The sequence below is a fragment of the Mobula hypostoma genome, chromosome 8 (genome assembly GCF_963921235.1).
Source record: "Mobula hypostoma chromosome 8, sMobHyp1.1, whole genome shotgun sequence".
Classification (NCBI taxonomy): Eukaryota; Metazoa; Chordata; class Chondrichthyes; order Myliobatiformes; family Myliobatidae; genus Mobula; species Mobula hypostoma.
In genome coordinates this window covers 144,506,515-144,778,254 of record NC_086104.1, presented here as the reverse complement: position 1 = coordinate 144,778,254, position 271,740 = coordinate 144,506,515, and the positions used below count along the sequence as shown (strand labels likewise).

Genomic DNA, 271,740 nt, shown 5'->3' with positions numbered 1-271,740 from the left:
GTGAACGATTAGTTTTTGTTGTATTGCAGATCATGGTTTTTCATGGGGGCTTTGCCATTGCTTGCTTGGCAGGTGGAGGGCACAGGTGCTTTTTGCTGAAGTAAGTGGGTGAGGGGGAGGGTCAATGATTTACTGCTGCTTGTGTGTGGGGTGGAGAGGGGGATTGTGTCTCTAATGTTTTTACAGTCACTTATTCTTTGGAGTACTCCTCTGTGTTTGTGGATGTCTGCAAAGAATAAGAATTTCAGGTTATATATTGTATACACTCTCTGATATTAAATGGAACTATTACACTATTAAGCTGGGAAGAGTGCAGAAAGGTCTTAGGGGGACATTGCCAGACTTGAGGGATTGGGTTAAAGGGAAAGGTTGAGCAGTCCTTATTTCTTGGAGTATAGAAGAACGAGTGGTGTTTTATAGAGGCATATAAAACCATGAGGGGCTCAGACAGTGTTAGTGCACTCAGTCTTTTTCCCCAGGACTGGAGAATCTAGAACTAGAGGTCACAGGTTTAAGGTGAGAGATGAAGGAGTTAAAATGGTCATGGGCAGTACATCTATGGAACAATCTGCCACAGAAAATGCCAATAACAACATTTAAAAGACATTCAGACTGATGCATGGATGGGAAAGGTTTAACTTTAGAGGAATATGGCTGACATGAAAGCAAATCGGACTAGCTTAGATGGCCATTTTGGTCAGCATAGACGAGATGGGCTGATGAACTTGTTTCTGTGCTCTATGACTAGGTATATTCCCCATTCACCACCTCCCAGGGTGCTTAACAGGGCCACAACTACTGAATAGTTCATGACAATTTTCTGCTCCTTTCTGTTTCAAATTCTCTTCTGTCGGAGGCCATTCAGCCCCTCAAGTCTAGGCCGACCCTTGAACTCATTCACCAAATTCAACTCATTGCTTACAACCCTGTAACCAACCCTCTGTCATGGGGTCATCAACTCCCTCCAGACTGCATCACCCACCTGCACCCAGGCCCGTATACAGCAGCCGATACCAGGCTGTTGCTATGTGGGAGGAAACCGGAGCACCCAGAGGAAAGCCACGTGGTCACAGGGGGAATGTGCCACCCAGATAGTGACAGGGGTCGGGGTTGAACCTGGGCCTAGTCAGCAGCACCATCTGCTGCATCGCTGTTCCGAGTTTCCTCCTCCCTTCCCCCTTCCCCTTTCATGCAATGATATCCATTACTGGGGTAGATTTCCACTGTCTGCTTTTCCAGCTCTTCGCCACAATGAGCGCTCCACACACTGGAAATCCCGTAATGTCCAAATACGTAACAGCTAAGATGTAGAATCAGTGGATATCCAAGCTACTCTCATTGCGTCCACACATCTTTCCAGCACCAATCACTATATCAGAGGAACACACGTAAAATGCTGGAGGAATGGCCTAACTCAGCTCTTATGTCTTATGGTCTAAGTCAGGTAGCATCTATGTAAGGATATAAACAGTCAACATACAAGGTAAATGTTAATATCAAAGTGCATATCTGTCACTATATATTACCCTAAGAGTCATTTTCTTGTAGGCATTCATTGGAAATACAAAGAAACACAATTGAATCAATGAAAAACTGCACACAATAACCCACTATGGAAAAGACACCAATTTGTGCAAATAAAAAAAAGAAAATAATAATATTAATAAATAAGTAATAAATATTGTGGACACGGACGTGATACTTCAGGACAACACTGGGGACTGGAAAGGATAGGGCAGAAGTCAGAATAAGAAAGGGACCCTTTCTTCTGCCCACTTCCTTTCCAGTCCTGATGAATGGTCTCAGCCCATTCTTCTCCATAAATGTTGCCTGACTTGCTGAGTTCCTCCAGCGTTTTGTGTATAATTGTGTTGCTCAGGATTCCTAGTGTCTGCAGAATCTCTTGTGTTTACTATATCAGGAAGCTCCAGCATGGGAGTGGGAGCTCTGCTCTTAAGCCAAAGTACACCAACACCCTTTGCAAATAGACAGTGAGAGATCATCCAGACTGATTATTACAGCCCTTCCCTGCTCAAGCACTCTGGCATGACAGCCAAGACTGGGAAGTGCCCAAACATGAAGGCCATTTATCGCATTTCCTACTCTTTCCATTCTGGGAATTGTTTGCACAGAAAACACAAAACTTCATTCTTGATGTTTCAGTCAAGAAGCGCAGCTAATAACTCCCTCGTGCAGCTGACATTACTTGAGCTGTCAGGAGGAAGCTTGCATGACTGGACATTAGTTCTCATCACAGAACAGAACACAAAAACAGGCCCTTTGGCCCAACTCATCCATGCAAACAATGGTGCCTACCAAGTTAGTCCCACTTGCTCATGTTGGGCCCATTACTATCTAAACTCTTCCTATCCATGTAGTTATCCAAACGAATTTTAAATTTTGTTATCGTACCTGTGTCAACCACTTCATATAGTAGCTCATTCCATAAACTCACCACCCTCTGTAGGAAGTTGCTCCTTATGTCCTTTTTAAATCACCTCTTACCTTAAATCTATGCCTTCTGGTTTTTCATTTCCCTTTCTCGAGAAAAAGACTATGTGCATTCACCCTAACTATATCTCTAGTGATTTTATACCCCTCCATAAGGTCTCCCCCTCAATCTCCTACATTGCAAGATCTAAAGTGCTAGGGTACCCAACCCGGACATCCCAGCCTGCAAAAACTCATTTCAGGGAGGTAGCACCATCAATTTGCGGGAGACTCCCGGAACTTCCAGGAGAGGTGGGATGTCTGCAATAGAGTAGCTCCTTAGCAGCTAGCCAGCTAGTTTAAATAACGTTAGCTATGCTAATGAACGAATGACACCTGTTAAACTCACCTCAACATGTCTTTTACAGTCTTAACTCACAATGGGCAATAGAAAAGTCACTGTTGCAAACAGTGCAGCGAGTAACACTGTCATTATTTTGACCCCTACTAGACAGGGGTACACTTTAGTGTAGTCTGGGGTGACGTACATTTTATATATTTTTGGAACACTCTGCCATGGCGCGCGCGCTCTCTCTCTCGTGGTCGCTCTCTCTCTCTCTCTCTCTCTCTCTGTCTCTCTCTCGTGGTCGCTCTCGCTTGCGCTCTCTCTCTCTCTCTTTCTCTCTCTTGATCGCTCTCTCGCGCTCGCTCTCAAAAAAATTGATTTCTGGGATATTGTATGTAGTTTGCGGGCATCAGGGAGCCACTATTAATATGCCGGAAACTCCCGGAAGAAGTGGGATGTCTGTCAGCCTCTCCCTAACTTAGGCCCTCGAGTCCCGATGACATTCTCATGAATCTTCACTGCAGTCTCTTCAGCTTGATGATGTCTTTCCTTTAACAGGGTGACCAGAACTGTACACAATACTTTGGTTGCGGTCCCACTGATGTCTCATACGTCCTGATGAAGGGTCTTGGCCCAAAACATCGTTTGTACTCTTTTCCACAGATGCTGCCTGGCCTGCTGAGTTCCTCCAGCCTTCTGTGTGCGTTGCTCGGATTTCCAGCATCTGCTGACTTTCTCTTGTTTCTCGTACATCCTCTCACTCAGCACAGCTGGTGACTGGTCCCTTTGCTCACCTTGACACCCTGTCCTGTTTTATCTTGCAACCAGGTCCTGCCCTGCAGCAGAAACAGGCCCAGACCATTGCCATGCAACAGAGCGCTGAGAACTTTGGGTAACAGTGGGCATTATGAAAGACAACCAGCTACACAGATAATGTTTAATCTAATGAAGGCACAAGCGACTGCAGATGCCAGAATCTGGAGCAACACACAACCTCTGGAACAGCTCAGTGGGTCGAGCAGCATCTGTGGGGAAGAAAGGAGGATCTCAACCTGGAATGTTGAATGTTAATTTCACCCTGATGGATGTGGCTCGACTGGCTGCGGTCACTTGTTCTTCTTCTACCCAATGCCTGCATTCTGTACAAGGCTCCAAGAAAGTAAGAAAGTTCAAGTTCCTGGGTGTCAGTATCTCTGAGGATCGAACTTGGACCCAACGTATCGATGCAGTTACAAAGAAGGCATGACAGCAGCTATATTTCATTAGGAGTTTGAGGAGATTTGGTATGTCCCCAAAGACACTTGCAAATTTCTACAGATGTACCATGGAGAGCATTCTACCTGGTTGCATCACCGTCTGGTATGGGGTGGGGTGGGGGTGTGGAGCGTCTACTGCACAGGATTGAAATAAGCAGCAGAGAGTTATAAACTTAGTCAGCTCCATCATGGGCACACTAGCCTCCGCAGTATCCAGGACGTCTTCAAGGAGCGGTGCCTCAAAAAGGTGGCGTCTGTCAGTAAGGACCCCCAGCAGCCAGGCCATCCTTTGTTCTCATTGTTACCGACAGGATCCTGAAGGCACACACTCAGTGATTCAGGAACAGCTTCTTCCCCTCTGCCATCCGATTTCAGAATGGACATTGAACCCATGAACGCTACCTCACTACTTTTTTATTTCTATTTTTGCACGACTTATTTAACTATTTAACATATACTGTATACTGCATAATATTTAATATATTACTTACTGTAACACATTTTCTATAATTATGTATTGCATTATACTGCTGCTGCATAAGTTTCACAACATATGCCAGTGATATTAAGCCTGATTTTGATTCTGATAATTAAGTCTTCCCAAGGCCAAGTCAGACTTCAGCATTGGGCCCCAATAGTTTTCCATGCTCTGTCTCAGTCCCAGGATCCAGGTGATTTCAGCACTGACAGATCCCAGTTGCGAGATTCTCTACTTGAGTGAAAAATAGCAAAGAAAATGCTGGCCTTTATCACCAGGCGCTGGAAGACTAGACTCAATTGTGTCATGTACACAGTCCATGCTGGAAGGGGTGACTACATTCTGTGTAAAGTCCCTTTCCTCCTGTCTGGACTGGCTGTGGTCTGGTAAGCGAGACTGTGGCCTTCCCGGGAATCAGTCATCAACCCAATGAAACAGAGAAAGAGTCTTCCTACATCACCACTCGCATCACATTCGAGACATCCCGAACAGCCTCAGATCCAGCAGTGAAGTAACAGGGCAGACTTGTGGGCAGGGGGGATGAGGTCAGACGACCAGTGGGTTCCCGAATCAGCGAGACTGGAGTCTGAGGCATTGTGGTTAGGGTGCTGTCATCGGCAAGTCCAGAGTTTGGTGACCAGAAGGTCCTGGCAACAATGGGAAGTTCGGTAGTCAAGGCCCCGAGGTCTGCGAATCTGCTGGGGGAGTCGAAGGCCCAGTGTCTGCATTTCCGAGTCTGCTGACAGCTGAAGGGGGTCTGCATTGGTGTTACAAGATTGCGTATGCGTGTGGGCAGGAGGGAGGGATGGGGCCTTTTTTGTCGTTTTTGTTTTGATGCCTGGTGCGTTCTGTGCTGTTCTGCCAAGCATTGTGGGCAGGCTATGTTGGCACTGGAATGTGTGGCAAAACTTGTGGGCTACCCCCAGCAGACCCTCGGGTGTGTTGGTTGTTAAACCAAGTGCTGCATTTCGATGTACACATCATAAATAAACTTGAATCTAGTTTGCAAACAGCATACTTCCAAAAACAGTAATATGTTAATGAGCCATTATGATTGGTTGTTGTTCTAAGTGTATTTTAACAGTGGATCTAGTTAACACTGTCAGTGGATCCTAACAGAGATGGCTAGGAGAATTACACCCAGTAGCCATGTTACTGGGTACCTCCTGCACTTAAAAAGTGGCCACTGGGTGTACGTTCTTAATCTTCTGCTGCTGTAGCCCATCCATTTCAAGGTTCAACGTGTGTGTTCAGAGATATTCTTCGCACATCACTGTTATAACGTGTCATTATTTGAGTTACTTCCTGTCAGCTTGAACCAGTCCAGCCATTCTCCTCTGATTTCTCTCATTAATAAGGCATTTTTCCCCACAGAACTACCATTCACTGGATGGTTTTTTTTGCTCTTTTTTTTAAAAACACCATTCTCTGTAAACTCTAGAGACTGCTGTGCACCAAAATCTCAGGAGATCTCTAGGAAGAGGTACAGTCGACGTTTCATGCTGGGACCCTGAGGGTCCCGGCCTGAAACGTCGACTGTACCTCTTCCTAGAGATACTGCCTGACCTGCTGCGTTCATCAGCAACTTTGATGTGTGTTGTTTGAATTTCCAGCATCTGCAGAATTCCTTGGGTTTGTGTCTCAGAAAATCAGTAGTTTCTCTCCACGTCCACTCTATCTAGTCCTTTCAATACTCGTTAGCAAGTGCAGGCCCAGAGCCATCAAATGCTTCTCATACATAGAACAGTAAAGCACAGTACAGGCCCTTTGGCCCACAATGTTGTGCCGACCCTTAAACCCTGCCTCCCACATAACCCCCCACTTTAAATTCCTCCATATACCTGTCTATTTTAATTCCTCCATATACCTGTCATATACGTTAACCCCTTCACTCCCAGGATCATTCTCATGAACCTCCTCTGGATCCTCTCCGACATACAACAGGATATTTAATTAGATTCAAGGAGTTTGATACTGATTTGTGATCAAAGGTGCTCGCTGGATCTAAAAGCCTGCTGCTAATGGTTCTATGAGTCACCAGACCCATCGATACTCCGGTCCAACAACTTTCTCATCCCAAGCCAGCCCGTTCTGTGAGTCAGTGGATAATTGGTGGTCTGTAGTGAGCAGCAGTGTCACTTCCTGTGTGCTGTTCCCACAGCACCAGGGGTATGTTGTGCCAAAGCCAATATCATCTTGGTTTTTAAAGAGAGCATGAGAATGCTTTATGCATCTCCAAAGATGATTACTTTATCTGACAAGGCCACAGAAAGAGTAATGATAGTCTGCACACTGCAGTCAAGGATTGTACAGACTGCCTCGGAGGCACTGGAAACAATGAAAACACTCTTTGAAGGCAGGAGTCCATTGGGTCAGTGTGCACAGGCCTGCTTTGATTTGGCGGAGGGCCAGAGACTGGCTCCAAGGAACTGGAACAGCAAAGCTATTGTATCATCGTGACCAAAAAAGGAATCAGAATTCAGTGGCAGTAAATGCCAGCTGGATCTCAAGTTTCACAACATCCACTGATTTCTTTTTGCTTCGTCTGCTGAGGGGAACGGTGGTGGCAAACATATGGACAAATTGCCCCACAGATCCACACTCAGGTGCTGCCCGCGTGGAGTCCATCGTTCTTCCTGTGATCCCGTGGATTTCCTTGGGGTGCTCCGATTTCCACCCACATCCCAAACTCATGCGGGTTAGTCGGTTAGTTAGCTGCAAGTATTCCCAATATAACGCACGCAGAATGCTGGAGGACCTCAGCGGGGCAGGCGGCAGCTATGAGGTCCAGTCCTGATGAAGTGTCTCGGACCGTATCATCGACTATTTCCCACCGTAGATGCTGCCTGACCTGCTGAGAACTCCAGCATTCTGGATTTGTTGCTCAAGAGTTCCAACACCGACTTGTGTTCTTCCCGACGTCTCAGCAAATGCCAGAATTTGGGAGGGAGCTGATGGGGACCTGGGGAGAATAAATTAATGTAGGAATAGTGCAAATGGGTGCTTGAGGGGCCAAAGGGCATCTCCTGATACTGTATATCTGAATGGAAAGATACGGCCTTTTCACACCTCCAACCATAACACCCTCTCTCTCTGTACTACACCAGGAGGCAACCTAGATTATAGGCTCAAATCTCCTTTTACAAGACACGGGACGATTTACAATGACCAATTAATCTACCAACCAGTACGTCTTTGGACTGTGGGAGGAATCCGGACTACACTGGATACTGATGGTGGATGATCAGCCATGATCACAGTGAATGGCGGTGCTGGTTCAAAGGGCCGAATGGCCTACTCCTGCACCTATTGTCTGTTGTCTACCCATAGACCGTACAAGCTGTAAAGCATTGTCCCAACCACTAAGCTGTGGTTAGCACAACATTTTGAACACGTTGGCTACAATTTCTTTTGATTCCATAGTAATTTTAATAGGGATTACACATAAAGATATCTTGAAAACTATTGTGCATTGCCAGGTGCAAACTGATGGGAGACTTTGAACACTGCGAGCACTGTCAATCCACACTGAATCACTAAAGACTTAAATTTGCCAATCATGGGTGAAAGTGAAAAGGCTATACAGTACAAGCACTGACATGATACCAATTGTGTCTTTGTTTGCATTAAGATCTTAAACTTGTACACTCTTTTTTCCTTTTTCAGTGCATGGTATAAATGATGTATAATATATCTTATGTGTGTTATCTGATGCTCTAGCAAGGAGGTTTCCATTTGTGCCGTACCTCACCGGCCTTGCAAACACCACAACAAAATTGACTTGACTTGGCTTCAGAAAAGGAAGAGTTAACACACCAATAAATCTGCTTGGAGCTGTCAGGGACGGAGCAATTTAATCAGATTGTTTGCCTGGACAGCGCAGCATAACAAGATGTGTTTTGCAATAAGTGGGTCAGAGGCAGTTCATGATTTATTTATCTACCGAGGAAAGGGGTCAGAGGGCTGTGACGATCTGGGAGCATCATCCCGTGCTACATTCGTACCCAGTCAACCTGCATAAATCCTGGCTGTCTCGTGTCCGCTCGCTTCCTTCCTGTGCTGCTGATGTCTGTTCACCCGGTACTGGTGAGGCTGGCTCCCAAACCACTTCCTCCTCTCTGTGAGTTAACCGCTTCGCGCACACACTGACCAGTCGTCAATGGGTCATTTCTCCTGTGGGCACGGATGCCACAGGTGAGGATAAGATTGAGGAATGTCCTCTGATATCTGGTCAAGGGGACAATCTTCTTCATTGCTGGAACCTTGGCTGCAGAGGCATGGTTCAGGCACGACTAAGTTCCACCTCCTTCACCTCAGCAACGATTGCTGCTCAGTGAAGCTGGGTAGAGTTGTTACCTCTTCTCGCACACCCTGGGTTTCAGCCCGACTGACCTCTGGTACCGACCGCATGGAGTTTGCATGTCCTCCCTACACATGAGCTTCCTCCACGTTCCCAAAGACACACAGGCCAACTCAGATTTAATTATCACACGTGGTGGTTGTCCGTCACGCACGAAGATGACAAGAAAGCTGTGCGGGAGAGCCTTTGAAGCAGAAAAGCCTTTTGCACTGGGGCAACTCTATTCTCTCAACCTCAGAAGTCCTTGCTTCCCAAAGTCCAACCCTACGTCCCCACTGTTAGAGGAGGAAATGGGCAAGGCCTGCCCGCAGGGCTCTGGTGAAGCTGTATAGGCCAATCCCCTGTACAGTGGATGCAATGGATTACAGAAACATTGATGAACCCCAACTATACCATCGACTTTGGATGATGGGGACAGGGGGTCATCAATTGCCTAAACTCCACTGGGAGCTAAGGGCACAAGAAGGAGACGACCACCTCAGAAGTCTGGGTCCAGTAGTATGAACAAGCATCACAAACTGGGACCTTGCTTGGTCGTAGTGGATGACCATGGTATCATGGCCTTCCACTCTCCACGGAGAATTGCAATACTGTCTTCCTAGCCATTGGATCTCACTGTAGATCTCATCTACCCTGTCATATGTACATTGAAACATACAGTGAAATGCATTTGTCTTAACAACCTACACACCCCAAAGCTATCCAGAAGGCACCCTGCAAGTGGGTTAGTTGGCTGCTGATGACTGCCCTTACTGTGTGTTTAGGAGTGGTAGAATCTTGGGGCAGTTGATGGGAACATGGAAAGAGTAGAACAACATTAGCACAGGATTAATGTGGTTGGGTGCTTGACAATCACACAGGACCAATGGTAACTTTAACCAAAGCTAGTAGAATATGTGGAACTTACTGCCACAGATGGCTGTAGACATCAAGACATTGGGTATATTTAAAGAACAGGTTGATGAGTTCATGATTAGTAAGGGCGTCAAAGCTTATGAGGGAAAGCAGGAGAATGGGGTTGAAAAGGATAATAAATCAGACGTGATGGAATGGTGCAGCATTCTTGATGGCCCATATAGCCTAATTCTCCTCCTCTGTCTTAGGGTCTTATACCTTTATGCTTGGATGACTCCTTGACTCATTTTACCCCCTTCTCAGTACAGGGCCCTGATTCAAAATGGCCCAATATGGATTGATGGACTTGGGATCGATTGAGCTGGGGGATAATATTGCCGGCTGTAAAAGGTTAAGGTGCAACTTCTTTGCAATGACCTGACTTCACAACATGCTTGAGTTGGAGGCAGAGAAAGAGATTATAGGCCAGGAAGTTCGTTTTTCATTATGTGCTATGTTGTATGACGTGGGCAATCATGGCCTTTTCATGTCCTTGCCTAGTCCACGTTGTATCTCAATCAATCAGTCAATCATTCAATGCCCATGGTAGTGCAGAGGAGTCGGCCAGTTTTCCGTCGCTGAAGTAGGATTAGGTAGTTATGGATGTGGATTAGGATTCAGTGTACAAGGAATTTCAGTGTGGAATATAAACACAAGAGCTCTACTGATACTGGAATTCCAGAGTAGCACACACATACACAGACACATTGCTGGAGGAATTCAGAAAGTCAGCCAGCATCCAGCAGAGTTGTGATCACAAACAAGAGAAAATCTGCAGATGATGAAAATCCAAGCAACGCACACACATAATGCTGGAGGAACTCAGCAGGCCAGGCAGCATCTATGGAAAAGAGATGTTCCCTGGCCTGCTGAGTTCCTCCAGCATTTTGTGTGTGTAGCATGGTTCTGATCTCGGGATTGCTACCTCTTGCCCCGTCCGAGAGAGGGCAGAAATAGGAAGATTATTCAATTTAACACATGGCTGAGGAGTTTGTGCAGGAGGGAGGGCTTTAGATTGTTCGATCGTTGGGCTCTCTTCTGGGGAAGGTGGGACCTGTACGGAATAGGCAACTTACACCTGAACTGGATGGGGACTAATATCCTAGTGGGAAAGTTCACTTGTACTGCATGGGGAGCGGGGGAAGTTTAAATTAGGGTTACAGGAAGATGGGAAGCAGAGTGCCAGAACAGATAGTGGAGTGGTTGTGGAGAAGGACTTTGTTAAGTCTACATACAAAGTCAGGAATCAAGAGGTTGAGCATGGTGGGACTAATGTTCTGAGCCACGTATATTTCAATGCAAGGAGTACCGCAGGAAAGGCGGGTGAGCTTAAATCATGGTCCAGCATGTGGAATTATGACACTGAAGCCATTATTGAGACTTGATTGCAGGAGAGGTTGTTCCGGCAGCTCAGTGTTCTGGTGTTCCTTTGTTTTAGAGCTGGAGGCATTAAAGGGGGAGGGGTGGCAATACAAGTAAGGGAAAATGTCACAGCTGTGCTCAGACAGGACACACCAGAGAGCTCATCTAGTGAGGCTTTATGGTTAGAACTGAGGAATAAGAAAGGTATGACCACATTAGAGGACTATATTATAGACCATCCAATAGTCTGCGGGATTTTAGAGGAGCAGATTTGTAGAGAGATCGCAGACTGTTGCAAGGAATATGTGATAGTAGGTGATTTTAACATTCCACATATTGACTGGAACCCCCATACTGTAAAAAGGATGAATGGGAAAGAGCTTATCAAATGTGTTCAGAAAAGTTTCCTTAATCAGTACATAGAAGGCCCAACTGGAGAGATTGCGATACCAGATCTCCTATTGGGGAATGACACAAGGCAGGTGACAAAAGTTTGTGTAGGGGAACACTTTACATCTAATGATCATAATGTCATAATGTCATTAGTTTCAAGGTAATTATGGAATAGGACAGGTCTGGTGTTGAGGTTGAGATTCTAAATTGAAGGAAGGCCAAGTTTAATGGTATTAGAAAGGATCTGGCAATTGTGGATTGGGACGGTTTGTTTTCTGGCAAAAGTGAGCATGGAATGTGGAAGGCCTTCAAAAGTGAAATTCAGAGATTATAGACGTCACATATCCCTGTCAGAATAAAAGGCAAGAATAAAAACCTTGGTTTTCGAGAGTTATCAAGGTCCTGGTTAAGAAAAAGGAGGAAGTGCATAACTAACTAACCGCAACACACATCAAAGTTGCTGGTGAACGCAGCAGGCCAGGCAGCATCTGTAGGAAGAGGTGCAGTCGACGTTTCAGGCCGAGACCCTTCGTCAGGACTAACTGAAGGAAGAGTGAGTAAGAGATTTGAAAGTTGGAGGGGGAGGGGGAGATCCAAAATGATAGGAGAAGACAGGAGGGGGAGGGATAGAGCCAAGAGCTGGACAGGTGACAGGTGATAGGCAAAAGGGGATACGAGAGGATCATGGGACAGGAGGTCCGGGAAGAAAGACCGGGGGGGGGGGGAACCCAGAGGATGGGCAAGGGGTATATTCAGAGGGACAGAGGGAGAAAAAGGAGAGTGAGAGAAAGAATGTGTGCATAAAAATAAGTAACAGATGGGGTACGAGGGGGAGGTGGGGCCTTAGCGGAAGTTAGAGAAGTCGATGTTCATGCCATCAGGTTGGAGGCTACCCAGACGGAATATAAGGTGTTGTTCCTCCAACCTGAGTGTGGCTTCATCTTTACAGTAGAGGAGGCCGTGGATAGACATGTCAGAATGGGAATGGGATGCATAACTAATAACTAATGTCATTCCATTGTTTAAGGTTCTAAGAATAAACCAGGAAATTATAGGCAAGTGAGCTTGATATTATTGGAAAACATTGTAACACTCTGTTTTCCAAGTGTTTATTTAAGTGTGCTTTTATGGCGCATCAAGTGTTTATTCAGGTGTTTACTACGCATTAAGTGTCTGTTATTGAGTGCGTAGGGGACTCCTACGGTATTTCACTACGTAACCATTGATTTGTGAGCTAGAATGAAACCTGTGTACTTTTGACCTCTTGAGAAAGAAGAATATAACCAAGTAGAGAGATAGAATGATTGACTTATTAGCTGGAGTGAAACATACAGCGATATGCTAATGCAGTTAACCCAGAAGTGGGGCTATAAAGAATGCTGTGTGAAAGAGGCAGGCATTCAGTGACTAGCTCACTGGCTGTCTCAGCTTTGATTTGCAAATTAATGTTTAAAAATTTCTTGAAGAATTTTCGGCGTCTCCTTGTCATTTGTAAAACCATGACACAACCAGTAGTGCGAGAGTTATTGGAAGGTATTCTAAGGGATTGGATATATATACACATTTCAATAGACAGGGACTGATTAGGAATTGTCAACATGACTTTGTGTGTGTTAAGTCATGTCTAATCAATCTTATAGAGCTTTTCGAGGAAGCTGATGAAGGCAAGGTAGTGAATGTTGCCCACATGGACTTCGGCAATGCCTTTGACAAGGTCCCGCATGGGAGGTTGGTCGAGAAGGTTCAGCCCCACAGCATTCAAGATGACGTAGTAAACCTGATTAGACACTGGCTTTGTCTTTCCCTGAAGGTGGAATCTCATGTGGATAGGGAGGTGAAGAAAGCTTTTAGTATGCTGGCCTTTATAAATCAAAGCGTTGAGTATAGGAGTTGGGATGTAATGTTAAAATTGTACAAGGCATTGGTGAGGCCAAATTTGGAGTATTGTGTATAGTTCTGGTCACCGAATTATAGGAAAGATGTCAACAAAATAGACAGAGTACAGAGGAGATTTACTAGACTGTAATCTGGGTTTCAGCACCTAAGTTACAGAGAAAGGTTGAACAAGTTAGGTCTTTATTCTTTGGAGCGTAGAAGGTTGAGGGGGGACTTGATAGAGGTATTTAAAATTATGAGGGGGATAGATAGAGTTGACGTGGATAGGCTTTTCCCATTGACAGTAGGGGAGATTCAAACAAGAGGACATGAGTTGAGAGTTAAGGGGCAAAAGTTTAGGGGTAACACGAGGGGGAACTTCTTTACTCAGAGAGTGGTAGCTGTGTGGAACGAGCTTCTAGTAGAAGTGGTAGAGGCAGGTTTGATTTTGTCATTTAAAAAGAAAATTGGGTAGGTATATGGACAGGAAAGGAATGGAGGGTTATGGGCTGAGTGCAGATAGATGGGACTAGGTGAGAGTAAGCGTTCGGCACGGACTAGAAGGGCCGAGATGGCCTGTTTCCGTGCTGTAATTGTTACATGTTATATGGTTGTGGAATAAGTAAGAGCGTGGTTGTAGATGGTTGCCTCTCTTACCAGAGGCCTATGACTAGTGGTGTGCCACAGGGATGGGTGCTGGGTCCATTGTTGTCAACAACCTGGATGATAATGCAGTAAACTGGATCAGCAAATTTGCAGATTGAGGGTGTAGTGGACAGTGAGGAAGACCATCAAACCTTGCAGTGGGATCTGGACAAGCTGGAAACATGGGCTGAAAAATGGCAGATGGGATTTAATGCAGACAAGTGTGAGGTGTTATATTTTGGGAGAACCAACGACGTTAGTCCTTGCACAATGAGCAGTAGGGCACTGAGGAGTGCAGTAGAACATCTCCCCTTGGGTCCCCTCTTTCTTCTGCAGTCCACTCTCCTCTCCTACCAGATTCCTTCCTCCCCAGCTCTTTACTTTTCTTATGCACCTGGCTTCTCCCATCACATTCTAACAATCCTCCTTGCCCTCTTCCCACCTTTTTATTCTGGCACCTTCTCCCATCCTTTCCAGTCCCATTGAAGGTTTTTGGCCCGAAACATCGACTGTTTATTCATTTCCATAGATGCTGCTTTAGATGGTTCCTTAAGGTTGTTATAGCCAGTGGGTGGTAATGAGGACAAGCTCCCACTACCTATTAAATGCTCCCAATGGCGTGCACCTCAAATAGCCTCTGACAACCAACTCCAGCTCCTGGCCTTCACATGTAGCTTAGCTACAAAGCCCGGTGGACAGTTTCTACTGGCAGAAGGGGCAAAGGCAGGTTATTGGCGCCTTAAATCCAGTTGCTTTGGGCAAATGGGGTTTGTCAGTTGTGGTTGGCAGCTCATCTAGGAGAAGGAAAACTCGGATCTCAAACCTCCGCTGCCTTGTAGCTATACCCGCTCATGGGAAAGGCTTCTGGAGTAAATCCCGAAGGAAAACTCCTTTTCTAAAGGCCCTAAGGTAGTCCTGCATTGATTTCAATGCTGACTGGCAACTCCTGCAACGTTGCTAGCACCAAAATGTATCGTTCTCCGCTGTTCCTTTGCGTTCATCAGATGTGTGGAGAGGGGGAGCTTGCTACATGGGCAACAGCTTTCTCTCCATCAGCCCAGACTTGCGTATCTAGACAGCTAGGATGCAATATCCTAGCTAGGACCTCCAGATACTGCCTGGCCTGTTGAGTCCCTCCAGCCTTTTGTGTCTGTTGCTTTGGATTTCCAATGTCTGCAGAATCTCCATGTTTGTGGAAATTCCAAAGCCCAAGGACGGAAAAGTCTATGTAAAGTGAGGAATGTCTGTGGGAGTGTGAAACTATGGAAGCAATCCAACTCTATCACTGGCAAAGCCCTCACCACTATTGAGCACGTCTACATGGAGTGCTGCCACAAGAAAGCAGCACCCCCACCATCCAACCCATGCTCTGTTCTTGCTATTACGATCAAGCAGGAGGTACTGAAGCCTTAGACCCCACACCAGCATACTCAGGAACAGGCATTACTGTAAAACCATCAGGCTCCTGTACCAGTGTGGATAACTTCACTTACCAAAACTCTGAACTGATTCTACAACCTACAGACATACTTCCAAGGACTCTTCCCAAGTCATGTTCTCAATATTACATATATTTTTTTATATTTTCGCTGATACATTTACTTTGAACTTTGACGCCAGCATTGTCCACAAAAGCCAACACATTTGCAGCTAAAAGCAAATGATAGACTGATGGTGTAATTTTGAGGAACTTTGCCAATGAACTCCTGGGCAGCCGCAGATCAACAGCAAAATAAATCACAGCTGACTATTTCGGGAGCAGGACAAACCTGGCTGACATGCAGATTGTGGTGAGAGATAAGCGGGACTGAGGATGTCCAAGCAAAGCAGAAGCCATGCAGCAGTAAGGAGCTGTGTTCCCATTTCCTGCCACTACAGAGATTCTCAGTGCAACTGTGAGGACAAACATCAATAGAGTCTGACGAACTCGGTCCACAGCTTTTGTTTTGCACTAATGTCTTGTTTGCAGTGCTTTTGTTCGTCTTTCTCCTGTATAATTTATGTACAATTTATGTTGTGCTGTTCAGGAAGGAGCAGGCTTCAGGAGGAACAGAGCCTGTGTCAATCAGATCTTCACTCTACATAGTGCACAGAGTGGCAAAGACAACTGTATGTGAATTTTGTGGGCTTTGGAAAGGCTTTTGATAGCGTCCACAGGGAGAGCCTCTGGTGAATTCTCAGAACATACGGGACTCCTTCCCAAAATTGTCCATCTTATCCAGTTTCTATGCTAATTTCACCTGTACAGTTGGGTACAACAACTTGAGCTTTGAAGTGAAGACAGGAGTCAGGCAAGGCTGTGTGATATCGGCGATATTGTTTAGCCCAGTGATTGGCTAGGTTATGAGGCAAATCCATTAGGTATGCCCCACCTCCTGCTCGTACCCCATCCGTTATTTATTTATATACACACATTCTTTCTCTCTCTCTCCTTTTTCTCCCTCTGTCCCTCTCACTATACCCCTTGTCCATCCTCTGGTTCCCACCCCGCTTCTTTCTCCCTAGGCCTCCTGTCCCATGATCCTCTCATATCCCTTTTGCCAAACAACTGTTCAGCTCTTGGCTCCATCCCTCCCCCTCCTGTCTTCTCCTATCATTTCGGATCTCCCCCTCCCCCTTTCAAATCTCTTACTAGCTCTTCTTTCAGATAGTCCTGACGAAGGGTCTCGGCCCGAAACATCGACTGTACCTCTTCCTAGAGATGCTGCCTAGCCTGCTGCGTTCACCAGCAACTTTTAAGTGTGTTGCTTGAAATTCCAGCATCTGCAGATTTCCTCGTGTTTGAAGTGGACTCTATTCTCTACTTTAGAAGACCTTGACTTTGTGGATGACCTCACATTGCTATTGCAAACACACCAGTGCATGCAAGGGGAAACTCAGTGCCTATGGTGGACCGGTTGGATTCAGAGTGAACCACAGAAAGACTGTGACCATGACCCTCAGTGTAGAGTCTCCTCCTCCCGACAAGGCATTAAGGTGTTGACTTACCCAACCCTGGCAGATTCACCTACCTGAGCAGTGTAACGTGCTGTAAGGTTTCACTGCTACGGTAATGGTTTTTCTGTAGCAGCAATGCTTGGGTTATGACTAGAGATAACAGGGTTTGGAATGCTGGGTCTATCCAATGAGAAAGAAAAGTTGTTCTTTCTTGTGAGTCTGGAAGAGAGATTTTCGCGGTCTTTTGCCGGGGAGAGATGAGGAGAGAAGACACAAGTGGAGAGAGTTGGTAGACCACCAGACAGAGTGGACTTGGACCGAGGGTCCAAAGGTCAGCGGAGGGGGTCGATGGTGGGTTTTTTGCTTCCTTTGCTAACCATACAGTCAAATTAAGAATTATAAAGCTCAGTCGTTGCATCCACCCAAATGAGATTCCTTAAGTTTGGCTGGGCCGGGAGCTACCACCCCCTATATTAAGCCGCTAGCCAAAGCGAGAGTTACAGCAGTATCATTCAGCAGAATAGTAGGACTAAGGACGATATCTGGTGCAGACTCAGTAAAGCTAGAAATGTCTCCAGATCAATGAGCACCATATGGGGATCAACCAATTACAGTGTCCACGTCAAGATGAAGCTGTACCAGAGCTCTGTTCTGTCCACACTCTTGTACGGGTCAGAATGTGGGTGCATGCAGAGAGTGGCCTTGCCAAGCTGTCGTCATTCCGCACCGTGAGCCTCCAGAAGATCCTCCATGTTTTCTGGCCTAGAAAAATCTCCAGCCACACTCTACTCCTCCTGTGTCACCAGGAGAACGTGGCCACAGTCATCGTGAGGAAACCGAGATGGATTGGGCATGCGATGAGTAGAGAGGCCAACCCCAGCATAAAGTTAGCACCCCACTGGGACCCTGGAAGGGCGGAGAAAACACAGGAGACCAAAGGCATCTTGGTGCCATACGATAGAGGCAGAAGTGAGGACCCTGAACCACACCTGGGGCACAATAGAGAGATGGCCAAGGACAGACACAGATGGAGCAGCATGTTGTTGCTGCCTGGATTTTTGTGATACTACTCCAGTCAAGCTTTTCAAAACACCTGGTCAGTAACTTTGAATTTCTTGGCATTATTATTTCAAAGGATCTGTCCTGGAACCCGTGGGTAAGTGCCATTACAAAGAAGGCACAAGAGCACCTCTACTTTCTCAGAGATTTGCACAGATTCAGCAGGTCTTCTAAAACGCCGACAAACTTCTATAGGGAGCATCCTGACTGGTTGCACCATGGCCTGGTATGGAAACACCAGTGCCTGGGAACAGAAAAGCCTATAAAAAGTGGTAAATACAGCCTAGTCCATCACAGGAAAAGCACACACCCCCTCCTAGCACATTTATATTCAGTACCGCCACAAGAAAGCACCATCCATCTTCAAGGACTCCCAACATCCAGGCCATGCTCGTTTCTCGCTGCTGCCATCAGGAAGGAGGTACAGGAGCCTTAGGTCCCTCACCTCCAGGTTGAAAAACAGTTATTGCCCTTCAACCATCAGACGCCTGAACCAACGTGGATAACTTCACTCACCTCAGCTCTCAGCTGATTCCACAACCTATGCTCTCACTTTCAAGGACTCTACAACCCATAATGTCAGTATTATTTATTTATTTTTGTATTCGCACGTTGTGTGTTTGACAGCCTTTGTGTTTCATTTTTCGTATGCTTGCAAGAAAATGAATCTCAGGGTAAGTATATGGTGTCCCATATGTACTTTGTGTTGGTGCGTGGCCAAGTGGTTAAGGCGACGGTCTAGTGATCTGAAGGTCGCTAGTTCGAGCCTCAGCTGAGGCAGCATGTTGTATCCTTGAGCAAGGCACTTAACCACACATTGCTCTGCGACGACACTGGTGCCAAGCTGTATTGGCCCTAGTGCCCTTCCCTTGCACAACATCAGTGGCGTGGAGAGGGGAGACTTGCAGCATGGGCAACTGCCGGTCTTCCATACAACCTTGCCCAGGCCTGCACCCTGGAAACCTTCCAAGGCGCAAATCCATGGTCTTACGAGACTAACGGATGCCTATATATGCACTCTGATAGTATATTTACTTGAAACTTTTTACTCACTCTCCTTGTATACACAACAAGAAACTTGACTTGACCCTGAGCTCTTTGACTTAAGCTAAACAGGTGCAAATCATGAAAAAATTAGGTCCAATCCCATTGCTTCCTCCAAGAGGACCACAACCTTGTTGTGTTTGAAGCCTTGCACGCCTCAATGACCCAGAGAGCTACATTGGCTGGAAACAGTTTATACTTTGACTCTTGGTAGGGTCACCCACGCCAAACAGGTCAAAGGGTAGAGGCCAGACTGTGAGTAGTCCACCAGTCCTCCAGGTTCGGGGGTTCAGCCCAAGGCTAACAACCCTGACAGGTAAAACAAAATTGTTATGGAAACAGCAATGAAGAATCCTATATTTGTGCGTGATGGTATTCCTGAGTCTCCACCCAGGACTTCCAATGAATACCGAGCGATGAAGGAAGAAGGAAGCCCTGAACCCTGCCACAGATGGAGGACCTTCATTGCTGCCCTAAATGCTAGTGGCGTAACAAGCAGCAAGTAATCCCATTACTCATAGCTTTCAAAAGCAACCAGAAACACGTTCCTCAACTACAGAAAAAGACCCCCACAATGGACTTTTGGACTCAGGAGTGGGTGCTGCAGGTAGAACCTTGAGAGCCTGGCAGATGAAGTGTGACAATGACTCGGCCTTGAGAATCAAGGAGGACAGCCGGGACCCATCCAGAGAGGGGTGTGCTGGACAATGAGAGGGGTCTGGACCTTAGCCAACACCAGTGAATTAGAGGTGAGTTGGCGACAGGACAGAGCTGCCACAGATACGACTGCTACTTGTCCCTCTCTGCACGTTGATCACTGGAGGATTCAGGCCTGCTCGGGGTAGCAGGAAGGCTGGCGAGGGTGGCTTGGATCATTCCCAGATGATGGAGGAACACTGTCTATCGAAACTGTATCGGCTTCCTCGAGTTTGAGCCACTCTCCTGCTCTTTCACAACACCTGTTATCTTCTTGCCCCTTTTGGCAATAGTTTTTTGAAGGCAGCAAATAAATTTGCTACCGTTGTCCTGCCCATTGGTTTGGTAACCCAGCACCTCACCACTCTCAGCATCAATGTTGCCCATGTTATTCGTGTTTCTCTAGCCAAGCACTCAGATCTCTGCTCTCTTCAGTGATTATTCCATCCAAACACCCCTATCCAAACTACTCTTTACCTTTCTAATCTTATCCAAACCCACCAGGCACGTGGAACTAATCCATTACGTCCCCCTGCAGCCTTCTCATGTCTGCTGAAGCCCTGGGGCTCCACAGAGGAAGGAGACGGTCTGGTGCTAGGGTTTCACCCGATCCATGATAGCGTGCTGGCTGGAAAAATGCTTTACTGCGCCAGTGAATGGAGTTCTGAATTAGTCTGTAAGGAGTTTGTATGTCCTCACCGCATGGGTTTCCTCTGGGTGCTCCAGTTTCTTCCTACGTTCCAAAGACATACAGGTTAGTAAGGCCAAGTTAGTTGTGGGCATGTTATGTTGGCACCAGAGTTATGGCAACACTTGCGGGCTGTCACTAGCACATCCTCAGATGGTGTTGGTCATTAACACAAATGGCACATGTCAATGTTTCAATGTACATGTGACAAATAAAGCTAATTTTTCTTTCTTTTCTAAACTTTCCTGTTGTTCACTCAGTCCTCTGTAGCTGTGCTCACAACGTGTGACACCAGGGTGTGGCGGGGAAGAGCTGGAGCTTCAAAGTTTCAAACTTGTGAAGAATGGGACAATGCTGGCGAAGACTGGCTCTGCTATGCTGCATCGCCCATCACAGAATATCAGCAAATCAATATCTGGGCCTGACTATTAGATGCATCAATATGGTGAGCCCAAGATAGATCCTCTGAGGTTAACACCCTGGAGCTTGAAGCTGTTCACCCTTTTTCCACCACTGATCCTTTGATGAAAACTGGGGCAATTTCTCCTGACTTCTCTTTCCTGAGTCCACAAGCATTTAGATTTAGATTATGAGGACACTCAGTCCTCATTTATTGTCATTTAGAAATGCATGCATTAAAAAATGATACAATGTTCCTCCAGAAAGATATCACAGAAACGTAGGACAAACCAAGACTAAAACTAACAAAACCACATAATTATAACATATAGTTACAACAGTGCAAAGCAATACCGTAATTTGATAAAGAGCAGAGCATGGGCACAGTAAAAAAAGTCTCAAAGTCCCGATAGCCCCATCATCTCATGCAGACGGTAGAAGGGAGAAACTCTCCCTGCCATGAACCTCCAAGCGCAGCAAACTTGCCGATGCAGCACCATTGGAAGCACCCGACCGCAGTGGACTCTGAGTCCGTCAAAAAACTTCGAGCCTCTGACCAACCCTCCAACACGGAGCACCGAGCACCATCTCTGCCGAGCGCTTCGACCCCGTCCTGGCCGCCGAGCAACAGGCAAAGCCGAGGACTCGGGGCCTTCCCCTCCGGAGATTCTGGATCACACAGTAGCAGCAGCAGCGAAGCAGGCATTTCAGAAGTTTCACCAGATGTTCCTCTGTGCTCTCGCGTCTGTCTCCACCAAATCAGGATTGTGCACGGTACCCTACTTGACAGATAACAGATATCATTCACCAGAGTGGCCGCTGCGAGCTGTGTCGCACCGCCATCTTCTCCTCCCGCCGATTTCCTCGGTCTGACTGATCTTGTATGCAAGGTTGTTGTGACATCTATTGGCCAGCAGATCGATCTCACTCCTGTACACCTCCTCATTGCCCTCTGAGATTCGGCCAAAACCAGTCGTTTCATCAGCGAATTTGCGGATGGCGTTTGAGCTGTGCCTGGCCTCACAGTCATGAATGTAGAGAGAGTAGATCAGTGGGCTAGGCACCCATTTTTGAGGTGCGCCTGTATTGATTACCAATGAGGAGGAGATGTTGTCTCCAGGCTGACTGAGATCTCCCGATGAGGAAGACAAGGATTCAGTTGCAGAGAGAGGTACAGCCTCAGTCAGTTCCATCACAGACGCTAGACTCTCCCCCATTAAGGACACCGTACGCAGGCAGTCCCTTATGAAGGTGGCTTCCATAGTGAAGAACCTCACCATTTGGGACATGCCCTCTTCACATTACAATCATTAGGGAAGAGTTACAGGAGTTTGAAGACCCAGCATTGATATTTTAAGAACAGCTTCTTCCCCTCTGCCGTCAGACATCTGAATGGTTTATGAAACAATGAGCATCACCTCACTAATCCTCTTTCTTCACTATCCATTTAATTAATCTGCCATTTCTAGTCATTTGTTATGCCTGCACTGGACTGCCGCCACACAGCAACAAGTTACACAACTTGCAATCGGTGGAAAAGTTGATAATGATTCAGAATACAAGTTCAGCCTTCACCTCCCACACTTCACACTGCAGCGGTCCCTGACACGGATTAAAGGAAAATGTCGTTTGTTGCCCCCGTGTCCTCTTGGAATCTAGTCCCTGTTTGACCGTGATCCGCACCTGTTCTCTGATATCCAGTCTGATTCCAGGAACGGCTGCAGTCAGTTACCTGCTGATGCATGCCAACAGCTCTGTCCACACACAAGCATAGCTGTGTGTGCTCTCAGGTGAGGGAACGCTTTGCAAATATTATTGAATGGATAACGTGTTGTTGCTAAATACACACGAGTTACTCAACCACAACAGTACCTGGCTCAATGACAGAGCCATTACACGGTAAACATTACAGAGAAGCTGATTCTCAACATCCCTTTGGGTTAAACTAACCACAGGCTGCCTCTGACTCATACAGATTAGAAAGGTTTGCTGTGATTTGACTGGAGAATCCAATTGCCTCGGTTTGATGAGAGAAACTTCAGCGACTACCCTTCTCCTGTTTACAGTCTGCGACCCCGCTAAACGGTCAGGACTGGGGCACTCCCAAGATATCCGACCTGCATTTAAAGCTCCAGAACATCACTGAATGACCTTCTCCTCCTCCTCAGCACTGACAAGGAACACAGAAACTCGGGTGATAGGAGTCCATTGTCCCTTTTCTTGGACTTGCAAGCACATCGAGTCATAGAAAACTATAGCATAGAAAACTATAGCACAGAAACAGGCCTTCTGGAGGACATAAATAATCTTCCGGAAATAGTAGGGGACCGAGGGTCTAGTGAGATGGAGGAGCTGAGGGAAATACATGTTAGTAGGGAAGTGGTGTTAGGTAAATTGAAGGGATTAAAGGCAGATAAATCCCCAGGGCCAGACGATCTGCATCCCAGAGTGCTTAAGGAAGTAGCCCAAGAAATAGTGGATGTATTAGTGATAATTTTTCAAAACTCTTTAGATTCTGGACTAGTTCCTGAGGATTGGAGGGTGGCTAATGTAACCCCGCTTTTTAAAATAGGAGGGAGAGAGAAACCAGGGAATTATAGACCGGTAAGCCTAACATCGGTGGTGGGGAAAATGCTAGAGTGAGTTATCAAAGATGTGATAACAGCACATTTGGAAAGCGGTGAAATCATTGGACAAAGTCAGCATGGATTTGTGAAAGGACAATTATGTCGATGAATCTTATAGAATGGCCTACTCCTGCACCTATTTTCTATGTTTCTGGCCCATCTACTCCACGCTGAACCATTTCAGCTGCCTATCCCATCAACCTGCACCCTGAACCAAAGTCTTCCATACCACTACCATCCACCTCCTTATCCAAAACTACTCTTAAACATTGAAATTGAAATCGAAATCGCATCGAACACTGGTGCTGGCAGCTCATTCCACACACTCACCACCCTCTGAATGAAGAAGCTCCCCCTCGTGTTCCCCTGAAATATTCCACCTTTCACCCTTAACCCGTGACCTCCATTTGTAGTCTCACCCAGCCTGAGTGGAAAAAGCCTGTGTGTATTTACCCTATCTATACCCCTCATAATTTTGCATATTTCTATCAAATATCCCCTCAGTCTTTTATGTTCCACCCTATACAATCTTTCCTTATAACTCAGGTCCTCCAGTCCCAGCAATATCCTTCGTAAATTTTCATATTCACATCTTTCCTGAAGGTAGGTGACCAAAACTGTACACAATACTCCAAATTAGGCCTCAACAAAGTCTTATACAACTTCAACATAACATCCCATCTCCTGTACTCAATACTTTGATTTATGAAGGCCAATATGCCAAAGGCTTTCTTTATGACCCTATCTACCTGTGACGCCACTTTCAACGATTGTGGACCTGTATTCCCTGATCCCATTGTTCTACTGCACTCCTCAGTGCCCTACCGTTTACGCTGTAAGACCTACCCTGGTTTGGTCCTACTAAAGTGCAACACCTCACACTTGTTTGCATTGAATTCCATCCACCATTTCTCAGCCTATTCTTCCAGCTGGTCCAGATCCTACCGCAAGCTTTGATAGTCTTCTTCTCTGTGCAGTACCTCCCAAATCTTGGTGTCATGCGTAAATTTACTGATTCAGTTAACCACATTATCATTTAGATCATTGATATAGCACTGATCCCTGCGGCACACCACTAGTCACAGGCCTCCAGTCAGAGAAGCAACCATCTACAAACACTCTCTGGCTTCTCCCGCAAATCCAACGTCTAATCCAATTTACTACCTCATCCTGAACGCCAAGCCACTGAACCTACTTGACCAACCTCCCATGTGGATCCTTGCCAAAGACCTTGCTGAAGTCCAGGTAGACAACTTCCACTGCCTTGCCTTCATCAACTTTCCTGGAAACTTCCTCTAAAAACTCTCCAAGATTGGTTGGACACGACATACCATGCACAAAGCCATGCTGACTATCCCTAATTATTCCCTGTCTATCCAAATACTCATATATCTGGCCCCTTAGAATACCTTCCAATACTTTCTCACTACTGGTGTCAGGCTCTGGCTTACTCTTAGAGCCTTCTTAAACAGTGCAACAACATTAGCTACCTTCCAATCCTCCAGTACCTCACCTGTCACCAAGGACAATTTAAATATATTTGCTAGGGCCCCTGCAATTTCTGCATGTCTCTCAAGGGTCCGAGGGAACACCTTGCCAGGCCATGAGGATTTGTTGACCCAAATTTGCCTCAAGACAGCAAGCTCATGGGGCGGGGCGGGGGGGGGGCGGTGGATGGTAGTGTAGTGGTTAGCACAACGTTTTACAATACAGACGACCTGGGTTCAATTCCCACCACTTCCAATAATGGGTAACCAGAAGTGTATGCAATATTCCAGATGTGGCCTAACTGGAATTTTATAAAGCTGCAACATAATCTCCTGATTTTTAACTCAATGCTTTGTCTAAAAAAGGCAGGTATGATATAATTTCTTGGCCACCCTATCAACCTGTGTGGCCACTTTCAAGGAGCTACAAACTTGGACCCCAAGATGCCTCTGCTCATGAACACCATTAAGGGTCTTGCTCTTAACAGTGTATTGTCTTTTTATATTTAACCTACCAAGTTGCAACACTTCACACTTGGCTGGGTTAAACTCCATCTGCCATTTCTCTGGCCATATCTGCAACTGATCTAAATTCTGCTGTATTCTTTGCAGTCATCTACGTCATCCACAACACCACTAATCCTTGTATCATCAGCAAACTTACTAACTTGCTCATCCACAGTATATTTTCATCCATGGCAATTATGCCCTACTCCAATGTAATACTTTCCCACAAGGTCCAACTTTATCCATATCTATAGTTATCTAAAGACTTAAGGAGTTCTGGTCACTGTTCCCTAAAACTTATTATTGGACTAACTACATGTTAATCTAAGAAACCCTTCTGGATGCATCTAACAAATTCTGCCCCATCTAAATCTCTTGCACTTAGAAAGTCCCAGATTATATTGGGGAAGTTGAACTCTCCTATGACCACAACACTTTTGCTTTTACTCATTTCCTGAATATATGTTCCTCAAAATCCCTGCGGCTATTGGACGGTCTGTAGTACAATCCCAGAGTGATTGCACCCTTCCTATTTTTGAGTTTCTACCCATTAGACTCAATGAACAAACCCTACATTGTGTCCCCTCTGAGTACAACTGTGATATTGTCCCAGATTACTAGTGCAACTCAGCAGCCTCCTCTTTGACTTCCCTCTCTATATTTTCTGAGACATTGAAACCCTGGGGCATTAAGCACACTTTCCTGGCCCTCTCTTAACCAAGCCTCTGGTGAAGAAGTAAAAAGCTGGGATGGGAGAGGTGGAAGAGATAAAGGACTGAAGTAAAAGGAATCTAATAGAAGACCATGGAAGAAAGAGAAGGATGAGGAGAATCAGAGGGAGGTGAATACAGAATGGGAAAGAAAATGAGGGAGGTTGGAAAATCAACGTCTCACTTAATCACATAAACATCAATTTCTCTAACTTTCAGTATTTACTCCCTCCTTCTCTTTATCTGTTCCACTGCTGTTCACTCTGCTGACCCACGACTGTGCAGCAACACACAGCTCGAATCACATCATCAAGTTCGCCGATGACACGACCGAGGTGAGCCTCATCAGCAAGAACGATGAGTCAGCATAAAGAGAGGAGGTGCAGCGGCTAATGGACTGGTGCAGAGCCAACAATCTGTCTCCGAATGTGAACAAAACAAAAGAGATGGTTTTTGACTTCAGGAGAGCACGGAGTGACCACTCTCCACTGAACATTGACGGCTCCGCCGTTGAGATCGTTAAGAGCACCAAATTTCTTGGTGTTCACCTGGTGGAGAATCTCACCTGGTCCCTCAACACCAGCTCCATAGCCAAAAAAGCCCAGCAGCGTCTCTACTTTCTGCGAAGGTTGAGAAAAGTTCATCTGCCACCCCCCCATCCTCACCACATTCTACAGAGGATGTATCGAGAGCATCCTGAGCAGCTGCATCACTGCCTGGTTCGGGAATTGTACCATTTCGGATCGCAAGACCCTGCAGCGGATAGTGAGGTCAGCTGAGAAGATCACTGGGGTCTCTCTTCCCGCTATTACAGACATTTACACCACACGCTGCACCCGCAAAGCTAACAGCATTGTGAAGGACCTCACGCACCCCTCATACAAACTCTTCTCTCTCCTGGCAAAAGGTACCGAATCATTCAGGCTCTCACGACCAGACTGTGCAACAGTTTCTTCCCCCAAGCCATCAGACTCCTTAATACCCAGAGTCTAGACTGACATCTACATCATTTATTATTGTATTGTAATTTGTCCTCTACTGGGCCTATTGTCTTGTTTATTAATTATTGTACTGCCCTGCACTGTTTTGTGCACTTTATGTAGTCCTGTGCAGGTCTGCAGTCTAGTGCAGTTTTTATGTTGTTTTACGTAGTCTAGTGTAGCCCTGTGCTGTCTCACATAGTCTAGTGTAGTTTTGTGTTGTTTCATGTAGCACCATGTTCCTGGAGGAACATTGTTTTGTTTTTACTGTGTACTGTACCAGCAGCTTATGGTTGAAATGACAATAATCTTGACGACTTGATTTCTGCTTAACCTCTCACACCATCTTTACCTCACCTGTGCATCACCTGTTTCAGGTTGCCCTCCTCCTTCCTTTTCTCCCATGGTCCACTGTCCTCTCCTATCAGATTCCTTCTTCTTCATCTGTTTAACTCTTCCACCTATCCCATCTCAGCTTCTTACTTCATTCCCCCTCCCCCACCCACTCACTCACCTAGTTTTCATCTGACAACTTGTACTCCTTCCCACGAAGGGTCTCGGCCCGAAACGTCGACTGTACCTCTTCCTATAGATGCTGGCTGGCCTGCTGCGTTCACCAGCATTTTGTGTGTGTGTTCCTTCCCACCCCTCACTTCTCATGCTGGTTTCTGCCCCCTTCCTTTCCAATCCTGACGAAGGATCTCAGCTTGAAATATTAACTGTTTATTCCCTTCCATAGCTGCTGCCTGACTTGCTGAGTTCCTCCTGCATTTTGTGTGTGTTACTCCACAAGATCATCTGTGTGGAGGCCTTTCTTCTGAAGCTCGTCCCATCTGGGACTCTACTGAGAAAACCTGGCTGGCAGACAGACAAAAGTCAAATACAAACAGACTACTCCGAATATTTGTCAGCGTTGAACGGAAACAGTACTGTGTGATCCCAGCTGGACATTTGGCACCTACTCCCTGTGTGTCACCAAGGTAAGGAAGCAGCTCACTGAGTTCTTCTGGGACAAGAGGCTAATTCTGCTCCTATGTCTTATGGTCTAAGGAGGTGTCTTGGAACTCCACTGTGGTTCTGAGTCTCCTGTACGAGTTAAGGCTGATTTATACTTCTGCGTCAAATCGACGCCGTAGGTACGGTGTAGCCGCAAACCCTACGCGGATCCCTACACTGTAGCCTGACGCACACCTCTCCTAAAATGTAACTATGCGTCGCAGCAACGCAGACCGCAAGAACTGTGATTGGTCCGCTTGGTAGCATCGCATTTCCTCCTACGCTGCAGTAGCTTCCCATTGGGCGACTGAAGGGCAGGGAAGGAACTCTGACTGCAATGCTTTCCATAAAGCTTTACAGACCTCCGAAATTATGGGGGACACATTTCGCTTTTACGAAAAAAGACGCTCACTTTAGACTTGTTTACCCCGAGAAAGACTACCATGACCATGAAGCTTTGCACGGGCAGGTGTGTGCGCATGCGCGAAGTGCCTGAATTGCAGAGCGACGCAGACACACCAATGCACAAGTATAAATGCACGTAGGCCACTTGCGTAGGTTACGGCATTAATTTGACGCAGAAGTATAAATCAGCCTTTAGTTGTTCTGAATCTCCAGTTATTGTTATTTTATAACTCCAAAACATAATAAAATTGAAAGGAAAAGAAATGAGCTGGGAGTGAACTTGTGTCTGTTCATTTTAACTTTTAAGTGAGGCATGCATATACGATGTGGTAGCATGATACATATGCCATTGACATGTTTTTACATTTAACCCACTCAGCCTGATTCAGGTTTAGTATCACCGGCATATGTCGTGAAATTTGCTGTATTTAAGTGAACAAGAATGATTAATCAAACAATATATTTACAAGTATTACTGAAATATTACATACACAACTGTTAGATGGTGGCTGACTGTCCATCTCTAGCTGCAGAAGGTACACCTCCACGTGGAATACGCAGGAGGATCACAGCTCGCCAGAACTGCCCACCAGATCGGAAAGTGGTCCCTCACGATCTGAAGGACCCTCTTGCCATTGCATACGGCGTACAGTTGAGGCATTCCTGCACACTCTCCTCTTAGCTGTAGGGCCATAGAGCACAGGAAAAGGCCCTTGATGATTACCATGGCAACCACCAAGCACCCAATGACACTTACCCATTCTCTGCTCACCAACGAGCCCTCCGTTGGTCAGAGCTGGCCACAGATATTGTATCCTAGCTGTCTACATGATACACAAGCCAGGACAGTACAATATGGAGAGCAAGCTCCTCCCCTCCTCACAGCTGATGAATCCAAGGGAACGGCAGAGTCCAATACAGTTTGGCATCAGTGGCATCGCAGCAGCTGCCAGTCAGCATTGATTTCAGTGTAGGACTACCTTAGGGAAAAAGTGCTCACAAAATACTGGAGGACTTCTGCAGGCCAGGGAGCATCTATGGGAAAAAAAACACACTGGACATTTCGGGCCGGAAACCCTTCGGCAGGACTGGGGAAAAAAAGCTGAGGAGAAGATCTAAAAGGTGGGGTGAGGGGAGAAAGAAACACCAGGTAATAGGTGAAGCTTGGAGGGGGAGGGATGAAGCCAAGAGCTAGGAAGTTGATTGGTGAATAAAGAAAAAAGAGGAGGAGGGGGGAGCTCTAGAGGGTGGCGATGGACGGGCAAGAAGATAACATGAGAGAGGGAAAGGGGGATTGGAAATGGTGAAGGGTTGGGGAGAGGCATTACAGGAAGTTTGGGAAATCGATGTTCGTGCCATCAGGTTGGAGGCTACCCAAACGGAATACAAGGTGTTGTTCCTCCAACCTAAGTGTGGCCTTATCCTGGCAGAGGAGGTGGCCATGGATGGACATATCGGAATGGGAAGTGGAATTGAAATGGGTGGCCACTGGGAGATCCCGCTTGTTCTGGTAGACGGAGCGTAGAGGCTCGGCGAAGTGGACTCCCAATCTACGTCTGGTCTCACCGATGTACAGGTGGCCACACCGGGAGCGCTGAACACAGTCAATGACCCCAACAGACTCACAGGTGAAGTGTCGCCTCACCTGGAAAGACTGTTTGGGGCCCTGAATGGTATGTGCAGGAGGTGGTGTAGGGGCAGATAAAGCACTTGATCTGCTTGCAAGGGTAAGTGCCAGGAGGGAGATCAGTGGGGAAGGACGAACGGACAAGGGAGTCACGTAGGGAGCGATCCCTGCGGAAAGCAGAAAGTTGGCGGGGGGCGGTGTGTGGGGAGAGGTGTGCTTGGTGGTGGAGATGGCAGAGGTTTCGGAGAATTATGTGCTGGACGTGAAGGCTGGTGGTGTGGTACGTGAGGACAAGAGGAACCCTATCCCTGGTAAGGTGGGAGGAGAATGGGTAAGAGCAGACCTGCGTAAAATGGAAGAGATGTGACTGAGGACAGCATTGCTGGTGGAAGAAGGGAAGCCCCTTCCTTTGAAAAAGGAGGACATCTCCTTTGTTCTAGAATAAAAAGCCTCATCTTGAGAGCAGATGCGGCAGAGATGGAAGAATTGAGAGAAGGGGATGGTGTTTTTACACATAGCAAGGTGGGACGAGGTATAGTCCAGGTAGCTATGAGAGTCCGTTGGTTTATAATAGACATCGGAGGATAAGCTGCCTCCCTGGATAGAGACAGTGAGATCGAGAAAGGGAAGGGAGGTGTCGGAAATGGACCGGTTGAATTTGAGGGCAGGGTGGAAGTTGGAGACAAAGTGGATGAAGTCGACGAGTTCAGCTTGGGATGCGGGAAGCAGCACCAATGCAGTCGTTGATGTAGCCTAGGAAAAGTGCAGGACGGCCACCAGTGTAGGCTTGGAACATAGACTGTTCCATGTAGCCGGCAAACAGGTAGATATAGCTGAGACCCATGCAAGTGCCCATGGCTATCCCTTTTGATTGCAGGAAGCAGGAGGAGCCAAAGGAGAAATTATTTCGAGTGAGGGCAAGTTCCGCTAGGCGAAGGAGAGTGGTGGTGGAAGGGAAGCTTAGGGACTCCAGCTCCGGATTTTTCATTGGGGGTTACTCCCGAGGCCTTCCCCATGAGTGGCTGTAGCTGCAAGGCAAAGGAGGTTTGAGATCAGAGTTTTCCTTCACCTACACGAGCTGCCAACCATGGCCGATGAGCCTGATCTGCCTGAAGGGTCAGAAACCCACCTTCGCCCCTTCTCCTGTCAGAAATGGCTCTGCTGGTCTTAGTAGCTAAGTCACACGTGAAGGCCAGGAACTGGACTTGGTTGTCGGAGGCTTTTTGAGATGAATGGCAGGGGGAACATTTAATAGGTAATGGAAATTACCCGCACTGCCACTCCCAGCTATAACAATCTTAAGGAACCTATCCTTACCACATTGAATTGACTTGAATTGAATTGACTTTATTACTTACATCTTTCATATACATGAGGAGTAAAAATCTTTATGTTACGTCTCCGTCTAAATGTGTAATTTATAATAATCTATAATAAATAGTATGTGCAACAGGACAGTCAGTATAACATAGAAATACAGCTGTGTCAGCATGAATTAATCGGTCTGAAGGCCTGGTGGAAGAAGCCATCCTAGAGTCTGTTGGTCCTGGCTTTTATGCTGCAATACTGTTTCCTGGATGGTAGCTGCTAGAACAGTTTGTGGTTGGGGTGACTTGAGTCCCCAATGATCCTTCCGGCCCTTTTTACACACCTGTCTTTGTAAATGTCCTGAATAGTGGGAAGTTCACATCTACAGATGCGCTGGGCTGTCCGCACCACTCTCTGCAGAGTCCTGCAATTGAGCACAGTTTCCCACACCAGGCAGCGATGCAGCCAGTCAGGATGCTCTCAATTGTGCCCCTATAGAAAGTTCCTAGGATTTGGTGGCCCATACCAAACTTCTTCAACCATCTGAGGTGAAAGAGGCGTGATATCCTCGGTGATGTTTATGCTGAGGAATTTAAAGCTGTCCACCCTCTCAACCCCAGATCTATTGATGTCAATTCCTCCTATAGTCAACAACCAGCTCCTTTGTTTTTTTGACATTGAGGGAGAGGTTGTTTCCTTGACACCACTGTGTGAGTGATGACTTCCCTGTAGGCTGCCTCATTATTATTTGACATTAGGTCAATCAGTGTAGTGTCGTCAGCAAATTTAATTAGTGGATTGGAGCTGTGGGTGACAACACAGTCATGGGTGTACAGAGAGTAAAGGAGGGGGCTTAGTTCACAGCCCTGAGGGGCACCTGTGTTGAGTGTCAGAGGGTTGGAGGTGAGGGAACCCACCCTTACCATCTGCCAGTGATCTGACAGGAAGTCCAGGATCCAGCTACGCGAGGCAGGGTGAAAGCCGAGATCTCTGAGCTTCTTGTTGAGACTGGAGAGAAGTATGTTGTTGACTGCTGAACTGTAGTCCAAAATCAGCATTCACACATAAGCATCCTCCTTCTCCAGATGTGTAAGGACGGTGTGTAGAGCTGTGGCTATTGTGTCATCTGTTGATCGGTTGTGTCTGTACGCAAATTGTAGGGGTTCCAGTGTGGGCCCCCTACAATTAATTCCACAGATTCTCCCACTCATCTACACACTGGAGGGCAATTAATAGCAGGCAATTATTTCCCACCAATGTCTCTGAGATGTGGGATGAAACCAGAGGGCCCAGGGGAAAACCCACTCAGCCAGAAGCAGGTTTAATATCACCGGCATATGTCATGAAATTTGATGACTTTGTGGCAGTGGTACAATGTAATACATAATAATCGAGAAAAAATGTGAATTGAAATGTATATAGATAAATAGTTCATTAAATAAAATGCAAAAATTGAAGTAAAAAAAGTGAGGTGGTGTACAATCACAAACTACAGAAAATCTGCAGATGCTGGAAATCCAAGCAACACATGTACAAAATGCTGGAGGAACTCAGCAGGTCGTGCAGAATCTGTGGTGGGGAATAAACAGTTGACATTTCAGCCCAAGACGTTTCATAGGTACTGGAAATGAAGGGAACAGAAACCAGAATATTCCTGCATGAAGATACCAAATAAGGTGGAAGGTTGTGGACACAGTGGGGTGGAGGCAGTGGAAAGGGAGGATAAAGAGCATCACTGGGCCAATGGCAGCCAGTTGGAGACCTGGGGCAGAGAGAGCATGGTGGACCAGTTCCCTGCAATCAAATTTTAGGTTGACAGTCCTTCCCATGGTCTGGACAAAACCATTTCCCAGGTTCTTATGTTGCAGCTTGTGTCTGAGTAACTAAGGGAACTGTTGCTAGGTTCATGATGGTGTTCCGGTTGCAAGCTCCCAAGCTTTGGGAACACAACATGGGGAAAGGGTTAGTCGCCAGGGAACTTGCGCCTGGGCTTGGCCAGGGTAGCCATTCATGGGCCCAGACAGCATGCTGACAGCGGGGAGGGGGATCTGTTCAATCCCACTACCTTCACCCGTCTGAGATTCCATTGTTGCCGGGGATATCTTTGGAAAGGGAGCACAGTGTTCCTTGGCTTCCTAGAGGTCTTTCAGGACTGATGGGCACCAAATGTACCTCCTGGACGAAGGTAATGTTTTGGTACCGGTGACATAGGGGGTCGAGCTCCTGCCGCTCAGCTCCCTGGGTTCAACTGGGAGCTCTGCTGTCTGTGTGGAGTTTGCATGCTCTCCCTGTAAACACATGGTTTTCCACTGGCTGCTTCCACCCACATCCTAAAGACATGCAGGTTGGTGGATTAATTGCTATGTATTGACTCTAATCTCAGGGTGTGTGGCAGAAGCTGGGGAGAACAGATTACAGAAAAATATTCAGCAGAGAGATGAGCCACCATAGACTTAATGGGCTGAATAGCCACCTTCTACATCATCAGGAAATTTGTAGTTGTCATTGTAAATAGTTATTTTAAACAGTACAAAGTAAAATCCTCTCTACCCTGTTCTGTTCACTTCCTGGACAGGGATGGAGTTCTTGCAGGCACTTACCGGAAAATAAAACTATACAATAGTTTTTTTCCAGAAATTCTATACATAAATAAACACCGACAAACAATTAATTGCAAAAAGATGACGAATCATGCAAATGAAAAAAAAACGAGTAACATTGAGAACACGAGTTGTAGAGTCCTTGAAAGTTTGTGAAATCGTTTCAGAGTTGGGGTGAGTGAAGTTATCCACGCTGGTTTAGGAACCTGATGGTTGTAGGGTAATAACGGTTCCTAGACTGAGAGTAATGTGTTCTTTGTTCAATGTAAATTTATTATCAATGTACATATATGTCACCATAATATACAATCTTGCCATTTATTTTCTTGTGGGCATTCTCAGTAAATCTATAGAATAAAAACCATAATGGAATCAATGAAAGACTGCCCAACTGGGGCATTCAACTAGAGTGCAGAAGACAACAAACTGTGCAAATGAAAAAAGTAGAAATAATAATAATAAACAAACAAACAATAAATATTGAGATCATGAGATGAAGAGCCCTTGAAAGTGAGGTCAGAGCTTGTGGGAACATTTCAATGATGGGACAAGTGAAGTTACTCCTTTTCGTTCAAGTTAGCCCTTTTGGTCGAGAGGTAGTAACAGTTCCTAAGCCTGGTAGTGTGAGTTCTGAGGCACCTGTACCTTTTTCCTGATGGAATCAGTGAGAAGAGAGCATGTCCTGGGTGGTGAGGGTCCTTGAAGATGAATACTACTTTCCTGCAACAGCATTTTGTGTAGATGTGCTCAGTGGTGGGGAGTCCATGCAAGGTCTACAACACAAAAGCAGACAACTCTTCCATAAGGGTTAAGAGAGTTGTAAAAGAGCGCCTGAAGGCTTTGTGTGTCAATGCAAGGAGCATTCGTAACAAGGTGGATGAATTGAAAGTGCAGATTGTTATTAATGATTATGATATAGTTGGGATCACAGAGACATGGCTCCAGGGTGACCAGGGATGGGAGCTCAACGTTCAGGGATATTCAATATTCAGGAGGGATAGACATGAAGGAAGGGGAGGTGGGGTGGCGTTGCTGGTTAAAGAAGAGATTAACGCAATAGAAAGGAAGGACATAAGCCGGGAAGATGTGGAATCAATATGGGTAGAGCTGCGTAACACTAAGGGGCAGAAGACGCTGGTGGGAGTTGTGTACAGGCCACCTAACAGTAGTAGTGAGGTCGGAGATGGTATTAAACAGGAAATTAGAAATGTGTGCAATAAAGGAACAGCAGTTATAATGGGTGACTTCAATCTACATGTAGATTGGGTGAACCAAATTGGTAAAGGTGCTGAGGAAGAGGATTTCTTGGAATGTATGCGGGATGGTTTTTTGAACCAACATGTCGAGGAACCAACTAGAGAGCAGGCTATTCTGGACTGGGTTTTGAGCAATGAGGAAGGGTTAATTAGCAATCTTGTCGTGAGAGGCCCCTTGGGTAAGAGTGACCATAATATGGTGGAATTCTTCATTATGATGGAGAGTGACATAGTTAATTCAGAAACAAAGGTTCTGAACTTAAAGAGGGGTAACTTTGAAGGTATGAGACGTGAATTAGCTAAGATAGACTGGCAAATGACACTTAAAGGATTGACGGTGGATATGCAATGGCAAGCATTTAAAGGTTGCATGGATGAACTACAACAATTGTTCATCCCAGTTTGGCAAAAGAATAAATCAAGGAAGGTAGTACACCCGTGGCTGACAAGAGAAATTGGGGATAGTATCAATTCCAAAGAAGAAGCATACAAATTAGCCAGAGAAAGTGGCTCACCTGAGGACTGGGAGAAATTTAGAGTTCAGCAGAGGAGGACAAAGGGCTTAATTAGGAAGGGGAAAAAAGATTATGAGAGAAAACTGGCAGGGAACATAAAAACAGACTGTAAAAGCTTTTATAGATATGTAAAAAGGAAAAGATTGGTAAAGACAAATGTAGGTCCTCTGCAGACAGAAACAGATGAATTGATTATGGGGAGCAAGGACATGGCAGACCAATTGAATAATTACTTTGGTTCTGTCTTCACTAAGGAGGACATAAATAATCTTCCAGAAATAGCAGGGGACAGAGGGTCCAGTGAGATGGAGGAACTGAGCGAAATACATGTTAGTAGGGAAGTGGTGTTAGGTAAATTGAAGGGATTGAAGGCAGATAAATCCCCAGGGCCAGATGGTCTGCATCCTAGAGTGCTTAAGGAAGTAGCCCAAGAAATAGTGGATGCATTAGTGATAATTTTTCAAAACTCGTTAGATTCTGGACTAGTTCCTGAGGATTGGAGGGTGGCTAATGTAACTCCACTTTTTAAAAAAGGAGGGAGAGAGAAACCGGGGAATTATAGACCGGTTAGCCTAACGTCGGTGATAGGGAAACTGCTGGAGTCAGTTATCAAGGATGTGATAACAGCACATTTGGGAAGCGGTGAAATGATCGGACAAAGTCAGCATGGATTTGTGAAAGGAAAATCATGTCTGACGAATCTCATAGAATTTTTTGAGGATGTAACTAGTAGAGTGGATAGGGGAGAACCAGTGGATGTGGTATATTTGGATTTTCAAAAGGCTTTTGACAAGGTCACACACAGGAGATTAGTGTGCAAACTTAAAGCACACGGTATTGGGGGTAAGGTATTGGTGTGGGTGGAGAATTGGTTAGCAGACAGGAAGCAAAGAGTGGGAATAAACGGAACCTTTTCAGAATGGCAGGTGGTGACTAGTGGGGTACTGCAAGGCTCAGTGCTGGGACCCCAGTTGTTTACAATATATATTAATGACTTGGATGAGGGAATTAAATGCAGCATCTCTAAGTTTGCGGATGACACGAAGCTGGGTGGCAGTGTTAGCTGTGAGGAGGATGCTAAGAGGATGCAGGGTGACTTGGATAGGTTGGGTGAGTGGGCAAATTCATGGCAGATGCAATTTAATGTGGATAAATGTGAAGTTATCCACTTTGGTGGCAAAAATAGGAAAACAGATTATTATCTCAATGGTGGCCAATTAGGAAAAGGGGAGGTGCAACGAGACCTGGGTGTCATTATACACCAGTCATTGAAAGTGGGCATGCAGGTACAGCAGGCGGTGAAAAAGGCGAATGGTATGCTGGCATTTATAGCGAGAGGATTCGAGTACAGGAGCAGGGAGGTACTACTGCAGTTGTACAAGGCCTTGGTGAGACCACACCTGGAGTATTGTGTGCAGTTTTGGTCCCCTAATCTGAGGAAAGACATTCTTGCCATAGAGGGAGTACAAAGAAGGTTCACCAGATTGATTCCTGGGATGGCAGGACTTTCATATGAAGAAAGACTGGATGAACTGGGCTTGTACTCGTTGGAATTTAGAAGATTGAGGGGGGATCTGATTGAAACGTATAAGATTCTAAAGGGATTGGACAGGCTAGATGCAGGAAGATTGTTCCCGATGTTGGGGAGGTCCAGAACGAGGGGCCACAGTTTGAGGATAGAGGGGAAGCCTTTTAGGACCGAGATTAGGAAAAACTTCTTCACACAGAGAGTGGTGAATCTGTGGAATTCTCTGCCACAGGAAACAGTTGAGGCCAGTTCATTGGCTATGTTTAAGAGGGAGTTAGATATGGCCCTTGTGGCTACGGGGGTCAGTGGGTATGGAGGGAAGATCTGAGTTGGATGATCAGCCATGATCATAATAAATAGCGATGCAGGCTCAAAGGGCCGAATGGCCTACTCCTGCACCTATTTTCTATGTTTCTATAAGTTATTGTTCTAATGAGTCTGTTTCTAAGGTGGTCGCACATATAGCTCTGTGCAATAGTCTCCTCCCCAGTCTAAGCAGCGAGGACTCCCCTCCCGACAGCCCTTCCTCTGGGGACCTCCCTAGGTGTCAGGCAGAAGCACGGAAGAGTTGGCGCATGTGCATTGGGTGAATTCTGGAAGAGCTTATCCTCCCTGAGCTGACCCTTCGGTGTCTGGGGCCTCGCGTGGCCTGTGAGCCCCTCGGCGCCTGGGGAACAATGCAACAGCTGCTCAGGAATTTGAAACACAGCACATCTAGAATGCTGCACATTCATGTTGTGTAAACCTGATCAAGGTAAACTATTGATCTCTATCTTGTCGAGGTCTCGGCATTTCGTTTGTCTATCTGCATTCCACTTTCTCCGTGGCTGTAACACTATACCCAATCTGATGGCACGAACATCGATTTCTTTAACTTCCGATAATTTCTCCACCCTCACCCTTCTCTCTTTTTTCTGTTCGCATTCTATCTCCCCTCTCGTCCCTTCTCTTCTCCTCACCTGCCCATCACCTCCCTCGTGTTCCCCTCTCCTCCACTTTCTCCTTTCCTATCAGACTCTTTCTTCTTCTGCCCTTTACCTCTTCCTGCATCTCACGTCATCACCCCTCCCTCCTCCCAGTCAGCCAACCTCCCCCTCACCTGCTCTCACCTATCACCTGCCAGCTTGTAGTCCTTCCCATCTCCCCAACTTCTGATTCTAGCTTCTTCCCCCTTCCTCTCCAGTCCTGATGAGGGGTCTCAGCCCAAAACGTCGACTGTTTATTCCTCCCCAGAGATGCTGCCTCACTTTGAGTTCTTTCAGAATTTTGTCTCTGTTGCTCTGGAATTCCAGCATCTGCAGAATGTCTTATGTTTATGACTTACTGCATTCTTTTATTTTTTTTTGTACAACTACCATAGATTTATCTATGGGATGATCTGGTAGGCTGGCACGCACACTAAAACTTTACACAGCACTTCAGTTTATGTGACAATAATATACAAATACTCCCTGGGCATTTCCACTTCTATACTGGTACACAGGCTGAATTCAACACAGTGCCCCAACCTTAACATCTCAAGCCCATTTCTCTCCCAGCTTAACAATAAGGATACACTCAGGGGCCACTTTATGAAGTACACCTGCTTGGTTATGCAAGTATCTAATCAGCCAATCACATGGCAGCAACTCAATGCATAAAAGCATGTAGACATGATCAAGAGGTTCTTGTGTTGTTCAGACCAAACAACAGAATGGGGAAGAAATGTGATCCAAGTGACTTTGACTGTGGAATGATTGTTGGTGTCAGACTGGGTGGCTTGAGTATCTCAGAAACTGCCGATACCTTGGAATTTTCACGCTCGACAGTCTCTGGAGTTTACAGAGAATTGTGCAAAATACTGAAAAAACATCCAGTAAGAGGAAGTGCTGTCGGTGAAAGTGCCTTGTTAATGAGAGAGGAGAATGGTCAGTGGCTCAAACTGAAAGGAACTCAAATAACCACGTTACAACAATGGTGTGCAGAACAGCATCTCTGAACGCTCAACACACTGAACCTTGAGGTGGACGAGCTACAGCAGCAGAAGACCACAAATACACATTCAGTTTCCACTTCATTAGCTACAGGAAGTTCAGTACTGTGCAAAAGTCTTAGGCACCTTAAACTTTTTTTTATATGGTTTCAGATGGCCTCGGCAGAGCCCTGATCACAACATCATCTCAGATGTCTGGGATTACCAAGAGAGAGAGAGAAGGAAGCGAGACAGCCAAGGTCTGCAGAAGGACTGTGGCAAGTTCTCCAAGAAGCTTGGAACAACCTACCAGCCGATTTTTAAAAAAAATATATAAAACTGCACAACCGTGTACCTAAGAGAACTGATTTAAAGGCAAAGGGTGCTCACATTAAATATTGATTTGATTTGTTTTTTTACTGTTTCCTGCTTTTTAATAGCACTTTTTCGATATTTAGAAACTTTTCATTTCATTGTTTTTGGAAGCATCTTTGCTCTACAGAACTTTTTGTACATGTGCCCAAGACTTTTGCATGGTACTGTACATAATAAATGGACACTAGTGTAAGCAGTCTTTCCAGTTCCTGACATTCATCCCTTAAATTGAAAAACTCTTCCACATAATCTCTTAATAAAAGCAACACCTTCTACTATCCCAACAGAACAGGTGGAGGGAATCAGTCCTCACCCAGTCTATTAGCCCCCAACACCAAGTCAACGATTTCTCACACATCAAGGCTCATTTGTTTTGCCCTAATCGAGTACCATGGGTGTCACGGTAGTGTCGCAGTTAGCGTGACGCTGTTACAGCGCGGGGCGTTTCAGAGTTCAATTCCAGCACCATTCTGTACATCCTCCCCGTGGAATGTGCGGGATATCCTCAGGGGCTCCAGTTTCCTCCCACAGTCCAAAGACGTAACAAATAGGTCAATTGGTCATTGTAAATTGTCCTGAGATTAGGTTGGGGTTAATTGGGGTTGTGGGTTAGGGTTGGGGTGGCATAGCTCAAAGGGCCAACTCCACATTGTATTGTAAATAAATAAACAAATAGATGCACAGGAAGCTTTGTTTACTCAGCTAATTTTGTTTCAATGGGATAGTATAGATGGAGCTCTATCCTCATCTGGCTCTGTGCTTTTGGCCTTCATATCTGGGCCAAAAGTTTGGCCCATCAGTTTAGGGATGTTTACCTCAATAATTTTACTATGACAACAAATCTTTTATGTTGTCCACTAGTCACAGAAGGTCTCTAGAAGGCCAGTAAAATCCATGGGCTCTTTCCAACCCTGTGCCAATAAATGTGAAGTTAAGAGATTCCCTTAACTTAAGAGGCCAGTCCACAGCACCTTCTAACCTGGCTCCCCTGGGCCTTAACTCAGACACGACAGGTGGACTGGCTTCCCAGCGTCAGAATAGGTGGTGGACAGAAATGGGAAAGTTAGAGGTAAGCCAGGGAAAGCAGCTCTTCAGGATGGATTTACATTTGGGGAGAGGACTTCGCATCAGGATAGGTAAAAACTACCCAGATCTCTCCAAGGTTCAAGGTTTAACTGGAGATTTTCCAAATAACTCATTTAAGTCAGGAGCAAGAAACAATCTGCGGGGGGAACCTAGAGGGTCGAGCAGTGTCTGTGAAGGGAAAGAATCGTCAATAATTCCTTTTCTCCTCACAGATGCTACTCAGCCTACTGAGTTCCTCTAGCACATGGTTTGGTGCTCTAGATTTCAGCATCTACAGTCTCTCGTAGAACCTGGCCAGGCAAGAGTGATGGCATAGGGATCACAGGTGTCAAGGTAGAGAGGGGAATATACAGTTGAAAAGCCTCCCCAGAGTCTGAACTGTGATATTTACAAGACCATCTATAAAATTATAGCAGAAATTTTGCCATTTTGCCTTTCGATTCTGCTCTACCATTTCATCATGCTGATCCCTTTCCCTCTCAGCCCCAATCTCCTGCCTTTTCCCCAAATCTTTCACAGCCCGACTAATCCAGAACCTATCAACCTCTGCCTTAAATATACCCAATGGCTTGGCCTCCACTGCAGCCCGTAGCAACAAATTTCACAGATTCACCACTCTCTGGCTAAAGAAATTCCTCCTCATCCCCGTTCTGAATGGATGGTCCTCTATTCTGAGGCTGTGCCCTCTGGTCATAGACTCCCTCACCATAGGAAACATCTTCTCCGCATCCAGTCTATCAAGGCCTTTCAACATTCAATAGGTTTCAGTGAGATCCCCCCTCCCCTCATTCCTCTGAATTCTACTGGAGCACTGGAATTATACCGTCTCTACCTCCCACAATACTCTTTGCATTCAGCCACCTACCTTATGATATATATAAAGACGTTCCTCTTTAGTCTTGGTGTTGGGGGATCTCTTCCTCTCCTTTATCAGATCAGCAAATGTTTTCTCAGCTCCAGACTCTCTCACCCTGCACTGCAACTGCTCCTGACTGATTGGAGACAGCTGTATCCAATCTCCAATCAATACCAATTCTTCATGCTCTCCAAGTCTCCAAATTCAGGAAAGTGCTCCCCCCCCCAGTACCTTTTCTCTCTCGTCCTGACATACACAGTCCCTCCTCTGCCCACCTCAGCCCCTTGTCTCCCCTCCTTCACTCTCTCCACCTGCCCATCAATCACCCCCCACACACCTCCCATTATCTACCTGCCACAATGCTCCCCAGTGCCCTCCCCACCTCCCTTATTTGGTTCCATGTTTCACCTCGCTCTCCTATTAGACTTCACCATCAGAAGCCCTTTGTTATACGGAGTCAGAATAGGAGGATGTCCTTTTAAAAAGAGAGGTGAGGAGGAGTTGCTTTAGCCAAGAGGGTGGTGAATCTTTGAAACTCACCCCACAGACTGCTGTGGAGGTCAAGTCATTGGGTACATTTAAAGCAGAAGTGGGTAGGTACTTAATTAGTAAGGACTTCAAAGGTTATAGGGAGAAGGCCGTAGATTGGGGTTGAGAGGGAAAATACGTCTACCGTGATCAAATGGGGAGCAGACTTGATGGGCTGAATGGCCTAATTGTGCTTCTATGTCTTGTGGTCTATCCATCACCTCCCAGACTCTGTGACCATTTCCACTCTTCCATCCCCATCTGCTTATCACCTACCTCACCTGACTCCTCCTATCATCTGCCAACTCTTGCTCTACTTTTCCTCCCACCTCTTTATACCGCCTACCCCCCCGCCTCTATCTTTCGGTCCAGACAAAGCATCTTGACCCGAAACATCGACTGTCCATTCACCTCCACGGATGCCGCCCGAGTTCCTTGCTCTAGTTTCCGGCAGCTGCTGTGTCTTGTCACAGCATAGTGGTTAGTGCAGTTCCTTTGCAGCGCCAGCGACCACCAATCAGGGTTCGATTCCTGCCAGTGTCTATAAGGACACACTCCCAAGGCAGACAGGTAGCGTTACTGAGTTGTAGGCATGCTGCATTGGTACTGGAATCATGTCGACACATGCAGCCTTCCCCCTGCACAATCCTTGCTGAATTGATTTGATGTTAACGGCTCATTTCACTGTATGTTTCGATGTACTTGTGACAAATAAAGCTCGTCTTTATCTCTAAATACTTGCTTGCTGATTTATCTAAACAGCATTGCCTTTCCTTGCCTAGAGGCATGGCTGTGTGATGGGAGTGTACGGAGAGAGATTTACTCTTTATTAAACAATTCATGCAAAAGCACAAATATGAATGTGACTCATTCGTCCCAAAGTTTCGTCTCTCACACAATACCACCGACAGAAACAAAGGGAAGTTCAGTGCCTCATGATCAAGATCAAAATTTAAAGTAGATTTATTATCAAAGTACATAGATAGGATAGTGCTTATAAAAAGTAGTCATCCCCCTTGGAAGTTTTTGTGTTCTATTGTTTTACAACATTGGATTTACTTTGGCTTTTTTTGAAACTGATCAACAAAAAAAAGACTTTTGTGTCAACGTGAAAACAGATCTCTATAAAGTGATCTAAATTAATTACAAATATCAAACACAAAATAATTGATTGTGTAATTACTCACCCCTTTCAAGTCAGTATTGAGTAGATGCACCTTTGGCAGCAATTACAGCCTTGAGTCTGTGTGGATAGGTCTCTATCAGGTTTACACATCTGGACATTGCAATTTATCCTCTTTCTTCTTTACAAAACTGCTCAAGCTCTGTCAGATTGCATAGAGGTTGTGAGCCCTTTTCAAGTCCAGCCACAAATTCCCAATTGGATTGAGGTCTGGACTCTGACTTGGCCACTCCAGGGCATTAACTTTGCTGTTTTTAAGCCATTCCTGTGTAGCTTTGGCTTTAGTTTGAGGTCATTGTCTTTCTGCAAAACAAATCTTTCTCCCAAGTCACAGTTCTCCTGCAGACTGCATTATGTTATCCACCAGGATTTCCCTGTATTTTGCTGCATTCATTTTACCCTCTTCCTTCACAAGCCTTCTAGGGCCTGCTGTAATGAAGTAACCCCACAGCATGATGCAGCCACCACTGTGCTTCACGGTAGGGATGGTGTGATTTTGATGATGTATAGTGTATGGCTTATGCTAAACACAGCATTTAGTCTGATAGCCAAAAAGCTCAATTTTGGTTTCATCAGTCCATAGAACCTTCTTCCAGTTGACTTCAGAGCCTCCCACATGCCTTCTAGCAAATTCTAACTGAGATTTCATGTGAGGTTCTTTCAACAGTGGCTTTCTCTTTGCCACTCTCCCATAAAGCTGTGACTGGTGGAGCACCCGGGCAACAGTTGTTGTATGCACAGTCTCTCCCATCTCAGCCACTGAAGCTTGTAACTCCTCCAGAGTTGTTAAAGGTTTCTTGGTGGCCTCCCTCACTAGTCCCCTTCTTGCACAGTCATTCAATTTTTGAGGATGGGCTGTTCTAGGCAGATACACAGCAGTGCCATATTCTTTCCATTTCTTGATAATCAACTTAACTGTACTCCAAGGGATATTCAGTGACTTGGAAATGTTCTTGTATCCATCTCCTGACTTGTGCTTTTCAATAGCCTTTTTGCAGAGTTGCTTGGAGGGTTCTTTTGTTTTCATGATGTAGGTTTGCCAGGATACTGACTCACCAGCAGCTGGACCTTCCAGATACAGGTGTATTTTTACTGCAATTAATTGAAACACCTTGACAGCACAAAGGTCTCCTAAAACAGATCTCCATTTAACTAATTATGTGACTTCTAAAACCAATTGGCTGCACCAGTGATGATTTGGTGTGTCATTTTAAAGGGGGGGGGTGAATACTTATGCAATCAATTATTTTGTTTTATATTTTTAATTAATTTAGATCACTTTGTAGAGATCTGTTTTCACTTTGACACGAAAGTCTTTTTCTGTTGATCAGTGTCAAAAAAGCCAAATTAAATCCATTATGATTCAACATTGTAAAACAATAAAACATGAAAACTTGCAGGGTGAGGGACGGGTGAATTCTTTTGATAGGTAATGTATGTCACCACATACTACCTGAGATTAATTTTCTTGCAGGTATTCATACAACAAAGAAATACAACAGAATCAATGAAAAACTATACACAGACAAAGACTGACCACCATCCAGTGTGCAAAAGACAAACTATACAAATACAAAAATATAAATAGATAGATAGATAGTTTTAGAGGGGGTGGAGATACTGTATGTCTCTATGAAAAGAGGTGCTCCTTCACTCTGTTAGCCCGCAGGTCATCATTGGGCAAAGTGTAATATCTGCTTTGCTACCACACCCCCCCCCCACTGATCAGGGTCACATGAAGCCATAGGATTAGGTGGTGGGTGGTCGTATGAGCAGCTGGTGCATATCACAAGTCCTGGTTATGCAACCACTAACACCAGGCAGACAATCTCTGAAGAGTATTGATAATGCTGGGCTCACCCATTTTGTAAAGACACTGTCCAGATGAAGGCAATGGCAAGAACAATCATGGTCATGGTCATGGATAAGACCATGATCTCCCACATCATAAGACATGGCACATAACGAATGAACAAAATAGATAGAAAATTCTAAAAATATGAGGTGCAGAACCCTTGAAAGTGAGGCCATTGGTCTGGAATCGGATGATACCAAATGTGGTGTTTTTTTTAAATAGTGAAGAATGTTATTTAAGATGAGGGCAGGATCCAAACACCTGGGAGAGTGGGCCTAGGAACTCAGATGGAACTTAACTCAGGCTACGTCCACACTGGACCGGATAAATCCATAACCGGAGCTTTTTCTCTTCGTTTTGATCCTCCGTTCACACTGAAATGGCGTTTTCCTCCCTCGAAAACAGAGCGTTTCTAAAACGCTCTCAAGAGTGTTTAAATCTGAAAACCCCGGTTGGGCAGTGTAGTGTGTACGGGGTAACCAGAGCTTTTTAAAAACGCTGTCATGACGTGCCGGAACAAATGGTGGCGGCAGTGCGGGATTTCACTGTTTTCTTGAACGCAACCTCCAACACCACAACAATATCCGACAATAGATGTGTAACAGCCTCATGTAACATTGTATGGAAATACAAGATAACACTGATGCAGACATGTTTTATACATTTAACAAGATGCTATTGTAGTGGCTGTGAGGCTGATATTGTGGCGGTGAAAAGTACTGGGGTGGGGGGGAGCCATCACATTCCTCATCATTGCAAATCCCTCTGCAACAGAGTTAGTCAGTTTTTCAATGTTCGTCATCAGCCGGGTCATACTGTTGTGAACTCCGTATCGGTTGCCTCCATACGCTCCAGTATCTGTTGTTTTAATTTTAAGTCCTCCTGCGTGAGAGCCAACAGTTGTCCATCGTTTGGCAATTTTCTTTTAAGTTTTTCTAGTCTGTAATTGGACAAACGCGCACCAAGTGTACTGTTTCCTCTTCGCTTGTTTTCTGTAGATGTGTCCTGCGCATGCCCAGTAGGAGGAGATTCACCCAAATACCCGTTTTAATATGGACGGAGGTGTTTTCAAAAATGCCTGGTGTAGACACCTATCGTTTTTACGCAAAACCGGCATTTTCAAGATTATCCTGTCTAGTGTGGACGTAGCCTCGGTGTGGTATTGTATTCTGGGGAGGTAAACCAGGCCAGGGCATACACAGTAAAAGGCAGGACCCTGGAGAGATAGAACACAGAGTCCTTGTAGTATATGTACATACATAGTTCCCTGTGGCCACTTTTTTTTTGGGTACGCCTGCTCGTTAATGCAAATATCTAATCAGCCAATCATGAGGCAGAAATTAATGCAAATATCTAATCAGCCAATCATGAGGCAGAAACTCAATGCATAAAAGTATGCAGACGTGGTCAAGCGACTCAGTTGTTGGAACATCGCAATGGGGACTAAATGTGATCTAAATGACTTTGACCATGGAATGTTTGTTAGTGCCAGATAGGGTGGCTTGAGTATCTCAGAAACTGGGTTTTCATGCACAACAGTCTTTACAGGGAATGGTGCAAAAAGAAACAAAAAAGAAAATCCAGTGAATGGAGGTTCTGTGGCCAAAAATGCGAAAATCCCTTTTTAATGTGAGAGGTCAGAGGAGAAAGGTCAGACTGGTTCAAGCTGACAGTAACTCATTATAACAGTGGTGTGCAGAAGAGCATCTCTGAATGCACAACATATCAAACCTTGAAGTGGGTGGTTTACAGCAGTAGAAGACCACACTGGGTTCCAGTCCTGTAGCTAATAAGCACACTCAAGTGGTGAAGAATGCATTGGGCACTTTACCCTTCATCTGTCACTGCACTGAGCACAACAGCTGTGCAAATATTTGATTAGATCACATTGGGTGTATTGTGACCAGCTCTGGTCGCTCAGCTATGAGAAGGACATCATTAAGTTGAAAAGGACGCAGATCAGATTTGCAATAGTGTTACTGGGACTGTAGGGTCTGCGTCACAAGGAGAGACTGGCTAGTTCTGTTTTCTCTAAAGTATAGAAGGCTGAAAAGTGACCTTAAAGAGATTTACAAATTCATGAATGAAGTAGATAAAGTGAATGGTCAGTCTTCTGGTTGGGGTGGGGGGGGCAGCGGCAGGGGGAGAGAGGGAGTAGAGTGAAGGAGGTGGAGAAGCCTAAGACTAGAGGGCATGGATTAAAGGTACGAGGGGAATGATTTCAAAATTCAGAGTGATTTATCATCAAAGTAGTCTTAGTCATAGTCATACTTTATTGATCCCGGGGGAAATTGGTTTTCGTTACAGTTGCGCCATAAATAATTAAGTAGTAATAAAACCATAAATAATTAAATAGTAATATGTAAATTGTGCCAGGAAATAAGTCCAGGACCAGCCTATTGGCTCAGGGTGTCTGACCCTCCAAGGGAGGAGTTGTAAAGTTTGATGGCCACAGGCAGGAATGACTTCCTATGATGCTCTGTGTTGCATCTCGGTGGAATGAGTCTGTTGTCTCGACCCGGTCCTCGTTCCTCGGCTTTGTGATCCCCCTCTGTGTGTTTTCCTCCGGATTTCAGCAGGGGTGTCCACCGCTCTGTTCGCTAAGCCGGCCGGTCTTTGCTGGTCCGTGAAATACACAATGCGACCTTGCTTCTGTCCCGCGTCTCGGGATGTAACCATTTCCAGTGCTAAGAAAACCCAAATAAAACTCTGTCTACCAGCATGTTAGAGAGGGTGCAGCTTCGACGTGTTACCGTGAGAAAAAAAATACAAAAAATAACATCCACCTGTGAAAAACAAATCTTCAGCTGAAGTCTCGTAAGGAAAACAGCTCCTCTGGTGCACTCTTGTCTCTGCAAGGGAGTCAGCCTAGAGCTCTCCAAGTCTCTGGAGTGGGTTTTGAACCCACAACGGAAGTTGCTACCAACTAATTTGGAGTATTGTGTGCAGTTTTGGTCACCTATCTACAGGAAAGATGCAAATAAGGTTGAAAGAGTTCAGAGGAGTTTGCAGGGATGTTGCTGGGACTGGAGGACCTGAGTTATAAGGACAGAACGAATAGCTTAGCACTTTATTTCTTGGAAGGTAGAAGATTGAGAGGAGATTTGATAGAGGTATCAAAAATTATGAAGGATATAAATAGGGTAAATGCAAGCAGGCTTTTTCCCACTGAGGTTGGTAGGACTACAACTAGAAGTCATGGGTTAAAGGTGAAAGGTGAAAAGTTTAAGGGGAACATGAGGAACATCTCTTCACTCAGAGGGTCGTGAGAGTGTGGAACGAGCTTCCAGCAGAAATGGTGAATGCAGGTTCAATTTCAATGTTTAAGAGGAATTTGGATAGGTACATGGATGGTAGGGGTATGGAGGACGATGGTCCCAGAGCAGGTTGATGGAAGTAGGCAGTTTAAAAATTTTGGCATGGACTAGATGAGTCAAAGTGCCTATTTCTGTGCTACACTGTTCTATGACTCTAAGCCAAGGACACTGCTTGTACATGAGGTCCTGTGTTACAGGGAAGGGTTGAATAGGTTAGATCTTTATTCCCTAGAGAATGAGGAAAGATCTTGTATGGGAAAGCACGATTAATGAGGGGTAAATACATGCAGGCAATTTCCACACAGCTAGAACTAGAGGCCATAAATTAAGGATGAAAGGTTAAATATTCAAGGGGAACCTGAAGGAGAACTCCTTCAATCAGAGAGTGGAATGAGCTGCCAATGGAGTTGTGGGATGTGGGTCCAGTTGTAACATTTAAGAGGATTTTGGATAGGTACATGGATAAGTAGGATACGGATGGCTGTGGTCCACATGCAGGGAGGTGGGACTAGGCAGTAAAACAGATCAGCAGGAACTAGATGGGGGGGGGTGAAGGTCCCGATTCTGTTCTGTAAAGATAAAGTTCTTACCAGATTAGCTTTATTTGTCAGATATATACTTCTAGCACCAACATAGCATGCCCAAACCTCACTAACCCTAGCTGTATACTTTTGGAATTTGGGAAGAAACCAGGGTACCTGGATGAAACCCACATAGTCATGGAGAGAACGTATAAATCCCCTAGAGACAGTGGCGGGAATTGAATCCCAATCGACCATCTTTGGCACTGTAAAGCGATGGATTAATCAGGAGGCAGCTCCTGTGGCCCCGTAACTAGCACACCAACTCTTGGAGTATGTTACATATAAAACTGCAAAAAAGGCACAACCTCAACAGATAGCCGAACTCCTCATCTCGTATTCAGAAAGATATTCATGAAAATAAAGCAGCGTTTTTCTCAAGGATCTCAGGGAATCATAAAAATGCGTTGGAGAAGACAAAGTCAGAGAGACAGGGTGTCTGCCGATCTAAAAAATACTTTCTCCTTTGTCATAATCCTTAATACTGACTGCCACCAGTACCTTTACCATCACTTCCTATCAGTCACCTTATGTACAGACATTCCTGTGCCTAGCATTATTTTATGTACATACAATCAATGTATCTAAGCTATATTATGTGTTTATATTTATTGTGTTTTTTTAAATTTGTGTTTTTTATCTTATTGTGTTTTGTTTTGTGCTGCACTGTATCTAGGGTAACAATTATTTTGTCCTCCTTTACACATATATACTGGAAATGACATTAAACAATTTTGAATCTTGAAGCAGACATGAACAAGGTCTACATTCTCTTTCACTGTGCGTAACTTTTAAGCTTCTTTGTGTCTCAGGCTGAACCCAAACCATTTAAGGTAGCATTTTACGCACTGCATTCGTCCCCTTCACCATTAAGCTGACCTCCAGTGACATCAGCCAACAGTGGTTATCTTTCACTCCTTATACCATTATCAGCCAGGCCAGTCAAGCTGGGATGGAGAGTTCCCCGTTGACAGAAGGAAACACTCCCAAACACAACAGAATGACCATTAACTTCTGACCTTAAAGCTTCCTTTTCCTAGTAACTGGAATACCTAAATACTGGAAATCAAGAGTAATGCACACAAAATGCTGGAGAATCTCCAGCAGCGTCAATGGAGGGGTTCCCACTGTAGTCTATAAAGAGTTGGTATATTCTTCCCGTGACTGCATGGGTTTTCCTCCCAGTGCTCTGGTTTCCTTCCACAGTCCAGAGATGTACCGGTTGGTAGGTTAATTGGTCATTGTAAATTGTCCTGTGCTTAGGCTAGGGTTAAATTGGGGGTTGCTTGGCAACGTGGCTTGAGGGGCCAAAATGGCCCATTCCACACTGTTTCTCAATAAATAAAAAATAAACATTTGGCGTTTTGGGTTGAGACCTTTCATCAAGGATGGAAAGGAAGAGAGCAGAGGCCAGAACTATCTTTCATTTGGGCAACAGGTATCACTACACATCTCCTACCACAACCTCCGACATCTATTGACACAAAACTGGCACCGTTGCAATTGCAACATGCATTGACCATCACACACAAAAGTTGCTGGTGAACGCAGCAGGCCAGGCAGCATCTCTAGGAAGAGGTACAGTCGACGTTTCGGGCCGAGACCCCTTGTCAGGACTAACTGAAAGTAGAGCTAGTCAGAGATTTGAAAGTGGGAGGGGGAGGGGGAGATCCGAAATGATAGGAGAAGACAGGAGGGTGAGTGATGGAGCCAAGAGCTGGACAGTCGATTGGCAAAAGGGATATGAGAGGATCATGGGACAGGAGGCCCAGGGAGAAAGAAAAGGGGGAGGGGGGAGAAAAAGTATGTGTGTATATAAATAAATAAATAACGGATGGGGTACGAGGGGGAGTTAAGGCATTAGCGGAAGTTTGAGAAGTCAATGTTAATGCCATCAGGTTGGAGGTTACCCAGATGGAATATAAGATGTTGTTCCTCCAACCTGAGTGTGGCTTCATCTTTACAGTAGAGGAGGCCATGGATAGACACATCACAATGGGAATGGGACGTGGAATTAAAATGTATGGCCACTGGAAGGTCCTGCTTTCTCTGGCGGACAGAGCGTAGGTGTTCAGCAAAATGATCTCCCAGTCTGCGTCGGGTCTCGCCAATATATAAAAGGCCACATCGGGAGCACCGGACGCAGTATATCACACCAGCCGACTCACAAGTGAAGTGTTGCCTCACCTGGAAGGACTGTCTGAGGCCCTGAATGGTCGTGAGGGAGATCCCAGGTACTCACATTTTATTGACTCATGCATTGACCATTCTGACTTTCCCCAGTAAGATGTTGGTGACCTGACCTTATGATGCCAACTGAATTGCTTGCTTGCTGATGTCACAGGGTCTTCTTCTCTTCGTCATGTGCCTTGCGCGTTACACGCTTGGGCTATCATGGCACTCCACATCAAACGATCCATCGCAGCATCAGTGATAACTTGCACACTTCGATCTGTTAGTTCTTTCACAGTATCCATATATTTTCTTCTTTGCCTTCCTCTTCCGCGTTTCCCAGGCATACGGCCTTGTAATGTGAGGCATTCTATTTCTCCCTTTCTGATAACGTGGCCCAGGAATTTAAGTTTCCTCTCATTTAATATTCTCATTAAAGATCTTTTTGTATGGGCACATTGGAGTACTGTCTCATTAGTTACCCTATCTCTATATGATATTTTCAGCATTCTTCTAAGAAACCACATTTCTGTTGCTTCTAAGTTTCTTTGGAGTTCTGGTGTTATAGTCCATGTTTCGGAAGCATACAGCAGGATTGACCAGATGTAACATTTTAGTAGCCTAAGCCTTGTTGTCACATAAATGTGTCTGTTGGTAAAAATGAGTTTCATTTTTTGGAAGTTGGTTTTGGCAATGGCAGTTCTTTTTATTTCAACTTTATTTCTAGCATCTTGTGATATAAAACTACCAAGGTAATTAAAAGCTGGTCTTCTGTTCAATCTCTTGGTTACTGATGTACAATTGGCAGTTGGGAGTATCCTGCTGTTTTGATATTACCATACATTTGTGTTTTTTTTTACAGTTGACGGTTAGACCAAAATCTGCACTTGTTTGTATTACTTTGTCTGGGAGGATTTGTAGGTCTTCTGCAGCACTTGCTGTTAGGGTGGTATCATCTGCATATCTTATATTACTGATGCTAACACCTCCAATTTTTATTCCATCTAGGTCTTCTATTTCTCTGAGAATCATTTCACTATAGATATTAAATAATTCCAGTGAGGCAACGCATCCCTGTCTAACTCCTCTGAATTTTAGTCCAACTGCTTATATTATCATCAATTTTTACCGCCGCTGTTTGATTCCAATATAAATTTCGAAGCAGTTGTTGGTCCCTTCCATCAATGTTTAGTTTAGTGAGAATATGAAATAATTTTTCATGTTGCACTTTGTCAAGTGCTTTAGTGAAATCAATAAAACGTAAAAAGACATCATTTTGGTATTCAATTGCCCTTTCTGAAAGCATTCGTTGTACGAAAATTGCGTTCCTAGTTCCTCTATCCTCAATGAACCCATATTGCAGTTTAGAAGTTTCTGGTCTCAACTTGTTTTTAATTGGACTCAGAACAATTCTCAACAAAATCTTTATTATATGACTCATAAGACTGATGGTTCTATAATTTTCGCAGTCCACGAATTTTTGGTAGAGTTATGAATACTGATTTCAAGAGATCGTCAGGTGATACACCAGACACAGGATATTTAGAGTAAATCAACTGGGTTTGGGTCTGGAGTCACATACTGTACATGTCAGAGGCAGTGAGGCAGCTGATCTCGGTATAAAAGGGATACATAAATAAAGATACTGGAGAAACTCAGCAAGTCAGGCAGCATCTATGAGGAGCAATAAAGAGTCGATATTTCATGCCAAGACTGTTCACCTCTGCATAAAAGGGCTGTGATGAATTTGATGGATTTTATGTTTTCTTTGAGTCTGCAGATGCTGGAATCTGGAACAGCAAAGAATCTGCCGGGGCAACTGAAATGCCAATAATTCCTCCCCCAACCGCCATAGATCCTGTTTGCCCTTCTGGGTATACTGTATGTTGCTTTCTGTTTACTTTTTGCTTACCAATGCTGATCACCCATTAAAACCACTAGTAATACTTAACCAAATATTAATTTCCCAGGGTGAAAATCAAGAATTCAAACCCATGGTCATGACCATGAGTCTAGGCCCACTGTATAGAACAAACTAAGTTGGCCTCTAAGCCACCAAAGCATTACCCGAGGTGCTCCCACTCCTGAACATTTACCCATTCATCCCACGATTTGCTGTCACCTCCAGGTCTTCAAAACCAACTGGTCCTTGTGTTTGCTTCATGCAGATCACCAGAAACAACAATTATTCTAAGTTCAAAGTAAAATGTACTATCAAAGTACCATATACTACCTTGAGATTAATTTCCTTGCAGGCATTTACAGGAAAAAATAAAGAAATTCAACAGAAATGATGAAGTATTAAACATAAACAAAAGTGGACAGAACAACACCTACAAGATGGTGGAGGAACTCAGCAGGCCAGGCAGTGTCTGTGGAAATGAGTAAACAGTCCACTGTTTCGGGCTGAGACCCTTCTTCAGGACTGACAAACAATAGCAAGACAAATTGTGCAAATAAAAAAACTGAGAAGATGAGTTGTGAAGAGTCCTTGAAAGCGAGTCTGTAGGTCAACAGGCAATAGGCAATAGGTGCAGGAGTAGGCCATTTGGCCCTTCAAGCCAGCACCACCATTCACTGTGATCATGGCTGATCATCCACAGTCAGTACCCCGTTCCTGCCTTCTCCCCATATCCCTTCACTCCATTATCATTAAGAGCTCTATCTAACTCTTTCTTGAAAGCATCCAGAGAACTGGTCTCCACTGCCTTCTGAGGCAGAGCATTCCACAGATCCACAACTCTCTGGGCAAAAAAGTTTTTCCTTAACTCCGTTCTAAATGGCCTGCCCCTTCTCTCAAATTGTGGCCTCTGGTTCTTGACTCCCCCAACATCAGGAACATGTTTCCTGCCTCTAGCGTGTCCAATCCCTTAATAATCTTAAATGTTTCAATCAAATCCCCTCTCATCCTTCCAAATTCTAGTGTACACAAGCCCAGTCGCTCCAATCTTTCAACAAATGACAGTCTCGCCATCCCGGGAATTAACCGTGTGAACCTCCGCTGCACTCCCTCAGTAGCAAGAATGTTCTTCCTCAAATTTGGAGACCAAAACTGTACACAGTATTCCAGGTGTGGTCTCACCAGGGCCCTGTACAACTGCAGAAGGACCTCTTTGCTCCTATACTCAACATAGTTATCAGTAGGTATCAGTTCAGAGTTGAGGTGAGTGAAGTTATCCATGCTGATTCAGAAGCCTATTGTTTGTAGAACAACAGTTCCTGAACCTGGTGGCTTGGGAGCTGAGGCTTCTGTACCTTCTGCTTGATGGTAGTAGTTTTAAGAGAACATGCCCTGGATGGAATGGCAGAGGATGAGAGGTGACCTGAAAGAGGTGTATAAGATGATGAGAGGCATTGATTGTGTGGATAGCCAGGGGCATTTTCCCAGGGCTGAAATGGCTCACATGAGAGGGCACACATTGAAGGTGCTTGGAAGTAGGTACAGAGATGTCGGGGTAGGTTGTTTTTTTTTAAACAGAGAGTGGTGAGTGTGTGGAATGGGCTGCCAGTGATGCTGGTAGACGCGGATACGATAGGGTCTTTTAAGAGACTCCTGGATAAGTACATGGAGCTTAGAAAAATAGAGGGCTACAGGTAACCCTAGGTAATTTCTAAAGTAAGAGCATGTTTGGCATGGCATTATGGGCCGACGGGCCTGTATTGTATGGTAGGTTTTCTACGTTTCTATGGATTGCAGGGTTCTTGATGGTGGCTACCGATTTCTTGTGGCTGTGCTCCTTGTAAGTTTGCTCAGTGGTGGGGAGAGCTTTGCCTATGAGGGACTGGGCTGTGTCCGCCACTCTCTGTAGATCTGTCCATTCCTGGGCACCGGTTCCTCTATTCCAGGCTGTTCGGATACTCTCCACCATGAACTTACGCAAACTTCTTTGTAACGGCATTTGCATGCTGGTCCCAGGACAGATTCTCTGATATGATAATGTGAAGGAATTTAAAGCTCTGATCCTCCCCACCTCCATTTTCCCGAGTGAGGGCTGGCCCACATTACAGCACACAATAAGGTGGTGCTCAGAAGGTAAAGACGTGCAAGAATGGGCTGGGAATTTCTGACTCAAAGTGGAGGAGAAGCATTCAGAGCCTTGACACCGTGCTCTAACAGCCTGTGGAAGGAATGCACCCTCTCACAAATCAATGTTCGTCTCATCTGTAGAAGGGACACTGGTTGCTATAGTCACCTCATCAGCCACTCCGGAACCCACAGGAGTGAAAGTATGAATTATCCTTGATCCTGACCGACTGCCTTCGGAAACCTTAGGGTCTGGAGGAACTCTAGCTGCTTCTGTGGGTGGGAGGGAGAATTGTCAATGTTTCAGGTCGAGACCCTGCATCAGGACCATTAGAAACCCTGACGCAGTTCCACCCCCCCCACAGATGCTGCTCAAACCACCGAGTTCCTTTAACAGCTTGTTACTCCAGATTCCAGCACTTGCAGTCTCTCGTGTCTCTCCTTTGGTGCTGTAACGTCCAAAGTGGATTTAAGTGAACTTGGGTTGTTTTCTTTGGAGTGGCGGAGGCCAAGGGGAGATCTGATAGAGGTTTATAAGATTATGAGAGGCAAAGATGGGGTTGACAGGGAGTATATTTTTCTCATGATAGAAATGTCTAATACCGGAAGGCATGCATTGAAGGTGAGAGAGGGTAGGTTCAAAGGGGCTATGAGGGGCAAGTGTTTTTACTCAGAGTGGTGGATGCCTGGAATGCGCTGCCTGGTACGGTGGTAGAGGCTAATACATTGGAGGCTTTTAAAAGACATTTAGGCACATGGATGTAAGGAAGATGGAGGGATATGGAGTGTGTAGGTCGAAGGGATTAGTGTTTGGGTGTTTTTCATTTGCTTTTTAGCTGGTTCAGCACAACACTGTGGGCCAACTAGCCTGTTCCTGTGCTGTACTCTTCTATGTTCTGTATTTAAGGTGGGGGTTGACAGGTTCTTGATTAGCAATGGTGTAAAAGTTGCGGGGAAAAGGCAGGAGAATAACGTTGAGAAGTACAACTCAGTCATGATGAGCAAAGCATACTCAATGGTCCAAATAGCTTAATTCTGCTCCTTTGTCTTATGGTCTTTGTGTTACACTCTATGACAAAGTTAAATTCAGGTTTATATAATCACAGAAGTGACAATTCCAAGTATATTTTAGGAACAGCTTTTTCCCCTCCACCATCAGATTTGTGAATGGACAATGAAGCTATGTATGCCTCCTCACTATTAAGTAAGAGGATTTAACGTTTGGGGTTTTTTGATTTATTTCTTAGCTGGTTTGGCACAACATTGGGGGCCAAATAGTGTGTTCCCGTGCTGTAATGTTCCTGGGCAGCATGGTAGCGTAGTGGTTAGCACAACGCTTTACATCACCAAGCTGTGAGATCGAGGTTCGATTCCCACTGCTGTCTGTAATGAAGTTTTGTACGTTCTCCCCGTGACTAAGTGTGTTTCCTCCAGATGCTCTGGTTTCCTCCCACAGTCCAAAGGCATACGGGTTAGAGTTGGCACCAGAAACATGACGTCATTTGTGGGTTGCCCTGATTTGACACAAACCAACATATTTCACAACTGTCTGCATGACTTGTATTTTTTTTCCTTTCTCTTGCACATCAGGTGCTGGTCTTTTATTCGTTTTTTAATTGGGTTCTTTCCGGTTTCTTGCTTTGCGGCTACCTGCAAGCAAGCAAATCTCAAGGTTGCATAATTTATACATTCCTTGATTCTAAATGTACCTGAAATGTTTTGACGTACACATGAAACATAGAGCCTTTTAAGTCTTGTGAACTCTCGCGCCATTTAAAGTTCATCCGAAAGCAGACCCCATTCAGCAGCAATATCAGATGACAAAGAAATAAAAACAAACTGCTGGTGCCTTACTAAATTTTAATCCTTTAAATTGATATAAAAATACTTTCATAAATATTTTTCCAGAGAGGCTGTACATTTTTTAAATTACATGCTGAACTCAATAAGTTACATTAGAAAGTAGTGTATCACCTGCAGATTGATTCAAGTACATTGGACACAACCATGTCACACACACAGATCCACAGCACTGGGCACACGCAACAGCAGGATGTGCTACTTTGTACTGATCGTGGAGTTTGTTTCTCTGTCGCCCCTCCTCACACCAACACAAGGCCAACAGGGCCCGGTCAGTGTGAGCTTTGCTGCTTTGTGTGACTCTGAAGGCTGCCACCTCTCTGCAGAGCGTCTAGCTGGACGACCCCCCCCTCTTTGCTGCCGTTTCCCGCTCATTGCCAATTGCTTCCAAGTCATCGGCACACCCTTCTCTCCTGTTCCCCCACGATTCATTCAAATAGGTGAGAAATACCCCCCCTCCCTTAGCGGAATCGGGGCAAGACCTCAGGAAATAATCGCCTTCTCTCCGATCCTCCTAAAACCTCACCTCCACACCACACTAATTCTGACTGAACTGAAACGTTCCTCATTTTTCTCTCTCTCTGTCGACACTGTCTTACTTTGAGTGTAGCCCACATTCTCTTCCTTTATATTACACATACTTAATCCCCAGTTTCTCTCATCCTCATAGGACGATCTCACTCCTTTAACCTCTTCTCCGCACCTTCACAATCATTATGTACAACTAAAACATTTTTAAACAAGACAAAAGAGGGGTCAGGCACACTCCCACGGCTGGATTGTGATTGGGATGTGCAGATACTGAGCCAATCCCCACAGTCTCTTTAAAAATTATCAGCTATCCTCACAATTCTCCAAATGACTACAACAAACAGTGCAGATCATTTTGTCACATTACTCCACACAGCACTGACATATCCTTGTCTTGTTAAATACACTCAGTGGCCACTACGTTAGGTACACCCACTCGTTAATGCAAATATCCAGAGAGCCAATCATAAGGCAGCAACTCAATGCACAAAAGCATGCAGACATGGTCAAGAGGCTGTTGTTGTTCAGACAAAACATCAGAAATGTGATCTAAGTGACTTTGACCATGGAATGATTGCTGGTGCCAGATGGGGTGGTTTGAGTATCTCAGAACCTGATCTCCTGGGATTTTCACACACAACAGTCTCCAAGGCTAACAGTGAATGGTGCATTAAAAAGATACCACAGAGGCATCCAGTGAGTGGCAGTTTGGTGGACAGAAACACTGTATTAATGAGAGAGATCAGCAGAAAATGACTGGTTCAAGCTGACAGGAAGGTGAAAGTAACTCAAATAACTGCACATTACAACAGTGGTGTGCAGAAGGGCACCTCCTAAAGCAAAACAGGTTGAACCTCGAAGTGGACGGGATACAGCAGCAGAGGACCACACCAGGTTCCATTCCTGTACTTAATAAAGTAGCCACTGAGTGTAGATTACAACAGCAACTAACAAGTTCGACGTTCCTTGAATGTTCACAGCACATGCCCCAGTCCACTGAACATGGGCACTGGGGGCCACCTTTAATGCTGTTTTCAAACCAACTCCCACCAACCACATGGCAGGGTAATTCTTTACAAGGGCTCCATAACCCCTGGTAGAGACCTGTCCAGCCATTCACTCTCTGAATGTCCAATGATTTATATAGAAAGCATCCAATTTCTCGGTCTGCTGCCCGATTTTATGGCGACCAATGTTATTTGAACCACACTGACTTCTTCACTATTTTCTTTACCAGCAGGACTGTAAGAAGTGCAAGGTCATTCCATCCAGACTTGGCCACACATTCAACTCCTGTTCAATGATCCCATTCTGCGCAGAGGGAGATGGCCTCCGTTCCGATGAGACACTGCCCCCCAGTGTCGTCTGCCCCAGTCTCTCTTGTTGTCATACCAGAGGACATCCTGGCGACTCTGCCCAACGTGGCACGGCAACGGGGAGTTCTCGGTGGGGTCACTGCAGTAACCTCTTGTCCACTGGCAGATCACGCTGGAAAGGATCGGAAAGCAGGGTTAGTTCCGAGAGGGAGAGGAAACAGAACAGACACACACCACAGCATCCTATCTGAAGCTACGTTTCTTCAGTTGCTCTGATACCCAAACTCAGCACTACATAATGTTCCAGCCCCAGCACTTAGACCATGAGATATAGCAGCAGAGTTAGAGAGTTTGAACCATCGAGTCTGCTCTGCCATTCCATTGTGTCCGGTTTATTCCCTCTCTCAACCCCATTGTCGTGCCTTCTCCCTGTGGCCTTCGACATCCTGACCAATCAAGAGTCCCGCCACCTCCGCTTTAAATACACCCAATGAATTGGCCTCCAACGCCGTCTGTGGCAATGAATTCCCCACCCTCTGGCTCAAAGAAATTCCTCATTTCTGTTCTAAGGCTGTCCTATTTTGAGGCTATGCCCTCTGGTCCTGAACTGTCCACAATTAGAAGCATCCTGTCCACATCCAGTCTATCAAAGGCCTTTCAGTATTCAGCAGGTTTCAATGAGATCCTCCATCATTCTCCTAAACTCCAGTGAGTACGGGACCAGGGGCTCCTCGTATGTTAACCCTTTCATTCCCAGGATCGTTCTTGTAAACTTCCTTTGGATTTTATCCAATGCCAGCACATCCTTTCTTATACATTATATGGGGCCCAAAATTGTTCACAATACCCCAAAAGTGGTTTGACCAATGCCCTAAGGGAAATAGTCAGTGGGCTTGCTGAACAAAAACAGAGAGAAGGAAATAATTTTTCTACAATAAAGGTGGAGGCCAATGAGGCCATTATTGTCTACGCTATCTCACAAAACAATCCCATTCTGCTCACGTAATTTCTATGCAACCTCTTTCACATTCTCATTGATTCCCCACCATCCTTCCCACTCACTTCCATGCTAGGGATAACTTACAGTAATCAATTAATGATTCGTTCGTTATGTGCCGTGTCGTATGATATCTTTCCATGACCATGATTGTTCCTGGCAAAGATATCTACAGAAGTGGTTTGCCACTGCCTTCTTCTGGGCAGTGTCTTTACAAGATTTCGGAGATTGTCTGCCTGGCGCCAGTGGTCGCATAACCAGGACTTGTGATCTGCACCGGCTGCTCATACGACCATCCACCACCTGCTCCCGTGGCTTTGCATGACTCTGGTCTGTGGGAGGGGTGGGGGATACCTGCAAACTAACAGAAGAAAGGAGCACCTTTGGTAGAGATGCATCTCCACTCCACCACCCAAATTAATGATTACTTATTAATATAATAAAGATATTAAAAACCACTATCTTTGGGATGCGGGAGGAAACCTGGAGAAAGCCCACATGGACACCGGAAAACTCCACGCAGACAGCAGTGGAGGTGAGGACTGAACACAGCTGGGAGGCAGTAGCACACTACGCCACCCACAAGGGAGACTATGACCAGAGTGAACACAGCTAGGCCTTCAGCTGTCCACAATGGTCTGGATGAAGGGACTAAGGTGATAGTTCTACACTTTCTGATCACACAGTAAGCCATGTCGCTGTGTGACCTGTGAGAAGTAGTGAGACTTTCTGAGAGACACGAAGCAGTTTTGTAACTGGGTAGGGACGGGGCAGATGGAATATAAACGCCGGGAAAATGGGAGATCATCGTTATGGGACAAAGAAACAGAAAGGCAAGTAAGGTATGAAGGCAGAGTAGGGATGCCTTAATCCAATAATACAGTGCCCTGGCGAGACTGCATCTGGAATCTTCTTTCCTCTTACTGATCAACCCAAGAATGGATAAAGATTAGCTTTGTCACATGTACATTGAAACGTCCAGTGACACGGAACGTAAAAACTCCTAAACAGCCCGTGGTGGGAAATGAACCACGATCTTACAGCCAGTGACGAAAGGCGTCACACTAACCGCTACCCTTGATATATATTTGTGCTGTAGGGAGAACAGACAGAGAGCTCATCAGGTTGATTCCTGGGATGGAGAGATTAGGCTGCTAGCCCTCATCCTTCAGAACAAAGGAAAATAAAATCCCACTGAAACATAGAAATTTCTTACAGAGAATGACAGGAACTTCAGAATTGATGTTTCCATTGGCACCAGTGTCTAGTCAGAGGTCCATCTCAGAATAAGGGGCTGACTCTGATGCAGTGAAATATCTTTCCAGAGTGCTGAATTGTTGGAATTCTCTGAACCAGAGTTTGTGGAAGCTCAGCTGCTGAGTGTATTTGACAGAGATTTTTTGAGATTAAGAGAATCAAGGCCTGTGGGTCCATGTGTGTTTTCACTTCCCCAGTGGAGGAGAGGCCAAGAGCAAAGAATTAAAGCCAGAGGTGAAAGATTTAAGATGGAATTGAAGGGAAATCTTTTCACTCAGAGGTTGGTGGGTGTATTCAACAAGCTGACATGAGAAGTCAAGGCAGGTATAATTGCAACATTATGGAGACATAATGGTTGAGAGAGATTTGGGCCGAAGGCGCGCAAAATGGGAGCAGCTCATTTTGACAGCATGGTGAGCACAGGTTAGGCCTCAGGGCCCATTTCCATGCTGTACGGATCTAGTACATCAAAGCTGGAAAATTCCTTTGAGATAAAAGGTCACCACAATCTAATTGGCTGATCCTTGTATCACAGCAGGTCTGGATGGGTGGGGCAAGTGGCAAACTCCACCCCTCAAAGGATGCTACAACCAAGCCAATACCCAAGCCCTCGATTACACTCCAGCCTGCACTTGGGACTTGACGGCAAGGAGAAGTGAAATTAATTATTTTCTGCAGAGTGTTTTGTGTTTAAGATACATTAAGGAAATTTAAGAAACTCTCAGGTAGGCACACAGATGAAAGAAAAATGGAGAGCACTGGCTGTGTAGCATGGAAGGGTTAGGCTAATCATGGAGTAGGTTAAAAGGCTGGCAGAACATTGTGGGCCAAACAGAAACTGCCTAGAGTTACCCTACCTAATAGTCTCTTATAAAATCATAAGGGGCGTCTCTTATAATAAGAGTCTATTGTATCCGTTTCTACCACTGTCGCGGGCAGTTCATTCCACGCACCCACCACTCTCTGTGTGACAATCATAGGACAATTTACAATAACCAATTAACCTACCAACCGGTATTTCTTTGGACTGTGGGAGGAAACCGGTCACGGAGTGGAAAGTACAAAGTCCTTACAGGCAGCTGTGAGAATTGAACCCAGGTCGCAGGTACTGTGAAGCGTTGTGCTAATCACTTCACTACCGTGCCACAGTGGTCCATAGCACGAAAAAAGTTGGGAACCCCTGCTCTAAAGCTTTTCCACCCACATATCTGGCCAAGCTCCTTTTAAATGTTGTTAATGTACCTGTCTCAACCACTTCCTCCGGTAGTTCATTCCACATACAGTATTGATCACCCTCTGGATGAGAAAGTTTCCCTTATCTCTCCCTTCTCACCCTATGACCTCTAATTGTAGACTCCCCCAACCCTGGTAAAACAAAGACCGTGTGCATTCACACTATCTACGCCCCTCATGATTTTATGTTCCCCAACAAGATCACCCTTCACTCCCCTACCCGCTCAGCTGTCTCTATCAATCAGTCCCCTCAAGTCTGCATAAACCTTCTCTGCAATATTCCCAGCATAATGGCATCTTTCCTACAGCAGAGTGGCCAAAACAGAGCACAACTCTCCAAATGAAGCCCCGCCGTCACCTTTAACGACAGCTTCGTAATGACATTCCCGCGTCCACACTCAGTGCCTCGGCTTACGAAGCCCAGCGGGTCAAAAAGGTCTTCTTCCCCAACCCGCCCGTCCCGTTCAAAACGAGAGGGCCCTCGCGGTAATCCGCGCTTACCTGACCACCAGGCAGCAGGTCCATCCAGAGCAGCTGCGGAACGAAGGGAAAGCGTGCGTCAGCCTGCGAGTCTCTCTCTGCGTGTTCACAGTATGGATAAAGTTCAGCCACAGTAAGAGTGAATGGGAGTGCACAGATATAGCCTGTGGTGACTTAGCTGTGTATGTCTTTTGGAGTTAGTTTTTGTTCGGGACTCAAGCGTTTAAATGTCGTCCCTCGTGAATTATGTACAAGGTTTCAGTGTTGGGTTCCTCACTGCTATTTACAGGGAACTTGAGGTAGCTGGGTGCTGAGAAGGGGCCCCGCCCTCTGGTCATACCGAAGACTCCTCGGGGTTGGCGTCGGGCAACATCTGCCGCTGCCTCAGCTTCTTCCTCAGCTCCTCGGAGAAGGGGTCGACCCCTTCCTCGCCCAGCTGCAGCCGGATGTAGCCGTTGGTGTTGGCGCCGCGGATGTTGGCCAAGTTGAGGCGGGTAGGGGACTGAACGGCGGTGGGCAGGGGCTGGCCGGGGATTCCGTTGGCCGCGCCGTTGTGCGACGGCGAGCCCCCGTTCTGGCAGACGGCGTGCCCCGGCACGATCTTCAGGGAGCCGTCGGAGTAGTAGTAGGAGGGTGCCTCCCACAGCTTCTCGTCCGAGCTGGAGGTCTGGCTGGGGATGAAAGTGGTGCCCCGGGGCAGCTCCTTGGGCAGGATGAGCTCGGTGGCCCGGGAGCCCGAAGCTTCCCTTGCTTCGGCCTTCTTCTCCAGCTGCTCCTTCAGCTTGCGGTTCAGGTAGATGACCGTCCCCAGCAGACAGGCCAGGATCAAGGCACCCAGGATCAGGACGGCCAGCCAGACCAAGCCGAGGTTGAAGCCCGCTGAGCGGCTCTCCAAGGCCATGGCTTGACTGGAGAACACGACCAACGAGTAGTTCCCCATCAGGACTCGCCCGTGCTTCTCCTCTGAGTAACACGAGTAGCTGCCGCCGTGTTCTGAGCCCACGCCCAGTATCTGCAGGGCCTTGGACTGGATCTCGTAGCCTCTGCTGGAAACCTTGGTGAGGTCCTGGCCCTCAAACAGCCACCTGGGCTCAGCCATGTTGGACAACAACAAACAAGGCATGAGGATGTCAGTGCCTGCGACCACAGTGACGGTCTTGGACCTCGAGTCTCCTGAGAGAGATGTAGAGACAGAGGATTATCAACCTCAAGCAGAAAACAAAAGGAGGAGACAAACGAGACTGCTTTGTCAATCAATAAGGCAGCTCTAGAGTTTGGTCTGACCCTATCATCTACACTCCCTAGAGTCTGGAGATCTTCTGATCTATTGATTTCTGATGTCTGATTCAGTAAGTGGCCCATCGAGTCTATTCTGCAATTCAAACTTGCCTGATTTTTTCCCCCCAATCACATTCTTCACCTTCTCCCTGCAACCCTCATTAGCCCCTTACCAATCCCGAATCATCAGTCTCTGCCGTACAAACACCCAATTACTTGGCATCAGTCACAGCGGTACACAGCAGGGGAATCAGGCCCCCCGGCCCGACTCGCTCAGGCCACATCTCCAACAGTAGAGCATCTTGGTGTCGCACTACACAGTCAGCCACGACTTTGGGCTGTAATCTCCGGAGGGAGATGGGTTGGAGGGCAGATGGAGAGGAAGTCAATCTGAAACACCTTATTTTAAAAAGGCAGGAGTGTTTGAACGGTGGTTGAACAATTTTAATGTAAATATTAGCCAATTGACGAGATATTATATGGCAATGGAGTGGAGGAGGAGAACTGTCTAATCCTCTCTCCCTCGTTCACAAACACACACAAACCCAGATGTCAGTGTGGTTTTCGAGCACAGAGTTATTGAACTCCGTCCAAGTCACCAGCCACCTATTCTCAGCAGGTGTGTCCGTGGATGCCAATACACGAGCCAGGGCAGGTGTGTCCTTTGTGATGCCAGTGGTGACTACAGCAGTGGGGGTGGGTACCGAATACCAGCTGCCACACTGAGCAAGAGTTTGCCTGCTCCTGACCAGCCTGCAGGCTCCCAGTACACGCGAACATCATGAAACAACACCCTTTCCTTTCCAACACCAGTTACCTTTGGTAGGCTCCATCCTTTGGCACAAATCAACATTGGCAGATTCTATGTCCTGATACACCACAGCATTTCTAAGGAAACAAAAGAAGATTGGCTCGAGGTTAACTTTGACAAATAGAGGCAAAGAACCCCAAGAGATACCGAGCCCCTCTCTTTAATGTACGCATTCCTAAAATACCATGGTCGATGGAAATCAGAATTAAAAACAGTAATTGCTCGAAATGTTTATGTGGACAGAGAAATGAGTTGATGTTTTGTGCTGATGACCGCTTTTGGTCATGATTGGCTAACCGTGCTCAACACAACATTTCAAGGGCAGCCCCATTTTACACAAGTAATCAGATCGCAGGAGGTTCTCAAGATGAATTTCTTTTTGTACTTAGCCTTCTGTTGGTCAGGATCGACCATGGACGTTGAGTCCTAACTCTCTACATATGACTGGAAGAATTGGATCAGCCCATGTTTGAATGGTGGAGCAGACTCGATGGGCCAAATGGCCTATTTCTGCTCCTATATCTTATGGTCTTATATGCAAGCCCAGGCAGCACATTATGGAGGGCAAGCTGTTGCCTATGCAGGAAGCTCGCCCCCTCCACACAACTGAAGAACCCAAAGGAACGGCAGAGACCGATATAATCTGGCACCAGCAACATCGCAGGAGTTGCCAGTCAGCGTTGTAGTTAACATAGGAATGCCTTGGGGAAATCAGCTCCAGATATTTCCCCTGGGTTTTCTCCCGAAGCATTCCACATGAGTGGGTATAGCCACAAGGCAGCGCAGGTTTGAGATCAGAGCTTTACTTCTCCTAGATGAGCTGACAACCGCAGCTGATGAGCCCCATCTGCCTGAAGCGACTGGTTTTAAGGCACCAGGAACCGGCCTTTGCCCTTTCTCCTGTCAGTAAAAACAGTTCTGCTGTGCTTAGTAGCTAAGCCACGCATGAAGGCCAGGAGCTAGACTTGATTGTCACAGGCTATTAAGGCACACACCACTGGGAGTACTTAATAGGCAGTGGGAGCTTGTCCCCATTCACACCCCCGGCTATAACAACCTTAAAGAACACATTGAGGGAATTAGTAAAGAATAGGCAAATGAGATTCAACACAGATAAACACGAGGAAGTACATTCAAGAAGGAAGAGCAGGGATGTTATTTAATGAGTTTGAAAGACGTGTGACAAAATGGCAGAAAGATAAAGGTACCTCTGGAGTATTAATGATGGCTTAGTGTGAATGGGCTGTTGGTGGTTAGCACAGACTTGTTGGGCAGAAGGGTCTGTTTTCATACTATATCTCTCTATGACGCCATACATTTACCACCAAAAGTTTGCGCCAACTTTCCTACGGCTACTTAACCCGTCTTTCAGATGTGGAAGGAAATTGGGACACCTGGTGGAAATTCATCCAGTCACGGGAAGAACACAGCTAATCCTCAAGGTCAGGTCCCAGATGTTTGGGGCTGTGAGGGAGCAGCACTACCTGCTGAGCCGTTGGTGTTCACCACCTATGTTCTTCTAATCTGTCAGACTTGGTTATACAAGTGTGGAGGTCAGCCGATTGAATGGAAATGGGTTACATGTTTGCGCAATCTCTCAGAACGACTCTTTGACTAGGAAATAGAAAGTGAGGAGGAGGGAGGAGGGAGCAATCATCAGAAGTTAGAGAAATCAAATTTCATGCCATCAGGTTGGAGGCTAGCCAAGCCGATTATGAGGTGTTGCTCGTCTAACCCAAGTTTGGCCTTATCGTGCCAGTAAAGGAGGCCATGGACGGGAATCGGGAGTAGAATTGAAATGGGTGGCCACCAGGTGATCCTGACTTTCGTAACAGACAGAGCAAACGTGCTCGATAAAGCAATTCCCAATCTTTGTCGGCTCTCACCGATGTAGAGGAGGTTACACAGCAGTTATATAGACAACTCCCTCTTCCTCCCCACCTTCTCCTCTCATGGCTTCTGGCCAACGCGAAGCAGTACAGATTAGAACACAGGTCTGACCCTTTGAACAACTTGACTTCTGCATGCACTGCTTCCTTTTGCAAACACAAAGCCCCAGTCCCTGGGGATGACCAATTATTGGGAGATTACCCAGAATTCAAAAGCTGCTCTCTTCCTAAAAGGAAGCCACCTCTTTGGATAGTAGCTGACTGCAAACTCAATAAAGGACATCCTTTGCTCAATGCACACAGCTCAGGAGTAAACTACTGATGAATAAATCCCTGAATATCACATCACCTTCATTGCCCTAAGTACCCATGAAGTAACGGGCAGTAAGTAGACAGACAAGATCATAACGACGTAAATTGTGAGGTCAGGAGTCTGTCCTTGCTTTTCAGTTGTGGCCACTTATCACGCACGTAGGCTATTTGACTGTGAGGAGGCACCACCTTAGCTTTTCTTCCCCAAAGCCCATATGCAGTAAACACTAACCCATGAAAGGCAATTTAAAAATTGCTGCCCAACCACTGTGCAGACTAGAAAGTTCAAGGAACATCTCCAACCCATGCGCAGCAACTATTTTAGCTCAGCTTCTTAATGCTAAATCCACGCGATTGGTGGCAGGGACCTTCCTGAGGTTTGCTCCCTCTCCCAAAAAGCTGGACAGCAGAACAAAGTCACTTGCAAGAGATAGAAATGAAAGATCAAGTTTGCAATTTTCCTCATGTGAATACACTGAAGCAGCACAGGTCAAAGTGCATAAACCAGAGGCTAAAATCCCACACCACCAGGTTCAGGTACAGATACTTTCCTACAGCCATCAGCAGCTTGAAACGACCAGCACAACCCTAACCCCAGCTCAACATCACAACACCATGGACCGCCTCATGCTCTCAGTATTATTTACTCATTTTTAAAAAAAATTATTATTGGCATGATTTTGCACATTAAATTTTTGTCAGTCTTAGTTAGGTATAATTTTTCATAAACTATATTGTATTTCTTTACTTTCCTGTGAATGCCAGCAAGAAAAGGCAGTATATGGTGATGTATGCATACGTTATAGGGGGATTCTACAAATCATTGTCAGTGTTATTTATTTGCAGAGTTTGTCTTCTTTTGTATATCGGTTGTTTGTCAGTGTTTATGTAGTTTTTCACTGAATCAATTGTACTCCACTGTTCTAGTGTGAATGCCCGCAAGAAAACAAATCTCAAATAGCATATGGTGACATACATGTACTTTGATAATAAATTTACTCTGAACTTTGAACCTTGGGCACACAGCCATGGCCTTGCCTTTAATTGTATATTTTTTGCACTAACGTCTTGCTTTCGCAGTCTTTATTTCCACCACGCAGTATAATTTTGTTTAATTATAGAGCATTGACATTCTGTATGTTGTCTGTGCCTATACACTTGTGATGCTTCTGAAAGCAAGTTTGCTATGTTTCCTCACCGTACTTGTACCCATCTTGACTTGAGAAGATAAATCGCACACAGTGCAATTCCAAATCGGGCGAAGCACACCGCTTTACAGTGCCAGTGACCTGGGTTCAATTCCCGTCACTGTCTGTAAGGAGTTTGTACATTCTCCCCGTCACCACTTGGGTTTCCTCCGGGTGCTCCGGTTTCCTCCCACAGTCCAAAGACCTACCAATTGGTAGGTTAATTCAGTGGTCCCCAACCTCCGGGCCGCGGACCGATACATTGCCGCGAAGAATGCAGTGGTAGTCGGAACGCACCCAGCACATCTTTAAGAAAAAAGCCGAAATAAACAAGCTAATTAATTAGGTGCCGCCCGGATCAGAGGCGGATCTGGGCCGACATTTACGTGCCGGGCGGCGCCTAATTAGCTTGTTTACTTCCGCTTTTTTCTTAAAGATGTGCTGAGTGCGTTCCGACTACCGCTGCATTCTGCGCGGCAATGTATCGGTCCGCGGCCTGGAGGTTGGGGACCACCGGGTTAATTGGTCATTGTAAGTCGGCCGGTGATTAGGCTGGGGTTAAATCGGGGGATTGCTGGGTGGCTTGTAAGGCTGGAAGGGCCTATTCCGTGCTGTACCTCAATAAATAAATATCAATCAGCTTTCTCCTAAACATTCATGATACCTATATTCATGATGTGCCTTGATGTAAAAAGCTGTTCTTATATAGCATTCCCCCTCTGATGCTGGGCCAAGTGGACCAGGATAATCTCAGGAGCTGTGGGAATCCCAGTGCTTACTTCATCAAGCTGTCGATTGCCGAGCACTCGTGGTTGGCCCAGGCACAGTGAGGGTCCCTGGCCAGCAGGCAGTCCGCACAGCTTTGATACTTCTGACAGTCACTGACAGGGATCTGGATCACCTGACTCCGCGAGCCGGCAAACAGGAGTTTCTGCGGGAAGGAAGGGGATTGTCAGAGTTAGTCAAGAACTCGTTACTCTAAACGGATCCAGAACTGCAGAAAGGTTGAGCGAGCTCAGACTTTTCTCTTTGGAGCGAAGGAAGATGAGAGGCAACTTTATAGAGGTTTATTACAAAATGATAAAAGGCATAGATATAGTGGACAGCCAGTGCCTTTTTCCCAGGGCAGAAATGGCGAATTACAGCAGGATATATTATTAAGGTGACTGGAAGAAAGTATAGGGGGAGATGTCAAAGGTTAACCTTTTTAAAAACAGGGTGGTAAATGTGTAGAACACACTGCCGGGGCAGTGGTAGAGGCAGATACATTAGGAATATTTAACAGACTCTTAGATAGGCACATGGATGGCAGAAAAATGGAGGGGTTGCTATGTGGGAGGGAAGGGTTAGATTGATCTTGGAGTAGGTCGAACGTTCGACACAACAGCGTGATGGTTTGAAGCAACAGCAAAAACCTCCATGTTTGTAGGTGGTATCAAAATGGGCTTGCAACCTCTGGCTGTCTCTCCGGCCCAGGTTGACCAGGAGTCCCACCCTTCACAGGTCTGAAGGACTCTACCGTAGGTTTGCCCGTTTGGCATCTGCCACAGCACAGTTTCACTCTGAGGCAGCGGACTGTGACACGGCCGAAAGGAGGGTATGGCTCAGCACACTGGGCTTCAGAGGCTGTGTGCAGTTTACAAGGTGGATGCATCTCAATGATCAGATAAGCGGGAACTGGCCTGACTTACCTTTGTCTTGGAGATGGCCAAGCTTTCCACGGGCTGCGCCTCCTCGAACAGCTGGACCTCCTCAATGACGTGCGCCTGAGATCCAATCATTACGGCCTTCTGAAGCCATCCCGCTCCTGGGGGTGGGGAGGGGGAGAAGGAAGGTACACGGTACTGTAATCACATGAAAAGGACCACGGCAAACTGAGCAACCAGGAAAGCAAGACACAAATCCACCCGCAGCAGCACTCAGCCCAAGTTAAGGCTCTTTCTTTCAGTGGGTGGGGTCAGCAGATGGCTCGGAGATCTCAGTTTTCCTCTGAACAGGGAAATGTAATCAAACAGGCTTCAGTCAGTCAGTCAGTCAGTGGGTGCCGTCCCGAATCCAGGGTTGGCGGCTATGCACCTCCATCTTCTTCGATCTCGCGTTCTTTTTCTGGCCTCAGCATAACTCAACCCAGTCCGTTGCTTCACGTTATCATACCAAGTGGTTCGCTGCCTTCCTCTTTCCCTCTTTCCTTCTGACATCCCTTCCAATAACAATTTCTGCAGTCCACCATCTCTTCACAAGTGCCCGGCATATTCCAGCTTCCTGTTCTGCACATTCTTCAGCAACTCCTTTTCTCTCCTCACTCTCTTCAACACTTCCATATTACTGACCTTCATCACCCATCTAATTTTCTGCATTCCCCTTAAACACCACATTTCAAATGCCTCCAGTCGTCCTTGCGCTTCCTGACCGGAGGCAAACAGGCTTAACTTCCCAAAAAAACAAGAGTCAAATAGCAACCTGCATCTACGCAGCAACCAGAAGTTCGCCATACTAAATTTAGCATGGTGGAGGGATGAGGTCATCAAACTGAAGTATAACTGTTTCATAAAGCTCAGTGCAGGCCGATTGGCCCACAATCTTGTGCCAGCCCTTTAACCAACTTCAAACCAAGGGTTCTCAACCTGGGATCCACAGACCCTTCAGTTAATGATAGGGGTCCATGACATAACAAAGATTGGCAACCCCTGATCCAAACCTTGCCTCCTATACAGACATCCATTTCTCTTTCATCTGTGCCTGCTTAAGAGTCTCTTAAATGCCCGTAATGTATCTGCCTCTAGCACCATCCCTGGCAGTGTGTTCCATTCACCTACCAGTCTGTGTGTAAAAAAATTACTTCTGATATTCCCCCCCTGCTTTCCTCCAATCAACATAAAATTATGATTAGCAAACAATCTGGGATGCTTCACCAGCTTGCGTGTTATCCTTGCACAGGCTTCGCTCTCTATAGACGCTGCCTAACCAGCTGTGTTTCTGGCATTTTCCTGTTGTCACTTTAGACAAGCGACAGTTTGGTCTAAGTGATAGTTTTAAGCAACACACACACAAAATGCTGGAGGAACTCAGCAGGCCAGGCAGCGTCTATGGAAAAGAATGTACTGCATTTCAGTCCGAGACCCTCCATGTTGCTTTGGAATTCCAGCACCGGCAGATTTTCTCATATTTGTAGTTTTAAGTGTCATTTCATAGGAGAGGGAGATGCAGGAACTGTGCATGGAGGCATTTGCGGAGCTTGAAGTCAAAGCAGCAATCACCAAATGGCAGAGGACTTAAACTCAGAGAGTCATGAAGCCAGAACTGGAGGAACAGATAAAAGGGGAAGGTTACAGGAGCAGAGGAGCCTACAGACTCAGGGCCTGAAAGTAACATCCAGCGCTGTCGTAAGGAAGCACCATCCATCCTCATGGACACGTTCAGGCCGCACTCTGTTCTCATTACTGTCATCAGGAAGGAGACGCAGGAGCTTTAGCTCCCACACCACCAGGTTCAGCCACTGTCATGACCCTGATCGAGTTCACTGAACTAATTCCACAATCTATGAACTTGCTTTCAAGCACTCGACAACTCCTGTTCTCAGTATTAGTGAATTAATTAGTTAGTTAATTTACACATACTATTGTTATTTGTTTCTTCCCCACCCCGTACTGGAACAGTTTGTCTTCTTTTACACATTGGTTGTTAGTCAATTATTTGTTTTTTTGAGTAGTTGTCCCGGTTTCCTCCCACAGTCCAAAGATATACCGGTTAGCAGGTTAATTGGACCTGTGATTAGGTTGCTGGGTGGTGTGGATCAAAAGGGCAGGAGGACTGTTCCATGCTGTATCTCTAAATATAAAAAACTAATGAAAAACTAAATAACATACTGGAGGGACTCAGCAAGACAGGCAGTGAAGCTCATACAGTTCTAAAAAATGGCTGGTGAATGCAGCAGGCCAGGCAACATCTATAGGTGCTGTATATACCTCCTTCTGATGTAAGGAATTGTCTTATGGCTTTTCAGTAGAGCATCTATAGATGCCGCCCGGCCTGTGTCTTGCTTGAAATTCCAGCAGCTGCAGATTTCCTCGTGTTTGTGCTCATACAGCTCTGGTGGCCATAAGACAATTCCTTACATCAAAAGGAGGTATATACAGTACACGAAAGTTGTCAAGTATCTTTCAAGTGCATTCAGATCAGACAGAATCTTTTTGGTAATTCAAAAAGGATTAGACAACTATGAAAGATGCATTTAGAAGGCTCTTGGATAGGCAAAGGGTGGCGGGATACTGATATTGTGTAGGCAGAGCAGATTAGCTTAGTTGGGCATTAGAATTGTTATTGTAGTTTAATTTTCCATAAGGTACAGCAGCAGAATTAGTCTGCTCCGCCATTTCATCATGGCTGATCCATTCTGTCTCTCAGCTGCAATCTCCTGCCTTCCTTTCGCGTCCCTTCATGCCCTGACTAATCAAGAATCTATTGACCTCAGTCTTAAATATACCCAATACTTGACCTCTACAGCCACCTGTGGCAATGAATTCCAGATTCACCACTCTCTGGCTAAAGAAATTCCTCTTCATCTCTGTTCTAAGTGTATGTCCCTCTATTCTGAGGCTGTGTTCTTTAATCTTAGACTCTCCCACCATAGGAAACATCCTCTCCACATCCATTCTACTGAGGCCTTTCACTATTTAATAGGTTTCAATGAGGTCACACCTCATTCTTCTGAATTGCATTAAGTATGACAAGCCTTTCAATCCTGGAATCATTTTTGTGAACCTCCTTTGAACCCTCTCCAATGGCAGCACATCCTTTCTTAGATAAGGAGCCCAAACAGGTCGAAAGATTGGAGCGACTGGGCTTGTATACTCTGGAATTTAGAAGGCTGAGAGGGGATCTATTGAAACATATAAGATTATTAAGGGATTGGACATGCTGGAGGCAGGAAGCATGTTCCCGCTGATGGGTGAGTCCAGAACTAGAGGCCACAGTTTAAGAATAAGAGGTAGGCCATTTAGAACGGAGTTGAGGAAAAACTTTTTCACCCAGAGAGTGGTGGATGTATGGAATGCTCTGCCCCAGAAGTCTCTGGATGCTTTCAAGAAAGAGATGGATAGAGCTCTTAAAGATAGCGGAATCAAAGGTTATGGGGATAAGGCAGGAACTAGATACTGATTGTGGATGATCAGCCACGATCATAGTGAATGGCAGTGCTGGCTCGAAGGGCCGAATGGCGGTGCTGGATCGAAGGGCTGAATGGCCTACTCCTGCACCTACTGTCTATTATCTATAAAACTACTCACGATAACTCAAATGAGGCCTCACCAGTGCCTTATAAAGCCCCTTCATTACATCCTTGCTTTTATATTCTAGTTCTCTGGCATTACATTTATCTTCCTACCGATTCAACCCCTGCATTAACCTTTAGGGAATCCTGCACAAGGACTCCCAAGTCGCTTTGCAACTCAGATTTTTGAATTTTCTCTCCACTTAGAAAATAGTCTACCCTTTCATTTCTTCTACCAAAGTGCATGACCATATACTGTATACGACACTGTATTCCATCTGCCACTTCTTTGCCCATTCTCCTAATCTGTCGAAGTCCTTCTGTAGCCTCTCTACTTCCTCAAAACTACCTGCCCTCCACCTAAACTTTCCTGCTTGCTTGTATTTTTAATATAATCACCTACATACATGTAATTATTCAGTGAATTTGCTGGTAATTACAGTGTAGTTATTTCCATATTTACCTAGAAACTTCTTAAGTTTTCTGCAGCAGGAGTCATGCCATGTGAACCTGTCTTTTTTGGGTTAATCTCTAGTCTACAAGAAGTCCACAATTACAATTTAGTCTGGGTTTTCTTTGTTCTCTCAGTTCTGCTTCCTTGCACTTGTAATACTTAACAAAACAATCGTAAGCAGTAAGTTTTAAGCCTCATTCCTGACTTCTGAAGGAGCTTTAGATTGGAGAAGCATCAGGATCCAACATTTACTAGTTTAAGTAAGCTGGCGGTGGGTTGATGCGTTCTCCCTGTGGCTGCAGGGCTTGAATCTGTCTGCAACATTCTCCAAAAATAGCCCAACCACATGTGACTCTTAATGCGAGTCTGCTTGTCATCAGTACCACTCCTGAACTAAATCTGTCCGCCCAGTTTCAAGAGGGTACAGTTTCCCAGCGAGGGAACGTCGAGGAGCAGGGCCTGAAGACATACGGACTTTATGCACTGATTCCTCCCCGCCAGTCTTTCCTTTTCAACGTTATATCTCCGTTCACACTGACAAGGAATACCATGCATTCAGGGCGCACTTGAGAAAGGAATTTGTCCTCGATCGTTGGTGCAGACAAACGGGATTAGTTTAAGTTGACACCACGGTCAGCAGATACGTCATGGGCCAAAGGGTCTGTGCTGTACTGTCGATGTTTCCACTCACGGGAGAAGTGTGAATGACAGAATGAAGTTACAAGAGGGTGATCGTTTAAAACTAACGAGTGCCAGAATACTTTTTTTCCCTTACAGAGGGTGGCAAATCTCTAGAATTTTCCACACCAGCTGATTGTGGAGGCTGATTTTTTTTTAAAAAAAGATCAGAGATGGGGAACGGGCACAGAAGGGGAATTAAGATCAGGACAAATGATCCATGAAAACTTGAGCCTTAAAACATAGAACAGCACAGTACAGGCCCTTCGGCCCATTGTGTTGTGCTGACCTTTTATCCTATTCTTAAGATCACTCTAAACCTTTCCTCCTACATCATCATCACGTGTCGTGTCGTATGACATAGGCGATCATGGTCTTTGATCACGATTGTTCCTGGCAAAGTTTTCTGCAGAAGTGTTTTGCAATTGCCTGCCTCTGGGCAGTGCCTTTACAAGACGGGTGAGCCCAGCCATTATCAACACTCTTCAGAGATGGTCTGCCTGGCATCAATAGTCGCATAACCAGGACTTGTGATATGCACCAGCTGCTCATATGACCATCCACCACCTGCTCCCTCGGCTTCACGTGACCCTGATTGGGGGGCTAAGCAGGTGCTACACCTTGCCCAAGGGTGACCCGCAGGCTAGCGGAGGGAAGGAGTGCCTTACACATCCTTTGGGAGAGACATATCTCCACCCCGCCACCCATCCCTCCTACATTGCCCTCCGTTTTTCCACCATCCTAAAATCCACGTGCCTCTTTAAAAGTTTCTTAAAAATCCCCTAATGTATCAGCCTCTACGACCACCCTTGGCAACGTGTCCCATGCACTTACTGCTCTCTGTGTTTAAAAAAAAAACTAAGCTCTGAATCACCACTACACTTTCCTCCAATCACCTTAAAGCTATGCCCCCTTGTATTAGCCATTTATGATTTGGGGAATAAATCTCCAGCTGTCCACTGGATTCTATGCGTCTTATCATCCTTTATGCCTTTATCAAGCTGCTTCTCTTTCTCCTTCGTTCCAAAGAGAAAAACTCTGATCCTCATAAGACACGCTCTATTGATTCAAGTCACCATCCTTTCCCATCAGCATCTCCAGGAATTCTGAACCAGTACTGTGCTCTTGTAAGAGATTAGATTTAGGGAGAGGGCTTGACCAGTTGAGATTTTTATTTTATATTATTTTTTTATTTGTTTAGAGATGCAGCACTGTAACAGGCACTTGCGGCCCAACGAGCCCGCACTGTCTAATTACAGCTGAGTGAGCAACACTGCTGTAATACGTTTACGCTAACCACTGTCACCCATTTAAAGAGATCGAAGGGGGTGAGTTCCTGCTGGATCAGTGCCTCCTCTCTCCCCCAGCCTTTTATCCAACCACACTGGAGAGGCCCAAGCCCAACGTTTGTCCACAATGTTCAGCAGACAGCACAGTGGTCCAGTTAGCAGAGCCGATGCCTCACCACTCCAATGATCGGGATTCGGTCCAGAGCTCCGGTGCCCTCTGTGTGGACTTTGCAACTCCTCCCCGTGACCGTGTGGGTATTCTTCCACAATCACCCATTGGAAATTGCCCCGAGTGCAGGGTAGAGAACCTTTTTGAGAACACCTGCCCAAATTGGCAATAAAGATATCCTCTCACTGCTTAATGAATTAATGACAATAACTGTGGACATTTTAGAGGAAAATGGACGAGCCCCATTGCATATTCACATCGATTCATTGTTTTACTATGAATTAAAGTATATAAGAGACAGATAGAAATAAATGAAGCATATTAGAAAGCCTGCATTAATATTAATTAATATTAATGATTAATATTAATCCAATTGAAAATAAATAGGCATCCGTTAGACCATGGTCTCTCGTGAGACCATGGATTTGCACCTTGGAAGGTTTCCAGGCGGCAGGTCTGGGCAAGGTTGTATGGAGGACCGGCAGTTGCCCATGCTGCAAGTCTCCCCTCTCCACGCCACCCACGTTGTCCAAGGGAAGGGCACTAGGGCCGATACAGCTTGGCACTGGTGTTGTCACAGAGCAATGTGTGGTTAAGTGCCTTGCTCAAGGACACAACACGCTGCCTCAGCTGAGGCTCGAACTAGCGACCTTCAGATCACTAGACCGACGCCTTAACCACTTGGCCACGTGCCAACAATTGAAAATAACACCATTCCTAAATAGTATTGTTATGTGCTGTTTGCTGTCCAAATACTGACGAGTACACCAGGTCTGTGAGGATTTCTAAACATATCATCCAACAACACGTGTTCTTGAAACCATCTCGTTGACGTCAAGGCGGCGCAAGACATATCTTGCGAAAACATCTCGCTGTTTTTGGGTTGTAAAAGATCATTCGCTGCTTCATTTGGCAGGAGAGATAATCACTATGCATCTGTTTATTTATTTATTGAGACTCAGCGTGGAATAGGCCCTTCCACCCTCCAATTTAATCTTAGCCTAGCCACGGGACAATTTACAATGACCAATTAACCTACCCACGGGTTATGTCTTCGGACTGTGGGAGCAAACTGGCGCACCTGGAGGAAACACACACACACAGGGAGACTGCGTTGTGCCAACCACCACACTACCATGATGCCCCATTGCAGGTGGAGTTTAAAGAATCGATTGGCAGCTCTGCAGGCCACATGCTAACAAGATTCTTGTGTGAACCATAGGTTTGCCACTCCTGGGGAGAGTGGTAGAATCTGAGGAAGCTGGCAGGAGAATAAAATGGGTTAGCATGGGACAGGTGTAAATGGGTACTCGATGGTCAGTATAGGCTTAGTGGGCCAAATGGCCTGTTTCCAAACTGGTCTACCTTACGGCTCGAAGATGTTATTCCAAGCGGAACTTCAGCCTGGCTTTTAAGACTGAAGTCCAATTCTTTCAAACACGGCACCACACATCCTCATTCCCCAACGAAAAGGGAGACTAACCTGTCCCAATGTACAGGACGGTGTACTGAATCCCATTCCAGGACAGGACCTGGTCCACCACGATCCTCGTGTAGTTGACGTTCTTCTGGATGAGTAATGGCTGCTGTCCCACGGGCTGCACCAGGTCATTCATCAGCGGGTGCTCCTTGGCGAAGTTGAGGGTGCTGTCGGGCAGCTCGAGGGAGGTGTTGTAACCGCTCATCCTGTGGCTGTTGGTGATGCACTGGGAGGGAGAGGAGGGGGGAGGAGAGACACACACATGAGGAGCTGGGGGGGGGGCCATTCTTACCCCAAACGCTGAGCCCGAGTCCACCACCCACCCTAGGCCAGGAAGATCCCACGCAGTGTGGACCACTGATTAGACAATTGTGGTTAAGGGGGCAGGGCGGGATTCAACACCAAACAGCAGGGGGTCAAGTTAACATGAGGTGCGGAGGGGGCAGGAAAAAGGGAAGGGGATATCAGGAGTGGAGGGTGTGTGGGTAGACACGAGTGTGGGAGAGGCTTAGGGCCTGAACGCAAGGGGGTGAAGAAGGTGGTCAGGAGCTGAGGGAGGGCGAGGTGAAGAGCAGGAGTGTAGAAGGTGGGGCAAGGGGCAGGGGGAGGGTGTGGCCGAGGGGCAGATGAGGTGTGGAATGGAACGGAGGGGACAATGTGTTGAGGAGTGGAGGGGAGCAAAGGGAAAGTATAATTTATTTTAATTTAGGGTTGTGTTAACTTTGAAGTTCCTGTTGTCTTGTAGGGTACTGTGCTGCTGCTGCAAAATGCTAATTTTCACAGCTTTGACTGCCTGTATACGCAGGCCCATGACAACAATAAATTTGAACTCGAACTGTGAGCTTTGTGACTTACTGCTCCGGGTCGGGGACTCGGGACCTTATCGGAGTACCGCCCCCACTTCTTCGCCTGCTCCCGGTACTCCTTATAGGGCCCATCGAACGCTCGCTGGATATCTTCTATCCGGTACTGGCAGACAGCAGACACATCCAGGTCAGCCCTGTGGGCAGATGCACGGGGAGAGAAGCCATTTAGACAGGGAAGCCATTTCTCACGGCAAGCTCGCACAGTGGCTCTGTGCCAAGGTGCTGGAACTGCCCGTCGCCCCCTCACTGGGGGAATGACAGATGGTTCTGATGATCAGAAATACCAGTCTGCTGATCTGGAGCACCATCGCATCACGGAGCTTAACCACGGGTCCTCCTTACGACCAAGCAGGAGCAAAGGGCAAGGGGGCAGGAGTACGGCCAGGCGCCCGGCTTGAATTAGACACGGTTAGCGCAATGCTTTACAGCGCCCTGAGTTCACGTGCTGTTGCTCTCTGTAAGGGATTTGAACATTCTCCCCGTGACTGTGCGAGTTCCCGCCAAGTGGTCTGGTTTCCTCTCAAACTCCAAAAAAAACCACGCACAATTATGGTTAGGGTCAGTGAGTTCTGGCTTGCTATATTAGTCCCAGAAGCTGGCCCCAACGTAATCCTTTCTACGGTGCTGGTCATTGACGCAAACAAAGATGCATTTCACTCTTCTGTTTTGATCTGTATATGACAAGTAAAGTTAGATGCTGGGGGGGAATAAGTGGGTCAGGCAGCATTACGGAGGCAAGTGGGCAGTCAATGTCAGATCAAGACTCTTCAAGGGAACCTCACCTGATTTTGACCTGAAGTGTCCACAGTCCATTTCCCTCCACAGCTGCTGCCTGACCTGCTGAGTTCCACCAGCATCACCTATGTTGCTGCAGACCGGAGCATCTGCAGACTCCTGTGCCTCCTCGCCACTTGTCTGCAAGTCAGGCGCGAGTTCCCAAATACGAATTTCTGGAGCCTATTCACCCGATTGTACTCAGACCTGTCCCACCCTCACTCACTTCAAATCTCCTGTTCTAATGAAACAGCTGAGGCATAAAAGCCTCTTGATCTAGAGGCCATAAGCGTGGAGCTGAGCTGTGGGAGAGGCTGGCAGATAAAATATACCAGTTAATCTGAAAACTTATCAGTTGGGATTGGGCTGCACCGAGGGGAATCCTTGCCAGGGTCATAACTCAGCCTCCGTCTTCAGTACATTGTCAAATCCCATGGTAATTTTATTTTTAATAGAGATCAAAAGATTAGAGGTTAGTTTTACTTGTCCTATCAAAACATACATTGGTTGCTTCAACAACCTGGAGTCCGAGGATGTGCTGGGCGTGGCCTGTGAGAGTCACCACACCCCTAGTGCCAAAATAGCTTGCCTGCAATTTACTAACCCTAACCCGTATGCCTCTGGAGTGGGAGAAGAAACCGGATCACCTGGAGGAAACCCCCATGGTCCCGGGGAGAATGTACAAATTATTACAGAGAGTGGTGAGGATTGAACCGAGGTTGTTGGTGCTGTAAGATGCTTTGCTAGCCACTACGTGCTGGCCTCTTGATTTGGTTTCTGAATCTGAATTTCCTCAATTCTCCTCCAAAGTTCCGAGATGACTTATTTCTTGTTAAACTCACTTCTGGACCTTGCCCGAAGGCGCCCACCTGCTGTTTTTAATCCTGTATTTGCCTCCCCCCTCTCTGGGCCCACCGTCAAGCCGTTCACTTCTTCCCCTCTCTGCACCCTCCCCCTTCCTCTCCCCTGCTGCTCCTCGCCTCTCTCCGCATCTCTCTTCTCTCTCCAATCACAGACAACTCTCACATCACTTCCTTGTCCACTACATCAGGCTCCCTGCCTTGCCATTCCCTTCTCCTCTTCACGCCCCAGCGCTGCACTGACAGAATCTTCCATCTCCCAGCTCCTCCTCCAGCCTCATTTTTTTTTTGGTCCTCCATTGACTCCCCTTCATCTTCTTTTATTCCTTGCCTTCCCATTCCTCCTATACCTGGGGGCAGGATCACACAGATTATGGAAGATAAACTGCCTATTGTTCGGCTACGCCCCAGCCTTTGACACAACTGATTTCCTCTGTTCTTTGAGCAATAGGGGGAACTCAAGAGTCTTGGAGATATGTGGAAAGAGGTGCGGATACACAGGGTCTTTTACTCTGACCCTGTGCCTCAGGTTTTAGTCAGTGAATTATCCTGGCAAGGCCAATTCCATCAGGTTAAAATGGGAGCAAATACAAAGCGGGGAGCCATTATATCAGGAGACTTCCTGCTGGACAAATGCAGTTTGTGAGAGACACTCCACCTGCACACAACAGACGGTGCCAGCAACCCTGGCCCCAGAGGCACAGAGTCCGAGAGAGAATTAACTCTACGGCTTTCAGACTGATAACTACAGGAGCTCAGGGGAGAAACTACTTCCTCCTCAAGAATGCAGACATCTTCCAGGGAACACGCTGTGGGGGATTGAGAGAGTGTGAGATGTGGATGGGTTGTCTTAAGCGAGGGGAAAAGAGGAACATGGGGAAGCAGGAAGGGAGAGAAAAAGGGGGGAGGGAGGGGGGAGGGGCGGAGAGGGGAGAGAGGGGAGAGAGGGGAGAGAGGGGAGAGAGGGGAGAGAGGGGAGAGAGGGGAGAGAGGGGAGAGAGGGGAGAGAGGGGAGAGAGGGGAGAGAGGGGAGAGGGAAGGGGAGAGAGGGGAGAGGGGAGGGGGGAGAGGGGAGTGGGGGAGAGGGGAGTGGGGGAGAGGGGAGTGGGGAGAGGGGAGAGGGGAGAGGGGGTAGAATGACAGCGGGGTGAGAGGGACAAGAATAACAACAGCACGCGAAAGAGAGTGAGCGAGAATGTATCTGATGGTTGCTGGGACAGGGAACATTTTATAGGCAATGTCTTATACCCGTCATGTGTGACAACATTATATCAGGAGACTTCCTGCTGGACAAACGCAGTTTGTGAGAGATACTCCACCTGTACACAACAGACGGTGCCAGCAACCCTGGCCCCAGAGGCACAGAGTCCGAGCCATGGTTCCTTGCCTAGACGATGCTGTTCCCCTGCTGACATGGTGATAGGAACAGGCCTCCCATTATCTCCCTTCATACACAGGAAGCAGCCCCTCCTCATGTCCCACTGGCAGCGCCAGGGCTCTCTCGCATAGAGCTGTGCATGTTGTCTGAAGGTCCCTCCCGGATCTTTCCCACTGGGGCTCACTGGAAGGTGCTGATCACCAGTAATCCTGTGCGCTTCGGGCTACACCAAGCCTTTCAACCTTCACTATTCAAAACTTTCCCCAAGCTATTACTCCCAATGTAAGAACTGATTTCCCCGTGGAACAAGCAGTTCAAATCCACGACGGCTAGGTCGATTGTGAAAGTGCTGATTTACTGCTCTGCTTTCCGGGAATGTGCATTAAATTCCAGATAGGATGCTTTTGGTCGAGTCCTTTTACATTCAGTGGCAGACAGAATCAATGATACTCTTATACACTTCCCCCATCCCTACCATTAGAAGCCAGTCTCAAACACATTCCCTCTCACTAGGCTGTAATATCATTTTTGATAAGCACACACAAACTGAAAATTAATATACAGGATGTTCAAAAGAAATAGCTTGGAGATGCATTTTTATGCTCTTGTTGGGGGGAGGAGGGAGAGAGGGAGGTGACACAGGAAACATCAAGGCATGCTTATTAAAGATCAATGTGCTAGGACACTGAAGGTCATCTCCAGCAGGGGTTCCCAATCTTTTTTATTGTCATGGACCAATACCATGAAGGGGTCCGCGTCCCCAAGTTTGGGAACCGCTGGCACGGTAGCATAGTGGTTAGCACAACGCTTTACAGTACAGGAGACCCAGGTTCAATTCCCGTCGCTGCCAGTCAGGAGTTTGAACGTTCTCCCCAAACCTCCCAGTTGGGAGGTTAATTGGTGATTGTAAATCGTCCCGTGATTAGGCAAGGGTTAAATTGGGGGGGGGTTGGGGGGTGGGTGCTGGGGTGGCGTGGCTCGAAGGGCTGGAAAGGCCTGCTCGGCGCCATATCTCAATAAATAAATAGACCGCCAGAGCTTGGCCAGGGACAGAGCACACTGGGAATCAGCTCATATTGCTAGAGAGTTCAGTGACCACAGAGTTAAAGTGAAAGACAGATGATAAAAGGGGGATGTGAGAAAAAAAAATCGCTTGCGCAGAGTAATTATAATCAGGGTGAAAACAGTCAATCAAGTCTTTGGAATGGGAATAATTTGCAGTACTTGGGGCAAAGAGCATGGGAGTGTGGGAGTGGATCTGACTGGATAATGAGCTGCTGGGGAACTCAGCCAGTCAAGCCGCTTCTGTGTGGAGGGTAGTGGGCAATCGACATTTTGGGTCAAAGCCGCTCATCTGAACGAGAAGAGTAGGAGGGAGATAAGCCGGTATAAAGAGGTAAGGGGACGGGGCTTCTTCCCCTCTGCCATCAGATTTCTAATCGGTCCATGAACCTATGAACACCACTTTGTTCTCCCTTTTTTGGGATGTTTATTTATTTTAATTTTAACTCGTAGCATTTTTTTTCTTAAATGTCTTGTATGGTACTGCTGCCACAAAACAACTATTTCACGATTTATGTCAGTGATAGTGAACACACAAGAGATTCTGCAGATGCTGGAAATCCAGAACACACACCAAATCAGCAGCTCCTGAGGAGAGGAGTTAGCGGTTGACGTTTCGGGGCTGAGACCCTTCATCTGAACATCAGCATTTTATTGGTGATAATAAAGCTGATTCTGATTTATACCCCCTCACCCTTTTTTAAAAAAAATACTGGCTACCTTCCTCTCTACTCACTCAGTCCAGATGAAGCATCCTGACCTGAGACATCAACCGTCCATTTCCTTCCACAGATGCTGCCTGACCCGCTGGATTCTTCCGGCTCTTTATTTTTGCTCCGGACACTGCAATCTGTGTCTCAAAGGACTGGTGAAACGTGGGTGTGATGGGCCAAATGGCCTTCCTGTTTGCTGAGAGAGTTTTATGGATCTATCTAATTCACCTTGGCCCAGTATGGACCAGTCTACAGAGACTCCCAAAGCACTCAGTCAGCTTCACAAGAGGTAAACATCAGCCCAGCATGAGGAGTGGAGTCACAGTACATGTGTCTGAAGTCTCTCTGACAGCCTCATCGCATAGAACAACAGGAGTAGGCCGTCAGCCTGTCGCACTTGCTCTAGCTGATCTGGGCTTGGACCTAGCTCCACCCGCCTACCTTTTCCCCATAACCCTTAACACTCCTGCTATGCAAAAAGCTATTTTACTGTGGCTTAAATACGTTAAGTAGCCTCTGCAACTTCCCTGAGCCAATTCCACAGATTCACTACTTTCCCCTCATCTCTGTCCTAAATCTACTCCCCCTGAGGAGCGTGGGGCCATGTCCTCTCGTTCTAACCTCACCTACTCGTGGAAGCAACTTTCCTGACCGTTATCTTATTCATCCATTTCATAATTTTATACATTTTCATAAGATCCCCTCTCGTTCGTCTGATGATAAGCCCAGGCAACATCTCTCCTCATAGGCTAACCCCCTCATCTCTGTAATCAATTTGATGATGCTCCCCTGCACCGCCTCCAAAGCTGGTGTACCTTTCTTTACGTAAGGAGAGCAGAAATGCATGCAGTGTTCCAGCTGGGGCCCTGTGCAAGGGTCAGCGGTGAAACTGTGAAAGCTGAACTGGCTTCTACTGCAGTAGAGGCTCTCAAAAACAGACTAGATCGAGGAACTGCAGTGAGACGCAGGCTGGGAGTGGTGGCATTGGTGGCATGGGGCTGGAACCACAAGACCATAAGATACAGGAGCAGAATTAGGCCATTTGGCCCATCAAGTCTGCTCCACCAGTTCATTATGGCTGATCCAATTTTCCTCTCAGCTCCAACCTCCTGCTTTCTCCCCGTATCCCTTCATGCCCTGACCAATCAAGAGTCTATCAACCTTTGCCTTAAATATACAGCGGCCTGTGGCAACAAATTCCGCAGATTCACCACTCTCTGGCTAAAGAAATTCCTCCTCATCTCTGTTCTAAAAAGGCACCCCTCTATTCTGAGGCTGTGTCCTCTGGTCCTAGACCTTCCCTCATAGGAAGCATTCTCTCCATATCCACTCCTCCAAGGCCTGTCACCATTCAATAGGTTTCAATTAGGTCACCTTTCATTCTTCTGAATTCTAATGAATACAGGCCCAGAGCCATCAAATACACTTCAGGAAGGGAAAGAGATAAATCAGTCATGAGAACCTACCACTGAGCCTGGAAGATCCCAAAAAACACTGTGTTTTGCCAGCTACTATCGTTCAACATGTAGATCGTCTGAATCTTGTTGAAGTGCAGTTGTTGCTCGGGGACTGAACATAGCAACCGGGCCTTCAGAAAGGTGGTCCACTTTTTCTGAAGCGTTCGAGCCCCTCCCAGGTCACCCTGCAATTGAAAGGGACAAAACATGAACTTGCCAAGCAGTTTCACAATTCCTTGCAGCTTTTGAAGAAGAGTCAATTGAACATGCCCCATCTCAACCTGTGAACCGAGCGGGTTGGTGTGCCACTTCCATGGGAAGCCCGGAGACGGCCACGACCATGGGGGTCTGGAAACCACACATGGTCATGGAGTCATACAGCAAAGAAACAGGCCCCATCAGGTCCATACCTACCACTGTACCTATCTACACCAATCACCTCATTATAGGAAGGATATGGAAGCTTTAGAGCGGGTGCAGAGATTTACCAGGATAACGCCAGGATTAGAGACCACATCTTAGAGGAAATGTTGAGCGAGCTAGGGCTGTTCTCCTTGGAATGAAGGAGGATGAGAGATGACTTGACAGAGATCTACATGATGATAAGAGGCATTGATAGAGTGGACAGCCAGTGCCTTTTCCCCCAGGGTGTCAACAGCCAATTCAAAATGGCATAACTTTAAGGTGCCTGGACACCAGAGGTAGGTTCTTTTTACGTAGAGAGAGAGTGGCAAATGAATGGAACATGGTGTCATGGTGGTAGTAGAGGCAGACACATTAGGACATTCAAGACACTCTTCGATGGATACATGAATGATAGAAAAATGGAGGGCTATGTGAGAGGGAAGGGTTAGATTGACCTTGGAGTAGGTTAAAAGGTTGGCAGATCCTGGGCCAAAAGGCCTGTACTGTGCTGTATAGTGTTCTATGTTCTCGTCCCATTTACCCACATCTGGACTTTGTTTGCCTTGGTGCTTCGAGGCAGGCCTAAATGTTTCTAATTCTGGAGAGAATACCTGCCTTCACCATCTTTCCAGGCAGAGCAATGCAGATTCCAATTACAGTACCTCTAATTCCAATTAACCTGTGTAATAATACCTTCTTCTGACAGAATCCTTCCATTTCAGCCACATTCACCTGCCTGATTAAGAGCCTCTCGAGCACTCTGCCAGCACATTTCAGGCACTAATCCCTCTGAGTTTAAAAAAAAATCCTTTTAATTTAACCCCCTCTCACCTTAAATGCATGCCCTCTGGTGTTAGACATTTCAACCCTGGGACAAAAGATTTTGGCTGTCAACTCTATCCATTTCATGATTTTACAAACTCCTGCCAGTTCTCCATTCAGCCACCATCACTCCAGAGAAAACAACTCATTCCCTCCACAGATGCTGCCTGACTTACTAAATTCTTCCAACATTTTATACGTGTTGCTCTAGATATTCAGCAGCTTCTTTCTTTCTTCCTTTATTTATTTAGATAGATAGATAGATAGATACAGTGCAGAATTTGACCTTCTGGCCTTTCGAGCCTCACCACCCAGCAATTCCCCAATTTAAAGCCTAGCCTAACCTTTACCTACCAACTTTGGTACTGTGGGAGGAAACCAGAGCACCCGGAGGAAACCCATGCGGTCACAGGGACAGCATACATACGCCTTACAGACAGCGGCGGGAATTGAACCTGGGTCTCTGGCACTGTAAAACACTGTGCTAAACCACTAGGCTACCATGCTGCGTCACCTCTTTTGAGTAATGGAAGCAGAGCCAATTGTAGTACTTGAAAGGGAGAATGCCAAGAGTCGAAAAGAACAGAATTTTAAAAAATCTGGAGTGGCAAGGTGCCAGAATTGGAGGCAAGTAAGGTAGCAGGCAGCTTAACGACTTGGGACACAATTAGCTTCTGAGTTTACACAGGACACTCTGTGCCCTGAAGTCAGTCTAGATAGCTCACAATGTGATTTGCTCAGGCGATAGAATCAAACCCCTCAGACCAAAACCAAGTCTGACCTACTCTGCCCTTTACATTTCAGATGCATTTTAAAGCCACGACCTCTCCCAATCAGATTGCCAAAATTACACCAGTTGCAGCAAAAAAAAACAAGTCTTCTGGGATTTAATTGATGCTGACCAGAAACTACTTTGTCAGTTCCTCCAACAGTTGGAACCTCAATCTGATTCTAAATGAATTGAAAATGAGGACCCGGGGGTCAAAAGGCTGCCACCCCCTTGCCACTTCCCACCCCCCCCAACCCCAGTGGGAAGCCCTATTTGTTGGAAGATACACAGTGATTGCATGACGGAAGGGGATTTAATGAGAAGCATTCAAATTAGGAGTGTGATGGGGGGGTAGGGGGGAGAGGAAGGGATTCATCAGAGAGCAGATGTGACACGGGAAGCGGGGGATGGTGGATGCTAATTTGACTGCAAGCGCGAACGTAAGGCGGAAGGGCAGGAGGATTGGAAACGACAGGTCAGAATGACATAGGTATTCTTCAACATCCCAAGGCTTTCATAGAAAAGAGTGCATAAATCAACAACAAGAGGACAAAGTGCATCATTCCTCGGGCTAGGTACTGACAAATAGTTGTGAAATAATTTGGCAGTGAGTTTTACTGTCTTATTGTTCTCTCTCCTCCTCTCCAGATTAAGGACATTTTCAATAGCTAATGCCTCAGGAAGGCAGCATCGATTATTGAGGACGTTCACCACACAAGACATGGCCTCTTCCATTACTGCAATTGGGGAGGAGGGTACAGGAGCATGAAGTCTTAGGAACAGCTTTTTCCCTTCAGCATCAGATTTCTGATCAGTCCACGAACGCTTGAACATTGCCTCACTCTCTTTTGCTATCTTTTTGCACTACTTACTGATTGTACATTTTATTGTTGCGTATTTCACAGTACCGCTGCCACGAAACAAAATTTCACGACATGTTCTAATTATTTTTCGAGATACGGTGTGGAACAGGCCCTTCAGCCCTTCAAGCTGTGCCGCCCAGCAATCCCCCGATTTAACCCTAGCCTAGTCACAGGACAATTTACAATGACCAATTAACCTACCGACCGGTACGTCTTTGGATTGTGGGTGGAAACCAGAGCACCCGGAGGAAACCTACACGGTTTACTGTACAAATTCCTTACAGGCAGCAACAGGAAATAAACCCAGGTCCCCTGTACTGTAAAGCGTTGTTCTAACCACTAAGCTACCACAACGCTCTATATATGATAGTGATAATAAACCTGATTCTGTCTGTTAATTAATACCTTATCTTACAATTTCAGCTCTAACATCCTATCAATTCTGGGTTTCAATCACTCCGGCATTGAGGGGAGGGTATAGGACAGGAGGGTATATGACATGTTGAGGAAAGACTTCTTCACACAGAGAGTGGTGAATCGATGAGGAAAAACTTCTTCACACAGAGAGTGGTGAATCTGTGGAATTCTCAGAGGGTATGGAGAGAAGGCAGGTACAGGGTTCTGAGTTGGATGATCAGCCATGATCGTACGGAATGGTGGTGCAGGCTTGAAGGGCCGAATGGCCTACTCCTGCACCTATTTTCTATGTTTCTATATGCAGAAAGGCACGGTGATCTAGAGGAACAAGTGAGTGTGTGGGATAGAAACCCAAACTCCAAATAGATTATAAAACACTGCAGATACAATGTTAGGGCATATTCTGAGTCAGTGTATAAAGCAAATATTAACTTCACCAGCAACCAATCTTCGGACATGAACATGGATTGTAGGTTAAATTTAAAATGCAGCCCTGGACAATAGCTTTCATGGAGCTATAGACTGGAGTTGATTGCAAACCAGACAATGCTGATTAACATTCATTTTGGGTGTCTGGAGTGTGGGTGCAAAGGAGAAGGTGTGTGAAACTATATGTACTTCAAAGGAAGCATTGTAGATATGTTGTAACTACAGAATTATCCTGCTGTTACCTTTGATCTTTAGCATATAAAAATGCCATGTAATATTGGGTCAGGAAGCCTCTTCCTCCAAGAGTGTCTCCATACGACGCCTGCTGCTTGTTTTCATTGAATAAAACACTTCTATAGCCACTGGCCTCTCCAGTGACTTTGTTCTCATTACAACAGTATAAGCTGAAGTTTGGCATAAGATGCTGTTACATTAATGGATGCTTGAGGGAAATTGGAGGCAGGTTAAAAATGTGTGGCAACAAAGGTGAATTACGGAATGGAGCCACAATAGTTATGGAGTCATACAACATGGAAGCTGGCTCTTCTGCCCTGCTGACCCATGCTAACCAAGATTACCACTCAAGTTAGTAGCATTTGCTCACCTTCGGCCCCTACAACTCTCAACCTTTCCTATCCGTGAACCAGTCCAATTTCCTTTAAAATACGGTTAATGTACCTGCCTCTACCACTTTCTCTGGTAGCTCCTTCCATATACAACACACACACACACACACACACAAAATGCTGAGGGATCTCAGCAAGTCAGGCAGCATTAATAGAGGGGAATAAACAGCCAAGGTTTCGAGCTGAGAACTTTCATTTGCCTGAAACATTGTTCATTTCTTTTCACAGATGCTGCCTGATTTGCTGAGCTCATCCAGTATTTTGTGTGTGCTGCTCAAGGCTTCCAGCATCTGCAGAACCCATTCTGGTTGTGATTAGCTCCTTCCATATACTGACCACATTCTGGGTGAAAAAGTTGTCCCTCCGGTTCCTGTTAAATGCCTCTCCTCCCTCATCTAAGCCTATGCCCTTTATTTCTACATTCCCCAACCCTAGGAAACAGACTGCGTGTATTTATCTTATTTATACTCCTCATGACTTCATACACCTCTATAAGATCAACCTTCATTCCCCAAGGCTCTAATGAATAAATTCCCAATCTCCTCAACTTCTTTCCATAACTTGGTTCCTAAATTTCTGACATCCATTGTAAATTTCCTCTGCACTTCTTCTAGTTAACAGCACCTTTCCTATAGCAGGGTGATCAAAACTGAACACAATATTCCATATGTCACCTGTGACGAGAATACACATAAAATTAAGATGTTTGCTGGCCTGGGTTAGCATCAGTGACATCAGCAGTTGGTCTGCCACCTGCCCTCAGGGGAAGGAGAGATAAGGAACAATGGAGCAGCGTCTGGAGATGTGTAATGAAGGGACGGGGGAGAAAGAGCTGTCTGGAGCGCTCCCCCCTTTGAACCTTGAACTGTTTGAAGTGATGGACAGGCGATACCCCAGCAGGGGGATAAAAAGGGACCGGTTCGCTAAGGCAGCACACACGACACCCGAGGTAACGAGACCCTGGAAGCGGTACGCCTCTCACGAGTCGGTGAGAAGTACCAGACAACGGCCAGGGTGGAAAGGTACGATCAGCGGGAACCCGGTGTGTGTCCGCCCTTGCCTGGGTGCCGGGTTCACTGCGGAGGATCGACCGCATCTGGAGGAGGGGTCACAGTCGGTGACCTCAGGTGACATCACCAAGGACCCGCCCAAAAGGTGCTTGTGAGCCATCTCGCCGGTCTGTGAGTGAAGCCGTGTCTGAATGATCAGTTGTTCCTGTTCCCTCTCTCTCTTCCCCCACGTTGTCCATCGCCATGGCAACGATTACTGCGAACTGAACTACTAAACTGGACTGAACTTTGAGTCACTTTGAAATTTGGTCATTTACCCCTAGACAACGATAGAGCTTGATTGATGCTGTTATCTTAATTCTGTGCACATGGGTGTTTATCATCGCTGAACTGTTGCATTTATGATCCTTTCGATTACTGTGTTGCTTGTTTCTTTAATAAAACTTTCTTAGTTCTAGTACTCCAGACTCCAACTGAGTGATCCATTTCTGCTGGTTTGGCAACCCAGTTACGGGGTACGTAACGCACCTCACACAACATCTTGTACATCTGCAACATAACATCCAAACTTCCACACTAAATGCCCCAACTGCCGAAGGCCAGATGGCCAAAAGCCCTCTTCATCACCCTGTCTACATAGAGTGCAACTGTCAGGGAAGCAAGTACTTGTACTCCAAAGTATTTTAGTAGTACAATACTCCCCAGGACCATACTGTTAAAGTCCAATTCTAATTTCCCTTCCCCAAATGCAACATCTTGGCCTTATTCAAATTAAACAGTGCAAAGCTATTACAGCTTGGGATGTTGCAGTTCAGAGCTCAGTTCCGACGCTGTCTGTAAGTAGTTCATACACCCTTCCCATAAACTGCATGGGTTTCCTCCAGGTGCTCTAGTTTCCTCCCACAGTCCAAAGGTGTACTGGTTGGTAGGCTAATTGGACATTGTAAATTGTCCTGTGATTAACCTAAGGTTAAATAGGTGGGTTGCTGGGCCAGAAGAGCCTGGTTTGCCCTGTATCTCTAAATAAATAAACAAGGTCGATTTGCCATCTGCCTCGATCTACCTACCCAGCTAATAAAGATCCCTCTGTCAGTCCTGATAACTGAGCTAGTTCACTACGACACCAAATTCTGCACCAAACCAAACAGTAATGGCTGACGTGAGGACACTCTCTATGATAGCAGTATAGAATTGCACCAGTACATTCTGGGGAAGATGGCACAAAGTACCAAGCTAAAGACCCCCTAAGGGTACAGATTCTGAATGAGTTTCCAGAGCTGTTGGCGTCCACGCCTACATCCTGAATAGAATGGTGTCTTCTCTGCAGAGTCCATCAGAAAATTCACCCTCACGTGCATCAGCATTGAACCAATGGGAGAGACCGCGCACCTCAATGCTCCTCTTACCTTACAGACCCGGGCAACCCTCGCCACCACCTGCTCCCTGTAGCAGTCGTACTCTACAGCTCTCTCACTGAAGAAGAAATAGATCTTATCATCGTCCCCCAAGTCGCTGTTCGCGCTTTCCTGGATGTAGGCGGAACCAACAAAATTTGGTTCTAGAATGAAATGGAACAAATTGCAAAAATAGGACAAATGTAAGTCAACAGTTTGATTTCTTTAATCCGATCGCATGCCCTGATCTTCGTCATACAGCACAGAAATATCTCCAAGAACCATCAAGTCTCACCTTGCATGAAAATTGGCAATTTCTTTTCTGTGTCCTTGTAAAAATTGTGTATAATTCGTGATTAATATATGATTTGCTTTTGAATGCTGTTTCTGTGATGCTATATGCCTGAGATGCTGCTGTGTGTGTGAGCAGTCTGGTAGCGTAGTGGTTAGCACAATGCTTTACAGTACCAGCAACCCAGGTTCAGTCCCCGCTACTGCCTGTAAGGAGTTTTCACGTTCTCCCCGTGACCGCGTGGGTCTCCTCCAGGTGCTCTGGTTCATAGTCCAAAGACGTACCGGTTGGTAGTGTTGGAAACTACTGTTTTTTTTATATTTAATAGTACTTTTTATAAAATGTTTACTTTTTAAACAGACTCTTGTATTTTTCCACAGTATGTGGCATTTCATCCCCAATCACTGGCAGAAAACGGTATAGAGATTAAACTAACGATTCATCACCTTTCTCATTTTTCATTGGCATATTACCCATATGATGTAACTGTTTTAATTATGTAGCTTATTAACTAGTTTATTCCTATCTGAGGAATGTCTTATCTTCTCTATCAATATCTGGATTTTTCAGAGATGCCATCTTTGCTTCTTTATTCTATGTCTTTGTACGCATTCACCTCTAAGCATCGATTCTCGCCTCTTTTTAGTTTGTTTAGTATTTGTATGTTTTACTTTAAAATAAACTGAAAGCTTAAAAGTAAGACTGCTTGTCATTTCTGACCTGGACGAAACCTAAGGATCATAAAATAAACAGGGACCCCACTGTAGATTAATTAGTTGTTTATAAATTGTCTCGTGATTAAGCTGGGGTTAAATCGCGGTTTGCTGGACGGCGCAGCTTGGCGGGCTATTCCGAGCTGCATCTTAATCAATCAATAAAGCAATCAGAATGTCATTGCATATGTGCATACATGTACTGGTGTATTTTACAATAAACTTGACTTTGACTTTGAAGTACCACTGATAAAAATCAAATTTACCAGCCTGCTATGCCTTGGAATTTTAACTCCAATTTTATTTTATTTAGCAACACAGCATGGAATAGGCCCTTCCAGAACCTTCGAGCAGCACCGCCACAACAACCCTCCACCACCCCCCCCCGTTTAAACCTAACCCAATCATGGGACAATTTACGATGACCAGTTAATCTCACGTCTCTGGAGCGTGAGAGGAACCTGGAGCACCCGGAGAAAACCCACACATCTCGCGGGGAGGGCAAGCAGACTCCTTACAGAGGAGGCTGGGGTTGAACTCGAGCTGTGTTTAAGGCAGAGCCTGGTAGATTCTTGATCAGTCGGGGCTTGAAGGGACATGGGGAGAGGACAGGAGATTAGGGCTGAAAGGGAAATTGAGTGAAATGGCGGAGCAGACCAAATGGCCTAATTCTGCTCCTGTATCTTATGCTTTTATGGTAATAGTGTCACACTAAGCTCTACACTACCGTGGTGCCCATTTTGTTGATAATAACCGTGTAAGAGAGGGGAAAATTAGAAAAGGATTATCTCGTGAGCTAGTGGCGACAGGATGGGATAAATGCTCTCCGAGGGTCACAACAAAACGTGAATCTATGGCAAAACACAAGAGATTTTGTAGATTCTGGCAATCCAGAGCAACACACACACACAAAATGCTGGAGGAACTCAGCAGGTCAGGCAGCATCAATGGAGGGGAATAAACAGTCGACATTTCAGGTTAATCAAGGCTCCCTGTGTGTGTTTTGACCCGAACCCATTTCCTTCTCTATTTGCATTATTTATTTACTTTCTATAAATTATAGTAATTTTATGTCATTGCACTGTACAACTGCCACAAAACAACAGATTTTACATCATTTAAGTGATTATAAACCTGATTCTGATTATATCTGTCCATTATGGCATTCAGAAGCTGCTGTATCAACAGGCACAGCAGCGAAGGTTAAACTAAGTCAATTTTCTTTTCTCTTCTCAGTCACAGCCTCACAGGGGAATCTCATTCTTCACAAATCAATGACGGGGTTGGATGAACTGGAGTCTGAGGTCAAAATGAGGGCCCGGATAACCAATAGTATTTCCCTGGAGCACAGGAGAATGAAGGGAGATTTAATAGAGGAGTACAAAATTATGAAGGGTGCAGGGAGAGAACTTATCAGAATCAGATTTAATACCACCAGCAAATGTCAAGAAATGTGTTGTTTACCCACCTTTTCCACTGAAGTTGGGTGAGACTAGAACTATGGGTCGTAGGTTAAGGGTGAGAGGTGAAATATTTAAAAGGACCTTCACTCAAAGGCAGTGTGGGTGTGGAACGAGCTGCCAGCTCAAATGGGAGATGCAAGTTTAATTGCATAACTTAAAGAGAAATTTGGATAAGTACATGGACAGGAGGGATATAGTCCAAGTGAGGGTCGATGGAACAAGGCAGAATAACAGTTCAGCATGGTGGGCCGAAGGGCCTGTTTTTGCTCTGTAGTGTCTATAGCTCAAAGTCAAATCCACCAGCACCTGCACTCAGATCCCTGGCTACATGGAGACACAGTTAAAAGTTAAAGTCTGTCCCGAGACTTTGTGGCCCATCAGGTCGGTGCTTATGCCGGTTTCTGTGGCGTGAAGCGACTGAGAGTACGAGACCCCCCCCCCCCACCGGATAGGACGCCAGTCTATCGCAAGGTTAACCCCCAGCATTTGCCGGTACCAATTTTCAGCTGGGTAGACGGGAGCAGTGTGTGGTGAAGTGCCTTGCTCAAAGACACCACACGGTGCCTTGGCCGAGACTCGAACCCACGACCTTCAGATCGTGAGCCCAACGCCCTAACCACTTGGCCAGGCGCCACACTACACGGAGACACAAGAGACCGCAAATGGTAGGAGCAGTAGCAACAAGCAGAATATTGGAAGAGATCTGCAGGTTCAGCAGTATCATGGAAGTAAACGGACAGTCAACATTTCCTATCGTAACCGTTCCTTAGTCCTTACCAAGATCCTTGATCCGAAACCGCGACTGTCCATTCTCCTTTACACAGACCTGCCTGACTACTTTCCTGATCCCGTACATTCACTGGGTACATAACTTACAAACAGATGGCAACAGATGTGAGGAGGATTTTTGTTTTAGCTAGTGGGTGGGAAATCCATGAAGTTCATTGCCTCAGACGGCTGTGGAGGCCAAGCCATTGGGTATATTTAAAGCGGAAGTTGATAGGTCCGTAATTAGCAAGGGAATCCAAAGTTACAGGGAGAAAACAGCAGAATAGCATTGAGAAAGATGATAAATCAGCCAGTGGTTCAATGGTGGATAAGCGAGCCACGAGAGACTTGAGAGAGACAGGAAATCAGCCATGATAGAATGACAGAGTAGACTCTATGGGCCAAATGGCCTGATTCTGCTCCTTTGTTTTGTGGTCTAAGTGTCCATGGGAGAAGAGGGAAGGAGGTGATTGACACAGAAAGGAAACTAACTGTGGGTTAGAACACCACTGAAGTTTGGGATTCAGTTAAAATAACCAGGAACGGCTGCGACTACTTAAGAGACTGAAATGTAGTCCGAAACTGAAATCGACCCGCAAGGGGAGACGATGAATTTACGTCAGATTGCCTGTGCTCGGCTTATACCAGCAGAGCGGAAGCCGCTGTGCAGAATGAGGGCAAAGAGGTTACTTCAGTACTTCCAAGGCAACTCACCTCTCCCGGGTGAGAAGCAACACGGTTTCCAGTGACGTTTGAGGCTACAAAACTGCTGACTGAGCAAAGAAATTGAATACACTGGTAAAAGAATAAGCAGTGGATACACTGTGTCCCACGTGTCTACTAATCCTTACAAGCTGGCATGAAAGGACAGTGCAAAGAGTTTTATTCGGTGTCTAACCCATGCAGTCCCCACTCTGGAAGTATTAGATGGGATATCATAGTTCATGTTTCCTTATGACATAGGGGATGGCCATAGATTCAATGTGTAATGCCCTTCTCTCTCATGGGCCCATCAGCTGCCCACCAATTCTCCTCCAGTCACCCACCTACTATTGACAGTGGCTAATTAACGTGCCATCAGCACATATTTGGGATGTGGGTACTACTACTACTGCTACGTCGACTCAGGCCTAGGGGGCCGGCGTCAGGCATGATGACGGACTCTCCACTTCTCCCTCTCCCTCACCAGTGTGTTCAGTTCATCTACATTAGTCGCGCCGCTGTCTTCTAGGAGCGTGTTGACCATAGTCTTGGGAGGGCGCCCAGGGTTCATCCTCCTGTGCTTGGGCTCCCATATGATGACTAGGCTGGCAGGTAGCTCGGGGTGGCGTAGACAGTGCCCTGCTAGTTGCAGTCTCTCACCTCGATTTTAGTGGAGAGCATCGGTAGGTTGTTATAGAGCTCGACATTCGTCATGTGCTGTTGCCAACTCATGTCAAGAGCCATCCGGAGCATTCGTGTATAGCAACCATTCAGAGACTTCCACATAGTCTTGGTGAGTGTCCATGTCTCGCATCCATACGTGAGAATGGATGTGGGTGGAAAACGTATAAGACCATAAGACATAAGAGCAGAATTGGGACATTCGGCCCTTCGAGTCTGCACTGCCATTTGATTGTAGCTGATTTATTTTCCCTCTCAACCCCATTCTCCTGTCTTCTCTCCAAAACATTTCACTAATCAAGAACTTATCAACAATTGCTTTAAATATACCCCCAATGACTTGGGCTCCACCACCATCTGTGGCAATGAATTCCAAAGATTCAACAGCCTCTGGCTAAAGAAATTCCTCCTCATCTCTGTTTTAAAGTGTCGTCCTTCTATTCTGAGGCTGTGTCCTCTGGTAAAGGCTTCCGCTAATGGAAACAGCCGCTCCACATCCACTCTATCAGTACGCTTCATGACTTCCCCTCTCATTCTTCCGGGGGAAGAATCCCATCGGCTGAGGGGAGCTGCACAGTCACAGGGTGCGCGTGCAAACTCCACTCAGGCAGCACTGGTGGTCAGCATTCTGAAGCAATGAGGTAGAGGCTGTGATGGGTGTTACTATCACCTAGCCATGCCAGACGTACACTGGGTGGGTCTGACAGGCCAGCAAAGTGGGACCTCTGTTCTATACTTAACCCATATTCCCTGCCCTGGGAATGTCAGGTGGGACAGTGCAGAGGTACTCCGGTCAGGATGGTGCCAAGCTGCGGACTCTTAACTGTTTTTTGTTTTAAGGACGGTCTGTATATGCACACTGATGGATGGGAGCATCGGGACATATTTTGCTGAGGAGATAATAATAATAATAATAATAATAATAATAATAATAATAAAGGCATCCGTTAGTCTTGCGAGGCCAGGGATCTGCGCCTGGAAAGTCTTCACTCTCCAGGGCGCAGGCCTGGGCAAGGTTGTATGGAAGACCAGCAGTTGCCCATGCTGCAAGTTTCCCCTCTCCAAGCCACCGATGTTGTCCAAGGGAAGGGCATTAGGACCCATACAGCTTGGCACCAGTGTTGTCACAGAGCAATGTGTGATTAAGTGCTTTGCGCAAGGATACAACACGTTCCCTCGGCTGGGGCTCGAACTCACGACCTTCAGGTCATAGTCCAATGCCTTAACCACCTGGCCATGTGCCCACACTTTGCTGAGATAGAGTCATAGAAAAGTACACACAGAAACAGGCCCTTCAGCCCATCTAGTCCATTCCAAACCATTTAAACTGCCTACTCCCATCAACCTGCACCAGGACCATAGCCCTCCGTACCCCTACCATCCATGTACCTATCCAAACTTCTCTTAACTGTTGACATCGAGCTTGCATGTAACCACATGCACTGGCAGCTGGTCCCACACTCTCACCACCCTCTGAGTGAAGAAGTTTGTCACCCGCTTTGTCCTGTGAACCTGGGGGGCATGCTACGCACCAGAACGTGTGGCAACACTTCCAGACTGCCCCCAGCACATCTTTACGTTGTAGTGGAGGTCAACTAAACAACACATTTGACCGCACGTTTCGATGTACCCGTGATAAATAAATGCATCGGAATCTCAATCTAATTTAACCTGTGTTCTCCACGACCTGGGCGTGCAGAGGGATGTAACCCTCGCTGTGCCTACCCTGGAGTGCTTGATCAGGTAACAGGGCAAACATTACTTCATATTTAAAGCTACACACACAAAATGCTGGAGGAACTCAGCAGGTCAGGCAGCACCTATGGAAGTGAATAGACAGTCGACATTTCAGGCTGAGACCCTTCATCGGGAGGGATCTTGAAGAAGACCCTCAGCCTTCTCTTCAAGCAGTGGTGCCTTAAGGAGATGGTGTCCATCATCAAGAATGCCCACCACCCAGGTCATGCCCTCTGCTCACTGTTACCATCGGGAAGAAGGTACAGAAGCCTGAAGCCACACACTCAGCGACTAAGGAACAGCTTGTTCCTCTTTGCAATCTGATTTCTAAAGGATATTGAACCCATGACAAAAACCTCACTACTTCTGTTATTTTTGAACTACTTATTTTAATTTTATATATATATACAGACACACACACACACATATACATAGATATACTATACTTAATGTAGTTCAGTTTTTTTTTCCTGTGTATGTATTTATCATGTATTTCATTGTACTGTTGCCTTAAAGTTAACAAATTTCACGACATATACTGGAGATATTAAACTCAATTCTGAATCTGAAACAATGACTGTTTATTCATTTCCATGGATGCTGCCTGACCTGCTGAGTTCCCCCAGCACTTGGCATGCGTTGCTTTGGACTTCAAGGACCTGCAGACTTTGTGTTTAGGATTACTTCATATTTAACCTGTTCTGTCGTGCCCTGGGGCCGCGTGATGGATCAGTGCAGAGGAAGCTTTACTCTGTCCTTGACTTGAGTTGTCCCTCCCCGGAGTAACTGATGGGACAATGCAAAGGCAAATTTACTTTGGATTACTACGCTTCACCAAAGTTCATGCTGACATTAGAAAATATTCCTGCCATCACCAATCACGCCATTCATTTGATACAAATTGCAGAAACCTGCAGAAGCTAAACTATTTTAAGCCATTACCGCTCAGCCAGGTAGCGAGGTACTCAGTCTTCATCGAGTAGCGATGCCCCAGATTCCGCAGAATAACTGGCTCTGTGCCAAGAAAGTCGTTCATTGTCGCAGAGTATAGTTCGCCATCTGTAAAACAGCAAAGAGCAGAACTAATCAGATTTCTCCGACAAGGAAATATCGGTGCAGGGTGGGCGCATCACGAACATACACCCTCCTTGCAACATCCAACCATTCCGGATCAGCCAGGACAAACCGCCAAGGTCAAGAGAAATGGGCACTCCTGATGGAATTGTACTCTCTTAAGTAGTCTGTGCTGAACCTTGAAACCTTTTGCTCTTTTACCTGGTGGATTAGTCTATAAAACTGACCAACAGAAAAAAAAATTCACCTTTTAGATAGTTAATGAGTTGAACTATCTTACCAATTAATTACCAATAAATTAAAAGATTTCAAAATTGTCCTTCCATTGTGCATGAAGTTTCCCTAAACTTTCTTTCATTGTTGTGCCTTTCACGTTTAGTTTGTTCAAAGATTAAAGATTAGTTTCTTTTTTGTCACATGCACAAAGGAACATTCAGTGAAATGCATCGTTTGTGTTAAATCAAATCAGCGAGGACTGCGCTGGGCGAAGTGAATCATCTGAAGGTGACAGTGCCTGCGTGTGCCTTGACCCACGCACAAACAGGACTTGATCGCCCATCCTCAGCCCTTCACAAGGGCTCATGACCTCACATGCACTTGATACCGAACACCGAACCTCTCACGCCAACCCAGACCTTCTACGGTTTCATCGTAACGATATGCAATACCCTGCGATCATATTAAATTTTACTTTGTTTTCTGGACAGGCGTATAATGAGTGTACAATCACTTCCAAAGAAAAGGCTGCAGTGTCTCCTCCCAGAGCCTCGCTATTTTCAGATGTAATGGTATCTAGGTCAATTATGCACAAAAGACTAAGTACCGTCCGTCCGTGTTCCTCCCCCTCGCTGACTCACTTTCTCTTCACTAGTCTGCATTATGTTCAACAACAGCTCACCCTGTCCTCCATTCCTATGATATTCAGCTTAATTACTTTCTCAGCAGGCTCAGGCTATCCACACATATTCTATTAACACTTAGAAGCCATCATTTCTGGGAAAGGCACTGGCTCTTTGCAAATTACACTGGCTCTCTGTTCAGCAATGGCTCAATTTTAAAAGTTCGCCATCTTTCATTTCAAAACTCCTCGTTCTTACCCAGCTCTCTAGCAAATTTCAGTCAATCCAAACACACGCAATTTCCCGATTTTAATTACTCCAACACTTTCCACTACCAATGACTTTTAGCTCTGAAATTCACTAGCAACCTCTCCTCCTTTGAGACGGTCTAATCTCTTCCATCAACGTTTTGTTTATGAACTTTAATATGTTGCTTAGTGTTTATTTTATGTTTGCCTATTCCGTGACGAATCTTTGGAGGTTTAACGCTAACCACAGGCAATGCCAAGATTGGGGACAGCGAAGAAAACTATCATGACTTGTAGAGGGATCTGAACTGGCTGGAAAAATGGAAAATGGAACTTAATGCAAGCAAGTGTGAGGTGTTGCACTTCAGTAGGACCAACCAGGGTAGGTCTTACAGTGAGCAGTAGGGCACTGAGTAGTGTGGTAGAATAAAGGGATCTGGGAATACAGATCAATCATTCATTGAAATTGTTGGCACAGGTAGATAGGGTCATAAAGAAAGCTTCTGACACATTGGCCCTCATAAATCAAAGTATTGAGTACAGGAGATGGGATGTTATGTTGAAGTTGCACAAGACGTTGGTGAGGCCTAATTTAGATAATTATGTGCAGTTTCAGTCAGCTACTCATAGGAAGGATTTAAATAAGGTTGAAAGAGTACAGAGAGAATTTACAAGGATATTGCCAGGACTGGAGGACCTGAGTTATAAGGAAAGATTGAATAGGTGAGGACTTTATTCCTTGGAACGTAGAAGACTGAGGGAAGATTTGATCAAGGCATACAAAATTATGAGTTGCACAGAGAGGGTGAATGCAAAGGGGCTTTTTCCACTGAGTTTGGGTGGGACTACAACTAGATCTCATGGGTTGCAGGCAAAAAAGTTAAGGGGAACCCAAGGAGAAACTTCTCCACTCAGAGGGTGGTTGAGAGTGTGGAACGAACTGCCCCAGCAATTGGTGCATGCGAGCTCGATTTCAGCGTTTAAGAAAATCATGGATGGTAGGGATATGGAGGGCCGTGGTCCTCGTGCAAGTCGATGGGAGCAGGCAGTCTTAAATGGTTCGGCATGGATTAGATAGGCCGATGGGCCAGTTCCTGCGACTCTAAGTCTCTAACGTGGTATGTCAGTAGAGTACCCTTTTGTTTTTGGTGTTGTGCTCTTTGTTTCAGTCCAAATCAGGGAAGTAGGCCCTTCAGCCCTGCAAGTTCATGCCAGCCACACCAATCCCTTATTAATCCTGTTTTACTCCACCACATTCTTATCCACTACCTCAAGATTCTACTGTTCACTTACATACTAGTAATTTACTGTATTCAATTGACCATCAACCCCCACATACTTGGGACACAGGAGGAAACCAGAGCACCAGATAGTGACGGGGAGAACATGCAAACTCCACATGAACAGTAGCCAAGGTCAGGATCGAACCTGGGTCTCCGCTTCTAGCCGGGGCCATTCTGTCACCAACTTGAGGCCTGTGCGATCAGCTCAATCCCCCCAGAGAGTACGTGCACAGATACGTCCGTCTCCACAAAGACAGGGTCAGAGCAAACCACCAAACAGCCCAACAACAGTGAGCTGTAGAAAGCTAGGCTGAGGAGGTGATTCTGCCCACCGAGGGCCTGCTAGCTCTGCAGTAGAATCATCTCCACTGACACTAACTCCTCGTGCCTGGTAATCCTACATTTATAGAGCACAGAAACAGGCCCTTCAATCTAACTCATCCATTTGGGGCAAGTTGCCTACCTGAGTGAGACCCATTTTCCCATGCCCCCCTAAACCAGGGGACCCCAACCTTTTAGTAATAAGCAAGGGGGCCATGGACACCAGGTTGCGAACTCCTGACCTAGACCTTTCCAATCAACGTTTATTATTTTATTTGATCAGTGACACAGCACAGGGATAGACCCTTCCAGCCCAACAAGCCCTTTGCTGCTCAGTTACATCGGGGGGACCTTGGGATGCAGGAGAAAACTGGAACACCCCAAGAGAAGCCACGGGGTCACGGGGAGACGTACATACTTCTTACAGACAGCAGCACGGATTGAATCAGGGTCGCTGGCGATGTAATAGCGCCACGCTACTGTGTCGCCTGAAATGTACTTGCTTAAAATGTCTTTTAGACATTGCAGGGAGGGACAATGGCGGCATGACGCAGCGCACGCAGCCGTTCCGAATGAAATCGATTATATGTGACTAGGGACCGTGCACAATCCGGATTTGATGGAGACAGCCGTGAGAGCACAGAGGAACATGTGGAGTAACTTCTGAAATGCCCGCTTCGCTGCCGCTGCTACTGTGCGATCGAGAATCTCCGGAGACGAAGGCCCCAAATCCTCGGCTTTGCGTATCGCCTGTTGCCGGGGCCGAAACGCTTGGCAGAGATGGTGCTCGGTGCTCGGTGTCGAACAGGTGGTCGGAGGCTCGGAGTTTTCAGACAGACTCGGAGTCGGACTGTGGTCGGATGCTTCCAGGATGCTGCATCGGCAAGTTGGCGGCGCAGGAGGTTTACCGTCTGCGTGAGATGATGGGACTTTCGAGAGACTTTGAGACTTTTACCGTGCCCATGGTCTGTTCTATATCAAATTACGGTATTGCTTTGCAGTGTTGTAACTATATGTTATAATTATGTGGTTTTTGTTAGTTTTTAAGTCAGTTTGTCATGTGTTTTCGTGATATCATTCTGGAAAAACCTTGCATCATTTCTTAATGCATGCATTACTAGATGACAATAAGAGGGGACTGCGTGTCCTCATAATCATAATAAACCTCCCCACATCCACACTTCGCTCTAGCACAGGGGTTCCCAACCTGGGTTTCCTGGACCCCTCTGTTAAAGATAAGGGTCCAAAGCATAAGAAGTCTGGGAAACCCTGCGCTATCCACTCATTTAATACACCTATCACCCTCTGAGTGGAAAAAGTTGCCCCTCCGGTCCCTTTTAAATCCTTCCCCCTCACCTTAAACCTGTCCCCTCCTGTTTCGGAGACCTCCTACCCCGGGAAAACAACTGCCTGCTTCAAGTAACTTGCTTGAATGCTTGGCTAAATCGGGAGACAAAGAACTGGTGAGCCAGTGGCTCCATGGGAGGGAGAATTAATCCTTTAAAAATAGAACAGTATTTAAAATGTCAGCAGGAGGTCAATGGGTAAAGTTTACACTGCAGTTAAAAACTTCAGCTGAATGTGCAATTATCATGTCACCAGTTCCTGTTACGAATTTTCCATCAAAATGAAAATGTGTGGAAAACTGGCTCCCAAGCCAGTGGGAATTACCTTGCGTTATGAAGTAATTACCAACGCATGCAGGATACGTGCTGGTCAAGGGACCTTGGGAGATAAATGGTAGGAATAAAGGTAGTGATGGGTCAGCTGCTAAGCGACAAGACTAATAAGCAGAAGGCCTGAAGTGAGGATCAAGAGACCAGACTTCAAATCTCACAGCGGAATTTAAATTTGATTAATAATTAGGTATTTACAAAGAAAATCCAATCCCAGTAATGACCACCACGGTAACACAAGATTAAGAAAAGATTAGCTCCACTTGTCACGCGCACAGCGAGACAGGGTGAAATGTGTTGCTTGCATCAGCGGCCAACACCGACCGAGATGGGCCTGGCGGGGGGGGGAGGTGGGGGGAGCAGCCCGCAAGTGTCGCCATATTTCCGGTGCTGACACGCTGTTGGAGCGTTTTGTTTTAGGGGCTAGAAAATGTTGCAAATAACTTCAGCAACTGATTTCAGCCACCAGTCTTCAGATTCGAATGTGAGCTGTGGATTAAATGTAAACTGCAACCCTTAACAATGGGTTCCTGAGAACCGTGAATTGGAGGAACAGACAACGCTGTTTTAAGTTCGTTATTTGCGTGTATTGGGGTGTCTGCAGTGTAGGTCTGGAGAGGAAGTTGTGAGGGTGGTGTGGAAGCATTGTAAATGCGGAACTGTCCTGAATTTTTTTTTTGATCTTCAGCATATAAAATGCCATGTCACGTTGGGTCAGGTAGACCTTCCTCTGAAAGGGTTCCCATGTGATGCTTGCTGTATCTCATTTTGATGAATAAAGAGGTGGCTTCATATCTACCAGTGACTCTGTTCACGTGACAACACATACCATCCCCACCACTTTCCAACGCTGAACCGTACACCTTTGGAACGCGAGGGGAAACAGGAGCACCCGGAGGAAGTCCACACGGTCCCTGGGGAGAATGTGCGAACTCCAGACAGACAGCGGCGGCCGGAATTCAACCTGATTTTACAGCTGGCGCCGCGGAGCATTACGCTAACTGCAGTGCTGCCGTGGCGCACTGGCTCATCAAAGTTCTGCGGGGAGGAAAGATGTCGGTCTGACCCAGCCGGCCCAAATGTGACTCCGGGCCCCCAGCAACATGGTCACTGTTAGGGTGGTCGGAACTGAAGTTGGTATTGCAGTGGCTCAAGGAGGCAGCTCGCCACCTGCTCAAGGACTGAGCAACAAATACTGGAAGCAGAAGAGACGCCAGATGCTGAAATCTGGAGCAACACACAGAAAGCTGGAGAAACCCATCAGATTAGGAAACATCTAGGGAGTACTCTAAACACAAAATAATCTGCAGATGCTGGGGTTAAAGCAACAGTCACAACACGCTGGAGGAACTCAGCAGGTCGGGCAGCATCCGTGGAAAAGATCGGTCGACGTTTCGGGCCGCAACCCCAATAATCTAATCACGAGGAAATCTGCAGATGCTGGAATTTCAAGCAACACACATAAAAGTTGCTGGTGAACGCCGAAACGTCGACTGTACCTCTTCCTATAGATGCTGCCTGGCCTGCTGCGTTCACCAGCACTTTTATATAGGGAGTAATCTGATCGGTTGACACTCTGGATCAAGACCCTTCCGTTGGATTGAAAGTGAGAGAAGAAAGCCAGCAGAAATAAAGTGAAGGGAATTGGTGGAGCACTTTATACTTTATATTCATGACTCTGCGGCCAAGTACACCTCCAATGCCATATTTAAGTTTACTGACGACAGTGGTTGGCCGAATAAAAGGTGGTGACAAATCAGCTTATAGGAGGGAAACTGAAAATCTGGTTGAGTGGAGCCACATCAGCAACTTCTCACTCAATGCCGGCGAGACCAGGGAGCTGATGATTGACTTCAGGAGGTTCATGAGCCAGTTTTCATCAGGGTTCAGAGGTGGAGAGGGTCAGCAACTTTAAGCTCCTCGGTGTTATCAATTCAGAGGATCTGTCCTGGGTCCAGCTCGGACAACGTCACTGCAAAGAAAGCACAGCAGTGCCTCTACTTCCTTAGAAGTTTGCGAAGATTTGGCTACTAACCCAAAACTTTTTAAAACTTTTATACATGTGTACTGGAGAGTATATTGACTGGTTGCATCAGAATCTGGCACTGGAAACACGAATGCCCTTGAATGGAAAAATCCTACAGAAAGTAGTGGATACAGCCCAGTCCATCACGGTACAGCCCTCCTCACCGCTGAGCGCACTTATATCACGGAAAAGCAGCATCCATCATCAGGGACCCCCACCACTTCTCGCTGCTGCCATTAGGAAGAAGGTACCAAAGTCTCAGGACTCACGCCACCAGGTTCGTGAACAGTTACTACCTCTCAGCCATCAAGCTCTTGAAGCAAAGGGGATAACTTCACTCAACTTCACTTGCCCTATCATTGAAGTGTTCCCACAACTTGTGAACTCGCTCTCAAGGACTCTGCATCATGTTCTCAATATTTATTGATTAATTGATCGATTTATTATTACTATTAGTACTTTAGTACTTGCTCAGTTTGTTGTCTTCTGCACTCTGGTTGAACGCCCAAGTCGCTGAGGTCTATCAATGATTCTATCATATTTCCTGCATTTACCGTGAATGCCCCAAGGAAACAAATTTTAGGATTGCATATGGCGACATATATGGAATTTGATAACAAATTTACTCTGAACTTTGAAGTGCTGGCAGATGATGGGTGGGTCTGGGTGGGGGGGGGGGATAGGCAAATTGGGAAAGGGAGGGTCTGGAGGTGGAAAAAAGGCAGAAGGCAATGGACACTGATAGGAGATAACGGTGGAATCAAGGAGGAGAAGTGGGATGGGCAGGGGGGAGTGGTGGAGGAGGGGAATGACTGGGAGGAGTGTGTCGGTGAGGGGCAGATGGAGTGAGTGGGCGATAAGGCAATCAGGGGTGGGGTGAGTGTAGGAAGAACAGGGTAGACCAGAGGGAGAGAGAAAAAAATAGACAGAGGGGGAGCAGTTTACCAGTCATTGCAGAATTCAAATTTTACACCAACAGGCAGAAACTCAGGTGCTGTTCTTCGCATCAACTTGACTGCAGAAGAAGCCAAGAACAGACAAGTCTATGCGGGAATGGGGGCGGTGGGGGGAGAATTAAGATGGCTGGGAAGCGTGAGATCTGACCGCCACAGTGGACAGAGCGAAGTTGCTTGGCAAAGTTTATGCTGATCTTACTGACGTAGGAGAGGCCACAATGGGAACAATGGAGCAAAAGTGGCCGTTCTATTGAAGCCCAGACTGAATGTGCTGAGGCAGCCGAGCGCTCTCTGGGACGAAGCTGCCTGCTGCACCCTCGCCTGTGCAAACCGCGTGTTTTGATGGGAAGATTTGTGGGGGGAGTGCAACAGGGGAAGGAGTGTTGTGTTTGAACAGTCTGCTGGTTGTTTGCACAGGTCAGCTTACAGTAGCAATCAGCTGGAACAAGAGCTGGCAGACAGGATAACTCTCACATAAACACGGCTGCTCGGCTGTGCAAACTCTTCAATTTCCCCAACGTTAGCAGATCCTACTTCTAGCACTCCAAGCCCTTCAGGAGACCCATGAGACATGGGAGCAGAGTCAGGCCATTCAGCCCATCGAGCGCGCTCCGCCATTCAACCAGGCTCGATTTATTATCCCTCTCAACCCTATTTTCCTGCCTTTTCCCCTTAACATTTGACACCCTTACTAATCAAAAACCTATCAACCTCTGCTTTAAATGTACCCAATGACTTGGCCTCCACAGCCATCTGTGGCAATGAATTCCACAGATTCACCATCCCCTGGTTAAAGAAATTCCTTCTCTTCTGAGGCTGAGCCCTCTGGTCCTGGACTCCCCCACTGCAGGAAGTGTCCCTGCTTTCATCTGGTTTAAGGAGTGTGAGGATAGGGCAGGCAATATCTGCAAGCGGTGGGGGGGGTCCCATTTCGATTCAAGCTGTTCATACCCTGCCTCCCCCCCCCCCGGTGGCAAATTCTCCCTCCAGACAAGTGGCTGCTCTCTCGGCAGAAACTATTAACCCCTGATCACCCAAATTTGTTTTCAGTCCACAGTGCAGTGCTCATAGCCCTGCCGTTCTCTGTCTTGAAGCGCACACACACAGATCGACAGTGCACCATCTTGCTTCTGCCCCCTCCCACCATGGCCGACACTTTAGAAGCTGGCAGCATAGAAAGAAGGCAGAGTGGACGAACTCTAAGTGGAACCACACAACACCTCACAGAGTGATGCAATTAGCTCCCAGGGCAATCAAAGTACTTAATTGAACCTGATCAAAAACAAACAAAAACCCAGCCAGGAAGTCTTACATTGCACCACAAGTTTCAGGTTTCGGCTCACTAATCCAGCTACGTACTGACACTGTCTTATGATTGGTCAAGTCACACCGCATGCTTGATGAGCGCGTAGTTTTTGGACAAGGCCAATAAACTGGCACTTTCGAATCATTGCCCTTAGCTAAGTGGGAGCGAGTTCAAATCCCCATAGAATTGTGTTGATTAATGTGTCACGGAACTTAAAAGAAGTGAAAACAGCACGGTTTTCCAGCGGAATCCTCCAATCAGCCCCCCCGGGGGCAGTGTGGTGGAGGTCCACAGTGCACAGGAAGGAGGGAACGTTAGTATTGAAGATGGCACAGCCTACGAGCTAGGCCCAAGATACTCACCCACAATCAGGCCCGTGTGTCCTTTCGCGGGATCGTAGGGACACTTCCCCTTCCCACCCTCGATGGCCGCTTTGTTTAAAGTAAAATTTCGCATGTCCTGTGAGAAGAAGAATTAAAAGTTCACCAGAAAACACTTCAATCCCATCCCGCAAATAAGGCGGTTGCTTACTGCACTGAGCAATATCTGCTGAGGAAACACTTAATTGCGGAAAGTCTCAAAACTTCAGGCCGATTGGGAATCCAGGAAGTGGCTGGACTGCCAGGACACCAAGATGTCCATACAGGAATGCTGCCGACTGGCACATTCTAGGCTGCAGGAGTACATGCTGAGGAATGCAGTGTCTGCAGCCCAGAGGGAAGGAGGACACTACCTACGGTCCCAGCCTGCACACTCTGCCTGCTCTACGCTATAAGGACTGAAAGCCAGTCAGCACAGAGAGCGTGCAGCTGGAAATCTTGAAGTTTAAAGACTAAAGCTTCACTTGCGTTACCCACCGACACAGTACGATCAAGTGCAGGAGGCAGCCCACAAGCGTCGCTTTGCTCCCACTGCCAACGTAGCACATCTACATCTCACTAACCCTTAACCATACATCTCTGGATGTGGGAGGAAACCACAGCACCCGGTGTTCAAGGGGAGAACGTGCAAACTCCCTACACAGCGCGCCAGGAATTGAACCCCAATCTCACAGCTGGCAACGTACATATCTATACCTATATCTCCATATCTATCGAAGGAATAACTGAGCCTCCCAAGCACCAGGTATTTATACTGCTACCACAGAGCAACTGACTTCACACCAATATCAGAACAATAAACCTGGAGGCAGCATTTCACGTCTTTATGACACAGCATTCATGGCCTATAAAGGGGGTACTTACAATATATGTGCACCTGGGCTGGAAGGCGTAGGTCCCACACGTGTACAGATGAGTGCTATTGAAGTTCTGCAGAAAGCGAATGTAATTGAAACAGTCGGTCTAGAAAGAGAGAGGGAAAACAGTTTATTCCTCAACCGAGACTAAGTGACATTCCTAGTTGAGCCAAAGATACACTAAGTATAAATCTGGTGAACATAACTGCATCAAGTACAGGGTTAAGTCTGAGTAACTAGTGTAATTAACCAAACAACGAGGGGGAAAAAGTGGAATTAACGCTGGCAGTTTACCAAATTCTTGCCTGCTCTCTCAATAATATCATGTTTAAATAATGATTTTAATATATTCAAAATCTCAAGGTGTTTTACAACATCAAAGCACATCAGATTCTGCAGATGCTGGAAATCTCAAGCAACACACACACACACACACACACACACACACACACAAACAAGAGAAAATCTGAGCAACACACACAACATGCCGGAGGAACTCAGCAGGCCAGGCAGTATCTATAGAAAAAAGCACAGTCGACGTTTCGGGCTGAAGCCCTACTGAAGGGTTTCGGCCCGAAACGTCGACTGTGATTTTTTTCCCATACACACACACACACACACACACAATGCTGGAGGAACTCAGCAAGATTGGCAGCATTTACAGAGGGGGAACAGACATTCGACGGCCTAAAACACAAGGCTGTGAAGGGAGGGGGAGGGGAGTCTTTGATGTTTCTATCATTCATTCTATGGGGTATCTTGTAGGATTTCAGGTTGTATACTGTATACATTCTCTGATATTAAAATAAACCTTTGAACCTTTGACATTGTATTTGCCGTTCATGCTGGGCCGGGTTTATGGAGTTGCCCCACTGTTTATCACAGCATCGAACATGATGTTACACAGAGCTACAGAGTGGATTTAATTAAAGCAAGAAGTAGGTTTCAAGGAGCCTCTTTGAGTTTTGTGAAGGACTTTGAAAACTAATGATCTTGGCAGCTGAAGATGGGGGGGTGACGGTGGAGGTGCTCTTAAAGATAGGGTTTTATTTATTTATTTATTATTTACATTTTTTGATTTAGCACAATTTGTCTTCTTTTGCACATTGGTTGTTTATCAATCTTCATTTGTGTGTAGCTTTTCACTGATTCTATCGTATTTCTTCATTCTACTATGAGTGCCCACAAGAAAATGAATCTCAGTAGAGTACTGCACAGTGACGTATACATACAGTACTTTGATAATAAATTTACTTTGAACTTTTCAAGATTCACCATCCAATGGAGACTTTGAGGGGTTAACAGATTTAGAAGGGGGAAAAGAGGCATCGGGGGTGGGAGGGAATGAGAGAGGATTAAAAGGCTCAATTCATGTATGCGTTGTAACAAGAAGCTTCATTCGGAGTGGGGGGGGGGGTGCAGATTAGGAAACAATAACCAGAGTTTAGTCAACACAATGGACCCACTACAGCGCACACAGATACAGGGCAGGCTTGCTGTTTGAGACGCGCGCACACACACACACACACACACACACACACACAAAGCTGTCGGGCTTCCAGCTCTTCCTCAGAGCCCTTCCACCTTAATGAGAAAAGGCAGTTGCGCCTCTCAGATAGGCCGACCTCTAAGCGACAGCGGAAGGCAAAGAGGAAAACACAGCATGTTATCGTGACACAGTCCAGGCTGCAATGTTATGCTGCTGTGCTGCGTGCTTGCAGGGTGACCCCCCAATAACCTCGCATGCCGTGGTTTAATCTGTTTACTGTACGCTCTGTACTTTTGAAATAAGCAGCCCACGGTATGATTTTACCATCGATGGGACACAAACCTGGTTGTTCTTCCCCTTCTGAACGCAATCCTTCTTTTTCTCCACTGGGGCATTCCAAATGATCTGTTTGAACAGAGAGTGCAAGTAGAAAAATTACAATTAATCCCGGCTAAATGGTCCAGCTCTTTTGGAGACAAAGGAGATGGCAGATGCTGGAATCTGCAGCAACGCACATAAAACTGGAACAACTCAGCAGGTCAGGCAGCATCTGTGGAGGGAAATGAACAGTCGACATTTCGGGTTGAGACCTTTCATCTGGTTTGCAGATGGGGGGGGCAATAGCCAGTGGCGGGGTGGAGATACGTCTCTACCAAAAGAGGAGTAAGGTGCTCCTACCCTCCCCTAGCCTGCAGGTCACTCCTAGGCAAAGTGTAGCATCTACTTAGCTCCTCACCCACCCACTAACCCCCTCCCCCACCCCCAGGAGCTGGTGGTGGATGGTCGTATGAGCAGCCGGTGGAGATCACAAGTCCTGGTTATGCAACCACCGATGCCAGGCAGACAATCTCTGAAGAGTATTGATAATGGCTGGGGGTTACCCATCTTGCAAAGACACTGACCAATAGAATTCCCACAGAAATTTTCTGTACTTCTGTAGAAAAATTTGCCAAGAACTAACTTAGACCACAAGAACTAACTCAGACCACGATCGCCCACGTCATTCTGACACGGCACATAATGATGATGAACAGCCAGTAGAAAGAGGCGGAGGAAAAGGGTGCAGCAAGAACTGGCAAGGGAGGGCAATAGGCAGATGGGGCAATGGGAGAGTGAGTACAGCACCAGCAGCTGGGAGGTCACAGGCGGGAGTGACAAAGAGCTACATACGATGGGATCTCATAAGAGCAGATGGAGAAGGGAAGCTTGTGGGTGAGGGGCAGATGGAGAGGGTGGGGAGGGGAGAAGGGATAAGGTGATGGGCGCTTGGGTGAATGTGGAAAGAACTGGGTGGATGAAGAGAGAGTAAGGAGATAGAGAAACCTCAGTTCTCCACATTTTGCCCCAAAAAGCCAACTGGAGAGGTGACTCTGGGGTGCAGATCCACTAATTCCACAGGCTCACCCTGACCCTAGCAAGGTACAGGGGCCCAATGTGCAATGTGTAAGAGGTTTAGAGAGAAAGAATCCGAGGAAGAAGTCACCACCCAGAGGGCAACTGAAACCTGGAATCTGGAGGCTGGAACAGCATTGAACCACCTTGCAATACAATGGACATTTTTTTTTGTTTTAAACGTGTTCTTCCTTGTAAAAACTAGAGTCATAAACTACTACAATGCAGAAACAGGCACTACGGCCCATCCAGAGCACGCCGACCTGATCTTCGGCCTGCTCCTAGTGTAGCGAAGACATACATTCAATGTGTTAGGAACAGCTTCTTCCCCTCCGCCATCGGATTTCTGATTGGACATTGAACTTATGTACACTACCTCACTATTTTATCCCCCCCCCCGCAAACAAGAGAAAATCTGCAGATGCTGGAAATCCGAGCAACACACACAAAATGCTGGAGGAACTTAGCAGGCCAGGCAGCCATCTATGGGAAAAGAATACAATCGATATTTCGGACCGAAACCCTTCAGCAGGACCCAAAACGTCGACTGCTTTCGGCCTGAAACCGTCGACTGTACTCTTTTCTACAGATCCACCACTTCCACTGGCAGCTCATTTCACACTCACACCACCTCCTGAATGAAGAAGCTTCCCCTCAGACCCCCCTTGAATATTTCTTCTTTCACACAAAACCTATCACCTCCAGTTCTAATCACACCCAACGTGAGGAGAAAAACCCTATCTACACCCCTCATAATTTTGAAAACCTCAACAAACCTCCCCTCATTCTCCTGCGCTCCAGGAAATAAAGGCCTAACCTGCTCAATCTTCCTCTATAAATCAGTTTCTCAAATCCTGGCAATACGCTTGTAAAATTTTGTATAATTTATGCTTTTTTCTCGTGAATTGTGTTTATCTGATGCTATGTGCCGAAAATATATTTTTTATTTCACTCGTGCATTCATGATTCATGTGCGTTTGCACGAGAATGCCCATCAACTCAACTTTGGTGAGTTCGTTGATGAGCATTGAATCACCAGGGCTCAGAAGATGACAGATTAGTGCAGACAAGTATATGATGGGCAAGGATATGATGGACTGAAGGGCCTGTTTCTGTGCTCTATCACTCCATCCCATACCCTCCTGCCCTGAGCTACAAACATACCAGCTGCAGCCAAACTTCCGAGACCCAGAATATCTTTGGAAATTCTTGAAGATCTGGTACTTACAGAATTACTCGTGGTTCCGGAATTTGTGCACATGGCTTCCAGATTGAGTACAATATAAAACTGAACTGGAGATAAAGTTCTGAGGCAAGATTTATTCTAGGCTCATAATTTCCATAATATAAATGGTGATTCAAGTGAGTTTAGCTCATTGAGGATAGGTTGGGAGAGCTATTCCTAAGGGTGACATATCACAAGACAAGGAGATCCAATATTAAAATTGGAGTTAGAAAATTCGTGCACTTCTATATTTCTGTTAAACTGTGCCGAGTCACAAAGAAGTCCCATCCCACCTCACACCCACTAGTATTTCCTTTAAACAGTTCCCCACGTTCCCTTCAATTCCGCTAAACACCCACAACGCTAGGGACAATTCACAATGGCCAGTTAACCTTCCAACCCACACATCGTTGGGATTGTGCAAGGAAACTATAAGATCCAGGAGGATCCCACACAGCCACATGCAAACTCTGCACAGACAACCTTGGAGGTCAGGATTGAGTCCAGGTCCCTGGAACTGCAAGGCAACGGCTCTGCAAGCTGACCACTGTGTCTCCTGCGTCCTCACAGGAAGGGCAGCTGATGACTGATGACCAGCTCAGATTTTAATAGAGTTCCTTTGTGGTGGACTCTCTCACCAGATGGAATAATTTCTGCTGATCTACTGCCAATCAATTGCCCTTTACCGATTCATATCACAGAAAACACAAGCCTAGTATAAAATCTTCCCTCATAACTTCACCCCCCTCTCTCCCCTCCCCACTTCAAGTCGCCATTGCTCAGTTCAGAAGCTTAAGCCTTGAAAATTTAAGTTCTTGAATCTTAATCATAAATCTGGCAGCTAAAAGACTAGAAACTATACAACATCTGTAGCTGGCCTCAGCCTCACTCACTGGAAGAATTGATTTGAGGGGCTAAATGACTTCATACTCCTGTGATGTTCCTGGCAATCAATCAAGCATACAACAATAAGCTTAAGGTGCACCATACTGAGAGATGGAAGGTTTAGGCCAGGGGTTCCCAACCTGCGCTCCACGGACCTCTTGCTTAATGGTGTTGGTCCATGGTATAAAAAAGGTTGGGAACTCCTGGTTTAGTTGAAGCCAAGTGCAGCTAGCCCAACACAAAAGGGATTCACACTCTGAGTCTTTTTGAAAACAACTGACAGTGGTACTGAATTGCCAGCTGAAACAACAACTCTCCATTAGAATAGAGATAAAAAAAAAACAACTATTTAGAGGAAATGGGCATCTTGGTCAGCATGGACGAGACAGGCCGAAGGGCCTGTTTCTGCTCTCTATTAGTCTATGAATTCATCAGCTACATGAGGGGCTACAAAGAGGGGAAGGAGCACATCGAAGTGGGGGTAGAAACGAGACTGATCTGGCTAGTCCTTCGTTACACAAAGATTGTACTGTACATCTTCAGCTAAGTGGAGACACAACAGACTGCATTTGCAGAATGAAAAGCTGGTGGGTCAGGCAACATCAGAGCACAGGCAACCAGGGTACTGGGTTGATAGCAGTGTTCATTTGGAGACACTATAACACTTTCAGCCTTTCACCCTCAACTTGTGTGAGACTAGAACTAGCGGTTATAGATTTAGGGTGGAAAGGTGAAATATTTAAAGGGAATCTGAGGGGAGCGTTCTTCACTCAAAGGGTGGTGTGAATGCGGAACGAGTTGTCGGCTGAGGTGCCACATGTCAGCTCAGTTGGTTTAGAAGTTTGAATAGGTACACGGATGAGAGAGGTATGGAGGGCTTGGGTCCTGCTGCAGGTAAATGGGACTAGGCAGACTAGGCTGGCATGGACTAGATGGACCAAAAGGCCTGTTTCTGTGCTATAATGCTCTGTGATGCTACAATGTTTCTGCTGAGACCCTATATCTAGACTGAAAGATGGGGAGATAGCCAGTATAAAAAAGGTGCAGGTAAAATGCATTATCAAGATTATCAAATGCAAGCCCTCCTTGTAGACCCTGACTGAGAGGATGACTGTTATCAAATATTCACTGGGATTAGGCATCGCCTGCGGAGCCTGCTTGGACACGAAGAGGGAACCGACCACAGCTCCGGGAACGTACAACGGCACATCGACACTGCTCAACTTGAAAACTCAGGCACAGAGCTGGTGCCCTCCCTTCCTCTGATGGGCACAGAAATACTTCTCACCCAGCAGTGCCCTCGACTTCAAGATGTCGCTAAAATTAAACACAGCCATTAGCCAGATATTTATACTGCAACCGGCGAGGGAGACAGCACAGCGGAACTGGGAGAGATGGATTTAGCTGTGACGTAACACTGTTGATCTGCCTGAACAGCACCCTTTGTACAGTTGACAATGTTCTGTCTTGATCATTGTCCATTGGAGGCAAACATAGAGATAACAACACCCCCAGCACTGCAACAGTCCATTAGGTTACGTATTCTTTTGCCCTTATATCTATACTGTAGGTTGCTGGATTAAAAATCTTCATAACCTTTTAACGTCATGGTGGTGGAAGGGAATAATGAAAGCTTTTAATTGAAGAGGCCATTCAGTCCATTGGGTTGATGCTAACTGCCATCAAATCTAATTTCCCTGTAGCCCTCTAGCTCAAATGTAGTGAACTCCCCTCTTGATTCTTTAATCACCCATCTATACAGGCTAATTAATCTACCAATCCACGTGTCTTTGGGATGTGCGAAGGAACTGAATTAATGGGAACTACTGACTGCTGCTTCAAAGTATGAAGGGCATTAGGTATTCTGGAAAGGCCCTCAGGTACCCATAGCTGACACCAGCCTAGATTTCCCAGTGCCAATAGAGGGACAGAGACCTGCGGGTCACCCCACAATCAAATGAGAATGATGTAACTGAGACGGGCTGAGATGCTCACCGCTTCCTTCACCTCCACCGTGATGTCCTCCATTGAAAGTGCAAACACTGCCTCGCGAGCACCAACGTAGAGGACCTGTGCGTCTTCGTCCAGGCGAAGGGTGGTGTAGTTGAAGATCCTGGGCTTTGAGAAGCGTTTCACCTCTTTCACTGCTGCAAGAGAATAGATTAGGTTCCGTTTAGCAAAATCATGGAAACCACACAGGGTACAAGCATTTATAGTGAGAGTCCTACGTCACGGAAAACAGGCCGTCGGCCCAATGGCCCATGCTGGCCAAGATTCCCATCCAAGGCAGTCTCACTTACCTGTGTTTGGCCCATATTAAATGAATCTGTGTTTGGCCCATATTAATTAAATCACCACACAAACCACTTAAATCTGCCTCAACCATGTTTGTCTGGCATTCCTTCCAGACAGACTACTTTCTGGGTGATAAAGTTGTCCCTCAGGTTTCCATTAAATGTCTCCCCTCTCACCTATTTACGCCTTGCAGATCGGTGAAGAAAGCCCTCAGTCTCACCGAGGTCTGAGTGATTGCATATTATGAGAGCATGACTGTGCCCAGGTTTGGTCGACTGGATGTGTGGCCATTGAAAGAAGGTTTAAAAGACTAGCTTTTTTCGTCATACATGCGTCAAAACATACAGTGAAATGCTCCGTCCAGTTAAACCCAATCAGTGAGGACCATGCAGAGCAGCCATGCAAATCGGCATGCCCACAACTCACGAAACCTAATGCTACGTCTTTGGAATGTGGGGCAAACAGAGACACTCAGAGGAAACCTTACAGTCACAGGGAGAACGAACAAACTCTTAAGAAATAGGAGTAGGAGTAGGCCGTCCGGCCCATCGAGCCTACCCCGCCATTCAATAAGATCATGGCCATTCAGTAAGATCCTTACAGACAGTGGCGGGAACTGAACCCGTCTTACTGTTGGCACTGTGAAATGTTGCATTAACCCCTGCACCACCATTACACTAGTAAACATTTTCCATGCCATTGTTAATTACAATCAGCCGTTGCTTTATCAGGCACGCCTGCTTGTTAATGCAAATATCTAATCAACCAATCATGTGGCAGCAACTCAATGCAGAAAAGCATGCAGTCATGGTCCAGAGGTTCAATTGCTGCTCAGACCAAACATCAGAACGGGGAAAGAAATGTGATCTAACTGACATGAACCATGGAATGGTTATTGGTGCCAGATGGGAAGAGCTAAGTGTCCCAGAAACTGCTCACCCCCTGGGATTTTCACACAGAACATTCACTAGGAGTTTAGGGAATGGTGTGAGAAACTAAAAAAAAAATCCAGTGATCGGCGATTCTGTGGGTGAAAACACCTTGTTAACAAGAGGGGTCAGAGGAAAACAGCCAGGCTGGTTCAAGCTGATGAGAGGGCAACAGTAGCTCAAAAAAAAAACACACACATTACAACAATGGTGTGTGCAGAAGAGCACATCAGCTCTGAACGCACAAGTCAAACCTTGCAGTGGATGGGCTGTAGCAGTACAAGACCACAAACATACAACTCAGTCGCCACTCTGTGAGGTATAGGAGGCACCTAACTGAGTGTAAAGTACTGGCGTGAGTCACTCAAGTTTCTCCCTTCGCACTGAACGTATTGGCACTAAAGCAGGTCATTTGGCACGTTGGGAATCCCTGATACAGGTGGACAGCTGGAGGTTTCCAAGCAGTTTGGCTCATTGCAAGTAATCCCTTTCTTGACGTGCTGAGTCACAGATCTGCCTCGGTTATGTTGAAGACAGTTTTGGACAGCGTAGACATCAGCCCTTGCCAACTATTGTGTACCCATTTATACTAATCCCATTTACCTGCACTTGAACCATATAAGTAAATGATATATTCCTCAGAGCAGGTGGGGGCAAAAGAAATCTGACATGTCCCCTTCAACCCTTAGCAAGTTTGATTCTTGCACCACAGAGCGTATTCTGTCTGAAAGCACAACAGCCTGGTAATAGCAACTGCTCTACGTGTGACAACAGGAAACTGCAGAGTCTGGAGTATTGTGTACAGTTCTGGTCACCGAATTATAGGAAAGATGTCAATAAAATTGAGAGAGTACAGAGGACGTTTACTAAAATGTTGCCTGGGTTTCATCTCCTAAGTTACAGAGAAAGGTTGAACAAGTTGGGTCTTTATTCTTTGGAGTGTAGAAGGTTGAGGGAGGACTTGATAGAGGTGTTTAAAATTATGAGGGGGATTGATAGAGTTACGTGGATAGGCTTTTTCCATTGAGAGTGGGGAAGATTAAAAGAAGAGGACATGAGTTGAGGCTTAAAGGACAAAAGTTTAGGGGTAACATGAGGGGGAACTTCTTTACTCAAGAGAGTGGTAGCTGTGTGGAATAAGCTTCCAGCAGGCAGGTTCGATGTTGTCGTTTAAAGTTAAATTGGATAGATATATGGACGGGAAAGGAATGGAGGGTGATGGGCTGAGTGCAGGTCGGTAGGACTAGGTGAGAGTAAGAGTTCGGCGCGGACTAGAAGGGCCGAGATGGCCTGTTTCCATGCTGTAATTGTTATATGGTTATATAGTTGTGGGCACAGCTCAGCACACCATGGGAAAGAGGTTTCCCTCTATCATCTCTGTTTACACTTCTCACTGCCTATTGAAGGTAGCCAGCATAACCAAACACCCTACCTACCTTGGATCTTCTCTCTTCTCCCTGTTCCCATCGGGCAGAAGATACAAAAACCTGAAAGCACTTACCGCCGGGCTGAAGGACAGCTTCCATCTCACTGTTATCAGCCTCTGAGGACACTCTTGTATGACAAGATGGAATCCTGGCCTTACAATCTACATCTATATGAACTTTCACTATCACTTGCCTGCACTACACCTTTCAATCGCCTTTACACTTTATTTTTGCCTTGTTACTGGCTTACATCATTCGAGCTCAATACACTGTGTTACTAATTAATCTGCGTAAACAGTGTGCAAGACAAACTTTTCATTGTATCTTGGTAAAGTCCCACCGCAGTCTGCAAGGGAGTTTGTACGTTCTCCCTGTGACCGTGTGGGTTTCCTCCGGGTGCTCCGGTTTCCCCCCCACAGACCAAAGATGTAGCAGATGGCAGGTTAATTGGTCATTGTAATTGACCCATGATTAGGCTAGAGTTAAATCGGGGGACTGCTGGGTGGTGCGGCCAGAGGGCCTATTCTGGGCTGTATCTCAGCCAATCAGTAAATAGATAAAATGTGACAATAATGAACCAATATTTCCAACAAGACAAGCTTCCAACCATGGCTGACGACCATGACCCCATCTTCCCAAAGCAACTGGTTTTAATGCACTGGGAACCAGCCTTTGCCCCTTCTCCTGTCAGTAGAAACAATTCTATCAGGCTTAGTAGCTCAGCCACACTTGAAGGCCAGGAGCTGTCAGAGGCTATTTGAGAAACGCATGCCATTGGAGGCATTTAATAGGTAGTGGGAGCTTATCCCCACTACCACTCCTGGCTATAACCACCTTAAAGAACCATTCTTCTAAACTCTAGACAAAACAAGCTTAGTTAGCTCAATCTCTTCTAATACAGCAAACCCAGCTTCTCTGGAACCGGTCCAATTGAATCTTCAAGAACATATAACAATATAGCTCAGCACAGCCCCGTCGGCCCCATCAGGTTATGCCAACATGCTCTAAGACCAACCTAACCCTTCCCTCCCACCCATTTTTCTATCATCCATATGCCTATCTAATAGTCTCTAATGTTTCTGCCTTTACCACCACCCCCGACACAGCGGTCAATGCACCAACGGCTAAGTTTCACCACTTTCCCTACAGCAAGCAATTTAGAAGAATGGGGGGGGGGGGTGGGTATCTCATAGAAACCTTTCAAACATTAAAAGGCCTAGATAGAGTGGATGTGAAGAAGATGTTGCCTACAGTGGGAAAGTCTGGGACCAGTGGCAGAGCCTCAAAATAGAAAGTCATCCCTTCAGCACAGAGATGAGGAGGAATTTCTTTAGCCAGAAGGTGGTGAATCTGTGGAATTAATTGCTGTGGAGGCCGAGACATTGGGACGTAATTAAGCAGAAAGTGATAGGTTCTTGATTAGTAAGGGCACCAAAGGTTATGGGGAGAAGGCTGGAGAATGGGGAGAATCAGAATCAGGTTTAATATCACCACTATATGTCGTGAAATTTGTTAACATTACAGCAGCAGTATAATGAAATATATCAATATATGATTACATATTAAGTATATATACATCTATTAAATAGACCTTTGTCTAATTTAAATATAAATTAAGTTGTGCAAAAACAGATATTAAATAAGTAGTGAGGTAGTGTTTATGGGTTCAAAGTCCATTTAGAGGGATAATGGAATCATATCCCAATGGAGGGATAATGGATGATGGAATGGCAGAGCAGACTCAATGGGGTGAATGGCCTAATTCTGCTCCTATGTCTTGTGGGTCTTTATCCTCTCTACAACAATGAGACAAATACAGTGCACAATAGTCTCACCAAGGCCCGACAGAATTACAGCAAATTATTTCCCTTCCTAACCACTTGCTCCACCTGCAGTGACTTGTACACCAGTACATCTAGGTCCCTCTACTCAATCACTTTTAATAAAAGTAATCTGCTTCTCTGATGTGTGCATTTAAGTGGATGACTCTGCAATTTTTTTTTAAAACATTACCCACTTACTCGATAGCCCCCGTTTTACATGACAGGGTGAGACTGGGTTTGAATATCTAATGGCCAAATCTGTTCCTAATTAGCTGGCAGAGGAGCTTTGTTCCTCTAAATCCTTCTCCTGCTGCTCGAGCTGTGGGACAATCGATCCCCAAGTGGCTGCAGTCCCCTCGCGTCAGTGATGTCCGATTGAGAATCAGACAGGGAGTTTTAAACGGGGCCACATCAAAAGGACCAAACATACAATCCTCCGGCACTGTCCCCTCACTTATGGTTTTAATCACTGAACATCAAAGGCTCTTGCGAAGCACAATCTGATTACACTGGGGCTGGACATGACTAAACCTTGCCTTGCTGTACCACAACCAACCACGACTGACATTCATCCCAACCCACTGATAGCAAAACAAAAGCGAGGCCTTTCCCAAACATTGAATGGGCTTCATAAAACAGTGGAACAGTTTTTAATAGCTGTGGTAACTTGCAAACGTCAATGGGATTATTTCTTTCAGGAAGGGGGGGATGGAGCCTAAATTACACAAAAATGCTTTTATATCTTTGTTTATAACAATATTATCGTGCCTGTGCAGTGTTTTCGCTCAGTAATCGACTCTTTGGGGGGAAAGGCTCACTTGAAGAACCGCAGCTCAGCGGTGCGATGGATTTGATTGGTTGTGTCTGTGATTAAATGGGCAGAAGGCAGGTTAGAGCATTGGACGATGACCAGGACAGATCTCTCAGGGAGAGGGTGGGGCACTCTACGCTGGTGACCCCTTAGAGTAGCCTCCCGAGCAGCTGCTGAGAAAGCAGACCCTCCCATTCCCTCCAGGAAAGCAGTGCCAATCCCCAGGAACTGGCCAGGAGGGAGGACTGGCAATCCTGGCAGACAATCTGGCTCAGTGGGAGGCCTGATGACGCGGTGTACCCAGATTCCACAACGCCGCGATTGCGATCTGGCCGAGACGCTCACTTTTAACCCAACGTGCTTCCACAACGGCACGGCCGGTAGAGCCGCTGGCTTGCATCACTGGAGACCCGGGTTCGTTCAATCCTGACCGTGGATGCTGCCCGCACAGATTGCACATTCTCCCTTTGGCCACGTTAGTTTCGACCGCTTGCTCTGATTCTGAAGACATGCAGGTTGGTCGGTCAATCAGCCACTGTGAACTTAACCCCCCCCCACCCCCACCGCCGCTGTAGAGGTGATTAGCAGAATCTGGGGGGGGGGGGGTTAGTAGGAGTGTTGGGGCAATGAAATATCGAGGATTAGTGAATGTAGGTGTTGAGGGCTGGTATAGACTTGATGGGCTGCAGTGCCTGCTCCATATTGCATCTCTCCAGGAGTGACAATAACTGTTGTACCAAATTTTCCCAACACCCCACTTCTGTTCCCAAACAGTAGTAGCTTCACCTTGTGTCAAACCAGTGGTCCCAGCAGACAAGCCAAACGTGCAACTTGCCAGAGGCCTGCAAGATCAACACAGCTGCCGTCATGGTCTTAGAGTGTATTTAAGGCAGAGAATGATGAGTTCTTGATTGATAAGGGTCACTGAGAGAAGGCAGGAGGATGGGGTAGAATAAAACAATTATCCATGATTGACTAGTAAAGACTCGATGGGATGAATGGCCTAATTCTGTTACCATATTTTATTGTCATTACCTCTCCATCAGAAGGGTACATTCCCCTGGAAGAATCTTTGCCCGCAAGATTGATAGTCTTTCGCAAAGACTTCAACAGGAACTCGCATGTAAAGTTGTGTACCAGGAGAGGCCCAGCTGTTTGGTGTTTTCAAAGAACAGTCTGTGTAAACAAGGATATTCAGACCTCAGCTACCAGAAGGCAGACAATGGAACTAGTTCCACAAACTGACTGCAGGGAGCCGACAACTCAATCGGAGTTGGCATTAGTCAACTTCATTCTCCCAGGCTCGATTGGAAGGAACTAAGTTTGGTTTCCAAGGCTGAAACATGCATAGCAGCAGGGCCCTTGGATAATTTGGTTAGGTTGTGTGCGACAGAGACGGATGTCACCCTGACCACTGGAGATTTCACACCAAAGAACAGCATCAGGGTTTACCACAGGTTACAAGATTTAGAATTCGCCAGTTACAGATGACTGCTGCCCACCCTTCTCTTGCGCCTTCTGATCTACCCTATTCCTCTCACACACACTTCCTTCTTTCCAACCCCTCCGCTACACATCGCCCTATTTCTTCCCCCTCCCTTATCTTCCGGGATCACCCTCTTCCCCCCAACTGGCTACTCAATCTTCCAATCCGCCCACTGTCCCCTTTTATTTTCAGAATCAGAATTCATATCACCGACATACGTCATGAAGTTTGTTGTTATGCCTCAGCAGTACATTGCAATACATAATAAAATGATAAATTACAGTAAGTACATAGAAAACCTACAGCACAATACAGGCCCTTCGGCCCACAAAGCTGTGCCGAACATATCCTTACCTTAGAAATTACCTAGGGTTACCCATAGCCCTCTACTTGTGTTATATATGTTATATTTTAATAAGTTAAATTAAATAAATAGTGCAAAAAGAGAAATTATAAGTAGTGAGGTAGTGCTCAATGTCCTTTCAGAAATCGGATGGCAGAGGGGAAGAAGCCATTCCTGAAACATTAGATGTGTGACTTCCAGAACCTGTACTTCCTCCCTGATGGTAGCAATGAGAAGAGGGTAATGGGAGTCCTTAACTGTGGATGCAGCCTTTTTGAGGCATTGCTCCTCGAATATGTCCTGGATGCTGGAGTGGCTATCACCCATGGTGGAGCTTTCCTATTACAGCCTATTTGTCACGTCCAGCTATCACCTAATTCTGTTGCCATCTCCACCCTTGCCTCCTCCCCCATGAACTTCCACCTGGTGATCAACCCCTCATGACCTGGATCCCACCTATCAAGTGTCAACTCTTGCCCCAGATCACTTCCTCACCCCTTCACCCCAGCCATCTCCCCTCTACTCCTTCAGTCCAGCTGAACGGCCTCGATCTGAAACTTCAGCTGTCCGTTTCCCTTCACAGATGTTGGTTGCCTGACCTGCTGAGCTCCCACAGCAGCTTGTCTTTTGTTAGAGATTTGACAGAGGCACTCAAAATCACAAATCACCTTTCGTTTGAAGGCGCAAACACGAGGAAATCTGCAGATGCTGGAATTTCAAGCAACACACATAAAAGTTGCTGGTGAACGCAGCAGGCCAGACAGCATCTCTAGGAAGAGATACAGTCCACCTGCTCTTTTAAAACACTTTCTTCGCCATCTGTAATGGGCCTGCTCTCTTAAAAAGTCCTGACGAAGGATCTCGGCCCAAAACATCGACTGTACCTCTTCCTAGAGATGCTGCCTGGCCTGCTGCGTTCACCAGCAACTTTTATGTCTGTTGCTTTAGCTTGAAGGACATAGCAGCCACAGTTCCCAGGTTTAAGGTCATTGCAAAGCAATCATACATGGGATGACAGAAAGGTAATGGATTTTTCTTCATACATACAGATACTGATAGTGTACAAACAAAAAATCATGGTAGTAGAGCAGTTAACGTGACCCTACTACAGCCCGGGGCATTCCAGAGTTCAGAGTTCAATTCCAATATCCTCTAAAAAGAGTCTGTACATCCTCATCAAGGAATGCGTGGGCTTCCTCCGGGTGCTCCGGTTTCCGCCCACAGTCCAAAGACATATTGGTTGGGAGGTTAATTGGTCATTGTAAATTGTCCTGTGATTGGGCTAGAGTTAGATGGCCAGGTTGCAGTGTGGTGTGGCTCATGGCGTCAGAACAGCCTATTCTGTGTTGTATCTCAATAAATAAATAAATAAACAAAACTTTTTTTTCTCTCTTATTCACTTCTGGCAAGGCCCAAATTTACTGGTCATTAATTCTCTCTTCTCCCATCGGGCGGAAGATACAAAAACCTCAGAGCACATACCACCAGGCTCAGGGGCAGCTTCTTTTCCTGCCACGTCTCTTGGACAGACCTCCTGTACGATAAATTTCAGGATCAGGTTTTTTATCACAGAGATATGCCATGAAGTCTGTTGTTTTGTAGCAGCAGTATATAAAGGTAATGTAAGAATATATAATAGTGCAAAACAAGATCAAAAATGGTGAGATAATGCTCACGGGTGGCGGGGTGGAGATATTTCTGAGGCACTCTTTCCCTCCGTTAGCCTGCAGGTCACCCTTGGGCGAGGTCTAGCACCTGCTTAGCCGCCCCCCACCCCCCAATCAGGGTCATGAGGAGTCGTGGGAGCAGGTAGATGGTCATATGAGCAGCCAGTGCATATCACAGGTCCTGGTTATGCGACCACTGACGCCAACCAGACAATCTCCGAGGAGTATTCATAGTGGCCGGGGTCACACATCTCGTTAAGATGCTACCCAGAAGAAGGCAACTGCAGAAAAATCATGGTCATGGAAAGACCATGATCGCCCATGTCATAGGACATAATGATAAATGATCAGTGTCCATGGACCGTTCAGAAATCTGATGGCAGAGAGGCGAAAAGCTATTCCTAAAATGTTGAGTGTGGATCTTCAGGCTCCTGTTCCTCTTCCCTGATGGTAGTAATGAAGGTATCTCCTGGTTGGGGAGGGTCCTTCAAAATGGATGCCCTTTCCTGAGGCACTGCCTTTCTAAGATGCCACTGGTAGTAGGTGGTTAGTGCCCATGATGGAGCTGGCAAAGTCTACAATCCTCTGCAGCTTTTTTTTCCTACCCCATGCATTGGAGCCTCCATACCAGCCGGTGATGCATCCGGTCAGAATGCTCCCCATGGTGCATCTGTAGAAATTAGCCAGAGTCTTGATCTCTTTAAAATGAACTCTTGATCTCCCAACCTACAAAGTCATGTATCCTGTACTTTAAGTCTACCTGAACTGCACTTTCTCGGTAAACTACAACACTTTATCCTGCAAACTTTGTCTTGATACTGCTCTTTATGTTGCCAAGTTGTGAAGGTGCTCTGCTTAGGCGCGAGAAGCCTGACGGCACTTGTAGATGCCCTCAGCGCATCCTCAGACTGCGTTGACTGTCGACGCAGATGATGCACTTCACTGTATGATTCTATGTATGGGTGACAGATAAAGCTACAAGCAATGCCTCAAGATAGAGGCATCCATCGGTAAGGACCCTCATCCTCCGGGACATGTCCTCTTCTCACTGCTACTATCAGGGAGGAGGTACAGGAGCTTGAAGGAGCACACGCAATGATTCAGGAACAGCTTCTTCCCCTCTGCCATCGGATTTCTGAATGGACATTGAACCCATGAACACTACCTCGCCAATATTTTGCACTACTTACTTAACTATAATAATATTTTTACTGTAATTCACATTTCTTTTTATTATTATATATTGCATTGTACTGCTGCTGCAAAAACAGATTTCACTTCATATGCCAGTGATATTAAATCTGATTTTGATTTAATGTACTGGTGTATGGAGTGATCTGGATGGCCTACAAGGCTTTTCACTTTACCTTGGTACAAGTGGCAATAATAAACCAGTATCGATAGATTGAGTTGGTATTGGCAAGCTGCCTTAAACTGCTGTAGTCTATGTGATGAATGTTCATGCATTGGGTAAGGAGTCACAGGATCCGAACCCCATTGCTGAGGGATGACAATTCATTCCCGAATCAGGAAAGCGCAAAAGCAGGACAGGGAAGTGTCTTCTAACGTAGAGTTGTATGTTGGAAGTGGGTATTTAATTAGTCCCGTAATACCTTGCCTCACCATGCACCATAACCTGCAGCCTTGGTGTACTAATGAAGGGAGAGATGGCCAGGAGGATTCGAGCACGTTGCTCCATCCTGGATGGTGTCAACACAACCAATCTTGGTCTAGAACAGAGGCTCCCAAGCTGCGGCCCCCGGACCCCTGGCTTGATAGTATTGGTCCACGGCATAAAAGAAATGTTGAGAACCCCTGCTCTAGGCTGTAGTCACAAACACGAGATGATCTGCAGATGCTGAAAATCCAAAGCAACACACGCAAAATGCTGGAGGAACTCAGCAGGCCAGGCAGCATCTGTGGAAAAGCGTAAACAGTCGCTGTCTCGGGCCGAGACCCTTCATCGGGACTAGAAAGATAGATAGATATACTTTATTAATCCCAAGGGAAATTTGGTTTCGTTACAGCCGCACCAACCAAGAATAGAGCGTAAATATAGCAATACAAAAACCCCCCCAACAGATAAACAACAAAATGCAAACTATGCCAGATGGAAAATAAGTCCAGGACCAGTCCATTTGGCTCAGGGTGTCCCACCCTCCACGGGAGGAGCTGCACGTTCGATGGCAGGAACGACCTCCCGTGCCACCGTGTTGTATCACAGTGGAATGTGGCCGAAGTCCAACAGTAAAAAGTTCAACATCCAGTCTGCAAACACATTCCTCGATCGTAATATGCCCCGGAAAGAAGGAGAAATCAATTGTAACACTGTCAACTGTTGTGTTCCGATTGAAAGATCTACTCAAAGTGAGACCACCTTCACCTTATATCACAGCTGTGAAGACTTTTCAAGATCATTTCACAAAGGCAAAAATATAAATTCCCCATTCCCTCCGCCTCCCCCCCACCATATCTTTTTAGATGTGGTTTGATTGGATTTTCATTTCCGTTTGAAAAGCTAAACCATGCAGATGCCTGTCATCTGAAATAACATGAAAAAATGCCGCAGCTGCTTGTGCTTATGCCGGCCGGTTTAGCGAGCAGAGCGGCGGACACCTCTGCTGAAATCTGGAGGAAAACACACAGAGGATGCAGAGGAGGATCACAAAGGCGAGGAAAGAGGACCGGGTCGAGACAACAGAGACTTATGGAGAAGAGGAGTTCGGTGGGTAATAAAATGGACGAGTTCATGGCGCTAGCCAGGCGTCAGAGAACATTTCGGGAGTGCAGTGTTATGAGTTTCACTGGAATGTGGCTGCACGAGGACATACCCGATCAAATCTTTTCCATGGACGGCTTCCAGACCGTTCCGGCTGACCGGAAGTGCACTGAGAGCGGTAAGCGTAAAGGAGTTGGGGGCTTACTGTTCTGGTTAACAACAGATGGTGCAATCCTGGTCATATTACAATCGAGGAACGTGTTTGTAGACCGGATATTGAACTTTTTACTGTTGGACTTCGGCCATATTCCACCGAGATACAACACTGGGCGGCACAGGAGGTCGTTCCTGCCTGTGGCCATTGAACTTGCAGCTCCTCCCATGGAGGGTCAGACACCCTGAGTCAATAGACTGGTCCTGGACTTATTTCCATCCGGCATAGTTTGCATTCTGCTGTTTGATTGCTTGTGGTTTTTGTATTGCTATATTTACGCTCTTCTCTTGGTTGGTGCGGCTGTAACGAAACCCAATTTCCCTCGGGATTAATAAAGTATATCTATCTATCTATCTATCAAAAACTCAGTGGATCAGGCAGCGTCTGTGGAAAGAAACACCAAGTTAATCATCATGGTGAAACAATAACTGCTGCACTTTCTATAGCTGGAACCTCCAAAACTTCTATTTTTAGTTCATTACTAGCTCCACTGCATGAGGAGGAGTACCTCAACTTGTTGTTTGTAGACCTGACCAAACGGGTCACTACACCTCCATTTCATTCTTGCCGCCAGTTCAAACCAACATGCCCTGTAACAGGTATTCCCAGTTGCTGTTAGTGGCAAGACATCACGTCTCGGGGCTGTTACCAGTGTTGCTCCTCCCATAACCCAGGATATTGGATCAAAATGCTGTTAAACCTGTTACTGTTTCAGAATGCTAGCAGGTAATCCCCATGTTGAGAGGAAGGCCCTGGGGCCTTACAGCCAGAATGATGGTAACTGTAAAACAGCTGAGAATGGCAACTGGGCAGTGTTTCAGGCTGGAAATCACACCCAGGTATCAATTACCTTCCACATAAACCATTGGCCAAAATCCTTATATGTACCTCACTTCTGAGAATCCATTATTGGCAAGAACAAGATGACTCCCATAAAGTTTTTTTTTCCTCTACAAGCTTCCCATTAACAGATCTGCCAGGTTACCATGCAGCGCAGATGTTACCTGAGAAAATGCCAGATCAAAAATTATGACAAACATCTCAATCGCTGGATGAAAATTCTATCTGCTAATCACCTCCCTGCCAACACAAAGCGAGGTGACACTCGCACAATCCTCGCTAATTTGATTTGATGCACACGTCACATTTCACTGGAATTATGCTTCAATGTTCATATGACAAATAAAGCTAACATTTAATCTTTTATGTTTAAAAGGACTCAAGAGCAGTTCACAGGCAGAGGTCTGGGGGGGGTCTATTCACTATCTTGTACAGAATTTTCAAACCAGTTCACTTGGGTCAAACAACGCAGCCATCTCTTTTCAACATTCGGCAGTTAGCCCTGTGGAGGTTTTACCTCTGTTGTGGCTTAGGCTCGTCTCCAATCCACCCCACTTGGCTGCAGCCACAACAAAGCAACAAACAGAGGGGGAGAAAAACCTCCGCAGTACATAGAAGCCAAGCCATCTCTGCCTGGGTTTTGTATACGAGTCCAACACCGTGTGCAAGTCCAGCCCCATGGAAGACAAGCCAACTCGTCTTCCCGCTTGGCAAAGGTGGAAGAAATATCAGACAGAAAATAACCATCAAACTGGTTATTTCTGCCCCTCGCTCATGATGGCTAATCAGAGAGGAGAGGCAGGATGTGCAGAAGGTAGGTAAACGGAAAAGATCCCAGGATAAAAAAAAGGGGAAGGGGAATAACACCTCTAGAAAATTGCTCAGAGAATTCCTCGGAAAATTCTGGAAAGTTCTTCACAGGGTGGCAATTTAGAGTGGACCTCAGGGGCAACTTCACTGCAAAATTGCTCTAAGTAGTCCTCAGAAAATTCTGGAAAGTTCTTCAGAGGGTATCGACGTAGAGGGTGGTAGATGTGCAGAGAAAGCCAACAGAGAAGGTAGTCGAGGTGGGCACAATTGCAGTACCTAAAGGAAATTTGGACAGGTACATGAATCGGTATGATTTGGGACAGGCAAATGGGACAAGCTTGGATTGACATCTTGGTTGATGTTGACAAGTTGGGCATAAGAGCCTGCTTATAATTCTCTGACGTTGGGAGATCTTTCATACTGGGCTCGGACACTTTATATAATCACAAATAGGAGCTGCCATTCCCCACACTGATGGTAATCCATGGACATGGAGATCACAGCAACACATCCACCACTGCGTGGGATGGGAGGCAACATCTGCGTGATTCAACTCAGTGCAGTGACCAAGAAAGTCTCTTGAGGAACAGTCTTGACCGCATATGTTTTAATAACATTTTACACAAGTCAGTGAGATCATTGATAATGTAAACTTAGCTTTGAGGCTGTGGGAGGTCTGCGGAACCTACAGTCAATGACAGATTCTCTCTACAGATCTCAGCGCAATGTACTCACAAAGTTCAGCTGAAAACCTCAGCACCGAGGATTCAGGAGCATCTATTGAACACAAGGAAAGTGTGCATCTTGACAGTGATGAAAACCATGGCTCACGATCTTCTCCTTTCTGACTGAGCCTTGCCCAGCTGGCATCTGCAAAATGGCAGCTGCCCACACTCCTGGCCACAATCCCACCAAATCTCTGTGCAGACAGGATGAGAATGGAGCTGGGCTCTGTGGCAGAGGCTGCTGCAGTTGCCAGCTCCCTCGGGTGGACATTGAATATCTTATGCCCATCTGAGGAACATAGCTAATTGGCTGCATCACCATCTGGTATGGGGGGGGGGAGGAGGGGCAGCTACTGCACAGGACCAAAGCAAGCTGCAGAGAGTTGTCCACATAATCAGCTTCATCATGAGCACAAGCCTCCAGCGTATCCACCTCCAAGGAGGGAGCAATGCCTCAAAAAGGTGGTGTCTGTCATTAAGGGCCCCCATCACCCAGGCCATGCCTTGTTCTCGTTGTTCCTCAAGGTTGTTGTAGTGGGGGTAGCATTGGGGGTAAGCTCTCACTATCTATTAAATGCTCCAAATGCTGTGTACCTCAAATAGTCTCTGACAACCACATCCAGCTCCCGGACTTCGTGTGTGGCTTAGCTACTAATTCCCAGCGGAACCATTTCTACTGACAGGAGAAGAGGCAAAAGTGAGTTGCTGGCACCTCAAAACCCGTCGCTTCGGGCAGATGGGGGTCGTCAGCCATGGTTGGCAGCTCATCCAGAAGGAAAACTCTGATCTCAAACCTCTGCTGCCTTGTGGCTATACACGGGGAAGGTTTTGGGGTAAAATCCAGAGCTGGAGTCCGAGGCAGTCCGATGTTGAGTTCAGCGCAGACTGGCATCTCCTGCGATGCTGCTGGTACCAGGCTGTATCGGTCTCTGCCGTTCCTTTGGGTTCATCAGATGTACTGAGAGGGAGAGCTTGCTCTCCATAACGTACTGCCATGGCTTGCATATCCAGACAGCTAGGACGCAACCTCCCCAGTCGACCTTGACCGACGGAGGCCACAACATCACTGCCACCATCAAAAAGGTGGCACAGAAGCCAGAAGGCATGCACGCAATGATTCAGGAGCAGTTTCATTCCCTCATTCCCCTCTGCCATCCAGTTTCCAAATGGACATTGAATCCATGAACGTAACTTCACTACTTGTTTTATTTCTATTTTCACACTTATTTAAATTAACTATTTAATGTATATACTTACTGCAATTTAGTTTATTTGCGTTCTCTCTATTATCATGTATCGCATTGTACTGCTGCAGCAAAGTCAAGAAATTTCACAGCATATGCTGGTGATATTAAACCTGATTCTGACAACACAGAATAGGGAAGGAGTCCTTGGTGTCCTGCCTTATACTTATCCTTTGAAGGAGACACTGAAGACTGTCATCATATTGCTGATGATGGGATATGAGCAAAACTAAGCCTCTGTACTTCTAACAACACTCTTATATGCTGCTTTTTCATTTATTGGACCTGACTGGTGGCGTAGTGGCATCAGTGCCGGACTTCGGGACGAAAGGTCCTGAGTTCGAATCCAGCCGGCTCCCCTGCACGCTTCCCATCCGTGCTGGGTTACGAGCTGGTGATCTCTTTGGAAACTCACCCAGCAGAAGGCAATGGCAAACCACTGCTGTAACTTGCCTTGTGCGCAGTTCCCCACTACGTCAGAAAGGCGTGGAGGGAAATCGTCCGCTAACTGGAGAAACTCTGGATGCCACGTACCTTTCCTTTTATTCACTTCGAGATCATTCGTTCGTTATGTGGCGTGTCGTGTGACGTGGGCAATCATGGTCTTTCTATGACCATAATTGTTCTTGGCAAATTTTTCATCAGAACTGGTTTGTCATTGTTTTTGCAAGATGAGTGACCCCAGCCATTATCAATACTCTTCAGAGATCATCTGCCTGGCGTCAGTGGTCGCATAAGCAGGACTTGTGATGTGCACCAGCTGCTCATAAGACCATCCACCACCTGCTCCCATGGCTTCACAGGACCCTGATCAGGGGCTAAGCAGGTGCTACACCTTGCCCAAGGGTGACCTGCAGGCTAGCAGAGGAAAGGAGCGCCTTACACCTCCTTTGGTAGAGACGCATCTCCACCCTGCCACCCAGTTACATTCATGAGATACAACATGGAAAAAGGTCTTTCTGGCCTAACAAGCCCATGCCATTCAATTACACCCATGTGACTATTGAGGAAGCTCAGCCTGCTCTTCTTGGGCAGCGACAGTGTGAAAAGTGAGTACTCACAGGGCTGGAGGGCTGGAGGGATAGGCCTTCTTCAGCACCATTTCTTGGAGGGAACCATTGAGGAACTATGCCTGGAGACTTCAGGTGACAACTGATGACATCACCATCCAGGAGGCACTCGGTCCCCGGAGCTTTGGAAGATGCTAGAGATTTTAAACAGGATCTGCTCTTTTAAGGTAAAGCTCTCACACAGCTTCTCATTACAGCAGGAGTTCCCAGCCTTTTTTATGCCATGGACCCTTACCATTAACTGAGGGGTCCTGAGAGGCAGGCCACACTCAAAACCCCCCAAGAATCTGGAGTGCCTGCCTCAGAAGGGGGGAAGCTGGTCGCATTGTTGTGTGGATTTACTGCAAAATGGAGCACCATTGGCCAATTTCCTCCCCCATGTGTATGGCTCAAATGGTTGTTCCATTCAATAGTACATGAGTTAGAATCTACTATTAATGTAAAGCCCCACAGTGTCAATATTAGAATCAGGTTTATTATCACTGACATATGTTGTGAAATTTGTTGATTGTGGCAGCAGTATACTGCAATACATAAAATTGTTATAATTTACAAAACTATATAAAAATCAATAAAAGTGCAAAAAAGTAGCAAAGTTAGGAGGTAGTATTCATAGTGTTCAGAAATTTGATGGCAGAAGGGTGGAACTGTTGAGTGTAGGTGTTCAGGGTCCTGTACTTGAGCAACAAGAAGAGGGCATGTCCCGAATGGCAAGGGTCCTTAATGGGTGAACAGTGATCGGTGACAGGCGTTTCAACTATACAAGCCTCCACCACATAGTCCAACCTACTCTCATCCAAAGTCCACACGGAGGCTTCACAGAATTGTGATCAGGAGTCTGGCCAGATGACACTTGCCAAATTCAACCCGGTTGAGGCTCAGTCCAGAAAGGGGGTGGGGGGGGGGGAAATCAAAACTGAGATCTTTCTGTGCGCCAGTATCCACTCACTGCTGCAACTTCGTACTCTCAGTGGCCACTTTATTTGGTACACCTGCCTGTTAGTGCAAATATCTAATCAGTCAATCATGTGCCAGAAACTCAATGCAGAAAAGCATGCAGGCAGGGTCAAGAGGTTCAGTTGTTGTTCAGACCAAACATCAGAATGGAAATGAAATGTGATCTAAGTGACCTTGACTGTGAAGTGGTTGTTGGTGCCAGATGGGGTGGTTTGATTATCTCAGAAACTGATCTCCTGAGATTTTCACACAAAACAGTCTCTAGGGTTTACAGAGAATGGTGCAAAAAACAACCCAAGAAGCATCCAGTGAGTGGCATTTCTGCTGAGAAGTCAGAGGTGAATGGTCAGACTGGTTCAAGCTGACGGGAAGGTGACAGTAACTCAAATAACCACAAGGGCAGAAGAGCATCTCTGAATGCACAACACGTCGAACCTTAAAGTAGATGGGCTACAGCAGCAGAAGACCATAAGCATACTGCATGTGCTTAAAATAGTAGAGCTGAAATGACAGAGACCACTTACTCAATCTTGCCCCTACATCACACTAAAATTATAACTGCTGCCAGCGTCTGCAAAAAAAGATGCCTCGGGACAGAATAGTAATTTCACAGATGGACACCCTAAAGTGCATGGGCATTTAAAAAAAATTCAATGATGTCTGCAGATCTCTTGAAACCTTGGCAACAGGCAAGATCATTGACTAAACAGCTGCTGGCAAAGAAAATCTGCTGGAACAACAACTGACTTCAGTTAGCAGCTGGATGGCCTTGTATGGATGTGGACAGGGAAGCACGAAATCCAATACAGCTCCGAGGCCGCTCCACCACAATGAGGTCATGGGCAACCCAGAGCCATCTCAATCCCTTGGTATCCGTGAATCTATTGATCTCGCCCTCGTACGGGCTCAGTCACAGAACACCCGCGTCTTTCTGGGTGGGCGGGGGGGGGGTAGTATTCTAAATAAGACCAATTTCTCTTTAAATTCCCCACTCAATCCCTTATCCCAAGCACTTTGCTCCTGGTTCAGAGAATTGTTACAGGAAGGGGGAGTTCCTTCAACGTGTTACGCCCACTCTGCCCCTTTGTAGGGCAATCCTGCCAGTCCCATTCCTGCCCTTTCGTCCTCCTTTCACCCATCCAGTTACTTTTAAAAATCCCAGGTGGATGCTGCTTCTCCGAACACCATCAAAAACAAGTTGTAGAGCATTACCCATTCTCTGTACATCAAAACTCAGCCCCAGACCCACATTTTTCAAACGCATGGTCTAAGAACTAATAACAAGATAATGAGAGGCATTGATCGTGTGGATAGTCAGAGGCTTTTTCCCCAGGGCTGAAATGGCTAGCGCAAGAGGGCATATTTTTAAGGTGCTTGTAAGTAGGTACAGAGGAGATGTCAGAGGTAAGTGTTTTTTTACACAGAGAGTGGTGAGCGCGTGGAATGGGCTGCCGGCGGCAGTGGTGGAGGCGGATACGATAGGGTCTTTTAAGAGACTCCTGGATGGATACATGGAGCTTAGAAAAATAGAGGGCTATGGGTAAGCCTAAGTAGTTCTAACGTAAGGACATGTTCGGCACAGCTTTGTGGGCCAATGGGCTTGTATTGTGCTGTAGGTTTTCTATGTTTCTACCTACTCTACCTAAAACCATCTCTACTTATCTGAATGCATCACGATCTTTTATAATCCAAACTAAATCTCAGTGACATACAGCATTCCTCCCACATTCCAAAGATGTATGGCTTATTGTGTTCTTTGGTCACCTGGGTGTAATTGGGTAGTACAGAGTCATTAGGCCAGCAAGGCCTGTAACCCTGCTGAATCTCTAAAAAAGATAGGTAAAATGCTGGAAGAACTCAGGAAACTGGGCAGCATCCACGGAGGGGGACAAACAGTGGATGCTTTGGGCTGAGACCCTTTATCAGGACTAGAGAGGAAGGGGACAAAAGCCAGAATAAGATGGGAGGAGGTGGAGGAGTGAGTACAAGGTCCAGGTGAGGTGGAAGGTGGGTGGGTAGGAGGACGGATGAAGAAAGAAGCTAGGAGGTGATAGCTGGAAGAGCTAAAGGGCTGAAGAAGAAGGAATCTGACAGATGACAGTGGACCATGGAAGAAAGGAAAGGAGGAAGGGTACCAGAGGGAGTTTATAAGCAAGTCAGGAGATAAAGGGGTGGGAAGGTAACCAGAATAGGGGAGTGGAAAAACAGAGAAGGAGGAGGGGGTGATAACTAGAGTTAAAGAAATTGATGTTCATGCTATACGGTTGGAGGCTACCCTATATTAATGCACTTATTTTCCCACACCTGGATACGACTAGAATGTTACCTGGGTTTCGTCTCCTAAGATACAGAGAAAGGTTGAACAAGTTGGGTCTTTATTCTTTGGACCATAGAAGGTTGAGGGGGGACTTGATAGAGGTATTTAAAATTATGAGGGGGATAGATAGAGTTGACGTGGATAGGCTTTTTCCTTTGAGAGTGGGGGAGATTCAAACAAGAGGACATGAGTTGAGAGTTGAAGGACAAAAGTTTAGGGGTAACATGAGGGGGAACTTAAACAACAGGAATTCTGCAGATACTGGAAATTCAAGCAACACACATCAACGTTGCTGGTTGAGGGGGAACTTCTTTACTCAGAGAGTGGTGGCTGTGTGGAACGAGCTTCCAACAGAAGTGGTTGAGGCAGGTTCGATGTTGTCATTTAAAGTTAAATTGGATAGCTACATGGACAGGAAAGGAATGGAGGGTTATGGGCTGAGTGCAGGTCGATGGGACTAAGTGAGAGTAAGAGTTTGGCACAGACTAGAAGGGTGGATATGGCCTGTTTTGTGCTCTAATTGTTATATGGTTATACCAGTCACCTAGAAGGAAAGAGTGACTTGCAGAGACCGATTAGCATATCAAGCCGCACATCACTGGCTTGTGGGAGGAAATCAAGACACTCGGAGGAAACCTACAGTCATAGAACGTGCGAACTCCACCCTATGCTGGGATTGAACCTGAAAGTCTGGCATTTTGAGGTAGCAGCACTATCCACTGTACTGCTCTGCCACCTCGTTCTCCTCGTAACCTTCTCTGCTCCAGGAGGAACCTCAGATGGTCCAGCGTGATCTCACGGTTGAAACCCCCAACTTCTTTGAACTTCTGCTTCTGGATTCTCCAGCCTGAGAAACCCACCTTTCAGCATCTTTCCACCTAGGCATCCCAGAATCATTCAATGAGATCTCCACTTTGTGACAGATTAAACATAACAGAAACAACCATGGTTTAGTAGAATAGAGGCCAAATAACTTAACGAGCAGCATCAATCATAGGACCATGATATAGAGACATATTTGCATCCCACCATAGAAGTTACAGAATTTAAACTGTAAGCTCATTTTAACCCTTTTCCAAAAGAGTTTTATTCAGTGATTAAAGTATCAGACACCTATGACATTACAGTACTTCATGACACACACTTCTGACTGACTGGAGTGAGTAAGTGACTGACTGACCAGAGTGAGCAACCAACTGACTGACCAATTGACTGGAGTGCGAGACTTTAAGAGACATTTAGATAGGCACAAGAATGTGAGGAAAATGAAAGGATACAAGACCATAAGATGTAGGAGCAGAATTAAGCCAAATGGCCAATCAAGTCTGGTCCGCCATTCAATCATGGCTGATCCTTTTTTTTTCACCCTCCTCAGCCCCACTCCCCGTAACCTTTGATGCCGTGTCCAATTAAGAACCCATCAAGCTTTGCCTTAAATATACCCAACGACCTGGCCTCCACAGCTGCAAGTGGTAACAAATTCCACAAATTCACCACACTCTGGCTAAAGAAATATCTCCACAGCTCTGTTTTAAACTTACGCCCCTCCATCCTGAGGCTGTGACCTCTGGTCCTAGACTCCCCCACCTTGGGAAACATCGTTTCCACATCTACTCTGTCTCGGCCTTTCAACATTCGAAAGGTTTCAATGAGATTCCCCCCCATCCTTCCAAGTTCCAGTGAGCACAGACCCAGAGCCATCAAACATTCCTCGTACGATAACCCTTTCGTTCCCGGAATCATCCTTGTGAACCTCCTCTGAACCCTCTCCAAAGCCAGCACATCTTTTCTTAGATGAGGAGCCCACAATACTCAACGCGAAGCCTATCAGTGCCTTATAAAGTCTCAGCATCACGTCCCTGCTCTTGTATTCCAGACCTCTTGGACATTGTGCAGGCAGAAGAGAAGAGCTTAGTTAGCCAGTTGATTACGAACTTAATTGGTTCAACATAACGTTGTGTGCCTGTTCCTGTGCTGTGCTGTTCTGTTCCAAATCATCAGGGTACTGCTGCGTTTGCCGGGTACTGTGGCTTGACTCATCGCTGTGCTGGCAAGCACACTTACAGCTGGCAATAACATCTTGCCAGCTGCAACACCGTACAGGGCTGGAAGCTGCCAGTTCACTGGCATCTCCAATAGGGCGCTGCGTCGCATCCTAATGCCTTACAGTTGTAAGCTGCCTCCTTCATGCTTGCAATTATCCGAGAAGCTTCTGAAATGAAAACCACAGCACCAGTCTGAACACAGAACAACAAAGGGACCGCAAGGATTAATTTTTACTCATCCAGGCCTAATTAAAAATTTGGGTAGTGGAATGGGCAGCACATGCTCTGCTTCCCCTCTGTGGCCCCAAAGCAGGTAAATGAAACTTCCTGTGAAATCTCAGGGCCTTCTCATACACACTCCCACCGTGTCTGGCCCGCCAGCGATGGATTTGGACCAGTTCTGGTTTCAATTAAATGCCGGAGGAACAGAAATTTTACAATAATAATCGTCCTTCATGCAGAAGGTCAGAATGAGAATCAGAATAAGATTTAATATCACTGGGATACATTGCGAAATTTGTCGCCTTTGAGGCAGCCGTACATGCAATACATAATAGTGGGGGGAAAACCTGCGAATTCCAGTAAGTATATACAAAATATCTCTATTAAATTAGTGCAAACATAGAAATAAAAAAGTAGTGAGGTAGTGTTCATGGGTTCAATGTCCATTCAGAAATCTGATGGCAGGGGGGAAGAAGCTGTTCTTGAATTGTTGAGTGTGTGCCTTCAGGCTCCTGTACCTCCTTCCCAGTGAGAAGAGGGCATGACCTGGGTGATGAGAATCCTTAATGATGGACGCCAACTATTTGAAGCATCACTCCTTGAAGGTGTCCTGGATAATACCGGAGGCTAGTGCCCTTGACGCTAAAAGTCTGCCACGTCGCTTTTATCGTCACGTTTTATCCCTCCATTCCCTGCATGTTCATGTTCTAACAAACTCTTAAATGCCACTAACATATCTGTTTCTGTCACTCGTCCTGGAAGTCCATTCCAGGCAACAACCGTTCTGTGAAAAAGACCCTACTAAACATCTCCTTTGAAAATTCACCCTCTTGTCATCAATGCAAGTCCCGCTGTTCTTGGCATTTCTAGATTCTTACTGTCTACATTATCTATGCCTCTTAAAATTTCTATAAACTTCTTTCAGGTCTCCCTTCCACCTCTGACATCCCAGAGAAAATAACGCAAGTTTATTCAACCTCTCTTCATAGTTCATACGCTTTAATCCAGACAGCATCCAGGTAAACCCTTTCTGTACCCACTTCATCTGTCCAGTAATGTTCACCATCGTTATGTGCCATGTCATATGACATGGACGATCATGGTCCTATCTATGGCCATGATCGTTCCTGGCATATTTCCCAATGCCGCCTTCTGGGTAGTGTCTTTCAAAGACAGGTGACCGCAGCCATTATCAGTACTCTTCAGAGATTGTCTGCCTGGCATCAGTGCTCTTGTGATGTGCACCAGCTGCTCATACGATCATCCACCAGCTGCTCCCATGGGTTCACGTGACCTGATCAGGGGCTAAGCAGGTGCTACACCTTAGCGGAGGGAAGGGGCACCTTACACCTCCCTTGGTAGAGATGCATCTCCACCCCGCCACCCAATCCTGTAATGACGCAACCAAAAATGTACAAAGTTGTGTACAGCAACTTCTTTACTCCTGTGCTCAGTGCCCCGACCACTGAAGGCAAGTATAACGTACACCTTCTTCACAGCCCCATCTACCAATCTAGCCAAAAGGATCTCCTGAAGCAAAAGACATTACCCTGCGCTATAGGCCTTTATAAATCAATGTATTGAGTGCAGGAGATGGGACATTATGTTGAAGTTGTATAAGACATTGGTGAGGCCTAATTTGGAGTATCGTGTGTAGTTTTGGTCACCTACCTACAGGAAAGATGTACATAAGGTTGAAAGAGCACAGATTTAATTTACCAGGATGTTGCCTGGTCTGGAGGACATGAGTTATACGGAAAGTTTATGACTTTATTCCTTAGAATGTAAAAGATTGAGGAGAGATTTGACAGAGGTATACAAAAATTATATGGGGTATAGATAGGGCAAGTGCAAGCAGGCTTTTTCCACTGAGGTTTGGTGGGACTACAACCAGAAGCAATGGGTTAAGGGTGAAAGGTGAAAAGTTTAAGGTGAACATGTGGGGTAACTTCTTCACTCAAAGGGTCGTGAGAGTGTGGAATGAGCTGCCCGCACAAGTGGTGCATACGAACGTAATCTCAACGTTTAAGTGAAGTTTGGATAGATACATGGGTGGTCAGGGTATGGAGAGCTCTGGTCCCGGTGCAGGTCACTGGGAGGAGGCAGTTTAAATAGTTTTAGCATGGAATAGATGGGCCAAAGGTCCTGTTTTTGTGTTGTATTTTTCTATGACTCTATGTTGTACCACCCTTGGGGGTATTTAATGGATACCTGTGCCATTTAAATGGCATTTTACACTGTATCTATCTTGTGCATTTGATATAACTGGTAGCTTGATCTTACATCTAACACAGTATATACTTGTGGGACAATGTAGAGGAAATATTTTTCCCCGTTTCTAATCAGCAGCGTACCCAAGGAAAAAGACAAAACTTATGTTGACAACCTCACAAACAGCAAAATCAAACACAAAAGAGAAATCCTGAGTTGGTGTTTTCTGTGAGTGTTTCCTTCCACACCCTTTCCAGTTTGCTGCTGTACTCTCCCATAGCGAAACAGGAAATATTATTTCCCGAGGACTCCCGCCCACTGCCAGTTTACTGGCAGTTGGGTCGCCTGTTTGTGTTACAATCCAGCTTCTCATGAATGGTTTGTAATATCAGCCAGCTCTCTGAGCCTTATACACAACAGCCAGATGCAAAGTGTACACACTGGCGTGTATCCTTATGGCTGGGAGCCCCGTAATGTTCGGTCAGAAATGCACTGAACAACTCCACTGGAGACGATCAGACCATGGTGCTCTTCCTGCTATTTCCTTGTGTCAAGGACTCCTTGGAGTCCCTCCCTCCCCATCACATGAAGACAAGATTAATCTCTTCGTCCATTTTTTCCTCCAAATATAACCTGGCCAGACCCATGTTTGACTATCCTAATGCACTGCAGAGCAGCCTTCCTAATTCCACCCTCTGTAATGTGGTCTCTCAAAAGTGCTGCCTCACACGAGAGCTCTGCTTCCTAACCACACTGGAAAAAATATCTCCTTTTTAAAATTCATTAAATTTTCAGATCCCACCACGGTTCTCACCCTCTGTATTGGTGAACTTTCCTCTATTCCTGCAGCAGTGTCCTTTCAGATCCAGCCTCCCAATAACCACATTTAATCACTGGACCGTTGGCAGCCAGGCTTTCTTCAGTGACAAACCTAAAACCTCTTCACCTTGCTTCCATTCTTCCCAACGTTCCTATGTCCTTGACGTCTACCCCATTACCCGACTCAGTGCTGGTAACAATTGTGCGAGCAACTTCGTGTCAGTCGGATGGCATCACTGCTGGGAAACTTACTCTCCTTTCATCAACAGTATGTTCCTTCCTGAGGTGAACTCCCATTCCTCACTGAAACATAGGAGAATGAGGGGAGATCCTACAGAAGTATATAAAATTGGAAGGGGTATAGATAGGGTAAATACATGACAGGCTTTATCCCCTCAGGTTGGGCGAGACTAGAACTAGAGGCTTATGATGAGAGGTGACATAGTTAAGGAGAGTCTGAGGGGGAGAAGGTGGTGAGAGTGTGGGACGAGCTGTTAGCACAACTGGTGGATACCGGTTCAGTCGTAACATTCAGAGAAGCTTGAGAAGGGAAAGGGTGAGGGAGATTAGGCAGAAGACAAGGCTGATGCAGACCTAATAGGCCAAAAGGCCTGTTTTTGTGCTCTGCAACTCTAAAGCCTTTGTATCCTATGGTGCATCTGATCCTGAGCTTTACCGAGTGTCTGAACATACCACTAACTTTCTTACTCCCGGTCTAGTTCTCCTCCTCAGAGAGCAGTGTCCACGTTAGGAACGAAGCCAGTGCCATTTACTGATGACCATGGAACTGCTTGGGGTCATTAAGCTCTGCAAATTACAGGTAACCTGCTTTATGGAAATGTGACTTTATGTAAATTCACCCATTTATTTTTAAAAGTACTTTTCATGATGGTAAATAGCAATTTATCATGAATTTATTATCAGAGTTGAGATCAAAGCAGCGTCAAGGCAGAGTTGTGGCTTCCCTGAGGGCGAGGAAAGTCCCGCTGTCTGATTGGCCTCAGCGCCGGGCGAATCGTGGCGGCGGCTCCAGGCCCCAGAGCGGCCCCAGAGTGAGGAACAATGTTCCCCCTCTCCCTCTAGCTTGATGGCTTTTATTTTTGGGTTCTTTTGGGTTTCTTTACTTTGTGGCTGTTTGCAAGGAGACATTGAAACATAGAAAATAGGTGCAGGAGTAGGCCATTCGGCCCTTCAAACCTGCACCGCCATTCAGTATGATCATGGCTGATCATCCAACTCAGCAGCCTGTACCAGCCTTCCCTCCATACCCCCGATCTCTTTAGCCACAAAGGCCAAATCAGAAGAATCTCAGGGTTGTATAATGTATACATACTTTGATAATAAATGTACTTTGAACTTTAGTAATAGTGTTTCATTACTCACTGAATACATATTCCATTAGTTTAATTATGGGTAATGACAGGGTGAATATTTGATAAAATTAAATCATACCAAGTGTACATAGTAATATGGTATGAGTAACTATTGAAAATTGACTAATCTAACCTCTGGAGAATTGGTTTACAGATGGCCCTCAGCAACAGGATCTAAAGTAACCTGGGACTTACAGTACTGTGTAATCAGAATCAAATTCAGATTTATGCCCTGAAATCCATTCTGCTGAAGGGTCTTGGCCCAAATCGTCGACTGTGCTCTTTTCCATAGATGCTGCCTGGCCTGCTGAGTTCCTCCAGTATTTTGTGCGTGCTGCTTAGATGATTTCCAGCATTTGCATATTTTACCGCTTGTGAATGCCATGAAATCTGTTGTTTTACGTAAGAAATGCAATTATATAAAAATATTTTTGTAAAGAAATTATATAATAACTAACAATTATTATTATAATTGATTGCTATGGTAACGTAGTAGTTAGTGAGATGCTATTACAGCTTGGGATGTCAGAGTTCAGAGTTCAATCCCAGCATCCTCTGTAAAGAATTTGTTCTTGGATAAATTGTAACAGTTCTTGTCCACATGTTACGGTACATCCTGCCTGATTTTTGGGGGGGGGGGGGCACGGAGAGGTCAAAGCGATTGTTGAGTGGCCAATGAGTGTATGTGTTTGTGGTCTTCCGCGGCTGTAGCCCAGTTACTTCAGGGTTCAAAGTGTTGTGCGTTCAGAGATGCGCACACTTAGTGGGGTTATTTGAGTTACCCTCACCTTCCTGTCAGCTTTATCCAGTTTGGCCACTCACCTCTGCTCTCTCTTATTTATTAACACGGTGCTTTCGCTCACAGTATGGTTACTTGTTGGATTTATTTTTCTGTAAACTCTTAAGACTGTTGTGCATGAAAATCCCAGGAGGACGGCGGTTTCCGACCACCACCCCATCTGGCACCAATCATTCCACGGCCAGAGTTGACTTAGATCCCATTTCTGATGTTTGGTCTGAACAGCAACTGAACCTCTTGACCATGTCTGCATGCTTTTATGCATTGAGCTGCTGCCACGTGATTGGCTGATTAGATATTTGCATTAACGAGGTGCACCTAATAAAGTGGCCACTGAGGTGGCAGATTGAAGACATGAGTAAGAGGGTGAATGGCTTTGGGTGATGGGAGTAGGGCCGGGGGGAATCATTGATGTGCGGAAGGAACAGTGAGAGAGGAGAGGGGACCACGAGAATGAAAGCCATCATTAAACAATTAAACATCCTGTCAGTTGTGCAGATGGAGAGGGAAACAGATAATGAGTTCACTGTGGTGATGATGTTTCCCACAGCGATGTGAGATAACACATCAAATTCGAGAATCATGTTTGGGCATCCGAGAAACAGCAGTGCCAAAAAAAAAATCATCTCAACCTGGCCTCCCATTTTTCTCCTCTCGAGTTCTGATCCAGGGATCATTGACCAGAAGTATCAGCTCTGTTTCTCTTCCCTCACATGTGGCCTGACCTGCTGTACACTTCCAGCATGTTCTGATCTTTATTTCCTTTGATTTCCAGTAAACTCCCGATTTAACCGTAGCCTAATCACGGGACAACTTAGAATGACCAGTTCATCAACTAATTTTGGACTGTGAGAGGAAACCGTAATAGCCGGAGGAAACCCACCCTTTTCCTGGGGAGGAAGTACTTTATACTTCATTGTCGCCAAACAATTGATACTAGAATGTACAATCATCATAGCGATATTTGATTCTGCACTTCCCACTCCCTAGATTACAAATCGATAGTAAATATTAAAATTTTAAATTATGAATCATAAATAGAAAATAGAAAAATGGAAAGTAAGGTAGTGCAAAAAAACCGAGATGCAGGTCCGGATATTAAAATTAACATCTGCCTCATTCAAGCACACGGCCCTAGTATTAGAAGGTTGGTGACACATGAAACAGTGATCCTTTAGGAGGACAATGAGTAATAACAGATCCAACGTGGAATTCTCCTTGCTTGGGTATCAAGGCCACAGCTGTTTGTTCTAAATCCAGCATGCAACTCATGTTTCACAAGGACTACTTTTCAGAGAGTGTTCTTCCACAGCAATCGAAAGCAGATGTTAGCTGAGGAAGAAGCATGACCCCCTGGGCCTCACAGCAGCATTGGCGCAGATGAAACTGCCAAGCACCTGCACTTGATAGAAGTGGTCGGCCTACTGAGTTCAGCGAGCAGTGCTGGAAATCAACAGACTCCAGCTGCAACAGGAAAGAGTGAACATCTCCACACACGCATACCGTGGGTGGCGATCATCGCACTGGGGTCCACGAGGTAAACCGGGGATTCGCTTCCCTTCTCCTTCAGCAGAGCACAGAGGCAGGTGTGGGAAGCACAGTACGCTGAGGGAGGGGGCAGGGCACGCACGGCGGGGAAGGCAGCATGTGCGTGCACATTTGACAGGGCACCGCATGTGGTCATACAAGAAGAACAGGGCAGGAGGCACACAAGCAGGATAGAGGGGATCTGGGGGTGCACGTACCCAAGAGTTGGAGCATGAGGGAATAGGCACACAGAGGGGGAGGGTGAGAGCGAGAGAGACAGAGAAAGGAAGAAATTTCAGAAGGGAGAATGACAGAAAAGGACAATTCTGAAACAGTGAACTGGTCTGGCTTTTAATCACGGAGTACTGTTCCTAACGATGAACATATGCCTTCGTAAATTAAATCAACCCTGCAGCAAGCCATATTATGGAGTTTTTGGGAAAGTCTGAAAACGTGCCCCTCGGCTGACCTGAGGGTCACCTACAGAGTCATTAAGCAAACCAACTCATATTAGCCAAGGAATGGCTGAAGCAGCCCCCCATACACACACACACACACATATATATATATACACACACACACACATATATATACACATATACATACATATACATGTATACATACATATACATGTATACATACATATACATGTATACATACATATACATATATACATACATATACATATATACACACATATACATACATATACACATATATACATACATATACACATATATATATATATATATATATATAGACACACACACACACTTAGATACCATTCCAGTCAGCTGAAAATTATATTCTTTGCATATAATTATAGGCTTGAAATCATAAACTGGCAGAGGCACTCTGTAATTTGAAAAGAGATTAGGAACATGACGTACAAGCAGATCTTCACTCAACTAAAAAGCACAAGATTTTTGGCTGAGGTGGGGGTTGCTACTGGTAGTCAGGAGTGAACCTCCATGAGCTCATTTCAGGAGTCTTGGCCAGTAAGTGGAATAATAGGTGGGTGTTTATTCTGAGGGGGTCAGGGATGGTTTGAACGAGTGTCAACAGTCACGACCTGAGCACAGAGGACTATGCACCATGAGCCCTGGCTCAGTTAAGCAGGTTGCATGGCTAGAAGGTCTGACGGGAACAGTCAATGGGAAAGAGATGGGCTTTGAATAAGCAAACTCCATTGGTGTAGCTTTGGAAATGTTACAACGTGGAATGCTGTATTTGGTGCACGATGTTTTTTAGGACGGCACGGTAGCGTAGTGGTTAGCACAATGCTTTACAGTACCAGCGACCCGGGTTCAATTCCAGCCACTGCCTGTAAGGAGTTTCTACGGTCTCCCTGTGGCTGCATGGGTTTCCTCCAGATGCTCCAGTTTCCTCCCACAGTCCGAAGATGTACCAGTAGGTCAATTAGTCATTGTAAAGTGTCCCGTGATTAGGTAGGGTTAAATCGGGGGGATTGCTGGGTGGCATGACTCAAAGAGCTGGAAGGGCACACGCTGTATCTCTCAATAAATAAATTCTCCAACAGGACCTTACAAGAGTTCAGGAACTCCACAATCCCCCAATGCTTGCCAAGTGCTTCTCCTTAACATCCACCTTTTTGAATTGTGCTATTCCATCCACTTCCTCCAGCCTAAGGAAGGCTTAGCATTTGGAAAGGACCACCTGTTAGGCTGGTGGAAATGACTGCAACAACACTGGGGAAGTAACAGAGAAGGGCAGACTATTGAAAAGAGATTGTTAAAAGCTTCCACAAACCTGGATGAATGAAACAATAGCTTTTCACACAGTTCCGTGGGTGAGATAAACTAAGTACTTGGCTTTTTCGTACAATGTGTTGAAGACTTCATTTCCTTGTTACAGTATTTGTTTCATTAATAATTAAGCCTGACTCGCTTTGCCAAGCAGCAGAACACTTAACTTGCTTGCAGTTAGCGAGTTCATTGCGTTGAGGGAGCTATACTTGTCCCCCATCTAAAGCATCTATTAACTTGTAGTGCCTCAGTGAGATTTCAATTCAACGATGTCACAGTATTGAGCTTTCTGTTTGGCTCAAATAATATCCGTGGGAGCTAGATTCCTGCAAGGCACGGTGTGCGAAGGGAGGCAGGGAAGCAAGAGTACCAGAGAAGTAACACTCCACTGTGGATCTTTAGCAATGTGGAGAAATGGAGGGATCTTCGGATTAACATACACAGATCCCTCAAAGTTGCCGCACAAGAAGAGAAAGGGCGAGTGAGAAAGGCGTCTGGTGCGTTGGCCTTCACTAGTCAGGAGAACTGAGCTCAAGGCCGTGAGGTAATGTTGCAGCTCTACCCAAACCTGCCTAGACAACTCTTGAAATACTGAGCTCAGTTCTGGTCACCTCATTATAGGAAACACGTGGAAGCTTTGGAGAGGGTGCAGTGGAGATTTACAAGGATGCTTCCTGGATTAGAGAGCTCGCCTAATGAGGTGGTGTTGAGTGAAGGTGGATGAGAGGTCGCTTGTATAAGATGACGAGGCATAGATAAAGTAGGCAAGTAGACAACCAGACTTTTCCCTAGGGCGAAATTGGCTAATACAAGAGGGCGTAATTTCAAGGTGATTGGAGGATTGTATAGGGGGATGGAACTCAGGGATAGTTTTTTTTTGTTTGTGTTGTTTGTTTTTTTTTTACACACACACACACACACACACACACACACACACAGAGTGGTGGTAGAGGCAGGTACATTAGAAACATTTAAGAGACTCTTAGATAGGAACATGAATGAGAGAAAAGGAGGACTATATGGATGGGGTTAGATTAATCTTGGGAGTAGGTTAAAAGGTTGCAACAATTTGGGGGCAGAAGGGTGCTGTACTATTCTATGTTCTTTGTTACTCCCCTGGCACCTCCCACCCATCCCAAGAATGCCAGCTGCCCCAGGACCCATTACTGCCTCCCCCACGTGGCACAGGCACAGCCCTGTCCGCCTCCACGCCAGCGCTCCTTTCATCTACTGATCCACTGGCTTCGCACATTCAGCCCCTCCTCTGTGCCTCACTTCCCAAAATCAACATTGCAGATGCTACAATGTGGAGCAGAAAAGGGAACTCAGCAGGCCAGGCAGCATCTATGGGAAAAAAAGCACAGACGACGTTTCGGGCCAAGACCCTTCAGCAGGACCGGAGGAGAAAAAAAAAGCTGAGGAGTAGATTTAAATGGTGGTGGGAGGGGGAGAGAGAAACGCCAGGCGAAAGGTGAAATTTGGAGGGGGAGGGATGAAGCAAACAGCTGGGAAGTTGATTGGTGAAAGAGACAGAATCTCCCAATACCGCTTAGCCGAGCATCTACGCTCCGTCTGCCAGAACAAGTGGGATCTCCCAGTGGCCACCCATTTTAATTCCACTTCCCATTCCAATATGTCCATCCATGGCCTCCTCCACTGCCGGGATAAGGCCACACTCAGGTTGGAGAAACAACACTTCATATTCCATTTGGGTAGCCTCTAACCAGATGACATGAACATCGATTCCTCAAACTTCCAGTAATGCCTCCACACCACCACCCCCCCCCCCATCAATTCCCATCCTCTTTTCCCTCTCTCATCTTATCTCCCTACCTGCCCATCGCTTCCCTCTGGTGTTCCTCCCCCTTTTTCTTTCTTCCATGGCCTTCTGTCTCTTTCACCAATCAACCTCCCAGCTCTTTGGTTCATCCCTCCTCCTCCAAATTTCACCTATCACCTGGTACTTCTCTCTCCGCTCCTTTCAAATCTACTCCTCAGCTTTTTACCTCCAGTCCTGCTGAAGGGTCTCGTCCCGAAACATCAACTGTACTTTTTTCCATGGATGCTTCCTGGCCTACTGTGCGTGTTGCTCGGATTTCCAGCATCTACAGACTTTCTCTTGTTTAAGAAGGGAAACTATATGCTGGGGGAACTCAGCAGGTTGGGCAGCATCAAGAGAGGCAACAGGACAGCCCATATTTCAGGTTAAGGCCCAAGATACTGCTGGATTTGAGGACCTGAGTGACAGGGAAAGGTTCAACAGGTTAGGATTTTATTCCTGGATAGTAGCAGAGAGAGTGATTTGGTAGAGGTATTTAAGATTATGAGGGGAAAATCGGTAAGGTAAATGCTAGCAGGCTTTTTCCGCTGAGATTGGTGAGACTAGAACCAGAGGTCGTGGGTTAAGGGTGAAAAGTGAAATATTTAAGGGGAATATGAGGGGGAAGCTTTTTTCACCTGAGGGTGGACAGAGAGTGAAATGAGCTGCCAATGCAGGTTTGATTTCAATAGTTAAGAGAAGATTTGATAAGTACATGGACGGGAGGAATATGAAGGGCTATAGTCCAAGCGCAGGTCGAAGGGACTTGGCAGAATGAAAGGGATGTCACAGTAGCACAGTGGCTAGTGCGAAGTTGTTCCAGCTCAGGGTGGAGTCTGGAGTCCAATTCTCCCTTCCTCTGTACGAAGTTTGTACGCCCTTCCCTGTGAGCACGTGGGTTTCCTCCGGGTGCTCCGGTTTCCTCCCACATTCCAAATATGTACTGGTTACTCGGTTAATTGGTCATTGTAAATTGTCCAGTGGTTAGGTTAGGGTTAAATAGGTGGATTGCTGGGGCAGTGCGACTCGTTGGCCTGTTCCACACCGCGTCGCCAAGCAAAATTAAAAAATAAAAGAGTTTGGCACAGAGCAGACGGGCCAAAGGGCTGAGTTTCTGTGCTGTAGAAACTAGAAACAACATTTACTTCACCACCAAATTCACTCTGCGACCAGCAGAACCTTCTTCTGGAACGCTCTGTCTGTTCCCACTCTTTCATCGATGCTTTTAAAAGACCTGGGATGAGTATTTGCTAACCAGATAGAGATTGTACCTACTCACGCAAACCGCCCGCTGTGGTAATGTTCCGAGCATGGGTATTTTCCTCCCCCCATTTTGCCTCACACCAGGCACGCTCTTTAATTCGGCTTTAGTTCTCAACTGGACGGCTGCCCTGGGGCACTCAGAAACAATTACAGGAACAAGACAGAGGTTTGTGACTTACCATCGTGCCTCACAGTCTTGCGTGGTATTGTGTTCCAGCCGCTGGTCTGGGCTAAATGAACCAGCGCCACGATCACCAGGTTGCAAACCAGGGACCTGGGAGCCTCAGCGGCCATCTCTTCCGACTCCCTCCGCCCCCGAGAGCCGGACAACTTCTCGACGCGATGGCCCTCGCCGCCTCCAAACTCTGCACGCCGCTGAAACAGCTGGAGCGGGAGGCGAATGACGCTGACGGGCCTCGGCTGTTGTCAACAAGCACAGGATCTGTGGAGGAGGAAACAGATGGGTATATCAACACACAAACGTGAGAGAGCAGAGGCAGGAAGACAATCTGGGTCCAGCAGGACCTTTCTATTTAGAGAGTGTGCACGTGGCTATCCTAAAAGCCCTGCTAGCATACCCCACGAGGAAACAAAGAGGGACGGGGGATCAAAGTGCAAAGTAAGTTTATTATCAGAGTACGTATACGTCTCCACATACAACCCTGAGATTCATTTTCCAGCAGGCATACTCAACAAATCTATAGAATAACAGGATCAATGAAAGATCAACCAGTGCAGAAGACAAAAAACTGTGCAAATGCAAATATAAATATAAATAAAAGCAATAAATAACAAGAACATGAGATGAAGAGTCCTTGAAAGTGAGGTCAATGCTTGTGGGACCATTCCAATGATGGAGCAAATGAAGTTATCCCCTCTGGTTCAAGAGTCTGAAGGTTGAGGGGTAGTGACTGTCCTTGAACCTAATGGTGTGAGTCCTGAGGCCCTTGTACCTTCTACCTGATGGCAGCGGTGAGAAGAGAGCATGACTTGCAGGCTTCCCCAGCACATCCCCAGACGGTAAATCATACACGCAAGAAAACCTGCAGATGCTGGAAATCCAAATAACTCACACAAAATGCTAGAGGAACTCAGCAGGTCAGGCAGCATCAATGGAATGGACAAGTCGTGATGAAGGGTCTTGGCCCGAAACGCCGAATGTTTACCCCTTCCCAGCATTTTGTGTGTGTTGCTTTCTCAGATTGTGTTGGGTGCTAGTGCAAATGATGCATCCCACCGTATGTTTCGAAGTGCACAATTTTTAAAAATCTACCTAATCTTTCGACATTCCCTCACAGCTTTAAAAAAAAAGTTTCATCCTCAGAAGATACACAATTCCCTCTTGATAATTACTTCCGAATCTGCTTACAACTCCCCTGCAGGCAACACATTTCGCATCTCAGGAAGTGCAAGAGTTAAGAGCAAATCCTCATCGTGCCTCTCCGCAGACATTGTGCCAATTAGCCTTGAACTGCTTTTCAGCAGGCATGTACTCTGCCAGAGCTGCAAGTACCCATCGAATCCACATCAATCCTCCCAGCTCTCGGAGGGAAACAGTGCCAGATTTTAGGAGGCACGCGGCAGACCATACTGAGCAGATCAGCGGCAATAAAATGTGCGGGGCAAAGAGAGACTTCCTTCCAACCCCGGCGTCAAGGAGACTGGAGAAAGGTCGCACCCACAGAGCAACACACACCTTAGCAATGCCTACCCCTTCATCAGGACCCACCCTACTGTCTTTTATCGTGCCAACCAGTTAAACCACTGTAGGGGATGAAAGGCAGTGTTGTGATCTTATCTCCACATCAGCCTTCTTTGGTGTAAGGGTGCGGAGAGAGCTCTACACACTGCTTCACGTGAAACCAATCAGACCTGGAGGCCGTTCAGCCCTCTGGGTCTCTACTGGCCCCCCAGCAGAGCATATCCCACCAGTTATTTTCCCTTCTCATGTCCCTGCACCCCTGAAACTTGTTCACTCTTGCATAGAACAGCACAGGCCCTTCAGCACAAGATGGTGTACTGACCTTTTAACCTACTCCACGATCGCTCTAACCCTTCCTGCCCAAGCAGCCCTCCATCTGCTTTCACCCATCCGCTTATCCAGGAGTCTCTTAAATGTTTCTCATGTAAAGAGTAGCTTTATTTATCGCATGTACCTCAAAACATGCACTGAAACGCAGCATTTGCGTCAGTGACCAACACAGTCCGAGGATGTGCCGGGGGCAGCCCGCAAGTACCGCCATGCTTCCGGAGCCAACAGAGCGCACCCATAACTCAGTAACCCCAACATACAAGTCTTCTGAATGTGGGGAGGAAACCACAGCTCTCAGAGGAAACCCATATGGTCACGGCGAAAACCTGCAAGCTCCTCATAGACAGTGACAGAAACCAAACCCTGACCGTTGGCACTGTAAAGCACTACGCTAACCGCTGTGTCATCGTGCCACCCAATGTATCTACCTCTACCACCACCCCTGGCAGCGCGGGCACTCGCTTTGCTCCTTGTCGTATGACGTGGGCGATCATGGTCTTTCCGTGACCATGATCGTTCTTGGCAAATTTTTTTTCCACAGAAGCAGTTTCCCATTGCCATCTTCTGGGCAGTGTCCTTACCAGACGGGTGACCCCAGCCAAGATCAAAACTCTTCAGAGATTGTCTGCCTGGCATCAGTGGTAGCATAACCAGCACCAGCTGTTCATACGAAACATCCACCACCCGCTCCCACAGCTTCAGGCGACCCTGATCGGGGGGCTAAGCAGGCGCTACACCTTGCCCAAGGGTGACCTACAGGCTAGTGGAGGGAAGGAGCACCTTACTCCTCATTTGGTAGAGACGCATCTCCACCCCGTCACCCAGAAAACGTCCATCACATGTCCATCAAACACCCACCCACTGACCATCCCCACCCTGACCACCGCCTCCCTTTGTCACTCCCCTCTACTACAGGGTAATGTACTGTGGCCAATTAGCCCAGCAACCCCACCGTCATGGTAAGAAATAAAACTGGAACAGAAGAGGGATTCCTACCCCCATCTCAATGAGAACCAGCAAACTCCACACAGACAGCGCTGGAGGTTGATCTTGAACCTGTGTCCCTGAAGCTGAGAAACAGCAGCACTAACCACCTCCTGACTACGTCATTGTGTTGTCAAAGGAAAAGGTTACTTCATTGATATCCAGCTGATATTCAGAGGTCATGAAGTACAGCTTTTCCCACTACTCTCCCTACACTTGCCCCTTTATGACCTCCTAGTGACCTTCACGGCCGCGACGACCTCAACGTATACGCTGGCACGCGTGTAGCCCACTTGTCTCAGTTTCTCCACGTAGGACAGTACAGGAGTCAACTGGCCCTTCATCCCACAACGTGCTGAACATAAATTCAAATTAGACCAAACCTCTTCTGTTTGCACATAACCCACATCACTCCCCTCCATGCACATTCGTGTCTCCCTCTCACAGCCTTTTAAACGCCACCCTCGTACCTGCACCCAGCCTGTCCCTGGCAGCCCATTCCGGCACCCACCCTTCCAATAATAAAACTTGCCCAGCACATCTCCTTTAAAAGTTTTTCATCTAGTCCTTGACATTTCTACACTGGGAAATAGACACTGTCTACCATATCAATACCCCTCAAACTTATAAACTGCTATCAGGTCTCCCCTCAGCCTCTGACACTAGACCAGCGTTCCCCACCTTTTTTTCATGGACCCCTACCACTAACTCCATGAACTCCAGGTTAGGAACTCCTGCTCTACCCGAGTTTGTACAACCTCTCCTGGTAGCTCATTCCCTCTAATAGGACATAGAAATCTACAGCACATTACAGGCCCTTCAGCCCACATTGTTGTGCCGACCCCGTAACCTACTCTAGAAACTGCCTGGAATTTCCCTACCACATAGCCCTCTATTTTTCTAAGCTCCATGTACCTATCTCTTAAAAGACCCTATTGTATCCACCTCTACCACATGCATTCCACACACCCACCACTCTGTGTGAAAAAAAATTCCCCCTTGTACCTACTTCAAAGCACCTTAAAACTATGCCCCCCTCGTGCTATCTGGATAGTAACCTCTACTGCACCCTTTACGAAAAGCCCCCACATCCTTCCTAGGAGGGGCGGCCAGAATTGTGCACAATAAAGGTTCAGTTCTTACCTCACCCTCAGCAGGGCCTCACAACTGGTCTTCAGCTGCTCCACTGCCCAGAAGCCCTCAAAAACACTTCCTTCTGTCTCCAAGCGCCTCAGACCGAACCCAGTGACACAGGCAGAGCAAGACAGGAGGTCCTGGTTAACTCACAGACAGGTAGAGGCTCTGCAGCCAAGACCTCATATCTAGTCTGTCTCAAGTCCCAACTGAGAAATCTAACATGAATGCTCAGCAGTGAGATCACTCCTGTCGTTAAAGCACTCGCCCTTTACATTAGAAGGAGCAGCTCCCCAAGGAGCACATCCCCCTTGTGGGCATGACGTACTGGAGATAAATTAGATAATGGCCTGTCCCCGGTTACATCATCTCTGTCGTTTCCTTGGAGTTCGCACCATATCACAACGCCACGTTGTCATGAGAGTGAGAAAAGGATAAATGTGATTTCCCGGGCAAGCCTCTCACCACCTCTGCTGCATATTCTGGCCAACTCGTGCGCTCCCCTCCTATCCCTCCCAAATGACCAAACTATCCGGGAGCCCCTCCACTCCTTTCCCCCTCGGACTCAACTATTACGTTCCTCGCCACAACCTGAAGGAAGAAACTTATCCCAAAAGTCTGCGATGGCGTTACAGTGGCCAGTCACACTGTTTACAGCCACAGCAGGTGAGCTAGGGCCTTTCTCCTACGAGTGAAGGAGAATGAGAGGCAACTTGATAAAGATGTATAAGAGGCACAGACAGAATTAACAGACGGTACCTTCCCCACCACCCCCCGACCCCCCAAATAGAAATGGCCATTATAGGGCATAATTTTAAGGCGATTGAAGGACAGTGCGGAAGTCAGAGTCAAGTATTTTTTTAAACACAGAGGTGGTGGCTGTTACACTAGGGGCATTTAAAAAATCTCTTAAATCACTCATGGATGAGAGAAAAGTGGAGGGGCACTTAGGAGGGGGGAGAGTTAGACTGATCTCCAGAGTAGGTTAAAAGTCAGCACACATCACAGGCAGAAGGCCTGCACTGTGTTGTTATGTTCTACATTCTAGTTTTGGCCCTCCCCACAGCTAAAAATGTATTTTCTCTGACCGCTGCAGCAAAATGGAAATTCTTGTTTAATTATGGTTTTTTTTTGTAAAGGTTGCGTTTATGTTTTTTTTTCTGGTGAACGGTGCTTATTGGATGCCGTGGGCCGGTGATGCTGCTGAGAGTAAGCTTTTCATTGTAACTGTGGGCGTGTATATGTGCATTAAAAATAAATCTGACTTCTAATTCCACAAGAATTGTTCACTTTCAACTTTTACAGCACCTCCGCATCCTTAGCGGTCCAGACTACGTACACTCAGTGGCCACTTTATTAGGTACACCTGTTCATTACTGAAGACATCTAATCAGACAATCATACAGCAGCATCTCAATGTATAAAAGTCAAACATCGGAATGGGGAAGAAATGTGATCTAAGGGAGTTTGACCATGGCACGATTGTTGGTGCCAGATGGGATGGCTTGAGTATCTCAGAAACTGTTGATCTCCTGGGATTTTCTTTTTTACACAATAGAACAGGGGTCAGCAACCCTTTTGCTTTTGTGGGCCGGATGGCGTATTAATGAGCGGATAGTGGGCCAGATAAGTGCCATAAAAAACTTGAAGTATGGGAATTATCCACTTAAATACATCTAGTTATGTTTTGCCTCAAATTAGTGAATAACGCATGCTAGAAAATCATTTGTGCTTAAGGTTGCCTAACCCCGTTCTAGAGTTTGCAGGGAATGACGCAAAAAAAAAAAAATCTCATGAGCAGCTGCTCTGTGGGTGAAGATGCCCCGTTAATGAGAGAAGTCAGAGGAGAATGTCCAGAATGACAGGAAGGCGATAGTAACTCAAATAACCGTGTGTTAGAACAGAAGAGCATCTCTGAACGCACAATCTGTTGATGTTGAAGTGGATGGGCTACAGCAGCAGAAGACCATGAAGACACAGCCAGTGGCCACGTTATTTGCACAGGAAGCCCTGCTCTGTAAAACCTCACCAAGGATAGAGGCTCCTAAGGGAAATGTCTGTTCAATATAAGACAGCTGGTGGCTCGCTCCTCAACTCGGAGAACTCCTAAAGCTAGTTAACAATTAACATGATGTAACTGGGGACAAGCCATGATCTAATCCATCGTCACCACATCAAGGTGACAGGGAGATGAGACTCCATGGGGATCTGCGTCGCATTATACAAAGTGTCGGCGGTTTAGTGAGACAAGGGATCTCTAAACAATATGCACGTGCATCTCTCTGTGCATGCAAATGCACGCGCGCGCGCACGCACACACAATTACGGGTTCAATTCCGCCACTTTATGTAAAGAGTTGGTACGTTCTCCCCATAACCCCATGAGTTTCCCCAGTGTGCTCTGGTTTCCTCCTACATTTCAAAGACATCCGTGTTAATTGGTCACACGGGTGTAATTGAGCAGTTGGACCAGAAGGCCTGTTACTACGTCATATCCCTAAACAGTTAAATAAGGTCAGGATAGGGCAAAAAAAAAACATCCAGACCATGCTCTCCTCTTGCTGCCGCCATTGGGAAGGAGGTACAGAAGCCTTGGGTCCTGCACTACCAGGTTCAAGAACAGTTATTACCCCTCAACCATCAGGCCCCGAAATCAGCATGGATAATTTCACTCACCTCAGCACTGAGCTGATTCCACAACCTATGGACCTACCTTGAAGGCCTCCATCGCTCATGTTCTCAACATTGTTTATTACCTGTTAGCGAAGGTCCTCTATCTCAGGAGGTGATCAGAGCTTCCTTCGTCGTGTCAGTAGCTTCCTCTTGGTTTTCACTACTGCCAGCCTTTGCTGTTTCCGTAACAATTTTGTTTAATCTGTCAAGGTTGTTAGCCCAGAGCTGAACCCCCAAACCTGGAGGACCAGTGGACCACTCTTAGTCTGGCCTCTACCCTTTGACCTGTTTGGCATAAAGCCCTGGCGCCAGCCAACGTAGCTCTCCTGGTTATTCAGGCATGCAAGCCTCCAAACCCTATGACGAAGTTGTGGTCCCCTTGCAGGATATGAGAGTGGTGAATCACTCACCACAGAGAGTGGTGAATCTGTGGAGTTCTCTGCCACAGGAAACAGTTGAGGCCAGTTCATTGGCTATATTTAAGAGGGAGTTAGATATGGCCCTGGTGGCTACGGGGGTCAGGGGGTATGGAGGGAAGGCTGGGGCGGGGTTCTGAGTCGGATGATCAGCCATGATCATACTGAATGGCGGTGCAGGCTCGAAGGGCCGAATGGCCTACTCCTGCACCTATTTTCTATGTTTCTATATGTATGTGCAGGGTTTTATAATCTAGTTGGAGGTTAGGTTTGTTACTTATTTATTATTTGTCTTCTTTGTCAGTCTTTGTATGTAATTTTTCATTAGTTCTATTGTATTTCTTTTTTCTACTATGAATGTGTGCAAGAAAATGACTGCCAAGAGAATGATGATGTACACGTACGTACTTTGTGATAATAAATTTATTTGAACTTTGAAACAGGCAAGCCTGAAGCCTCACACGGCCAAGCAGCTCATAGGACCCATGCCCTCAAGTTCAATGCCGAAGAGGAGACAGTGCATCCAAGAGCTGGGTAACGGTTGATGTGCTCATGTGTCACAGCTTGGGGAGGTGGTGGGGGGTGGGGCAAGGCAAGCCGCTTCATAAACACATGAGATTCTGCAGATGCTGAAAAGCTTGAGCAAAGCACATAAAATTCTGCAGGAGCTCAGCAACGCAGGCTGCATCCATGAAGGGGGACAGATGGTTGCTTCCTCTCCATAAATGCTGCCTGACCTGCTTAGCACCTCCAGCATTTTCAGTGTGTTGCTAAAGGCAGGCAGAACGGCAGCCACTGTTTAAACTTGACACCACACTCGGGGCCCGAACACAAGTCGCCTACCAGCTCAGAGTTGCAGGTTTGAATGCATCCACATAGTCCTCCTAGGTGCTAATGTGGTCTAATGCTTTTCACTAATGTTTTACACGGTCTTACATTGTCTGAATCTACATGCCCACGACACTAAATACAAGAGATTCTGCATCGGATGGCAACTTTTCTTTAGCATTTGTCTTTTACGAGACCGAGTTGATAGCCTGACACTCAATCCAGCACAGATGGAAAGCTTGCAAGGAGCTGGCCAGATTTGAACCGAGAACCATTCACCTCAAAGTCCGGAGCTGATGCCACTACACCGCCAGCCGGCCAATGAACTCCAGACTAATCCAGATTTAACGCTGGAGGAACTCAGCAGGTCAGGTAGCATCCATGGAAAGGAATAAACATTCCATATTTTCTGCCGAGATCCTTCATCAGGACTGCATGTGCCTGTGATAATGCAAGCTAGAAGGTTTTCATTGTACCTGTAGCTCACTGTACTTGGGTAAACAATAACCTCAACTTAAGGTGAACAGCACAATACAGGCCTTTCGGCCCACAACATTGTGCTGACCTTTTAAGCTAACTCCAAGATCATTCTAACTCTCCCCTCCCACAAAACCCTTCCTTTTTCTTTCATCCATGTGCCTAAGAATCTCTCCAATAACCCTAAGCCAAGTGGTTACGGCTTTCGTCTAGTGATCTGAAGGTCGCTAGTCCGAGCCTTGGCTGAGGCAGTGTGTTGTGTCCTTGAGCAAGGCACTTAACCACACATTGCTCTGCGACAACACCGGTGCCAAGCTGTATGGGTCCTAATGCCCTTCCCTTGGACAACATTGGTGGCATAGAGAGGGGAGACTTGCAGCATTCCGGTCTTCCATACAACCTTACCCAGGCCTGCACCCTGGAAACCTTCCAAGGCACAAATCCATGGTCTCAAGACTAACAGATGCCTATGATGATTATGATGATGATGATGATGATCTGACTAATAATAATAAATTCATATCACACCCTTCATACATTAAAATGCAGGCTCAAAGAGCTTTACATAGATTGTAAAGGCATATCAATATAGTCATAAAAATACAAGACAAAATTGAAAACCATAAAGACAGACATTACAGTATATAGAACAAAATGTAATCAAATATATCAACATCATGCAGCATTAAATAATCCTATGAATAGGCGAAATTTAAAGAAGTAGGTTTCTTAGAAGAGTTTCAAAACATTCCACAGCACTATCCTGGCATATCTCAGTCGGAAGAGTATTCCAGATTTTTGGTGTACAAGAGCAAAAGGCCGCATCACCAGTTCTTTAAATCTTTGGCTCTAGGGACACCAATCAAACCAGTATTCACAGATCTAAGATTACAATTAGGGATTTACCATCAGTCCTGACAGAGCGTTCCACACACCCACCTTTCTCTGTGTAAAACAAAACCATCCCCCGATACTTTCTTCCAATCACCTTAAAATTATGTCCTCTATCTCCACCCTAAGAAAAATGTCCCAGCTGTCCATTCTATGCCTCTTACTATGTTATACATCTTTATGAAGCCAGCTCTCATCCTCCTTTACTTCAAAGAAAAAAAAGAGAACTCCCTCACGCCACCTTTCATCTTAAGACATGCCCTCTAATCCAGGTAAACCTCTTCTGCACCCTCTCTAAAGCTTCCACATCATTCCCATGAGGCGACCAGAACTGAACACAATACTCCAGGTGTGGTCCAAACAGAATTTTATAGAGCTGCAACATTACCTCGTGCTCTTGAACTCAATCCCTCGACTAATGAAAGCCAGCATATCACATGCCGTCTCAACCACCTTATCAACTTGCTTGAGTTACATGTTTTGACGGGACGGCATTGCTGCCATTACAGGAGGCTGCGTAGGAAATGTAGATCCCTGGACACCCCCCCCCCCCTTCAAGTGACAGTGGATCAGAATGGGACATGGCCCACCCCGTGCTCAATGCACCCACAGCTCAGCTGGAAAGTTCCAGAGCAGAAGCACATTGATGTCATGAGGGAAACCAGGTGAAAAGCAATCTAAAAGACTGGAATCCAAGCAAGATTCTAATTATTCCACAAGTGTTTAAGTTATACACTGAATCCGAAACGCAAAGGTTCATTATTACTCTTGCCTTCCTGTTTGTACCTGCATTTGGCACACGTTTAGAGAATTAGTCTGGAGCACATCCAATTCACACTGCCGCGTACAATAGAGAACAGAAGCTTTTTGAAAACACAGCCTATAGGATACAAAAACAACCCCTCAGAGCTGGGTTTGGTCTAAACATTACTTTCCAAAATTGTTTTTGCTGTCAAGGTTGAGTAGACTCACACACCACAGAAGGTGATCTCGCAAGGCCATCATGACTCAGCCAGACCTTTGTATTTCTTCAGCCCCTTTCCTTTTTCAAAGTTAGTCCTGAATAACCTCTTCTGGCAGGGACTGACAGATCATATCTCGCTGAATCATGTTCAAAATATCTTGCTCTCTCCTCCAGTTCCCTTTACTCTGGATTTTAAAATCGGTGACTATGTGTGTGGCTAATCTTACTAAGTTTCCAATCAGTGGTGATCTCCAGACGCCGACGGTGGAGACGAACAGATCAAGAGGTCATGTTTAGTGTAGGCACGCTAAGTCTATTCAAGATGACCAATATGGCAGTCAAGGAGATGGAGGGGCAGAGACAGAGGGAATTCCAGAGTATTGACAACAGAAGCTGTCCGTGAATCTTGAAACTGGGCTTTGGTGACAAAGATCCTGGAGAAGAAACCTTCCACAACTAGAATGCAAGAGTAGGCCGACTGAAGTTGGCGTAGACTCAGCGGTTACCTCATTCTTTGATGAACGTCTGTCGATGTACAGTGGAAATGCTCCTAGCTGGTTGCTTCATGGCCTGGTATGCAAACACCAATGCCCAAGGAATGGAAAAGACTACAGAAAGAGGTGAGTACAGCCCAGTCCCTCACAGTCAAAGCCATCCACTCCACTGAGCACATTTACAAGGAATGCTGCCGCAAGAAAGCGGCATCTGTCATCACGGACCTCCCTGTCCAGGCCATGTTCTCTCCCCACTACTACCATCGGGCAGGAGGTACCTCACCATCAGGTTCAGGCAGTTACTACCCCTCAACCGTCAGGCTCCTGAACTGGCATGGGTAACTTCACTCAGCACAACTCTGAACTGACTCCAAAACCAACAGACTCACTTCAAAGGACTCTACTATTCATGCTCTCTATGTTATTTATTCTTATTTGCTCAAGTTCTGCCTTCCTTTGCTCATTGGCTGTTTGTAAAGTACTGTTTTTTTTCCACAGATTTCATTGTATTTCATTATTTTCCTTAAATGCCTACAAGAAAATGAATCTCAAAGTAGTATATGGTCATGTATAAAGTATGTATTTTGATAATAAATGTACCTTTTGACTTTGACTGGGGAGCAAAAAGTCAGACTAGATTTCAACAGGTTTTTGTGAACAAGACAAGCTTGAGCAGTTTTTTTTAAAAATATAAATGTACCAGTTTACCAGCTTTACACCAATAGCTTAGCAAGGAGAACAGCTAATTATTGACAGCAAGTTTACTGGATCAACCAAAATGGATCACAGAGTGTAGAGTGATGCATCATGCTGAGCTAGCAGCGACTCTCTACCTGAGCAGTACCGTATGTGAGCGTGCAGAAGGAAATCTGACGAGGGCAATGACCAGCCACTGCTGCCGAGTAGCGAGAGGGCAGCAGCTCTCCGCATTCTCCTGTGACCTTGTCTGGAAAGAGAGAGACAGACAGACACGGAGGGGCGGGGGGGAGAGAGAGGGGGGGGAGGGGGAGAGAGGGGGGGAGAGGGGGGGGGGGGGGAGAGGGGGGGAGGGGGGAGAGAGGGGGAGGGGGGGAGGAGGGGGGGGAGAGAGGGGGGAGAGAGAGGGGGGGAGAGAGAGGGGGAGAGAGAGGGGGGGGAGAGAGAGGGGGAGAGAGGGGGGAGAGAGGGGGGGAGAGAGAGGGGGGGAGAGAGAGGGGGGGAGAGAGAGGGGGAGAGAGAGAGGGGGGGAGAGAGAGGGGGGGAGAGAGAGAGGGGGGGAGAGAGAGAGGGGAGGGAGAGAGAGGGGAGGGAGAGAGAGGGGAGGGAGAGAGAGGGGAGGGAGAGAGAGGGGAGGGAGAGAGAGGGGAGGGAGAGAGAGGGGAGGGAGAGAGAGGGGAGGGAGAGAGAGGGGAGGGAGAGAGAGGGGAGGGAGAGAGAGGGGAGGGAGAGAGAGGGGAGGGAGAGAGAGGGGAGGGAGAGAGAGGGGAGGGAGAGAGAGGGGAGGGAGAGAGAGGGGAGGGAGAGAGAGGGGAGGGAGAGAGAGGGGAGGGAGAGAGAGGGGAGGGAGAGAGAGGGGAGGGAGAGAGAGGGGAGGGAGAGAGAGGGGAGGGAGAGAGAGGGGAGGGAGAGAGAGGGGAGGGAGAGAGAGGGGAGGGAGAGAGAGGGGAGGGAGAGAGAGGGGAGGGAGAGAGAGGGGGGAGGGGGAGAGAGAGGGGAGGGAGAGAGAGGGGAGGGAGAGAGAGGGGAGGGAGAGAGAGGGGAGGGAGAGAGAGGGGAGGGAGAGAGAGGGGAGGGAGAGAGAGGGGAGGGAGAGAGAGGGGAGGGAGAGAGAGGGGAGGGAGAGAGAGGGGAGGGAGAGAGAGGGGAGGGAGAGAGAGGGGAGGGAGAGAGAGGGGAGGGAGAGAGAGGGGAGGGAGAGAGAGGGGAGGGAGAGAGAGGGGAGGGAGAGAGAGGGGAGGGAGAGAGAGGGGAGGGAGAGAGAGGGGAGGGAGAGAGAGGGGAGGGAGAGAGAGGGGAGGGAGAGAGAGGGGAGGGAGAGAGAGGGGAGGGAGAGAGAGGGGAGGGAGAGAGAGGGGAGGGAGAGAGAGGGGAGGGAGAGAGAGGGGAGGGAGAGAGAGGGGAGGGAGAGAGAGGGGAGGGAGAGAGAGGGGAGGGAGAGAGAGGGGAGGGAGAGAGAGGGGAGGGAGAGAGAGGGGAGGGAGAGAGAGGGGAGGGAGAGAGAGGGGAGGGAGAGAGAGGGGAGGGAGAGAGAGGGGAGGGAGAGAGAGGGGAGGGAGAGAGAGGGGAGGGAGAGAGAGGGGAGGGAGAGAGAGGGGAGGGAGAGAGAGGGGAGGGAGAGAGAGGGGAGGGAGAGAGAGGGGAGGGAGAGAGAGGGGAGGGAGAGAGAGGGGAGGGAGAGAGAGGGGAGGGAGAGAGAGGGGAGGGAGAGAGAGGGGAGGGAGAGAGAGGGGAGGGAGAGAGAGGGGAGGGAGAGAGAGGGGAGGGAGAGAGAGGGGAGGGAGAGAGAGGGGAGGGAGAGAGAGGGGAGGGAGAGAGAGGGGAGGGAGAGAGAGGGGAGGGAGAGAGAGGGGAGGGAGAGAGAGGGGAGGGAGAGAGAGGGGAGGGAGAGAGGGGGGAGAGAGGGGGGGAGGGGGGGAGAGAGGGAGGGAGAGAGGGGGGAGAGAGGGGGAGAGAGGGGGAGAGAGGGGGGAGAGAGGGGGGGAGAGGGGGGGAGAGAGGGGGAGAGAGGGGAGAGGGGGAGAGGGGGAGAGGGGGAGAGGGGGAGAGGGGGAGAGGGGGAGAGGGGGGAGGGGGGAGAGGGGGGAGAGGGGGGAGAGGGGGAGAGGGGGGAGAGGGAGGGGGGAGAGGGAGGGGGGAGGGGGGAGGGGGGAGGGGGAGAGGGAGGGGGGAGGGGGGAGGGGGAGGGGGGAGGGGGGAGGGGGGAGGGGAGGGGGGAGGGGGAGGGGGGAGGGGGAGGGGGAGGGGGGAGGGGGAGGGGGGAGGGGGGAGGGGGGAGGGGGGAGGGGGGAGGAGGGGGAGGGGGGAGGAGGGGGAGGGGGGAGGAGGGAGAGGGGGGAGGAGGGGGAGGAGGGGGAGGGGGGAGGAGGGAGAGGGGAGGGGGAGAAAGAAAGCAGAGGCGGGGAGAGGGGGAGACACACACAGAGGGCAGAGTTTTGGAACTTAATTGCCGCACATTCCTTTCCTTTTTAAGGAGCGACAGTGATTTTCAGAAGGCTGTAAGTGTAGTAATTTACTCGAGGTGAGGAGAGAGAGAGGTGAGCCATAGTTCTCACTTTGGTAACCAGCACTGCATTAAGTCACGGGCATGGGACTCCGTTAAATGGCTTCATGTCAAAAAGACAATCTGCCAGTGGTACCATAAGTGAGGAATTGCAATCGAGATATCCGGCCAGGAAGTTAAAACAAAATAACAGTGGGAAGGAGCTTCCTACTGCACTTTTTAAGAAGTCAGATCAGCAGACCCCAGTGCCACTGAGAACAAAGAAGGGCCTCCTGTGGGAGCTCTGAAATAAGATTCTCTACAGATAATCAGACAGCATCACTTGTATCCATTCCCAGCTTTACATGCAAGTTGTCAAGACGGAGATAAACACTCCCTCAGGATCCTGGACTCAGTTCCCACAGTCCTGTATGTGGCTGTGACGTGAGAAGGGTCTGTGGGGACTTCCAGCTTCAAGGAGGGATTGCGACAACCAGCGGCTGAGGGCACTTTGCACGGGTCCGGAGTGGTTCCAGGAACTGAAAGGATTGTAAACGAGATCCAGTCTGAAGTTTGTGTCCCACCCGAGCCTCCTCCCATTGATCCTATCAGCACACAACTTCAAACTGCTTTCCTATCGAGTGCCATCAAGCTTCTTCCTATCTGCATCTGTACTACCCCAGTGGGAACATCTCCCAATCTCCCACCTCCGGTTCACTACTTGTTTTCCTTAAGAACACTGTACAACAGTCTCTAGCTTTGCTCTGCCCTGCTGGTAGCAAACTTTTGGGTCTGAGGCGCTGGACATCAAGTCTGGACTCATCACGGCCCATTCGGCCCCGACCAGGGAAAACAGGAACAGGTCGTAGGTCACTTCGCCCCTCTGGCCTACCTTGCTATTTTGGGCGCCGTGGTGACGAGGAGATTAGAGTGACGCTATTACAGCTCGCCTCGCGGTAGGGTGATGGTCATCACAATGCTTTCAGTATAGGCTACCCGGGTTCAATTCCCGCTGCTGGTTGGAAGGAGTTTGTATGTTCTCCCTGTGACTGCTCTGCTCTGGCTCCTACCTACACACACACACACACACACACACACACACACACACACACACTCCCCCTCTCTCTCTCCAAAGATGTACCAGTTGGTGGGTTAATTGGTCATTACAAGCTATCCAGTGATTAGGTTAGGGTTAAATCAGTGGGTAGGACACAAAGGGCCTGTTCCTTGCTGTACCTCTACATAAAAAAAAATAAATATAAAGGTGATCTGGCTTATTTATTATGGCCTCAACTCACCTTCTGCCTCCTTTCCTGATAAACACTCAATATTTCAAATATTTATCTAGCTTCAGCTTAAGTACATCTAATGAGGAGGCCTCCACCATCTTCTGGGGCAGAGATTTCCCGGAAACAACCATAAGACATGAGAGCAGATTTAGGCCATTTGGCCCATCGAGTGTGCTCCGTCATTCAATCATGGCTGATCCTTTCCCCCACCGTCCTCAGCCCCACTCCCAAGCCTCCTCCCCATTACCTTTGAGACCGTGTCCAATCGAGAACCTATCAAGCTCTGCTGGAACATGATGCAAGAATTTCTGCAGACACTGGATATCAGCTAAGTGGGGCAGCATCTAGGGAGGCAAAGAATCACTCCCTCAGGATCCTTTGGGCCAAGACCCTTCATCAGGACTGAAAAGGAAGAGGGAAGACAACAGAATATGAGAGCGGGGGTGGGAGGGGGCGGTTGGAAGGAAGAGGAGTACAAACTGGCAGAAGGTAGGTGAAACCAGGTGAGGGGGCCCGTTCCTTCGTGAAACCAGGGGGCTGTCAACTGCTTAAGCTCAGGGAGTAATGCAGCACAGAAACAGGCCACTTCGCCCAATGCGCCATGCCGATCAGGATCTGCATTCACATAGTCCCAATGTGGTCAATTTGGACCATTTGCAAAGGTGGGGGGGGGGCTCATCCCAACAGACCCGGCCACGAACGAATGTATAACTTCCAAACTTGGCACGTGGCCAAGTGGTTAAGGCATTGGACTCGTGACCTGAAGGTCGCGAGTTCGAGCCTCAGCCGAGGCAGTGTGTTGTGTCCTTGAACAAGGCACTTAACCACATATTGCTCCTGCACCTTTATAGCCCAGCGGCGGCTTGGAGCAGTCTGGACAAGACAACTCTGTCTCCGTTGCACTCTGCTCCTTCCCTCTCCCCCAACACCTCCACCTCTCCAGGCTGGAATAGGCAGGCAGCAGTGTGTAAAACACCAGTCTATTTCAAGGTTTGCAAGAGACCAACACAGCTGGGCAAATGCAAGCCATTAGAAAATCGACAATGAGAATCTCAAGGGCAAAGAGCCCCACTCAGTCTGCACAGCCACTCTCGAAGCTAATTCCTCACTGCCTCAATTACTTCTGGCTTTTCTCCTGTGTCTTTACGTTTAATTAATCCATTAAGGAGATTGACCAAACAGGTCGATAAAAATAAAAGCTACAGGTTTGGCCCAGACTGATAAGATTAAAGTCTCCATTCTTGGTTAGAACATGAAGCCAGCTCAGATAAATCATATCCCGTACTCAGCGGGTATGGGGATGACTTATTCCAGGATGTTCATGGATCACCACAAATTTCCTCACAACACAGCTTTTGTTGAACTACAGATCATGGTCTCACTGGGGGCTTTGCTATTGCTTGCTTGGTAGGTGGTGGGCACTGCTGCTTCCTGCTGGAACAAGTGGGGGAAGGGGTAGGGGGGCAGGGTTGGTGCTTTTGCTAGTCCATGGGTGGGGGAGGGGGGCTTTGGAGCTCGAACGATTTTCTGTCATTCATTCTTTGGGGTTTTTTTTTCCTGTTTCGTGGATGTCTGCGAAGAGTAAGAATTTCAGGTTGTACACTGCATATATTCTCTGTTGAACCATTGAACGACATTCCCCTCGGACTCCTCCATTCACCTTCACACAGAGGAATTCAGGCCAATTAATCTCTCAACCCATGTGTCTTTCCAGATGTGTGAGGTAACAGAACACTCAAGACAAAACGCACCCAGTCACGGGGTGAACGCACGAATGCCGCACGTTCAGATAGCGCACAAAATCCGGATTGAGCCGGGTCTCTGGGGCTGTGGATCTACCAGATACACCACCGACGACTTTTAAAGAACGACGTAGAAACAATGGCACCATACCATCTGTGTGCTTCAGTTGTTAAGCAGCTTCAGGGGGAGCGCGGTAGTGTAGCAACCCGTGTAACATTTTACAGCCCCAGTGATCTCGATTAGGGTTCAACTCCCACTACTGCCTATAAAGGGTAGCGGCTTTAAAACGGAGCGAGAGAAATGGAATCCCAGCACAAAGACGAGGAGTACAGCAAATGGAAGATGAGCCAAGTGGGGTTTCCAAATCGTTGGATAGCAGATCTTGAGGATTTTGCTGTGCCAAGCATCTTCTGAAAGATCCGCAGGAGCCAAATCAATGGACACCACACTACACTGCCTCACAGCCTTGGGAAACTCACCAACTGAGATGGTCTGGGGATCTACAGGAGTGACCCTTCACTGGTCACAGCATCTGCCACTATTCCTCACCCTTCAAGAGCAGCTGAACTTCAATATAGACCCCAGTTCATTAGTTTCCATCCATGACACCTCTACCGGTGGGAAAGTCCAGAATCCAAAAGCACGGCCTCAGAATAGGACGTCCCTTTAGAACAGAGATGTGGAGGAATTTCTTCAGCTAGAGGGCAGTGAATCCGTGGAACGCATTGCCACAGAGGGCTATGGAGGCAAGTCATTGGGTGTACTTAAAACAGAGATTGATAGGTTCCTGAATAGTAAAGGGGTTATGGGTCACAGGGAGAAGGCAGCAGTATGGGGTTCAGAAATAAAAACAAAGTCAGCCTTGATTGAATGGCACAGTGCACTCGATACAAGATATAAACTTGCTCCTATATCTTGCGGTCTTAATTCTAACACGACTGAATTTCGGATCCTAACTCTGAATCAGATTATTGGTGTCTTGCATGACATGTTTCTCCCAATCTAACTTCACTGTACACAGATTACATCCCAGCCTGTGATTCATTCCCATGTCTAACTTTCTTACAGAAACCATTCAAAAGCCTTGATTAGATTCATCATCAATTTAATCTTGCGTTTGACATTTATAATACACTGACTGAATTATAATCCTTTGCATAATCACTTAGACAGATTCAATATTCACCCTGTTCATTGAAAGCAGAACCCATTTTGTAACTGACCAAAACAATTACAGCACCTAAGAGATTGATAAGATTTTTATTTAATTTCTTGCAAGTTCAATTATCCTCGCGAACCCATCCACCCAGACGCTGGAGACAGCTGCCGCAAAAATCAGGCAGAACCTTGGCCTGGGAGAGCCGGGATGGCTAAAGCCCGGGACACATGAGGAGACCGATCCACCCCATATTCAGCTGCTCAGAAGCCGTTCGTGCAGCTGCTCTGCACATCTGTCCAAGCCTGGAGTGGTGTGATGGAACACGGGGGGGGGGTGGAGAAAGAGAGGGGTGTGGGAGGGAACAGGGGTGTGAGGGGGGAAGAGAGGGGAGGGAGAACAAAGCAGAGACTGAGGAAGAAAGGGTTTCAGTGAGCTCGTGCATAAATTGCTTTGTGTGAGCACAAGCCACTCATTTGCTGATTGTTTGCAGACATCAGCAGCACAGTGGCCTTTTGTTTGATTTTTAGCCTTGCATTAAACCGTTACAGTATGAAATGCCGACTATGTAACATTGAACAGGAGGGGGACAATCCTTCCATCGTGTCCATGTTGGCCGATAAAGAATGATACAATAAAATGCCAAAGTTCAGCCCTTTGGCCTGTACGTTAAAGCACTTCAAGAGCGTGTCCACATCCTGCATAAAGATAACGGACAAACTCACTCTAACAAATTCCAGACTTCCGCAATGCATATGGTGGAAACAGCTTCCCTCCCCCACACCCCACCCACCCCTGCAACCAACTCTGTCTGTTCCTACAAACCTTTGTTATTAGAACACAGAACAGCACAGTCCAGCTCTTCAACCCTCCATATTCCCCTCCAGAAGATGAACCTGGCCTGCTGAGTTCCTCCAGCATTTTGTGTGTGGTGCTCTTCAAACCACGACATCTGTGCCAACCGTCATGGCAAATTAAACTTCATCCCTTCCGCCTGCATATGGTCTATAATCCTTCCATCCCTCCATTCCCTGTATCTTTATGTGTCTAACAGTCTCTTTAAACATCACTTTCAGATCTGCTTTCCCCTGGTAGCACATTCGAGGCACTGACCATTCTGGGAGAAAAAAAATACTGCCCGCATATCTTAGAACCATTTCACCTCATGTCCTCTAATAGTTGAAATTCCCACTCTTGGCCTCCTGCACTCCAGAAAAACCAACCCAAGTTTGTCTATCCTCTCCTATAGTCAAAGTCAGGTAGCATCTTGGTAAACCTTCCCTGTACCTGGCGACATAGCATCCATGTCAGGACCACCAGACTCAAACAGTTCACTGATCAACACCTCCACCCACTAAGCCACCCCTCCATACCCCCAACCACCACTACTATATCATTTCTTGTCAGTCACCTTATATACAGACACTCCTGTGCCTGATGTCACTTAAATGGACATACAATCCATGTATACAAGTCATCTTACACATTAACATAGAGTATAGAAAAGTAGAGCACAGAAACAGGCCATTTGGCCCATCTAGTCCATGCTGAAACCATTTATACTGCCTACTCCCATCAACCTGCACCCAGACCTTAGCCCTCCATACCCCCCCCATCCACCTAAAATTCTCTTAAACGTTGAAATTGAGCCCACATGTGCTGGCATCTCACTCCACACTCTCATGATCCTCTGAGTGAAGAAGTTTCCCCTCATGTTCCCCTTAAACTTCCCAACATTCATCCTTAACGCATGACCTCTGGCTATAGTCCCACCCAATCTCAGTGGAAAATGCCTGCATTTACCCTATCATACTCCTCATAATTTAATATACCTCTATCAAATCTCCTCTCGATAAATCTCAATTTTTTTTTTCTTATTCTGTTCTTTATTTTAGTATGTTTTTCCAGTGCTGCATCAGATCTGGATTAGTTCGTTCTCCCTTACACTTCTGTACTGGGAATGATATTAAACAATCTTGAATCGAAAGCCTCCACGTCCATCCTATAATGGGGTCGCCAGAACTGCACGCCATGTTCCAGTGCAGATTTATATTACTACAATGTGACTTCCTTACTCTTATACTCAATGACTTGACCTGCAAAGGCAGACATGCCACATTTCTACCATACCACCTTATCTACTCGTTTTATTGGTCTCCCGGATAAGAAAGATCAGTCCCTGCCATTAACTTTGTCCACAAAATGCCGGGGGGATCTCAGCAGGTCAGGCAGCCTCTCTGGAGGAAAAGGAACAATGTTTCCAGCCGAGACTCTTCATCAGGAGTGGAATGGCAAGGGGCAGAATAAAAAGGGTGAAAACCCCATCCAGATTTCACACACCTGAAATGGGAGGAGTTGGCTGGATTGGGAGGCATTCATCACACTACATTTGGGACTACCGTCAGCACTTTCATGCTCCTTATCTTCTCTCCATCGGAGAGGAGGTTCACAGGAATGATTCCAAGGAATGAAGGGTTTAACATACGAGGAGCTCTGGGGCTGCACTCATTGGAGTTTAAAAGAATGAGGGGCAGGAATCTCTCTGAAACCTATCGAATACTGAAAGGCCGAGACAGTGGATGTGGAGAGGATGTTTGCAACAGGGGAGAGTCTGGGAGTCTGAATTTCCCTACTCTCTGGCTTAAAAAAAATCCTCCTCATCTTTGTTCTAAATGGATATCATGCATGATATCCATTTAGAACAAAGATGAGGAGGATTTTTTTTAAGCCAGAGAGTAGGGAAATTCATTGCTACAGATGGCTATGGAGGCTAAGTCATTGAGTATATTTAAAGCAGAAATTGATAGGAATTGAGGGCATCAAAGGTTACAGTGAGAAGGCACAGAATGGTCCTGGGAGGGCTAGTAAATCAGTGATGGGCCAAACAGCCCACTTGTGCTCCTACATCTTATGGAGGGGTTATAAATAATGAAAAATTAAAAAAGATTATATTCTAAGACAGAAGTAGATTTAGGCTATTCAGCCCATCAAGTTAGTGGGGGAACAGAGTTGCCCTGAACAACCATATTAGATGGCCAAAAAGCATTCTCCTATGTCATATAGCACATACAAGATGGGCTAAATGGTCTGTTTCTGTGCTGTGGTGTGCTATGAGCCTATCAGATACTGTAAAAATCTATCATTTGGACCCAGTGCTGCACACCCTACATCTGCACGACCAAAAAGATCTTTCGTGAGACAACCCGCACGGTTAAATTATCTGGAAGCAAAATCTAAACTGGTCTCACATTCCAGATATCTTGAGGGGGGGTCAGCTCTCCACTAACGCAAAGCTCAAGATGCTGACCCAGAATCCACTGTTCTTTTGGAAGAGAGAGCCACAGACTCTATGTGAGAAAATTTGCTGCTGATTTTACTGCTGAACACTTGACAGGCAGCACATAGAGCAGAGATTAACACATTGCTCCACAGCACCAGCTAGAAGGTTAGGGGTTCAGTTCCTGCTGCTGTCTCTAAGGTGTTGGGTGTTACGGTTTCCTCCCTCATTCTAAAGACAGACGGTTAGGGTTAGCATGTTACTCAGATACTACGTAACAGTTCTGGCCCGTGTAAAATGGTTTGCGTAAGTCTGCTTCATTCCCTTGAGTTTGGATCCTAATCCTTCCTCGAAATGATGGGAATTCAGTGAAGATGCAAATGGAGCTGCCTTCTCTGGTGACGAGCAGGCATGAAGAGTGAGTCACTGACGGCACACACTCAACAATTTAGCAGCAGGTTCTCCCCCTCTGCCACTAGATTTCCGAATGGACAGTGAACCCATGGACACCTTTGCTTTCTTCTTTTTGCACTGCTCATTTTATTTCTTGGAGGGAAGAGAGTCACAGCCTTTGTGTGAGTAAAATTACTTCTGATGTTACTGCCGAATACTGGCACATAGAGCAGTGGTATATTATATATATACACACACACACACACACACACACGCTCTGATGTATACGTACTCTGATAATAAATTGGGTAACTTTGAACTTGGCATTTTATATATGTAACACACATCAAAGTTGCTGGTGAATGCAGCAGGCCGGGCAGCATCTCTAGGAAGAGGTACAGTCGACGTTTCAGGCAGAGACCCTTCGTCATTTTATATACGTATTGCGATGTACTGCTACCGCATCATAACATATTTCACAACACGCTGACTTTAAACCCGACTTGTGACTTCAGACCAGATTCTGAAACTTCCCAGCACAATCCTTACTGATTTGATTTGACACAAACAACGCATTTCTCTGTACGCTTTGAGTTACGTGACAAATAAAAGTAATTTTCTTTTGCTCTCGTCTCCCCTCCCCTGTTCTGAATTCGTCACCAGAGAAGGCAGCTCCATTTGCATCTTCACTAAGTTCCCATCATTTCGGGAAAGGATTTGGGTAACCTCAAGGGAACGAAATAGGCTTATGCAAGCTATTTTACAAGAGCCAGAACTGTTATGTAGCATCTGAGCTGCATTCCCTCCAGCAACAATTTCACTTGCCAACTTTATACATCTCTTGAGGAGGAATAACAATCTGAACTAGCACTGAAGGTGGCTCCCAGGGGGGCAGAGAGAAGCACCATTAGCAGAGAGAGGAGAAATGTAGGCAGGCGTCAGAGGGACAAAATTGCAACGGTAATAATTGGTGCTTTAGAAGGGGGTAATAAAAGCCTTGGGTCGCACTTCCTGCAATTGCAGCGCTGTGCGACTAAAAGTACCCTTTAAATATGCCAATCCATACTGTGTAATTGTCTTGGCATTGAGAGCTGGGCTGGTGTCACACTCCACGTAGCTTCAGGAAGTTTAGCCACTTCTTTGCTAAACGCAATGCCCAAGGATTTTGGAGAGAGTGGCGGAATTTATTAATAGTAACACCCCGTCAACACCGTGGAACCACTTTCTATCTGTCAAGCCTGACAGTCAGTTGCAAGGGCCTCATTAGGCAGAATTCGACACCTCGCGAGGCGCGGAGAAAGGTCTTTGTCACTCCTGGCAGAGACGCCAGGCTGCCGCCTGCAATGAGCAAGTCTACACTGGCCCCAGGAGCTTCCATAATCAGGCCTTATTACCAGCAGCCCCGAGCTCCCAAATGTGGCATTAGTGACAGAATCCAGGAAACGTGGAACGAGGCCCAGTCGGCCTGGATCAGTCGCGGGCCTCCACGGGGAGAATTCACACTTCTAAATGACCTCACACCTTATTTGCTATCTGCCCTGTACTTTCTCTGCAGCTGTCACACACATTGTTCTCTTTTTTACCTATTTTCTCTTTTTACTGAATCCCCCTCTCTTTTTGTGTTTGCAGTTTATTGTCTTTTGCACATTAGTTGTTTGCCCGTCCTGTTGGGAGCATTCTTTCATTGATTCTATTGTGTTTCTTGCATGTACTGCAAATGCCAGCAAGAAAATTTATCTCAGGGTTGTATATGTAATAGTAGTAGTAGTCATACTTTATTGATCCCAGGGGAAATTGGTTTTCGTTACAGTTGCACCATAAATAATAAATAGTAATAGAACCATAAATAGTTAAATAGAATATCTAAGTTATGCCAGTAAATTATGAAATAAGTCCAGGACCAGCCTATTGGCTCAGAGTGTCTGACCCTCCAAGGGAGGAGTTGTAAAGTTTGATGACCACAGGCAGGAATGACTTCCTATGACGCTCTGTGTTGCATCTCGGTGGAATGAGTCTCTGGCTGAATGTACTCCTGTGCTCACCCAGTACATTACGTAGTGGATGGGAGACATTGGCCAAGATGGCATGCAACTTAGACAGCATCCTCTTTTCAGACACCAATTCCCCCCGGGTGACATGAATGTACTTACATAATAAAATTGCTTTGAACTTTATTCTGTTATTGCTTTAACTTGTATTACCTCAATGCACAGTTGTAATGAATTGATCAAAGTACATTTATTATCAAAGTAAATTATATAACTTTGAGATTCATCTCCTTACAGGCAGCCACAGAACACAGAAACCCAAAGAAGCCATCAAAACAAGACCGTCAACACCCAACGCACAGATCTGAACAGTAGGCAAGACAAATTTGTCACTGTACCTCAGCACATGTGGCAGTAAGGAATCAACCTAGCAGGAGGTAGGTGGAAGGTTCAAATCTCACTTTAGCACAACATTCCTGGAGCACAGGCGAATAAGGGGAGATTTTATAGAGGAATGCAAAATTATGAGGGGCACAGAACAGTAGAGCGGAGTCTGAACCTGTGAGCTGATGATATTGTACATAGAACAGTCCGGGCCCAACAGCCCTTGATGTACATAGATGAGTACAGTAGAGTACAGGGCCTTTGGCCCACCTAGATAATAAACCTTCTCGGCTATCTTTCTAATCCATCCCTCCTACACAGTCCATAAATCTCCATTTCTCTCACGTCCACTTGCCGATCTAAGAGCCTCCAGAATGTCTCTAGTGCATCAGTCTCTACCAGCACCCCGGCAGTGCAATCGAAGCTGGGTAAAAAACCTTCCTTCGACGTCTCCCGTAAACTCACCTTAAATGCACGTCATCTAGTGTTGGCCAGTGCCACCCTGGCGAGAAAGTGCTGCCTGTCCACTCTATCTATGCCTCTCATCAGCTTAAACACATCTATCACCTCTCAGCCTCGTTTGCTCCAAAGAGAAAAGATCTAGCTCGTCCAACCTTTCCTCCTAATACATGTTCTCTGATACTGGCAAATGTCCTGTGAACTCTCTCTGAAGACTCCACACCTCCCCAGAAATGAGATTACCAGAAAAGAACACAGTGTGCTGTAACCAGAGTTTTATAGAGCTGCAACATAACATCGTGGGTCTTGAACTCAAACCCACTAATGATGGCCAGCACACCATATAAACCTTTTTCTCCATCCTATCAACTTACGTCTCAACTTTGAAGGTCTATAGAGTCAGACCCCAAGATCTCTCCGTTCCTCCACACTGCCAAGAATCCTGCTTTTGACCTTGTACCCTGCCTTCAAGTTTGAACCAAATAAATAACTAAGTATTGAACTAATTAAACTCGTAATTAAATGGCTAACCAAACTAATCCTTTCTGCCTAAACAGTGTCTATATAGCTCTATTTCAAGGATTCCCAAACTTTATGCCATGGACCCTCACCAATAACTAAGGAGGCTGTGGACCCCAGCTCTATTCTCTGGATATATGTGCACCTATCCAACAGCCTATCAAACTCTTCTTTCATATTTGCTTATATTGCATCCCAGGCACTCAGCACTCACTGTTGTAAAGTAAGTGGTCTCACTGGTGTGAAGAAACTGCCCCACACATCCCCTTCGAACTTTGCTCCACTCAACATAAATACAGGCCCTCTAGTATTGGGGCGGCGGGGGGGGGGGGGGAGTACGGTAGCATAACGGCTAGCACAACGCTTTATGGTGCCAGTGATCTGGCTTCAATTCCCGCCGCTGCCTGCAAGGAGTTTGTACGTGCTCCCCGTAACTGTGTGGGTTTCCTCCGGGTGCTCTGGTTTCCTCCCACAGTCCAAAGATGTACCGTTTGGTAGGTTAATTGGTCATTGTAATTAATCCGTGATTATACGTGGATTAAATTGGGGGACTGCTGGGCAGCTTGGTTCAAAGGGCCAGGAGGAACTATTCCTCGCTGTATCTCAATGAATAGATAAGTATTAGGTAATTGGACCCTGGGATAAAACGATACCGGCTGTCTACTCTATCTATGCCTCTCAATCTTATCAACTTTTATGAGGTCTCCCTTCAGTCCCAGTCACTTCAAAGAAAAACAGCGCACGTATGTCTAACTTCCTGTAACACACCCCATCTAACCCAGGCAGGATCCCAGCGAGCTCACACAGAGTGCTGCCAGCACTCAGCAAGTCAGCCAGCATCCGTGGAGGAGAATGAACAGTCTACACTGGGGCCAAGAACCTTCATCCGGTCTGGAAGGGAAGAAAGCAGAAACCAGGATAAAAAAAATATTGGGGGAGGGTGGAGGGAAGGGAGTACATGTGATAGATCAGACCAGGTGAGAGGGGAAGGTGGGGGGGTGGGAAATGAAGACAGAATCTGGGAGGGAAGATGGGAGAGCTAAACTGCTGAAGAAGGAATCTAATAGGAGAGGACAGTGGGCCATGAGATGAAGGGCCTTCCGGAGTTCATCACCCCTCCATATACCACGACCTCCATACAACAGGATGACCAGAACTGAATACGATCCTGCAGACGCCACCCAATTGGAGTTTTATAACTGCAACTTATTTCTTGACAAATAAAGACAAGAATGATTGGGTGAATGAGTGCGGGCTATACTCACTGAAGAGACAAGGACAATAGGGAGGAGTGTGGGAACACAGAGAGTGGATGGTGGCCCTGACTGGGTAAAGTGGACAGGGGACCTATAGGGAATGAAGTACCATGTCCCCAAAGACAAAGCCCACACACCAAAGATTACTAAACTTGAACACACTGGTGGAACCGAAAGTCAGTGCCTCATCATGAACCACATGTGGCAGGGTACAATCCAATTATGCCCCACAACTAATGTAAGCCTAAGCAGACCTTGACTGAAAAGGGACATGAAAAGCATTATGGAAATGCAAGACTTTTCTTTACAATTTCAGCATGTGGGCAGCTCAAGTCTCGGTTACCATGGAGCACCAACACCATGCTAGGCCAGGCTGAAGTTAACAGAGGATCAGCTGAGTCATTAACAAGGTTCAAAGTAACTTTGGTAACGTGTTTCAGGTACGGGAATCCATACTGCATCCAACCTCAGTCTTGGCTGTCGAACCAACTCATTGTGGCTGACACTCTCAAGTACCTGTGAAAGCTACTGAGAACAAGGCCAATGGGTATTAACTGCAGGCCTGAAAGTGAAGTTAACATCGGCGACTAGAAAGACCAAGTTTCTAGCCTTGAAACACTGGACGCCACGGTGGCCAAATGGTTAGAGCGACACTACTATAGCACGAGGCATTCCAGAGTTCAGAGTTCAATTCTGGCACTGTTCTGTAGGAGTCTCTGAGCATCCTGCCCCTGGAGTGAATCGGTTTTCTCCAGGGCAACCCCCCACCATCTAAAGACATACCAGTCATTGTAAATTGTAAGTACTGTCGCCGAGACATCAACCGTCTCAACTTCACCACTCCTCTCTCCTGTTCCAACCTCACTCCCTCTGAACGCACTGCCCTCCACTCTCTCCGCACTAACTCCAACCTCACCATCAAACTACCGTGAAGTCATTGTAAATTGTTCGCCGATTAGGTTAGGGTTAATCGGGGGCTGCCGGGACAGAAGGGCCTGCTCGGTGCTGTATTGCTAAATAAAGAAAGATGATAGATGATAGTTGTTCCTCTGGCATAGCAGAAGCACCAGAGCCAGCGTTGTCATGCAAGGCAGAACAAACAACAGATGTTCAAACGGAGTGCAGGAATTATCTGCAGGAGATCTGCAGCGATGTCAGAATCAACCAGCAAATCGGTTTTCCGACATCAGAAAGCTCCAGGCAGGAGCGACAGGATATAGCCACTGATGCAGAAGGAGCAAGTGTTTTGGAAAACGTTCCCCACTGCTCCTGCGTAGGTAGGGCTGCGCCTCTTGCTGCATTAGTGTGGCTGTGTCATGTACTGCACGGGCTTCTATTACCACAGTCGGAAACTGACACGTACAGTACCTACTTCGAGGGCTGTCTCTTCCACGCAATTATGAAACCAACGGGGTACTTTCAGGACCAATTTTCCCCCTGAGATACCAGTCCCGCCTCTCCCGCTCTTGTACATCAGTATTCCATACACACGCCTGCCAGTCATTAAACCGTCCGTCAGTCCACCCATCGCCTGGCATCATTCCCATTCTCCACTCCCCCACCTGCCTTTCAACCCCCACCACCACCCAGCTGAAAGTTCCACATTTATTATCGGCGTTCATATATGGCACCATATACTAACCTGAGAAGCACTTCCTTTACAGCTAAGCATAGCAGTACAACAGAGTCAAGGAAAAACTACACACAAACACAAGCTGTGCACATAAATAATAAGTAAATAGATAATACTGAGAACGAGCTGCAGAGTCCTTGAAAGAGAGTCTAAAGGTTGTGGAGCTAATTCTGCACCTTTTTGTTATTCTTACTACTAACATACAGCGTAGATAGGCTCTTCAAGCCACACCACTGTCCAGCTATCCCTCGACTTAGTCCGAGCCTAATTGCGGGTCAATTTACAATGACCAATTAAGATTCAGAATCAGGTTTAATATCACTGGCATAGGTTGTGAAATTTATTAACTTCGTGGCAGCAGTACAATGTAATACATGAGAGAAAAGGGAAACTGAGAATTAAAGTATACATATATTAAATAGTTAAATTAACAGTTAAATTAACTAAGTGCAAAAAATAGGAAGTTTTTTAAAAAAGTAGTGAGGTAGAGTTCATAGGTTCAATGCCCTTCTGAAATCGATGGCAGGGGGATTTATCCTACGAACCGGTATGTCTTTCGGACTATGGGAGGAAACCAGAGCATCCGGAGGAAACCCACTCGGTCACGAGGGAAGAATGTACAAACTCCTTACAGGCAGGAGTTGAACCCAGTTTGCCTTTACCGTAAAGCGTTGCGCTAACCACTACGCCACCGTGCGTTTTTGGCTGGCTACCTCCCCTCCTAATGCAGATGAAGGGCCTCGGCCCTTGTCTTCCCATTGAGGCTGTCTCACCCACCGTGCTCCTCCAGCGTTCTGTGTGCTGCTCCCGATTCTGGTTATCTGCAGTCTCTTATGTCCCTCAAAAAGTTAGACCTTCACCCTCCCTACCCTAGTTTAACCCCTTCTCTCGGTGACAATCATTCTGCCCATCTCATCTATCCTTTCACTGCCCCCTCTCCTAGCATTTTCTCCCACCATACTGTGGGGCACAGGCACTAAGAAAAAGCAAATAAACCAATCATTCACTTAAGACCACTTGCAAAAAAAAAAGAGGCAATTTGGTTGAATCAATAAATCCCAGTGACTCATCCCCAAGAGCCTGCGTAATAATGACACAAATGTGCTGTAAAAAAGGGGCTAGAGATTCACTGGGAATTGACTTAAACAAACATTAGCATTCTACTGAAAATACTTCATCGACCACAGAGGGTCACATCTGGTAAACAAGAGGAAAAATTCAACGAAAGAAAGAATGGCAAATGCTCATCGTGTCCTAAAGCACCACAGCTTGGAATTCCACAACACAAGAGGAAAAACTGCAGATGCTGGAAATCAAAATAATACACACAAAATACTGGAGGAACTCAGCAGGCCAGGCAGCGTCTATGGAGAAGAGTAAACAGTCGTTGTTTCGGGCCAAGACCCTTCATCAGACATTTCCCTCCATCAATGCTGCCTGACACACGATGCACCTCCAGCATTTTCTGTGTCGTCATTCAGTGCTTTGAACGGCAGTAATCCCGAAGTGTGGTCACTCACACGGAAAAAGCAGCACCAATTTACAAGAATTTCATCAGCAAACCCGAGATGTCATGATCATCTCCATCACAGATCAGAATCATATCATGAAATGAATTGTTTTGCAACAGCAGTACAGTGCAATACATGAAAAATTGTAATGTGTATATAAAAAAACCGAGAAATGACTCAATACAACACGCGTGTCATGAAGGAAGCACAATACCCTCTGCTTTCTGTAGAAGGGAGGGACGTTTCGCCTGGAAATTTTCTGGTAGAAAATATCTCCCTTTCTTTCTAACTCTGAAGACACTGACTGCAAAAAAATAAGTCTTTAATCCTTCAGGGCTGGGTTTTAATCTAATGCTTTGAAGAGGACATGAAAGATCCAAAGGAGTTATTTCAAGAAAGAGCTGTGCTAGGGCATCCCCCTGGTTTCTTGAACAATAGTCATCAAAAGCAAGGATCATTAAACGCTCTGAATCCCACGGCTATGTGAGAGATCTGAGGCAACGATCTGCTGGAGGAACCGCGGGTCAAGTAGCATCTGTGGAAGGGGAACTGGCACTTATTCTGTTCGTGGGCCTTGTGGTGTGCAGGCTAGCTGCTACATTTCTCAAATAACAATAGACCACAAGATTGTGAGACGCAGGAGGCCATTCGGCCCATCAAGTCTGCATCGTCATTCCATCATGGCTGACTTTTTATCCCTCTCCTACCATCTTCCCACAACCATATAACAACTACAGCACGTAAACAGGCCATCTCGGCCCTTCTAGTCCGTGCCGAACTCTTACTCTCTCCTAGCCTCACCGACTTGCACTCAGCTCATAACCCTCCATTCCTTTCCTGTCCATATATCTATCCAATTTAACTTTAAACGACAACATCGAACCTGCCTCAACCCCTTCTGCTGGAAGCTCGTTCCACACAGCTACCACTCTCTGAGTAAAGTTCCCCCTCATGTTACCCTTAAACTTTTGTCCTTTAACTCTCAACTCATGTCCTCTTGTTTGAATCTTCCCCACTCTCAATGGAAAAAGCCTATCCAAGTCAACTCTATCAATTCCCCCTCATAATTTTAAACACCTCTATCAAGTCCCCCCTCAACCTTCTATGCTCCAGAGAATAAAGACCTAACTTGTTCAACCTTTCTCTATAACTTAGGAGATGAAACCCAGGCAATATTTTAGTAAACCTCCTCTGTACACTCTCAATTTTATTGACATCTTTCCTATAACTGTGACCAGAACTGCACACAATACTCCAAATTTGGCCTTACCAATGTCTTATACAATTTCAACATTACATCCCAACTCCTATACTCAATGCTCTGATTAATAACCTTTGACTCCCCAACTAATCAAGGGCCGATCAACATCCACTTTCAATATACCAATGACTTGACCTCCTCAAATTCCAAGGAACCTCACCACCTGCAGCACATTTTGAAAATATGCTGAAAACGACCCAAGGAGCACAAAGGAAATTCAAGACTTTCTTCAAAATCCTGGAGGGAATCAGCAAGGATCTACGGACGGGAATAAGCAGTTGACGTTTCAGGCCAAGATGCTTCATCAGGACTGGAAAGGAGCCGGAATAAAGAGATGAAATGAGAAGCAGGGAGATGATAGGTGAAGGAGATGAAGAGCCAAAGAAGGAATCTGATAGAAAAGGACAGTGGACTATGGAAGAAAGGGAAGGAGGAGGACAACCAGAGGGAGGCAACAGGCAGATGAGAAGAGGCGAGATAGTAACCAGAATGGGGAATGGGGAGGGAGGAAGAAAAATTACAGGAAGTTATAGGAATCAATGTTTACACCATCATGTTGCAGGCTAACCCAACAGAACACGAGGATTGCTCCCTCATCATGGCAGTAGAGGAGACCATGTCAGAATGGGAATTCAAATCAAAATGGTTAGCCACCAGGAGATCCTGCCTTTTACGGCAGACAGAGCGAAGGTACTCAACAAAGCTGTCCCCTAATCAACATCTGGTCTCATCAATGTAGAGGGGCCGCACCGGGAGCACTAGATAGAGCAGACAACCACAACAGACAAGGTGAAGGGCCGGTAAGACTTCACTTTCCTTTTGCAGCAATTATGGTCAGGACAAGTCACGCTGAATCTAATCAGTGCACACCCCAAAATTAAAAAGGCAAGATAAACACTGACCCGAATGGCGCAACAAGCTTCGGTGGGCCTGGTATCGGGGGCGGGTGGGGGGTGAACCAGTTTATATAAAGATAATTTACCCCTGCTCTCTCTCCCGGCCTGCGTAGATCCGGAGGGGAAAAGAGGGGGTTGAAGCTGCAATGATAACACTCAATGTCCAAGCTCAGCCGTGAGCAATGATCAGTGGGGTCAGTAGGAGGCAGACAGGAGGAAGTTCGTCACAGATGATGGGACAATATTCCAGCTCATTCTGATACATTAATTAAGGGGGCAAAGGTTACAGAGCGAAAGAACGGCTTAAGTCAAACCTGACTGGGGAGTGATGTCCCTGTTTTTAATCACAGAAGTGCCCCATTAACCAAGGGAAAGCAGAGTTTATAATTTTGCAAGTGGCAGAACTACCACTCAAGGATTCAAAGCACACTTACTATGAAAGTATGTATGCAATATACAACCACCTTCACCACAGGCAGCACGAAACAAAGAGAACTATGGAACCCAAAGCAAAACATCAAATACCTCAATGCACAAAAAAAGTGCAAACAGCAACAAAGAAAAGCAAAAAAAACACAGAATATAAAACACAAAATTGAAAGAATCCAGGCATATTCTGATGTAATCTCTGCCAACGCAGCGATGCAGTGATCAGACTAGCTTTGTCACGTGCATATCAGAACACACAGTGAAATGCATATGTGTCGACAAGCAGCACAGTCCAAGCATGCGCTGGAGGCAGCCTGCAAGTGTTGCCATGCTTCCAGTACCAACATTGCATGCCCACAAATTACTAACCCTAACTAGTATGTCATTAAATGTGGGAGGGAATCGGAATACCTGGAGGAAATCCACTCAATCATGGGGAAGAACGTAACAAAAACCCTTAAAGAGAGTGTGGCATGAATTGAGCCCCAATCACCGGCGCTGTAGAAGGTTACGCTAGCTAGCTTTAGATTCTCACTGACTCTGTTGCATTTCTTTGTCCTACTGTGATTGCCTGCAAGAAGATGAATCTCAAGGTAGTACGTGGTGTCACACGCGTACTTCGATAAGTTTACTTTGAACCGTGCTGCCCTGCAGGGCAGAACGGTAATTTCAGTCTCTGAGGCCAATCTGCGAGCATTCTTCAGGAGGGTGATCCCACGGAAAGCTTCTGGTCCAGGTGGGGAACCTGGCCGAGTACTGGAAGACCTGTGCTAATCAACAGGCTGGAGTGTTCACTGAGACCTTTAACCTCTCACTTCAGTAGTCTGAGGCACCCCACTGCTTCACACAGGCTTCAATTATACTCGTGTCTACCCTGCCTCAGTGACCATCACCCAGTAGCACACACATCCACAGTGATGAAGTGTTTTGAGAGGTTGCTGATGAAACATATCAATTCATGTCTGAGAAGCAACTCGGATCCACTCCAATTTGCCTACAACTGGTCCACAGCAGATGCCATCTTATTAGCTCTTCACTCAACCCTGGAAAATGCGCACAGCAAAGGTGAACAATCACGATGGTCTTCATCGATTACAGTGCAGCATTCAATACTATCATCCCCTCAACACTTATAAGCTTCAAGACCTTGGCTTCAATACCTTCTTGTGCAATTGGATCCTCGATTTCCTCACTTGCAGACCCCAGTCAGTTCGCACTGGCAAAAACATCCCCCCACAATCTCCAACAGTATAGGCGCACGAGGCTCTGTGCTTAGCCCCCTGCTCTAACTCGCTTTACACTTACAACTGTACAGCTCCAACGTAGTATTCAAATTTGGTGACGATTCCACTGGCGTAGGCTGAATCAAAGGTGGTGATGAATCAGCACATAGAAAGGAGATTGAAAATCTGCCTAAGTTTTGCCACAACAACATTCTTTTAGTCAATGTCAGCAAAACCAAGAGCTGATTTTGACTCCAGGAGGAGGAAACCAGAGGCCCATGATCCAGTCCTCATTGAGGGAATCTGAGGTGGAGAGGGTCAGCAACTTTAAATTCCTCAGTGTTACCATTTCAGAGGACCCATCACAAAGTGTAATTACAAAGAAAGCACGACAGTCGCTCTACTTCCTTAGGAGAGTGTGAAGATACAGCATGACATGTACAGTAAAACTTTGAGAAACTTCTATAGATGTGGAGAGAATATTAACTGGCTACAACATAGCATGATAAGGAAACACCAATACCTTTGAATGGAAAATCCTACAAAAAGTAGTAGGTACAGCCAAGGGTAGAGCCCTCCCTATCATTGAGCATATCTACATGGAGCGTTGTCACAGGGAAGCAGCATCCATCATCAGGAATCCCCATCACCCAGGTCCTGCTCTCTGCTCACTCCTGCCATCGGAATGTAGATATAGGAGCCTCAGGACTCACACCACCTGGTCCAGGAACAGTTATTACCCCTCAGCCATCAGGCTTTTGAACCAAAGGGGATAACTTCACTTGCCCCATCACTGAAATGTTCCTACAGACGATGGCCTCACTTTCAGGGACTCTTCATCTCATGTTCTCAATATTTACTGCTTATTTATTATTAGCAATATCACTTTCTTTTAGTATCTGCAGTTTGTTGTCTTTTGCACACTGGTTCGACGCCGTTGGTGTGGACTTTCATTGATTCTATTATGGTTATAGGATTTATTGAGTATGCCCACAGGAAAATTAATCTCCTGGTTGCAACCGGTGACACATAGGTACTTTGATAATAAATTTACTTTGAACTTTGAGTTAAGTAGAGCTGCTCCCCACAGCTCTAAGCTACCCAACCTTCACTGCTTGCTATGTGGAGTTTGCACGTTCTCCCTCTGACCACTAAGGTTTCCCCTGAGAAAGCCACTGGGATCGGTAGTTTAATTGGCCACGGTAAATTACACCCAGTGTGTAGGTGGATTATAAAATTCGGGGTGTCGTGGAGACGATGCGATCATCAGAATAAAGATCAGTGTAAATCCGACAGGCCAAACGGCCTGTTTCCAGCTGAATTTCTCAATAATGTTTCCACAAACCTTCCAAGCTCCCTTACCATCTGAACACAAGGGATTCTGAAGATGCCAGAATGAAGGATCTCAGCCCAACATGTCAAACTCTGTTCCTCTCCATGGATGCTACCTGACCTGCTGTGTACCGCCAGCATTTTGCATGTTTCTCTGCACATCTAAACTCTCCCCTGCTGCTTGCTGCCAAAACTTAATCACTCTCCCATTCAGCCCTGTCTTCTCATTCTACGTCTTCACAACAAGAGGTTCCTCCCCATCTCTTGGCCTCTTGATTCCTGACAAAATCGGACCACGAGCCACAAGACATCAAGGCAGAAAAAACATTAAACGAAGGTCTCTGTGTTCAGAAGTAGATGATCACAGTACAAAGCCGCAACCTCAGCTAAAGCAACAGAGGACTGGGCGCACCTATAACTGGGCCACACAGGCCGCTAAATAAAGCCCCCATGTTGAGGCAAGCGAGGCTTCCACCCCCCGCCACCCAAATGAATTTTGCAGGTCAACCATTGAGAACATCCTGAGAAGCTGTGTCTAAATCCTGTAAGGCAGAAGCAAAGCATCGGAACAGAAGTCCCGACAAAGGACTGTGACAACGGCTGAGAGGATCATAGGGGTCTTCCTAACATCCATCGGCGTCACTTACCAGGAGCCCTGCATACGCAAGGATCCCACCCATCCATCATCCTCTTGCACTTTCTACCATCAGGCAGGAGACTCTGATGCCCAAAGACAAGAACTGTCAGGATGGGAAACACCTTCTTCTCTCAGGACCTTAGGCTTCTGAACTCACTGCTGCACGCATTCGAAGTGTCATAGGATAATTTGTACTCTACCCTACAATATTTAATTTATGCACTTTACTTATCTATGCATAATTCATTTGTAGATTTACTCCTTACCTTCCTAAGTTACTGTGTGTTATGTGCACTATTGCGCTTCACACCTTGGTCTGGAGAAACGTTGTCTCGTGTGGCAGTAAACATGTATATGGTTAAATCACAACAAACTTGACAGTGTCAGAAGAAAAAAAAATTCTCATGGCAGCTTCCAGTACTGAGCTGTTCCATTCCAAGATACAAGCAGTGGTCTTAATGATCAAGCTATGATCCACAACCTTGCATTCAATATCAGCAAGACCAAGGAACTGATTGTGGACTTCAGGAAGGAAAAATCAGTGGAACACACACCAGTCCTGATTGAGGGTCAGTAGTGGAAAGTCTGAGTAGCTTCAAGTTCCTGGATTTCAACATCTCTCGAGGACTTATCCTGGCTGCTGCACGTTGATGCAATCACAAAGGGATGCCAGTGGCTATATTTCATCGGGAGTTTGAGGAGATTTGCTAGGTCACTCCACGGTGCACAGCATTCTGACTGGCTACATCACTGACCGGTATGGAGACGACAATGCACAGGATTGGAAAAAGCCGTAGGGAGCTGTAAACTCACCCAACTTCATCATGGGCACCAGCATCCCCACCAGAGGACATCATCAAAAAGCAAAGTCTCAAGGAGGCAGCATCCATTATTGAAAAGGCTCACAATCCAGGACATGCCATCGTCTCACTACTGCCATATACAAGAAGAAACACTCAAGGTTTTAGGACCAGCTTCTCTCCCTTCACCATCAGATTTCTCAAGAGTCCATGAACACTACCACACTGCTCTTTTTGCACTACTTATTGTAACTTAATAGTATTTGTGTATTACACTGCCCCAAAGCAACAAATTTCACGACATATGTCAGCGACAATGAAACCTGATTCTGATTCAGTGTAAACCACACACCAAATCAACATTCACACAGGAACTCTCCTCAGCCAATTAACACGTCGTCTTGTTGCCAAGCCAGAACGTTAGGGCGAGCTCCCCCGACTACTTTTCAATTGCTCGGATGGAGGGAGTGATCCAAACCAAGCAGCCGGAGCCTGGCGGCACGGAGGAACGACTGCGTCGAAGCTCCCGCGATCCAGGTTCAGTTGTGACTCCTGGTGTCCTCTCTCTGTGGGTTTACTCCGGGTGCTCCAGTTTCCCCGCCACATCCAAAAGACGGTGTGGTAAGTGGCCACTGTAAGCTGGCACCCACATGGAGGCGAGTGGCAGAATCATAGACTTAGAGCACTACAGCACAGAAGCAGGCCATTCAGCCCATCGAGCCCATGCCAAACTGCTAGTCAAAGTTCAAAGTGAAATTTATCAGAGTACATACATGTCACCACGTACAACCCTGACATTCTTTTTTCTGCGGGGATATGCAACAAATCCATAGAATAGGAACTATTCTCATCAACCTGGACCTGAACCATACTTCTCCATAGCCTCCCATCCATGTACCTGTCCAAACCTCTCCGCAGAGCTGATGGAAATGAGATGGGGGGGGGGGAGGGTGAAATAAAAATAGCACTGGTGTTTATGAAGGTTGCCAATCAGGTTGATAGCGTGGTTAGGAAGATCTATAATACACTGGCCTTCATTAGTTAGGGGGTTTGAGCTTGACAGCCACAAGGTGAAGTTGCAGTTCTGTAAAACTCTGGTCAGAACTTGTGTTCAGTTCTGGTTATTTTAATTATTAATAATATAATTATTTATTTATTGGGATACAGTGTAGAATGTGTGCTTCTGGCCCTTTGAGCCATGCTGCCCCAACTTAACTCGAGCCTAATGACAGGACAATTTACATAACCAATTAACCTACCAACCAGTACATCTTTGGACTGTTTGTGGAAACCCACACGGTCACAGAGAGAACATACAAACTCCTCACGGCAAAGGCGGGAATTGAACCCAAGTCACTGGTACTGTAAAGCGTCGAGCTAACCACCACACTACCATGCCTCATCGTGAATAGGATACGGAAGCTTTAGAGAAAGGGCAGAGGAAATTTACCAGGATGTTGCCTAGATTAGAGAACATGCCTTAAGAGAATCGTCTGAGTGAGCTAGGGCTTTTCTCTTTGCTTTGGAGTGAGGGAGGATGACAGGCAATTTGATAGAGGTGTACACGATTATGAGAGGAACAGATAGTGTGGACAGCCAACAAATTTTCCCCAGGGTGGCCATGGCCAATACCCAAGGACATCCTTTTAAGATGAGTGGAGGAAAGTAGATGACAGAGGTAAGCTTTTTTAAAAAAAAACACACAAAGAGGGGTAGGTGTCTGAAACGCACTGCCACAGGGGGTGGGGGGGGGTCGAATACTTCAGGCTGATATATTAAGAGATATTTAATAGATTCTTAGATAAGCACGTGAATGAAAGAAAAAATGGGAGGGCTTTGGTCTGAGTATGAGGAAGGGGTTAGATTGATCACTAAATACATTTACAAGTACGTATATAAAAACGGGCTAAATACGTTTACAAAGGCGGCTCAACATTGTGAGCTGAAGTACCCACACTGTGCTGTACTTTTCTGTGTTCTAAATGGGTACATTATGGTTACCCAAGACATGGTGGGCCAAAGAGCCTGCTTCCATCGTGATGATGCCCACGAGCTGGTGGTGGGCGTAGAAAGCACACCGATGCTGTGCTCAGGAAAGTTGTAGCTACTATGCTATGCCCATTGGCACCCAGTGCCAACCCAACCGTGGGCAAATGCTCGCCAGCCCAGTCAGGGACCAGCCAGCTCCAGATCAGGAGGGAGAGTATTGTTATCACCAAAGAACATGGACCACCAGTGGAATGGCACCAGATTGAAGATCACATGAATATACAGCGAAATGCATTACTTGCATTGGCAACCAACACACCCAAGGAGGTGCTGGGGGCAGCCCACAGGTGTTGCCACACATTCTCTGGCACCAACATAACATGACTAAAATGCCCAGCAGAACAACGCCAAACAAAACAGAACTCAACAAGCAACAAAAGAACCACAGCAAAACAAACCCCATCCCTCCCTCCCGGTCACACACAAACACGTCCCTCCAACCCCAGGACAGGTAGTCTTCCTCGGCCTCCAGCAGAGTTGGGCTTGCAAACATCGGGCTTCAACTTCCCTAGCGGACTCAGAGATTCACAGACTCAGGGCTCCGGCCAATGGGCCTTGACTTCCGGACTTCCAATTTCACCCTCAGGCCTTCGAATTGACCCTCCCCCAAAAGGCCTCAGCTATCGACACTGACCCCAGGGACCCACCAATCACCGAACACTAGGCCTCCATCATCGATCAGACCAGAAGGAACTGCTGCGTTGGAGGGAGAATACCCTAAATTGGGAACCAATTTTTAAGGAAGATGAGCAACTTCAAAAGCCCTGACTTCAGGAATGTGAAAGCTCTGAAGGCAACCAAATCAGGAACTGGATTAACTGGGGAAAAAAGGTCTTCCACAACCCAAAGTATTAAATTCAATAGAGCTTTGAATGGAAATGGATGCAAATTACAATATCCATCGATCTGTAACCCAACTCCAAGATTCACATTGTGCTAAGTCTAGTCTTACACTGCAAGCAGGAAAAGGTCACTGTGACCAGATCTGATTTATTGTTGGTTGAGGCATACAAAGAGGCAGCTTAACCTAAAGACAACATAGAGACGAATCTAACCCCATTTTGCCTTTCACTTGCAACCAGTCAATAGGGCAGCCGAGGGAGCTTTATTCCAGAGGTATTGCTGCTATATCTGACCTGGCAATGTAAAAAGAGGCTTCATTCTGACCTCAACTATTGTTGGCAAAATTTCAGATGGTGACAAAAGGATGGAGCGATATATATCAGCTAGTTGAGTGGTGTCACAGCGACAACCTTGCACTCAATGTCAGACAAAAAAAAACTATGGATTAAAGACAGTAAAATGAGGGAACACACATCAGTTCTCACAGAGGGATAAGAAGATGAAAGAGTGAGCAATTTCATTCTCCTGGCTGTCAGTATCTCTGAGGGTCTATTCTGGACCAAACGTATCAACGTAGTTACAAAGAAGGCACGACAGCAGCCAAATTTCATTAGCAGTTTGAGGAGATTTGGTGTGTCAGAAAGATAACGCAAATTTCTACAAATGTACTGTGGTGAGCATTCTAACTGGCCACATCACTGTCTAGTATGGGGGAGCTACTGCACAGGATCTAAATAAACTACAGTTGTAAACTCAGTCAGCTCCACCGTGGGCACCAGCCTCCGTAGCGTCCAGGTCATCTTCAAGGAGTGATGCCTCAAAAAGGCGACATCCACCATTAAGGACCCCCATCACCCAGGACATGCCTCGTTCTCTTGCTACCATCAGGAAAGAGGTACAGGAGCCTGAAGGCACACACTCAACGATACAGAAACAGCTTCTTCCCCTCTGCCATCTGATTTCTGAATGGACATTGAACCCATGAACACTACCTCACTACTTTTTATTTTTATACTACCTATTTAATATTTACCTTAATTCATAATTTTTCTCGATTATTATGTATTACATTGTACTGCTGCCACAAAGACAACAAATTTCACGATATATGCCGGTGATATTAAACCTGGTTAATTGGGTGCTGCTTTGAACACAGTAAAATGCTTAGTGTTGGCAATGGGTGATACAAACAGTTAAAAAAGGTTCCAATGACCCAACACTTTGACTAGGGCCAGAAGCTCACTTGCCCCCTCTGATGCCCCATACACGAGCACAAGATGGTGTTGCTGTTAACTGGCGTTGGGGCAGATAGTAACTGGGAGTCAGAAGGCTCTTGGATTCAGTCCCACGGGAGAAACATGAACACTGCTCCAAGAAATTGTCAAATAAATCTATTTTTAATTAAATATAAATGTTGATTCAGGCATAAATATTGAGCACAGCTGGCAGGAAGAATAGCCCAATTCTTCTTCAATAAAAATGTCCCCTAGTCACATCCATAATAAAGGTGACTCCAGACCATTGATAAGGAAATAGGGATTTTTGCTTTCGGTTGCTTAGTTTTAGTATTAGGGACAATAGTAACAGACCCTTCCAGTCAACAAGTCTAATTACACCCAATTAACCTACTAACCCGTACGTCTTTGAAATGTGGGAGGCAGCCTGAGCACCCTGAGGAAATCTGCTCAGTCACAGGGAGAATGTACGGACAGTGGCACAATCCGAACCCTGGTCACTGGCACTGTAGACCATTATGCTAATCACTACACTACCGTGCCACACACAACTTGGCATAAGAGGCCATTCCGCCCATCGCTGCGGGCTCACAGAACAATCTCATCCTTCTCTGCTAATGTTCCCTGTACCTTATGCACTCCACACTCCCAAGCAAGAGATCGGAACACAACACTCGGCAGTGCTGGGGAACTTCGGCACTGTTGGGCAAGACGTTAAACTGGGCACTAAAACACCTCCCACGTGGATGTAAATCCCACCCCTCCCCCGGCCAATACTTAACCTAAATCAACATTTCTTAAAGACATATATCTGGTAGCTACAATGCATATACTTGTAGGAGCTTGCCGTATGCAATTTGGTTGTCATATTTCCAACAAGTAAGCAACTTGAGGAAAATAACTCAGTGGCTTTAAAGTAATTTTGGAAACCTCAAAATGCTAAACCGTATACACTAAACAGTTATTTCCTTCCTAAAAAGAGTAGAGACAGACTTGATCGGTCAAGTGGCCTCTTTCTGTGCAGGGCTGGGGAAACCGTGTCCATTCAGGCGGACTGCCCCTTTAAATGAAATTACGTCATACAGTTTGAAACAAAATAGGCTGAAGTTACACATCCAGCGCCTTCTAGTACCAAACAACAGCCTTAAAAGCCCTCACATTTTAGAAAGCCGATTTTTATTTGAGGCAGAGGGATTTCACACAAACGAAAAAAATGCAACGTGAGAATAAGCTGTGCTCTGTCGCTGCCTGCGTCTCCCAGTCTGGATATTCATAAATATTATGCAGATCAGACAAAAGGTGTTACACACACACACACACAACATTCAGGTGCAGGAACAGATTCAGCTGCTGACAATTCCCCACCTCTTATTCTACACTGGAATTCTTTCTGATTGTGGAAATAAAATTAATAAATCTTTTTTTTTTGCGAACGGGGCACGGTTACAAACACTCCACAGTGCCTCTCTCCAGATCCAAGTGCTCCCTCGATTAAATCTTGTCGATCCACCCCACCCCTCCTAAACATCTGCACGCTCTTTGTATTTTTGCATTGAGGAAGCCTGCACGCAATGGGTTTTTTTTTATGAAAGCCGATTTCTCTTTACAAGCGAAGGAAAACAAACCCCACAAGATAGCGAATTACAACAGTCCGCTGACCCCGCGACTGTGTAACAACACAAGCAGGGAAAATGCAATTTAAAACCAAAGAAACGCTTCGGATCACCATCAAACTGATTATTTTTTTAAATTGCAAACAATATTTAAACTTGAGAGAGAAATTAAGGGGAAACAGCCACGCACTTTAATATTTTTTCTCTAAGATGAGGCAATTTTGGTCATACAATTATTGAATTAACTGGTCTCGCCCATTCCTCGCTTGTTTTCATTGTCTTGAAGCAAATGAAGGCATCGCTGGAATTCACTTTAATTCAATTAAATCAATTCACGATTGATAGAAGCGAAAAATTGCGGTAGTCTGAAAATAGACGGAATATATTCCTGCCTCAACGTAACAGCAAAACAAACAAAAAAAAACGCTTTCTTTCCACAAAGCTTAACAGAATAATCGGGAATGTGGATACAGCGCTGTGCACAATTGGATACTTAGATTCTACTTACCCCGGTCTAGAGCCTGTTCCTTTCCAAAGTCGAACCACGATCCCTGCCTTTATTGTGAAACTTCCATACGCAGATGTTGAGGGAAGTCCGGCTGGAAAATAACGAGAGGGAGGAGAGGAAGGAAATTGTATAAAAGAGCCTGTCAGATATCGCGTTGAAAATGACCAGATGGTTAAAACTCTATCGTGAAAGCTTGTGAGGAGTCTCCAGTCTTTTTTCCTCCCTCCCTCTCTCTCTCTCTCTCTCTCTCTCTCTCTGTAGAACCCTTTCCCGTGGACTTAATGTTCAGCACGGGCAGAACCCTGTTCAGGGATCGCCAACAGAAGCCTCTCGTCCTTCGCCTTTTTCTTCCACGCGCGGTTCCAACACTCGCTCTCCTTATTGTAACTTGTGTGTGATACCCCACGCAGCCTCTAACCCAGAGATTGCCCGCCCAGTCAACGACACCGTGCAATCCGAAGGAAGTAAGCACACATACACACAACAGAGGCATCGCTGATCGCAGGGAAAGATCGCGCCCTAACAGAATAAACCCTAATTTGCTCAGAGAATGCTGGATTAACGTGGAAATTTCACCTAAATTGGCCCTAAAAAAAGACAAATCCTGACCAGCCCTCCCCGTTCTGATGAAGGGTCTCTGACCCGAAAGGTTAACTGTTTCTCTTTCCATAGTCAACCACCATTTCTGCCTTTCTTACAAATATCCATGCCCTATCTACTCTTACCATCGACAAAGTTGGGGAAGATATCATTAGAATGCGATCAAGTGGCGCTTAGAACTCCCTCACCCTAGCTCAGGTTTTATTTCAGTCGGGCCAGCTCATTGCACACCCGGTCCAAAGTGCTCTCTGTTCTTGGGATGTGGCTTAAACGACTTCCCTTAAAATCAAGGCAGCATATGACGGAGCGTGGTAAACACGAGAGATTCCGCAGATGCTGCAAATCCAGGGTAACACACACACAAAATGCCGGAGAAGTTCAGCAAGTCGGGCAGCATCTATGGAGGAGGATAAACAGCTGCCGTTTCGGGCCGAGACCCCTCATCAGGACGGGGAAATAAATCGGAATAAGAAGGTGGAGGAGGGGAAGGAGTACAGGGTGGAAGGTGATCGGTGAGACCGGGTGAGGGGAAAGGTGGATGGGTGGGGGGAGGGGGGAATGGAGTGAGAAGTTGGGGTGATACGTGGAAAGGGCAAAGGGCTGAAAAAGAAGGAATCTGATAGGAGGGGACAGTGGACCAGAGGAAAGTGATAGGAAGGTGGGGAGAGAGAAGGGGGTAATAGAACATAGAATGGTACAGCACAGTACAGGTCCTTCGGCCCACAATGTTGTGCCGACCCTTAAACCCTGCCTGCCATATAACCCCCCCACCTTAAATTCCTCCATATACCTGTCTAGTAGTCTCTTAAATTTCACTAGTGTATCTGCCTCCACCACTGACTCAGGCAGTGCATTCCATGCACCAACCACTCTGAGTTAAAAAACCTTACTCTAAGAAGGGAGCCAGAGTGGGGAATGGAAAAAGAGAGAGGGGGAGATATTACCAGGTTGGAGAAATCAGTGCTCATACCATCAGGTTAGAGGCTACCCAGATGGAACATGAAGCATTGCTCCTCCAACCTGAGAGTGAAATCATCATGGCAGTAGAGGACCGAATGGGAACATGCAGTGGAAATAAAATGGTCGGACATCTCGAATTCTGCCTGCTGCGGTCAAAGTGAAGGTGCTCAACAAATTCCACCCCACCCCTTGCCCCCAATCTTCACCAATATTCTTCAACATAGACGTCACTTGACCTGTTGAGTGCCTGGGTACGATGTCAACATACTCTGGAGGAAACAAATCTATGAACGTGAAAGGGTTAAACACTCTAATGGTTAGTCACAGTCAGAGTTTATTATCATGTGCATAAGTACAGAGAGGCGCAGGCACAGTGAAAACCTCCTGTACCTAATAAAGTGGCCGCTGCACGTATATTAGCGGTCTTCTGCTGCCGTAACCTATCCACTATAAGGTTCAACCAGTTATGCATTCAGAGGTGCACTTCTGCACACCACTGTTATAACACGTGATTGTTTAAGTTACCATCACCTTCCTGTCAGCTTGAACCAGTCTAGCCATTCTCCTCTGACCTCTTTCATTAACAAGACATTTTCACCCACAGAACTACCACTCACTGGATTTATTTTTGTTTTTTGCACCATGCTCTGTAAATTCTGCAGGGTTCCCAACCTAGGGTCCACAGGCCCCTTGATTAATAGTAGGGGTCTATGGCATTAAAAAAAAGTTAAGGAAACCCTGCTCTAGAGATTGTTGTGCACAAAAATCACAGGAGATCAGCCATTTCTGAGATACTCAAACCATTCCCCCCCCCCACCTTTACTAACAATCATTCCACAATCAAAGTCACTTAGATCACATTTCTTCCTCATTTTTGATGTTTGGTCTGAACAACAACCGAACCTCTTGACCATGTCTGCATGCTTTTATGCATTGAGTTGCTGCGTCATGATTGGCTGATTAGATATTTGCATCAACAAGCAGGTGTACTTAATAAAGTAGCCACTGAGTTGGGGTTGTAGAGTTACCTTGGAGACTGCAATATGATTGTGGTGGCTGGTGGTTAATGAAATCATTGCTGCAGGCACAGTTATCTTTAGCAGCTTCATCATTGATCTTCTTCCACCATGTCAGAAGATGACTATCCAACTCTGGTAGGGGTTCAATTTTTGTGGAATTATGTGAATATAGCAAATATTAATTCAAATGGGAATCAGTCTTCAGTTCTTAATGGGCACAAGAGATCCTGCAGATAGTGGAAATCTTGAGCAGTGTGCCCAAAATACAGGAGGCACTCTGCAGGCCAGGTGGCATTAGTGGAGGAGAATAAGTAGACAATGTTTTGAGGCTGAGAAACCTGCTGAAGGGTCTTGGTTCAAAATGTTGACTGTTAGTTGATGTGTGATTGAAGACACTGGAGAAAAGTACTGGTAGATATGAAGCAGCTCCTTTATTCAACAAAACAAGATACAGCGGGCATCACATGAAGCTGCTTTCAGTGAAAGGTCTGGCTGGCCCAATGTGGGCTTGATATTATGTGGGCTAAACATCGAAAGACAATTCCATATTTACAATATATCCACAATATTTTCTTTGAAACTACACAGAATCTTCGCACCTCCCGAATCGTACCTACCACAGACATCTAAGTTAATTTAAATCAGCCTTGTCTAGTGATGCAAACTACTAGGGAGCTGCATTTTAAATTAAATCAATCTATATTCAAATTTTAAGACTGATGGCTGAAGTAATTTGTTAAAAGTAAATGCGCTAAACCCAAATAACGCTCTAACATTGCTTATTCTCCACCATAGATGCTGCATGACCTGCTGAGTTCCTCCAGGGGTGTGCGTGCGTGTGTGTGTGTGAGAAAAGAGCAGAGTTAGGCCATTCAGTCACAACTGTTTTATTTTCTGTCTCAACCCCATTCTCTTTGCCTTCACCCCAAAACCATTGATGCCCTTACCAATCAAGAACCCATCAACCTCTGTTTTAAATGTACCAAATGACTTGGCCTCCACACCGAGCACCATGCTCTGGCTAAAGAAATACTTCATCTTTGTTCTAACATGACGTCCTTGAATTTTGAGGTGGTGACCCTGGTCGTTGACTCCCCCACTATTGGAAACATCTTCTCCACATCCTCTCTATTTAGGCCTTTCAATATTCAATGGGTTTCAGTGAGATCCTCCTTCATTCTTCCAAACTCCGTCAAGCACAGGCCCAAAGCCATCAAATGTTCCTAATATATGTGTTCCTTCAGCTTTTAATGTAATTTGTAGGTTGAATCTGTGGTACGGAAGGCAAATGCAATGGTAGCATTCATTTTTGAGATGATCAGAATATAAAAGCAAGAATGTAATACTGAGGCTTTATAAGGCTTTGGTCAGACTGCACTTGGAGTTTTGTGAGCAGTTTTCGGTTTCCTATATAAGAAAGGACGTGCTGGCATTGGAGAGGGCCCAAAGGAGGTTTACAGAATGATCCTGGTGATGAAAGGGTTAACATTTGAGGAACGTTTGATGGCTCTGGGTTTGTAATTGCTGGAGTTTAGAAGAATGAGGGAGGATCTCATTGAAAGCGATCAACTATTGAAAGGCCTAGATTAGTGGTTCCCAAACTTTTTTTGGTTACCACCCCTTCGGCTCCCAGACCACATCCCCAGCACCTCCCTCTCTCTTTCTGGTCATTACATAAAAACGATAAAGGATTTTGATTTACGATGCTCAGTGAATAAAAATAGGAACTGCAAATTCTGCAAAGCACTGACAAATAATTGCAAAATGTATTCAAATCTATTTAAAACTACAAATAAATGTATTTCTTTAATTACAGTAAAAACAATTTTCATCAACGATTTTGGAGGGCACATTAGTAGTCCAACTATTCACTACTTCATTGCATGTTTAACCTTTCAGTGAGATGGATTGGCTTGGTGCAGTGATATCAGCTTCTCAACATTAGGCTGACTGTCACTCAGAAGGAGTCTCAGATTCCCACATTCAGTAATTTGCAGTCTATTTTGTTCCTTTGAAAGAAGTTGGGTGACTGCACTGAAACTCTGCTGTACTAAATATGATGTTAGAAAAGTAATAAAAAAGATCTTGACCTTTTTCCGCGGTGCAGGATAGCATTCAGAGATTTCTTTCTGCAAGAAAAAGGCTTGATATGATTTTTTTTTGAACCTCAGCTTCAGCTCAGTCATTTTGTAATGAGATCCGGTCTTCCTCCATCCTTCCTGTTAATTCCTCATTACAAGTATTCAGGAATGATTACCCAATCGTGAATTTGGATCGAGAGAAAATCTGGAGATCTTGCTGAAATGTCTACACGCAGCTCACCCACGCACAGTATACTCGAAGGTCATCGCCCAGTATTCTTTCTTTCTCTTCCAACTCGGAGTGGCTCAGAAATTGGAAAAGGTCACAATGGCCAAAGTTGCACTTAAATCAGACTAATTTGGACAGAAATGTGGAGACAACTGATATGATTTTGATAAGATTTACATAATTTCCTTGCAACTGAAGATTAATTTCATTAAACTTGCAAATAATTCTGACAGGTAAGCAATGTCATGCCTAATAATCTTGAGCTGATTACTTAATTAAGCATTTGAGTCTTCAAAGAATTTTATCATGATTTTAAAAATTGCATAAAAGCACCTCAGGCAGTTTCCTTTTGAGAGCCATCTGAATTCTATGTGAATTCAAACTGTTCATCATTCTCAATATAAAGCTCTCAAAATAGTCAAGAATTGAGAGCATGGGATTTAATTTTATTTATCACTGTGATAACAGAATTTAATGATTTGTGGAGCCGATCACTTAGGATATTTTGTGGCAAGATATTGTCTGCGAATGATAAATATGTTTGGTACAGCTTTTTCAAGTAAGTAATAACCCCACCGTAGAGTTCCATCATTGATGGTGCCCCCTCTGTTGCACAAGCAAGATTATTGGTGAGCGGAATGTCCTTCTTTTAGTAAAAAAAAACTCAACAGCCCGGGGTAGTTTGAGTACCTCAGAATCTGCTGATCTCCTGGGATTTTCATGCACAACAGTCTCTAGAGTTTACAGCGAATGGTGCAAAACGCAAAAAATATCCAGCGAGCCTTGTTAATGAGAGAGGCCAGAGGAGAACAAGCAGATTGGTTCATGCTGACAAGAAGACAACAGTAACTCAAATAACCACGTGTTAGAACAGTGGTGTGTAGAAGAGCGCCTCTCAACGCACAACATGCTGAACTTTGAAGTGGATCTGCGGCAGCAGCAGAAGACCACAAACGCACTCTCAGTGGCCACTTTAGAGTGCATGCTGCAGCTGCAAGCAGAATTATATTCATGGATAATACACAAGGAGAAAGCAACAAGCCTAGTGTCGTACGTGTGCAAAGATCAAATATGTGGTGATGTATCACGCTGAGTACAATGGTCTCCATTGAACACAGTAACGCATATGCGAAGCAACACACATGCAGAAAGGCAATTTGCTTTTGTGCAAAGTGAAGGAAAGCACTTTTCCAAAATCATTTGATCTGGAAAATATGGCACAAATGACCAGAAATAGCATGTGATGAATGCGCAGCTGCTAAAATGGTGGAACTGGCTTCATCACCCTCTGGTATGGTAGGGGAGGTGCTACTGCACAGGATTACTAATGTTCCTGCGAAGCACTTTAGGGTGCCTTATTATGCTAAAAACCCCCACACACGTGCACACTGGAACTTGAAGGGGAGACTCATGGAGAATCTAACCATGGGCATTGCTTAGTTAGACTGAATTTTATATTCTGTGCACAGAGGTGAGTGTCACACTGGTCGAGAGTCTCACATAAATTGTATATAGGGCAGCACAGCAGTGTAGTGGTTAGCAGCAATCCGAGTTCAGTTCCTGCCACTGCCTGTAAGGAGTTTGCACATCCCACATTCCAAAGATGTACCAGTTGATAGGTTAATTTGTCATTGTATATTTTCCTCTGAGTGGGGGTTGCTGGGTGGTGTGGCTCAAAGGGCTGGAAGGGCCTATTCCAAACTGTATCTCAATAATAAACAATAACTTTCAACATTTTCATATGATGTAATTTGACCTTTCCGAATCCTTATTAACATAAAATATACGAATAGAGGAGCGGAGTTGATGACATTATTGAACGTGTTTGGTTTAAGATAATGGTCTAGCCCTGTCTTGTTCCGTTTGCTTTTTTTTGGGTTTAGCATTTAGTTTTTTTGTTTCTTTTTGGGGTTTTTCTTTGTATTTCTTTCTTTTTATTCCTTTTTTCTCTATGATTAATTATATAAAGAGTTTGGAAGTCTATTATACTTGTATTATTTGATATCTTTTTTGTATATGCTTATAAACAATAAGATTATTCCAATCTCTCTCTATCATCATTGTTATTCTGTTTATAATTTTGGAAAATTAATAAAGAGATTTAAAAAGAAAGAATAAACAATAACTAAATTAGTCAGCTCGACATCTAATGCTTAATCTTTAATGTGCTTCGTGAGGGCAAAGGGTGGAAGACATTGTTGAGATATCTGGCTATCAATCAATCAAATTATATTAGACTGGTGTCCATTGGTGGATAATAGTCATAGTCATAGTCATACTTTATAGATCCCGGGGGAAATTGGTTTTCGTTACAGTTGCACCATAAATAATAAATAGTAATAGAACCATAAATAGTTAAATAGTAATATGTAAATTATGCAAGTAAACTATGAAATAAGTCCAGGACCAGCCTATCGGCTCGGGATGTCTGACCCTCCAAGGGAGGAGTTGTAAAGTTTGATGGCCACAGGCAGGAATGACTTCCTATGACGCTCTGTGCTGCATCTCAGTGGAATGAGTCTCTGGCTGAAAGTACTCCTGTGCCCACCCGGTACATTATGTAGTGGATGGGAGACATCGACCAAAATGGCATGCAACTTAGACAGCATCCTCTTTTCAGACACCACCGTGAGAGAGTCCAGGTCCATCCCTACAACATCACTGGCCTTACGAATGAGTTTGTTGATTCTGTTGGTGTCTGCTACACTCAGCCTGCTGCCCCAGCACACAACAGCAAACATGATAGCACTGGCCACCACAGACTCGTAGAACATCCTCAGCATCATCCGGCAGATGTTAAAAGACCTCAGTCTCCTCAGGAAATAGAGACGACTCTGACCCTTCTTGTAGACAGCCTCAGTGTTCTTAGACCAGTCCAGTTTATTGTCAATTCGTAACAGAGGTGGAATAGTCTAGGACCAGCGGGCACAGCCTCGGAATAGAAGGACATCCCTTTAGATCGAAGATGAGGAGGAATTTATTTAGCCGGAAGGTAGTGAATCTGTGGAATTTCATTGCTCAGAAGGCTGTGGTGTCCATGTTATTGGGTATATTTAAATTGGAGGTTCTTGATTAGTAAGGACATCAAAGGTTACAGAGAGAAGGCAGGTGAATGGAGTGGAGAGGGAAAATATAATCAGCCAGATTTGTTGGGCTGAATGGTTGAACTCTGTTCCTTTGTTTTATGGTATTATATTATGGAGTGGATGATCGTGTTAGGAATGCAGAAATTAAGGATGGAGAGAGCACCAAGATGGGGAACATACCAATGTCCACTTTGACTACAACATTTCTTACAGACTGGATGAATCTTAAAGGGATTTCAAATGGATATTTCCAGAAACAAGTTTGGAAGTGACTGCATGTTGCTTCAAGGGGAAAATTGTCCAAGTCAAGATTTTTGTCATCTGTACTGTACATATACACACAAGCCGAACGAAAAACTTGCAGCAACATTGCAGGCATATACTAAGGCATCAGATCATTAGAATTCACAAGAAACAAGAGAGACCTGACACAGACTGGGAGATCATTTCGCTGAACACCTACGCTCTATCCGCCAGAGAAAGCAGGATCTCCCACTGGCCACTCATTTTAATTCCACATCCCATTCCCATTCTGACATGTCTATCCACGGCCTCCTCTACTGTAAAGATGAAGGCACACTCAGGTTGGAGGAACAACACCTTATATTCCGTCTGGGTAGCCTCCAACCTGATGGCATGAACATCGACTTCTCTAACTTCCACTAATGCCCCACCTCCCTCTAATACCCGATCCGTTATTTATTTATTCATATACACATATTCTTTTTCTCTCTCTCCTTTTTCTCCCTCTGTCCCTCTCACTATACCCCTTGCCCATCCTCTGGGTTCCCCCCCTCCCCTTTTCTTTCTCCCTAGGCCTCCTGTCCCATGATCCTCTCATATCCCTTTTGCCAATCAATGTCCAGCTCTTGGCTCCATCCCTCCCCCTCCTGTCTTCTCCTATCATTTCGGATCTCCCCCTTTCAAACCTCTTACTAGCTTTTCTTTCAGTTAGTCCTGACAAAGGGTCTTGGCCCGAAACGTTGACTGTACCTCTTCCTAGAGATGCTGCCTGGCCAGCTGAGTTCACCAGCAACTTTTATGTGTGTTACAAAAAGCAAGTCCCATTTTAGTGCAGAGAGATCAAAGTGGTCATTGTGTGCTAAACTGTTGTGATTAATATTGTGCAGGGCTGGTTCAAGAGCTGAACGGTTGAAGGGAAGTAGCTGTCCCTGAACCTGGTTGTGTTGGACTGCAGGCTCTGTACCTCCTGCCTGATGGTAGCTGCAAGTAGATGGCATGGCCTGGATAGTGAGGACCTTGAAGATGGATGTTGCCTTCTCGGGATTTCTACCAATGCTAGGGAGAGAGATGCTCATGATGCATTGGGTTGAATCCATGACTCTCTGCAGTTTCTTATGTTTCTGTGCATTCAGATTGCTATACCAAACCAGTCAAGATACTTTCAACAGTACATCTGTAGAAGTTTGGTGACAAGCCAGAAGTTCTTAACCTCTCAAGAAAGTAAAGGCAACGGTGTGCCTTCCTTGTAATAACATCTTTGTGCTGGGTGCAGGACAGGGCACGTATGATGGCTTAAGAGGAAAGACTAAGAGGACCTACTCTTCAGTAGGTTTCTGGGAGATTTTTAAGGGGAGTAAGATCATGTTGATGTAAAGAAGCAAGATGATGTCGGTGTAAAGGAGCAGCAGACACACAGAATGCTAGAGAAACTCAGCCACTTGCTACATTCTTCCTGGATTTTGTGCATGCTGCTCAAGATTTCCAGCATCTGCGAAATCTGTTGTGATGGAGGAAAGATCTTGGATATCAGAATACAATAAGGACATAGCAACCTATCAATTAGGAGTTATGTAGGTCACTTGACTGTCCAAATGTCCTCTCTAACTTAAGATCAGAGCTGATCAGAACTCAACTCTGCAGTTCCATCTACCCCATGGTAACCTTTCATTTCCTTATTTACCAAGTATCTTTCTGACTTTGGTTTAAAAATATTCAAACACCCTTTGAAGAGGAAAGCTTCAAAGACTCTTGACACTGTGTGTGTGTGTGTGTGTGTGTGTGTGTGTGTGTGTGTGTGTGTGTGTGTGTGAGAGAGAGAGAGAGAGAGAGAGAGAGCGAGAGAGAGAAATAACACCACATCTCAAAGATTCAAAACACATTTATTATCAAAGAATGTGTAAATTATACACCTTGAAACTTGTCTGCTTGTAGGCAAATACAAAACAAGAAACCCAAATAACCCAATTTAAAAACCCTGGAAACTGGTACAATCGGGTACGTACCGTAACAAGGTCATCTAAGAACGTGATTAAAAGTTATTCGTATCGCTCTGCACCTGGAGTCATATGTTTTTCAAACTCAAAGTGAAAAATTACCCTCTTCAAGACCTCAAACTGATCTGTGAGTGTAGAGTCAAAGAGTCAATGACTCAAGCAGCACTGAAATAGACTCTTCAACCTTCAGCAGTCTAGATGAAAGGGCTCAACTTGAAAAGCCAACGGTCCCTTTGCCTCCATCGGGGCCAGAATAAGGTGTGGGCATTCTGGCTTCTGCCTTCTTCCTTTTCAGTCCCAATGAAGGGCCTCAGCTCGGAACGTTGACTGTTTATTTCCCTCCAAAGGAGCTGCCCGACTTGCCGGGTTCCTCCAGCAATTTGTGTGTTGCTCTATATTTCCAGCACCTACAGAATTTCTTGTGGTTTTGATTCGATGTTTGATGTTTGGCAGTTCAAAAACGTAAAATCATTATCAATTACAAAGGAAATAAAGAGTGTAAGAGAAAAGGAATATCGAGGGTATTGTTCATGGGTTCATGGACCATTCGGAAATCTGATGGTGGAGGGGAAGAAGCTGTTCCTAAAATACTGACTGTGGCTATTCAGAGCATATTCTGATGAAAGAAATTGGAGAATTCTGTTACGATGTCTTCCTGTGATCCAACACAAGCCTTCAAAATGTGTTTCAACACGCTGTTTGATCCTAACACCGGCTCAGCTATGCGTCAGTTTCCAACAAAGGTGCACTGTATTGCAAAGGCATGGAAGGCTATAGGCCAAATCTTGGTAAATGGGACAGGTATAGATGGGGGCTTGATGGACAGCATAGGTATAATGGGCTACATATCGGCACCAGAGGTTTATTTTTTTATGAGATGGAAGTTGGTGACTGCTCAATTTGTACATACAGTCTGCTTCTTGCCAGCAACGCTTCCTTGGAATCTTGATCTCCCCCATTAGCATTGAAGGCATTTCTATGTACATTTGATGACCTCACACCTAATTAAGTCTGAACTGTTGTAACATGGGAAACGTGGTACAACAAGATCCCACAAAAGAAAACAACGTGATTATAGCCAAATGAACAGATTTAGTGATGTTGGTTAGCAATTGGTGATTAGCATATGAATGTAACCGAAAGCAATGTCACACTAATTTATTGCCTACAGTAACTTTCCAGTGATTGCGTCTCATCTGTCTTGGGAGTCTTGTGTTTCTTTGATCACCCTGGGCTTGCTCGTTGCAAACTGTGTTTCTCTCCCATTATGATTGAATATATTTATGTTGAAAGTAGCTCGAGCAGACGGGCATCCTTTGAAGAAAGTCTCCACGGCAACGCTGCATTTTTACATATTTGACAGCTCATTAGAATTCTTATGAAACATTGCATGTGAAAGGTCTCGCTACAAATCTTCTCCTCAACCCATCATGGACTATTGGATTTGCTCATTTCCATTTATACTCTAATATTCTTTTGTGCCCCACAAAATAGGGATTGTTAATGCAGAGAAATCAAATGTACTTCATTTCCAGGATTGGTATTTGATCAACTACAGGTTAGATTAGGTGCAAAACAAAAACTCCCCAGACATGACCCTGTCAACCTTATAGACAAATTATGTTAGATACAGATTTAAAAATTCATATATAGAGTACTATCAATCACTCAATATACAGATACATGTTGGTTTAGATGATAAGTGATCTACTTTTATATGAAATTTAATGCAGAACTCATTCTTACTGTTTCTGTCAGCATCCTCCTCCAGAATGTTTGGCAACTTTATTCAGATGCAACACCCACAAAATGCTGGAGGAACTCAGCAGGTCAGGCAGCATCTATGGAAATGAATAGACAATGTAAAGATGCTGCACGGAAGAAGGTAATGGCACTGCACTTCTGCAGAATAATTTGCCAGCATTAGTCATGGTCACGGAAAGACCATGACCGCCCACATCATGACACGGCACATAATGAACAAACGATGTACAGGGGGTGGTACAACTGAAGAAGGAGATGAGGGGAATATGGACAGAGTAAAATAGGAAACAAGAGAAAACCTGCAGATGATGGAAATCCGAGCAACACACACAAAATGCTGGAGGAACTCAGGAGGCCAGGCAGCATCTATGGGAAAGAGTTATAGTCGACATTTTGGGCTGAGATCCTTCATCAGGATTGGGGCTAATAAAATAGGATTAGAGCGAAAATGACTGATGCTGTCTCAATAGGCTGAAATGCAAGTTTCTGCAATATCTGACTCTATGATCTCAAATGTGAGGCTAAGCCACGACTGATTCGACAATTGGTCCACATCCTATTCTGCTGATTTCAGCAGCCTGGGTCTGCGAATCTCTACAAGTCTGCTGGGGTATTCAAAAGCCCAATGCCTGTGTGTCCATGTCCGAATCTGAGTCTGCCGGTGGCCGGAGGCCGAGGAAGGTGGCCTGGCTTGGGGTTAGAGGTCTGCGTATGTGTCGGGGGGGGGGTGGGAGGGAGAAATGGGGCTTGTTTTGAATTGTTGTTGTGTTGTTCCGCTGAACATTGTGGGCGTGCCATGTTGTTGACAGAATGTGTGGGAACACTTGCGGCCTGCCCCCAGCACACACTCAGGTGTGTTGATTGTTAACAAGAATGCTGCATTTCACTGTATGATTTGATTTATACATGACAGATAAACCAAGTCTAAGTTGATCGTGGCCAACCCTGTTTTCCAGTACCAGAGATGCCCTCTGTCACGGTCCACACTCACAGGACTGGACCCTGGTGTGGAGGAACAGCAGACCCCTTGTGCCAGGGTGGGCACAGACAACGACTCAGCAAAGGAGCGGAGGAACACAGATTCCCCATGAAGACACAGAAACAAGAGATTAGACAACAGAGCATTGGAGGCACGACTGAACGACACCACGAGACACATCATTCCCCACAAGCAAACGAGGACTCCGCTACCAGAGCACTGAGGGAGTCCCCTTTAAATAATCATAGTATGCCGGAAACCCGTGTCAGTCACAATCAAATTGACAGGTCCAAACAGAAGGCACCTGGGCTTAATGGCTCCAAGGATTAGTGAATACACATGCTCAAGAAACCCAGAAGCCTAAAGCTCTATGGCAAGCTGCAGATGCTCGAAGGGCTTGTGACACCATTTTTCTGATGAGATATTAAACTAAACATCACTCAGATGTTGTTTATACATCTATTGAGATTATTTCATTCAAGAGCTGGTCCCCAGCCTTACTCCAAGTCTGCATCACACCCCACACCTTCCAAACAATGTCCTGGATAAGAGATAAAGATTAGCTTTAATTGTCACATGTGCATCAAAACATAGAGTGTAATGATAAATATCAAATCAGTGAGGACTGTGCAGGGCAGCTGGCAAGTTTTTCTATGCTTTCGGCGGCAACATAGGTAGTGGGATGGTTGAGTGAACTCGGCCTTTTCTCCTTGGAGCAACAGAGGATGAGAGGTGACCTGATAGAGGTGTGTAAGATGATGAGAGGCGTTGATCATGTGGATAGTCGGAGGCTTTTTCCCAGGGCCGAAATGGCTAGCATGAGAGGGCACAGTTGTAAGGTGCTTGGAAGGAGGTACAGAGGAGATGTCAGGGGTAAGTTTTTTTTACTCAGAGAGTGGTGAGTGCGTGGAATGGGCTGCTGGCGACGGTAGTGGAAGCAGATACGATAGGGTCTTTTAAGAGACTCCTGGACAGGTACATGGAACTCAGAAAAATAGAGGGCTATGGGTAACCCTAGGTAATTTCTAAGGTAAGGACATGTTCGGCACAGCTTTGTGGGCCGTAGGGCCTGTATTGTGCTGTAGGTTCTCCATGTTTCTAAAGCTATCCTGTTGTAAAGCAGTGACCATTCGCTTCAATATCCTCTGAGCCTGTTTCCCTGACATTCACTGCAAAAACTCACACAGGAAGAACAGTTACTTGGATGACGTACCGGTGAAAAGGATTACCAGCAGAACTGGACCTTGGAGTAGGTCAGGGCCCTCATTAGAAGAAGATAGGTGTCAGAGGAATAAAAGTCCTCCTGACTGAGAGACAATCCATCTCCGGTCAGCAATCGTCAATGTCAAGCGGCACTAAAAATTCTTTCACAAGGTCTCTCCTATCAATTATATGCCTGTTCTACTTTCCGATACTTGCTGCAGATCTGTCCGGTTTAAATAAAACAGAACACGCTGTTCAGGCAGCATCTGTGGAAGGAGAGAGAGATCATTTTACAACCAGCATGCAGTGGAGTTATAGACCCTGAGCCTGTGGAGATCGAAATGTCACTTTTACAGCCTCAAGTAGTCCTAGAATGCACTTTTAAAGTCTGTCGTCACCCTAATGCAGGTTACACAACTGTACCCAGCAAGCTTCTACAAGTATGAGAATAACTGTATAATCAGTTTTAGTGACGGTGAGTGGGGATAAAACCAGAACATGGAAATGGGGACCTGTTCTTCAAAATGGGGCCACAAGATCTTTCACGTCCACTCAGGAGATCAGCTAGGATCTTGATTTGAAATTCCATCCAAAAGATGGCCTCTCTGACAATGAGGACAGCACATTGTCAGCTCTGCATTGAAGTGTGATGCAGATCTGTGTTCAATTCTCTTGAGTCACAGAATTATAGAAAAGTTGCAACAAAGAAGGAGGTTATTTGGCTGATAATGAAAGATTGTACCTAGCCTCACCATCCTTTGTAGCAGTAGGTCCACAACATCTTAAATATCAGCTGGGAAGATAGAAGAACCAACATCAAACTGCTAAATGAAGCAAAAACAACAGGCATTGAACCTACGTAATCGAGAACCAAATAAGATGGAGTGGTCATGTTGTTCGGATGAAAGACAAACGTCTACCGAAACAAATCTTCTACTCCCAGCTTAAAGAAGGCAAAAGTAAAAGAGGCGGACAACAGAAGAGATTCAAAGACGTCTTAAAAGCCAACATGAAGAAATGTAACATCGACATCAACAATCGGGAAATCAATGCCAAAGACAGGAAACCATCATCCGAGAAGGAACAGCAACTTTCGAAGCCAACAGATGTGCAGAATTAGAAGAAAAGAGAAGAAAGTGGGAAGAGAGGCAGCAACAACCAAAGCCCAATCTGCCATCTGGAACCACCTGTCCTGAATGCGGAAGAACTTTCAAAGCCAAGATTGGACTCATAAGCCACTTGAGAGCCCGTAAATAGATCAACAGAACGAAGACCATCATCCTCGACCTCGAGGGATAGCCACGATGACGATTACAACCAGCCTTATCCAAGTAGACAGACCCCCAAGGTTAAAAGCCCCTGGAACAGAAGGATGTCCCTTTTGAACAGAGATGAGGAGGAATTTCTTTAGCCAGAGGGTGGTGAATCTGTATAACTCATTGTCACAGATGGTTGTGGAAGCCAAGTGAAAGTTCAAAGATTAAAGTATATTTGTTATCAAAGTAAGAATGCTTTATACAACCTTGAAATTTGTCTCCTTACTGCCAGCCACAAAACAAAGAAATCTAATAGAACCCATTATAAAAAGACTGTCAAACACCCACTGTGCAGGAAAACAAACTGTGCAAGCAATAAAAGGAAGTAAATAACATTCAGAACTGAAGTTAACAAAAGTCATCCCTCAGCCATGAAGCCAGTCATCATTGCAGCTGATCCAGGAGCCTATTAGTTGCAGGCCACGTCCTCAGTTCAGCGCAGAGGCGAATACACCTTCTGGAGCAGTGAGCTGAACACTGGCCCGTCCCTCTCCTCCAGCCCCAACAATGCTGACCTTTTCAACCTGGCCCACGGCTTAAATCAGTCAAATCTCAGGTCATTCCTCACTCTCAGACCAAGGCCTTGCCTGTCGATACGCTCTCAGGCCCCAGACCCACCACCTTGATTTGGCTCATAATCGACCTTTCCGATCTGACCCGGCACTAAAATTGGTCAAATCTTGGATCGTCCCTCACTCTCAGACCTGGGCCCTGTCATTTTAAGTAAAGGTTGATAGAAGCGTCAAAAGTTATGGGGAGAAGGCAGAAGAATGGGGTTGAGAGGGATAATAAATCAGCCATGATGGACCAGAGGAGAGGATTCGATGGGCTGAATGCTCCTATGTATTATGATCTTATGATTTTATTTGCCCCATCGTCAGGGATCGAGGATCAACTTCATTCACCATATATATTTACATCTATTAGGAATTTGCTCAGGTACATTGGCACAACGTGTAACAAAAATCAATATTCAACAATCATGAAGAATGAAGAATTATATAAAAATCAGGTCAAAGTATGAATATGAATTAAAATGTGCATGAATACTAGCACGAATACCAGCGGATTATCAGCACCTAATTACCCACCATTGAGAACATCTACCATAAACGCTACCTGGGCAGGGCGAAAAGCATTATCAGGGATGCATCTCACCTTAACCATGGACTTTTTACTCTCCTCCCATCCGGTAGGTGCTACAGGAGCCTCTGCTCCCGCATCAGCAGGCACAGGAAGAGCTTCTTCCCTGAGGCTGTGACACTGCTGAACCTCTCATCACAGCGCTAAGCAGTATTGCATCCGTATTGTACTGTCTCAGTACTTTTATATTTGTGTGCTGTAGCACTTTTTTGATTCACAGTTATTTTGTAAATAATACTATTCTTTGCATTTCTGGTCAGACGCTAAATGCATTTCATTGGCTTTGTATCTGTACTCGGCACAATGACAATAAAATTGAATCTAATCTAATACATTTACAATGTAAATACATAACCCAGGCAGCACATTCCCATCCTTTTTTGGTTGCTATTTTGGATGATTTTGATCAAGGTGACCTGCAGATACCAGACAACACGGCGCTAGATTGAGCTAGAACTGAACTGAATACAACTGGACTGACTGCTGGGGTCATCTACTGTATCCGGTGCTCCCAGTGTGGCCTCCTGTATATCGGTGAGACCCAGTGTAGATTGGGAGACCGCTTTGCTGAGCACCTACCAGAAGAAGATGGGATCCCCCGGTAGCCACCCTTTTCAATTCCTCTCTCCATTCCCACTCCGACATGTCGGTCCAGGGCCTCCTCAACCACCTTGTATTCCAATTGGCTAGCCTCCAACCTGATGGCACGAGCATTGACTTCTCTAACTTATGATAATTGTTCTCCCCCTTCACTATTTCCCATTTCTGCTTCTTTTTCTCACCTTTTTTGTTACCTGCCCATCACCCCCTTCTTGTGCTCCTCCCCTTCCCTTTAATCACTGATATTCTACCCTCTCCTATCAGATTCCCCCTCCTCCAGTCCTTTATCTTTCACCAATCAACTTCCCAACTCTTTACTTCACCCCTCCCCCTCCCAGTTTCATGTATCACCTACCACCCTGTACTACTTCCTCCCCTCCCCCCACCTTCTTATTCTGACTTATCATTTTTCCCAGGGTTTCAGCCGGAAACGTTGACTGTTTATTCCTTTCCGTGGATGCTGACAGCCCTGCTGAGTTCTTCCAGCGTCTTGAGTGTGTTGCCTTGGATTTCTAGCATCAGCAGATTTTCTTCAATAGGTGCACTTAATGTCAGAGAAATGTATACAATACACATCCTGAAATTCTTTTCCTTCACAAGCATCCACAAAAACAGAGGAGTGCCCCACAGAATCAATGACAGTTGAATGTTAGAACCCCAAAGCCCCCCAACTCCCACCTCCCACGCATAAGCAGCAGTAAAGCAACGACCCCACTCCCGCACAAGCAAAAAGGCATTGGCAACCCCCACGGAGCACTCAAGGGTGCAGCAAATCTTGTGTTTTATTTTCTATATTTAGCACTCTTTCTGCCATATGCACAATTTTTTTCATGTGAGGGGAAGCTTTTGATGTTTTTCTTTGAACAGGTTTCATGGTTGTCTTTGTTTTGTGGCTGTCACTGGAGAAGATGAACCCCAGGGCTGTGTACTACATACTCACTTTGATAATGTACTTTGAATCTTTCGAGTCCTCGCTACCTCACTCTTCTCTTTAAGAAGATACTTCAAATCTTTGACTAACCTCATGAACGGACTGGAAAAATACCTTCTCTAGCCCTGTATCAATCTCCGCCCTTTTTCTTCCATGGCCTTCAGTCCTCTCCTATCAGACTTCCCCTTCTCCAACCCTGTTTCGCTTTCACCAATCAACTTTTCAACTGTTAAGTTCATCCCTTTCCCTCCCGGTTTCACATATCACCTTGTGCTTCTTCCTTCCCTTCTCCCAACTTTTAAATCTACTCCTCATCTTTTTTTTCTCTCCCCAGTCCTACCGAAGGGTTTAGGCCCAAAATGTCGACTGTACTTTTTTCCATAGATGCTGCCTGGCTTGCTGAGTTCCTCCGGCATTTTGTGTGTGTTGCTTTGATTTCCAGCATCTGCAGATTTTCTCTTCTCTGTGATTGGAAAAATGCCTTCTTATGTTTGTTGTTCCTGTCAAGAAGCTGAAGGGCTTTTCTACATTAGAAGTTGTTTCACATCTGGGTCAGGCCAGGTCTGCCTCTCCTCAGCACAACTGCGTGATTCAGAAGAGGCTGAAATGACTGTTTTCCTGAAAAGTAAAGGACACTCAACACATTAGTCTGTGGCTCATTCAGCTCCATGACCCTGAAGTCCTGATAAGAAGAAGTATCATTGTTTTGACCTGCCACTCACCAATGCTGATAGTCACTAACTTTTGTTCGGTGGCCTCCTCTATGAATGTTCCATTACAGCCCATGTTTCACTTCACAAAGGCCTCACAGAGTGCTAATGGCCCGTTCATTAAGAGGGGGAAATGTGTAAATGACAAGCACATTTAAAGCAATTGAGTTTCTCAAGATTGCTGCCAACCAGTTGAAAAGAAGGTTACCTTTTGTTATTTGTTCTCGAGGAAGTGGGCCTTACTGGCAGAGCTCTCAACCGCCCACCCTAATGGGCCTGAGTTGAAACCGGCAGGCCTTTCGGCCTCCCATTAGATGCCAATCTAACTCATCTCAACTGCCTGAACATTGTCCATCTCCTTCCCTGCTCCTTTTGGTGTCTGCCTAAATGCCTCATAAAGGTTGCTATTGTATCATGGAAGCAGAGATGAAGGATGTGTTTAAGACAACACACACACAAAATGCCGAGGAACTCAGCAAGCCAGGTGACATCTATGGAGGGGAATAAACAGTCAACATTTCAGGCTGAACTCTGAAATCAGGACAGGAAAGGAAGGGGGCAGAAACCATAATAGGAAGGTGGAGAGAACATGTGATTGGTGGGTTGGGGAGTGGAACTAAAGTAAGAAGCTGGGAGGTAATAGGTGGAAGAGGTAAAGAGCTGGAGAAGAAGGAATCTGATAGGAGAGGACAGTGGACCATGACAGAAAGGGAAGGAGAAGCAGAACTAGAATGAGGTTATGGACAGGCAAGGAGAAGAAGAGAAGGGGTGAAACATGAACTGGAATGCGGAATGTAAAATAATTACCGTTCACCACACAACTCCCTCCTCATTAGCAATCACCCTTCACCTTCTCCCTTTCCACCAATCAAAACCCTCACTGCTCATTGTCAATATTATGTACTGTGTTGTATGACTTCATGGTAATCATGGTCTTTCCCATTTGGCATGACTTGATTGTTCTTGGCAAATCTTTCTACAGAAGTGGTTTGCCATTGCCTTCTTCTGGGCAGTTATAAGACGGGTGACACCAGCTATTATCAATACTCTTCAGAGACTATCCGCCTGGCGTAAATGGTTGCATAACCATGGACTTGTGATATGCACCAGCTGCTTGTATGACCATCCACCACCTGCTCCCATAGTTTCAAATGACCCTGATCAGGGGGCTAAGCAGGTGCTACCCCTTGCCCAAGGATGACTTGCAGGCTAGCGGAGGGAAGGGATACCTCACATCTCCTTTGATAGAGACGTATCTCCACCCCACTACCCTTGTTTAAGAAGCATTCGCAACACTTGGTCATGAACAAATAGGAAATAGAGGGATACACCCTCTGTGCAGACAGATGCGATTAGTTAGATTAGCATCATGGTTGGTACAGTCGTGATGAGCCAAAGGGGCCTGTTCCTGTGCGGTACTGGGAGACTGAGACAACAGTCTGTTATTCTACAGCCAAGTCTGACATCCACAACAACAGACAAATGGGCACAAAGTACAGATGAGTTTACCCAATCAGCCCTTAAAAAATGTCGCTGGCGATTAGAGAGCCTAGGTGATTATGATTATCTGAGCAGAGCTGAAATTGCAAACTAACAAGCCCAAAATGTTTCTGAAAGTTTGGCTTTTTTGTAAACCAATAAATTATTAGCCATATGTTAAAGAATTGTGGAAAGCTTAATGAAGGAGAGAGGGTTTGGAGGTAAATGGAACGAGTGTGTTTGGAAGAGCAGAGAATTTCACTCGGGGAGTAGTTTTTTTTGTGATTTACAGAGAATACTGATGAAACTGGCAAGCGGTGAGAGTGATTGGAATACTGGATTGGTTGCTGAAGGTAAGAGGTTCAGAGTGTCAAGACCAGAGGAGGTAAAAAGGTGTGGCTGAAAACTACAAGGAAGCTATTGTTGGGCTGAGTACCACTGCAGGTCGGTAGGCAAAGAAGAAGTGGATTGACTCCAGATCAGTTCATGACCTATTACAGTACTTACTGTACAGTTGTACCTCCCATGTCCTCATCAAGTCTGACGATTTATTATCAAAGTATTCATTCAGTATACAACCCTGAGCTTCGTCTTCTCAGACAGCCATGAAACAAAGAAAACCACAGAACCCGCATAAAGAAAAACTTCAACACCCCACGCATAAAAAAGGAGCAAATCATACAAACAACAAAAAAAGAGTGAAAGACACAGAATACAAAACACTGAATCACCAAGGCATCAAAAAAGTCCATATTTCAGTGGGCTGAATTAGTCTAGGGAAAGACATTCTCCAGCCGCCAAACGTTTGTGTGGATGCTGCGTGATGTTTCTCCTGTTACAAGTCAGTACCATGAAATAACAAACAGTACACCACATGTAATTAAAGGATTTAGCTTTATAATTCTTAATTTGACTAGAGGGTTAGTAAAGAAAACAAAAAGAAAAGGACCCATTTTAATGAAACAGTCTAATGCGCACATTGGAACTCACGACTTTCCCGTCCATTCATTTTCCATCAATCTTCCCCTAGGCATCATCGACTCCCGACCCCATTCCATGTCCACTCAGTCCCGCAGTCTACGACCTTTCCATTCTGGCATCTTCTCTCTCCATCTTCCGCCGAACAAAAGCCCGCGAATACCTTCTATCAGACACACAAGAAAGAAACACCACGCCTCTTACTGGACGACGCACATTCCAAAGCCCCCGTTATCTCTAGTCATAACCCAAACACTGCTGCAACAGGAAAACCATTACATTAGGAATGAAACCTTACAGAGAAACAATTACATTAGCAGGGAAACCTTACAGAGTGTTACACAGGTATATTCAGTTCAGCTCAATCCAGCACCATGTTCCTTGCTATCTGCAGCCCGTAGCGCTAGTCGGCCCCAATCAAAGTCGCACAAAACAGCAACAAAGGGGGAGCCAGCAAAAACCATAAAATGGCATCCCTTGTATGCCCAAGCTGTTACTAAGTTTGTAGCTCTGGCACATTAAATTCAAATCAAATTCTCATCATCTATTCCCCAGGAGGCTAAAGAAATTTGGCATGTCCCCGTCGACCCTTACCAATATTTATCAATGCACCGTAGAAGCTGTTCTGCATCACAGCTTGGAATGGAAACGACTTTACCTGTCATTTCAAGAAACTGCAGAAAGTTGTGGACACAGCTCAGCACATCATGGGCACCAGCCTTCCCTCATTGGATTCTATCTATGCTTCTTGTTCCTCCTGTAAAGCAGCCGGCATTATCAGAAACCCCACCCACTTTAGACATTCTTTCTTCTCCCCTCTTCCATCGGGCGGAAGATACAAAAGCCTGAAAGCACGTTCCATCAGCGTCAAGGACAGCCTCTACCCACTGTTATCAAACTCTTGTCAGCCCGCTTGTACAATAAGCTGGACTCTTGGTCTCGTGATCTAACTCAATATGATCTTGCATTTTACCAGTTATTCGCACTGCACTGTTTTCCCTGCTGTTATCTTTTATTCTGCATTGTTATTGTTTACATATTCTAGCTCAATGCATTGTGTAATGATCTGATCTGTATGAAGAGTATGTGAGATGAGCTTTTCACTGTGTCTTGGTACATGTGACAACAATAAACTAACACAAATACCATTAATGAATTAGATCTTTCTGCTCCACCGATCCATACTAGTTACTTCCCCTTGCACCTTTCCCGTTCATGGAAAACTCAAGGACACAGAAGCAAAGACCAGTTGCTGGTCAAAATGGAGCCACCAGTCTCATCCCACTATCCGGTGGCAGTACCAAGGCTCTGCAGGTCACATCTCTGACTTCACGCAAATGTGGTGGGACGGGAATTCTGCCCCTACCACCTTTGGTGCCACCCAGCATGGATTCCACAGCCTAACTGGTTGAAGAAATCCTTTTTCCATCTCCGCTCTAATCCTCCTACCACTAGTTAATAACCAATGATCATCAACTCCTTGGCTAAGGGAAAGAGGCTTTTCCTCTTTACTCTGTCCCACATTATAGCTATTAAAGCTCGGGGCATTCCAGAGTTTGGACTTCAATTCTGGCACCGTTTTGTAGGGCGTTTCTGTATGTCCTCCCCATGAATGCATGGAATTTCCCTGGATATTCCAGTTTCTTCCCACAGTCCAAAGTCGTGCTGGGTAGGTTAATTGGTCATTGTAAATTGTCCCATGATTAGGGTAGGGCTAATCGGGGTTGTGGGGTTGCTGTGCGCATTGGCTTGAAGGGCCTACTCCTCACAGTATCACTAAATAAATAAACAGATTTCGGATTACAAACACCTGGGGATATGAATTGACAATAAACTGGACTGCTCAAAGAACCCTGAGGCTGTCTACAAGAAGGGTCAGAGCCATCTCTATTTCCTGAGGAGACTGAGGTCCTTTAACATCTGCCGGACGATGCTGAGGGTGTTCTACGAGTCTGTGATGGCCAGTGCTATCATGTTTGCTGTTGTGTGCTGGGTCAGCAGGCTGAGGGTAGCAGATACCAACAGAATCAACAAACTCATTCGTAAGGCCAGTGATGTTGTGGGGATAGAACTGGACTCTCTGACGGTGGTGTCTGAAAAGAGGATGCTGTCCAAGTTGCATGCCATCTTGGACAATGTCTCCCATCCACTACATAATGTACTGGTTGGGCACAGGAGTACGTTCAGCCAGAGACTCATTCCACTGAGATGCAGCACAGAGCGTCATAGGAAGTCATTCCTGCCCGTGGTCATCAAACTTTACAACTCCTCCTTTGGAGGGTCAGACACCCTGTGCCAATAGGCTGGTCCTGGACTTATTTCCATCTGGCATAATTTACATATTATTATTTAATTATTTATGGGTTTATATTGCTATATTTATACTCTATTCTTGGTTGGTGCAACTGTAACGAAACCCAATTTCCCTTGGGATCAATAAAGTATGACTATCTATCTATCTATCTATCTACACTTAAGGCCGCTGAGACTGAGGAACAATAACCACGATGCTGGAGGAACTCAACACGTCAGGCAACATCTGTGGAGGGAAATCGAAAGTTGACAACTTGAGTTGAGACCTTTCAGCTGGACTGAAAGATTCAGGAGTGACAAGCAGTATGAAAAGGTGAAGGGAATGTGTGAAGCAAGATCTGAAACATCCACTGTCCATTTCCTTCCACAGATGCTGCATGACCCACTGAGTTCCACCAGCATCCTGGAGACAGAAGAGACACCAGACGCTGAGATGTTGATTTTTACAGCCCTGTTACTTCTGCAATAAAAATAGAAAATGCAGGAAACTCCCAGCAGGTCAGGCGGCATCTATGGGGAGAGAAATGGTTAATGGTTCAAGACCGGGATCCTTCATCAAAACCTGAAACAGAAAGAGAATCAGGATTACTATCACTGACTGTAGTATGTCATGAAATTTATTGTTTTGTGGCAGCAGTATAGTGCAAGGCATAAAACAATTGCAATAAAAAATAAAATTAATAATTAATGTTAAAGAGGAATAGGGAGGTAGTGATCATGGATCATCCAGGAGACTACACCAACGAGGCTCTCTGGGGTTACCTGGAGAGACAGAAGCAAGCAAGAAAGGTAAAGTCTGCAGAAAAACTTATGTATCTAAGAGAATTGATACAGTTTTCAAAGTAAAGGGTGGTTATACCAAATTTTGATTTGATTTAGTTTTTTTTTACTGTTTACTGCTCTTTATAGTAAATATTTTTGAGATTTTAAAATTTTCATTTCATTATTTTTCAAAGCACCTTTAGTTTATAGGATTTTTTTTCACATGTGCCGAAGACATTTGTATGTTGCTGTACGTTGTCATATTTGTGTTTTGTGGCAGCATTACGGTGCAAAACATTAAAAAAATGTACAATAAATTACCACAGATAAATACGTGCAAAGTGGAATCGTGAGGTAGTATTCATGGTGTTACGTACCCCGTAACTGGGTTGCCAAACCAGCAGAAATGGATCACTCAGTTGGAGTCTGGAGTACTAGAACTAAGAAAGTTTTATTAAAGAAACAAGCAACATAGTAATCGAAAGGATAATAAATGCAACAGTTCAGCGATGATAAACACACATGTGCACAGAATTAAGATAACAGCATCAATCAAGCTCTATCGTTGTCTAGGGGTAAATGACCAAATTTCAAAGTGACTCAAAGTTCAGTCCAGTTTAGTAGTTCAGTTCGCAGTAATCGTTGCCATGGCGATGGACAACATGGGGGAAGAGAGAGAGAGAACAGGAACAACTGATCATTCATACACGGCTTCACTCACAGACCGGCGAGATGGTTCACAAGCAGCTTTTGGGCGGGTCCTTGGTGATGTCACCTGAGGTCACCAACTGTGACCCCTCCTCCAGATGCGGTCGATCCTCTGCAGTGAACCTGGCACCCAGGCAAGGGCGGACACACACCGGGTTCCCGCTGATCGTACCTTTCCACCCTGGCCGTTGTCTGGTACTTCCCACCGACTCGTGAGAAGCGTACCGCTTCCAGGGTCTCGCTACCTCGGGTGGCGTGTGTTCTGCCTTAGTGAACCGGTCCCTTTTTATCCCCCTGCTGGGGTATCGTCTGTCCATCACTTCAAACAGTTCAGGGTTCAAAGGGGGAGCTGCTCCAGACAGCTCTCTCTCTCACGTCCCTTCATTACACATCTCCAGACGCTGCTCCATTGTTCCTTATCTCTCCTTCCCCTGAGGGCAGGTGGCAGACCACTTGCTGATGTCACTGATGCTAACCTAGGCCAGCAAACATCTTAATTTTATGTGTATTCTCGTCACAATGGGTTCATGGAGTATTCAGAAATCTGATGGCGGAGAGGAAGAAGCTGTCCCTAAAATAGTGAATGTGTGTATGTCCTCCCTGGTGGTAGTGAAGAGAAGAGGACATGCCCCGGATGGCGAGGGCCTGTTATGATGGATGCTGCTTTTTAAAAACGTCCTTGATGGTGAGCTGGCTGAGGCTACAACCCTCTGCAGCCTCATTCAATTCTGTGGATTGAATCCTTCGGTCCAGCTGGCGATGCAGCCAGTGAGGATGCTCTCCACAATATACCTGCAGAAATTTGCTAGTCTTTGGTGACATACCAAATCTCCTCAAACTCCGAGTGAAGTAGAGCCACTGGTGTATCTTCTTCATGCACAATTCTGATTTGAGACAGACGTGACAGACGTGAGAGCACGGAGGAACATCTGGAAAACTTCTGAAATGCCCACTTCGCTGCCGCTGCTACTGTGTGGTAACTGGAATCTCCGGAGCTGAAGGCCCCGAAATCCTCGGCTTTGCGTGTTTCAGCGGCCGGGGCGAGGTCGAAGGCGCTCGGCAGAGGATGGTGCTCGGGAGGCTGTATCGGAGAGGCTGGTCGGAAGCTCGAAGTTTTCGGACGAATGGACTCAGTGTCGGCCGTGGTCGGCTGCTTCCAAGGCATCGGCAAGTTGACGGTGCCTGGAGGTTTATGGCAGGGAGTTTCTCCCTTTTGCCACCTGCTATCGGGGACTCGGGAGTCGATCGACTCGGGACTTTGAGACTTTTTTACTGTGCCCTGGTCTGTTCTTCATCAAATTATGGTATTGCTTTGCACTGCTGTAACTATATGTTATAATTATGTGGTTCTGTCAGTGTTAGTCTTTGGTCTGTCCTGTTTTCTGTGATATCACTCCGGAGAAACATTGTATCATTTCTTAGTGCATGTATGCATTTCTAAATGACAATAGAGGAGGACTGAGTATGCTCATAATCTAATCTATCATGATTGTATCGATGTGTTGGGCCCAGGATAGATCCTCTGAGATGCTGACGCCCAAGAACTTGAGGCTACTCACCCTTTCCACTGCTGGCCCCTCAATAAGGACTATTGTGTCCCTTCCTGAGGCCCGTAGTCAAACTCAAACAACAGGAATTCTGCAGATGCTGGAAATTCAAGCAACACACATAAAAGTTGCTGGTGAACGCAGCAGGCCAGGCAGCAACTTTTATGTGTGTTGCCCGTAGTCAACTCTTTCTCTTTCCACAGATGCTGCCTGATTTGCTAAATGTTCCCAGCATTTCTATTTCTTTTATTTTGAATTTCCAGCTCTTGTGGTTTCTTGATTTACTTTACAGTATTTTTTGGAGTCAAAGGATACACTGATGAGAGACTAGACTATGGCAAATAAAATACATTCCTACTGCGAAACCCAGTCTGAGCCTCTGATTCCACTTTTCCAGAGGAACAGAATTAACATTTTAATTTACCACCTATTCTGCCCAACACAGGCTGCCAACAGTCCAGATTACAAGGAAAACATTGCACTTAAATGGAAAATTGGCTCCTCCATACTAAATCATCAGCTTGCTGAGATTTCTTTGCCTCTGCGCGAGAAGATAGAGTGTCAGTAAGTGCTTCAAAAATAAGATATTTTCCCCCTACTTTTCATCTTGTATATTAAAAAACTGAAACAAAAGGCCTGGACAACTTGTAACTATCTTTTACTTGTATTTATTTATTATTTATTGAGATAAGCTGTGTCACCCAGCTGCCCCCAATTTAACCCTAACCTTACCATGTGATAATTTACAATGACCAATTAACCTACCAATCAGTACGTCTTTGGATGGTGGGAACAAACTGGAGCAGCTGGAGGAAACCCACGCGGACACGGGGAGAACATACAAATTCCTTACAGGCAGCAGTGGGAATTGAACCTGTGTCACTGGTACCGTGAAGCGACGTGCTAGCCACTATGCTACCGTGCTGCCCCAAATTACAGATGAAACCATAAGCTGATAATAAATATCAGCCAGGCAGCATTTGCACTGTTATTCACTTTGCGTCAGAAAGGCAACGGTTAAAAGGTGGAGAGAGAACACTGACTAAATCCGTTGGTCTGAGAGATGTGGTGGTAAGAGATGAGAGCAAGCTCGAATAAGGCCATGGACTGACTGCAGAAGGAGTTATTTGGACAGATTTCAACTTAGTTGTAGTTTGCAGAGACTGAAAGTTGATGCATTTCATGACTAATCTTTTCTTAAATCATCAAAAATATCTGCTGTTTTGAATCAAGAAGTTATCCCCGAACTGATCCAAAAACCAGAAACCTAAAGCTTCCATCTTCCCATTACCCACACGTTCCTTCCACTGGGTCCCTTCTTCCTACTGCTCCCTTCTGCTTTCCCTACTGATTCCTTCTGTTCTCATCACTTCTCTCACTTGATTCCAGGCTCAACCTTCCTCTCCGATCAGATTCCACCACCTGCAGCTCTTTATTGCCTCCATCTACCATTGCCCATCCTCTGTCACTATTTCCACTCTTCTCTCCAGCATTCCCTCTGTCTTTCTAACAACTACACAGACCAACCACTGCTCTGAGGAGGAAATTTTTACACGGCCTGAAAACTGCGCAGCTCTTTAAATTTTTTTTTGTGTAATACCCAAACTATGAATATTTAAAATGTAAATTGAAAAATCACATACTTATGATTTTATTTATTAATTGAAGTGTGTAATGAAATACAGTACAACAAAGAAAATCTTTCACTTTTTGTAAGCTTTTTCTCATCTGTCTTTATTACAAAACCATTGTCTATGAACACTGTCCAGATTAATTTCTCGTCCGGATGAAAGATACGTCTAAACACTAATTAGATCATACTAATGTTTCACTTCTAGTCTGTTTCTGTATTTTTATATTTGATTGAATTCATAACACTGAATCCACAATTGCAGTCGGTATTAGAAACTTGAAATGTTCCAAATTTGTCAAAAAGAATTGACTGTTCTTCAAAACCTTTGTTTCTAAGCACAAAGTTCAACATATCAGTGAACATCTTAATTGAGCCAGTCTTAACTTTCTCAGAAATGACAAATCTGATATCACAGTATCGCTGCGATTTTTTTTGAAGCAGTGCTCTTGTTGTAGTTCGTAATATTAGCTGAACATTTTTTTGTCAGTCATGCAACATTCCCTTTTCCAAATTCAAAATTGGTTGCGTTTGCAATAGCAACAGGGTCAAAAGCTTGCCATTCTCTTAAATCATTGTCAGGAAATCTATTATCCAAGTGATTACCCACACATTGAATGATTCAAATAATAGGCACAGTCCTGACGTCAGAACTATAGATGCAAACAGCTCTTTCACTCTAAGTCACTCCAATAAACAGTATTGCCAAGATACAGTGACCGTAACTTGTTAATTTTTGCTTTTGCATATTGCAGTGTTTCAAATGTATTCAAACAGGTTTTCTGAAAGGAATTTACAAAAAGGTGCCAGATCTTTTAAAACATCGTTAAGGACAGTTAATGCTACTCAAAATTGTGGATTAGTTAAATCTTCAGGCAGTAGCTGCTGATTGGATCATTACATTCATTAACTTGGTTTTTGCAATACTGGGTCAAAACTTCATAATTTCTCATTAAAACAGTAACGACAGAATTAACAATGAGCTATCGACTTCCATTCTGTGTTTATTGTTGCAATTTGAAACACTGATAATGTAAATAATTTAAAGCTCAAAAATGTTTGAAAGTTGTGGTACGTTCATTATTTAGAATATTTATGGTTATACTCATTAACATAATTAACAACAGGGTACTTCACAAATATATAAACATAATCAAAATTATATTTGCATAATTTCAAAAATATAATAACATTATATAAAAGAAAACTCCAGCCATGTGGCAACAAAGGCTATGTGCGCGGAAGCACTTCAGTCACTGTGCGGCCGCACGCCCGTGCATCTTAATGGGAACATCTGCCTATCACCACTCTCACCAGGATCCACCTATCACTTGCCAGTTCTTCCGGCATGCCTTTTCTTCTCCTCTTTATACTGGCTATCCTCTTCTACTCTTTCAAAGGCCAAAGTAAATTCATTATCAAAGCGTATCATCGTATATTGCCTTGAGATTCATCTTCTTGCAGACATTGACAGTAGGACAAAGAAACACAATAAAATCAATGAAAAGCTACACCCACACAAATACTGACAAACAACCAGAGTGAAAAACAGGGCAAACTGTAACAGGGATAAATAAAGGAATGAATGAACAAACAAACAAACAAATAAACAAATGATCAATCAATCAATTAAATTAATGGATAAACAGATAAATAAATAACTAGTACTGAGGACATGAGTTGTAGAGCTTTTGAACTCTACAGTCCACATCTTCCAGCCCAGATGAAATATTTTGACCCAAAGTGTCGATTGCCATTTATCTCCACAGACGCTACCTGACCCACAGAGTTTTTTTTTAGCATATTACTTTGTAAAAAGAACTCACCCCGAAAGAGAGAGTGGGTGAATAGTATGAATAACAATTGTGAAAACAGCAACAAAATTAGGATGTTTGAGGCATTACTAAAGAAATATTTAAATAATGTCACAGAGTCTGGAAATATTTACCACATAGGAGACCATTCAGCCCATCATGTCTGTGCTAGTTATAAAGAAAGGTACTCATCTTAGCAATGGACAAAGCACTGGAGGAACTCAACAGGCCAAGTAGCGTGAATGGAGGGGAATGGACAGTCGGCATTTTGGCCAAGGCCCTTTATTTGGACTAAAAGGGAGAGGACAGATAGCTCACTATGATCATAGTTGCCCACTCCTAACTACTTTCCAGAACTTGATGGATTGCCTGAAGGTTCACACCTCTTCAGGTTCACACATATGGTTTCTCCCTTTACCACCCTTTCAAGTAATGAGTTCTGACTCTGTGGATGAAATCATTTTTTAATCTTCCCACAGGTCTTTTAAACAGTACCCTGTCTTTTGCCTGCTTTGCTCAAGGAAATTTGTCCTTTCTATTAACTTAATATAGGTTTGTTATAATTTTATACTCTTATTATAAGCTACCAGCAAGCCTGTGCTTTAATTAAGTCATTCCTCAGCCTCATCCATTCCAAAGGAAATGACCCCAGCACTATCCAACCTCTCCTGAGATCTAAAATTTTCCATTCCCTGCCGTGTGCTCATAAATCTCAGCTCTACTCTTCCACATCTTTCCTGTAATGTGACCAGAAATGTGTACAATGCTCAAGGTGCGGCCTGACAAGCATTGTATACAACTCTAGCATAACCATCCCACCCTTATACTTAACGCCTTGGCTAATGTGGAAAAGCATATTTAACCATTTATTTGCCATGCTACTTTGAAGGATTTGCGGACAGCCATTTGCTCTGTTCTTCCACACCAGTCAATGCTCTTTATTCATTGTGAATTATCTTGCCTTGTTACTCCATAGGGTTCACAGCAAGGTGAAGCTGTACCAGAGCTATGTTCTGTCCCCACTCTTTTGTACGGGTCAGAAATGCTGGTGCTTGATGGAGAGCAACGCTGCCAAGCTGTTGTCATTCTCCTGATGATCCTCCGTATATTCTGTCCAAGAACGATCTCCAGCCACGCCGTACTCCTTCAGTGTCATCAAAAGGACATGGCCACAACCGTCACAAGAAAATGTTGGGCATATGATGAGAAAGGAAACCAACTTCATCATCAAGACAGCACTTCACTGGACCCTTGAAGGACGGAGGAAACTCTGGATGCCAAAGACAACTTGGCGCCATACAGTAGAGGCATAAATGAGGACCCTGAACCACACCTGGGGCACAATAGAGAAGATGGCCAAGGACAGGGATGGAGGACCCTCATTGCTGCCCTAAACACCAGTGGCGTAATGGGCAACTAAGTAAGTAAGTTACACCTAGGAACGTAAGAAGCTGCAGAGTAGTGCACTCAAAATTTAAAGTTCAAAGTAAATTTGATTATCAAGGTATATATAGGTCACCATATACAATCCTGGGAATCATGTTCCTACGGGCATCTATAGAATAGTATCTATAACAGGATCAATGAAAGATCAACCGAAGTGCAGAAGACAACAAACTCTGCAAATGCAAATATAAGTAAATAGCAATAAATAATGAGAACATGAGAGTCCTTAAAGTGAGATCATTCGTTGACTCTGCCAAACACATCACAAAAATATCCCTCCCCATCATCGGTGGTATCTATGGGTGGCGCTGTCTCAAGAAGGCAACGTCCATCATCAGAAATCCCTGCCATCCAGGCCATGCCATTTTCTCACAACTATCATTGGGCTGGAGGTACAGAAGCTTGAAGTCCCAGACCACCAACTTCCCTTCAACCGTTCGGTTCTTGAACCAAACATCACAATGTGATCATTGCTATTTAGCAATACTATGACCACTTTGGTCACGTTGCACTAATGTGGACTTCTTTATTCTGATAATGTGCTTTCTTGTAAAATTTATGTAGAATCAATTTACGTTTTTTCTTGTGAATCATACTAGCATGATGCTATGTGCCTCTGATTTTGATCCAGATTTACTTAACACACGTACATTGAAACTGAGCTGAACTGAACAAAACTAAACATTCCTAGACTGTTTCAAGGACTCTACGGTTCGATGGCTTACATTTTTGTTTTAAATTAACTTGTTTTTTGCCGCTTGTGCAATTTGTTCCTTTCTTTGGAAAACTGGGTGTTTGATGTTTTCTGTCAATGGATTCCATGGTGTTTCTATGTTTCATGTCTGTCTGTGGGGAAGATGAATCTCAGAGATATACTGCATATATACTTTGATAATAAATGTACTTTGAAACATTGAACATACAGTGAAGTGCATTGTTTGGGTTAACAACCAACACAATTTAAAGATGTGCTGGCCCAACCCGCAAGTGTCGTTATGCATTCTGGCACCAGCATTGCCTGCCCATCATGCTCGGTAGAACAACGCAGAACACAGAACAAGCAGCAAAACAACAACAGCAAAACAAGCCCCTTTCCTCCCACCCACCCTCCTTTCCCATGCTACCACACAAGGACAGTCCTCCATGTACAAACGTTTATATGATGCTGTTACTCTTAAACTGCGTATACATGTACTGGTTCTTCTTCTTCTGAAACCCATCACCCCTGTTGGGCGTAGACCGCTGACAGTAGCTCACCGGTCTTCTGTCGTGGGCTAATCTTTCAAATCGTTCCCAAGTGTAGCCTATCTTCAAAATTCATTTCTTTCCCAGGGATGAGGTCTTTGAAGCTTCTGTTGGTACTTCTGTAGCTCTGGGTTATGTTTTAGGATGGGTTTGCTAACTCCAAGCCCAACCCTCCTCCTTTCACAGCGGGGCTTGGAGTCGTCCATGGCAGAGTTGTACTTGTATTAAAATCACAATTTTTTTGCCAGTATATGAACGTATCAGAACTCATCGTGATTGGTGCCAAGCATAAAACACAGGACAAGGCCATAACAGACAACACAATAGCAACCAACAATTTACAAGACAGATAGTGCAAACAGCCATGAGCAATGAACAATTAGCAGAATGTTCACACGTCTAAACATTAAGTAATCAAACTTATATAAACGTGAACATATGAATAGACTCAATAATTATCAACAAAAAAGGAAGAATAGGAAAGACCATTTGAGAGATGTTGTGCAGTGACAGGGTATTACACCTGAGTGAGCTTTGTTGAGAAGCTAGATAGCTACAGGAAAGTAGCTTCGGAGATGACGTGTGGTCCTGGTGGTGATGGACTTGTAGTGTCTCCCTGATGGCAATTTGATGAATAGGGTAGGTGGAATGAGCAGTAATTTTTCCAGCTCTCTTCTTCGCTCTGGCGATGAACAGGTCTTTTAGTCAGTAGCTGACAGCCATTGATCTTCTCGGCTGAGTGGACCCCTCGCTACAATCAGGACTTGAAGGGGGGGGCGGAGGACGCAGGAAACGGCGATAGAGGTGGTCACACCACTCTCAGTGACGGCTGAGTAAAAACTCATCAGGATACACCCCTGAGATATTTCCTGAGCTGACGTAGGAAGAACAATCTCTGCTGCGCTTTCCTAGTGATGAACGTAACGTGTTTATCCCACTTCAATGTATTGGTAATGGTAATCCCCAGGAATCTGATTGACTCAACCACAGACACGGCCCGACCATTAATTTCGAAAAGAGGGAGGGGTAGGTAATGGTTGTCGGCGTAAATCAACCCACATTTCGACTGTCTGGATGGCATTAAGCTCCAAGCTGTCACGAGCACACCATGTTGCAAGACAGTCTACCCCCCTTTGACAGCAGTTCACATCATTATTAGCCATGACACCAACTACAGTCGTGTCATCCGTGAACGTTAGGATTTGACTGGATTTGTCTGTGGAACTACAATCATCTGTTAAAGTGAGAAAAGGAGGAAGTGAAAAAACACAGCCCTGGGGAAAGCCTGTGCTTATAGATGCTGGATCGGGCAAGTAGGAGCACAGCCTTCAATACTGCTTCCTTCCTGTCTGGAAGTTTGGAATCCGCTGACAGATACCATAGGGTACAGATAGCTGGGTCAACGTGCTCCGGGGTAACTCCAGAACGATTGTGTTGAAGGCAAAGCTAAAATCCACAAACAAGATCCTCACATAGTTGTAGTACTTGTGTATATGATAATAAACTTGTCTTTGACTTTGCCCTTGCCAATGCTGACAGCCCTCTGAGCACTTTCAACAGCTCCTGCTTTTATTTCATGTTGCCAGCGCCCGTGGTTTACGGCTCTGAGACAACTTCTTCCTCTGTTGGCTTGGACCTGACAGTGATGTACATGAACCGCTCTGGAAGATAAAGGCAGGTTGAGTCACGGCTCCCTCATTACGAGCAGCTCACACGTCCGGATGTCATGACAAATTATGACAGTGACCTTCAAAGCTGTGCTCTGGGTTAACAATTCCTGTCACTGAGCGTCAGTGCTGCCTTCAAGTACAACATGAAGCATTAGAGAGATTCATGAGGTGTTTCAAGAAATGCTGTCTATTTTAACAGGACAGGAGATTCAAAGCACTGCCACCTTACTCCAAGAACACAAGGAAAATTGATATCAGACCGTAAGATATTGACACAGACTGAGGCCATTTGTCCTAAGGAGGTACTCTGCTATTCAATCATGGCTGGTTTATTTCATCCCTGTTCTCCCACCTTCTCCCCATAACCCTTAAATCCCTAACCACTCAATAACTAAACCTCTGCCTTAAGTCCACTCAGTGTCTTGGCCTTCATAGCAACAAATTCTACAGATTCACCACCCTCTGGCTGAAGAAATTCATCCTTGTCTCAGTTCAGGGTCTTCCCTTTATTCTGAGGTAGTGCCTTTGGATTCTAGCCTCTGCTATACTGGAAACATCTTCTCCATGTCCACTCGATCCAGGCCTTTCAGTATCCACAGTAGTGACTGGGGCAGCATGGTAACACAGTGATTAGTGTTACGTTTTGCAACTTCAAATCATTAAACTAATTCAAAGGAAGACACAGGAGTCCGAAATGTGAGTCTAACTTCGAGTTTACTTTAAGCGAGGTGTGCACAGATCGCGTGGTAGCGTGACAATGTATGCAATTCACGTATTTATACATATAACCCACAATAAGTTATTTAAGTGAATTGGAAAGCTCAATCAGCCAATAGGGTCATAGAGTCATAGAAAACTACAGCACAGAAACAGGCCCTTCTGCCCACCTAGACAGAGGCGAACGCCATAATGCTTTACAGGGCCAGTGATCATGATTAGAGTTAAATTCTTGCAACTGTTTGTAAGGAGTTTGTATGCTGAGCTCATGACCGCAGGGATTTCCCCCAGGTGCTCTGGTTTCCTCCCACGTTCCAAAGCTATACTGTACCGGTAAGAGTTAGCAAATCGTGGGCACGCTATGTTGGCGCTGGAAGCATATTGACACTTGCAGGAGGTCCTGAGAGCAATCCTGGGACTGTGTTGGCTGTTGATGCAAATCAACACATTTTACTGTATGCTTCGATGTATATGTGAGAAAAAAAGCTAATCTTTATCTTTGTCTGAGGGGTGGGGGGTTCATTGAGATCCCACCTCATCCTTCTGAACTCCACCGAGTACAAGGCAAGAGGTATCAAGTGCTCCTCATCCATTAAGCCTTTCATTCCTGTCGTAATCCTCCTCTGGACCTTCTCCAAGGCCAGAACATACTTCCTTGGATATGGGACCCAAAATTACTCTCAATACCAGTGCAAACGTGTTCTAAATTCTTCATAAAAATGTTGGTGTGGGTGATCCATACGAACAATAGAGCAGATAAACTAATTCAAAGGAAGATGCGGGAGTCCGAAATGTGGGTCTCTAACATGCTGGTAGAGAAAGTTTTATTTGGGTTTTTAGCGCTGGAAATAGTTACATTCCGACACGTCTCATTAGCAGGACAGAAGCATGGTCGCATTGTTTATTCCAGGGACCAGCTGCTTGCGCTTATGCCGGCCGGTTTAGCGAGCAGAGCGGCGGACACCCCTGCTGAAATCTGGAGGAAAACCCACGGAGGATGCAGAGGGGGATCACAAAGTCGAGGAAAGAGGACCGGGTCGAGACAACAGAGACTTATGGAGAAGAGGAGTTCGGTGGGTAATAAAATGGACGAGTTCACGGCGCTAGCCAGGCATCGGAGAACATTTCGGGAGTGCAGTGTTATGTGTTTCACTGGAACGGAGCTGCACGAGGACATACCCGATCAAAACTTCTCCATGGACGGCTTCCAGACTGTTCGGGCTGACCGGAAGTGCACTGAGAGTGGTAAGCGTAAAGGAGGTGGGGGCTTGCTGTTCTGGTTAACAACGGATGGTGCAATCCGGGTCGTATTACAATCAAGGAACGTGTTTGTAGACCAGATATTGAACTTCTTACTGTTGGACTTCCGCCACATTCCACCAAGATTCAACACTGGGCAGCACGGGAGGTCGTTCCTGCCTGTGGCCATCGACTTGCAGCTCCTCCCGTGGAGGGTCAGACACCCTGAGCCAATAGACTGGTCCTGGACTTATTTCCATCTGGCATAGTTTGCATTTTGTTGTTTGATTGTTTGTGGTTTTTGTATTGCTATATTTATGCTCTATTCTTGGTTGGTGCGGCTGTAACGAAACCCAGTTTCCCTCGGGATCAATAAAGTATATCTATCTATCTATCTATCTATCTAAAACTTATCCTGTAGCAACTCCCATGGGTCCATTGCTGTAGAGTGCCACATGAGGTACCAGGCAGTACATGAGATCAAAACTTTCCTGAAGCCCAGATTGAAGGGTTTGGTCAGACCTTCACCTCTAGTCTGATCAATGGAAGAACTTCAAGAGCACTGCTCATTATTAATGCAGACAAAAGTTCTCCCAAGACCATAGACCATAAGACATAGGAGCAGAATTAGGCTACTCAGCCCATCGACACAGTGCAGAATGGGTGTCGGTGCAACATGGAGATGTCCTTGCAAGAGTGTAATCACCCAGCATATCCAGTGGCTACGCGCAAGGAAGGATCACAGCCGGAACTGTGATGCCGGCCCTTGTGTCTCTCTCCAAACCTTCTCCACTATCCCACAGTCTGCAACGAGGCGAGCGGCCATTTCGTTCTCACTGCAGTCACCTTGCGTGCAGCGCGAGGTGGGTGTGATGCTCCGAGCATGTAGGAAGGATCTGACCAGGAGGGCCCTTCTCACTGGCAGCCGGACAAGATCTTGGTGCTTGCTGGGGCGTTGTGGCGTTGGCACGTGGCTGGTTATTAGTATATCTTATTTATTCAGCCCTTGGTCTCAACATCATTGTTATATCTAAAGTGGAGGTTGAGAGGTTCGTGATTAGTAGAGCATCAAAGGTTGAAGAGAAAGGAAGGGGAATACAGTTGAGAGAGATAATAAATCAGCCATGATAGAATGCCCTTTGTACACACTGCCTGTCGCTACTATTAATCGGATGGTTTAGTGAGGTCCTCAGATTGACCCCGCCGGGGTCAGCAGCGGCTCTGGCGGAGCGCCGAGATGATGATCAAACTTGACTATCTAGAGGAAGAAAACGTCGTAACATGTTTTCCGTAGGTGAACCTGCAGAAAGATCATTAGCAGCTTAGAAAAATGGAGGGATATGTAGTTTCTAGAGTAGGTTACATGGTCAGCACAACATTATGGGCCAAAGGGCCTGTAATGCGCTGTAGATTTCGATGTTTCTATGAATGGCGAAGACTCGATGGGCAGAATGGCCCAATTCTGTTCCTATGTCTTACGATCCTAAATCCAAGTCCTCCTTCCCCCGCCGTCATTCTCATTAACCTGCACAGTTTTCCTCTACGGTAATGATGCACTCTCTTTTTGCTGCACCTTCTGAGTTGTCTCATTCCTGTCAAAACTGCTTTAGGCCTTTATGCAGTAAGTGATTTAGGTCAGTCCCAAAACATTAAGTGTCAGCAGAGGAGAAGCAGACATCTGGCTTGGGAATAAATCACATTTAGTTGCTGCTCGAGAGGACGGGAGTGCTTGTCTGATGGCTGGCAGGTAAAATTACAAGTTTGGCAGCATTGAGACAGAACATTAAAGTCAGCAAAATGGCAAATCCACTATTACAGTACAATGGGACGGCACAGTAGATTAGGTGTTAGCACAAATCTTTCACAGTACCAGCGACTCAGGTTCCCGCCGCTGTTTGTAAATCGTTTGTACGTTCTCCCCATTCTCCCGATGACCGCAGAGGTTTCCTCCGGGTGCTCTGGTTTCCTACCACAGCCCAAAAGCGTACCGGTTGGTAGGTTAATTCATCATTGAAAATTGTCCTGTAATTAGGCTAGGATTAAATTGGGGTATTGCTGGGGGGCGCAGCTCGAAGGGCCTATTCCGAGCTGTATCCCAATAAATAAATAAATAAATAAAAGGAGCAAGGTAGGAGTTAAGAAAGAGGAGACAGCCTGAAGAAAGAGCTCATCACAGTCAAATGGTTGGCACCAATGCTTCTTAAAGTATTCTGAACATTTTTACTTTCTAAAGCTCAAATGCTTTCTAAAACATCAAAAATTGAGTATCCCGCTCAGTTTTAGAGAATCGCTGTGGAGGGTATCTTCCTCGTGCATTGCATTGGGTATCTGCGCATTCGCTACACGGGTGTAGACTGCATGCTCTTGCACAGATAACTATGTTGTTGGCTATCTTGCCTCCAGAGGATCTCCGTTCATGTCATAAAGGGTCAGGAGCCTGTAGCACAGAGGGTGCACAGATTAGGGTCAGAGAGGGATGTCTTTTTCTCCATAATGGGAGGATTCCTTCCCCTACCCATTTATAGGTGTCCATCCACTTATTAACCCACCATCAAATCTCCTAGAATTTCATCCCCTCCTACCACAAATTCAGACTTTAGTTCAATGGGACGTTAAAACTGTTTCTCTGACAGATGCCCACAGAAATATGTATAAACAACCCGTGGTTTGTAATCCTGCCAGGAGTAGACTCAAATATTAGAGGGCAGCACAGTAGCATAATGGTTAGCATTACACTATTTTAGCACCAGCGGTTCAGTTCCTGCCACTGTCTGTAATGAGTTCTCCCTGTGGTTGCCTGGGCGCTCTGGTTTCCTCATGCATTCCAGAGATATGTAGGTTAATAGGTTAATTGGTCACATGGGTGTAATTGGGCACCGCTGTCTCATTGGGTCAGAAGGATAGGCCTGTTACCTTGCTCTATCTTTAATTCCCTTAGGGTTTTCTTAAACATGCTCCCAGATCCAGCACATCAGCATTTTTCAATTCAATGCCAGTTTATGGAATGCACCCCAAAGTAAATTACCAAATATTCTCAGTGGCCACTTCATTAGGTCCCTTGTACACCAAACAGACTGGCCACTGAGCGTATGTTCATGGTCTTCTGCTGTTGCAGCCTATCCATTTCAAAGTTCATTCTCTGACCTCCCTTGTCAACAAGGCACTTTCACCCACAGAACTGCTGCACACCGGATTTTTTTTTGTTTGTCGCACCATTTTCTGTAAACTCTAGCGTATGTTGTGTGTGTGAAAATCCCGGTTCCTTTCTTTCTGGCGCCAACGATCATTCCCTGGTCAAAGTCACTTGGGCATTTGAACGTTCTCCCTGTGACCGCACAGGTTTCCTCCGCGCTCTCCTGTTTCCTCCCACATTTCAAAATCTGAAGGTTAGGTAAGTTGTGGGCATACTATTTTGGCGCTGGAAGTGTGTCAACGATTGCAGTTTGCCCTCAGCATATCCCCGATGCAAGTGACATTCTTCACTGGATGTTTCCTTGTACACGCGACAACAAAACTAATCTTTCCGATCTTTAAAAAAAGTTTTTTTAAGATAGTAGGTGTTGGTTTCCCATGAGCAGCATGTCGAGACTTGAGGGCAATGGTTTAAGGTGAGAGAGAGGAGGAGATGTGAAGGAGATCTGAGGGGTAAATTTGTCACACCAAGTGGAGTTAGTGTCTGGATGAAGATGACAATGAGGTGGTGGAGGCAGGAACAAACAAGAACATATAAGAGGTATTGGATGAGAGGCATTGATCACGTGGATAGTCGGAGGCTTTTTCCCAGGGCTGAAATGGCTAGCACAAGTGGGCACAGTTTTAAGGTGCTTGGAAGTAGGTAGAGAGGAGATGTTAGGGGTAAGTTTTTTACGCAGAGAGTGGTGAGTGTGTGGAATGGGCTGCCAGCGACGTTAGTGGAGGCAGATACAATAGGGTCTTTTAAGAGACTCTTGAACAGGTACATGGAGCTCAGAAAAATAGAGAGCTATGAGTAACCCTAGGTAATTTCTAAGGTAGGGACATGTTCAACACAGCTTTGTGGGCTGAAGGGCCCGAATTGTGTTATAGGTTTTCTATGTTCTATTAGGTTAATACCAATTTAATCTAAATAATGGGTTAAATGAGGAAGGCAAAGAGGGAATTGGAATTAACACAGGTGACTGGGATTATATACAATGCCTATAAAAAGAATTCACTCCCCCCGCCATCTGGAAGGTTTCATGTTATATTATTTTATAACATTAAATCACAATGGATTTAATTTGGCTTTTTTTTGGACACAGATCAACAGAAAAAAAGGACTCGTGTCAAAGTGAAAGAAGATCTCTACAAAGTGATCTAAATCATAAAACACAAAATAATTGATTGCATAAGTATTCACTCCCTTTAATATGACACACCAAATCATCACTGGTGCAGCCGATAGGTTTGAGCAGTCACATAATTAGTTAAATGGAGATCACCGTGTTGAAGGTGTTTCAGTTGATTGTAGTAAAAATACATCTGCATCTGGAAGGTCCAGCTGCTGGTGAGTCAGTATCCTGGCAAACCTACACCATGAAGAACACTCCATGCAACTCCAGGAAAAGGTTATTGAAAGGCACAAGTCAGGAGATGGATACGAGACACTGAATATCCCTTGGAGTACAGTTAAGTCGTTCATCAAGAAATGGAAAGAATATGGCACAACTGTAAGTCTCCCTAGAGCAGGCCATCCTCAAAAACTGGGTGACTGCAAGAAGGAAACTAGTGAGGGAGGCCACCAAGAGACCTGTGACAATTCTGGAGGAGTTACAAGCTTCAGTGGCTGAGATGGGAGATACTATGCATACAACAATTGTTGCCCAGGTGCTCCACCAGTTGCAGCTTTAAGGGAGAGTGGCAAAGAGAAAGCCATTGTTGAGAAAAAAACTCTCATGAAATCTCAGCTAGAGTTTGCCAGAAGGCATGTGGGAAACTCTGAAGTCAGCTGGAAGAAGGTTCTATGGTCTGATGAAACCAAAATTGAGCTTTTTAGCCATCAGACTAAAGGCTATGTTTGGCTTAAGCCAAACACCGCACATCATCAAAAACACACCATCCCTACTGTGAATCATGGTGGTGTCTTCATCATGCTGTGGGGTTGCTTCACTGCAGCAGGCCCTGAGAGGCTTGTGAAGATAGAGGGTAAAATGAATGCAGCAAAGTACAGGGAAATCCTGGAGGAAAACCTGATGCGGTCTGCAAGAGAACTGTGACTTGGGAGAAGATTTGTTTTCCAACAAGACAACGACCCCAAGCATAAAGCCAAAGCTACACAGGAGTGGCTTAAAAACAACACAGTCCTGGAGTGGCCAAGTCAGAATCCAGACCTCAATCCATTGAGAATTTGTGGCTGGACTTGAAAAGGCCTGTTCACTCATGATTCCCATGCAATCTGACAGAGTTTGAGTAGTTTTGTAAAGAAGAAAGGGGATAAATTGCAGTGTCCAGATGTGCAAAGCTGATAGAGACCTATCCACACAGACTCAAGGCTGTAATTGCTGCCAAAGGTGCATCTATTCAATACTGACTTGAAGGGGTTGATTAATTATGCAATCAAATACAGTATTTTGTGATTAATAATCATAATTAATTTACACCAATTTGTAGAAATTTGTTTTCGTTTTGACATGAAATAGTCTTTTCTGTTGATCAGTGTCAAAAAAGCCAAATTAAATCCACTGTGATTCAACGTTGTTAAAAAAAGACACGAAACTTCCATGGGAGGAAATACTTTTTATAAGCACCATAGGTATCAAACATGATGGTTAGCAAACGTGTGATGGGTCAAATCTGAGAAAGTCTCCAGATGCTGGAAATCCAAAGCGACACGCACAAAATGCTGGAGGAACTCAGCAGACCAGGTAGCATCTATGGAAAAGAGTAAAGAGTCAAAGTTTCGGGCCAAGACCTTTCATGAGGACTAACTAGGAAGGAGAAGTCAGAGCAAGAAGGTGGGGAGGAGGGGAGGAAGAAGTACAAGGTGGTAGGTGATAGGTGAAACCGGGAGAAGGGAGGGACTGAAGTGAAGAGCTAGGAAGTTGATTTGGTGAAAGTGGTAAAGGGCTGGAAAAGGGGGAATCTGATAGGAGAGGACAGAAGACCACGGAAGAAAGGGATGGGGAGGAGCACCAAAGGGAGGTGATGGACAGATGATGAGATAAGTTGAGAGTGGGAAACAGGAACGGGGAATTGTGAAGCGGAAGAAGGCAATTACTGGAAGTTAGAGAAATCAATGTTCATGCTATCAGTTTGGAGGCTATTCAGATGGAATATAAGGTGTTGCTCCTCCAACCTGAGTGTGGCCTCATCGCGGCAGTAGAGGAGGCCATGGACTGACATGTCAGAGTGGGAATGGGATGTAGTATTGAAGTGGGTGGCCACCAGGAGGTCCTGCTTTTCGTGCAGGAGGAGGTGAAGGTGCTCGGCAAAGCAGTATGCCAAATGGTCTGTTTCTAAGCTGTTATATCTGTATTGCACTATGTCTCTATGATTCCAAAGACCTCAGCGGTCTGGGATTAGATTCCTAGCCCACACCCCACCTCTCTCCATTACAGTTTCCACATGACCAGTCACCCTGGAGATAGGGCTCAGTCATACACTGGAACAGCTCCTGCCTCCCAAGAACTGGAAGTCCTCCACCGGGATTGGGATTGGACCCAGCTGTTGCTGTGGCTGGCTGCAGAACGTTTCCCATCTGAATGGATGCCAGGCCTGTCAGCTTATGGCTGAGCGAGCTGCCAAGGCCAAAGATGTGCAGAGTATGGAGCCACAGCTCCTCAGCAAGCCAGGAGAGTGAATACAAGGTGTTGCTCCTCCCCACACACCCCCCCACCCGAGGGTGGCCTCATCTTGGCACAAGAGGAGGCCATGGACCGACATGTGGGAACAGGAATGGGAATGGGAATTAAAATGTTTGGCCACCAGGAAGTTCAGCTTTTGGAGAATGGAGCAGAGGTGCTTGACAAAGTGGTCCCTCCTCAACTTATGACGGGAGTGAAAGATTGTTAAATTTCCGAAATGCTGCTTTTTATATGGATGCTTAATTAAGTCCCCTTTATAAATGCGCCGGGGAAAGCAATTCAGGAACAGTTTCTTCCCCTCTGTTATCAGATTTCTGAATGAACACTGAACCCATGAACACTACCTCACTACTTTTTGCTCACACTACTTACTAATTTAAGTATATTTAAACACTTTTTACTCTAATTTACAGCTTTTATTATTACATATTGTAATGTACTTCTGCCACATAACAACAAATTTCACAAAACATGCCAGACTCACCCTCCCACAGACAGCCAAGAATCTCATGGGCTCGTGTCCCATCCCCAGGTGCTTGGCCTCGAGGCCGCACACTTCGCCCGAACCCTCCCTGACCTCCCTTGGGTCCGGCACAGCACCAGATCGCTCTATCAGCCTGAAAACACGTCACCGAAATGTAGATCACAGGCTCCCCCAGCAGCAGAACCACATTTGAAAGCAAAAGAAGTAGTTTCGTGAATCGTCTGAAGGATGTTGCCCTCAGCTGTGTTGTTCGCTGACGCCATCTTCTTCCAGGTCCCCGATGGTTCAGGATCCGGTATAATGATTTGATCTGTATGAACAGTAAGTAAGGCAAACTTTTCACTGTGTCTCGGTACAAGTACCAATAATAAACCAATTCCAATACCAATTTCTATTCCTTCAGTCTCTCTGTTAGATGCAATATACTACTCAAACAGGGAAATTACCCCTAGAGACCTGATCAATATATTTATACCAAAGTTAATATTACTGGGAGTACTTCCACAAGTGTTGCTTGACCCTCTGAGTTTATAAGACCATAAGATGTAGAAGTTTTCCCAGTAGTTTATGTTATGCTCTGGATTCCAACGCCTGTAGTCTCTTAGAGTCATAGAAAAGTACAGCACAGAAATAGGCCCTTTGGCCCATCTAGTCCATGCTGAACCATTTAAACTGTCTACTCTCTTCAACCTGCACTGGGGCCATAGACCTCCGTACCCCTGCCATCCATGTATCTATCCAAACTTCTCTTAAACCTTTGAAATCTTGGTTTTATGAAAACATATTAATTTATGAAAATATATTAATTTTTTTTAAAACTGGAACTTCAAAATAAAAGCATAAAATGGTGAAGATGGTCAACAGGCCAGATATAATCTGTGGAGCGAGAAAAGCTGAGCTACAGGCCTAAACTATTAACTCTTTTTCTCTTTCCACGCACTCTCCTTGCCTTGCGGTACACCATCAATCTGCTATGCAACTGTTCGAAAATCCTGACAGTAGACTCTGTAGGTGCAGGAACCTGGAGCAATGTGCATGGTGTTGGAGGAGCATAGTGGGTCAGGCAGCATCTGTGAAGGGAAGTTCATGGTCAACGTTTCAGGTTGAGATCCTGTTATTTCCATCCCGTAGATGCTGTCTGATCCATTGAGTTCCTCCAGTGTCTTTTTAAGTTGCTATTTGAAATTCCTGATGGTTCGGGATCTGGTTGATGAGGTGACATTTGTCTTCCTCCCTTTAACGTACTAGAGCCCCAGTTCCTGTGTGCCATTTCAATTTACAAGGTGCACTGGAAATTTTATTAAAGTATCATAATATCTAAATACAGTTAATTAACAGTATGTTGAAATATTAATGGAAATGACACCTAAAAGAGTCATAGAGCATTCCAGCACAGAAGCAGACCCTTCAAGCAGTCTAGTATGTGCTCAGCAGGTCTTCTGCCTAGTCCCATCTACCTGTCCATTGCCCCCTCATCCATGTATCTATCCAAACCTTTCTTTAATGTTACAATTGAACTTGCATCTCCCACTTCCGCTGGCAGTTCATTCCACACTACACCACCCTCTGAGTGAAGAAGATCTCCCTCAGATTCCCCTGAAATATTTCACCCTTCACCCCAAACTTATGACCTCAAGTTCTCTTCCCACCCAACTTGAAGGGAGAAAAGCCTGCATGCATTCACCCCATTTATATCCCTCACAGTTTTGTATACCTCTACAATATTTTCCCTCGTTCTCTTGCGCTCCAGGGAATAAAGTCTTACTTATTCAGACTTTCCCTATAACTCAGGTCCTGAAATGCTGGCAACATCCTTGTAAATTTTCCCTGCACTCTTTCAAGCTTGTTCATATCATTCGTGTGAGCAGCCCAGAACTGCGCACAATGCACCAAATTGGCATCACTGACATCTTGTACAACTCCAACACAACATCCTGACCCCTGTATTCAATACCTTGATTATGAAGGCCAGTGTGCCAACAACTCTCTTTATGACTCTAGCTACCACTTTCAAGCACTTATGGATCTGTATTCCCAGGTCCCTTTGTTCTACAGCGCACCTCAGAGCCCTATCATTTACTGTGTAAGTCCTACCTTAGTTTGTCCTCCCAAAGTGCAACATCTCACACTTTTCTGCGTTAAATTCCATCTGCCATACTTCCACCCATTTTCCCACCTTGTAAAGATCATGCTGCAAGCTTCGATAACTTTTCTCATTGTCCACTGTGCCCCAACCTTGGTTTTATCTGCAGACTTGCTGATCTATTAGTTTACCACACTTTTGCCTAACTGTTAGTTCAAAAATTCTGCCAGTCCAGCACCACTGATCTTCTGAATGTGTTGGATGTCTGTCCTCTTGCAGCAGTCCGAGATGTTCATCCTTGCTCCTTTCTGACTCCAAAGGTCCTGACTCCAAAGGTTCATTTATTATTATCAAAGCATGTATCTGTATACAACTCTGAAATCTGTCTTCTCCAGATAGGCACAAAGCAAAGAAAGAACATGAAAGGTATTCTGAGAGATACGTCAAACCCCCCTCCACCCCTGTACAAAAAAGAATGGCATCCCGATCATCAACCCCTCCCCTCACATAAAACGGAAAAGGAACATTGACCCCCCCTCTCCCAAAAAAAACCCTTCCCTCAAACAAAAAACTAACTCCAGTGGTCAAAGTCTAATGAGCATACATTTCCTAAGACTTGCGAGTGGAAATTACTTCAGAAATCAAGTGTTTTATTTGACTCATGGCTGCACAGAGAAATCTGTGGTTGCTTTTATCCAATTTGATCTACCCTTGCTCTGTAATTGAGATGTGAGTAGGATTTAATGGGTTGCGATTAGGACACACACAAAATGCTAGAGGAAGTCTGCAGGTCAGGCAGCATCTATGCAAGTGAACAAACAGCAGATATTTCGGGCTGAGACGCTGCCAGCATAAGAAGAGTGGGGGGGGGGGAGGCAAGAGGATAGCTAGGAGGTAATAGGTAAAGGACTAGAGAAGAAGGAATCTGTTAGGAGAGAAGAGAGGACCATAGGAGAAAGAGAAGGAAGAGGGGACCGGGGAAGTGATAGGCAGGTAAGAAGAGGTAAAAGGCCAGAATGGGGAAAAGAGGAAGAAGGGTGGGAGGAGGGAAAAAAAATTACTGGGAAGAGAAATCGATATACACGCCATCAGGTTGGAGGCTACCCTAACGGAATATAAGGTGTTGCTCCTCCATCCAGTGATTATGGCATCCTGTCTCTGACAGTTGGTTACCGAGAACTGGTTCTTCAAATGCATTAATCATCTTCTGGTATACAAGAGGAATTCTTCTGTTGTACCAGTAATAGTAAGCCTCGAACGCACACAAAATTGGGCCTACCACCACCACAATAAGTCTTCATGGATGTAATCTCACTGGCTCTCCGCTCAGACTTGAGCTACCCTGGACAAAAGAAGTACCTAAACACGAGGAAATCTGCAGATGCTGGAATTTCAAGCAATACACATCAAAGTTGCTGGTGAACGCAGCAGGCCAGGCAGCATCTATTGGAAGAGGTACAGTCGATGTTTCGGGCCGAGAACATTCGTCAGGACTAACTGAAGGAAGAGCTAGTAAGAGATTTGAAAGTGGGAGGGTGGGGAGATCCAAAATGATAGGAGAAGACCGGGGGGACGGCGGGGGGGGGGTGGCGGTGGTGGAGGGATGGAGCCAAGAGCTGGACAGTTGATTGGCAAAAGGGATATGAGAGGATCATGGGACAGGAGGCCCAGGGAGAAAGAAAAGGGGGAGGAAGGGAAAAACCCAGAGGATGGGCAAGGGGTATAGTGAGAGGGACAGAGGGAGAAAAAGGAGAGAGAGAAAAAGAATGTGTGTATTTAAATAAATAATGGATGGGGTACAAGGGGGAGGTTGGGCATTAGCGGAAGTTAGGGAAGTCGATGTTCATGCCATCAGGTTGGAGGCTACCCAGATGGAATATAAGGTGTTGTTCCTCCAACCTGAGTGTGGCTTCATCTTTACAGTGGAGGAGGCCATGGATAGACATGTCAGAATGGGAATGGGATGTGGAACTAAAATGTGTGGCCACTGGGAGATCCTGCTTTCTCTGACGGACAGAGCGTAGGTGTTTTATGGGCATTAAAAGAAATACCTACCTCAGGCTGCTGTTTATTGACGACAGCTCAACATTCACTACCATCATTCCCTCTGTACTAATCAATGAGCTTCAAAACTTGTGGAAGCCTTTGCACTTTTTTCTGCAACTGGATTTTTGACTTCCTCGTTCGAGAGGCCACAGTCAGCGCAGATCAGAAATAACATCTTTTTTGCTGACAATCAGCACAGGTGCATTTCAAAGATCCTTGCTTAGTCACTGTTCTACCCTCTCTACACTCATGACATACAGCTAGGCATGATCCATTTATTTTTATTGTAACTTATAGTAAGTTTTATTTTATGTATTGCACTGTAGTATGCCACAAGTCAACAAATTTCACAACATATGTCAGTGATAATAAACCTGATTCTGAAAACCCAATTGGATCATGAACCATAGATAGAACATAGAACATAGAACATAGAATAGTACAGCACAGTACAGGCCCTTCGGCCCACAATGTTGTGCCGACCCTCAAACCCTGCCTCCCATATAAGCCCCCACCTTAAATTCCTCCATGTACCTGTCTAGTAGTCTCTTAAACTTCACTAGTGTATCTGCCTCCACCACTGACTCAGGCAGTGCATTCCACGCACCAACCACTCTCTGAGTAAAAAACCTTCCTCTAATATCCCCCTTCAACTTCCCACCCCTTACCTTAAAGCCATGTCCTCTTGTATTAAGCAGTGGTGCCCTAGGGAAGAGGCGCTGGCTATCCACTCTATCTATTCCTCTTATTATCTTGTACACCTCTATCATGTCTCCTCTCATCCTCCTTCTCTCCAAAGAGTAAAGCCCTAGTTCCCTTAATCTCTGATCATAATGCATACTTTCTAAACCAGGCAACATCCTGGTAAATCTCCTCTGTACCCTTTCCAATGCTTCCACATCCTTCCTATAGTGAGGTGATCTACTTCCTATAGTAGATGATGCCTGGTGATACAGTGATTGGAATCTGGGTCTGATCTGGTGACCTGACCGCAGGCGTTAATCATGTGACCTTTGGGTTTCTCTGTATGGCCATGTGGGTGCCGTCTGAGTGCTCTGGTCTCCTCCCACGTCCCGTGGTTGTGCACATTCACCAGCCACTGGGGATTGTTTTTTGTGTGTGTGGGGAAGTGGTTGACTCTGAGGAAAGTTTATGGGAAAGTAGAGAAAATAAAATGGAACTAGTACCAGTAGACAACACGCACACAAAGTGCTGAAGGACCTTAGCAGGATAGGCAGCAGCTACGGAAGGAAATGAACGGCCAATGTTTCAGGTGGCGACCCTTCATCTGGACTGGAAAGGAAGTGGGCAGAAGTCATAAAAAATAGGAAGGGGGGAGTGGAGTGGAGCACTTATATATGATAGTTGAAAGGTGAGGGAATGAGATGTGAGAAGTTGGAAGGTGATAGGTGGAAGAGATAAAGGGCTGAAGAAGAAGGAATCTGATAGGAGAGGACAGTTGATCAACAGAGTAAAGGGAAAGAGGTGAGGATAGTCAACAGGAACTTGATGGCCTGAAAGGCCTGCATTCCTGCTGCACAACTCGGTCAGAAGCATATAGAACCTTCTACTTTAGATTAATTTCTAATGATATGTTAGAGGCCTGTTGGGTGCACAGAAGCAGAAGTAGACCGATAAGGGCCTCAACCCTAAATATCAGCTGTCTATTTCCCTTCACAGATGCTGTCCGACTCCCCAAGGTACACAGGAGCTTGCCACAACCCAGGCAACCAGGCCGATTGGCGTCAGCAATAATTTTTAAAAAGAGCAACACACACAACGTGCTGGAGGAGCCCAGCAGATCAGGCAGCAACTACGGATGGGAATAAACAGTCAACCTTTCGGGTGGAGACCCTGATGAAACGTCGACTGTTTACTCCCATCCACAGATGCAGCCTGACCTGCCGAGCTCCTCCAGCCATTGTGTGTGTGTGTGTGTGTGTGTGTGTGTATGTTGCTCTAGATTTCCAGCATCTGCAGTACTTCTTATCTCTAAAATTTTTTAAGTGCTTTTTTTAATGGATTTTTGAGCATCCCTAACAACAGCTGAAAACCTGAGTTGGGAACAGCATGATCTCCCATCCCCCACTCCTCCTTCAGGACTTGCTGCAAGCACTTCAGCAATTAGTAATGATAGAGCAACATATCCTGTACACTGTGCACTGTGGACTGCCTCAGCTGTGATCCGAGCCATTGTGTGACAGAGAGCCATTCATTGATAAGTGTAATAGAGCTCGCCTATTAATGTTTCAAAGAGACGCTACGCTGTTGCTCTCGCCTTTAGATGAGGCGGTTTGTATAGTTCGACAGCGGAGACTGTGGCTTTACTGAGGCTGCTGTCTGAGCACTAACTGCCGCTGATCCTCTTCCTTCTCAATGTGGTTTGAAAAGATCTGTGTTGCAGAGCGTACTCCCACAGCCAGGCTTAAAGCACATCGCAGGGCAACACACTCAGAGGAACTCAGCCGGCCGGGCAGTGTCTATAGGAAAGAGTGAACAGTCGACGTTTCGGTCCGAGACCTTTCATCAGGACTGGAGAAAGAGATGAGCGGCCAGAGTAAGAAGGTGGAGGGGAGGGGAGGAAGAAATACAAGGTAGTAGGTGATAGGTGAAACCAGGTGAGGGAGAGGGGTGAAGTGAGGAGCTGGGAAGACAATTGGTGAAAGAAATACAGGGCTGGAGAAAGGGAAATCTGATAGGAGAGGACAGAAGGACATGGAAGAAAGGGAGGGGGGAGGAGCACCGGACGGAGATGACGGGCAGGTGAGGAGATTATGTGAAAGAGGGAAATGGGAATGGGGAATGGTGAAGGAGTTGGGGGGGGGGGCAGTAGTTACCAGAAGTTTGAGAAATTGATGTTCATACCATCAGGTTGGAGGCTCAAGAAAGCAAACGGTTCCGCGCCTCTCTAAGTGGAACAGGCCTAGTGATGGCTGGGAACCAAGTCCTGGGGGCTGGGGTTTATTTATTTATTTTTCATTTATTGAGACTCAGCGTGGAATAGGCCCTTCCGGCCCTTTGGGCCACGTTGCCCGGCAACCCCCCCCCATTTATTCCTAGCCTAATCACAGGACAATTTACAATGACCAATTAAACTACCAACCAGTATGTCTTTGGATGTGGGAGGAAACGAGAGCACTCAGAGGCAGCCCACACATTCTTGGGGAAAACATACAAGCTCCTGGCCAGACAGCACTGGAATTGGACTCTAAGCACTGGAACACCCAGAGCTGTAATAGTATCACGCTAAGCACTATGCCATGCTACTGTTAGGGTTAGTGAGTTGTGGGCATGCCATGTTGGAGCCTGACGAATGACACAGAACACAGAAGTTGTGGGGTTTCATTTCTCACTCCAGAAATGGGAGCAAAACGCCTATGTTACTGAACGGAGGTCACTCAGTCCCGTAGCCTATACTATACTGAGATCACAACTGACCTTCAACTTAACTCTCTTTTCCTTTCCCCCATATACCCTAATATCTTCTGATTCAGATTTATTTATTTATCACATGTACATCGAAACATGCAGTGAACTGTGTTGTTTATGTTAACAACCAACACAACCTAAGAGTGCGCTGAGGGCAGACCACACATGGACAGTGTACCAGCCCCAGGACAGGCTTCTGGGCCTCCATTCTCCTGTCTCCATTCCCAAGCTTTTGGCCATTGGCCTTCAGCTTCCAGACTTCTGATTGGTCTTCAGGCTTCGATCTTCAGTATCGACTCCCGGACTAGCTGACGATTGGACTCGGAACTCTGGGCTCGTTGACTCACAGGCCCTTATACCTCAGGGTTGTATGGACATCCAATTCCAGGACCCACTGTCCTGCTACAGCCTGATATCCACAGACATACATTGTCACACATCCACATCACTGAGCATTGAGCAGAGGCCTAGATTACAGATGTCCTTCATTCTACATCCGCATCGGTGGCCTTCGAGTGTGGAGTGGAGACATAAACTTCAGGTATCCTTTGTCCACTTATCAGAAGTCCGTCACTCTCAACATCAGGGGAGGGATTCCTGAGTTGACCCTTGTGGCCAACAATTACTGCTCACTCAACATTACAAACAGATTATCTATCCATTACAATATTACACTTCTTATGTGCAAGTTGGATGATGAGGATCTTCCTTTACAGTGCTGGCTGCACTTCCGAAGGACCTTGTTTACTGTTAGGTACTTTGGGATATCCTGAGTTTAGGAAAGGCACTACAAGTCCTCCCCAGCTTACAAATCTGAGGCCAGGTCATTGGGTGTGTTTAAGGTGGCAGTTTCTAGGTTCTTGATTAGCCAGGGCGTGAAAGGCAACTGGGAGAAGGCAGGAGATTGGGGCTGAGAGGAAAATGGATCAGCAGACTCGATGGGCTGAATGGCCTAATTGTGCTCACTGAATGCAAAAAAAAAATTGCCGGATTCCTGTACAACAGTACGAACAAGCGAGTTTGTTTGGGAGACTGGTGGGAAGGATTTGCCAGCTGACGTACCTTCTGCTACGTGGAAGCTCAGTTTCCGGCTGCATTTCTGACTTGCAAATTGTTCGGTCCTGTTTCTATGCTGTGTAGACACTATGGTTCTAAGTCCAAACAAACAGAAGTGTAGGCAGAAACTTCCATCACACCTTAAGCTCTGTCTGTAAGGAGTTGGTACGTTCTCTCCGTGACCGTGTGGGTTTCCTTCGGGTGCTCTGGTTTCCTCCCACAGTCCAAAGACGTACTGGTTAGTAGATTAATTGATCATTGTAAGCTCTCCCATGATCAGGCTAGGGTTGAAGTGAGCGTTCTACTCCGCGCTGTGTATCAATTAATCGATAAATAAATAGATAGACCTGGGAAGTGTGTCAGCGCAGCAAAGCCCACACTCATTGTTCTGGCCAAGTCCGTTAAAGATCCTCACCATTTGAGCCACGCAAACTTCTCCCAGCTACTATCGGGTAGGAGTCCCACACCACCAGGTTCAAGAACAGCTACTTTCCTAGAACCATTCGCTTTCTGAACAATCCTAATCACTACCTCAGAAGAGCAACACTTTGACCACTTTGCAATACAACGGGCTTTTTTTTTTGTTCAAATTGAGTTCTTTCTTGTGCAATTTTTCCTCCAAGAGGACCACAACCTTGTTGTAGGGTTTGGAGGCTTGCGTGTCTCAATGACCTGGAGAGCTACGTTGGCTGGAGTCAGGGCCTTATACTTTGGTTTTTGGTAGGGTCACTCATGCCAAAACAGTCAAAGGGTAGAGGCTGGACTAATAGTGGCCTACTGATCCTCCAGGTTTGGAAGTTCAGCTCAGGATTAAAACCCTGGCTGGTAAAATGGAAACAGCAATGACGAATCCTACATCTGAGTGTGACGGTATTCCTGAGTCTCCACCCAGGACTTGCAAGACTGACAGTAGCGAAAACTGAGAGGAAGCTCCTGACATGATGAAGGAAGCCCTGAACACTGCCAGAGATGGAGGACGTTCATTGCTGCCCTAAACAGTAATGGCATCACAGGCAGTAAGTACTTTGTGTGATTTTGTATCATTTATGTAACCGGGTGACCATCGGAACTTATTCAGTATTGTTAAAAGTGTACTTAGGCATCCATCCAGGTAATGCTAGAATAGTTGTCTGTGCCTTTAAGGGAGATGGTGATGTCATTACACACACGCGGGATATTGGGGAGACCATTTTGCTTTCTGCTGAAGACGCTGGTGGGGCGTTGGAATCTGGCCTCTCCCAGAGTGTGCTGGGCATGGTGAGGAAAGATTTCCATGAGTGAAGAAATCAATGCTGGGTAGTGAGGCTCATACCAAGTTCCTCACCATCTAAGTAGGATTGCCACTACCGTATTTGTACCATATTAGTTCTGGTATTTTTTATACTGCCAACGCAATTCTGTCCATACACGAGGGTGCGGATCGAAAGTTAAACTGAGATTGTAACGGAAAGAACTGGTTGTAAGTTCGTTCGTTTTGCTTCACGACCCTCTTCTGGCACTTAAACATCGAAAACCGACAAAGGAATTAAAACCTGAAAAAGTCTTTGTTGTCCTGAGCGTGTACTTTTCCCCAGGCTACATTTATTCTATTCTTTTGAACATTTGGTCTCTAAAGTTCTGTCAAACCAATGCTGCTCCAAGTAAGTTTTTCTTTGCACCTGTGTGTACACATTTTTGTGTATATAACAATACCCTAGACATAATGTCAATAAACTTGACTTGACATTTCAGTACTGAATGACTGCAAAGCTCATCCCAGCTCTGCACAGTCTCTATGGTTCACCCCACTCTCAGCCGTGTGACAGTGAAATCACAATAATTGTTTGATGGCTGTGAAGTGCCGAGCCGTCGGCCAGGACCAGAATAGAGCAGGGCTTCCCATCCTGGGCTCCACAGACCCCCTCGGTTAATGATGAGGATCCACGGCACAAAAAAGCTTCAAAGTTCAAGGTAAATTTTATTATCACTCAATGATTCAGGTACAGCTTCTTCCCCTCCGCCATCATGATTGTGAACAGTCAACGAACCTGTGTCAATGCCCGTCCAACTAACCCGGGTGCGATAGCGGATCGCTCTAGGCACGAAGCCGCTTTGGAGTGGGTGAGAACGGCTTCTTTGGTAGTGAAATCTAGGCCCAAAGTGAACCACTGGGTGGAGTGTTCTAGGCCTGGAGCAATTCGCCGCAGAAGAACACGGGTCCTAATACGAGGTACAATCTGCTGTTCGGACAACTTAAACGCTTTCCCAGATAGACTGGGGGCTCCTCTCTTTGCGCTGCTGAGTCTGTGAGACTGCTGCTGGCTGCTATTCTTCGTGTCTCCAAACAATTTGCCCTGCTAATATGATGAACTGAATTCTGCGGCTTGGGGGATTTGGATCTAAGGACTCATTTCGGTTCGAAAAGCTGTTGTTGCTCGCTTCTATTCTTTGCATGATCTGTGTTTTTTTTTCCCTCTTTCTCTGCGCATTGGAAATTGATCTTTATTTTTTTTAAATTGGGTTCTTTTGGGTTCCTTGCTTTGCGGCTGCCCGTAAGCAAGCAAATCTCAAGGCAGTATAATTCATACATTCTTTGATAATAAATGTGCTTTGATGTTTAACGTTGCACTCAATAGATACACCTGCTGCCACAGGACACAATGAAACTGGGCTCTGTGTCATATTCTCTCAAATGCTCACAGCAATGTTTAAAGTGGAAACATGAGGTTTTCATTGAGGTTGGGTGACACTAAACCTAGAGGTCATGGGTTAAGGGTGAAAGGTGAAATGAATAAGGGAAACATGAGGGGAAGCTTCTTCACGCAGAGATTGGTACAAGTGTGAAATGAGCAGAATATGGGTTCAGTTTCAATATTTAAGAGAAACTTGTATAGGTATCATTCAGCACCTCCACCACCCAGGACATGTCCTCTTCTCATTGCTACCGTCATGAAGATGGAGGCACGGAAGACTAACGGCACACACTCAGTTAATCAGGAACAGATTCTTCCCCTCTGCCATCTGATTTCTGTCTGAATGGACATTGAACCCTTGGACACGACCTCACTACTTTTTTTAATCCTAATTTTTGCACTACTTATTCAATTTAGCTATGTAATATGCATACTGTAATTCACATTCCCTTTTTCTCTTTATTATCATGTATTTCATTGTACTGCTGCCATGAAGCTAACAAATTTAATGAAATATGCTAGTTATACCACTGCCTGGAATGGGAACTGTACCTCCCTCAAGGCTGATCTATACTTGTGCGTCAAATGTACTCCATAGGTACTGTATACCCTACGCCGTAGGGTGACGTGCACCTCCCCAAAAATGTAACCCATGCGTCGCAGCGACACAGAACGCAACAACTGTGATTGGTCCACTTGGTCGCATCGCATTTCCTCCTACGCATTTCTGGTTGCTTTTCTCCGGCATGTCCGTACACTGACGCGAAATAAATGGTTGGAGACGATGAACCAAATCGTCAAATCTACCTGCCGACATCCGAAAATATTTGAAATGCATTTCCTCGTCCATGACTCTCACGAAGAAACTCAACACAGTGGCATAGTGGCTTTCTCCCACAGGCAGTCAGACTGCTAAATAGCTGCTCTACCTGACTCTGCTTTGGACACTTTTAACTTGCACTGGACACACATAACTTGATTTTAACTGACATGTGGCTGTTGTGTTTTACCATTTATTGTTATGTTTGTTATTTAGTGTTGCATTTGTTATATTATGATTGCACTGCTTCTGGGAAACGCTGTCTCATTCTGCCCTGCAGAGCTGATGTACGGTTAGAATGACAATAAAGTTTTTGAATCTTGAATCTTGAATCTAGAAACCCCACCGCCAACTAGCATTTTGGTGGTGAATTGCAGAGTGACACAGACACAACTACGCATGCTCGCTATGGCATAGGCTACGCAAAAGTATAAATCAAGCCTACAACGTAGGCTACGGCGCCCGTACGCACAAGTATAAATCAGTCTTTAATCGCAGGATTCTGCAGAGAGTGTTGTGGACAGCCCAGCGCATCTGTAGTTGTGAACTTCCCTTGATTCAGGACATTTACAAAGACAGGTGGGTAAAAAGGGCCCGTAGGATCATTGGGACCTGAGTCACCCCAACCACAAACTGTTCCAGCTGCTACCATCCGGGAAACGGTACCGCAGCATAAAAGCCAGGACCAACAGGCTCCGGGACAGCTTCTTCCAGCAGGCCATCAGACTGATTAACTCTCGTTGATTTGAGTGTATTTCTATGTTACGTTGGCCACTCTTTTTATTATAAATTATTATAAATTACTATGATTGCACATTGCACATTTAGATGGAGACGTAACGTAAAGATTTTTACTCCTCATGTATGTGAAGAATGTAAGTAATAAAGTCAATTCAATATTAAGCCCGATTCTGATTTCCATTAGGTACGTGGATGGGAGGAGCATGGAGAACTATGGTCCAGGTGCAGATTGATAGGATTAGGCATGGTTCAGCATGGAGTAGATGGGTCGAAGGGCCAGTTTCTGAGCTGTAGTTTTCAATGACTCTATGAGTTAATGTAAGATAAAGTATTGGATTAACGGGAAATGATCCCAGAAAAGATCATGCACCATTGGCTTTCTGCTGCATATTAAATAAATAATGTGGAGTTCTGAAACAAGAGAAGATTTTTCTGTGCAATAATCACTTCACTGACCTGGGAGAACCAGTTTGAGGTGGGCGTGTTTTACATTGATTTACATTGACACCCCACCACAATGCCTGCTTCACACTAGCAAAAGCTTCAGGAAATGGCTCCTGCAGATAGTTATGCTTTCAATTGACTGGTAAAGGGCAGCATTCACACCTCTTTTGTGCTAACAGCCACACTATGAATGCACTTCCCTGAAGCAGGAAGCCACCATTTCCTGTTGAAACCCCTGAGGATTTTGAAAGGAATGGATCTGTAGCTGGATGAAAACACTTTCTCTTTGGTGGTGGGGCTCCAGTGCTACCCTAAAAAAGCATCAGAGTGGTATAGTTGGTAGAGACACTGTGGCACAGGACAAGTGTTCCAGGATCAATCCCAGCCTCAGGGGTCAACTGTGTGGAGTTTGCACACACTTACCTGTGACTCCTGGTGCTCCGAGTTTTTGAGGAGACTTGGCATTTCACCAAAGACTTGCTATTTCCTATAGACGCACGGTGGAGAGGAATTCTGACATCACCTCCTGGCATGGAGCCTCCAACGCACAGAATCGCAAGATCCATCATTGGTACAACTCTCCCCACCGTCAAGGACATATTCAAGGGCTGGGGCCTTAAGAAAGTAGCATCCATTAGTAAGAATCCCCTTGTGGCTGCCTGCAAAACAACGGATCTCAAGGTTCTATACTGTATACATAATTAGATAATAAATGTGCGTTGAATTTTGAACCATCCAGGACACACCCTCATCTTGTTATTACCACCGGGGGGAAGATACAGGAGCCTGAAAAGTTGCACTCAATAATTTAGCAGGCCGGGCAGCATCTCTAGGAAGAGGTACAGTCGACGTTTCGGGCCGAGACCCTTCGTCAGGACTAACTGAAGGAAGAGCTAGTAAGAGATTTGAAAGTGGGAGGGGGAGGGGGAGATCCAAAATGATAGGAGAAGACAGGAGGGGGAGGGATGGAGCCAAGAGCTGGACAGGTGATTGGCAAAAGGGATATGAGAGGATCATGGGACAGGAGGTCCGGGGAGAAAGAAAGAGGGAGGGGGGGAAAACCCAGAGGATGGGCAAGGGGTATAGTGAGAGGGACAGAGGGAGAAAAAGGAGAGAGAATAAAAGAATGTGTGTATATAAATAAATAAATAACGGATAGGGTACGAGGGGGAGGTGGGGCATCAGCGGAAGTTTGAGAAGTCAATGTTCATGCCATCAGGTTGGAGGCTACCCAGACGGGCTATGAGGTGTTGTTCCTCCAACCTGAGTGTGGCTTCTCAAACCTCTGCTAATGTCCCACCTCCCCCCCGTACCCCATCCGTTATTTATTTATTTATTGATATATACACACATTCTTTCTCTCACTCTCCTTTTTCTCCCTCTCACCTCTCACTGTACCCCTTGCCCATCCTCTGGGCTTTTCCCCCACCCCCTTTCTTTCTCCCTGGGCCTCCTGTCCCATGATCCTCTCGTATCCCTTTTGTCAATCACCTGTCCAGATCTTAGCTCCATCCCTCCCCCTCCTGTCTTCTCCTATCATTTTGGATCTCCCCCTCCCCCTCCCACTTTCAAATCTCTTACTAGCTCTTCTTTCAGTTAGTCCTGACGAAGTGTCTCGGCCCGAAACGCCGACTGTACCTCTTCCTAGGGATGCTGCCTGGCCTGCTGCGTTCATCAGCAACTTTTATGTGTATTGCTTGAAATTCCAGCATCTGCAGATTTCCTCGTGTTTGCCTCAATAATTTAGGAACAGTTTCTTCCCTCCATGTCTGATTTCTGAACAGCCATGAACCCACGAACACTACCTCATACACTTTTCTGTACAACTTCATTTCAGAAATTACATATATATTTTTAATGTTTTTGCACTGTATGTCAGTGACAATGAACTTGAAGCTGATTCCGTTCAATTCTCCATTGATTCTACCACTCACCTACATACCAGAGGCAAATTTTAGCAGCCAATTGACCTACCAACCTGGGAGATGGCTTAAATGTTGGTTGGCAGAGGTGCGGTTAATTGGTTGGGATGTTGTGTGCCCCTTCTACTGTTTCAGCTCTGCCTCCCATTACAGAGCGACTAAGCACTCATTCACTTCATCAGGTCAGTGGCCAAGGCCCAGGGATTATCTGGAGTCAGATTTGAAATCCTGGTCTTTCATCACCTGTTCCTTAGTCAGCCAAAGTGTCCTTGTATACTTGACTTCTCAGACTAATGCAATTCCATTATCCTCATTCGTTTGTAAAGTGTTTTGGATCATTGGGACACTGCAGAAGGTACTGTATAAATAGAACTTCTGCCTTCTTAGAAACAAGGAGCTGATTATTAGTCACAGGAGCATGAAACTTCAGGTCCATGAGCCAGTCCTTAATAGGGGATTGGAGGTAGGGAGGGTCAGTAATCATCAATTCCTTGACATTATCATATCAGAGGATCTGTCCTGGGACTAGCACACAAGTGCCAACACAAGGAACAACAGTGCCTCTACTTTCTTAGAAGTTTGCATAGATTTGACAAGTCATCTTAAACTTCAAAAAACTTCAGTAGATGCACAACGGAGAGTATACTGACTGGTAACATCAAGGCAATACAATCAAAATGTTGGAAGAATTCAGCAGGCCAAGCAGCATCTATGGAAAAGAGTTAGCAGTTGATGTTTTGGGCTGAGACCCTTCATCAGGACTGGAAAAAAAGATGTCAGAGTAAGAAGGTTGGGGCAGGGGAGGAAGAAAGCCTGGTAACATCAAGGTTTGGTATGGAAACACGTAAAACCTCATTTTACCGGGTGTCTCTAGAGATGCAGCTTGTTAGCCCCTTGCTAACTCAGTGTTGAGAAAACCACCTTTCTCAAACTCACTTATGTCTAGGGTAGATACGACTTGGGTCCAACCAAACCTGTGGCGTTGGGATGTGTTGCCCACTCAAACTCCGATTTGTGTGAATATTGTGTGATTTACTGCTCCATGCAATCACCTGTTGGCAAGAAGTAACAGGTTGTACACTGCATACAATTATAAAGAAGGTATATTTATGAATATTAACTTAACCAAAGAGTTATTAAAGAAAAGAAAGAAAAATAAACAAAAAGGGTCCATTATAACTAAACAGTCAGATGACCACAGGTTGGAGCTCAAATCTTCCAAAAGCTTTTGTGCCCAATGTACTCACGGTATCACCTCATATTCACCAATCCCCGGCAGAATTCCACCCCCCCTCCATCAAATGACGCATTCCCGCCGGATCGAATCCTACGTCTGGTTCTCTTGACCTTTTTCTCTCTCCATCTTCCACTGAAAAAGACCTTGACCCACCTCAGTGTCCATCACAAAAACTCTCCTCCACCTTCTCCCAGTTTCACCCCCCTGATTAGATGACACAACGTTCCTAAGCATCCTTTATCTTTCACGGTTACCCAGACACTGAGAACAGAACACACTAATTCAACAGAAAAAAACAGCCATTGCATGAAGTGCCCTACCCTACAACATTAGCAATAAAACTTTATCAGGGCGTTACACAGGAATGCACAGGAACAGAAAAGTCTACAGAAAGTGGAGGATACAGCCCAGTCCATCACAGGCAAAGCTCTCACCACCATTGAGCACATCTATAAGGAGCGCTGCAACTGGAAAGCAACGTCCATCATCAAGGTTCCTCACCACGTTACAGTTATTACCCTACAACCATCAGCCTCCTGAATCAGTGTGGATAACTTCATTCTCCTCAACTCTGAAATTGAACTGATTCCATAACGTACAGATTCTACAAGGACTCTACAGTGCATGTTCTCGGTAATATTTAGTGATTTATTTGTTCAATTTGTCTTCTTTGGGCACATTGGTTGTTTATCAGTCTTTGTTTACAAGTCCATTCTGTTTCTTTATTTTCCTGTAAACGCATGCAAGGAAATGAATCTCAAGGAAGTATATGGCATGTTGATAATAAATTTGCTTTTGACGTTTTTTTGACTTCTTTGGGTATAACTGACCTACTTTTCTCTTTCAATTTGCCTTTGTTTCTCATTGTTGGAGACTGACATTCATCACATGGGAGAGGTCACAAGATGACAATCAGGAGCAGAAACGCCGTCTAATTTTCTCCATTACGCTGGATAAGCAGTTTTGAACTCGCTCAGTTGATCTGCTATAGAAATCTCTCCATAAATCTGAGATCTCCTCAACTCCTCCGCTCCTTGCCCTAACCCGCAGCAATTTCCCTATCTCTGAAATCTCCTCCAGCTGAACCATCTTCCCCTCCCACCTTCCTGAGAAACACACAAAAATGCCAGAGGAACTCAGCAAGTCAGATGGAGAGGGAAGGGAAGGGAAGGAGTACAAATTGTTAGGTTATAGGTGAGCCCAGGTGAGTGGGTGGGGGAGAACATAGAACACCACTGCTCAGTACAGACTCTTCGGCCCACAATGTTGTGCCAACCTTATAACCTACTGCAAGATTAATCTAACCCTTCCCTCCCACATTTCCCTTCCATTTTTCTATCACCCAACTACCTATCTAAGAGTTTCTTAGATTTCCCTAATGTGGCTGCTTCTACCATCATATTATGGAACACCAGGGCATTCCACACACCCACCACACTCCCTGTTAAAAAAAACTTACCTCTGACATTGACCCTATAATTTCCTTCAATCACATTGAAATTCTGCTATATCAATTTAGCTATTTCCACCCTGAGGAAAAGTCTCGGGTTATTCACTTCATCTACGCCTCCTATCATCCTGCACGCCACCTGCTTGGTAGGTGATCTCTTGCACTCATGATTTCCCACCTTCCTGTTGTTCTTGTGTCGATTGACACCAACATTAATCAGTAATCCATTGGCGTCTCTAACTTCAGTTGTCAAGGGCCCAAGCTCCCTCTCTAACTCAGCCCCCTTTACCCCCATTTTCTTCTTAAAGATGCCCTGTAGATTGCCCAGACTTTTAATCATTAGATTTAATGTGGTTGGCATCAATTTTGTTTTGGTAAGGAATGTTCCTCTGCAGGGCTTCAGGATGTCTTTTTGCTACTGGAGGTACATTAAAGGAACCAGCTGAAACCCTGGTGTTGTTAAAGTGAAACTTAGACTGAGGTTCAGGCCTGAGATAGTTTTGAATTTAGACCATAGGACCATAAGACATAGGAGCAGATTTAGGTCATCTGGTCCATCGAGTCTGCTCCACCATTCAATCATTGCTGATCCTTTTATCCTCCACCTTAACGCCAGTTCCCGGCCTTCTCCCCGTAACCTTTGATGCCGTGTCCAATCAAGAACCTATCAACCTCTGCCTTAAATACACCCAACGACCTGGTCTCCACAGCTGCAAGTGGCAACACATTCCACAAATTCACCACCCTCTGGCTAAAGAAATTTTTCTACATCTCTGTTTTGAAAGGGTGCCCCTCTATCCTGAGGCTGTGCCCTCATGTCCTAGACTCTTCCACTATGGAAAACATTCTTTCCACATCTACTGTGTCTAGGCCTTTCAACATTCAAAAGGTTTCAATGAGATCCCCCTCATTTTTCTGAATTCCAGCAAGTACAGACCCAGAGGCATCAAATATTCCTCATATGATAACCCTTTCATTATTGGGAATTTACGCTTAAAGTATTTATTCATTTATTTAGTGACACAGTGAGGGGTAGGCCCTTTGACCCTTTGAGCCATGCTGCCCCTGTAACCCTTAACAAACCCGAGTCCAAAGCGTCGACTGTTTATTCACTCCCGCAAATGCTGCCTGACCTGCTGAGTTCCTCTTGCATTTTGTGTGTTTTGCCTTGGATTTCTAGCATCTGCAGATCTTTCCGAGTTTGTAGGACCATAACCTTTTTTTTCAGGCATTCGTTAGTCTCGTGAGTCCATGGATTTGCCCCTTGGAAGGTTTCCAGGGCTCAGGCCTGGGCAAGGTTGTATGGAAGACCGGCAGTTGCAAGTCTCCCCTCTCCACCCCACCAATGTCGTCCAAGGGAAGGGCACTGGGCCGATACAGCTTGGGACCGGTGTCGTCACAGAGCAATGTGTGGTTAAGTGCCTTGCTCAAGGACACAACACGCTGCCTTGGCTGAGACTTGAACTAGCGACCTTCAGATCACTAGACCGACGCCTTAACCACTTGGCCACGTGCCAACACATAACCCTAACCTAATCACGGGACTATTTACAATGACCAATTAAATTACCAGGTAAATCTTTGGACTGCAGGAGGAAACTGGAGAAAACTCACACATTCCACGGGGAGGACGTACAGAGATTCCTTATAGGACGGCGCTGGAATTGATCTCCAAACTCCAGAACACTGCCAGCTGTAATAGAGTCACGCTAAACACTACATTACCGTGGTGCCAGTCCCTCCCATTTTAGAAGTTTTCTATTTAAAAGCGATCACTTCTTAAAAATAAAGGTACTTCAAAGGGTGTTAATTATGCTTTAGTTTTGAACCTAGTGACATTAAGATTATGGTCTGATTATGTGTAACTTAAAGTGAATAAGGCGATTGCAGATCCAATTACCTCTTACACCGAAAGTTCCTGCAGAAGAAAGGCCTTTCTATTCTCGGGTTTGATCCAACATTGTGGAGCGCTGATAATTAACTTGGTTTGATGCAGATTTGCTTCAACGAACACAAGGAAAAGGGCTCATATTACTGGGTGGGAACAAGCAGGAAGAAAGAACTAAGAAATCACCTTCAGAAACATCAAAGATACAGAGGCTGATTCAGGTGTAATTCAATCATACCCACTGGATGAGGCATCAGATTAGTAGAGACAATGATCGGGTTTGTGTTTAGGTGTCCAGATCAATGGCTTCCTTTGGTGGCAGGATGGAGAGCAGCTCAAGTGTGGGGAACATTCTCCTTCCTTAAAAGCATTCCAGCCTCAACATTAGACCACAAATGTACCATGGACAGCATTCTGACAGGCTGCAGCACTGTCTAGTATGGGGGGGGGGGCACTGCATAGGTTTGAAAGAAGCTAAAAAAAATTGTAAAATTAGTCAGCTCCGTCATGGGCTCTAGTCTTTGTGGTATCCAAGATAGATGTTTGCGTAGTAGGGCAATTAAGGGTCGTGGGGAAAAGGTAGGTAGCCAGATCAGCCATGATCTTATTGAATGGTGGAGCAGAACGAGCCAGATGGCCTACTCCTGCTCCTATTTCTTATGTTTGAGAAGTGGTGGCTCAGTAAGGCGGCGTCCGTTATTAAGGACGCCCATCACACAGGACATGTCCTCTTCTCATTGTCACCATCAGAAAGGAGGTACAGAAGCCTGAAGGCACACACTCAACATTTCAGGTACAGCTTCCTCCCCTCTGCCATCTGATTCCTAAATGGACATTGAGCACATGAGCACTACCTCACTTTTTTAAAGATTCTGATCTTGCACTATTTTTAATTTAACTATTTAATATACATACAGTGTCTATAAGAAGTATTCAGCCCCCCCCCCCCCACCCTTGGAAGTTTTCATGTTTTATTGTTTTACAACACTGAATCACATTGGATTTAATTTGGCTTTTTTGAAACTGATCAACAGAAAATCATCTTTCGTGTCAAAGTGAAAATAATGTTCTACAAATTGGGCTAAAATCATTATAATTATTAGACTCAAAATAATTGATTGCGTAATTACTCAACCCCTTCAAGTCAGTATTTAGTGGCTGCAACTCTGGCAACAATTAAAGCCTTGAGTCTATGTGAATATGTGTCTAATAACTTTGCACATCTGGACACTGCAATTTTTCCCCATTCTTCCTTATAAAACTGCTCAACCTCTGTTAAATTGCATGGGGATCGTGAGTGAACAGCCCTTTTCAAGTCCAGCCACAAATTTAAAATTGGATTGAGGTCTGGACTCTGACTTAGCCACTCCCGGACATTGACTTTGTTGTTTTTAAGCCATTTCTATGTAGCTTTGGCTTTATGCTTGGGGTCATTGTCTTGCTGGAAACCAAATCTCCCAAGTCACAGTTCTCTTGCAGACTAGATCAAGTTTTTCTCCAGGATTCCCCAGTAATTTGCTGCATTCATTTACCCTCTACCTTCACAAGGCTTCCAGGGCCTGCTGCAGTGAAGCATCCCCACAGCATAATGCAGCCACCACCATGTTTTATGGTAGGGATAGTATGTTTTCAATGAAGTGTGGTGTTTGGCTTATGCCAAACATAGCATTTAGTCCAATAGCCAAAAAGCTCAACTCCATAGAACCTTCTTCCAGCTGACTTTAGAGTCTCCCACATATCTTCTGGCAAACTCTAGCCATGATTTCATGTGTTTTTTTCCAACAGCGACTTTCTCTTTGCCACTCTCCCATAAGCTGTGACTGGTGTAACACCCAGGCAACTGTTGTTGTATGCGCAGTCTCTCCCATCTCAGCCGCTGAAGCTTGAAACTCCTCCAGATTTGTCATCGTCTCTTGGTGGCCTCCTTCACTCGCCCCCTTCTTGGAAGATCACTCAGTTTTTGAGGACGGCCTGCTCTAGTCAGATTCACATTGTTCCACACTCTTCCCGTTTCTTGAATGATTTAACTGTACTCTAAGGGATATTCAGTGACTTGGATTTTTTTTTGTACTCACCTCCTGACTTATGCTTTTCGCGGGAGGAGAAGATGGCGGCGCGCCGCGTGTGCGCAGCCCTCTGGTGAAAAATGATATCGTATCTGTTAAATAGGGGCCGTGGACAATTCTGATTTGATGGAAGATGGATGTGAAAGCACAGAGGAACACCTGGAGAAATTTCTGAAATGCCCGTTCGCTGCTGTCGTTACTGCGCGGTCGGGAATCTTTCGGAGGGTAGGCCTCAAAATCCCCGGCCTTGCCTGCTTTTGGCATCCAAGAAGGAGGTCAAATCGTTCGGATAGAGATGGCACTCAGTACTCGGTGTCAGAGAGCTGATCAGAGCTCGAAGTTTTCGGATGAACCAGAGTCGGACTGTGGTCAGCATGGCAGGGAGAGTTTTTCTTCCTTCTCCCGTCTGTGTGAGATGTGGGACATTTCAGAAACTTTGAACTTTACTGTGCTCACAGACTTCTTCATCAATTTATGGTACTGTACACTGCTGGTAACTATATGTTATAATTATGTGGTTTTGCCAGTTTTTTCAGTCTTGGTTTGTCCTTTGTTTTGTGATATCACACCGGAGGAAATAATGTATCATTTCTTAATGCATGCATTACTAAATGACAATAAAAGAGGACTGCGTGTCTTCATAATCATAACCAATATCTTTTTCATGGAGTTGGTTGGAGAGTTCTTTTGTCTTCATGGTGTAGTTTTTGCCATGCTACTGACTCACCAGTAGTTGGACCTTCCAGATACAGGTATATTTTTACTACAGTCAAGCGAAACATCTTGACTGCACACAGGTGATCTCTATTTTACTAATTAAGTGACTTATAAAACCAATTGGTTGTGCCAGCGATGAATTGGAGCGTTATAGTAAAGGGGGTGAATACTTATGCAATCAATTATTTTGTGTTTTATATTTGTAATTAATTTTGTACACTTTATAGAGATCTGTTTTCACTTTGTTAACTTAGCAACAGCAGTACAATGCAATACATGATAATATAGAAAAAAAGAAAATCTATTACAGTAGGTATATATACAGTGCTTATAAAAGGTATTCACATGTTTGGAAATTTTCATGTTTTATTGTTTTACAACAGTGAATCACAGTGGATTTAATTTAGCTTTTTTGTCACTGATCAACAGAAAAAGACTGTGGCCTCTGGTCTTAGACTCTCCCACCACAGGAAAATTTCATGACATATGCTGGTGATATTAAACCTGATGCTGATTTTGTGATATAGGAAAAGAGGCCATTTGGCCCATTGAGTCTGCTCTGCCATTTCATCATGGCTGATCCATTTCCCTCTCAGCTCCAATCTCCTGCCTTCTCCCTGTATCCCTTCATGCCCTGCCTGACCAATCAACCTCTGCCTTAAATATTCCCAATGACTCCACAGCTGCCTGTGGCAACGAATTCCACAGATTCACCACTCTCCGACTCTAAAAGGATGCCATCCATACAGATCACTTCAGTGAACTGAGGTGGTGCAAGGGAAAACAATAACAGAATGCAGAATAACGTGTTACATTTACAAAGAAAGAGCAGTGCCTGCAGACATTAAGATACAAGACCATGATGAGGCACGCTGTGATGTCAAGAGTCCATCTTATCATGCAAGGGAACCGTTCAATAGTCTCACAGCAGTGGGGTAGCAGCTATCCTTGAGCCAGTGGTAGCTTCTTTCAGGTCCCCAGTGGGACTGGGGAGAAGAGAAAATGTCTGGGGTGAACAATGGTCTTTAATTATGTTGACTGCAGCTTGAAGGCAGTGAGAAGTTATGAGAGGCAGAGATAGAGTAGACTGGGCCACCTGGAGTCTGGCAGTTCCAAAAGACATGCAAAGAGCAGAAAGTACCTGCGTCAATGTGCTGTCTGACAAGAGAGGTCAACAGAAGGAGAGGGCCACTCCAAATAGTAGCCCATCTTCCTTCACCTGCAGCCGGTGTGGAAGAGACTGCCGCTCCAAGAGTGGGTCTCCTCAGCCACTCTAGGAAGTGCGCCACCATGAGCTGATTGTTCTCGTGTGCCACCCACCATCTCTCGAGACAGAAGGATGCCCACAAAGACTGGTATTCTTCTTTCCCTCCCAGGACTGAAATAGCAAATAGCAGAGGGAATGCATCTTAAGGTGAAAGGAGGGATCTTCAAAGGAGTTGTGTGGTGCAGGTATTGTCTACTCAGGGTGCTGGGTGCCTGGAATGCACTGCTAGGGATGGTGCTGCAGGCAGATCCCGATCTCCTGGTGCTATCTGTGTGGAGTCCGCAGTTCCCTCCACATCCCAGAGATGCATGTGTTGTTAAGGGTAACTTACATTGTGTTGGGGACATGGCCAAGTGGTTAAGGCGTTTGTCTAGTTACCTCAAGGTTGCTAGTTTGAGCCTCATCTGTGGCAGCGTGTTTGTGCCCTTGAGCAAGGCGCTTAACCACACATTGCTCTAGTCTGTACGAGGAGTGGCGCCCCACACAGACTTCCAATCTGTGCCTTGTAAGGCATGAAATTGCTCGCATGGTCTGAGTCGACACTCCCTCCCCTACATTGGCCAATCATCCTAGCAACCCATACATTAGGTGAATGGTAGGATTTGGGGGTGTTGATAGGACTATGAAAATAAACCATATTAGTGTAGATCAGTGCAATGAACTCAGTAGATGACCATTTCTGTGGAACAATATCACTGACTCTGACCATGACTTTATGCCATGACTAGTTTTGTGGAGTGTGTGTCAGAGTGGAGACATGTCTCTACCAAAGGAGGTGTAAGGCACCCCTTCCTTCTGCTAGCCTGCAGGTCACCCTTGGGCAAGGTGTAGCACCTGCTTAGCGCCTCGACCAGGGTCATGTGAAGCCATGTGATCAGGTGGCGGATGGTCGTATGAGCAGCTGGTGCACATCACAAGTCCTGGTTATGTGACCACTGATACCAGGCAGACAATCTCTGGAGAGTATTCATAATGCCTGGGGTCAACCATCTTGTAAAGACACTGCCCTGAGGAAGGCAATGACAAACCACTTCTGTAGAAAAATCTGCCAAGAACATTCATGATCATGGAAAGACCATGATCGCCTATGTCATACGACATGGCACATAACGAACAAATGACTTTTGAGGAAACTGCCTCCCTGTGCCATTCTAATAGCTTTATTTTCAGAATATTGCACACTTCCACCAGATGGAATGTGATATCATTTTCTGCAGTTGGCATACTGTAGAATAAGAAGTTGTGGTTCACTTGTTGGAACATACACCAAGCTGAGTTCCTGTACATCTGCAGCCTATCTGAGGAAAGTCCTGTTAGTATTCCCTGAAAGGAGACAGAATTAACATCATCAAAGCATCCTGTATATATGGAACAAGGACATTAAAAATAGAGTGCTTCCTCACAGAGTTGCTGAAGTGAGATACAAATCATAAACACGAGATTCTGCAGTTGCTGGAAATCTTAAAAAATTCTGGAGGAACTTGACAAGCCAGGCGGCATCTATAGAGGGAGATAAACAGTCAACGTTTCGAGCTGAGACTCTTCATCATGATGAATTGTGCTGGGAATTTGAAATAGAAACAGAAAATTCTGGAACTCTTACAGATTTCAAATGCAAAAAACAATGAGATAAAGGAGGTTTGGAGGTTAAGTGGGCATGCACTGCACTTGTCATGTTTAAAGACAAGAGTTTCTGCAGATGCTGGAAATCCAGAGCAACACACACAAAATGCTGGAGCAAAGCAGCATCCACGGAAAGGAGTAAAGAGTCAATGTTTCGGGCTGAGACCCTTCATCAGGACTTGGCCCAAAACATCGACTCTTTATTCCTTCCCGTCATCGCTGCCTGACCTGCTGAGTTCATCCAGCATTTTGTGTTTGTCATGTTTAAAAACTGGTTGTCAAGTTTAATGAAATCTGCCAGTGATTAATTGTCAGATCGGCTCCAGTTCCATAAGAGTCTGCAAGAGTTGAGTTGCCCAGCCACTCAGTCCCCCTGTCTTATCACTGTGCAAAAGGATGTCACTCAAAAGAAAATTAGGTCCCTTCTGCATCCCTTGTCACCTGCACAGGTACTCCCGTGCACCTCCTTCCGGGATTAGAATCAGAATCAGGTTTACTGTTACTGGCATATGGTGTGAAATTTGTTGTTTTGTAGCAGTACAGTGTAAAATCTAAAAAAAAACTATACTATAAATAACAAAACTCAAATAAATAAATAGTACAAATGAGAGAGAGTGTTCAAGGGTGCATGAACCGTTTAGAAATCTGATGGCGGAGGGAAAGAAGCTGTTTGAGTGTGCATCTTAAGGCTCCTGTACCTCCTCCCTGATGGTAGGTAACGTGAAGGGGTACGTCCTGGACGCTGAGGGTCCTAAGTGATTTATGCCACCTTCTTGAGGCCTTTCCAAGTGCAGGCAATACATCAGCTGCACATTCATATCCTCCTAACTGGAACCTCAATCTTGCTTTCTGGATCGTCAAAAATTGCTGCTCTGTAATTGACCACATCCACAGTTGGTGGACTAATTTTAGAGTGAATCTCTATTTTGCTAAACACCCCCACAAGCACAGCCTTGAATTCCCGCTATTCTCTCCCATTTTCAATATGCCATTACCAAAACTGTCTCATTGTTTTTCAGAGGAATGCCATTCAACCGAAACCACTGCTGTTGTACATTAGAGCAACTGTAACTTAATCAGACATAAAGATTTGAGTAGAGTTAATGGATGAAAGGTGATAAAGAGATTTAGTGGTGAAACTAACAGTAGTAGGCCAAGATGCCAGTGATGGAGAGATTACATATTTAGATGCACACTTGAACAGAATTGTCACGCACCTTCGCCCTGTCTGTTGTGAAAGGCAAAATCTCCCAGTGGCTACCCATTTCAGTTTAACTTCCCATTCCCATTTTGATATATCTGTCTAGGGCTTCTTCTACTGCCGCAATGAGGCCAAACTCAGGTTGGAGGAGCAACGTCTCATATTCCATCTGGGTAGCCTCAAACCTGATGGCAAGAACATTGATTTCTCTAACTCCCCCTTCTCTCTTTTTCCATTCCCCATTCTGGTTATCCTCTCTTCCCTTCTCTTCTCCTCACCTGCCCACCACTTCCCCCTAGTTCCAGTCCTCCTTCATCTTGCTTCCATGGTCCATGGTCCTCTGCTATCATAATCCAGCCCTTTACCTTCTCCACCTATCCCCTCCCAGCTCCTCACTTCATTCGGCCTCCCCTATCCACCCACCTTCCCCCTCACATGGTTTCACCTATCACTTACCTGCTAGTCCTCCTCCCCCTCGCCCACATTCTTATTCTGACTTCAGCCCCTTCTTTTCCAACCCTGATGAAGGATCTCAGCCCAGAAGGCCGACTGTTTATTCTCCTCCATAGACGCTGCCTGCGTTGCTGAGTTCCGCCAGCGTGTTGTGTGCGTTGCTCAAGATTTCCAGTGTCTGCAGAACCTCTTCTGTTTAGAATTAGATTATAGATGTTCCAGAGGGTTGTCAGGAGATTACAGAGATAGGAAGGGTGAGTCTCGAAAACAAGAAGAGATTCTTGATAAAAGTAAGAAACTAGTTATGCCAGAAATTTGAAATAGTAACAGAAAGTGCTGGAAAGACAAGTTCAAATCACGTTTAATTCTGTGGTTGCTATTTATGCATAAATTGTCTATCTCACCCCCTGCATTACAGCAAAGGCTAATTTTATAACTTCTGAAGTATTTTAAGGTACCTTACACAACATCAATCATATACTCTCAGTGACTCTGATTACCTTCGTTTTCTTCTCTCCATGTACGTGCATGTTTCTTTATAAATTCCAGCAGATTATTTATTTTTACCCAGACATACATGTGAGTACATGTTCTATGTGTTTACTTCAGACATCTGCCTACCAGACCAAAACTCGAATTGCTCAGAAACAGAACCGGGTTTAGTAACACTCACATATGTCATGAAGTTTGTTGTTGTAACAAAAAAAAACTGTAAATTACTGTAAGAAGTATATATATATTAAAAATGTTAATTTAAATAAGTAGTGCAAAAATGAGAAAAGAAAAGGGAGGTAGTGTTCATGCATTCAATATCCGTTGAAAAGCCTGATGCAGAGGACAAGAAGATTTTCCTGAATCATTGAGTGTGTGCCTTCAGGCCCTTTTACCTCCTCTCGGATGAGAAAAGAGCATGCCCTGGGTGATGGGGGTCCTTAATGTTGGATGCCACCTTTTTGAGGCATCACTCCTTAAAGATGTCCTGGATTGTAGGGAGGCTTGTGCCCATAATGGATCTGACTGAGTTTACAACTTTCTGCAGCTTATTTTGCTCCTGTACAGTGCTCCCCCAATACCAGATGGTGTTACAGCCAGTTAGAATGCTCTCCATGGTATATATGTAGAAATTTATGAGTGCCTCTGGTTTCCTCCTGCAGTCCACAGATGTACCGATTAGTAGGCTAATTGGTCATTGTAAATTGTCCTGTTATTAGGCTAGGATTATATCAGGGGACTGTTGAGCAGCGTAGCTCAAAGGGTCAGAAGGGCCTATTCTGTGCTGTAGCTCAATAAATAAATAATGTAGGTCAGCAGGTCAGCAAAACATTGTGGGCTGAAGGGCCTGTACTGTTCTATGTTGTACGTTAAATTTTACTTTGAACTTTGAACTTTAAACCATTTCATTGGCTAATAATCTCATTGCTATGTTTGGGTCCTTGCAGAATCGAAAGTACTAAACAATAAAAATGCTTCTTTCTCCTTTGGTAAAGCACCTGCATATGCTCCAGGCTATACCTGAAGTGATGAAGATAGGAGATCTACATAATGGAGCATCAAGTTACATAGCCCAGACTGTAGGTCACCAACAATGGAAAAGAACCAGAAAAACTTGAAATCTGAGAAATACAGTCTTCTTTTGTAAGGATGTTTTCCCATTTTTTTAATGTTCCTCATTGTTCAGGTTGTCGCAGCAACAACCTTTCATTCAATGTCAGTAAAATTGAAGAATTGTTTATGGACTTCAGAAAGGGTAAACTGAGGGAATAGACAACCGTTCTCATTGTGGGATTAGTGGTGGAAACCACATGACTGACCTTGCTGCTCCCACAGACAGAGCGGGGGATGAAGTGTACCCAGTAACTGTGTAATTACCGAGAACCTAAGAGATGAACACCAGTCGGCCACACCAGACGGGACCACAGTTGATGGAAAGACACCCACAGCAAAAAGGAAGGTAGAAGACACCGAGAGTGTGACAGAAACCTGTAAAGAGCATGCTGAACTGTCATAATGACAGTCTGAATTATTCAAGTCTGGAGATCAAGAATGCTACAGGAGGTGCAGGTATGTTCAGGCCACACTTAGGTGCCCTCCAGTTCGCCTACCAGCCCCGACTAGGAGTTGAGGATGCCATCGTCTACCTGTTGAACCGTGTCTATGCCCACCTGGACAAGCCGGTGAGCACTGTGAGGGTCATGTTTTTTGACTTCTCCAGTGCGTTCAGCACCATCTGCCCTGCTCTGCTGGGGGAGAAGCTGACAGCGATGCAGGTGGATGCTTTCCTGGTGTCATGGATTCTTGATTACCTGACTGGCAGACCACAGTACGTGTGCTTGCAACACTGTGTGTCCGACAGAGTGATCAGCAGCACTGGGGCTCCACAGGGGACTGTCTTGTCTCCCTTTGTCTTCACCATTTACACCTTGGACTTCAACTACTGCACAGAGTCTTAGCTTCAGAAGTTTTCGGATGACTCTGCCATAGTTGGATGCATCAGCAAGGGAGATGAGGCTGAGTACAGGGCTACGGTAGGAAACTTTGTCACATGGTGTGAGCAGAATTATCTGCGGCTTAATGTGAAAAAGACTAAGGAGCCGGTGGTAGACCTGAGGAGAGCTAAGGTAGCGGTGACCCCTGTTTCCAGCCAAGGGATCAGTGTGGACATGGTGGAGGATTACAAATACCTGGGGATACGAATTGACAATAAACTGGACTGGTCAAAGAACACTGAGGCTGTCTACAAGAAGGGTCAGAGCTGTCTCTATTTCCTGAGGAGACTGAGGTCCTTTAATATCTGCCGGACGACGCTGAGGATGTTCTACAAATCTGTGGTGGCCAGTGCTATCATGTTTGCTGTTGTGTGCTGGGGCAGCAGGCTGAGGGTGGCAGACACCAACAGAATCAACAAACTCATTCGTAAGGCCAGTGATGTTGTGGGGATGGAACTGGACTCTCTCACGGTGGTGTCTGAAAAGAGGATGCTGTCCAAGTTGCATGCCATCTTGGACAATGTCTTCCATCCACTACATAATGTACTGGGTGGGCACAGGAGTACATTCAGCCAGAGACTCATTCCACCAAGATGCAGCACAGAGCATCATAGGAAGTCATTCCTGCCTGTGGCCATCAAACTTTACAACTCCTCCCTTGGAGGGTCAGACACCCTGAGCCAATAGGCTGGTCCTGGACTTATTTCCTAACATAATTTACATATTACCATTTAACTATTTATGGTTTTATTACTATTTATTATTTATGGTGCAACTGTAACAAAAACCAATTTCTCCTGGGATCAGTAAAGTATGACTATGACTATCTCTGGCGAAGTGAAGATTCTGGACTAGACTGGAATCAATGAGGGATGCTCGACATCTGTGGCAGGGTTTGGATGCCATAACCTCCTTCAAAGCTAAATCTTGCGACATAGCAGACAGCAGAGCTTCACTTCCAGGTGAGCTCAATGCCTTCTATGCTTGCTTTGACCACAAGAACAGGGAGGAACCATCGCACACCCACATCTCCATCATAAGTATTCCACCCACCAAATATGACACTAAATATTTAATATCACACACCAAATCATCACTGGCGCAGCCAGTTTTAAAAGTGACGTAATGAGTTAGATGGAGATCTGTTTTGGAGACTTGTGTGCAGCCATGGTACCTCAACTGATTGTAGTAAAACTACACCTGTATCTGGAAGGCCGAACTACTGGTGAGTTAGTATCCTGGCAAAAACTGGACCACGAGGACGAAAGAACACAACTCCATGAAAAGGTTATTGAAAAACATAAGTCAGGAGATGAATACAAAAAAAATTTCAAGTCATTGAATATCCCTTGGAGTACAGTTAAGCCGATCATCAAGAAATGGAAAGAATATTACACAGCTATAAGTCTGTCTAGAACAGCCCATCCTCAAGAACTGAGTGACTGTGCAAGAAGGGGACTAGTGAGGGAGGTCACCAAGAGACCTATGACAACTCTGGAGGAGTTACAAGCTTTAGTGGCTGAGATAGGAGAAACTGCACATACAACTATTGCCCAGGTGCTTCACCAATCGCTGCTGTTTGGGAGATTGGCAAAGAGAAAGCCACTGTAGAAAAAGTAATTTACATGAAATCTTGGCTAGAGTTTGCCAGGAGGCATGTGGGAAACGTTAAAGTCAGCTGGAACTGGAAGAAGCTTCTATGTTCTCATGAAACCAAAATTGAGCTTTTTAGCCATCAGACTAAACATTATATTTGGTATAAGCCAAACACCGCACATCATTAAAAACACATCACCTCTGCTGTGAAGCATTCTGGAGGATACATCATGCTAAGGGGATGCTTCACTGCAGCAGGCCCTGCATGACTTGTGAAGTTAGAGGGTAAGATGAATGCAGTAAATTACAGGGAAATCCTGGAGGAAATCCTGATGCAGGTTGCAAGACAACTGCAACTTGGGAGAAGATTTGTTTTCCACCAAGACTATGACTCCAAGCATAATACCAAAGCTGCAGAGGAATGGCCTAAAACAACAGAGTTAATGTCCTGGAGTGGCTAAGTCAGAGTCCAGACCTCAATCAAATTGAGAATTTGTGGCTGGACTTGAAAAGGGCTGTTCACTCATGATCCCAATGCAATCTGACAGAGCTTGAGCAGTTTTGCAAAGAAAAATAGCGAAAAATTGCAGAGTCCAGATAGAGACCTATCCACACAGACTCAAGACTGTAATTGCTGCCAAAGGTGCATCTACTGAATATTGACTTGAAGTGGGTGAATACATATGCAACCAATTATTTTGTGTTTTATATTTGTAATTAATTTAGATCACTTTGTAAAGATCTGTTTTCACTTTGACACAAAAGAGTCTTTTTCTGTTGATCAGTGTCAAAAAAAGCCAAATTAAATCCAATGAGATTCAATATTGTAAGGCAACAAAACATGAAAACTTCCAATGGGAGTGAATACTTCTTATAGGCATTCTACACATGTGCTTACTGTAATTTACAGTTTTTTATTATTATGTATTGCATTATGCTCTGTCCCAGAACAACAAATTCATGACGAATGCCAGTAATATTAAACCACATTCTGATTCGCACTTCTTGGTCTTTTTGCCTTGCTCCTCTAGCCTGGAGACACACAAGACTGCAGATCATCAGCACAAGGGATTCTGCAGATGCTGGAACACTTGAACAACAGCTGATCCAACAACTGTAGATTCTGGAATCTGGAGTGTAATAAAAACAAACTGTTGGAGGAACTTAATGAACCAGGCAACATCTGTGGCGGGTCGAGAACTTTCATCTGGACAGCACATTAGAAGCTGGGAGCTGATAAAATATGCTAGGAGAGGAAGGTGGAGCATGGAAGAAAGGCAGGGAGGGTGGGGAGAGCGGGGTGGGGGGAGAAAATCATAAGCAGAAGAAAGCCAGTAAACGCTGGAAATCCAGAGCAACATACACTAAACATTGGAGGAACGCAGCAGGTCAGGCAGCTTGAAATGAATAAACTGTCGACATTTCAGGCCGAGACCCTTCTTCGGGACTGGAAAGGAAGGGGAAGATGCCAAAATAAAAAGCTGGGGGGGGGGAGTGGAAGGAGGGTAGCTAGAAGGTGATAGGCGAAGCCAGGTGGGTGGGAACAGCGAAGGGCTGGAGAGAAAGGAATCTGATAGGAGAGGAGAGTAGACCGTAGGAGAAAGGGAAGGAGGAGGGGACCCGGGTAAAGTGCTCGGCAGGTGAGAAGAGATTAGGAGCCAGAGTGGGGAATAGAAAAGGAGGGGAGGGGTGGGAATTTTTTTTATCAGAAGGAGAAATCTATATTCATGCCATTAAGTTGGAGGCTACCCAGGTGGAATATAAGGTAAAGATGAATGTGAGCTTTATTTGTCACGTGTACATTGAAACATACAGTGAAATGTGTCTTTTTATGTCGGGTTAAATCAGCGAGGATTGCACCGGGCAGCCCTCAAGCATTGCCATGCTTTGGATGCCAACATAGTATGCCCACAACTCACTAAACCTAACTGTACGTCTTTGGAACGCGGGAGAAACCGGAGCACCCAGAATAAACTGGCGTGATCATGGGAAGAACAGACAATCTCCTGACAGACGGCAGCGGGAATCGAACCCCGATCTCACAGCAGACTCTGTCACGGTGAGCGCTGGCAACAACTGAACCCAGGAGCGACGGAAAGGCAGGCTCCCCATGAAGAGAGGGAAACAAAAGGTTATACATTGGAATACCAACAGAGCATCAGAGGAACGACTAAGCAACAGCACCCGACAAATCATTCTCCACACACAACTAGGACCCTGTTCCTATGCTAAAGGAGAGACCCCCTTAAATAACCATTGAATGTGCAAAACCTGTGCCAGTCACAATTTACTTGACAAGATTCAACCGCAAGCACAAGGGCTTAACAGCTCTAGTTAAGATAAGAATTAGTAAATATAGGAGCTAGAGAAACCTTGAGGCCCAATGCCCTAAGGCAAGCCACAGAGACCCAAAGGGCTCATGACAACCATGCTGCCTTTGTATTGTACTGCTCATGCTCCCATTTTGTGGTCTTTTTAATCTGCTCTAACCTCCAGCATGGAGACACTCAAGACTGCAGATGATGGAATCAAACTGCTGGAGGAACACACAAAATGCTGGAAGAACACAGTGGTCGGGCAGCACCTGCGGTGGGAAATAGTCAACGCTTCAGATTGAGGCCCTTCATTTGGACTGAAAATGGAAGAGGAGATGGTCGGTGTAAAAAGGTGAAGGGATGGACCAAACTCAGGCAAGTGGATAGGTGGACCCGGGTGAGGGGAGTGATAGGCTAATGAGAAAAGAATAAAGTAGGGAGGTGATGGAATATGATAGGAGAGGAAGGTGGAGCATAGATGGAAAGCAAGGAGGTATGGAGGGCAGAGGAGAGTAGAAGGGAAGGGAACCAGTGGGAGGAACGTGTGCGTGATGGGCAGAAAGAGAGGGTGTGGGGGTGGGGGGAAGGCAGGTGGAACAGGAGAAGAGAGGAAAGAAGACAGAAGGAACAGTAGTTACTGGAATTTGGAGAATCTGATGTTCACGTTGCTCGGTTGGAGACTGCCCAGTTGGAATACAAAGATGAAGTGCTGTTTCAGTATTTGCATTTAGCCTCCTCTATCAGTGGGGGAGGCTGAGGGCAGAAATTCGTAGTGGTAATTAGGGAGAATTAAAATATCCAAAATGACATAATTTTATGGTGATTGGAGGAAAGTACAGGAGGGGATGTCAGAAGTAAGTTTTTTTTTACAGAGAGCGGCGAGTGTGTGGAACATTCTGCCGGGGTGGTGGTAGAGATAGATACACTAGGAACATTTAAGAGACTATTAGATAGGCACATTAATGAAATGAACCTTGAAGGGAAGAGCAACAGACATCAAAGTTGCTGGAGAACACAGCAGGCCAGGCAGCATCTCTAGGAAGAGGTACAGTCGACGTTTCGGGCCGAGACCCTTCGTCAGGACTAACTGAAAGAAGAGCTAGTAAGAGATTTGAAAGTGGGAGGGGGAAGGGGAGATCCGAAATGATAGGAGAAGACAGGAGGTGGAGGGATGGAGCCAAGAGCTGGATAGTTGATTGGCAAAAGGGATATGAGAGGATCATGGGACAGGAGACCTAGGGAGAAAGAAAAGGGGGAGGGGGGAAAAACCCAGAGAATGGGCAAGGGGTATAGTGAGAGGGACAGAGGGAGAAAAAGGAGAGAGAGAAAAAGAATGTGTGTATATAAATAAATAACGGGTGGGGTACGAGGGGGAGGTGGGGCATTAGCGGAAGTTAGAGAAGTCGATGTTCATGCCATCAGGTTGGAGGCTACCCAGACGGAATATAAGGTGGTGTTCCTCCAACCTGAGTGTGGCTTCATCTTTATTCCGTCTTCCGTCTGGGTAGCCTCCCCCACAAATGCTGTTTGACCTACTGTGTCCCTCCAACAGTTTACTTTTTAACTCTTAGCTTTTTGCATGACCTGACTCCAACTGCTGTGCTGCTGGAAACCTTCAACAGCAGGAGCCATAACCTCTGCAATTCCTTCCTTCCTTCCACCATCACCTCCCTTCCTGCATTCGACCAACTCCTTGAAACCTCACTCCATTAACCTCGCTTCGGGTCATCAGCCTGAACACTCCTTTTCTGGCTCAGTTATTTGCTGTGTAACATCGCTCCCCAGAAGCCGACGATTTTTTTTCTTACGAGTGCTGCAGTAAGGACTTGTTCTTTCCACCTGCTTAGCCAGCTCTGTGCGGCGGGAGTTCATCATCGGCAGAAGGGGAAGCAACCAAGATTCTCTGCAGAGGACACCGGTTCTGTCAGCCTTCCCTGTAGAACCAGAATCAGGCTTTTGTGACTGACTTATAGTAAGTCATGAAGTTTGTTGTTTTGTGGCAGCTGTACTGTGCAGACATAAGAAATCACTATACGCTCTGTCGCACCTTTATGAGGTAGCTCCTGCACTTAACAAAACGGTCACTGAGAGTATGTTCATGGTCTTCTGCTGCCGTAGCCCGCTCACTTCAGGGTCGACGTGTTGTACATTCAGAGGTGCTCTTCTGAGCAACGCCGTTGTAACACATGGTTACCTGAGTTACTGTCACCTTCCCGTCAGTTTGAACCAGTATGCCCATCCTCCTCTGACCTCTCTCAACCCCAAAGCACTTTCACCCACAAAACTGCTGTCCACTGGATGTTTTTCTCTGCTTTTCGCACCAATCTCTGTGAACTCTGGAGAGTGTTGCGCGTGAATATCCGAGGCGACGTGCAATTTCTGAGATGCTCACGCCCCCTCATCTGACACCAGCAATCATTTCACGGTCAAAGTCACTTCCATCACATTTCTTCCCCCCATTCCGATGTTTGGTCAGAACAACAACTGAACCTCTTGACCATGTCTGCA

At 45.7% G+C, this 271,740-nt stretch overlaps 1 protein-coding gene across 5 annotated transcripts; it reads right to left on the bottom strand.

Annotated features, from left to right (window-relative positions):
- Positions 1-57,185: 57,185 nt before the first annotated feature.
- sema4c (sema domain, immunoglobulin domain (Ig), transmembrane domain (TM) and short cytoplasmic domain, (semaphorin) 4C) lies at positions 57,186-196,696 on the bottom strand. Of its 5 annotated transcripts, none has more exons than XM_063057009.1 (17): positions 196,679-196,696; positions 192,010-192,100; positions 149,685-149,947; positions 115,980-116,131; positions 110,825-110,887; positions 109,001-109,099; positions 108,119-108,215; positions 98,970-99,086; positions 91,684-91,835; positions 84,946-85,121; positions 78,682-78,826; positions 77,830-78,052; positions 70,179-70,294; positions 69,267-69,418; positions 65,106-65,176; positions 63,032-64,183; positions 57,186-59,215 (listed from the first exon to the last, which is right to left on the bottom strand). In XM_063057009.1, exons 3-16 carry the CDS (start codon positions 149,797-149,799, stop codon positions 63,345-63,347), a joined length of 2,517 nt encoding a protein of 838 aa, XP_062913079.1. In that variant the 5' UTR covers positions 149,800-149,947; positions 192,010-192,100; positions 196,679-196,696; the 3' UTR covers positions 57,186-59,215; positions 63,032-63,344. The 5 variants fall into 5 exon arrangements, with proteins under 5 accessions (XP_062913079.1, XP_062913078.1, XP_062913077.1 ...); XM_063057008.1 differs by lacking the exon at positions 196,679-196,696 and adding an exon at positions 192,798-192,866; XM_063057007.1 differs by lacking the exon at positions 196,679-196,696 and adding an exon at positions 192,735-192,850.
- Positions 196,697-271,740: the final 75,044 nt, after the last annotated feature.

What these genes read in the sequence shown, in the direction of transcription:
- sema4c (XM_063057009.1), bottom strand. Translation starts at nt 149,799, where the DNA reads ATGGCCGCTGAGGCTCCCAGGTCCCTGGTTTGCAACCTGGTGATCGTG. An exon ending in CGGTGGAGGTGAAGGAAGCG is followed by an intron (nt 110,888 to 115,979) that starts GTGAGCATCTCA and finishes CTGTTCAAACAG; the next exon opens with ATCATTTGGAATGCCCCAGT. An exon ending in AGCCCAGGTGCACATATATT is followed by an intron (nt 108,216 to 109,000) that starts GTAAGTACCCCC and finishes TTCTTCTCACAG; the next exon opens with GACATGCGAAATTTTACTTT.